We start from the raw sequence: 288,358 nt of genomic DNA, 5'->3' as shown, positions 1-288,358 counted from the left end.
TGGCTGAGGACAGCAGCTGTGCCCTGGGGCAGGTTCAGTCACACATCTGCCCCGCCCCAGCTCCCAGGGCTGGGAAATTGCCCATTTCCCTCCTCCCTGGCAAGAGTCACTGCTGAGAGAACAAGCAGAGCCCAAGGAGCAGAGGGAAAGAGGAATGTTTTCCATACAAGCATTTAAAAAACACCTTTTTTTCTTTTTTCTTTTTTCTTTTTTTCCCTGAAAATGAAACAAAAAGCTCCAAGTTTGCAGCCAGCTGGGAAGAGCACAGCCAGGAAGGAGCTGTGAGAGGCACCTGGAGATCTGTGCAGCCACAGCCATGGGTTCATGGAGGTCCCTGCTCCCACCTCACACAGCTGATCATCCACATCCCTCCAGCATTTCCCTCTGTTTCCTTGGGATACCACTGATGAGAAGGTCAGTGGTCCATGAATTCTTCACAACTCTCTTCACTCAGGGGAGAACCACCAGCCCTGACAGCACTGACAGCAGAAGTTTTCATGTTTCAGCACAGGAATAACAATCCAGAGATTATGCAGATGGGTGAGCTGTGTTCACGACTCCTAAATCTGACTTAAAACCAGTTAAACTGAAATCCTGAGCAACCTTTGGGGAAAGGGACATCTGACAAACCCACAAAGCGTTGCTGATGCTGAGGGGGGTTTGGGACAGCTCTTTTAAAGCATCCCTGGATGAAAAGAGATCTCACAGGTCAGAGACAGCAGGTTTGTGTAAACACACACAACAAATCCCTCAGGAATGGCAGTGCCTGTCGCAGACATCTTTTCATTAAAAATCCTCTCCTTAGGAATTTTTCTCCTGAGAAGCTGAGAGGGCTCAGGAACAAAATGTAAACAATGATTATCTGCTGCTGTGGAATGCAACAGGTGCATCTGTGATTGGTCTCACGTGGTTGTTTCTAATTAATGGCCAATCACAGTCAGCTGGCTTGGACAGAGAGCTGAGCCACAAACCTTTGTTATCATTCTCAGCTATTCTATTCTTAGCCAGCCTTCTGATGAAATCCTTTTCTTCCATTCTTTTAGTATAGTTTTAATGTAACATATATTATAAAATAATAAATCAGCCTTCTGAAACATGGAGTCAGATCCTTGTCTCTTCCCTCATCCTCAGGCCCCTGTGAACACGGTCACAAGTGCCCAGCTGGAAATCTGCTGGAATTCACCCACACCACGAGTTTCCCAAGGCTGTAGAAGCCCAGCTCAGCTCTGATTTCCCAAAAACAAGGGAGCTCAGGGACATGCAGAGCTGTGGTGTGACCAGAGCAGGCTGTGCTGAGGCTGCAGCTGGCAGAAAGGGAATGGGAATGGGAATGAATGGGCTGGGATTGCTGGGAAAGGAGGGACAAGAGCTGCCCTTTGGAGAGCTTCCACTCACCAGCACTTGCAATATTCCCTGGCAAGGTCAAAAGCCCAGGTGTGCCTCTCCAGTGCCCTCCTGCCCACCCCTCTGAGCTGCACTCAGCTGCTGAAGGACCTTCCTGGGCCCAGGGAGCACCAATTATCCCATGGACAGGAATAATCCAGGCACTGCAGCCACCCCAGGCCGTCCCAAGGACACCAACCAAGGTCTCCCTGGGTTCCTCAGGCATCCCTGGGCCTCTCCTGTGCAGGTGGGAGATGTTGGGAGCACAGGGCAGGAATGAGCCTGCACACAGCTCTGGGTGATGCCCTCACCTGCTCCCCTGTGCGCCAGGACTGCTCCAAGCCCAGCTCTCAAGGGATTTAAACAAGGATGGAGGAATGCCACTGCTGCCTAGGTTTATGTCACAGACATATTTTATATTTTATGAAAAATACTTTCCTTAGGATTTTTCCTCCTGAGAAGCTGAGAGGCCTCAGGAACAAAATGTAAACATTGATTATCTGCTGCTGTGGAATGCAACAGGTGCATCTGGGATTGGTCTCATGTGGTTGTTGCTAATTCATGGCCAATCACAGCCCAGCTGTCCAGACTGTCTCCGTCAGTCTCTTGTTATTCATTCTTCCTTTTTCTATTCTTAGCCAGCCTTCTGATGAAATCCTTTCTTCTATTCTTTTAGTATAGTTTTAACGTAATATATGTCATAAAATAATAAATCAGCCTTCTGAAACATGGAGTCAGATCCTCATCTCTTCCCTCATCCTCAGAGCCCTGTGAACACCATCACAGGTTTAGGCATGAACTCAGATTTTAGACAAACTCAGCTTGTTTCCTTTAGTTGCTGCTGAATTTCACCAGTGGGAGAGTGAAACACCAATCTGGTGGCCTGAGGTCTTGGAGCAAGCAAAAAAATGTGAAAACCCAAGGGGTCAGAGAGAGGTGGCGCTTCTCCATCCTCATTCCCTGTGTGCCAGGGCAAATTATTTTCTCCTGGCTGCAGCTTTCAGGGCAGAAAAACCATCATGGACAAAAGATTGGCATCTCCCAAAGCCTCAGGCCAGGGCAGTGGGGAGCCCAAAGCCATAAAGGGAATTTTGGTCAGGCCTGGGTTGGATGGGCTGCACCAGAGGAAGGGGAAGGGGCAGGGACAGGGACAGGGACCAGTGATGGGTCCCCAGCAGGGGATGAGGAGGCTCTGCCCAGGAGAGCCAGGCCAGACCCACTCTGGGGATATTTCACCTTCCCGCCTCCTCCTCACCGGGGAAACAAAAGAGATACAGATGCTGGGTCATAAATTCTAAAGCAATTCTGCTGAGAACCTCCTTTTGAATTTAGAGGCAAATTCTTCATATAAATGGATTGAGAAATTCTCCCTCTGAAGTCATCCATCTCCTAATAGGACACCCTGACAGCAGCTGAGTCAATCCAGTGTCCGCTGTTGATTTGAGGCTGTTCATCCAAGGCTGACATGACATTTCTTTTGTTGACAGAGCTCATATGTTACAGCAGCCTGTCCTTCATATTTCTCTGTCTTTCACTGCTTCAGCAGCTGCACACCAGGAGAAACTGCTGCATTTACTTATTGCTTCAAGGTCCATTTCCTAGACATTCCTTCCCCCAGCAAAGGGCAGCGCTCGTGTGTGAAATCCTGGATTCCAGCTGGAGGGAGATTTGCCCTGGAGATGATTCTTCAAAGGCCAATGCAGAAAATTCTCCAAAGTGCTGGAGTACCTGATCTTCATTTCAGGAGCAGATACATAATAATGATATTATTCAGTGCCTTTCATCCCAAAGGATTCTTCTCCAACGTTAGGTTTGACAGGGACATCTACCAGTGGGTCTGGATGAGCACAGGCAGAGCTTCATGCACCATGGCATCTCCAGGAAGGAACAAGACAGCTAATTTGAACTTTGTCATGTCAAATTCCGAGCCTGGGATTGCTGGGATGAGCATTCCAGCAGACAGCTCTGCTCTGGGAGCGTGATGGAATCCTCCTCACTGACAGCAGATCTCATTTGGGCACAGAATGGAGCTGTCCTGGGAGCCCAGAATGGAGCAAAGCCTGGGCTGTGCCCCAGGAGGGAGGCAGGACACTGAACCCCAGTGTGGAAATGGACTAAAACTCATAAAACTGAAAACTCCTGACTCTGAGTCCATCCTGGGTCCATCTTGGGTGCAGCCCTGGCTGGGCTCTTGCACTGCCCAAGGGGGATCCTTTGAGGCCTTTTAATAAATCCCCACTTTATTCCTGTAACTCTGCCCAGCCTCTGCTCCAGAAGCCTCTCCAGCAGAGTTTGGGGCTGAAGGCCCCCCCTGGGCTGCAGCAGGGTGAGGGATTGTCCATGGCTCTGTTGCAGAGCTCAAAATCCCCCATGGCCCAGTCTGGACCCCATCCTGTCCCTTGACCCCACCCAGCACCAGGGGTTAGCTCAGGTACGGCCCAAAACCACCAAAAATTGGAGCTGTGGGACCCCTGCTCTCCACGCAGAGCTGGCCGTGCTCCTGCTGGGAGCCCTGGCTCACATCCCTGCCCTGCTGAGCATGTGGGGCAGCCCAGGGGTGCCCAGGAACCCCAGGGGTGTCACTGTCACAGTGTCCCATTCCACCACCCATTCCAGGGGTGTCACAGTGTCACAATGTCCCAGTGTCCCAGCCCAGGTGTGTCACAGTATCTCATCCCAGGGGTGGCACAGTGTCCCATCCCCAGGTGTGTCACAGTGCTCAGGAGGCTCAGGTGTGTCCCAGTGTCCCATTGTCCCATCTAGGTTTGTCACAGTGTCACAGGGTCCCAGTGTCCCATCCCAGGGGTGTCCCATTGTCCCATCCCAGGTGTGTCACAGTGTCCAGGAGCCCCAGGTGTGTCACAGTGTCCCATTGTCCCATCCAGGTGTGGCACAGTGTCCCATTGTCCCATCTCAGGTGTGTCACAGTGCTCAGGAGGCTCAGGTGTGTCCCAGTGTCCCATTGTCCCATCCCAGGTGTGTCACAGTGTCACAGTGTCCCAGTATCCCATCTCAGGTGTGTCACAGTGTCCAGGAGCCCCAGGTGTGGCACAGTGTCCCAGTGTCCCATCCCAGGGATGTCCCAGTGTCCCATCTCAGGTGTGTCACAGTGTCCAGGAGCCCCAGGGGTGTCACAGTGTCCAGGAACCCCAGGGGTGTCCCAGTGTCCCATCCAGGTGTGTCCCAGCCCTGCTCCCCCTCCTGCAGGAGAGCAGCTCTCCCTCCTTGCTGCTCTGCTGCTCTTTGCCTCATGCAGTTTTATTAAAGACTTACAAGGGATTTTCTGCACAGCTGCCCAACCAGTGCCCTTCACAGCACATCTCCAGCCCTTTAAATATTCACCAGCCTGGGGCTGCTGCTAAATTGAATTTCCCCTAAGGATGAATCAGTTCCTTTGCATCTCCTGCAGCCAAGGTGCAAATGAAGTTACAACGCTGGGCTGGGAGACCAAGGAAGCATCTCCTCTCTGGGCAGTGGCCTCAGCCCTGCTGGGATCACACCTCCAGCAGCATTCTTCTCCCTGGACAGCCTGGAAATCACAGATTCACGGAGCCATTCATGCCAGGATGGGCTGCCAGGGGTCCCCAGTGCAAGCCCCGCTCGGGAGGGGATGCCAGCAAGGACAGAGGAGGTCACTCAGGGTCTGGAGTTTCAGCAGCCAAGGATGGAGATCCCACCTTTCCTTCCAGGCTGGCTGTCCCTCATGGTGTAATTCTCATTTTCTCACACATTTGGGGAGATTGCTGCTTTGCACAGCACCTCCAAAACCAGCTCCACCCAGCCCACAGCTCCCTGAGGAGCAGCAGGAGCGTCCCCCAGTACCACCAGACTGTGGGAATTCACAAAATTAGAGAGTTTTGGGAAAACTGCAAGATGCAGGCTTTAGATACAGCAGAACTGTGAGTAGAGCTAAGCAGCAGCCATGAGATTGGTCAGCAGAAAAATTATTTAAACTGTAGAAAAGGCAAGGACAAATAGAACAATGGCTTGTGTATTAACGCTTGCCTGAATAGCTCTCTAAGCTGCAGAAAGTTTATCCAGCGAGATATTAGGAAGGTTAAAGCTTAATAATAGTTAATAATAAATATAATAAATATATAATAATAATATATTATAGATAAATATATAATAATAATAAAGCTTAATAATAGAGCTCTGTGCGTTGAAACAGAGCTCTCCTCCAGCCAGGGCTCACAAGCTCTTGGAGATTTCACGCCAAAGATAGCTCAGCTACCTCAGGTGGCATAAAATCAGCAGGATGGGTTCTGTGGTAGTGTTACAAACAAAAAAGTTGCAATAAAAAGCAAAATAACAAAACTCTTTACAGAGAAAAACTGAGCCAAGTGCAAGAGGTTCTTGCCCTTGGTAAAACACCTCACAGAGTGATTTGTTTCTTTGTTCTCTTCTTTTTCTAGGAAATTGCTCAAGCAGGACTTTTTAGCCTCTGTCCAATTAGCTTTCCTTAAATCTGAGATAAAGTCCCCTAAGTCCTATAAAATGTCATTTCACCTCATTGAAGAAAAAAACTTCTAAGCTTATTTCCTTGTCAATAAAAACCCCAAAAATAGCTTTGTCACTCCGTCAACAAGAAACACATTCCTATAACTGCTCATGCACATTCCTGTAACTGCTCACTGCCCCAAATGCAGAATTATCTCAGCCCTGCTTTACTCCTGAGCACAGCAATGGGCAGAGGTGCACTGGGAGCAGCCAGGAGAGCAGGACAAACTGTAAAACCAGCAGCCAGGAGAGCAGGACAGATTCCAGAGCTGTCTCAGCCTCCTCAGCTGCTGCTCACATCCCATTTCCAGAATTATCTCAGCCCTGCTTTCCTCCTGAACACAGCAGTGGGCACAGCAGCCAGGAGAGCAGGACAAACTCCAGAACCAGCAGACAGGAGAGCAGGACAAACTCCAGAACCAGGAGCCAGGAGAGCAGGACAAATCCCAGAGCTGTCTCAGCCTCCTGAGCCGCTGCTCACATCCCATTTCCTGGAGGTTTGGGCACTGCAGAGAAGTTCTCCTGTCCAGATGTCTGAGCTGCCCCATTTTCTCCTTGGCCAGGAGACATCCCACTGGGCAGCAGGAGGAGGAAAGGAGGGCAGTGGCCTGAGCTTCTGGGTCACGAGCCCACAGGGAACCTGAGCAGAGGGACAGGGACAGGAGGAGATGAAGGAGCAAAGGCAGGATTTTGTTTTGAGGTGCCTCTGCCCAAGTTCACGCCAAAGTCAATAGAAGAGATTTTATTTAAGAGTAAATGGGAGACAAAGGGTAGAAAGAAAGAGGGAGAAAAAGGAGAGGGGAAGGAAAGACAGTGGGAGAGATTAAGCAGGAGGTGTCAGCACCCCAAGGATCCCACAGCTTCTCCTTCCTCACGCTGCCCTTCTCAGGGACCCCAAGATGTCCTTTGGAGGGGCCACCTGGGCACAGGGCCAGTCCCAGGCACCCAGGGGTGCTCACAGGTGCCCCCGGAGCTGCAGACAGCCAGAACACTCCTCTCCAAGGCTGGAGCCTTCTGCTCCCAGCACCAAACAAACACCATTCCTGCCCACATCCGATGCTCCAGCCCTCCTGTTCCCCTTGGCTGGAATTTTGTGCTGTGTGCCAGCTCCAAACCTGCACCTGTGCTCAGGGGTGGGACAAAGCCCTCCCTCTGTGCCACCTGTGCTCACCTGGAGCTGTGGGATTTATCCCATGGGAGGCTCCTTCTCCAGCAAGGGCTGGCACCTCCCCCTGCACGCCCTGAGCTTCACACGAGGGACAGGGGACACTGGCAAGGGCTCCTCCAGAGCGGCCAGACTCACACTGGAGCCACCTCTGCCTGTGGCACCCAGAGCAGGGGGATCCAGGGAATGGCTGTGTCACCGGGATATTGTCTGAAAAATCCCTTCACCACGATTTCTCCTCCTGGGAAGTTGAAGGAACCTCAGAGAAAAATGCAAATAATAATTATCTGATTGCTTCTCCTGTGTTTGGCTGCTTGGGGATGTGGTTGGTGAGTCTGTCACTGGTTCCATGTCAATTGTGTTGTCTTAATGGCCAATCCCAGCCAGCTGTGTTGGACTCTCTGAGAAGTCACAGGTTTTTATTATTAATTCTTTTTTCTAGATTTCTGATGTATCCTTTCTCTTTCTTGAGCAAAGATATAATAATATAATAAATATTTTAAAAATAATAAAATAATATAATAAAAATAATATATAATATAATATAATATAATATAATATAATATAATATAATATAATATAATATAATATAATATAATATAATATAATATAATACATATAATATAATACATATAATATAATACATATAATATAATATAGCATAATAAATATAATATAATTAATATAATATAATTAATATAATATAATATAATATAATATAATATAATATAATATAATATAATATAATATAATATAATATAATATAATATAATATTTCTGATTTCTGAGAGCATGGAGTCAAATTCTAATCTTTCCCTAGGATTAGAGTTTTGAAAACCACAAAGCCCAGAGCTCCAGGCACACTGCAGCTGCAAAACTTCCCAATATCTCACTAGATAAAATTTTCTGCAGCTTAGAGAGTTATTCTAGACCAGCATTAACGCACAGACCATTGTTCTACTTGTCCTTGCTTTTCTACTTTTTACATAATTTTTCTGCTGACCAATCTCATGGCTGCTGCATAGCTCTGGTCACAGTTCTGCTGTCTCTGAGGCCTTTTGCAGCTTTCCCAAACCCTGTGATTCTGTGGATGCCCTCGGGTTTGGGTGGTTTGTGTGCTGCAGGATGCCGTCCCCGTGGCCATGCTCGGTGCCAGGGGCTCAGGGCCCAGCCCAGCTCTGCTGCCTGCAGTGTAATTGCTTTTCCCACCACCTGTGACCATGGTGCTGCCTGGAACAGGAGATCAACCACCCCAGAAATTGCTCTCCACTGTTCCTGGCACCAGCTCCTGTCATTGGCCCTCTCTGCCAACTGGAAAATTGATGCTGGCAGGGATGCCGGTGTCTGAAGGCATCGGGCTCCTCCTCAGTGGCAGGGGATTGTGGCAGGGAGGGACAAACCAGGGCAGGGGACACAGCTCTGGGCCCTCCTTGCCTGCTGTTCCCATGCCCTCTGTGCCTTGGGAACAAACCCCAGCCAAGGCAGCTCCTGTGGGAGCTTCTGGGCTGAATTTACCCCCTGGGGGTGACAGTGACACTGCCCCACAGCCTGGGCAAGCCAACACTGCCATCCAGGCGGGATCTTGTGGGGTGTCAGAGCTCAGGACATCCCTCTGGCTGTCCTGCAGTGCCCAAACCCCTGCCAGGGGGCTCAGAGACCCTGGCAAGGAGCCCAAGGCACCTGTGGGTGTCATTGTGACCCATAAAGAAAATAACCAACCTTACATGAGGATCTGCAAACCACAAAACTCTAAGTAGAATAATAATCAGTTTGTCACAGGGTGAAAAATAGATTTTTTGGGATTTTTAGAATCGGGGTTCAGGGGACAAGATGGAGGAATGTAGTGGTGTTCACAAGGGTCCCAGGATGAGAATCTGACTCCATGTTTCAGAAGGCTGATTTATTATTTTATGATATATATTACATTAAAACTATACTAAAAGAATAGAAGAAAGGATTTCATCAGAAGGCTGGCTAAGAATAGAAAAAGGAATTAATGATAACAAAGGCTTTGGTCTCGGACAGAGAGTCCAAGCCAGCTGACTGTGATTGGCCATTAATTAGAAACAACCACATGAGACCAATCCCAGATGCACCTGTTGCATTCCACAGCAGCAGATAATCATTGTTTACATTTTGTTCCTGAGGCCTCTCAGCTTCTCAGGAGGAAAAAATCCTAAGGAAAGGATTTTCCATAAAAGATGTCTGTGACAGGGAGCAGCCGCATCCCCTCCCTGGGACAGCCAGGGCAGGTCTCTGCAGGCAGAGGGGACCCCTGTGCCCACCCCTGGGGCTCTGAGCCCTGCTGAGGTGCAGCCACAGCCCAGAGCTGCCCCCAGATGAGAAAATGCCCTTTGTCCAGGCAGCACAGCCCTGCACAGAGCACAGGGACAGCCCTGTCCCTGTCCCCGTGGATGGCACACAGCAGGAGAGGAGGTTCAGGGGCTCAGGGGTGGAGGGCAGAGCACCAGGAGCTCCTGAGGAGCTTTTGCAGAGCTGCTCAAGTAGGACAGCAGGGACTGGCCCTCTGCAGGGACACAGCTGCTGGGCTGAGGATGAAAGGACGGCCAGGGCTCGGTGGGACACAGATTAACACTGAGTTCAGCTCCTTTAGAGCAGCCCTGGGCAGCAGGAGGGGGCTGTGCATCGTTCCAGCAGCTCCTCATCCTCTGCCCTGCATCCTCGCTCCCCATGCCCTGCTCTGCATCCTCATCCTGTCCTCTGCTCTGCTCCCCATGCCCTGCTCCTCATTCCCTGCTCCCCATCCTGTCCTCTGCCCTGCATGCTCTTCTCTCCATCCTCAGCTCTGCAACCTCTGCTGTGCTTCCCATCCTCAGCTCTTCATTCCTTGCTCCTCATCCTCTCTCCCCGTCCTCTGCTCTGCATCCTCTTCTCTCCATCCCTTTCTCCCTATCCTCTTCTCCCCACCCCCTGCTCCTCATTCTCTCTGTTCTCCATCCTCTTCTCTGCATTCCCTGCTCCTCCTCCTCTGCTCCCCATCCCTTGCTCTGCACCCTCTACTCCTCATCCCCTTCTCTGCTCCTCATCCTCTCTGCTACCTATCCTCTGCTCTCTTCTACCCCCTTCTCCCCATCCTCTGCTCTTCATCCTCATCCTGCCCTCTGCTCTCTGTCCTCTGCTCTGCATCCTCTTCTCTCCATCCCCAGAGGATGCATCTCCAGAGGATGATTCGCTCAGCATCCTCTCCTCCTCATCCTCTGCTCCTCATTCCCTGCTCCTCATCTTCTCCATCCCCTGCCCTGCAACCCCTGCTCTGCTCTCCATCCTCTCCTCCCCATCCTCTCCATCCCCTGCTCCCCATCTTCTGCTCTGCTCTCTGTCCTCTTCTCCCCATCCCCTCCTCTACTCCCCATCGTCTGCTCTGCATCCTCTTCTCTCCATCCTCAGTTCCCCATCCTCTGCTCCCCATCCCCATCCTCATCCTCTCTTCCCCATCCCCTGCTCTCCATCCCCATCCCCAGCTGTCCCTGCCTGCTTTGGGCAGTGCTGGCACCAGGACCAGCCCAAGGGACGCTGCAGGGAGGCAGCCCCAAGCTGGGCAGTGCAGGAGAGGTGGCAATCCTTTAAATTTAATCTTCCAGCCAATTTATACCCAAATTACCACCTTCCTCCGGTCTGCGTGGCACCACTCTGCTGCAAGGTGACCTTGGAGATGTTGTTGCTCCAGAGAAGGGAGGAAAATCTCAGAGTTCTGCCCTCAAGGGCTGAGGCTTCTCCTGTGGTGCTTTGATCTGGGCAGCTCCATTCTGGATGGGCCCAGAGTCATTTCTCAGCTGTCTCCTGGCTCTGGAGCTGCTTTGAGCCCCAGGATCACAGGAGATGCCTCTCTCCAGGGAAGGGTTTGTGTTCTGGCTGCTGCAGAAACCAAGCAGGGCTCCAAAGCCAGCAGGAAACCTTTAGCACTGAGTTCAGCACCTTCACCTTGTCCTTGCCCAAGGAATGCTCGGGGAGGGTTTGAGGAGAGCACAGCTCCCACAGGGGAACTGAGCCAGCCTGGAAAACCCTTCCAAAGCTGGAGCCTGATTTCCAGAGGCCTTGCTCTTCCCAAGGAAGATGTGGCCTGAAGAAAACAGAAGCTGCTCAGCGTGCAAGTTTGCAGCAGAAACTCTTCTCGCTTGCATTTTGCAGCACTGAATTTGCCTCTTCATTAAAATACAGCTTTATTCAGAAACCAAACTGATTTCTGCAGCTTCACTTGCTTTTTCTGCATCTCTCTGCTGAGCCCAAAATGAATGAACTCTGCTGATGGAAACCAGCTGGGATCTAAAGCACAAGCTGGGCTTGCTGCAGTCCAGGCTCTCCCCTATTGGGACGGCACAAGGAACTGGCTCCAAAATTACAGATATTCCCTGGGAACCAGAAATCCTGGAAAGGGGCTGCTCCCACCAGAATTCCCTCCCAAACCTCCTCTCAGGTTGGGGGTCCTGGGATCTGAATTCAAACAGCTTGGTGCCCCCCACCCTTCCACACCCCCTCTCCAGGGCTTGAAAGCTCAAGCTGGGCTTAACTGAAGCTGTTCTGAGTTGAATTTTTGGGCAGGATGGGAAAGGTGCCCAGCTTTGTGCTGGGAGCAGCTCCGCTCTGAGCAGCCCCCACCAGAGAGTAACAGCACCCTTGGATTTCCAACCCCCCATTTGGGGCTTGATTCCCGTATTTCCATCAGAATGGGCATTTCTGACCCTGCCTCGGAGCTGCCCAGCCCAATTTTGGTGCCAAGGCTCCCCCTGCAGTCGCTGGAGAAGCACAGGGAGCAGATCTGGCCATGTAAATATTGCTGGGAGGAAGGAATGACCCCAGGAAGGAGCTGAGGCTCTCCCAGAGGGCACAGGGCAGCCCAGACCCTCCAGCAAGACGGAAGGGGAATTTCCAGGGGAATTTCTGGGGATTCTGATCTTTTCCCTGCACGGAAATGGGGATGAACGTGAAGGAAATGAAGAATTCTTGGGCTGAGATTCTGCATTTCCCTCTCCTCCTCCTCCTGCACCTTGAATGAGACATCCCAGCCCCTTCCCCTCCCATCACTGCCTGCCCTGCACTTCCTCCCCTGCTTGCAGGTGTCCGTCAGTCCTGCAGACAGAAGGACAGCAGGGAGGGGTTTGGGATCCTGGGGATTGCAGGGATGGGCTTGGGAGCAGGGACGGGTTTGGAACCCTGTCTGGGGCCAGCAGAGACAGAGCAGGGAGTGCAGGGGAGGAGAGAGGGAAAGGGGAAATAAAGGGGAATGAGATGAAGGCAAAGGGACATTGCAAAGGCAGGAAGGGGGAAGTGAAAAGGGGAAAAAAAGGAGGGGAAGTGGGGGAAACGTGAAGGAAAGGGAAATGAAAAGGGAAATGGAAATGGAAAGGGAAAGGGTTTTTTCCAGGGTTTCTCTGCAAAACCAAGGCAATATTCCCAAGGGAAGTGTTTCCTTTGAAGAGCACACCCTTCCTCCCATGCTGAGGAGCATTCCAAGCACGGTTTCCATCTGAGATCCCACAGAAACTCCCCCACACATCAGAGCTGTGCCCAGACCTGGCTCCTGCTGCTCCATCCCGCTTCTCTCAGCTCATTTCTCTCTGCTCTGCTGCCTTTCTTCCCTTGCCTCCCCTCTGCACTCCTGTCCTGCAGAACCCAAATCCCTCATCCCCAAAACCCACACCTAAATCCCTCTCCTGCAGCTGCCAGGACCTTTGGAGAGCCCCCAGAACCCCAGAAAGACCCTGGCACAACCCCAGCTCACAGCTCCACTGCTTTTCTTCCCTCCTGGGTGCTGTGCAGAGGCTGCAGGTCAGTGTGATGGGAGGAAAAGCACTCCCCACACAGCCCAGCCAGGCTGCCACAAGCCACTCAGCAGCCTCTGATAACACTCACCTGGAATAGATCCCTCTGCAAGACGTTTCCAGTCCTTGAGAGGAGGCCTTGAAGATGTTTCAGCAGAGGGGTGAATGGATTTGCCCCTGAATCCGCATTGTTCTAAAGCATTTCTGACGGAATGCTCCTTCCCAGCTGAACATCTGCTTTCAAGTGAAGACCAAGACACTTTGCAGTGCTCCCTGATAAAAGGATTTGAAGCATTCCTTAACAGAATCTTCATTTTACATCTAAATTTCCACGTGGAACCCAAACAAAAGGCCTGTCCCATGTTGCTGCCCATCCTTTTGACCTTTTTATCCTCCCTGTTTTGTTTTATCAGCGTTGCTGCCTGTCAGGTTTAGGGCACCTCGTTGTGTGCACGTGAGTTTGGCTGGGTTAATATTCATCTCCTGACAACACCCAGGGTTCAGCTGCTCCCCTGATCAGTGCCTGGCTGCAGTGGAGACAGTTCTCGTGCAGAACACTGCCCTTCCACCCCTGGCATCTCATTTCTCTGTGCTCTGGCTGGCAGGGAATTCACAACACGGGGATGCTTAATCCTGCTGGCCCTGCCAGAGTCAGCTGCCATCTCCCTGCAAGGAAAACAGAGCCTTGGTGCTGCTCAGAGAGACATTTATCTTTAGCAACAACAATTCTGCTGAGGATGACGTGGCTGCACCCTGGAACAGCTCAATTTGGGAGGGTTTGAGCCCTGCTGAGGGCAGGGGGTGCTGGAGCATCCCTGCGGGAGGATGTTGTGGTGGAGATGCTGAAATCAGCCCCTGATTTTGGCAGCTCACGCTCCTTGCTGATGCTCTCGTTTACTTTTCATTAGTTTGTTAGGCAAATCTCCTTTTCAAGTGTTGTCATTCTCACCAGGCACTGAATGACACAAAGCAAACAGGGGAGGTGGGGAGAGCAGAGGCGCAGAAATTCCTGTCAGAAGGGAGAGGAATGGGGGATTTGTCTTTCCAAACTAGCTCTGGGGCTGCTGGTGGATAAAACCAGCACTGGGAGAGAAAAGAAACAATGGGAAGGATTCCACTGATTGGTGAATGGAAAAATACTTGCTTTTACACATAAACTGTAGGGTTGATAAACAAAATTTTTCTCATTTCATTGATAAACGAAATTAGACATTGAGAGATGAAAGCAAAATAGGGAAAAACCCTAAATTCCACAAAAAAGGAAAAATTAAAAAGGAGGGTTATACATTAGAGGAGAATCTCTGGTATCAGGTGTTCTGGGAGGTCTGTACCTCTCAAGTACCTCAGAAATGGGGAAAGAGAGAAGGAAAATGTGGCTGGGAAATTGGGATAAAAAGGAGGCTGTGTCCTCCAAAAACTTGAGAAATCCCAGGGCAGGGATTTCTGCCCCACAGCCTCTCCCTTTATTCAAATAAAGTAAAAAAGGACTCTTCTGTCTCCTTTTTGGGCATAAACCTCTGGTGTTTGTGGGTTAATTTTCCTAACAGAAGCAGCTCTACGTGTCCCAGAGGAGACCTACAGACCTGACAGAGCAGCTGAAAATTCAGCACTGAGTTTCCCTGGCTCAGAACCGGAATCCAAGCGAAGATCCCCACCTAGAGAGCGGCAGAGACAGGGCAGCTTGCCGGGAAATGGGAAAGGGACGGAAAACCCCCGGGGCTGCGATGTGTGGCTGACCCCGTCCCCGAGCAGGACATGCGGGATGCTCCGGGGCACCGAGCTCGGCTTAACCCGCTGCGAACCGGCTAAAACTGCGTTTAACCCTCACTGCAAACTGGCTTAAACCGCGCTGTGACCCGGCTTAAACCCCGATTAAACCCTGCTGTGTCACAGAACAGACGTCTTTTGTGAAAAATCCTTTCTTTAGGATGTTTCCCCTTTCTGAGAAGCTGTGGCCTCAGCAACAAAATGTAAACAGTGGTTATCTGCTGCTGTGGAGTGCAACAGGTGGATCCGTGATTGGTCTCGGGTGGATGTTTGGATTTACTGACCACTCACGGCAGAGCTGCTCTCGCTTTCTGCCTGGACACAGAATTTTGTTATTCATTTCCTTTTCTATTCTTAGCTTAGCTAGCATTCTGACAACTTTCCTTCTATTCTTTTTAGCATAGTCATAATGTAATATATATCATAAAATAATAAATCAAGCCTTCTGAACATGAGGTCAAGATTTTTCGCCTCTCTCTTCACCCTGCAACCCTTGCTAGCCCTGTAACGCTGCTGCGACCCCGTTTAAAGCCCACTGTGACCGGCTTAAACCGCATTTAAACCCCGCTGTAAACCGGCCTAAACCACGTTTAAATCCTGCTGTGACCCAGTTTAAATGCTGCAGTGATCCGGTTTAAACCGCGCCTAAAGTCCGCTGCGGCCCCACTTAAACCCCGCTGTGACCCGGCTTAAACCGCATTTAAAACCCGCTTAAAGCCCACTGTGCCCCGGCTTAAACCGCGTTTAAAACCCGCTTAAAGCCCACTGTGGCCCAGCTTAAACCGCATTTAAAACCCACTTAAAGCCCACTGTGCCCCGGCTTAAACCCTGCTGCGACCCCACTATGACCCGGCTTAAATTCCCCTGCGACCCAGCTTAAAGCCCACTTAAATCCCGCTGCAACCTGGCTTAAACCTCGTTTAAAGCCCACTGTGACCCGGCTTTAACCGTGTTTAAAACCTGCCTAAAGCCCACTATGACCCAACTTAAAGCCCATTTAAATCCCACTGCAACCTGGCTTAAACCCCGTTTAAAGCCCATTGTGACCCAACTTAAAAGCCCACTTAAACCCCGCTGCACCCCAGCTCAAACCACGTTTAAAGCACACTCTGCCCTGACATGGACCCCCCTGTGACCCGGTTTAAACCCCACTCTGGGAGCCCCGACCCCTCCCGGAGGCGGGCCCGGCTTTGCGTTAATTACAGCCCAGCTGTTATAAATGGAACTCCACAACGAGTTAAGTTGCCCAATTGGAATTTATTAATTACAGCAAGCATAGGTAATAAGCAAAGCAGTGCTGGGCGACAGGGGAGTCCAACTCCACCAACTGCCGCACCCAGTGTCTCACAAGTCCCCTTTTTATACTAGTCCATTTCCGTAGACGTGTTCTTCCCTTGGCGCATGCTCCAGTTGTTGCTAGGGGGTCGTTTTCTACCCTCTGGTGGTCGCTGGATGAAGGCTTGAGGTCTTCCTCAGGCCTGTACTCTTGACCTTGGAGCTCTTGCCTTCCTTATATGGGGTGGTGTTTGGCTGGTTTCTGTTTCTTGGCTAGCTCTTCTTAGTTCCTAAAACTTTAGCCTTTCGCGTGGTTAGTATTTGCGCAATACATGGTTGAATTTAGCAAACAATAGTAACTTGATATACATTATTTTTAGGTTATGCGGTTATGTATTTCTTAATCATATGCTTCACCATGTATCTCTTAATCACAATCCTACGGGGCTGACCATGTATTTCTCAATCACATGATTGTCTATATCGGGGTTTAGTGAACAGGGCTATCCGTTACACCAGCCAATTAGGCCAATGCTCGCTAATGATGCCCCGGGGTTGGGCAGCTCTGCGGGCGGTGACCTTTTTGCTGTGCATGGCATTACCTGTTCTGCAGCGAGCAGGAGATAATCGGGATTTCCTGGACTGCTCGGAAACACATAAAGTTTTATGGGTAATTTTATTTCATACAGTGGGAAACTTTCTGTTATGAGCTGGGAGAAAATTAATGGCCTTTCTTTGGTGGTTGGCTCACAATTCAATCCCCAGGTGAGAGGGTTTCTGTTTCATCTCCAACACATGATTTGCACTTTATTAAGTGTCCCCTCTGCCTTGGGGTTGTTGCTCCCTCCATCCTGCCAGGGGGGTGAGCAGCCCCCAGCCCTGCCCTGCTCTTTGTGCCCAACATGGTCCTGCAAAAAAAGGTTTTCAGGTGGAGCAGCAGAGTTTTCAGGTGATCAGCAGATTGATCACCTTGGGGTCTCTGGGCTGTGGGCAGCTGAAAACCAAGAAGCTGAAAACCAAAAAGGTGGAATCCAAAAAGGGGAAAACCAAAAAGGCAGAATCCAGAAAGGGGAAAACCAAAAAGGTGGAAACCACAAAGCTGAAAACCAGAAAATGCAGAAATGGCCATGGAGACACTTCAAGGGCATTTCAGATGGAGGCTGTACATCTGGACCAAGGGGCCTGGAGGTCACAGATCTCCAAATCTCCAAACTGATGTTCAGCCCTGGGCTGGAGAAAGGCCAGGCAGGTTGTTCCCATCATGGGCCAGGTTGGGAGCACAGGGCATTAAAGTTGGGCAAAACCTCCAAGATAAAACCTGGAGTTCAACCTTCAGCCAAATCCCACCATTCCCACTAAACCACACCATGAAATGCTACATCCAACTTCCCAAAACTGGGTTTTGAACACTTCCAAGCGCTGGGAGCCTGTGCTCCTCCAGAGAGGAAATTTCATAGAATCGTGGAATGGTTTGGGTTGGGAGGGACCTTAAACCCCATCCAGTGCCACCCCTGGCAGGGCAGGTTCTGGTGGGATATCAGGAAAAATTCAGGCCAGGTTGGACATTGGGGCTTGGGGCAGCCTGGTCTGTGGAAGATGTCCATGAGATGGAATCCATTGGGATGGGGTGGGATAATGGGATGGGATCCATTGGGATAGGATGGGATGGAATGGATGAAATGGAATCCATGGGATGGGATGGTGATGGGGATGGAAAACAGGATCTGCTGGACCTGACAGCAGATCTTCATGTCCCAGAATGTGGCTCGGGGCTCTTCTCTCCTCCTTCCCTTCAGCTCTTCCACACAATTTAATTTGCAGGATAAAACTTGGGAGTTCACCCTGTGAATAAATCCCAGCCTTCTCCTGTGGCCAGCACTGGATCCTGCTGATTTCCAGCCCTGTCCAGGTGTATTGATTCTCCCAGCAGTGAAAACACTGGCATATAAATTGCAGATTGCAGCCAAAGGGAAGTGGCTGCATTCAGAGCACATGGAATAAAGGAGATTTATTCCAAGGCAGAGGGGTGTTCATTCCTGCCATGACCTCAGGCCCTGCAGTGCTGCTGGTGACCTTGAGGCAGTGCCTGAGCAGGGACAGCCAGCACTCAATAAGTGACTTCAGCAGAGGCAGAACAGAAAAAATGCTCCAGGGACTGATCCTGTCCAAGCCCACGCAGCAAATTGAACACCCTCCCTCTGGCCAGGCTCATTCCTGCCCGGTGATTTCCATTGTTATCCTGTTTTCACGTGGCAATAAATGATGCAATTACCAAAGCCAAGTGCTGATGAACAGACACAGCCAGGCTGGGACAGCAGAGCTCCTGCCCAGGGATGCTGCTGGGCCCTGGGGCTGCCAGCAGTGGGACAGGAAACCTGGGAAAACAATAAACTGCCACCACCTCTGCCAAAGCGAAATGACAGGTACTGCTGTCAATGTCAGGCCTATTTAATGAGGGGTAATTAACCCACTTATCACGAGGCCATGGCATACACCAGCTGGAAATGTTCCAGTTAATGCTATTTGATATTTCCACCTGATTTTCAAGAATTTAATTGATGTCTTAATTATGAAAGGCACCTGTGTGAACCCTGTTCCCACACAGCTCCTGTCACTGCAGTGACCCACAGAGGCTTGTGGGGCTCTCCCTGCCAGTCCCCACTGTGCTCCTTCCTTTCTCCTTGGAGGCAGCTCCTGCCTGTCCTGGCTGGCCAGAGCTGGGCAGGAGGATTAGGGAAATCCAGGATCTGGGAAGCTTTTGTTATTCCCAGGACAGAGTCCAGCCTTCCCCCCGTTCAGGAGGTGCTGTGTGTGCCCATTTCAGTCAGAATCCCAGAATCATTCGGTTGGGAAAGAGCTCCAAGGCCATCGAGTCCAGCCTGATCCCCACCTTGTCCCCAGCCCAGAGCTCTCAGTGCCACCTCCAGGTGACACCTCCAGGGATGGGCACTGCAACCCTCCCTGGGCATTTCCAATCCCTGAGCCCCCTCTCCATGGGGAAATTCCTGCCCTGGCCCACCCTGAGGCCGTTCCCTCTGCTCCTGTCCCTGTTCCCTGGAGCAGAGCCCAAACCCCTGGGCTCTCCCCTCTTGTGCAGAGCCAGAATTTCCCCCATATCCTCCTCTTCTCCAGGCTAAACAACCAGACCAAGGAATAAATTAATCAATCAGTGGTGTGGGAGGGGCAGCTTGTATGAATCACAGAATCATGGAATCCCAGAAGGTTTTGGGTTGGAAATGACCTTAAAGATGCTCCTGTCCCATCCCTGCCTTGGACAGGGACACCTTCCCCTAGCCCTGGTTGTTCCAGCTGAATATCCCGTTCCTTCTGCCTTTCCAAACCCTTCTCCTGTCAGAACCTAGGACAGACCCTGCTTAGGGCAGTGTCCCTGGCCTGGGGGGGACTCAGCACACCCCAGCCAAGCAGATCTCCCCACTGAGCCTAAAAACACCACAGCTGCCACCAGAATTAAAAATGCAGGCAGAGAAAAGAGCCTGCAGCCAGCAGGGAGGGTATTTATAGCTCCTGATGTACAGCAGATACAATGGGGCCTTTCGGGGAGCTGGAATGGGCTCAGTTCTGCTCCCTCATGGAGCAATCTGCACATCCCAGCCCATCCCAGCCCTGCTGAGAGACCCAGGAACAGCCTGAGGCGCTGGAGACCGAGGGGAAATGAGAGGTTTTAGGGTCAGGTAGCTGGGAATGATGAGCATCACGCTGCTCCCCACTTCCCTGAGCCCGCAGAGCCCCTCCCTTCACTGCCCTGCCCTGGAAAGCTTTAATTGCCACCACTCCACTCAGGAGCAGTCCAAGGCAAGAACCCGGTGACCCAGGTCTCACAGGTTGTCCCAGCTGATCAATTAACTGCAAAAGGTCGTCCTGAGCAGCTGTGAACAAAGTGCAAGCACATGGAAATGGGGTTATTGCTTCCTGAGCATCTCAGCCTGCTCCCTTCTGATGTGCTGGTGAATTGGATATTAAATCCACAGATGAGCTAAATGAGTTAATCGTGGCTAATGTCATTACCAGCAGCAGCAGAGGAATCAAAGATGATTAGCCACTTGTCATAAAGTCTGAGCACAGAGGACATAGAGAATTAATTTGTCCCACTGACCTGCTTTTGGTTTCCACAGGCTTCTGATGGATGTGTGCTGGAAATGCAGGAAATAAACGGGGAGAAAAGGCAATCCAGGATGATAAATCAGCTGAAATACCTGAGAAATGTGGGACTTGGAAGTGATAGGAAAGCAGGAAAGGGTAGAGATAGGGAGGCAGAGCTTTGCCAGCCAGCTCTCCCCTAACCTGAATTATCCCATGACTGAGGCTGTTCCTGCTCTCCCTTTTGGGAACCACGTCCCAGGCAGGACTCTACAGCAGCCCTGAGTCCCTTTTATTGCCAGCTGGGGTCTATTTAAAAATCACAAATGGGATGGACTGCTGGGAACGTGCCTTGAGCTGTTTCATTTTCCAGCATCACTCTCATTCCATGGTTATGGCAAAGGGAAGATGCCACCAGCTACATCCCAGGCAGCAGACCAAGAACTCAATGTTACAACTCACTTTAAAAGTTTTTTGACCAATCACACAAAGCAAAAGCACATTGACAGTAGTTCCATCCAACCACTATAAGCACAGGTACCTTTGGTTAAACAATGCTTGCTTATTTCGAATACAATACCTGCTTGTGAGCCTTAAAACACAATGCACAGAGCTCCATTATTAAGCTTAGAACTCCCTAATATCTCACTGATAAACTTTTCTGTAGCTTAGAGAGTTATTCTAGACAAGTGTTAATACACAGACCATTGTTCTATTCATCGTAACTTTTCTATTTACATAATCTTTCTGCTGACCAATCTCATGGCTCCTGCTCAGCTCCAATCACAGTTCTGCTGCCTCTGAGGCCTTTTGCAGCTTTCCCAAAATCCTCTGATTTTATGGATTCCCACACCTTTGGCCACAGAGAGCATCCCCATGGATCAGTAGAGTTGGAGACCTTGTCCCTCCCCAGCCCTGCCTGCTGCCTGCCTTCCCCTTCCCTGACACAGCCAATTTCCCAGAGGAGATGGATGGCTCCTCCAGCTGCACTGTGTGTTTAATATTTGCCATTTATCACCCACCCTGTCACCTCGGTGAGAGGAGTGTGTGCCTGCACAATAAACATGCAAAAATCCCCCTTGCACTTGGTTAATCCTCTGAGGGCCATCAATAAACCTCAGGGGCTTGGGAGGGACTCGGGGAGAATTGTAATGCTCCATGAATTAATATTTATTTATATTTATCTATAGTATTAATATTGAATTATGTTTATCTATAGTATTAATATTTTTATAATTAATTTATTTATTTTATAACTAAACATATCTATTTATAGTATTAACATTTATTTATATTTATCTATAGTATTAATGTTTTATAATTGATTAAATTATTAATTAATTTTATAACTAAACATATTTATTTATAGTATTAATATTTATTTATATTTATCAATAGTATTAATATTGATATAGTTAATAAATTAAATAATGAATTAATTTTATAACTAAGTATTTTTATCAATAGTATTAATATTTCTTTATAGTTATCTATAGTATTAATTTTTATAATTAATTAATTTATTAATAATTAATTTAATAACTAAATATATTTATCTGTAGTATCAATATTTCTTTATCGTTATCTATAGTATTCATTTTTATAAACTACTTTCATAATTAATTAATTTTATAGCTAAATCTTTATCTATAGTATTAATATTTGTTTATATTTATCTATAGCATTAATATATTATAATTAATAAATTTAATAATTAATTTTTAAAATATAATTTATATTTTTATTGCTGTTTTCGTTGTTGCTCAGCTTCTCCCCAACCCTTCCCTCTGCAAAGTGTGTCAGCCTGCAGCAGCTGCTGTTCTGGTGGCACCAGGCAGCCAGAGCAGGAGGAGCTGTGCTGGTTCCATCACTGCTGTCTGGGGCAGGGAACCATCAAAGGGAGTCAGCCATGGCTGCTGTGACAGAGCCCTGTCCCACAGGCCAGGTCCCAGAGCTGCCACCTGCTCCACAAACAAGGTGGGACCAAGGCTGGGACACCAGCATAGGGTTGGCTTCTCCAAACCCCCCCCAAACCTTGGGATCACAGCTTGGGACTGACATCCAAGGTCACTGTGTTCAGCCTTGGACCCAGGGCCACCTTGTCACCAAGTGCCACCTCTGCAGGGACACAACTCCAGGGTCAGCAGAGTCACAATCCCAGTGTCACCAGGGACACAATTCCAGTGACAGCAGGGACACGATCCCAGGGTCACCAGGGACTCAATTCCAGTGCCACCAGGGACTCAATTCCAGTGACAGCAGGGACACAATTCCAATGTCAGCAGGGTCACAAATCCAGTGTCACCAGGGACACAACTCCAGTGTCACCAGGGACACAATTACAGGGTCACCAGGGACACAATTCCATCAAATTCCATCCAGCTATGCAGTTGGCCAGTAGAACATCCCTGAGTGTTCTCAGAAATCAAGCAGCAACGCTTCCAAAACAGTTTGTGCAAAACCTCTCGTTAGCAGCCAATTTCCTTTCCTAAATCTGAAGGTTCACTGTCACCACGTGTCTGGTGGCACTTGCTTGGAGCCACCACCACTCAGGACCTGCCCAGGGACGTGCCAGGGGTTCCCTGACAGTTCTGCCTGAGCCTGTCCTCTGCCAATAAATAATCAAATGGATCCTGACAGTGAACCTTGTCAAATTACTGTTTTATATCAATAAGTACTCCGCTAATTCTCTTTTCAGAGTAAGGTGTCACAACACCACCCCTTCACAAAGCAGACAGGACCCAGCTTGACCCAGACACTTTCCCCATGCCAGCCTGGCCCAGGTTGAACCATTTGCTCCCCATGAGTCACCAGCCTCTGCTGCTTTCTGTCTCCTCCTCATTGCCACTCCTGGGCCAGCCCCATTTCTGCCACACAAACGCACTTGGCTTTCTTAAGCACTGCTCAATATTTCATACAGAGACTTCTCAGCATCACAGACTATTCCCAACTATCTCTTTAATCATGAGCAATGCACTAAAAAAGCCCAAAATAGTGCTTTTTATGCTCCTTATTAGAAGGAGGGGAGCGAGTTTTGTGGAAGGGAAGGATGAGTAATGAGGCTGGGCTGGGCTGTTTGGAGCAGCAGCACAGAACTGCTGTGAAACCTCCTGCTCTGGAAACCTTCCTGGGAGCTCTCAGCAGTTTTCTCCCTACCTGAGGCACTCACAGATTGCAGAGTGCAGGCAAAGACAGAGCAGGGGTTTATCTGCAGATAGAAGCATGAATCACTTTTCCCAAATGCTGCCCTGGCTGCAGGAGTCCTCCATATGCTTTGCCTGGCTTTCCATCTGCAGAGGGAGCAGAGCAGCTGCTGAGCTGTGCCAGCCAGGCTGGGAACCAGCACTGGCCCTGCCCTGACCCCAGCCCTGCCTGCCCAGCCTGCCAGAATCCTCTTGGCACTGACATATTTTATTAAAATCCTGTCACTAGGATTGTCCTCCTGAGAAGCTGAGAGGCCTCAGAAAAGAAGTATAAATAATAATTATCTGATAGTGCTGTGGAATGTGGTCTGGAGACGGTTTACCAACAGCTGCATCTTTGATTGGTTCCATGTGAAGTATTTTTAATTAATGGCCAATCCCAGCCAGCTGTGTCAGACTCTCTGAGTCTGTTATGAGATTTTTATTATTCATTCCTTTCTAACCTTCTGATGTCTCCTCTCTCTTTCTTTGATGTAGTTTTAATATATCAATATAATATAATAATGTAATGTAAAATATGATATGATTGATATATAATATAATATAATATAATATAATATAATATAATATAATATAATATAATATAATATAATATAATATAATATAATATAATATAATATAATATAATATAATATAATATAATAGATATGATATGATATAATTAATATAATATAATATAATATAATATAATATAATATAATATAATATAAGCCTTCTGAAATATGGAGTCAAGATTCTCATCTCTTCCCTCGTCCACCACATTATTTCATTTCCCAGGGCAGATTTTGCCCCAGACCACCCTTGCCTTGCTCTGTGGGATCCAGAGCCACCCCCTGGCCAGGCACTCCTTCCAGAAGTGTGGCTAAAGCTGCAGAGCCCAGAACATCTGAGCCTTTTTGAGGCCACAGCTGCCACAGAGATGTGTCAGGGGACAGGAGGAAGGGCTGGTTCCAGAGCTGTGGACTCCAGGGGTTTGGCTGCTCAAAGGAAAAATCCCTGACATCTGGACAGGCTGAAATTCCTTTTCGCCCCGATCCTGTTCTCTGCTGCACAAAGAAGCTGCAGGAGGACACACAGAGGTCACTGGCACAGGGCAGGGAGTCTGAGATAGCTTTGCATGAGGAAGGAGACAAAAACCTCTCCAGGGATTACAATAAATTGCCATCTTCTTTTCCCAAGGGCTCCCATGAAACACTTGAAAAAAGTGACCTCATTAATTAATGAGATGGGTTAGGGCTCTCTCCACATACTCTACTTAATTGCAATTCTGTCATTCCCAGTGAATTCTTAAAGCCACATTGATTATTCAAAGCTCAGTCCAATCAATAAAACAATAAAGCATGTATGCTTAAAAAAGTGATTAAAGAGATAAATACAGGAGACACTTGAAGGCAGCCACATCCTCCTGCAGCCACTTACCCGAGAGCAAGCAATGGCAGATCTGTGCCAATGTCCTCACCTACATTTATTTTAATCCCTAATCCATGACCAGAGCAGCTCCAAACAGAAACAATCCCAGTCTCTGATGCTCCCAGTGCTGCCTTGGCTGCTCCCTCGTGGGTGGGCAGGGTGGGAGAGGCTGTGGATGAGTGAGGATGGGTGTTTGAGGTCTTGTGGTGTTTGAGGGTCCCCAGGATGAGGTGAGAGATGAGAATTTGACTCCAAGTTCTCAGCAGGCTGATATTAGTCTTGATTTCTTCAGCAAGCAATCCCCAGTTCCCACTTTGGCTCAGCCTTCTTCTCCTTTAGAGGAACAAATGATTTGTGTTTGTACAACTCATCATGAGTTTGGAGCTAAGAGATCCCCAGGGCTTCCAACAGAAAGCATCCAAGGTAAGGGCTTGAGGCTTGAGGGAGAGGAGAGAAAAATATTTCTGGGCTTGAGGTGAGGCTTTTATTCTTCCTTTTTGGTATTTTTTATTGAAAACATTGTGATTTAACAAGTGCAGTCGTTGTTGAACATAAATAAATAATGTGGAGAACTGGGACATGCGAAGCTCTGTGATTGCATAAATATTCAAGCTGCAAAAGAAACATAAGATTTCAAAGGTGCAAACCTAATTATGGAGTTGTTATCTCTCCCCCTGTAGTAATTCAAACATAAAGAGCAGCTCCCTGTGGGCTGCAGGGCTGAAATGCTGAACTGGAGGATGCAGCACCTGGCCCAGCTCAGCTCAGCCAGACTGAGGGCACAGCCTGGAGCTGTCCCCAAGGTCCCCATGGGGCTGGCAGGGCAGTGGCACCTCTGCCTTGCTCTGCTTGAAGCCCTCCCGCTGCACCTGGTGCCACAGGGGACAGTGTGACACGGGGGACACACTCACCCTGGCATGGGGGTCTCACTTTGGGGGGATTCTGCAACGCCTCTGGGACATTGCCATTAAATCTGTCCCCTGCTGTCACCGTGTTCACAGGGGTTTGAGGACGAGGGAAGAGACGAGGATCTGACTCCATGCTTCAGAAAGCTTGATTTATTATTTTATTATATATATTACATTAAAACTATATAAAAGAATAGAAGAAAGGATTTCATCAGCAGGCTAGCTAGGAATAGAAAAAGGAATTAATGATAACAAAGGCTTTGGTCTCCGACAGAGAGTCCAAGCCAGCTGACTGTGATTGGCCATTAATTAGCAACAACCACATGAGACCAATCCCAGATGCACCTGTTGCATTCCACAGCAGCAGATAATCATTGTTTACATTTTGTTCCTGAGGCCTCACAGCTTCTCAGGAGAAAAAGTCCTAAGGAAAGGATAGAAAATACATCTGTGACACTGCCACAGCTCCCACAGTCTCTCCTTGTCAGAGAGAACCTCCAGACCCCAAATGATCCTTGCTGTCCCTCTCCAGTAGCTCCTTGTCATTGTTGTGCCGAGGAACCCAGAACTGGACACAGAAACTCATCCAAGTTTTACTGCCTGCCCCTTTATCCCGGGATTTATTCATTATTGTCTCTACAGGCAAGGAAAAAAAAAAAAAAAAAAAAAAAAAAAAGACACTAAAAAAACACAATAAATTCTCTTTGCCATGGGACAGCTGGGGGAGGGATGCAGGGGACCCTTGGGATGGGGATGCTGCTCCAGCAAAGCACACAGCCCTGCAGGTTTCCAGTGGCAGCGCTGGGGAGAGGGGCAGAGGGTCTGCAGAAGGATTTTTGGGATCCAGGTTCCCCTGGCCGAGCCCTGAGATGGGCGCAGCTCTCCCGATTCGGGATTCGGGATTCTGCTGTCCCTGCAGCATCATCCTACAGGGCAACAGCACCATCTGCTGCTCGCGGGGCTGCGCTGGGCTCGGCTCTGCCCGCGGCCTTGCTGGCACCTGCTGGCACCTCCTGGCACCTGCAGCAGCCCCGCTTCGAGTGCCCGCGGGGTGGCAGCAGGGACAGCGCAGGGACAGCGCAGGGAGAGCACGGGGACCCCTGTTGTCGGAACTCAGTGCATCCCTCCGGGTGTCCACAGTTGCCCAGAACCCCTTCAGGGGGCTCAGAGACCCTGGCACACAGCCCAGAGCACCTGGGGATTTGATTTTGACCCCTGGAGCAAGTTGCCAGCTTTGTATGAGGATGTGAAAGTCACTCAGGTTTGAAAGGTGTAATAACAAAATGATCACAGGGTGAAAATGTAGATTTTGGGATTTTTGGTATGGGGGTTTTGGGGACAAGATGGAGGGACTTGGGTGTGTCCAGCCTTTCTTCTTCTTCCTCTTCTTCTTCTTCCTCTTCTTCTTCTTCTTCCTCTTCTTCTTCTCTTCTTCTTCGTCTTCTTCCTCTTTTTCTTCCTCTTCCTCTTCTTCTTCTTCCTCTTCTTCTTCTTCTTCTTGTTCTCTATTTTCTGCAGTGATGTTGGCACTTTGGGATTGGTTTAGAGTAGAAGTGCACTGTCTAACATAGGTGATGGGCATTGGGAATTAAGTGTAAATATGTTATACGTAGTTTGTAGTATAAAAGGACAACACAGAGTGCCTGTGGCTGCCCTGCTGAGCAGATCTCGGCTGGGCAGAAAGAAAATTTTATAGATAAGGATTAATAAACAACCTCAAGACTGAAAAGTGAAGAGTCCAGACTCGTTCTTCAGCTGTGCGGGCCGAAGCAGAGACATCCTGCACATCTCGGGGCAGCAATTATCAACCAGAACCCGAGACTCTGTGGGTCAGGCACGTGCCCAGGAGAGCTCCACACCCCGTCCCACTCCAGCCAGGCCTTTGGTGCAGCTCAGATTTGGGTTTTCACTGCCCCAGCCCAGCGAGGCCCCTCAGGGATGGAGGTTCCAGCCCTGCACAGCAGCAGTGGCACTGCTGGGTCCTTCCCTGCTCCAGACAGGTCCTCACTGCTGTGAGAGGGGGTTGAGGTTTGCCTGGGGGCTCCTGGAAGGAAGCAGTGTTTCCAGAACCACCTCTCTGCTCCCATCCTCCTCGCTGTAATGGACTCAGGATGTTAATTAATAGATAATTGCTAATACCTTGCATCCCTCTAATGCCTCTGATGAGCTTCAAAGCACTTTGCAGTCCCTGGCCACGATTCCATGCTCTGAGAGGGCAGAAATTGCACTTCAGAGATGCTTCAGGAACTTGCTGATGATCCAGGCCTGGATCAGCACCAAGCCCCAGCTCTGGGCTCCATCTGCAGGCCCTGCCCTGCCTCCCACCCCAGCCTCCCCTGCAGCCCTCCCAGCCCGGAGCCAGGGCAGGAACACAAGGGGTTAAAGCCTGTCCTGATGGGCTGGTGAGATCATCGGAGCCGGGATGCTCCATTGTTTATTAGAGCCAGCAGAGCCCAGCAGACACCACCCAGAGGGATGAGGGGCTTGGGCTGAGCCTGCCCGTGGACAAGGGGCCCCTGCTGCAGCCATCCATCCCTCCCTGCCCATCACGTGAGTACCAGGGTGTCCCAGGGTGGAGAGGGACGGGGTCCAGCAGGGCGAGGTGGGGTCATCCCCTCCTGAGCCCCACAAAGGCTCAGCAGGTGCTCCCTGGTCCCTGAGGGCTCTGGGCCAGCCCAGCTGCTCCTGAGGGATGCAGGCCCCAGCCCAGCCCTGCTGCACTCCAGCAGCAAGGGGACTGTGCCTCTGGCTCCATCCCAGGGGGTTTGTGGGGTGTGGAGGGGAGGTGAGATGCTCTGATACCCTGCAGGGTCCCGGGGCAGCAGCGGCCTCTCTGCAGGGACAGCTGCCCATGGAGGCACTGCCAGCCTGCTCCTGGCTCCGGGGTGAGCAGGGGCACGGGGACAGGAACGGGGCTCGGCACCCACCCTGCACACACAGCCTCCCTGTCCTGTCCCCACCTAACGGAGCCCAGCAGAGCCCACAGCAGCACAAGGCTGGGGCTGGCGGTGCTGGGGTCACTCAGTGCCTGCTCAGGGACTGCCAGTGCCACCACCCCTGGGCACAGCAGGCACAGCGTGGGCAGTGGCACAGGGTGGGCAGAGGCACAGAGCGGGCAGTGGCACAGAGCGGGCAGTGGCACAGCGTGGGCAGAGGCACAGGGTGGGCAGAGGCACAGCATGGGCAGAGGCTCAGCGTGGGCAGAGGCACAGGGTGGGCAGAGGCTCAGCGTGGGCAGAGGCACAGGGTGGGCAGAGGCACAGCGTGGGCATTGGCACAGCGTGGGCAGTGGCACAGGGTGGGCAGAGGCACAGCATGGGCAGTGGCTCAGCATGGGCAGAGGCACAGGGTGGGCAGTGACACAGGGTGGGCAGAGGCACAGGGTGGGCAGAGGCACAGAGTGGGCAGTGGCATAGAGTGGGCAGAGGCACAGGGTGGGCAGTGACACAGGGTGGGCAGTGGCACAGAGTGGGCAGAGGCACAGGGTGGGCAGAGGCACAGAGTAGGCAGAGGCACAGAGTGGGCAGAGGCACAGGGTGGGCAGAGGCACAGGGTAGGCAGAGGCACAGAGTGGGCAGAGGCACAGCGTGGGCAGCGGCACAGCGTGGGCAGAGGCACAGGGTGGGCAGAGGCACAGGGTGGGCAGTGGCACAGAGTGGGCAGTGGCACAGCGTGGGCAGAGGCACAGGGTGGGCAGTGGCATAGAGTGGGCAGAGGCACAGGGTGGGCAGTGACACAGGGTGGGCAGAGGCACAGGGTGGGCAGAGGCACAGGGTGGGCATTGGCACAGCGTGGGCAGTGGCACAGAGTGGGCAGTGGCACAGAGTGGGCAGAGGCACAGGGTGGGCAGAGGCACAGCGTGGGCAGAGGCACAGGGTGGGCAGAGGCACAGAGTAGGCAGAGGCACAGAGTGGGCAGAGGCACAGGGTGGGCAGTGGCTCAGCACTCCCTCCCGGGGCTTTGGTGCTGTTTCCCTCTGGGGGTTTGGGTGCTGTGCCCTCAGCACCTCCCCATGGGCAGTGCCCCAGCCAGACGGGGCTGTGGGGCTGCTCTTCACGGGGGCTTCATCTTCATCTTCACCTCCATCTCCGCCTTCCTGGCTTTCCTGCGCACCCTGGGCAGGCTGGGTCCCTGAACGTTCCTCTCTCTCCCTGGAACTGCCACTCCTGATGAAATTTGGCCAGCAGAACATCCCAGGAGAAGTTTCTGCTGGGTTTGTGCAGGTCCCTGAGTGCAGCAGCCTCCTCCCCTCCAGTCCCATGGGCACAGGGATGCCCCAGAGCAGCAAAGCCCTTCAGCTGGCACACACAGAGCCAGGGGGCCCTGCACTGACATTGTCCTCTGGGGCTCCTGCACTGACACTGAACACCAGGACCAGATCAAGGGTCCAACTGAGACACTCCAGAGCAGCAGGGAAATCTTCCTCCATTCCCCAGGGTTTTTAGTCCCAGCTGGACCCAGAGAGGATCTGGTGCCTGTTGGGGTGCCAGGCTGGACACATCTCCTGCTGAAGGACAAACCAACCCTCAGGGTCCCAGCCCAGGCTCTGCAGGGCACTGGAACTGATCTTTGCAGACCAAAGCTGGGCTGTGCTTGTGTCTGACAACCTCAAGAACACCCCCAACACCACCACAGACACAGTCAAAACCTCCTTCCTAGTAGTTTAATCCCCATAACAATCTACATCTACTCAGGAGCAGAGAGCCTGAACTCCTCCTGAGAATGAAAATTCATTATAAACTTGAAAACTCCTTCCCCAGCAAGGAGCCCCCCGAGATTTCCCAGTTCAGAGCCCAAACCTCACCACACAAAGCACTGGGAGAGCAAAGGGAGGAGAAGCCCAGGAGGGTCTCCCTGAGGGAGAGGGGAAGGAGAGACCCCGGCAGTGAGAGCTGCCCAGGGCTCCAGAACACCAGATGTGAAATCTGAGACGTGCTCTGGAGGCGTTCTCAGCACAGCAAAGACTCATCTGCTGATTGTCTGCTTCCAACAATGGCTAAAAATCCGGGAGAAACCCGATAGCACTCTGCTGCCAGGCTGCTCCGTGCATGCAGAGCACATCTGTGATGGGCTGGGATGGAGCAGGGGCACAGCAGCCGCTGGAATTGCATTAGCTCTCCCAGGAGCTGCAGATCCTCCCTCTGGGCAGGGAGTGAAATCCTTCATCAGCCAGCAGTGGCAAAAGGTGGCTGCAAACCAGGCTGTGCCAGGAAGTGCTGGGAAAATGAGCAGGGGCTGGGAATTGCGGTGAGAGGGTGGTTCTGCCAGGAAATGAAAGGGGGAATAAATCCTCTCTGGTGGAAAGGCAGAGCTGAAAGGCAGCTCTGGTTCCTGCAGCAGCCTGGCATCAATGCTGTGCACACAGAGGGGCAGAGCTGCTGCCCTGGGTGCACAATCAGGGTGGCAGCACACAGGGAATGGGATCCCTGAAAGATGGAACAGCACAGGGAGTTTTGGGCTGCTGAGGTGTGGGATTATTCCAGAGAACAAAGCAAACTTCCAAGCACAAACCCAAATTAAAATCAGACGGCGGCTTGGTCATAAAACCTCTCTGTGATGCACCTTAGGAGGACAAAGACAAAAAATGTCAGGGAATGCTGGAGTGCTCTGGAAGAGGAGGAGCAGAAGGCAGCAGTGCTCTGAGTGAGGCAGATGGGGGCACCTGGAATTGCTCGGGATTTGGGCACCTCCCTGCAGAGCTGCAGCTGGGGGGCTCAGGGTGGGCACAGCAGGAATTTCCCCATGGAAAGGGAGCTCAGGCACTGGAAATGCCCAGGGAGGGTTGGAGTGTCCATCCCTGAAGGTGTCCAGGGAATTCCTGGAGGTGGCACTGAGAGCTCTGGGCTGGGACAGGGTAGGGATAGGGCACAGCTGGGGCTGGAAGGGCTCAGAGGGCTTTTCCAGCCTACAGGATTCTGGGATTCTCTATCAGGATTCTGGGATTCTCTATCAGAAATGTCTCCCTTGCCCTTTCCCTGTTTCCTGTTTCAACAGAGAGCAGTGAGAACTCCAGACTGGAGAGCTGCAAATCCTGTGCACGGCTCTTGACTTTTGTTTGGTGCTTGTTTGTCCAAGCCTGGCAGAAACATCCTGGAACACCCCAAAAGATGTCAATACACCAGCTCTGCAGCAGTGACTGTGCTGAGGGGACCAAATTGTAAAATTACTGTAAAATAATTGTAAAATTACTCTGCCTCTCCTCAGAGTAACCACGGAGCTGGCAGGGACACAGGTGAAGGAGGGAGGGAGGGAGGTGCTGGCTGGCACCCATCCATCAGCAGCCCCAGGTGGGCACTGAGCCCAGCTCTGGGCAGGTTCCTCCAGCCCTGGAGCTGTGCCAGCTCTGCAGCCTCAGCCTGGCTGCCCTGAGGTGGAATTTGCTCCCACATGGATCAGCAGCCCCAGGACAGGGCTCTGGGGTCACCTCCTGCCCACCTGGGAGCACGGCCAGCCTGGCACCACCTGTGTGGTGGCATCTCCTGGAGTGCCAGCCCTGCTGAGCAGAGAAAACCCAGCCCTGAGGGGTTTGGGTCCCTGCCCTGGATCAAAGCCCAGGGGGCTACAGGTCTGTGTGGTGTGACAGTGCTCACAGGGGTTCTTGGATGAGGGAAGAGACGAGGATCTGACTCCATGTTTCAGAAGGCCAATTTATTATTTTATTATATATATTACATTAAAACTATATAAAAGAATAGAAAGAAAGGATTTCATCAGAAGGCTAGCTAAGAAGAGAATAGGAAAGAATGATAACAAAGGCTTCTGTCTCCGACAGAGAGCCCGAGCCATCTGACTGTGATTGGCCATTTATTAGAAACAACCACATGAGACCAATCCCAGATGCACCTGTTGCATTCCACAGCAGCAGATAACCATTGTTTACATTTTGTTCCTGAGGCCTCACAGCTTCTCAGGAGGAAAAATCCTAAGGAAAGGATTTTTCAGAAAAGATGTCTGCAACAGTGTGGTGCTTGGGGAGAGCTGTGCTGGGCACTGCAGTGGTGGCACTGCCCATCCTTCTGCCCATCCCTCTGCAGGATCCCACTGCCTGCTCCACCCTTTCAAGGCTGTGATGCTCCCCTTTCCCTGCAGTGACCCCAAAACCCCCTGCACCTCCATCTGGGCTGCGCTCACTGATGACCAAAGGCCAGCATCCTCCTGTGGTGTTACATTTCAGTTAAATGGTTTGCTCTGCCTCACCCCCCGAAAATGTAGGGTTTATTTCAAGCCTGATCCTCCCCTGAGGTATCATGGATCTGTAATCCCATTGCTGAAGCTAGACCCTCCTCGCTTGGCAGAAGGGGCCCAAAGAGTAGTTTTTAGGGTTTGAAGCTACTCCAAAGAGGAGTTTTTAGGGTTTCCAATGAGTAGCTTTTAGGCTTGGAAGAAGGGGCCCAAAGAGGAGTTTTTAGGGTTTTTAAGGGTAACACAGTATGGGAATGTAATGATTCTTATAGGCTGTATGGAAATGCTCTAGGATTTGTATATTGTACTAGATTGGTCAGTGAGAATCAGAATATTCAACACAGAAGAAGATTTATGGTATTGTAACAGGAACTTCGCTCTCTTACCCTTTTACCCTCTTACCTTTTCATCCTCTCTACCCCTCTTTTCTCTCGGACCTGCTCTGAGCTGTGGCTGCAGCTCCCAGCAGGTCCCAGGCCCTTTGCAATAAACCCCAAGTTCCATGACCAGAAGAAGATTCACTGTATTGTAACGGGAACCTCGCCCTCTGATCCTCTCTTTTACTCTCTCATTCTCTCTTTACCACGCTCTTGCTTTCCTTCTCTTTACCCCTCTCTCCCTCTTTGGGGCCTGCTCTGAGCTGTGGCTGGCAGCTCCCAGCAGGTCCCAGGCCCTTTGAATAAACCACAGGCCCTTTGAATAAACCACAGGCCCTTTGCAATAAACCCCAAGTTCCAAGCCCTGGCTTCAGAGACCTCTCATCTCCATCCATCCCAAACCTCCTACCCCCAATGCTCCCACACCTGGGGACCCCCAAACGAGCTGCAACTCCCTCCATCCCTTGCCCTGCTTTCTCTTTTGTCCCTGCAGGTGTCCTCCTGCTCCCAGCACCATGGAGGAGCCCGCCAGGAGCCCGGATGGCAGCGAGCAGTGTCCCCAGGGCAGGGAGCTGATGGCCAGCAGCACGGGCAGCACGCTGTGCATGAGCTCCTCCCGCAGCGAGTCCGTGTGGACCAGCAGCACCCCCAGGAGCAGGTGGGACATTTACCGCAAGCCCCTGGTGGTGGTGGCCGTGGGAGTGGCCATCTTCCTCTTCGGGGTGGTCATCACCAGCCTGGCCTGCTTCCTCGAGGAGCACAAGAAGGTCTACAAGATGTCCGGCCCAGCCTTCCTGTCCCTGGGACTGATGCTCCTGGTGTGCGGCCTGGTGTGGATCCCCATCATCCGCAAGAAGCAGAAGCAGAGGCAGAAGTCCCAGTTCCTGCAGAGCCTCAAGTCCTTCTTCTTCAACCGCTGAGGGCAGCCAGGAGCTCCTCCAGGAGGTTCCCTGCCCTCCTCCAGCCCCTGTTGATCAGCCTTGAAAGCAAACACTTTCTTGTACTTCCCAGAGGATTTCACCCCTGTCAGTGGCTTCCCTCCAGTGTGAAAATGAACTTTGTGCTCCATCCACGTCATCCCAGGGAAAAAGGAGCAGGAATTTCCAGCTGAGCCCAGCAAGGCAGGTCCCAGGTCTCTGCATCACCTCCCTGTCCAAAGAGTGACCCAAGAGCACAAAGTGGGTAAAGCACAGCCCTAGAGGAGCCTGGGCTGAAGCAAAACCCCAAAGGAACCCAGATCCCCCAGGAGGTTCTGCAGGATCCACCAGCAGAGGGGAGAGGAGCCACAATTCCTTCCAGCTCCCTGAATAGCCAGAGAGGCTGGAGGATCTGCACAGCAGCAGGAGACACAGCAGAAGCAGAGGGACACAAACCCTGCAGAGGGTCCCAAATCCTACAGAAGGTCTCAGATGCTACAGAGGGTCCCGGCCCCTGCTGCTCCAGACACCTGGCAGGGCAGGGACAAGGGAGCTGTGTCTGGGAATGGTGTGAGCTGTGGGAGCTCAGGGAGCTCAGGTTCTCTCCCCACACTCAGTCTCCCCCTGGCCCTCCCTGCTGAGCTCCCTCCTTTCTGCCACTCCAACACCTCTGCCTGAAGCTGTGCCTCTCTCAGGGACCTGAGAGCTGAGCCTTTGTGTGTCCCCATCCTGGCTGGCAGGGAGCTCAGGCTCACCCTGGCACTCATGCCAGTCTGTGACCAGGGCTGTGTGCCTGGGTGTGCCCTCCATGCTCTCATGATCCGTGTGGGCAGAGCTGGAGGTGGCACATCCCATCCCGGCAGCTGGCACAGCTGACTTGGGAGTGTTTGGGCACACAAATCCCTTTGCCTCAGGCTCAGCCTGGCCCTGAACTTTGTTTCCTGATGGTGCAGACACCCCTGTGCAGGCAGTGCCAGCTTGGCTGTGCCAGGCCTGGCAGGGACCCAGCAGAGCTCTTTGTTCCTGTGCCATCCCTCGTGCCGTGCCACGCTCGGTGCTGTTTGCAATCCTGCCCTGGCACAGCTCCCAGCCCCTGCTCCTGCTGCTGCCATGGGCAGGGATGGTCCCCCAAAAGGAGGAGCCTGTCCTGGCACAGCTCCCAGCCCCTGCTCCTGCCCTGGCACAGCTCTCAGCCCCTGTTCCTGCTGCTGCCATGGGCAGGGATGGTCCCCCAAAACTCCTGCTGGGGCAGCTGCAGCCAGGTGGGCACCAGGATTCAGCATGGGAGACCAGGAGAAGGTGCAGAGCAGCCCGAGGTGCCAGCTGGTGCAGGGGTGGGCACAGGGTGGGCACCGTGGAGCTGCCCTGGGTGGAGATGGGTCCTGCTGCACAGAGCTGTGCCCAGCCAGGGCTGCCTGCCCACAGGGCTGCCCCAGGACTGCCAGAAGCACAGAGGGAGCTCCTGCTGGCCTTGGCCAAGGAGGAGGCACTCACTGAAATGTCAGTGGGATAAAATGTCACCGAGAGGAAGAATTGAATTGGATTCCAGACTTTATTTATAGCAGGAATGTGAGGTTTCATTAAAGGAAATCTTCCCAAGGGACCTCACGTGGCTGCTCCGGTGTCACATCTCTGCTGGGTGGAGGGGCTGGGGTGGTGGGGCACCCACTGGGCAGGGGGGCTGGCCAGGACAGGGGCAGGACAAGGAATGTGTCAGGGCTTCTGCTGCTCACAGTGACCCTGAGATGTGTCACAAAGTCTCTTTTGCCAGCCCAGCGCTTGAAGAAGGAGTCAGAGCTCTTCTGGTCTCGTTATCAAGGTTGTTTATTGTTTCTTATTTATAAAATTCTTTCTTCTGTCCAATTGAGGTCCTCTCAGCAAGACAGTCAAAGGTGTGCCTGCCCCAGGGCTGTGTTATGTTTTTATACTAAAAACTACGTGTACAATATTTACAATTACTTCCCCATACCTATGACCTATGTTAGACAGTGAGCTTCTACTCTAAACAATCCCAAAGTGCCACCATCACAGCAGAAGATGGAGGCCAAGGAGAAGAAGGAGAAAGGCAGAACACACCCAGATCCCTCCATCTTGCCCCCTGAACCCCCATACCACAAACCCCAAAAATCCATTTTTCACCCTGAGACAAACTGATTATTATTCTACTTATACTTCTGTGGCTTGCAGATCCTCATACAAGGTTGGTAATTTGCTCCATGGGTCACAATCAAAGGCTCAGGGTCTTGGGCTCCGTGCCAGGGTCTCTGAGCCCCCTGGCAGGGGTTTGGGCACTCCAGCACAGCCAGAGGGATGCCCTGGATTCCAACAGGAATGGGGCTGGGTGAGGGCTGGGGGAACAGCTCTGTCCTGGCAAGAGGATGGAGCCTGCAGGGCAAAGGAAACAGCCAAGGACCAGCAGAGCCTGTGAGGAGAGGATTCATCAGATGGAACTCAGTGTTTGCTGCCCAGATCTGTGCTGGGACAGGGAGGCAAAGGGACAGGAATGTTAGGGGGAAATCAGATTTATAGGGGGGAGATAACTGAGGGAAAAGTCAGATTAACAGCAGGGGGATAACTGTGGGAAAGTCAGATTAACAGGTGGGAGATAATTGAGGGGAAGTCAGATTAAGAGCAGGGGGATAACTGCAGGTGGAAGTGCAGGAGCAAAGTGGGAATTCCTCCTTGGTAGCAGAGGGTATAAATGCCTGATCACTGCCAGGGACAGAGGCAATTTTGCATCGGAGCTCCCAAGGATGGGAATTGCATCCTTTTCTTGGAATGAGCTGGAGCCTGAGGGCTCCTCACAAGGGTTTCTTAAGGAGATGACATAAAATTCACGCCCTGCTGTGGCCCAGCAAAACCCACAGGGCTGCTGGGAAATGAATGAATTTCTGCCTCTGTGTTGTGGCACCAGGGAACCTTCACCTCCCTGGGATGTGGGAGGCTGCACAGACAGGGAGTACCCGTGGATTTAAATGGTTTTATGGACAACAGATTAAAAACAAGAGACGGTGGGAACAAGAGAGAAGAACGTGCCATTTATCCTGCATAACCTAACAGTGGTGGGTGCTGAGACGTCCATGAGGAGCAGGACCCAGGAGGGTTCACCTGCTGCGTCCTCCTGCCATGGCTGGGCAGGGCTGGGCTGGATGCACCTTGGACCAGCCCATGGGGAGGTTCCCACCCTTGGGCTCCTCCCATGCACCTCCAGACCCTGTTTGGCTGCTCCCATGCACCTCCAGACCCTGTTTGGCCGCTCCCTGCTGTTCCTCTTCACTCCCCCTGAAGCCTCTTTAGGTCCTGCTGCGATGCTTTGGACCAGACCAAAGAAAAACACGTTCAGAGAAAAGATCAGGTTTTCCAGCAAACATAATTATGTCTCACTGAAGCAAGCTCAGATATGAGCCTGCCAGCTTCCCCCGTGCTATAAAAAGAACAGGAAATCCATTACAAAAGTCATTATCTGTGCAGAGCAGCTGAAAGAGGAAATATTGCCCTGCATCTCAAAGGTCGGGCAGCAAACCCGCCCGGCAGGCTGGGCTGGAGCACGCCCTGCTCCAGGTGTGTGAGCTGCCTCATTCCTGGGCTTCCAGAGCACCAAACCTGCCCAAAGGTGGGCACAGCCCTGGGGCAGACCCCTCGCTGAGGAGCTCACATCCTGACTGAGTGCCAGGACCTAAAGTGGCTCAAAGAGGCCTGGAGGGGGACTTTGGACAAGGGATGGGGGATAGGACTCAGGGAATGGCTTCCACTGCCAGAGGGCAGGGCTGGGTGGGATATTGGGAATTGGGAATTGTTCCCTGGCAGGGTGGGCAGGCCCTGGCACAGCTGGGGCTGCCCCTGGATCCCGGGCAGTGCCCAAGGCCAGGCTGGGCAGGGCTTGGAGCACCCTGGGACAGTGGAAGGTGTCCCTGCCATGGCAGAGGGTGAAATTGATGATCTTTAAGGTCCCTTCCAACCCAACCCCTCCCACGATTCCAGGATCTCAGGCACACTCACCCTTGGGGCACTCAGGTCTGTGCAGATGCTGGGATAAAGCATTGAGGCGTGGAAGGGAGCAGGTGACCACTGGTGACTGTGATCACACCTTCACATCCATGAGACCTTCCAGAGCTCCTTCCTGACATCCCCGAGACCTTCCAGACCTTTCCTGGCATCCCTGAGACCTTCCAGACCTTTCCTGGAAACAGCCTCGGGCTGCTGAGGGCTGGTGGCCCAGATTTCCCTGGCTGGCTCCATGCCTGATCCTGGATCCCAGCCAGGCTGCCAGAGCACCCCAAAGTGCTGCTGCCGCTCCTCCCGGTGAGATCCCAGCAGGACCAGCTGCACTTGCCCATCCCTCCCCAAAACCCAGCAGCTTTCCCTGTGCTCAGTGAGAGCAAACCCTTCAGGGGGTCTCAGTGCCCACAGTGAGTTTGAAACCCTAAAAACCCCTCCCTGTTTCCACCCTGGATGCTGGGCACATGGAAAATGGGGAAGGAACCATTTTTTCCTGGTGCCCAGGGCAAGGAGCTGCTCAGGGAGCAGAGGGTTTGCTCAGGGCTGTGGGTGTGTGTTTGGGAGTGGCAGAGGGAGAAGGTCAGGATAAGGTTGGGATAAGGTTGGGAAAAGGTTGGGATAAAGTTGAGATAAGGTTGGGGGAAGGTTGGGATAAGGATGGGATAAGGTTGGGGTAAAGTTGAGATAAGGCTGGGGTAAGGTTGGGATAAAATTGGGATAAAGTTGGGAGAAGGGAAACAGGAGGGAGAAGTTTGGGATAAATTTGGGATGAGGTTGGGATAGGGCTGGGATAAAGTTGGGATAAGATTAGGATAAATTTGGGATGAGGTTGGGAGGCAGGAGCATGGCTGGGGCAGGGCAGATTTGCACCTTTGAGACAGACTGGACTGGGAGAACCTACACCTGGGTGAGCACAGAGCACCGGGATGGGCTCCCATGGAACCCCCTGGGCTGGGGCAGGGCAGATTTGCACCTTTGGGACAGACTTGGGTGTGAAACAGCTACACCTGAAAGGGCACAGAGCACCCGGGTGGGCTGCCATGGAACCACTCGGACTGGAGCAGGTACAGATTTACACCTTTAGGACAGATTTGGATGTGGAGTAGCTATACCTGGGGGAGCACAGAGCAGGGTGGGCTCCCATGGAACTCCCCAGGACAGATTTGCCCCTTTGGGATGGTCTGGATGTGAAGCAGTGGCACCTGAGCGGGCACAGAGCACCAGGGCGGTGCTGCCCAGGGGCCGGGCAGGGGCAGGGCAATGAAAGGGTTAACGCTGTATCGTGCGCTCGCTCCCGACTGCTCTGCAAGGTGTGTTGTGACATTTGCACTTCCTCCTGGCAGCGGGAGCAGTGCGGGGAGCCGGGCAGGGCAGGGATGCTGCTCCCGCTGCCCTGAGGGGCTGCCCGGGCACCATGGGCACCATGGGCACCCGGTGGGTGCTGCGGGGGTACTGCCCGGCCATCGCCCTGGTGGGGCTCATCTGCGACTTCCTGGGGCTCCTCTTCCTCCTCCTGGGCATCTTCGCTCCCCTCAGCTTCTGGGACTTCTTCGTTTACGGGGGGGCCCTGCTGCTGGCCTTCAGCCTCCTCTTCTGGGTCTTATGGTACACCTTCAACATCGAGATGCCCCTCGGGGAGCTGCAGTGCAGCTGAGCCCAGCCCGGGGGGAGCTTGGTGCTGGCAGGACCCAAAGCATCGCTCAGAATGTGGAGAACACCCCCAGCCTCAGAAGGAGATTGGTCCTGTGCTCCTGGCAGGACCCAAACATTGCTCAGAATGTGGAGAACACCCCCAGCCTCAGAAGGAGATTGGTCCTGTGCACCTGGCAGGACCCAAAGCGTCGCTCGGGGGGTGAAGAACACCCAGAGCCATGGGAGCAACTTGGTCTGGTGCACCTGGCAGGACCCAAAGCATCGTTCAGCAGGAGGAAAGCACCCCCAGCCACGGCAGGAGCTTGGTCCTGTTCTGGCAGGACCCAAAGTGTCGTTTAGAACGTGGAGAGCACCCCCAGCCATGGCAGGAACTTGGTCCTGTGCACCTGGCAGGACCCAAAGCATTGCTCAGGGGATGAAGAACACCCAGAGACACAGCTGGAACTTGGTCTTGTGCTCCTGGCAGGACCCTAAGCATCGCTCAGCAGGTGGAGAGCATCCCCAGCCACAGCTGGAACTTAATCCTCTTCTGGCAGGACTCAAAGCATCGCTCAGAACATGGAGAGCACCCCCAGCCATGGTGGGGGCTTGGTCCTGTGCTCCTGGCAGGACTCAAAGCATCAACAGAACATGGAGAGCACCTCAAGCCACAGCAGGAGCTTGGTCTTGTTCCCCTGGCAGGACCCAAACTTCACTCAGAGGGTGGAGGGCTCCTCCAGCCACGGTGGGAGCCTGGTCTGATGCACCTGGCAGGACCCAAACATCACTCAGAGGGTGGAGAGCACCCCCAGCCACAGCAGGAGCTTGGCCCTGGCAGAACCCAAAGCATCACCAGCACGTGAAGAACACCCCCAGCCATGGTGGGAGCCTGGTCTGGTGCACCTGGCAGGACCCAAAGCATCGCTCAGGGGGTGGAGAGAGCCCAGAGGAGACCCAAGGTGGGACCTGCTGGTGCTCACAGCACCAGGCACCCAACGGAGCCTCGGGGGAAAGGTACCCACAGCTCGGGGATGCTTGGTGGGATGTGGGGGATGCAGAGCTCCTGGCACAGCTCCTGCTGCTGGCAGCAGCTCCCAGGAGCAGAGCGGGTTTTGGAGTGCTCTGGAGTGGATTAATGAGGGTCAGGAGGCTGGTTGGATGAGATGGGTTAATTCTGGGAGGGGGTTTGCTGCACTTTGGAGGTGCTGCTGTCTGGGGTGGGATTCCTCAGGGCTTCCCATCAGATGCTGCTCAGAGAGGAGGGTCCTGCAGAGCTGCTGCTCTCTGGTGACAGTTTTGTGCTTCAGGGGGACAAGGATACATAAACCACACACCCAGGGGGACAAGGGGCACGAGCCACCACCCATGGCCACACACCCTGGGGACAAGGAGCAGGAGTCACACACCCTGGGGACAAGGGGCACGAACCACACATGGCCATACACCCTGGGGACAAGGACACACAAGCCACACACCCTGGGGACAAGGGGCACGAGCCACCCATGGCCACACACCCTGGGCAAACAGGGAGGGCCAGAAGGAAAATCCAGGCTGTGCCTCAGCACCAGAGCCTCAGTGTGAGGGGTGAGGAGCACACCCAGCTGCTCCTGCGTGCCCCCATCACACCCTGAGTGCTGCCAGGGGCCTTTGCCCACCAGGGAATGTCTGCCCAGTGCAAATCCAAGTGCAAGCTGTGTCCCCAGGTCCCTGCTGTGATGTGCTGCAGGAGCGTGGTGACAAATGCTGAGCACACAGAAATGGGTCCAAGGTACCAGGCCTGAACATTGGCTCTGAGATTAAGCCCTGCTAATCTCAGCCTTGGCTGGAACGTGCCTGGCTGGGTTTAGCAGCCACCCAAGGGGCAGAAAGGTCAGGTTCTGCCTGGTCCTGCAGCATGGGGAGCACAGAGCATCAGCACAGCCTGGGAACCTCAGAGGGCTCCATTTGAGCATCAGCACAGCCTGGGAACCTCAGAGGGCTCTGTCTGAGCATCAGCACAGCCTGGGAACATCAGAGGGCTCTGTTTGAGCATCAGCACAGCCTGGGGAACCTCAGAGGGCTCCGTTTGAGCATCAGCACAGCCTGGGAACCTCAGAGGGCTCTGTCTGAGCATCAGCACAGCCTGGGAACCTCAGAGGGCTCTGTCTGAGCATCAGCACAGGCTGGGAACCTCAGAGGACTCCCCTTGGGCTGCGCTGGGAGCAGCAGCACCAAAGTTCAGGAGAGCTGGAGATGTCTGAGTGCTGGAGAGCACTACTGCAGGGATGGTGTCCTCTGCCAGCACCCTAGGGATGTTCTCCTGTGAAATCAGTGGAGTTAGTGAAATCAGGGAAATCCGGGAAATAAGGGAAATAAGGGAAATCAGTGAAACAAGGGAAAACAGTGAAATCAGTGAGATCAGTGAAATCAATCAGTGAAATCACTGCCAGTGCCATGTCCCACCTGCGATCCACAACAGGGTCACTGCCTCACACAGTTCCCTAGAAAGCCCCTCACAGCCAGTGAGATTCTTTGTTATCATTTTCTTATTTTTCCCTTGATCTCCTCTCTTGCTGGCAGTGCCCACAGGGGACAGAGCCAGGTTTTGCTGGGGTGCAGGCTGCCCTATGTCCCACAGCCCAGGATGCCCGGGCAGGAGCTCAGCTTTGCCCCCAGCAGCTCCCAGGGGGTTTTTCCACCCCTGTGCCCCTGGCACTCGGTCCTTCAGCCATTTCCTTGATGTGCCTGGGGATAAGAGGCCGGGACAAGCCTCAGTGGGATCCTGAGCTGCAGAGGAGGAAGGGCAGCAGCAGCCCAACCCTCCTTTATTTGCTCGGGGGTTTTTAATTGCCAGTGCTGAGCAGTCAGTGCAGCCTGGAAACCCCAGCTGAGGGCTCTGTCACTGTGAAAAGTACCAGTCACTTGTTTTAAAAATTTTAAGGGTTTAATAGTAATAAAATGGTTATAAAAATAGTAATACAATTAGAGTAATAATAATTTGGACAATTTGGATTAGGACAATATGAGACAACAGAAAAAAGGGTTACGAACATCCGGGTACCATTTTCTGGGCAAAACAAGCCCAAAAAAGGACACACGTTAACAGAGGATTAACCCTTAAAAGCAACAGCCTCATTCATACACTTCATACATGATGCCAGGAGTGGGGGAGCCCCCGTGCTCCCTGTCCCCTGTGTGAGCAGCACTGGGAGCACTGGCCCAGCCCCAGGCAGGTATTGACTCAAGGGCTTATCTTCCCCTCTGGGTTTCTGTGGTTTCGGGCTGTTTGCTGCAGCCTGGGGGCTGTTCCAGATCCTTGGGCCTGGCACAGCCCCGTGGCCATGGCACAGAGCCCAGGTGGGCACTGGGAACCAGCAGCTCCCTCTGCTCCTGACCGCTCTGTGCCCCCCAGTCACACCCGAAGGCAGCAGCGCTTCCTGTGCTGATGCTGGAGCCCCAAATGCTGAGGGGGGCTCCAGGAGTCCCCTCCTGTGTCCTGGACCTGCCCTCAGCTCTCTGGGCTCCTTCACCCTCTGCCATGGATCCCTCACTGGGCACCAGGACAGGGACCAGGGCAGCATCAACAGTGCCAGAGTTTGCTCATGAGTCTGGAACTTCCAGGGAGGGAAAATCCTCCTGTTGGGCCTAAATGTCACCAGCCTCACTTGTGTATAGAGCTGGGCTGATCCTGAGTATCCCTTTGGCATCCCCTGGGCACCCCAGAGCTGCTGGGGCTCTGTCTGCTGGGACAGGGAGCCCTGAGTCCCTGAGGTTTGATTCCACACCTCTTTATTGAGGAGAACTGCAATTTCTTAGTTCTTTTCAGGGTTTTTTAAAGCATTCACATCTCCTCTCACTCTGTTTATAGGGAGAGAGGAAAGGACAGCAGAGGGTGCCAGGAGGGAGCAGAGGAAGAGGAGCAGCTCCACACAAGGACTCTGCCCTGCTGCTCTTGCACAGCCAGCCCAGAGGGAGCTGTGTCACTCTGCTGGGCTGGGGACACTGGCACAGCCACTCGGGACAGCCCCTGAGGGACGGACAGACCCTGAGGGATGGACAGACCCTGGAGGATGGATGGACGTTCTCTGAAGGATGGAGAGCCCCTGGAGGATGGACACTGGACACCCCCTGGAGGATGCACACCCCTTTTGCCCCCTCTCCCATCAGTCTGCTCTCACCCCCTGCCCGCTGCTGGCCCAGCCTGGTGGCAGCAGAGCCTCTTCCCCCTGTCCTGAGCAGGGTCCCAGAGCCACAGGGACAGGCTGACAGCTCTGCCACCCTTCCTGCAGGGCTGGCATGGCCCAGCAGGGCTCCCAGCTGCCCACACTGCCCAGTGCAGCCCAGTGCCCCAGTGCAGCCCAGTGCCCCAGTGCAGCCCAGTGCAGCCCAGTGCCCCAGTGCAGCCCAGTGCCCCAGTGCAGCCCACACTGCCCAGTGCAGCCCAGTGCCCCCAGTGCAGCCCAGTGCCCCAGTGCAGCCCAGTGTCAGGCTGGGACCAGCTCTGGGCAGGGATGGGAGAGCCAGACAGCACAACCAGAGGACAGAGGATTCCCTGGGTGAAATGCAGCTCTGGAGGGGCCAGGTGTGCTCAGCCAAGGTCCAGGCACCCTCTAAAGGAGCACTTGGAGACCTCAGTGCTGAGAGCTGAGCAGAGCTGCCAGGCCAGGAGAGGATTCAGAGCCTCAGTGCCACCCCAGGGGTGGCTCAGCACGGCAGTGCCCCATGGACTCTCCCTTTATTGGAATAAAGCCTAAAGGACCTCTGTCTCCTTTTGGCACATAAACCTCTGATGTTTGTGGATTGATTTTCCTAACATGGGCAAACAGGGCTGCCCCCAGAGCAGGGAGGTGCCTGGGGGGTGCAGAGGGACTCCCCTGACCTGGCAGGGGACCCCAAACTCCTCCTGCTGCCCCCTCAGCTGTCCGTGGGCTGGGGGACGAGCAGGATCTGCACATCCTGGAGGAACAGGTTCTCCCAGCCCCTCCTGTGTGTCCCCCACCCCGAGCAGGGGGTGCCCGGTCCCAGCCCCGGCCCCGGCTGGTTCCAGCCCAGCCCAGCCACAGGGATGGGCTCCGAGCTGGGATTTAACCCTTCCAGCCCTGGCCGAGGGGTGCATCTCAGCTTTGTCCCCTGCCAATGGCCACAGGGACAGAAATCAGCCCCTCACCAGGAAACAGCTCCACCCCACCCCTGTCCCCGTAACCCCTCATTTTGGGATGCCCATCCCATCCCCATCCCATCCCATCCCCATCCCATCCCGTCCCATCCCGTCCCATCCCATCCCATCCCATCCCATCCCATCCCATCCCATCCCATCCCCATCCCATCCCATCCCATCCCATCCCATCCCATCCCATCCCATCCCATCCCATCCCATCCCATCCCATCCCATCCATCCCATCCCATCCCATCCCATCCCATCCCATCCCATCCCATCCCATCCCATCCCATCCCATCCCATCCCATCCATCCCATCCCCATCCCATCCCATCCCATCCCACCAATCCCATCCCATCCCATCCCATCCCATCCCATCCCACCAATCCCATCCCATCCCATCCCATCCCATCCCATCCCATCCCATCCCATCCCATCCCATCCCATCCCATCCCATCCCATCCATTCCCCATCCCATCCCATCCCATCCCAGCCCCAGCTGGCTCTGCAGAGCAGGGCTCAGAGGAGCTCACAGGAGCTCAGAGCAGGAGCTGCTGTTCAATAATTGATGCCCAGGCCTGGCTGATGGATCTGGGGCTCTCTGGGGCCGCTCCCTAATGGATCTGCAGCCCCGCCTGCCCAGCCAGCACTCCTGGGCTGCTCAATTCCCACTCCTGCCATCCTGTGCCATCCAAGTGCCACCTCCTGCTGCTAATGAAGCATGACACAGCCTTTGCTGGAGCTGGGAGCCTGCTGCCATCCTGCAGGGCTGGTCTGGGGGAGGGCAGGGCAATGGCACACGCTGGCACCTGCCAGGAGGGTGATGGAGCAGCCACAGCCCAGCTGAGACCAGCCCGGGAGGAGCAGGACACAACTAGGGCTGCACAGAGCCCAGCTGTGGGCAGGGCAGGGACAGGAGGTGGCAGGGGACACCTGGGGCTGCACAGAGCCCAGCTGTGGGCAGAGCAGGGCCAGGAGGTGGCAGGGCACACCCGGGGCTGCACAGAGCCCAGCTGTGGGCAGAGCAGGGCCAGGAGGTGGCAGGGCACACCCAGGGATGTGCCAGCCCCAGCCCAGGGAGCAGCAGGCTGTGCTCTCTGCCTGCAGGGAGTGTCCCTGCCCTGCAGGCAGTGCCATTAGCTGAGGTCTGTGTGCACAGCCCTGGCCTCCCCCAGCTGCAGCACAGCCCTGGCTCCCTCCCCACACCCCCATTAGGCAATAATCGATGATAATTGACAGGCAATGATTGCCCTAATGGGCTCTGCGGGTCACTGCTCATGGCCTTGTGTGACCCCTGGCTGCTGCTGTGAGCAGGCCTGGACCCTGGGCAGGGACAGTGTCACCTGTGAGACAGGGGTGGCACATGCAGGGAGCAGGGCTGGGCCAGCTCAGCACCGAGGGGACTCTGCTGGGAGCCCCAGGGAGGGCTGGGAGCCCAGGGGACATTTGGGGTGCAGCAGCAGTGGCACAGGGACACGGTGGGGCTCCCAGGGCAGCCAGGGCAGCCAGGATGTGGCCAGGAACCTGCAGCAGCTCCAGGTGCCATGCCCAGCAGAGCTGTGTGTGGGGAGCCTGGGCTGCACAGGAGCAGGGATCAGGCAGATGTGAGGATGAAACCCTTCCCTGTGAGGGTGGGCAGCCCTGGCACAGGGTGCCCAGAGCAGCTGGGGCTGCCCCTGCATCCCTGGCAGTGCCCAAGGGCAGCCTGGACATTGGGGCTGGGAGCACCTGGGACAGTGGGAGGTGTCCCAGGGTGGCACTGGATGGGGTTCAGGGTCCCTGGGTCCCAAGGGCCTGGCTCTGCCCCAGCAGCACTGCAGCAGGGCAGGGCAGCTTTTCCAGCTGCACAGGAGGATCTGGGAGCAGCTTTCCCTCATTCAGGAGGATTCCAGCCTCAAACAGCAGGAACATCCCTGGGGAGCACTGGGACACAAGGCCTGGGCTGGGGACAGCGAGGACACGGGGACAGCGAGGACACGGGGACAGTGAGGATGTGGGGACAGGGAGGACATGGGGACAGTGAGGATGTGGGAACAGCGAGGATGCAGGGACAGTGAGGACCCAGGGACATCGAGGACACAGGGACAGTGGCCCTGGGCACAAAGCAGCACTGTGCAGCTCAGGAGGTGCCATCCCTGCATGCCTGGCGCAGCAATTCCCAGGATGTCCCCAGTTCCTGTCCCTCACCCACCCAGGGCAGGGGCTGGGGGCTCTGGGCTGCCCCTGCCAGCCCTGCCCACCATCCCTGGCCAAGCAGTGCCACCCTGTGGGAGGAAAACACTCTGCTGTCCTCCCTGGGTGTGCCCTGTGCCCGTGCCTGGCCCTGGCACAGCCCCAGACACCCCCAGCCCCTCCCAGTGCCCAGCGCAGCTCTCCCCATCCCCACTGCCCCCAAACATTTCCAGGGCTGCAGCTGCCCTGTGCCACCTCCCACATGGGGCTGCTGCCCTGGCACCCTGCCCTGCTTGCCCAGACACAATTAATGACAGGGTTTGTGTTCAATAATGAGGCAGGCACACGTCAGCACCAGGTCACCATGGCTTATGAAACAGCGTTTCCATTCCAGCGCGGTGTCTCAGGCACTTCTGACACGGGGTCAGGGTCACGGCACCCCAGGATTGGGTGGGGACACTGGGACAGGGTTGGGGCAGCGCAGGAACCTCCCAGGGAGCAGCAGGCCAGCAGGGCAGTGTCCTCATGGATGGCAGGGGACACCGTCAGCTCCCCTGCCCTGCATTGCTCCCCCTCCCCAGCCCCACATTGTCTTCATTTGTTACCCTGAAAGTCCTGTCTGGTCCTAAAGCCACCCTGCTGGCACTGCTGGCACTGCTGGCTGTGTTTGTCACTCCCCCAGGAGCATGGAAACTCTGGGCCAGCCCTGTGCCCCACTGCCACCTCCTGTGGGGGACAGGCAGGGACATCCTGCTCACTTTGGGGTGATGGTGAGGGACACCCTGCTCCCGTTTTGGGGGATAGTGAGGGAATCCTGCTCACATTGGAGTGACAGGCAGGGACGCCCTGCTCACCCTGGGGGACAGTGAGAGATGTCCTGCTCACATTGAGGTGACAGTGAGGGAATCCTGCTCACCCTGGGGTGCCCATGAAGTGACACATTCCCAGGTGACAGAGTGAGAGCAGCACCCACGGGGCCAGGGACTGGGTCAGGAGGACAAAGGTGATGAAGGTACAGACTGGGCTGGGGACAAGTGCTCCCCTCCCACCCCACAGCCCTGCAGGGAGGCTGGCAGGGGGAAGGGGAGCTCATCAGGGCCACCATTGCTCTCTCCATCCTCTGGTTTCCCTGCCCTCATGCCCAGCAGCTGCAGACTCTGGTTCCTCCATCCCGGGGTGGAAGCTGAGTTCCTGCTCCAGGCTGGCTCCATCACAATGTTCCTGATGTCCCTGGAGCCTGGGGATCCCCAGAGCCCCACAGCCTGGCAGCCCTGGCCCCAGAGCCTGTGGCTGTGCCCGGTGCCAGGGTGCTGAGCTGGGCAGGAGCAGCACAGCCCCTCACCCTGCAGGTGCTGCCATGGGGTGCAGGAGGCTCCTCTGCACAGACAGACAGACACCCTGCAGGAGCCACAGCAGGCTTTGGCTGCCATATCTTAACCAGAAGGGACAGAAAGGGCCAGCAGTGACACTGGGAGCAGCTGGAGGTGTGCAGGAAGGTTCAGTCTATTCAGTCCCTGGGCAGGTGAGAGAGGAGCTGCACCCGGGGCTGCTTCTGGGCTTTCTCTTGGAGCTCTCAGAGAGGGAATCCATCCCGGGCTTTCTCCTGGAGCTCTCAGAGAGGGAATCCATCCCGGGCTTTCTCCAGGAGCTCTCAGAGAGGGAATCCAGCCCGGGCTTTCTCCAGGAGCTCTCAGAGAGGGAATCCAGCCCGGGCTTTCTCCAGGAGCTCTCAGAGAGGGAATCCAGCCCGGGCTCTCTCCAGGAGCTCTCAGAGAGGGAATCCATCCCGGGCTTTCTCCTGGAGCTCTCAGAGAGGGAATCCATCCCAGGGTTTCTCCAGGACCTCTCAGGCTCCATCCCGGGCTTTCTCCTGGAGCTCTCAGGCTCCATCCCGGGCTTTCTCCTGGAGCTCTCAGAGAGGGAATCCATCCCGGGCTCTCTCCAGGAGCTCTCAGAGAGGGAATCCATCGCGGGCTTTCTCCAGGAGCTCTCAGGCTCCATCCCGGCTGTGTCCCCGCCCCAGCGACACCTCCGCGGTGTCCCAGCCGTGCTATAGATCCCTCCTGACCAGCAGCAGCCAGGGCAGCACGGCGGCCAGCATGGCCACGGTCAGCACCAGCATCACGGCCAGGGCCATGGGGGACTGGCAGCACTGCAGCCCCAGCGCGGGGCTGGATGACACCGACACCGAGCCTGTGCTGGCCGTGTCCCCGCCGGTGCCCCCGGGCAGCCCCGATCCGCAGCGCTGGGCGGCCAGCAGCGGCATGCCGTGCTCGCTGATGACAAAGATGTGAGCCTCCCGTGCCAGCCCTGCCCCGGGGGGAACCCGCCCCACGCTCTGCTCCGGCAGCACGAAGTGACTGGGGACCACCAGAGTGTTGGGGGGCTCGCTCCTGGCCAGCTGGGACAGGGACGATGGGGACAGGGACACCTCCAGGGTGTTGGTGGCCTCGCTCTTGGACAGCTGGGACAGGGAGGATGGGGACAGGGACACCTCCAGGGTGCTGCTGGGCTCGCTCTTGGACAGCTGTGCCAGGGGCACCACCAGAGTGTTGGGGGGTTCGTTCTTGGCCAGCTGGGACAGGAAGGATGGGGACAGTGGCACCTCCAGCGTGTTGGGAGGCTCAGTCCTGGCCCGCTGGGACAGGGAAGATGGGGACAGGGACACCTCCAGTGTGTTGGGGGACTCGTTCTTGGACAGCTGGGACAGGGAGGATGGGGACAGGGATACCTCCAGGGTGTCGCTGGGCTCACTCTTAGACAGGTGTGCCAGGGAAGATGGGGACAGTGGCACCTCCAGGGTGTTGGTGGCCTCGCTCCTGGCCAGCTGTGCCAGGGGCACCTGCAGCACGCGGGGGTCGGTGGCCCTGGGCAGCCACAGAACCTTCCTCCTGCTGAGGAAGGTGACGAAGCGGCACACGGGGCACACGATGCTGCTCTGGACGTGCCCGCCCAGCTTGGCCGACAGCAGGCACTTCACCAGGCAGTCGTGGCAGAAGGTGTGGCCGCAGCTGAGGCGGCGCTGCGTGGCCTCCAGGGGCTGGAACCGCTCGTAGCACACGGGGCACTCGGCCGGGGCAGCCTCCTTGCTGGGGGGGGCCTCGGACATCGCTGCTGCGCTGGCCAGGAGGGGCAACAAGGGGTTAATCACGCTTGGGTGGCAGCGATCGTTCTGTCCATCACTTCAGCTCTCCAGGCACTGCCCACCCTGCCAGGGAACAATTCCCAATATCCCATCCAGCCCTGCCCTGGGTCAGTCTGAAGCCATTCTGCGTCCTGTCCTCACCCTTTGGCAATTCCTCATGGGGTGGGATGGGTGCCCACCATGGCCTGGCCACTCTAGGGTGGGATGGGTGGGTGCCCACCATGGCCTGGCCACTCTAGGGTGGGATGGGTGGGTGCCCACCGCGGCCTGGCCACTCTCAGCATGGTTCAGCCCCTGGGCAGGGATGGATGGAGGGTCTCAGCCCCGAAGCCCTGAAGGGCAAAACTCCTTGGCTGGCAAAGCCCAGGGCAGGGGGCTGAGCCCCTGCACAGAGCCCTGACTGCTGAATGCCTGGTAGAGAAATTCCAGGCACAGACTATGGCATTCCTGGTACAGACTGTGCCATCCCAGGCTCACACTGTGCCATCCCAGCCTCACACTGTGCCATCCCAGACACAAACTGTGCCATCCCAGCCTCACACTGTGCCATCCCAGGCTCACACTGTGTCACCAGTGCCTCTGTGCTCAGCTGCTGGGCAATCCCATCCCAAGCTGGAACCTGCCAGGGACAGGGAGCTGCTCCCATCCCAGAGACCTCTGAGGGGCCTGGGGGAGCCTGGAGCAGCCAGGCTGGTGGAGCAGGGAGGTGACACAGCCAGGGAGGTGACATGGCCAGGGCAGGCAGCAGACACTCACACTGGGCTCCTTCCAGGCTGCTGGGGAATGGCCCAGCCTGGTGGCCAGGCCGTGGTGGCCATGGTGGTGGCTAAGCCATGCTGGAGGCCAGGCCATGGCATCCCCAGGCCATGACATCTCCAGGCCATGGTCGCCAGGCCATGACATCTCCAGGCTGTGCTGGAGACCAGGCCATGGCATCCCCAGGCCCTGTTGGAGGCCAGGCCATGGTGGTGGCCAGGCCATGGCATCCCCAGGCCATGGTGGTGGCCAGGCCATGGTGCCCAGGCCCTGCTGGAGGCCAGGCCATGGTGGTGGCCAGGCCATGGCATCCCCAGGCCACGGTGGTGACCAGGCCATGGTGCCCAGGCCATGGCATCCCCAGGCTGTGGGCACGCTCAGGCTGGAGCTGGGTGCAGCCAGCCTGTGCCAGGGTTAGTCAGAGAGGAGGGAAGGCAGAGCCAGCCCAGCCCAGCCCCAGAGCAGTGTGGGGCACTCCCATGGGGCTGAAGCTCTGCCCTGCCTCTCCCCGGGCACAAAGGGAGAGGGCAGAGAGAAGGGAGAGGGGACACGCTCAGCTCAGCCCTCAGACCAGCTCAGGAGCCTGACCTTCCTCAAGCTGCAGGGTTTTCCAGACCTGGCAGCATTTCCAGCCCCTGCCCAGCCCGCTCCCCTTTTCTCACACCCGGCTGTGCCATGGACACCCTTCCAGCTGATCTGGGGTTCTGCCATCCCTGGCTGGGCTGCCCTCTCCTGTAGGGCCGTCACCCACAGCCACGGGGACACCAGGACTCCCCTCCTGGCACAGAACAGACCCAGGCTCCTGCCCTGGCTCAGGAGGGATCAGGGATTACTGCTCCCCTCCCTTACCCTGGGCCCCAAAATCCCCTTACCTGCTGTGGGGCCCCAGGGCAGCGGCCCCTCCATGCACGGCTCTGCCCAGGCACGGGGCTGGCCCGGGACAGCTCCGGGACACCGCGGGGACACCGCGGGGACACCCCTGGGACAGCGGCTGCCGGCTGCGGCTGAGGAGGGCGCGTTGCTGGAGCAAAGGCTGGAGCGGGACAGGGCAGGGACGGGCAGGGACGAGCTGGGACAGGGAGGGACGGGCAGGGACAGCTCCCGCGGAGTGAATGCGGAGGAACCCGTTTGCCTTTAAAGGGCTCCGCTGGCCCGCTTGGCACGGGAGTGGGCGAGGAGCTGGCGTCAGGCGCGGGGGCAGGGACAGCGACTGGGACAGGGACCGGGACGGGACAGAGACAGGAGGCACGGTCCTGCCATCCCCGTGTGATGCTGCGGGGTCAGGGATAGGGACAGGACAGGAGGCACGGTCCTGCCATCCCCATGTGATGCTGCGGGGTCAGGGACCGGGACGGGACAGAGACAGGAGGCACGGTCCTGCCATCCCCGTGTGATGCTGCGGGGTCGGTCAGCCCAAGGAATCCGGCACTGAAGGGGTGCCGGGAGCCTCTGGGGCTGCAGCGCGGGGTGAGCTGCACATCCTGCAGCGGGTCCTGCACCGGGGCTGGGCACTCACCCCTCTGCCCATCCCTCACCCTGCCCTCATCCCCCTCTGCCCATCCCTCATCCTCCTCCTCTTCCTCCTTTGCCCATCTCTCACCCTGCCCTCATCCCCCACAAGCTTGTCCATCTTCCCCCACGCTTGCTTTGCTTGAATTAGAGTGGGAAAATCAGCGTTTTTTCCTTCTGGGGTGTCCATTCTGCTCCTCAGGATGGATCCCACCACGAGGACACCTCTTCAGCCAGGGCAGCCCAAAATGCCCAAGGCCAGCTCCGACGGTTCCCGCGGTGCCCAGGAGATGGTGCTCTCGGATGTGCTTTGGCACCAGGAGCACGCTGAGGGCCGGCAGCACCGAGGGCAGGCCGGGGTGCCAGGGTGAGGGGGGACAGTCCCCACCAGCCGGGCAGCTGCCCCTTCGCCCCGGGATCAGGGATCTGCTCTGCCCCTGCCATGCCATGGGGTGGATGCTTGTCCCACATAAGGAGCAGATGGATGTGACCCCAAACCTGTGACCTCAAATCTGTGACCTCAAACCCTGTGACCTCAAACCTGTGACCCCAATCCCTGTGCCCCAAACGTGTGACCCCAAACCTGCGGCCCCAAACCCTGTGATCCCAAACCCTGTGACCCTAAACCTGTGACCCAAAACCTGTAATCCCAAACCCTGTGCCCCTAAACCCTGTGGCCCCAAACCTGTGACCTCAAACCCTGTGACCCCAAACCTGTGACCCCAAACCCTGTGACCCCAAACCCAGTGACCTCAAACCTGTGAAACCACAAACCTGTAATCCCAAACCCTGTGCCCCTAAACCCTGTGACCTCAAACCTGTGACCCCAAATCTGTGATCCCATATCCTGTGACCCCAAACCCTGTGCCCCCAAGCCCTGTGCCCCCAATCCTGTGACTCTAAACCCTGTGCCCCCAAGCCCTGTGACCCCAATCCTGTGACCCCAAACGCTGCTCTGGTCCCTGCTCCCCCACCAGAGGCTGCAGAGGGACCTGGGTGATGGCACAGCCCTGCCTTGATCCTGCTTCCCTGCGGCTGCTGCTGCCACCAAATCCTCGGGAATGACCCCGAGCCTTATTCTGACACCAAAGGGGGGGGATTTGTCCCATCCTGTCCGTGCAGAGCCACCCAGCCCCTCTGCCATGCCTGGGAGGGCAGCTCCAGGGGCTCCTTCACCAGCTACTGCCCACCAAAGGTGTTGTGTTCTCTCACCAAAGGTGTTTCCCCTCCCCAAAGGTGATGTTTTCCCCCACGGACCATGGGGAGGGTATCAGATTTCATCCCCCCCCCGCCCATTCCCCGCCCGTTCTGCTGCAGTCCGTGTGTCTGTCCGTCGGGGGGCAGCAGGAGCCGCGTTGTGCTGCCGCTGATGCTGAGTGACTGCTCCTGTGTGCGGCCGCGTGGGAACAGCCCCGCCGCGAACACCCCCGAAACCGCGCTGAACCAGGCGGGCACCCCTGGGAAAAACAGCGCCCAGAGCCCTGCCTTTGTCACCAACCCGCTGGGAAAGGTGGATGTGGTGGCACTGCTGGCATCCCTGCCCGCTGCCCGGAGAGGAGAGACCGGGAGAACAGGGTGGGTTAAAGGAGAGAGAAGAGAGAAGAGAGAAGAGAAGAGAGAAGAGAAGAGAAGAGAAGAGAAGAGAAGAGAAGAGAAGAGAAGAGAAGAGAAGAGAAGAGAGAGAGAAGAGAAGAGAAGAGAAGAGAAGAGAAGGGAAGGGAAGGGAAGGGAAGGGAAGGGAAGGGAAGGGAAGGGAAGGGAAGGGAAGGGAAGGGAAGGGAAGGGAAGGGAAGGGAAGGGAAGGGAAGGGAAGGGAAGGGAAGGGAAGGGAAGGGAAGGGAAGGGAAGGGAAGGGAAGGGAAGGGAAGGGAAGGGAAGGGAAGGGAAGGGAAGGGAAGGGAAGGGAAGGGAAGGGAAGGGAAGGGAAGGGAAGGGAAGGGAAGGGAAGGGAAGGGAAGGGAAGGAGAAGGGAAGAGAAGGAGAGAGAAGGGAAGAGAAGGAAGAGAAGAGAGAGAAGAGAAGAGAAGAGAAGAGAAGAGAAGAGAAGAGAAGAAGAGAGAGAAGAGGAGAGAAGAGAAGGAAGAGAGCTGTAATGATAATATCATTTTTTTGCTCGGCATCAGCACCTGTAACTTTAAAGGAACATTTTAAACTTACTGTTTAGACATATTGAGGATGGCTTAGTCCTGGGGGATTTTTAACCAAAAAGAAGAGATTCAGGCAGATGTTGATCCCAGTAAACTGCCCGGCCTGGATGCTCTTCCCTTCCTGCATGGCATCAACCGCCGCTGCTTTGGCTAAGTGCAGCCCCCATACTCCCATGGATGTGTTAGCTGGCATGAGATTCAGGCCTTTAGGGTGGATTTTTTGCTGTTGTTTAGAGGAAACAATTTTGGTTTTCAGCAATGTGTTCAGCATCTTCTGATCAAAATGTGTGCTTGCTGCATTTTGGGGCAGCTTCAGCCATTTCAGTTCCTGTTACAACATGTCTACCTTAAGCTGTCTAGGTTAGTAATAGACACAACCTGACATGCTTTTTCAGGTAAAACTTGCATGAAGTCCTGGTGGTGAAAAATCAGGCCTTTAGGAGTGTTCCAGAAATGATATTTCAGTGCTGGGCAGGAACCAGTGTGTGAATGGAATCATTCCCATTGAATTGAATGCATTTAGCCTGAAGGAACTCACAAAGATGTGTCCACTGCTCTTGCTTCTAAAGAGAAAAAGCAACAAATGATTGTCACCATGGGGTTATGATGGTCAGGAGTTTTTTTTCATAAATATTAGCAGCTGTTTATTACAAATGCAGACATCTGTGGTACAATCTGCTTTACATATGTGTAAAAGCCTATGGTGGTTGGTGGTTACATGGTAAGAAAAGGTCTGTGAGGATTGTCAGACACAGACTCAGCTTATGCCAGCAAAGCAAAGCCAGTTTATTACACAGTTTGCCAGTATTTATAGGTCACTGTGTTCATACAAAATTTTCTACTCTGAGCCCTTTGTCCCGGTCCCTTTTAGAAACACAATTTTCTGATTATTCTTCTTGCACTAGTAATGTACTTTGTTATTTCTTTTGCCAGTAAAGTCCTTGTTGCATCTTCCTTCATCAAAGCAGCCTTAGAGGGTCAAAGTGACCAGACTGTCACTTCTGATGATGTGACACTGGTGATGTCTTCACTTCTGTTCTTGCCTTGAGTTTATCTCTCCTTTGGCTTTCACTGTACCAGGGCCAAAAGGTCTGTGGTGCTGCCCAGTTCAGCTTCTGTAGCTGTCTGATCTCAGACAGTGATCCACAATAATTTCAGCTTTTTTTTAACAGAGAGAGATGGGAACTGTTGAAGTCACTAGGAGGTGATAAATGTTTTTTAGAGTTGGCATTTTTTGTGGTGACTGGAAATAAAGATTAATTTTCAAGAAGCACTTCTTTTAGCGGGCTTATTCTGCAGCTGAGAAGAGGCTATTTCATAGAAATTGCTTCATGTCTGAAAAGCTCTACCCATTCCTTTGTAAATAAATGGAAGGGAAACAGGAAGATTTGATTACGTGTGAAGGCTTATCCTACAGGCCTTTAATATTACTAAACAATTTGCATGATTAGATATCAGGATTATTAACAAATTGTGAGTGTTTTAGTGTCTTGACAAGTTTGGTTTCAATTAAATACCTAATTTGTTACTGATATATTGCTTTTATTCTTGAGGACTCTTCTCTTGATTATCTTACACTAACACCTTTTTCTACCTGAATATCCTATTGATGTGGGTTTTACAGCTCTGGTAAATTTGATATTTGGAGTCTGGTTACGTTTTGCAGTCATTCTTAGTCAAAAGAGTTGGTTTGAGGAAATATAATTTAAATTTCTGTTTATTTACTGCTCTTTTTGTAGAAATTCAACCATAGTATTTTTCATTATAGTGACATCTATGATGGAGAGTTCTGAAGTACTAGTGCTAAGATACAATATTTATAATGCATAAATATGATTTTTCTATGTCATGGAACTGCATAGAAACTTATTTAATAAAATAATCAGTTGAGTTCTAGGTCCTGGACTGAAAAGCTGGATATTAGTTAAAAGACAATAGGCCACATAAAAATAATGCTTTGTTGGACAGGAACGACTAATTGTACTGTAAAAGAAATAAATTTAAATGCATTGCATCCATTGGATTTATTTCTACCTTAAAGGCTAAATTATCCTTCTTATAATTTGAAAATCTTTAAATTAACTGAGGGAGAGAAAATAAATGCATGAAAGGTGACTTCTTGACAGTCTTGTCAATAATGCTTGGAACTGACAACAAGAGAAATTACGGTATCAACCTAAAAAATGGAACTCCTCCTGGGCCTGAAAACATGAAGATGATAACATCAGTATGCCAGAGCTATGATATATGAATCCCCTAACCATTACAGAACAATCGATGACTGCCACATATATGACACTTTGTATGTGTGTATAAAAATGCGTAAATAAGTGTTACAATGCTCTGAGCTGCAGGGGAGAGAAGAACTGATATATTTAATAACACTATTTCTTGGACAATGAGCACAAAGGTAGTTGTAAGAAACTCTCACAGAGTTAAGAGAATTCTGCAGTCAATTTAAACTTGCATAGGCTCTTTAAGTGCAAGGCCATAATATAATGAGCTTTTTACAAATTTGCTCATCGTGTACTGGAGAATAGTGGGCAGGATTTTGGAAAGGTGCTTTAGTTTGATGGAATAAAGAAACACATTGGAATACACAGGGGGAAGAAAATTTGCTACTGAAGAAATGAGTAAATGTAATTCTGCTTGCAGTGCCTAGATAAACTTCAACTATGCTGGCCCAGGGGTCTTTATGTGAGGATACAACACTTGTCTGGCTCAGTTATTTTTCAGCAGCGGAGTGTTGTTTGTGTTCTGTAGTACAGACATATTGTGGTGGTTGATGTGGGAATCTTCTGTTTCACCAAGTCTCTGAGTCCTCACACAGCTTCTGCAAAGTTTGCAGGTGCTTGAGTTTTTCTGTCCACTAAAGCGTCTTGAAATAAGTTTTGGCCGACTCAGTAAAGGTGGAGAAATAAAAGTGTTTCTCTCTGACCTCTGTTCGTTTTTGGTTTCTGCCTTTAGGACTGAAGCTTCTGCTCATCTGCTTTGCATGACAAAGTGTCAGAAAGCTGAGAAGATTCTTCCCTGTGTCCAGACAATACAGACTGAGGGTACCATGCTGATTCATCAAGATTCAGCTCCCTGAATGTAACATTGCTACTTTCAGCAGTTTTGGCATTGGGATTCATGAGGCTCTGGGGTCAAATCAGGACCCTCTTGCTGGGGAGTCCACAGTGCTCTATGAATGGTGATGATTAGCTTATCATGCCTTTGCTCTTTGATCCCTTCTAAAAGAAAGCCTGGCCTACAGTTTTCCTGTACATGAATGAGACCACAGATACCCCATGAAAATCTGAGGGAAGAAAGGGCCATCAGGTTTGAGGCATTGCCTGTAACCTAGTCACTGGGAGCACTGGCTAGTCCTGGTTTGACAGGCTTTTTATGCTTTATTCCTAAACTCAGCAAACTCTTTCATCATCTGCCTATTTGTGATACTTTATAAATGAATACAAGTATTTTGCTGGCTTTGGCTCCAGTTTCAAGTGTTCAATGAGTGAACTTGAGTGAAGATCTTGCCTGACTTATGTGTTTCCCTTGTGTTTAGTAGAGAAGGTGAGTGCAGGACATCTGAGTCCTTTTCCAGGTCTATGTTTGTAAGGGAAGGGATGTGGCAGTGCAATGCCCAGGGGATCATTTCCATTTTCCTTAGCAGACACCTGTCTTTTCAAACCAAGACCATTTATCTGTGCATTAATGTAGCCTCAGCACTTACTTTGTCTGCAAGTGCTTCTAAGTAGCAATTAGAAAATATATTCAAAGTGAATTTGATTTCTAGTGACTGTGCATAATAAATGTGCTAAACATAATTACATATTTAAATGCATTAAACTGCAAGAATGATTTGGAATATTTCAGCAAAGCTCAGTGAAGAAGTATGGGAAATATATGCAGTAATAGCTCTAGATTTAATTGTATCATTAAAGGCATGAGTGTTTATATTGTAACAATATAAGCTGATTTAGGAAGAACTTGCAAAAACATGGCAAGTAATTGTAAGTTTTCTATAACCAGTATTATTTATGTAGCAGCAGAGTGCTAGCCCTAGTATTATAGCAAGGAGAGACGTTCCAGTAAGATATCATTTGGTGTTCAGTAAGATATCATATGGTGTTCCAGTGGCAGTTTATTAACTGGGGGCTCGGGGGCAGAAGAACCAAGAACAAAGAAGGGTCGAGGGGTTTTATATGGAATGAGGGAGGTGGAGCATCAGGTCCGAGGGCCAATGGGTAGAGGGATTAGGGGTGGCGCAAAGGGGGGGTCAGAGGGAAAGAGCCAGCAGGGATACAGGGGAGGAGTTGCAAGGAACGGGAAACAGTAGGGGAAGCGGGAACAGGGAACATTCTAGAGCTGGGGAGGAGAACAGGGGTGATGTAGCTGGGACCATTAACATAAATAAGTAAGGAACTGTGGGAGAATGTCTCACTGTGTCGCCCTATATTGAAAGTCAATGCATCGCCCTAAATCGAAAGTGAGTGTTCTCCCAAGGCATCCCAGTTTCTGCATCTGCCTCACTGACCTGGGGTGTAACAACCCAAGGCAGCAGCTGCTGTGAGGTGAGAGGCTGATGGTTGGTGAGATGGTGTTGTACATCTAGGTTGGGAGGTTATCACAGCAGAAAGAGGGATGTCAGCTCCAGGCCATGCAGGATACAGAGAACTGCAGTGTTAGTCCTCAGAATCAGAGATACTTGAAACCCAGCCAAATGCTGCTTGAAGTATTTCAAAATGCCCTTTTCTGTGTACACAGTGCTTTCAACGTGCAAACAGTCTCAGGAAGTAGATGTTGCCACTACTTGTTTTTCTAAACTAAGCTTCTGTCACTTTTTTTAGACTGGACACAAAACTGGAAAGCAGAACAGACAGAAAAACGGCATAATTCTGAATTTCAGTACTATGCCACTGGGCCATCAAATAAGCAATAGCAGCTTTTTCTTGGTGTTCTTTCTTGCTTTAAAACCTATTCAAGGTCATGGTTTGAATAGAAAAGTAATTGGATTTGAGACACCATATGTTGTGGGATGCTTATGACATCCCTAATGAATCTTATATGGGTACTACTTCCAAAAAAGTGTTGACATTAGCATTGTAATGACTGTTGACATGAAAACGTTCATTAAAAGAAACATCTTGAAGTCAGTGTCATCTGATTTTTTTTTCTTTCTCTCTTCCACCCATCATAATAAAATGCCCATCCCTGAGACACAAAGGGCTTTGCTTACCTTGCCAGGCTCCAGCCTGCCACAATCACTCACTAGACTTTACTGCCCTTTCACAACATCTCCTGATTCACAGTGACAAATCCTACACTGGAAAAATAACCAGATTGCATTGCTGAGTGTCTCTTGTTAGTCATTTCACAGTATTTATGGTGTTGCTTGCACAGAATGTTATTTCTGTGCTCTGTTTTGTAAATCTACTACAGGTAAATTCTGTTAAAAGAAAAAAAGAAAAAATATTTTTAAGGCAGTAAAGTTTGGAGAAGTTTCTTTTTTGTGTGTTTGTCTGAGAATATTGAAGGTTATCTCATATTTGTTCCCTTCTTGCTCGTCACTGTAACTTTGAAGAATCCTTTATGTAAGGAACCATAATATCATTTGTGTAGGACCTGTTCTTCTCCTAAGTGTCCCAAACAAGTAAATTTCTCATTAATTTGTGAAAATTTATCATAAACCTGCAAATAAATTTTTGTCACATTAAAGCTCCCTGGCTGTTCCCTCACACTTCTTGTAGTGCCTGTTCTTCCATTTGGTGTAAACAATTTCTTGGTACCAGAGAATTGTTTGGCTTTGTCTTGCTTTCTGTGAACTTAAATGTGGTACAATGTGAGCATTAGGGATGGGAGATCATGAGGCCTGACCCCTCTCCAGACTGAAAAAAATATCAACCTGAAAAATCCCTCAGTATTCAAGAAGGTCAAACATGTGCTGTGTGAACTTGTTAAACACATTTATTGAGTTCTTGACAGTAACCAAACACAGTGAATGACCATTATAAATAAGAAAAAAGGCATTTGCTTTTACTAGGCCAGCTCCTGCTTTATCTGTAAAGAAAAAATATTCCTTTCACCACAAATTTACAGGATTGAATGTTTGTCCCGGCAATGGCTTCAGCAAGGAAAATGACAGTTTTAAACTGAGATATGTTTCATCTGCTTTCTGCTTCTGAGCCCAGTGGAGTTTAAGTTATACCACCTTTAAGTGCATTCCCAATTGTCCTTCACTCACTTGAATGGGCTGCAAACAAAGAAATTAAGTAAAAAAAAAGAACAAAAAAAAAAGAGGGAAAAAAAAAATAAAACCACAAATAATGCATCCACAAGTAGAAGAGGCTTGTCATTTCAGAAAGGAAAAAAAGAAATCAAAGCAACTTAACTAAATTAATTTGTTAAACACATTTATTGAGTTGTTAATAGTAACCAACACAACGTATGATCTGTTGTAAAGCAAGAAACAGAAAATGGATATATTCTGGTTTTGCCAAATCCTACTACAGATATGTGACAGAGGGAAATATTTAAATTTCCTTTATATTCTGCAGTGATATATTTACAATACTTATCTATCAAAGTCTGTCCCTTTTAAAATTAAATGAACAGAAAGATCATACCTAGAAATGATTTCTTTACAGGAGTCTTGTTCTGTCTTGTCAATATCCATTAATGATAGTGAAATAATGAGAGCTTTCCAAGATTACTTGGCACACAGAACACAACTCCACTTTGATGCTGTACTGATCCACCTTTTTTCTTTTTTTTTTCTTTTTTTTTCAGTTGAGGGAGAGAGAGGGAGAAGATTAAGAATTTCATATGTACAAAGTCTGAAAAGTCTTTCTTTGTGACTCCAAATTAGTTCAGGAAAATTGTAATCACATTTACTGTAATACTTTTGTTTTGTCTTTTGTTTTGTTTTGTTTTTAAATGGCCATCAATCACATGAATAAATTTTGAGGAGTTTTCCAGCATGGCAGCTGTTTTCCCACAGCACAAAGTGCATGTGAGCCAGAGAGGGAGGTTGGGTGCATTGCAGATGATGTCAATTCCCAGAAGAAGCATTCCACTGAGGATTTGGATTTTGCCTGCTCTGTCTCATTTGAGGAGCCATTCATTTACTGGAAGAGAAACAAACAAAAACAATTATGCTTCAATAAACTCCAAATATGAAACTGGTTTAAGACTGTGAATCAAATTTAACTGCTTTAACACTACACTAAGCACTTAGACAAAATGTCTTAAAAAAGAACGGAGGTTCAGTTTCCTCCTTTTTCTAGAAAAGAATTAAGTCTGAAGAATGACTCTTCCTTTGAAGTATTGCAACACAGTCATCTGCCTCGCTGCTGAAAATGTCCTTTCATTCCTTTAGTGCTTCTCCTTCATAACGATGACATTACTGCTGTGAGGGCACTTTAACACTATTATTTCAGGCAACACAGTTGTGTGCCTGGGCTCAAAGATGCACGAGACACATTAAAGCTCAGCTGTGGCAGTGTAGGACTTGAGCTGCAGGTGACTGAGCTGCTTCATTGTTTATATCTCCAGCTTTATATCTACTTAGCAATTCAGGTGTTTGTTATGGTGGTGCACCTTGAAATTGAAATTATCAATTACTAATTTTGTTTGAGATCAGCTGTCATCAAGACTAGTTCATCCCCCTTGGTGGATGAGTAAACCAGAGCAAAATGCACTTTGTAAGGGGAGAAGACTTTAAAATGAGGCTAGAAAACCAAGGGCCTGTCCTATTTACTTCTAAAAAACATATTTGATGTCCTAGGCTGTTTTTTTTTTGTCATGCATTTACTCATCTATTTCAAATGTGTGGCAATTCACTGACACAGTTATTCCCCAAGATCTGGAGTTTTATGTGTTTTTATTTGTGTGCCTCGTATGCCCTTGGATTTCTCAAAGAAAGGAGCTCAGTGAAAGCATAGAAAGGGTCATTCTGGAGGTGGAACGTACCTCTATACTGTAGTTTCTGTGCTCTATTGTTTGGACAATCTTTTCCCTGTAAACTAAAGTTGATATTGGTTCGGATACATCGATTGTTGAGAGGCTGGACTGGTCTGAAATTGTCGCTCATGCTCAGAAATATCTGTGATGGCTGATTCTGGCTTAGAAGTCGCAAAGAATGCATCTATAAAGACAAAACAGGGGGGTTTTAGTACTGGTCTTTGCTGCAAGTAAACAACATACAACACTATTAAATAGATTAGTTAATAAATTGAAGTAAAACAGAATTTCAGTGAAACAGAATTTCAGTGAAACCGAATTTAAGTTAACTCTGCCAGTTTGTAGTCAGAGTTAACTTAAAACCATTCCTTGTGTGTTCCTCTGTTTCTGAGCCCCATTTTAAATGAGAGTAACCAGTTTTGTGGGGAGTGAATGAAAATAGTATTGAGGTATCTTTGGGTGAGCCAGAAAGTAATGGAATAAACAGTGCTGGATGGCAGCAGCTGGTACAGAGCAAATGAATTTGATGAATGACAAGAGCAAATTTCCTGAACAGTGTAGCTTTCAGTTGAGAAGCCACAGTTTTGGTTGGTGTTATTCAAGAACCAGGTAGGGGCAGGCTGGATGGGAAGGAAAACTGACAGTGATGCTGCTGAAGTCATGAAATTAATGATGTTAAAAAGTGAGAGCCTCTTTTTGCTGACAGGTCTGTCATGATTCTGTCTGTGCTGTGACTGTGAGTGTTCCTACAGCAGAAACCTGTGCTGGTTTCACAGCACAGAGGGAAATGGTGAATCATCCTGTGCATCCAGTGCTGGTTGGCAGAAATGACTGTTATGGTGACTGTGCAACTCTTGATTGATCCAAGTCAACCAAAATCAGAGAGGGAAAAAAAAAGGTTTCACATTACAAACCAGAAATCCTCAATATTTTGGTTTAAAGATATAAAAACAAATTATTTTCCACATTAGTGTACAATTTAGGATGTTTGTTTATGGCATTTAATGGGGAAATCCAGTAGCTGGGGTTTATGTACTGGAAGTCTTTAACAGCTTTTAGGGAAAACTGCAGCTTTTTCAGTATGAGTACACAACATAATTAGTAAGTATTCCACAAAATCAATTTTCAGCATTAATAATGGAGGATATAACTAAGCATTAATGGAGGATGTGATTAACCATTAAAGCATGACAAGTAGCAAATATCATGAGGGTATAACCCATAGGTAGCAGCACAGACTAGAAATATTTGAATCCTTATTTTGCACATGAATGTTGGACCTAAAAATGTTGCTTGTAGGAAAATATTCAGGTCGTGTGTTTGAAAAGTTCACACTAGTGAGCGTTTTGCCTCTGTTTAGCTGTGTCATCTCCCAAATCACCCATTTAGAAAGGAAACAAAGTGCTTTCACTACCTCCAGACTAAACTGGACAGAAGGAATATCACAAAAATAAAACATCTCGAGTTTTTAAAAGTAATCTTATTTACAATGTTAATATGATTTTAAATCCCAAAGTGATATTTAGGGTTGTTTTCTTGTTTCTAATTTCATTTCTCAGGCCACATTTCTTTTGCTGCCTGCTTGGGCCGAGCAGATGGAGGTTCAAGTATACAAGAGAGGAGGTTTTAGTTCAGGTCACAGCTCTGTAGGCAACTCACTGATGGAAACTCTGGAGGAGAGGTCAGTTGCTGTTAAATTTGCTGTTTTCTGACGCCAGGATTTGGATTGTAAGCAAGTTGTACAGAAATTTAGTTTTTGAGATTTTTCCACTGGTGCGTTTCCTCAATAGCTTCCTTTTGGATGTGAAGTTGTGTTTTCTCTTGCATAGTTTCTCTTGCTTCTCTCTAATAGGGGCTTCAATATTCAGTCTGATTTTTCCAAAGGTATCTGTGGTGTGTATCCTGTAATTTTACTCTATACCAGAAAGCACTGGCTGATTTTATTTCCAGAAGGCTCCATATACTGCATCTCTGTCACATTATGTGCTATTGATACGTGTTTATTCAGACCTAGGAATGGCCTCTGTTATCCTTAATAACCTCAGTTATGTTTGTACAACACTGATGTACTTGTTGTAGAGTCTCCAAGTAACTGTTCACAGCATCACAGAATGATGCAGTTGTGGAGAGACTGCTGAAAACCTTTTGGTTCAAACCCTCACTGAAAATAGGGTCCCCCTTAAAGTTTGTGTGTGTAGATACTGATGGAGTTCTAAACAGTTGGTATTTTTATTTTGACAAAACCCTCTTCAATGCTTCTGCAACCTGTATAAATAGCATGCAGGGATCCCTACAGCACAAGAGTTGAATCTTATGTAAAGCTAGAAATAATATGTTTAAAATATTACTTTGTACCTATCCTAGACTGAGTAATTTGTAAATTGCTTTACCTGCATCCTTGTTATGTAGACAGGTTTGTTCATTATTATCCAGCTTGCTGTTTCATAGCAGGGTGGAATTGTCATTGACCCATCATACGTAATGAAACTAGATGTCTCTGGATAAAGTTCCTCAATATTAAGCCCCTGTAGTAAGTACGCATCATCTGGAGAACAAAGGAGGAAAACAACTCAGGTAAAACAGCAGCATCACAAAACAAACAACAAAAACCCCCAAACAAAACAAACAAATAAAAAAAAAATCACCCTTTTCATGTCTCCTAATTCCAGAACATGATGACATGATGTTCAGTTCTACCAAAGAATGAAGCTTAACAGATGCACATTTCTGGATCCTCCAGCAATTTAGACAAGAACAAGTAACACAAGTAATATCCCTCACCCTGCTGGGTGCATCTGCACTGAGATTCCCATTCACACACACTGGGAACTGAGCACAGGCACTCACAGGGCAACTCTAAATCACATTTAGGGACTGGAGTCAAAAGCTTCTTGAAGTTGCAGTTATTGATTGAGATGCAGAAGCCTTTGAAGAATGCTGACTTTCCATCTTTTGGGGTCATTAACAATTTTTGCTCAACAAAGCCCCAGAAAGGCCAAGAGAATTAAAACTTAATTGCCCTTCTGGCATGAGAGGAAACTGCAGTTAGTGCATGATAATAAAGCTGCTCCATGAAGCCTCCCAGCCTTTCATGTGCACAGTGGTGTGGGTGCAGTGCCAGCTCCCTCAGAAAGACCAGGAGTCCTGCCTTTATTGTAAGGCTCTCTAGGAATTAATGAAGTGTATTCCTCTGCAACAGAATTTATCCTGTGGATATGTACCTAAATATAATGAGATATATCTTTCAAAATTCATCAGAGTTCCTCAGTGTTTTCTGTACTATCTGCACTATTTCTCTTGGGTAATGCTGGCCTTACAGTACTTTTGGCAGTGCTGTCAAAGCTAAAACTCAGATTTGCCTGCCAAATCTTAGGCTGTAGGAGTTCATCCACTCAGGGATAAACATATTTTATTACTGATACACTGCTGCTTGTGTGTATCTCAGAGGAAGCTGGGGTGGTTATGATTTGCAACATTGTGAGTTCTCTTTGAACCCTTTCACCTGTGTGTGGTGTCTCCAATTTGGTTCATTTGCAGAGGAAATGTTAAAATGCAGGCAAGGAAAAGTGCACACTGAGGTGTGTTCCCTCTTTCAATGCTCCACATAAGCTGACCTTGATTTGTAGAGAAATCCAAATGATCAAGGAATTGTATAGGAGCTAAAAAAGAAAGGTGCAATTCAACTTGAATTTAACATATTGTAGCTGAAGGACATAACTTAGATGAGCAAAAGACTTGTCTTGTACAACCTAATGGAAAAATAAGAAGGGCTGCAGATTATTGTCTTGGGCAACAGAAAATCAAAGAACACAGGCAGAGAAAATGTGACCTTGTTTGTTTATTTTAACACAGCAGAGTCAACATGGAACAGGGTTTGGGGGCAACAATATTGGCAGCTACAGCCCAGTTAAAGTGTCAAGGTGAGAGTGTAATGTTTCCGCCTCATTGACCAGGGCCTTACTGTTATTTAATATTTTTAATATTAAATAACAGTATTTATTATATATTATTATTATTTATTAATAATATATAACATTATATATTATTATTAATACATATTTTATTATATTAACAGTATGTTGTTTTACAAAAAAAAATCCTGGCAGGCCCTCTCGTGTTTGTTAGAAAAAGAGTCCTCTGCCCTGCCCTTGCAGCTTGGGCTGGGTGATTGCAGTGCTGGCTGGATCCTCAAGCAGAAGGGGAAGTGCCATTACTGTCCCCTCTTTTAACATGACCAGGCTTCAGTGGCCCATGGCCCACGACAGCTTCTTCCTAAACCCAAATCTTCCAGACACAAGCATGAAATCACAGTCAAAATGCACTTATATTTGAACAAGTAGAGATGACTGAATACATCTGGTGATTGAAAACATTATTTGCAGTGCACTGGTGATTTTGCTAGAATTGCATCGGAAGAGAACTGATGGATTTTTTTCATGCCAATGCCTGTTTTCAATGAGTTGTCACACACTTTTCCCTTTCCCACATGAACATCCTGTTCATTATTTATGAGCCATGGAAAGTGGTGTGTTTTAACACCAAGTGGCACAGAGTCAGGCAGAAGAGATCCCTAAAGACCAAATCTGCTTTCTCACAGCCATATTGGCTTCAGCTGGGCTAAAATCATTTCAACCAGGTAGAATTTGCCCTGAAAGGTTTACTAGGAGATGGAAAACTAACTGAAGATTAATATAGATGAGAGATATTCCTATGAGGAACTGGAGGAAAATACCACTTCAGGAAAAGTCAAAGATAGGGGTGAATGAAATAAGGGTTTGTCCAAGAAAACACAGGACTTATTAATGCCTGTATGTGAGTTATATTCCCATGGGAAGGCAGATGATTCTTTGAGAGAAGATGACACAGTAAGAATTTGGTTGCCAACATTTTTCCCACGAACAGGTCTGTCCTCTCCCCACATCTTGGTAAGGGTTTCTTGTTCTGGAGTTGAAGCAGACCTGGTGGGTTGGTATTAATACCAGACTGCCGCCCTCCAAATTCTTGCTTGTATTTACTGAAAATACATTCAAAAATGCTCAAAATCACCCTGTTATGATCTCTTGCCAGTGACAAGCTTCCTTTCATAAATCCATCCAGCCCTTCCTGGACACACTCTGTATCATTCCTATCTGCAGTCCACAATGTGTTATTCTTGTTCTGCTCATGCCTTACGGTGATTTCCAAACCCAGGAATTTTTCTCTCTACAAATTAGATTTCATTAAATTTCACATTCATTCACATAAAGGCCTTGACTCTGACAATTTACCTAGGAAATAATGTAAATCCTTTTATCCCTAGGCTTGTAATAGATGTGTGGGATTGGCTTTCACAGTGAAATCTTTGTATGTTCTCTTTATAATAAAGCTTTTTATAGGGAATATAGTGTTTATTGAGTGAAGGAAGGTACATTTGATTTCAAAGTTCATATCATGATAATCCAGAAGAGGATCTAGGTTAGATTTACAGGGCAAGAAATTAAGAGATCCTCAGTTTCTCTGCTTACCAGACAATGAGAAGACCAAATTTTTATGTGGAATTTTGGGAATCTAAAAAGTTAATTTTTTCCCTGATGTTAAGCAAATACTGGATGAAAGCTCATGTAGCATAACTGTTTTGAAAGAAAACTAACTTGTCCCCTCAAATGGAACACTTAATGAGGAATAATAAAAAAGTTTTCTTTTGAGATACCTACACAGCTTCTGACTAAAATCTGCTTGAAAAATCCCTTGTTTCAGCTTGCTCACAGTCAATTCTTTGGGCTGCGATAACAGAACCAAAGAAACATTTAAAATCTCCTTAAAAATTCCTTGAGGTCCACTTACTTCACTGTAGCCATAAGAGCAGAAATTTCCCTTTTAATGCTCTTGGCATGTGGAAATTTCATGCAGCAGGAGAGACAGCAATGTATTTTGTTGCTGTTCTTTAAAAAAAAAAAAACCAACAAAACCTTCTATTTATGTTATGGACTGTCCTGACTTTGAACCAGCATTCTTTTTATCATTCCCTCCACGCTCCTCTTGAGCACATGGGGCGTGGGCATTTTGTCAGCACTGTGCTGAGTATTGACTTCAAGAGTGGAGCCCTAAAGTAGAAGCTGCAGAACTCCAGCTACTAAAGGCACACTAGAAATCCTTGCAGTGTAAGAGGTAAAATTAGTTTTCAGCAATGGTGCTATAATCCATCATGCAAGACAGCTGCAAAATTACTTTCAATAACACTTTCATGTTCCCAATTTACACTAAAAATTCACAGTCAATACTTGTTACTACAGTAAGTAACCCAATGCCTTGTGGAATATTGTGTGCATTGTGTCTACCAGTGATTTAATTTTAACGGATAAACTTAGCGAAAACCGTGGTTAAAAATTAAAGCAATTCTGTTAATCACTGATTTTCCAGCCTGTGTTTTATGTGTTCATCTTCATGAGAAATTTCATTTAGAATACCCAAATTAGGTGAGATTGGAGTCGTGTTTCCCTTGTAAGGAGACAAAACAAGCAGTGGGAGGTAGTGGGATGCTGCCAGCTCCAGAGAAGAGGAGTTTTCACAGTAAATGCAGCATACAAATGAAATATTCAGTTTTGGGAGGGTGGGCCCCATGGGAGAACATCTGGCTGGTTCCCAGAAGCTGGGAATATAGAATCTGTGGGTGAAGGAGCTGGAAAAAGCTCTCAGCCTTAACAATAATTCCCTGTTTCCAAGATGCTGCAGCAGCACTGGTAGGCAGGAAGCTCTTGCAGAACATCCTTGCTGCATTTTTGCAAGGAATCAGGACAAGCAGTTTAAAAATGGGACTGATCTGCTTCTTCCATGCAGAGATGATGACATTTGATACTGATAGAACAATCTGGATAAAACATTCTGAGCAGAACCCTCTGTTGCCTTCCTTTCCATGGGTATTGTAGAGAACTGAGTTTCATTATCATAGAAGCCTCTTATTTGGACTAAAGGTGTAACGAGATTTGTTGCCTCTCAGGTAAAAGCAGAGTAGCCTCAGTGGTATGGAGGTGTGTGTGCTGCAGGAGAGAACGAGGAATTATTTGTGTTATCCCCTTGCTGTGTACTTTCTGAAAGTTAAATTCTGCTACTGTTGAACTTACAAACTTCATAGCAGCTTAGAATATTCGACAAAGGAAATGAGGTTTTCAGGAGAAGAGGTTTAATTTATGTATATGTATTTTTCATTATTTTCTCTAAAATATCTTAATTAAGCTCCGGTTTTCCACAAGGTCTATATATGAACATGGAATTATTGAGGATCATCAGTTAAAGGCTTTTCAAATGAGAATATAACAAATATAAAAGCTATGTTAATAACCTCTTTCTATATCTGTTAAATGCAGCAGTAATTGAATAGGAATGTTGTAACTTTTATTTCAAAAAGAAAACACTGATGAATACTAAATCCAGTGAATTGTGCAGGATCTTGACATAACCAGATCCAATACAATCCAGGCTGCTACACATGTCCCTTTTACTGCTAACAGTAGACAGGTTCTCCTGAGCATTCTGTGTGAATACAGTATATGTATGTGTCAAATATCATTTCATTAATTTGTTGTTGCACCTTCAGATGTAAAACAGACTTTGAAGTTCAAAATTCATTTGATAAATTGATGACCTAATGAGCTTTTTCACATTCCTGAGTTTATCATGCAGAGTTCCTGACAATTCAAACCTGGAATTACTGCCCATAATGAGGTGCCTCTTGTTTCAGGATCACTAAATGTGTTATTTGATAGTGAAAGAACACAGCTGTTTCCAGAGGAAATGAAAAGAAACTTACTCTTATATGTTATTCTTGTTATGGTGTCTCTGTTAAGCATACGATTTAGAAATGGATTTGATGATTCAGATACCTACAGAAGAGAAAATGCACAATGTCAAAATCTTCTCACAGACATTTCCTTGCAGCTCTTCCATGTGTGCACACAGACACTCTCTCATAGTGCTCCAGTTGAATTCTCCTTTTTTTCATTGTTGTGGGAGAAGGAAATAATTACTCACTTGTTTTTCTAATGAAGCTTGATAGAAAGTTGGTAGAATAAATAAAACACAAGGAACAGGGTGAACAGAAATCAATGCCTGAATAAAAGCATGAGCACAGGTTTCTCCTCCGACAGCTTTGATGAAATTTGCAGGTGGTTGATATATTAGGCAGGATTTTCACTAGTATTCCATTATTTTATTTATTGATAAATATAATTTCCTTGCAGTAGGCTATTTTGATTGCAAATTAGAGCTCTCTTCCTCTGGTTTATGTCTGGGTAATATATGAGGTAACACCTCATGTTCAGGTGGAACTTTCCATGTGTCAGATTCTACCCCGCAGTTGCTCAGCAGCCCTGAGCAGAGTCTGGTCCATCCTCTGACACCTCCCTGCAGGTACTTCTAAATATTGATAAGATTCTCTCTGTCTCCTCTTTAATTTTTGCCTTTTTCATGAATGCAGGTCAGATTGCTGGGTCATAATACAATACTTTTTGGATTTAAAAAAAAAACACCCAAAAAAGGTAGCATAAATATATTTCATAAATATTAGACCCATGTGAAAACTGCCCTTTTATATCTAATTATTCAGTATACTCTGTGAAATGCATACTTTATATCTGAGGTTAATGCTTTGTTAGGACCTTTATGAAATGGGTTTAGAGTACTGAGGGGAAATAATAGATATCCCATACCTAAGGTGTGATGAGGTGAACTTCAGCATTACTCAGAAATACACACTTTCTTAGACTGATGAAACAGTGATACATAATGACAGAATATAAACAATATTTGGAGGGGAGAAATAATTTTTTTCTATAAAATGAGACAAAAGGTTTCTCCAGTGTAATGAAAGAGGCTTGGGAAAACCATGAAATTTAGAGTTTAGTGTTAGATCACTATAAATGATAGACTTAAATATGTACCTTGAGTGCAACAGGATGGAGACAAAATATTCACATGCCTTTGTGGTTCTGTGAAATGCAAGATACTAGAAGTTCTACTTTTAATGTTATTTCAGTTTGCATGGTTTCAAGATGTTTTTTTCCCCCACCTCCCTTACCCCTTTTAATTTTCTTTATATTGTAAAAGCTTTGGAGAAGAGATGGCATGCTCAGTTTAGGAAGAAGCTGTCTCTGGATTCCAGATCAGAGCTTCTGGGCATTGCTGTAGCATAATTAGGAGTCAAACGCCTGCATTTACAGTTCATGGAAAATTTACTGTCTATATATTAGGAATCTCTAATGCAGAATACTTACTTTCATAAATATGGAAACTACCACCAACCCATTAGGACTCTTTGCAGCTTCTGTGACATTTGTGTACAACTCATGGTTATAGTGGATCAGCTGAACCTAAAAAAGAGTGAAGGGAAGGATTACAATTAACCACTAACTCCATACAGTTTTTGCAAACACTACCCGCACACTGCTTGGTTGGTACCGCGATCCCATCTCTGCTTTGGGTACTTTGCAGCAGGGTGATTTTTCAGGCATTTGCAGCACAAATCATCTTAACAATTTCAGTCACCATCTGGCTCCAACTGGTACAGCACCAGCATGTTTCCCTCTAAATTGCCAGCCACTGGATTCACCCACATCCAGTTCCAGATTGCACTGCAGGGCTGGCATCACCTCCCTGTTCCATCACTTGCCATGGGCACCAAGCAATCCGTGCTCTGCAGCCTGAGGCCAACCACAGAAGAATCAGGGGTTGAAATATTTGAGGAAACACATGGGATATGAGTTTGGAACTGTGAAAACCACCACTCGCAGAATTCAAAGTACTGGTAATCACTTGCCCCAGATTCTGCAAACTTGGTTACAGAGGCTCCTACAGTTAAGCACTCACTGCATTGTTAACCAGGTTCTCCTTAGCACCTGCAGCTTTCCTTCTGCTTTTTAGTTTGATGATTGGCTGGAAGTTTTAAATTACAAAGGCACAGTTCCCTTCTCTCGCTACCTATGTAAAATATCTTACCCAGAGCCTTGATATTTGATTTGTCTGGGATCACCAGACAGTGTTACAATTTACATTGCAAACTTTTCTTTTTTTATAAAAAAGATGAACAAATTTAATGAACTCTAGTTAAGTACTTCTGAACAGATGAAAGCTAGTCAGCTTTATTTAGCCTAAAGATCTTTCTCAGTTTTCAGATGTCAATTAGAAAAGGAAGGTTTCTTGTTCTGGCATTGTCAGAATAGCAGCGGCCTGATGTTCACATTTAAAAATCAGGTCTGTCTTTCATGTGCTGATACTTCCAAAGGCTGTTCAGAGAAATTTCTGGACTTACATGCTGTGAACAAGATCAGTATTAACTTGGTTTATATCTGGTAATCTTTGTAACTATACAAACTATACAAAACTAAGACTGCCAGTAAAGAAATTTCATTATAATGTGCTGTCCAGGTTTATAATGAGGGAAAAAAACCAACCCCTAAACATCATTGAAACAGGGTTTAATGCCTGTGTTGGTGAAATTGTCTTTGGATGAATGTGAGGTCTGGTTATTTAGTACTGAAATGTAATTGTGAGCATTTTTCTGCAGGAATGATGTTCCTACAGGATCTGAAGTACACAATCAAGTTACACAGACTAAACCTTACTTTGCCACCCAAAGGGATAAGTCCAGCCATCCATGCTGATCTGATTATAACAATATCCCAAGTTTTGTGTAACCCATACCATTATTATCCCAGTCCAAGATAGGGTAAGAAATAAATTATTAACTCAAACAGTTCTATTTCCCACGTTATGCCCTGCCTGCAAAACGTATTATTCTTTTAAGTGAATCTTATATCTTATCAGCTTTATATAAAAGGCCCTCAAGCATTGCCCTCTCACCATCCCCGAAATCCCTTTGTGATGCTGTTTTAGTGCTTGTACATAGATGTAAAAAGGGGCAGTGGAAACTCTGAAAGAGAAAATTTGCATTGGTAAAATCAGAAGATTTTTGGTGTGTAGCTTTGCTATTTACAGCCAGCAGTTCAGAGACCAAAAAAATAAGGTGAGGGTCAAAAGTACTGCTATAATGTGTTAATTTCAATTACTTTTGTCTTGTCTCAATTGGGAACTATCTAAAAAATGTCAAAGGAGCCAATGGAGTCCTCTACCAAATTCTGACAGTCAGAAAGCAGGGCCAAGTGAAGGTCTCATACAGCCTCAGAGGTGATAATGCTCATTCATCATCACTCTGTGGTACTACTGAACTTTGATAACATCCCTGCTCTGGGGACCGTGCACTCACTGAAATTTTTAGGCTTAGTCATATATTTGTCTTTTTATGTACAACTCTTTATCCTGGCAGCCAAACTAACTTGTGAATTATCAAGGAAATAAGTGATGAAATCTGCTTTAGACTAGACCTCCTTCTGTACAAAGTCCCAGAATAACAATTAATTAGATAAACTCATTTTATGTAACAAACCAAAATGGTGGGTGCAGGAATGGCTAAAAGCAAGGGACAAATTCTCCTTCCACCCAGGGGAACCCTGAGCCGACATCAAGCTCTTTTTTCGACTGATGGCACTTACAGAAATAAAACCCCTCAAGTATATACAACCATGTACAGGATATTTGTCCCAAACAAAGGTCTCAGTGCCTAATGAAGAGACATTCTTTTATTTTTCTTCTCAAACCTGTCACTTTCTCTGTGCTGGAGTTGTATCCTTCCTCCCTGCTCCCAAATAAACTTTAAAGCTGTTTCCATGGTACCATGGTTAAATTTATTATGTTTATTTTTCTTTAGAAAAAGGCTGACCATCTAAGGAGGCATAATTTTCAAAGTTTCTCACATGGAACAGGCTAATTTAGAAAGATTCAAATGAACGAGTGTCTTAAACACAGAATACAACAGGACAGAAAACCATAATTCCCTATTAAATTTCCTCTGAGAATAATTTCTTTAAGTTGCCTAAAATAACTGTAAGCATTTGCTCTGTATAAAATATTACTGGGATCTTCTATGAAGGTGAAGTCACAAAAGTAAAATTGCTCATATATTAAAATCTCACTTTTCAAATGATGACACTGTATTAAAAGCACATCAGAATAAGAGCAGATTTACAATGCTGAAAGCACCCTTTGAGTTTAGTTTGGGTTTCAGGGCTCAAAGGCAATACTGAATCTTGCTTTAATCCACTGATTTTCTTAGGAAGATTCCCCCTTTAAGATTAATTTGCCACAGAACAAGTGATACCTCTTTGTTTTCCTCCAGCTACAGAAGATCTGTTTTGCAGGAAAAAGATTAAGTAAGATTAATTACTCTCTGATGAAAAACCAGAACGTGGCCTTGTTCCACCACCCAAGAATGTGCGCTGGACCAAGACCAGAATCAGAAACAGAGCTTTTTAGCCTCTCAGGACTGCCCGTGTTCTGCTGCAAGCAAAAATGGAGCAATAGGAAACTGAGGGAATTTATAATATTGCAGTAGTTCACACACAGTTTTCCACAGTCCTCTTGGGAATAATAGAGTACCCTTTTTTCTCACTTGAAAAATTATAAGCATTTTTGATTTGTAAATGATGAGAGAAGTAAAGCATGAAGTAAATGGCAGCAGGAAACAGCTCATCTGTAACCACAGTATTTATGGTATGCTGCACTATCTGAGAAACTGTCGGGATTCCTCATTGAGAGCGAGCAGAAAGTGTGTTTCCAGCACAGCAGGGAAGAAAAGCAAATGAAATTGTTCAAGAAGACCGGTTAAATGTTTGTTTAGATTCAGAGTTCCTGTAAGAAGTAGCTAGGATATCATTAAGGAAAATAATTATGCATTTTTGTTCCTCCAAAGTTTAATAAAAACAGCAAAAGAAATGTAGTTTCTGCACGGTGGGTGCCTGGAGAGAAAAACAATTTTACTGAGTTAAAAGCTATTAATAAGAACAGTTATTCCACTGTTAAAATATAATTGCTCTTACAGGTCTTGTAAAACTCAAGAGTTATTTATGGCACTAATTTTGTGGGTATGAACAGGTATGAGATCAGTGCAATTTGTGTGACTGACAAACCATTTTTAAAGTTGTCCTAAATTAAATTAAATGTACCTCCTGCTTTGTGGAAAGGCATAGCACCAGCTGGGAGAGCACGGACCAGCTCTGTGCTCCTGATTTGTCTTGTTTGCCTGGACCAATCCAGGAAAATTTTCTTATCTTTGAAGAACCAAACCATCTTTTCATGCCCAGGGCACTCAATCATGAAATGCTGGTGTCTGACAAGGTGGTTTTACCTATTAATTAATCCACAAATGTACCTTTTACTCTTTATGTATACGCATACAGCAATGCAGTGCTCTTGCTTTGTTAATAAATTGATAACATGAATTGTAGATGATCACCTGTACTACAGTTTACTTTGCACTTTAGGAAATTACTGCAGTTTTAAGATTAAAATCTGTTTAAAAAAAATAACTTGGCTATATTAAGCTAAGGAGAAGTGCAAAAAAACCAGTTGCTTGAAATAAATTTTTAACTCTTTTTGATGTTCTCTTTATTAAAATGCAGGTTACTTAGTCTTTTGCTGACAAATGTGCTTTGTTTTGCATTTTTTACTGATTTTGACAGTTATTTTTTGATTTAAAAGAAATGTATATAAATAACTGGTTTAATAGACAGGCTTGTCATCCACACTTATAGCTATATGTCAAGTGTTTTATCCTAGATAAATAAACAATATTAGAATTATTTTTTACTTTAAAGAGTAAGACTAAGAATGCATGGAAGGAACTCATTTTTCTTCTGCTTCTGAGCAGACAGCTGAGTAGAGAAATGCAATAATCGTGCAGTAAAGTGGAAATACAGTTGGGTTAACTACTCTTGGCTGCAAAATCTACTTTATTAGAAATAATGGCATGTTTGGAATTAGCACTGAAGCTATAAATGGCGTCTAACCAATTTGTTAGAGCAGTTGGTAACAAGAACTAACTTGCAATAAAGAGTGTTCAACAGCGAGCCTCAGCCAGTGTTCCTTGGTAGCATGTTAACATGGGGTGTTATTTCCAGCATGTATTATGGCTCCTAGAAATAAATCTATAATAAATATATAAAAGGCTCTGCCATAACTTGCTTTAGGGTTGAAGTAGTTTTCTCTAGTTATTTCTAGAGGCCATTTGGGCTGCTGACCTGGTAAGTTACAGCCTAATAAGACTCTAACAGAGCCTTATTTTTTGTTTATATGCAACCACTGCAGCTAAAAAATATTTTTTACAAAAGTACCCAAATGAAATGTAGATGATTAAGTCTTTCTCCTTAATATTTATATATACTCTGAATACTATTTATTTGCAAGTAGGAAACAAGACTAGTTCAGGTAATATTTAAAACTTGATTTTTTTCTTAAGCATCGCCAGGACTACAGTATCAAGTACAAATTGCTGTCTGAAGAGACCATATTGGCCGTGCTTATCTCAGAATTTGCTTTCAGGACTTTCACCTTTGTGACAACAACAACAAAAAAAATTACGTAAATAGGCTGGAAAAAAAAATGAGTGTTGCAGGGCTTGTAAGGGTTGCAGCGTGAAGAGAGAGGCGAGAATGTTGACTTCATGTTCAGAAGGCTTGATTTATTATTTTATGATATTTATTACATTATGACTATACTAAAAAGAATAGAGAGAAAAGTTCTCAGAAGGCTAGCTAAGCTAAGAATAGAAAAGGAATGAATAACAAAGTTCTGTGTCCAGGCAGAAAGCAAGAGCAGCTCTGCCGTGAGTGGTCAGTAAATCCAAACATCCACAGGAGACCAATCCCAGATGCACCTGTTGCATTCCACAGCAGCAGATAACCACTGTTTACATTTTGTTGCTGAGGCCACAGCTTCTCAGAAGGGGGAAAAATCCTAAAGAAAGGGTTTTTATGAAAAGATGTCGGTGACAAGTGAGTGGTGATGGATTCCTGACATCCAAATGCTGCTGGAACTGTTGCAAGTGTTACAACTATTTGTGCTCCCTTCCACACAGCAGAAAATTCAAGGAAAGAAAAATCCAAATTGAGCCTCAGAGGGACAGAGGAGTTCCTTGGCTGCTGGCTGCTGAGTGCCTTGGGGAGGGTTTTTGACAGGGGAGTCATTGCTGTGTCATTTGGAACCCAACTGTTCCAAACATGGGTATTTTTGGCTGACCTGCCACTCAACCACTCTTGTCACTCACCGTTAGCAGATGAGCAAGACCTGGATAAACATCAATAAATGACACTTCTCTGCAATTTGCTTTGTGTGAGGATCAAATTGAAGTTTGAGGCTCAAATGCTTAATGTTGATTATGTCTTGGCTGATGCAGAATTTCACTGCAAGCTGTAATTTGGCACCGAGCCAATCCGTCATCTGCAAAAGTTGTATCTTAAGAGAGAATAAGGGTAATGTAGGGAAAAAAATCACTATTAGATGAGTCTATCATCATTCCTGGCTTTGTGCAGGATTTTCTGACTAAACACTGCATTTAAACTGTTTTCTCATTTTAAATACTGCAGATCGTCAGCCACCATGATGATGAACTCGATATAAATGCTCCATTTGGTAGATTCAGTTACATAATGGTGCTCTGTATTTCTGCTGGAGTTCTGTTTCTTTAGCAATGAGCCCAGAAACCAGCAGAAAATGGTTCCTGCATGTCAAGAATGTGGGGAAGTGGTGATTGATGCTGTTTCTGTTGTTCACTGCATTGCCCTGAGACGTTGAATACACAGGATGCCAGAGGAGGTCACTGACAGAGGAATTAGCAGTTCAAGCCTTCTCCAAAATCCACCAGACCTCTGAGCCCACCTTATTAAAGAACCATCTCCAGTTCCATTTCTGTTCAGGGGCTGGGCATGATGGACAAGGGCAGACAGACAAACAGACAGAGTGCTGCACCTGACACCTCTGCCTTTATTTAATGTCTTTGTTATGTACCATATCCTCCAGTACAGCACAGCAAATTACAAACAAAAAAACCCTAAAAACCAAAAACAACAGCCCTTTCTCTTAGTGCACTGATGAAATGGAGCTGAAAATTACTGGAGATAAAAATCCAGCTCTTTGAACTGTAATGCTAAGAATTCTTCAACGAAAGTAAACACCTAATTGAAGATAATGTTGGCTCTCTCTATAACTTTATTACTTTGTCAATCTTACATCATTAAGCCTGTATTTAATTTCATTATCCTGCAGTAAGCAGTTTGTTGTTGAGGTGAGATAGGCTGGTTTGTGGTGTCTGTAGGCAAAGCTGTGTTTTACTTTAAACGCAGGTAGTGTTTTTTTTAGCTTTTGAGTTATGTAGAAACAATGTAATTATCCTATTACCTTGCTAAAACATCAGATAATTTGTCAATGATGTGAAAACATGAGAACTTAAAACGTGATAAATTCAAGTAGGAATGTAGCTGTTATTTTCTTTCCGTTACACTTTAACAATATCAATTTGCCAGGCTGTTGTGAGGAAAGGATTCCATATTAAACTGTCAGTGGGGGATGACGTATCACTAAAAGGATTAATAATAAAAGATATATTTCTGATTTTAGTAAGCTTAATATATATGCAAAGTAAGTGTTTAGCTGTATAAACCATTCAAATATATACAATTTAGTTTTACTGCATACCAAATTATGTGCCCCTTTTCTCTAGGCTTTGCAAAGCCCATTATCTCAAGTTTAAACGGAGACACATAGAAAGAAGGCAAAGAAAAAAATCTAGTTCTTCCTACTTTAAAAAAATGCTGTAGAAGTGTGAGCCCAGTATAAATTCAGAATTCTGTCTACAGAGTTCCCAGATTCCTCAAGAAGTCCCTTAATCCTATTAAAAATTGCTGGTTTCTCAGCAAACAGCATGAAGAGTTTTTCCTGGGAGAAATGTTTTAATAATTAAAATTAGTCAATACTGAAGTGCAGAAGGTTATTTGATCTTGCTCAGAAACTGACACTTTCCAGAAGGGAAAAAAAATGCAATCTGTCTAGTAAATCACTTTGTGCAGAACTGGGAGTCAAGTAGAAGAAATTTGCTGCAGAAGAAAAGAGGGCAACTCACCAGGGAAATAGGTTTGCTGAAAACAATTGTGAGTTTGAAAATCAAGGTGGAGATTTTTAGGACATTTCCTGAAAAAAATCTCTAAGTCTATCAAGATGAGACGTAAAAATGCATTTGTTAGTACTTCAGGGCACTACATCTCTCAACCACATAACAGAAAGATGCTGTTGGCTCTGGTGCTCCAGTCCAAATTTCAGTTTGTCTACTTTCCCCCTGTAATTCCAATTAAACTCAGCTGTTTTATCAAGTCAGTCTATATTTCTGCACAGAACTGAGGCTTCCCACCTTCATTTAACACAGTGAAATTTTGCTCCCATCACCCCTGTCAGCTCTGGACAGTGGCAGCAGATGACAAGATGAAATCAAAGCCCTGCCCATGGCTGTCTGTGCCCAGCAGAGCTGGATTCCCTTTGAGCCTTGCTCTTTTCCAGCCTTTCTTTTGATACTGCATGTGCCACACAAGCTGTGGCACTTCCCCAGCGCATGTTCAAACCCAAATATTCCCATTTTTATGAACACCAAACCTCTCCTCTGACCTTTTCTGATCCATTTCTTTCTGTCACTTAAAATGTGTCACTCTTCCAGCATTATTACTGCCATCCAGCTGTTCCATCCCCCAGTGTGCATCTCCTAGGGAGGCAAATTGGTCCTTAAATACACCCTGGTTTCCTGTCTCAGTGGGGTTCAGGGGTCAGTGAATGCCAGTCTGAGACCAGGCCTCTGCTTTGTCACGATGGAAAAGGGCAGTGATGCTGCTCCAGCGCCTGCATCGCTCTGGGGAAATCACAGGTGGCCATTGCAAGTGCCTCTGGAAGCAGGGAAGAATCAATTCAAGTGCTCTGGCAGGTTGCAGTATCTCACCTTTTCTCTGAACAGCTAAATTGTGTCTTTGCATTCTGAATTTTAGCTCTGTCGTAGCATAATTAGAATCAACTGATTTCAGAAACAAAAAAAGAAAAAGTATACCAAATGTTGCATTAACTGTGTTACAAAAGTATTTTACTTTATCATACAATGAGGGCAGCATTAATGTACAATCTAAAGGTACAGTGATGCTGCAATTTAGCAGAATTGATGTTGTGGCTGAGAAAACCCCCGACCTTCTGAATTACTTTAATTTGTACTTAAATTAAATTACTTAGCCTGGTGTATTTATTATACTACAGTCTTCTCTATCTGGCATCTGTTTTATCAACCACTTGTTCTATATTTACAAGTTTGGAAATTTGAAAGGTAGCTGGTGAGAGGCAGGTTCAGGTATGGATGACAAAAGGCTTTCTGGGTGGCACAATATTGGGTATATATGACAGGAGGTTCATATATACATATATTGTATACATACATATATTGTAGATATGACAGGAGGTTCATGACTGTTCTCTGATGGAGTTGGGTGTTGCAGCTTGCACAGTGCACTGTCTGAGGATGATGAACTTTGACTTGAGCAGCAACAGTGCAAGTTTTGCCTGCTTAAGGTGCCCGTTATTATTCTGTTCCATATAAATGCAACAGAATAAAAACAGAGTGAATTTTGAGAAATCAGGTGGCCAAAATTTCTGGGTCTTTGCAAACACCATGAGCTCTCATGGCTTCACCCTGCCATGCCTGTTGTCCTGACCACAGTTGAGTCACCCTATATCATTTGCAAACCCAGCACAAGAATTACCCTGTGAGGTAATTGGTAGTTAATGGGGAAACGTGCTAATAGCATTCCAAGGGCTGTCATTAGTGTCTGCTGTGTGCAGCTATTCGCAGTTCAGAATTTCCAAGGGGACCATGACATGACAGCTTCCAGCACTGCACATTTCTGAATTAGGATTTTGGTTCAGGCCCAGCTTGAAACAAAACAACAAACTAAAAGGAGACAGATGGTCTCTTCCAGCTCCTCACTGCACTTTTATTTTCCTCTTCATAAACATTAAAGGACAGATTTTCAGCTGATATAGGATGATACAGCTCAGTAATTCCGTTGGTTTTCTAGAATTCTCCTTTTTTATATTACATTATTTTAAACTATGTACATCTTCAAATTTAATAACAGTAATTCACTTTTAGTTATAAGTTGCCACTTATAAGGAAAAAATAAGCACAAAATAAGGAATAGTATCTAGCAGTACACAGATAAAATTGATCTACTTCAAGCTGCCCAAAGATTGTTTGGTGATCACAACCAAAATATTGATGAGTTTAAAAGATCATTTGAAAGACAGATGGCATCAAAAAACTGATGTGATATTCTTTGTTAGGAAATAAGCCTGTGTATTTAAAATTCTCTTTTCACCTTAATCTTTTGGTAATTTCTACAGTATTAGCAATTTCTGGATACTTTATTATTTGGCAATACCTTGTGTACATAAAGTAAGAAAAAACAAAGATCATGTAAAAGCTCACAATGGAGTTTGCATTTTAAATTTAGGTGAATTTAAGTATTTTGGATCCTAGAGATTGCATCCTATTTTTTCTTGTATTGTGACCCCCATAGTTTATGTGCTTGTAACAGTTACAACGTACATCCCAAATTACATCTGTCATCATCCCCATGGTTTCACTCATTTTCAGGGATTTTTTATGTATATGAAGATTAGTGGGAATAAACCCTGAATATGCTGCCTGACAGCTCAAAATTCTAACAAAAGGTCTCCAACTTTCTTTGAAGTACTCATCTTCAATACTGACTGTATCTAAAAAATAGTGAGATATTTTCAAATTGGCCATGGGTAAAAGGCTTTCGGAACTCTTTGTTGTTGTTGTTGCTTTTGTTTTTGGGGATTTTTCTGCCCTGCCATTTTTCCTTTCATCATTTTCCTGGATTTCTGAAAGGAAATCCTATGAGAATAGAATAGACTGACATTCATTAGAATCTGGAAGAATAAGGGTGATTCCTTTTTATTTCTAATTAACTGCACCAGGGAATGGCTCTACCAGTCAGGAGGAAGAACAGTTCCTCTATTGTGCCTTCTGTGACTTAGGAACAGTACACGGGGAGGCTCTAAGCTATAAATCAAACAGTGAAAATCCTCTTAACTGAACACACCCTTGGGCTTCACACAGAATAAGGGTTTGCACTAATCATAAGCAGAACTAGTTGGGTTTTTTTTTGCTGAAACGGGGGTTTGCTGGAAAATGCTTATGTGTCAAAACCAAAGTACCTTGTGGAGGGAACTTGATTAAAAAGAGATGTTTTTTTTTATGAAAGACAAGCAGAAACTATCAGAAATTTCCCTGATTTCCTGCCCATTTGTCTTGTGATTCATCTAAAAGCGTGCAGATGAGATGCCTTGGGGAACTGGCTGGTTTGCCTGTGATGCCCCTCCCCAAAGAAGGGCTGGCTGAGTGTGAGTAAAATCATGTTTGTGGGTACAGACAGACTCTCAAGGGGACAACCTGGGTACCCAAAGCATGACAGCTTTAAGGCTCCCATGGAGTACTCTGACTTACACTAGAATTCCTGGGGTTAGGCTGTGATTTGCAGCCTTGGGTGCAGATGGAAATATTCCTGCCTGATGCCTCTTTCACAGCAGTAATTGTGCCCAAACCAGGAAGGGTCAGGGCTGGGTTGTTCTGCTGAAACCACAGCAGCACCACCCTCCCAGGCTTGTCCATGAGCCACCTCACTGGAAATATCTCACTGCCTCCACTGCTCTGAGAGAAAAAAATGGAATAAAATGTGCCAAAATTTAAAACAACTGAAGCAGTCTTAGCGTAGTAATTTGTGATTTGAGTAAAATTGGCTCCACAGGTGAGTGCCACAATACTCTTCAGAACAGCCCATGAGTTCCAAAACCACAATACTCATTACTGGGATGAGAAATCTGCCTGGCCCTTTGATTATTAGTTTTTGTCTTTGAAATACAGGCACATCCTGCTAAAGGAGTGTGTGGTAAAGAGGGCTTCACGTTCTGCCCATGGTGAATTTTTCTGCAAATGATTTATGTATTTTTCATGATGTTTTTATTGGTAGCATATTTTTGTGATGTTTTATTGATCCTTACCTGTTTTCTTAATGTGAAGAGAACAAGCAATGAACACTAATCTGTCTTCTAAAGCACTTGACAGTGGTACACTTAGTAGTACTAAGAAGTCTTTTATCCTTCTCTGAATCAGAATTCCTTATTTCAGGCAAGTATGCTAATTTATCATTTATGCACATTACCATAAGCTTTTCTGTTCTCCCAGAAAATAAAATAAAAAAGAGGGTAGAAGTTTGCTTCTTCTGGAGAATCTTAGCAGAACCCTAATTTGAAAGCTGTGCTGCTCTAATGCATTATTTAAGGAATTTTAGTGCAGTGCAAGTGCTGCACTGAGAGTTTGGTGGATTGGAGCAGGAAGAAGGAGCTGGGTCTGCACAGCCTCACCAGGATACTTCAGTCTTCAGGGGGCCAAAACAGCAGCAGGTAATGAGAACTGGGTGGCTGAGCTCCTGTAGCCACGGATGCTGTCAGATTAATTCTTGTGCCAGCATGGGAAGTGACGGGACCATGCTGTGCTCTGAACATGGATTTCAAAGCATCAGGCTGTGCTGAAGGTGCTGTATGGGACTGATAGCTCAGTCACTTTGTGCTTTGATTGTCAGAGGAAATGGGAAATAAATGGCTGAAGTGGAGAAGAGCCAAGATTTATTCATGTAACAAAATACACCAAATATATACTGCTCACATTGAACATGCCTTGGAAAAGAAATTTTAAAAAATCTATTTTCGTTATTCCTAAGAATTTTGCATTTGAGAGAATGTGACAGCTGCTTCTGGCCAGTCCTATACCGAAGGTTAAGCAGATGAAGGCTGTGTTGCCAGCTGGTTCTGTTATTAGCAGAGTAGTAAAGTAGTGGCATGTTCATACTTAGATAAGAAAAAGTAAATAAAGTTCAAGATGATGGAAGGAGATGGACAGTAATGGACTTGCCTTTTCTAGCTAAAATCCAGAATTCTCTTTGCCTTTGGTAAAACTTTCAGAGTAATAACTTGCATATGGCAAGCTGTGCCTATGGCAAATCATCAGTGACAAAGTGCTTTCATGGCAGGTACATTAAAAACCCCAACCAAAGCACTGAATTCATCTCAGTATCTGAAAGGGAGTCCTTGAATCTCAGCTCCTCTGCCTGCTGTTTGTCTGTGCTCTGTTGTCAAGGAAAATGCATCTCCACAGAGTGATTTGCCCCGTCCTAAGAGACCCAGCTCTGGCTGTCAGGACTGATGAATCCTTTGAAGGTGCTGAGCTCTTTCTATTCAGTGCAGGAGGATTCAGACAACGAGATGAATCCTGCACACACTGCAGACCCAGCTGTGCCTGACTGACCGACAGCAGTTTCCACCAAGCTCAGTTTTCTGCTCTTATTAAGAAATGTTGAGGTCTCTGTTAAAAACCACCAAATATTAATAGTACTTCAGAACTCCAGCTTTCAAAACCAGAAGAGCCTATAGCTAATAACAATAAGTATTGCCAGACAATGCTCTACATTTTTCCATTGTTATAGTCTAGAACTGATGAATTAAAAACTCTTTTAAAAGCATCTGAAATGGTGGTGACACATTACAAGTGCTGTGGTATGTTTCAACCAGATTTTTGCTTTCATGTTCAGTCAATTGTTTTTTTGTTGAATATTGCTCTCGTGTCTGAACAGCAAAGCAAAGACCTTGTTTACTACAACATCCTTTCAGCACTTAAAGGAGGAATACATGATGAGTTCACTTATAGAACTGAACAAAGGCAACCAAAATCACTTGCGTAAGTCATTAGTAATTTCACAAAAAAGCTGCCACAGGCTATATGTCGCTTATAAAACAAAGCCAATGATTACCATCAATTATAACATCATCAGGTAACAATGCTGCAATTAATTTCTTACTCTTAAATAACTGCTGTTGCTCAGTGCCAAAGAAAACGCCACACATTAAGTGACTCATCACCAGTCTGTGATGCATAGTACAGATGTTAATTTGATTACTCATCTTTGAGAAAATAAATGCTTTATGATTAGAAAGCTTTTCTTTTTTGATATTCTGAAAGAATGGTAAGAGAGTGGCTTTAAAAATAATCCCTAAAGTAACATAGAGTTATTGTGAACCATTATTTTGAGTTGTAGAGTTGGACACTGCGTAGTTCACAGCCATGGCCCAAGCTGGAGGACGATGGGGTACTGCAAACCTCATGCATCTCTTTTATGTGAGAATGCTCCTATATAAGGAAAATGGAAGGATCCCATTTTGTTTGTCCCAGAAAATCTGCAAACTTTATTGTAAATCTTGAAAAAGGGCTCCATCTAAGCCACTAAAATATTTATCCAGCAAGAATAATGAGCCATTCTAGAATAGGTATCAGAATCAAGAAATTATGGTCTTTCTTGGGACAGGAAATACATGTTATAGACACGTATTTAAGATAAAACATTACTATTCTGCCAGGGACTATGTATGCAGTTAACTTTATTTCTGGAGCAGAATTCTGTGGAGTCCTCTCCAGAATCAAGTATCGCCTTGTTTCTTCATGAATCAAAGGCAGGATGGTACTCAACGTGAAGTTTTACACACCATTGAGAAGCAAAATAGCACTTCTGTGGGAATTTGAAGCACTTCCAGGATTACTCTGTAGTTAATCTCATGCTTCCCTTTACAAGAGACATAAAGGCCCCATCCAAAGAGACCCGATTAAACAATTCCCCAATTTTCAGAACGGCTGCAGGAAAACAGTTTTTACAGATTAACTCGCAAATACCTTCGGGCAGAAATAAGAGGCGGGTAATTCCTGGTGGCACCACCTCCCCACGGTGACATACCTCTCCAGAAAAGGCCTGGCCATTGAGGAGGTGCTCTGAGCCCTGGCTGTCCTCGCTGCCAAAGTGCAACCGGATTTCCTCCAGGCGGTGGCTGTAGGTCATGGGGCCCCCGGAGATGTTCACCAGGTGCTCCTTGTCTAACCGCAGGGACACGTGTCTCCCTGTGTTGTACATCGTCCCACTGACCTAAACAAAGTGGAGAGGAGGAAAAAAAAAAAAGATTTTTTTTTTTTTTTTTCACAATAATCTCCAAAACTTACAAACTGATTGGGGTTTTGCTCTTTACGCGCCTTCACTCAAGTACAGCGACGCATCTTGTGGTTGTGAGATGAAACAACCAACCTCAGGTCACACTTCAATTTCTGCTTTGAACCTTACATTGTGTATTCAAATATTTTGTTAAAACCCTATGTACACATTTTAGCCTTGGGCTGACATGGGGGATAGGACTGTTGCACTTCTAATTAAGTAGGTTTTTAGAGTATTTTTCTTGCCAGGTCTGAATAATGGCTTCATTTGAAAATTTCCGTACAGGAAATGGGAACATTTCAGCTGACATAAATTATTAAAGTACACTCGAACAAATCTGAAATTTAATTCTTCCCCCTTCTTTTAATATTTATAATAAAGTTACCCAAAAGTAAAGGTGCTTCAAAAAGCTGAGATGCAATTTTTCATTAATACGGAACTCTATGTCTCCTGGAGCTGTAGATAAAAACCTTCACTGTCTTCCTATGCAGGTCTCTTTGTTTTGCTATAAATATTTTATGTCTACAATTGCCAGGTCTTTTAACCAGAGAAGTACAGAACTAATTCCAATTTGATTATATATGTCTACTTCATGCTACACATCAAATAGCCCCTTAAGATTCATCTTGATTTTTTAAAAGGCTCAATGTTGTGCTTCATTTGCAAATTTGCAAACTGATTTACAGCTACTGTAATGTAAAATGATTGCAAAAACTTTTCATATGGAATATAATTCTGTCATGATTTCCACCATCTTAGAAAAAGTTTCTAGACCTAGAAATTCTTTAATTTATGCCATTAGAAAGTCAAATATACCAGTTTGAATTAGAGTTATTATTTATTTAAAAACATTCTGCATGGATACAAATGTACACTTGAGTAACATTCGTTTAATTTAAGAAGCAGAAGTGTAGCAACAATATGCTTCTTGCACTTCAATGTAAAATTAAAGACACTGACTATTATGTATTATATCCTATAATACATCAGTATTATGGTAATTAATGGTAAATATTACTGTAATTCATATTATGGTAATATGCTACAGTGTCTTTTTATCTATAATATTAATTACTGAGTTTAAATGACGTGTTTTCTTTCACAGTACGTTGTAAAAAGTTACACAGAACAGACTGTGCACTTGAGCTAAATGTAGGAGATTAAACAGCTTTTGATTGTTGTGGTTCTTTAAACTTTGATACAGATGTTCTACTTTTTTTTTAATGCTTATTCCAATTTAAAGTAAGCAGTAATAAATTTCTTATGAAAAGGCATAAAGACAGATATTCCTGTTCATTGCAAATAAATCACAATGATTTTATTTATAAATGCTTCTTACTTTTTCTACTTGACTTTGCATGCATAATAATTAAATACCAAGTTTAGTTTAATAAGTCAAAGAAGGTTAGTTTATTGAACTCAGTTTCAGTACACTGCATATAAATGACACAAAATTGCTAATCATAAATAACAAATGGAGTTTGAAAACAAACAGGGGGAAATGGATAAATCCTCTTATTCACACTTGGAAGCTCATGCTTCACTGAACCCTCAGGTAAATTCAGCAGCTATGCAAAAATATTCAGAAACCGTTTTCTTACTTAAACTGGCATAAATCTCAAATGAGGTTACCATTATTTCCTCTCTCCAAGTAAAACTGACCCAAATAACCCCCAGTGTGAATCAAATCACTGTCCGCAGAGTAGAGAGGGGAAATGATAAGAGGCAGATGCATGAACAGGAGTAACATTTGTCTTTCTTATTTCCCGCTTCATAAAAATGCAGTGCTCATGATGACACGGTACTGACGTCTTGAAACCAGAATTTTCCTGCATAGCTGCAGATGGGGAATATCAGTAAAGCAGTGAAGCATCTGAGATACCATCTGATCTGATCTAATGGGAAGTGAGAACACTAGAAGGGAGACTGTTAAATTCTCCTGCATGGACACAGACTGCGCACCAGGCAGAGCAAAGTCCAAGATCTTCAATATGAAAATACAAGGCCTGGCCCTTTGATGTGCCTTCTTAGGTTTAGAGGCAGCGCTGGTTTTGTTGTTGTGTGTGCCCAAAGAAGGAGGAGCTGCAGAGAGCACTTGAGATTCAGCACCAAACCGCACCTTCAGGACATGCCCATTCATGAAGCAGGGTCTTATATTTTCCATGTATTGAGATTAAAGCTGAATGAAAAGGCTGAAATATTGAGGAACTTTTTTTTGTGAGGAGACATTGTGACTTGCCCAGGCTCTGTAGTCGGTTGTGCTTGATTATGGGAAGGACCATCATATATGAATTTCTTTCTTGAAGTTCAGGATATTGTCTGGTTTATACACAACCCCAAAATCTTGCCACCTTTACAGGTGTACGTTTCAAGTACAATCATTTACAGTCAGGACACAGAAACACTTGAATGTGTTCACCCTCCGTTAGCAAGCTCAACACCCACAAATGCCTTTTGCAGAGCAAATATGTTTTCTTTTCCTTATGTACAGTGTTAACTGCTACTGCAGGAAAATGAGGTTCTGATCTTGTTCACTACTGGTAAGAGAAGGATTCTTCATATTTATAGTACTGAGCCTTTAAAGTGATGGCGACTCATCTCAGAACAGCAAATTAAGTTGGTTTTGGGGAAAGCAAACTTGCATGTGGCCTTACAAAACGTGGCAGGTGTAGAAGTTGACAAGGAAGTATTTTCTGCAATTTGAACATTACCCTACAAAGTAAATGGTATGGAGAGTAGGCACCTTATGGGAAAGATATTCCCTTTTCCAGTCTCAGTGAACAGTCTCTGCTACTCCAAAAAGTACAGTATTTAATTTTTATATGTGGACAGGATAAAATGTTATAGGGTAGTTTAAAAGGCTCATAAAAAAGACCTGTTAAGATCTATATAATGATTTCCTTAATTAGTCAGATGGATCTCAGGTGTTTCAGCATGGTGGCCTTTGTGCTGCTTCTTGCTCTACTTTGCTCTCTGCGTGCTTGACTTGAATGATGCACAAAGATGAAAACTCAGCAAACAAACCTGGAGAAGAAATAAGCACTAAATCTTGATCTCCTCTTTTTAAAAAAGATTAATATTCACATTTATCTGATGTGCTAGAAATGAGACTGCAGTAGAGAAAACATAATAAATCATCCATAAAGCTGGTCTGAGAAAACAGAAAAGTCCAAAATCCTACAAGTTAATGATTAGGCCACAATCTCAGTTGACCTCATTTTCCTCACAGATTTAGAAACATTTCCAAACAGGTAATATTATCCGTGGCAAAATCTCTAGTTAGAAGAGAGCACTCTCATGGGCTTCAATATTAATTATGGAACACTTCAACTTTGGTAGGCTTTAATTAATATATTAACATATTCCTGATGTCGTTATTTTCTTTTAAATCTCATTGCTTTTAATTCTTGCTTCACAGAGCTTTGTGCACATCATTCTCCAGCAGCATTTTTCTCTCTCTTTATCTTGATGCAAAACATCCATACGGGCATAGGCTGCTGATATATTCAATACTTCATTTCTCAATAAGATCTGGATATCTTGTGGTAGCTCTCTATAACTTGGCCCTGTGACCACAAAAAAAGGCACAATTCTGCTCCTTGAAAGGTGGAACATAAGCAAAGTCAGTAAAAATGCACACCCAAAAAACACAATCTCTTTGCTGCACATTTATATTGAAATGCTACAGACTTTATGACCATTAGGAAAAACTCCACAATAATAAATAAAAAAAAAAAAAAAAAAAAACCAGCAAAATCCCTAAACCAAAACAAAATCCACATAAAAACCAGTCCAAAAACATTCCTCTCCCCCTGCCCCCCAATGGTGGTTTTTAACCCAGCATCTGTGGAAACATTTTTGTTTTGTCCCAGCTAACTCTGCATCTTGTTCCCTTCGTCTTTTCTTCCACAGATAGTACTGAACAAAATGCTTGTCAGAACTTCCTTTGTGGCCTACATCTTTATATTACAGCCTCTGTTAAAAGAGCCTTCAAAACGCTGAGCAGGAGAAAAGGAAGCCTGTTTCAGGGTGAGGCCATGCTAGAAATGTGAGCAGGGAATGCAAGAGGAAAGGGGATGGATGCTTTGCCTTTCAATTCCATGCTACATCTGCAGTTCATTGTCACCTTCAATGGGTGGCACAGACCCTCTGCTTCCTGGGGCCTTTACAGATAGTGAACTATTACCTTTTGGATTTATTTAAGTTAAAAGTGAGCTGAAGATTAGTTCCAAAAACATTTTTAAACTTGTATCAGAACCTGCCATTGGAGCAGCACTGAATGTAAGGGAGCAGGAAAATCAATTGTGTATGGCTGCCTTCCCTGGTGTCCTTGGATCTTATCTGCAAAATTGGGTGTTCCTTTCTTTAGGATAAAAATACATACAGACCAAAGAAGGCTTATTGCTTTGGACAGAAACAAATCACCAAGGTTTGAGTTGTCTTTTGGAGGAATTATAGTGCCCTGGTTTTACGTGCTGCAATAACCAGTTTTTGATCATCTGCGGCCTGACTTTTCCATATTTTCCTCCTGGAGCGCCGTGTTCCAGCAGAGCAGGAAAGCAGCTGTGCAGACTCTGGGAGGGGTGGGAATTGTGGACTTTCCTCCTCTGTGAGCAGCACCTGAACCAATCTACCATCACCTTTGGTTTCTGCTCCTCAGCAATGGCAGCAGGGCCGTAGGGATCCCAAGGAACCTGTGACGTGGCACTGGATTTCTGCTCAGCTCCTCTCCCTGAGCAGCTCCATGGAGGGACGGGTGCTCCATGAAATATTAAAGCATTATCAGTAATATTAAATATGTCACAGAATCCCCCATCTATGCATCTTAAGGTGAAAAAATGCAAAAATAAGTATCCGTTTTTTTTGTTTGTTTCAGTGGGATATGTCAACATCTTTGCCAGAGTGATTCATTTTCCTCCTGACAGTTAGGAAGAATTGTCCCATGGAAAATTTCACCCTCTAACTAATGTTATCTGAACTTGAGTTTCTATGTGCAGTAATAAACTGAATCATTCTTCTGAGCCCCTCAAGCAAATTGCTTTCATTTAATGGGGTTATTTTGGTGGTTGTTCACAGTATCTTGACCATGTCCGGTGATATAAAGTTTTTTCCTCCCTGATTTAAATTGACTGGACTATAGAAAGTACCCTTACCTCCCTTGTGCAAAGCAGAGGTTGCTTCAGGTGTGTGATCTGAAATCTCACTTTAGGGGCAGTGTGGAAGCACTGCACCAAACCAGAATTTCAGAGGTAACCTGCCAGAGCAACCTGCTTTGCTCTCTGCAGCAGAATTATATTCCTTTATTTCGTGCAGTAGCAGTGGCTACTACGTGAGAACATTTGTTCTCTTAATATTGTTCTTACGGTATCTGGTTATTTTCAGTAGTTTTATGGTGTTGATACCTCGAGCTGCTACTAGAGGGAGCCCAAGCTGGAATATAAAATGGTTTTATAGAGTTGCTGTTAAACAATCCTTTAAAGAAGAAGTGTTTTGAAGTCTTCTCTTAAAGAGGAGATTGCCGTATTCAAATAGGAGACAGCTTTTCTATTGATTTTCCAAACTTTTGAGATCTTTATTCTGGTCCTGAGGAATTTTCTGTGTGTATGGAGACACATGTACAAAAGAACTTTCAAAATTGTATTTAAGCAGTTATTTTCTACAGAAGATGCAGTTTTATTTAGGTGCTTTCAACTAATACTTATAAATTTGAAGAGTTATTTTATCCTAATACCTTCCCCCTGCCTTTATGCTTAATCACTGTGTGCAACATTATGTGAAGAAATTGTGGAAATGCTTTATTTTTGAAAGTAATTTTAGGGGAAAATTCCATTTCCTGCATGCTTTCCTTGCTGCCAGCAGAGAGCAGTGTCCACCCATTCCACACAGCCTTTACCTGTATCCCACAGGGACAGCCTGGAAGAAAAGGAAAATTCATCTGGTTTATGTGGCACTGCCGTAGTCTGCAGTTTTAATTCAGGAGTGGTGGATCCAGCTGTGGGACAGAACTGTGGGATCTGTCCCACAGCTCAAGAAGAGTTGGGGGATTCAGGCTCTGCAGGTTTCTTGGTCACCCGATAAAACATCCAGAGTGGCTTTTCTGGCAAGAATTCAATGGACCTTATGTTGTGTTTATGAAAAAAAAAATGTGGAGAGAAGGGAAATAAAGATAAGAAAACACCACTTACTGGGAGGGAGCTGCAATCTAATTGCTGGGCTTTGAAGAACAACAGGCACCATCATCAATATTTGATTAAAAAAGGCCCATGTGAAAAATGTAAAATGTAAGAGAGAAGTGTAAAGATTAACATAATCTTTTCATCTTCTCAGTTGAAAACTTTATAAAAGGAAATGATGTTAATGAGCCTAATTAACCCATTTACCGGCCTAACGTAATGTGTCATCTACCAGTATTTGGCAGGACACACGTTTTTTCTGCTTTTAAATCCCCATTTTCAGGAGGAACTTTTCCCATTCACTCCTCTGAATTTTTGCCGATTTACTTCCCATAACTGACTAGTCCATAAAAAATGTGGAGTTAACATCATAAATTAAATATTCAGCCTTACTGGCTAATGAGAACAGTATGTCAAATTTCAGTAATCAAAATAACATGCTTCAATAATGTATACTCCATTCTATAACACAATATAATTTTAACAGAGGACCACGGGGTCGTGGTTATTCTTGAGATAATTATATGCCACAGGATGTGCAGGAATGAAATTGCTCCAAGGACATTGGTAACATGCCACAGAGTGCATGGGCCACATGCTGCGTTTTTGGGATAATAAAGTGCTTCACTGCCATGCCTTGTGAAGGGTGATCTAGAACTGAGACTAGATGAAGCTAAAGAATAAAGTAGGGATTTATTAGGAGGCCTCAATAGATCCACCTTGGGCAGCACAAGAGCCCAGCCAGGGCTATGCCCCAGGTGAACCAAAATGGTCACAAAAATGGACAACCTGTCGTGAGGTCTCACACTTTTATAAGTTTTGGTCCATTAGTGTGTTGGAGCTAATTGTCCAATTACAGCTCCAGCCCATGCAGTCCCATCCTTGTCACAGACATCTTTTGTGGAAAATCCTTTCTTTAGGATTTTTCCTTCTTCTGGGAAGCTGAGGCCCCAGAGAAAGAATGTAAACAGTGGTTATCTGCTGCTGTGGAATGCAACAGGTGCACCTGGGATTGGCCCATGTTCCATGTTTACAATTAAGGGCCGATCAGGGGCCAAGCTCTCTGGGACAGATTCACAGAGAGCTCCCTTGTTTATTCATTTCTATTCTATTCTTAGCTTAGCAGTTTCTGAAGTTTTCTCTCTATTCCTTTTAGTATAGTCATAATGTATTATATATCATAAAATAATAAATCCAGCCTTCTGATCATGGAGTCAAGATTCTCGTCTATCTCTTCACCCCTGAGGAACCCTTGCCAGCCTTGCAACACATCCTTCTTGTTTTTCTCTCTTCAGTCCATGTTGTTTGTGCTCTTGGGCCTGAGATCTGGATCATTTGTCCTTGGGTCCCCAGCTAGAGAAGGAATTGTTTTGTCTCCCTACTCTGCGAAGAGAGCTCACCATCCCTTTATATGAAGCCCAGACCCACACACTAAAGCAGCACAGAGTCTGAAAAATATAAAAGCCAAAACCTGAGGCATAAATTCTGTTTCCACTACTCCATTAATACAATGATTTCTGCTTGTTAGTAACTATGGAGCCTAAAGCAAATGCAGCCAAATTTATGGTGTCTTGCACTGATAATTGCTGGGCATGTTGACACCAGCTTTGCCGTGATATCATTCTCTCCTTAATATAAAGCATTCCATTGTGAGTCAAAAAGATATTTTGGGGCAATCTAAGCCAGACTGCAGAACTCAGCTGTTAAAAATCCTGTGTGTACACTGCCACTTTTTTACCACTGATAGCAACCCTCATCCTGTGCTGTGACAGTCACAAGCATCACATGAAGGAGGGAAAAATACATTTGCATGCTCCTCTTAGTTTATTAACCTTAGTTTATAAATAGGCTAAGTCAAAAAGTAATTAAAGGAATATTAAGGGTTTCGGAGAACTCCTTTTCCTAATGTAGTCTTGCAGTATATAGAGATTTTAGTTTGGTTTTGTTTGAAGAATCTGCATTAAAAGTTGTATTAAGGACAATTTTTGTCTCTGATAAAAGGATGTCAAAAGAGCTGCCTTTTCAAAATCTGAAGGATTAGATAAATATTTAAAAGGTTGTAAATGGCAGAGAAGCCAACAAATTTATGAGAAATACAGATCAATGAAAAATTGCTCTTTCCATTTTTATGTGGCTTCAAAAGGTAAAATTGAGTATGTTAAAAAACAGAGCGCCTGAGTTCCTTTTTAATGAGTTACACTGATACACTGACCTTTGGAGCTGCCTGATTTCAGAGCTCTTCCTTCAGAGCGATCTTGGCTTGAAAAGCTAGTGGTTTTCCAAAGGAATCCAGATCAGACAGAAATTTATACAATGTATATTGAAATTAGTGTGTTTTAATTTCCTTATGTTTACTATGTAGCAAGACAGACATTTGATGCTTAAATCTCATTTGATCAACAGTGTCCTAATAAATATGTTCCAGCTTTCTCAGATCTTGATTTTTCTTCTACATTTTCTTCAGTACTTTCATTCCCAACACATCCTTCCCTGCTGAGAGGATGAGATATAGCCAGTTGAAATTCTCATTTAAACTCTTGGTGCATCTTCCACTTTACTGTTTGTGCATAGTATTAGCAAAAAGGCTGTGCTAAATTAATTTAAGAAGTATCTTTCAGGTTAAGCAATTAACAGTGTAATGTTGTGTAGGTTATTAAGGTACTCACTGCTTTATTTACCTGGATCTGTATATCTTTATACATGTATGTATATGTATCTCTATATAGACATCTATAGAAGTGAAATATTTTGTTTTTTACTAACTTTATTAATAGTAAGGAGGAGAAAAATGTCCTCTCACACAGGCCTAGATTAATAAAAAACCTTTGTTCTTTGTTGTTGTTTTGCATGCAGAACAGCAGATCCGAGTGCCTGAGAATCACAGTTTCCTGCCCAAGGTAAAGGATGTGCCCTCAAAGCTCATCTGTTTCACTCTACAGTCAAAACACACCATTATTAAGGTTAATGATTCAATTTTCCCAGAGCTAGAAAACACCCCTTATTTATTTCTCTAGTCCTTTGCTGCCAGGATGTTCGAATTTCTAGGCCTATTAAGTTTTCATAAACTCTATAAAATAAGGAAGGGACTGCTGCTGTCTTTTGTGATCCTCTGCCTACTCCAGCCTTGATCCATGAACTGATCCTAAGGAAAACTGCAGGGACTGAGCTGTGGCGTAGCCAAAGAAGCATGGTGATGCTTTAATTAAATTATAAATGAGTGGAAATGTAAAGTTTATAAACTCAGCTTTTTAGCCATGAAATGGAAAAAAGTTTTTTGAGGTTTTTTTGAAAGTTTTTGAGAATAGTGTTACTTATAATATTCACTGCTTCTCAAATCAGTGCCAAGAAAAAAAATTCATAATTATTGCAATATAATTTCCCAAGCCCTGTATCTCTGGAGGTAAACTAGTATTTAGATAACTTGAAATTTGACCTCAATAAAACTCATTATGTGTCAAGGCAAATCCTTTGTGGCATGCAAAAATTGTGGGCTATTCTGCCTAGTAGCATATTTTACTGGGAGTTTTCTTCTTTTTCTTTTAGAGCAGGAGAGAGCTGTTTTGTCCTGGCCTGCTTTTTCTATTTCTTTAAAGAAGGTGAATAAATTAGCCTTTCCAGTTCAAATTATTACTGTTCAAGTTTAACAGAGAATTGCTTTACTGTTCTCATTTTGTCTGCCTCAAAAGCATCTGTGTACTTTTTATGTTGAGAAAACAGCAGAACCGCAGAAGAGGAAGAAATAAAAGAAAAACAAACAACCAATCCCTGTCCTGAACCTATCTTTGCTTTTCTTGTCACTTTCCACTCTGCCAAAACTCTTCACTTTTTTCTCCTGACAATGCATAATGCAAGGTGGATAGAAGAATAGGAAATTTGGGTTACAACATAAATTTGAGCTCCAGATTCACTTCGGAGCACTCCTCTGCTTAACTTGGTCAAGAAATTTTGTGCCAATTCTTTTCTCTTTTGTTAATTTTTGGTTGGTTTGGGGTTTTTTGTTTAGTTGGTCAGGTTTTTTTCCCATTCCCTGCCATGTTTATGGATTCCATGCCCATAACATGTGCATGTGTGGGGGAAGAGCCAGTCCTTTGTCCCACACACTCATCTCCTGTAAAGCTCCATGTACACAGCAGTTACATAAATCAGTATTTTTACAAGTAACCAAAACTAAGGCTCTGGATACCAAGAAGAACCTTTGCCCTCTTAGATCATTCCCACATATGTCTTATTCCACCTAGAGTGAAAGACATTTTTCCATTAGCTCAAATCCTAAAGAAATTGTGAGAAACTATTCTGAAAAAGGTTATTAGAAAATCAGTTTTACTACTGTGACAATTTGCCACCAATTCCCCTCTGTTTTCTTGGTTGCTTTGCTTACAAAGCACAGATTTATCTGGCTCTGCAAAAGAATCCCTAAGAAAAAGAGGAAGGAGTTATGGGATAAAGTTAGCTAGGAATCAGCATATGAAAATGCTTTTCCAATACAGATACCATTTAGACTATAGATAATCTCAGCTTTCCACATATAAAAGTTAATTTTTAAAAAGTATTTTATCACCTACATTCTAAAAGTTTCAGGAATGTTTCATCTGTTGAAAGCTGTTGACAAGTTCATCTTTATTATCTTCCCAGGAAGACTGAAGAGTCCGTTTTCAGCTATGGATCTACAATCTATTTATCAGCAATTGCTTTTCCTCCTGGTTTTTGTTTTTTTTTTACCTTTTTTCCTTTGTGGCCAGCTGGGGCTGGATGCTCTCAAATGCTTGTGTAGGAGGATCTTCCCCAGCTCTGGGTGTTGGCACAAGTATTTCTGTGCTCGCAGTTCTATTTGGGATAAATTAAAGCTGAGGAATTGTGAGGTGCTGAACATCTTACTGACAGTGTAAAGACAGCCTCCCTCTCTTTATCCCTAACCAAGACGAGTTTTAGAGCTTCTTCTCACACTCAGGTTTGCTGTTCTTGCCTGCAGAAGAGGAAAATACTTTAAATGTGCTTATGTTCATACCAATTAGACAGTGCTTAGGCCAAACTGGAGCTTTCAGAAATTAACTCTTGCAGATCAGAATAAATATTGCTTACAAGAGTCCAGTAAAAATTTCAGCACACTTGGTATTTTTAATGGTTTTAAATTCACAGATTCTGCTGCCCCTGAGCTACTGGAATGGGTGAGTATTACCAGATTTTGGTATGTAATTGGTGGCTAATATAGGCTAAAGCACAGATAGGAACTGCTCCCAACCCTTCACTTAGAGAAAAATGTCCACTCCCTGATGTAATTTAAAGATTTGTATGTCTAATATGGCTTATGTCTTATTATTTTCATACCAACTATTACTAAAGCCTAGATGATGCCTAATAAACAAATCCTTTGATCATCTTTAAAATGACAAACCTATTGATTAATTTCATTTTCTTCAACAAGATATTGCTATATTGATTTTAGCACCCTGTTTTTAAGAAACACAGAGTGCCCAGAATTGCTTGCTATGACAGTCTTGAAAGTAGGGCATCAACAGACTTGGCAAAGGACTGAATTTATAAAGAGAAGATTTTGCTGGAGATCTAATCCATTATCCCTCCATTGCTGACATTCACTTGCAATGAGAACACTGGGCCAAAGTGCCCAATACTTTGAGAAAACATTCTGGCTCACAGAGGAGGGAACCTCAGGGCTGGGCCACATGGGAACATTAAAAAAGCTGCCTCTAATTGCAGGAATATTTTTCATCACTGTTGGAATTTGCTTTTCTCTGAGTATATGAAACCTCTGCACATGTTCAGGAGTGTCAGAGTGTCTTCAATCAGTCTGCCTTACCCAGCTGAGTGGCTGGGCAGAAGGTTCATGTGATGATTCCTAGAAGCAAGATATTCACTTGGTACCCTCCTGCCCACTATCCCAGCACTGCTATTTGTAAGTCTAATTCCAGAATAAATACAAAAATAAAACAGCCCCAGCTATGGCAAAGAGATGAACAAACCCTCGTGAAACACAGAACAGAGCGTGGATTAAAATCCTGAATGACTTCACATACTTTTAATGAATATTTTAGCTGAATATATCAGCCCACAGAGAATAATCCTGGGCATGCCAGGACGAGGCTGCAGTAAGAGCTAATCTACCAACATGCTGCTTCCAGCAAGTCAGAGACCTAAAACTTAATCTACATCATCTAGAAAGCATGTGTGCAGAAAATGTGTAATGCCAGATCATACTATAAAAAAGAAGATTAGGGCTGAAAAAGGATTAGAAATTAATTAAGGAGCTTCTTCATGTTTCCTGATATCCTTCTGATCTGTGACCAGCCTATCTTCAGGGTCTCTGCTACTGATGCAGTTGTTATAGTTCTAATCACAAACACTACAAAGGATTATTATTGAGCTTTAGGAAGAGCTGCAGCTCGGTGGTTTGGGGTTTATTTTCCCCTTCCACACTTGCAGATCTGTTGCAGGGACAGGGGGGGAGCTGCAGGCTGGAAGCTCAACTCTCCAGGCTCACACTATGAGGAGCAGCAGCTCTTTGGGGGTGGCAGAGGTGGGGTGATATCACCTCACCTGATATCTCACTGCAGGGCTACAACAGGGAGCTGATATCTCACTGCAGGCCTACAACAGGGAGCTGATATCTCACTGCAGGGCTACAACAGGGAGATGATATCTCACTGCAGGGCTACAACAGGGAGCTGATATCTCACTCCAGGGCTACAATAGGGAGCTGATATCTCACTACGGGACTACAACAGGGAGCTGATATCTCACTCCAGGGCTACAATAGGGAGCTGGTATCTCACTACAGGGCTACAACAGGGAGCTGATATCTCACTGCAGGGCTACAACAGGAGCTGATATCTCACTGTATCTCACAACAGGCTCTCTGCCCCTTCCAGAGGAGCAGCAGAGCCCTGACACAGCCCCAGCCAAGGAAACAAAACAATGGGGAGCTCTGAGCTCCTCTCTGATCCATCCTCTATGTTCTCCAAAGTTAAGCAAAATAATCCTGGGCTCAGTTTTGTGAGGAGGATGGCTGCGGGCTGGTTTTGCAGATGATGGTATAAACACACATTACAACTACAAAAACAAGTTAGACACTGAGAAGAAAAGCTACATCTTATGAATTTCAATTCAAACTTTGCAGTGGGCTCACTGAAAGTTTTAAACTACATGTACTTGACTTACAGGTTAAGAGTATGCATCAGGGAAGAATTAATTCTGATTGATATTAATTAATTCTAGTAATATTAATCAATTTTTAATTATAGTACTTACTATGCAGGTAGTTTCTTACTTTTGACACGACATATTTCCATTTTCTGGAACCTGATCACAGCCTCAAGATTCAACCCCAGTTGGACAAAATTATTATTATTATTTTGTTTGGAATTCCCAAATTAATTTCCACAATATGGAATTAACGTGACTGTAGGAGATATTCTATAAACAGGGCCCTCAAGCTTGTTTCAGTGTAAATCAAATGTATTTTATCACTTTTATGAATAAACAGCTATAAGCAGGTTCTGAAGTAGAGAGGGTATCGTGCACTGACAGCCTTTATGAAAGCAAGTGACAATAAAAGAGCAGTAAACAATTTTTAGCCAAAGATTAGACAGTTTGGTTTCAAAGAAGTGAGCAGGGAGGAACTGGCTTGTCAAGATAAAAGATGTTTCCTGATTGTATGAATTCCAGCGCAAACAAAAATTACTCCTGAAACCCTCCTAAACTCATGATAGTGATAAATCAGACAAAAAAAGAAGCTCTGAATATTAAACATTTCCTTCAAAAAATATTAATGGTATCTGGAAACTAGTGTTATTACCATAAGATGCAGCATGATTCAACACGAATTGAGACAAAAATCAAAGCATTGACTCCTTTGTACAAAATGTTATTACATGAGTAATTCCACAGACCTGTCGTTCTCAGCTCTGTGAAATTTACTGCAATCTCTTTTCCAGGATAAATTCACAGGTGGAGCCTCTCCTTTCTTGCACACATCTCAGGGGTTGTTTAAGTTTCCATTTTCAGGTTCCCACATTACCATATTGCAGAGTTGAATTTTTTTTCTATTTTAACTTTTGTGGTGCAGCGTTTTGGGGGATAAAGGAGGACACTTTTTTGCATCAGCACTGACACATCCCTCGGATGTGGCCTCAGGGGCCCAAAGGCCTCTGTCCCCTTTCACCTGTGCTTGCCTTCCCGTCACCAAGATGTGCAGGACATCTCCATCTCAACCTTGGTGTTTCCATGGGGTGTTGGTACCAAACCAGCTCTGCTCCCACTCAAACACATTCCAGGGAAACAAAACGAGATCAACAGTGATCCTGTCCCTGCTGCCTGATGTTTCCAGCCAGAAAACCTGGAGTTGCTGATGGCAGAGACAGCCCTGGAGCCACAAACAACATGGTCCCACTGGTAGGCAATCGGTTGAATCTGTTTAGCTGGAAAGCTAAATCTAGAAAGTTGTTTTAAAATTGTCTTTGCTGAAACCTGTGCAGCTGTGGCTTCACACCGTCTCTGACATGCAAGGGAGCTGCTTCCAAACTGCTGTCAAAGGATGTTATTTTTGCCAAGAGCCCCTATGTCTGAAGTTTCTGCAATGCCTGCAATATGGTGCATTGGTAATTAGGGAATTACCTCTTCATTGTTCCAAAGCAAAATCCTATTTACAGCAAAACCTGTCACTTCACAGGATCTACAGATTTCTAAAGAGAAAAACTTTTGCTTACAGCCAAAGAATATAGTAGGACATATAACTTCAGGCAATATTTAACAATATCTGCAAAATACAGGATTCCAGTATGTGCCGTATTTAAGTTCATATCATTTTTTTTATTATTATGAGAAATACAGCTAGCAGCTGTTCCTCTCTTCTAACGTTAAATTAGTAACCATTATGTGGCATGTGTGTACAAATATTTATTTATCATTAGCTTTATGAGTCTCTTTCTCTTTTTGATCATTACAGCTATTCAGCTCCTCCAAGTATTCTAACAATCATGTAAAGGTGCCATTTGGGAACCCTGAATTGTAAATTTTCTCCATATGTTATACATCCAACCTCCTCACATATACATATAGATGACTGCATCAAAGTATGTTACATTTCATACAGTAAACCAGTTTCTAAGCATTACCATATAAACATCCAGTGAAATGTAACACAGCCTAAACAGATTTCATTAAAGTGAAGTCTTATATATTAAATAACTTCTGTCAAGGGGAATGGACTCAAGGAAGCCTCTTGCCATTTGTCTGTATGGAGCCTGGTGCTTTTTTTATTGATACCAATGGGGAATTGACTGATTCTCTTCTTGCGGTGGCTTTACTGCAGTATAAATTTACTGGCTACAGCAGAGCTACTACTTCTGATTTACACTGAGGAGTATCAAACCTGGAGTTTACAGCTGAGGATTTGTATCAGATAAAGCATTCAGAATGCACAGGGAAAGGCCCCTTGTGAAGATTATTGGTCATTCTTTATGTATAGATCACTTGGTTTCCTTCTTTAAATACTCAGCTGATGACCATTTATAGCAGAGCACATATAAATCAGGCTTATGAGGTATTAATCAGATTTAGGGTAAATTTTCAACTTGCCCTAAATAACATGGCTGAAAAATTGAGGGTATATTTACTAGTACAAGTCAAGTGGCCACTCACCCCTTGTTAGCACAGGCACACTGGAACTATGAATTTCAGCAAATGCATTTGCCTAAAAAACTACGGTGGTCCCATGGCAATTTAGTCCACATGCATGAATTTTGAGTTGAAATAAAGTATTTCATGATGTCTAAATATTTTTTCTTCTTTATGATTCAAAATTCCTTGGATTTTTTTAATGAAATATTTTCTAGCAGTACAGGAGATTTGGGGATTATTGGGAAATACAATTTTGCAGATATGTGAATTTGCAATGAGTTAATTAACATGCAGATTTTCCTTCCTATTGATTTCTGGAATGTAACTGAAAGAGACAGGTATTTTTAGTACATCTTAAAAAATAGTTTATAAGTAAAGCCTTATTGGTGCTCAGTGAGAAGAATCTAAACAACATTTTAATGCCTTGTTTTGCTGCTCACTCTATTCACATATTTCAGCAGTAAGCAGATTGTTAACAACAGTAAAGATGGGCTGGTCTGTGCTGTTGAGTTTTAACAGGCTGTGCTGAATTTTACACAAAGCTGTCAATACAGCACATGACATCACCATTCTGGAGCTCCTTAAAGACATAAATCAGCAAGACATCCCCTCATCATTTACTGCAGCAGTAGTATTTTGTCTGGTATTAACTAACTTCTGCTCCTGTTGGTTGTGCTTTCAGAACATTTCAGGCTCATTGTTGTCGATGTACCTGGTTCTGATCTCAGAGTAATAGAGCAGCAGCATTAATTTAAACTGTGATGTTCTGGCCTTCTCCACATCTGAGGACATGCACAAAGGCTGGAAGCTCAAAGAATGGAATCCCAGCCTCCAAACAAATACAAAATCCATATTGATGTCTTCAGGGATTTTACAGCTGCAAAGAAGATGGGATGGTAAAGCATAACATAAAAAATGGCTTAATTTTGCCTGGTGCATCTTTTTAAAGACTTGAACAAGAAACAAGGTGTAATTTTGATGTCTTTGTGAAGACAACAACAAAATGGGACCTGAACTAGCAAGAAGTGAGAAATTACTTGACTCAACTACCAGGCTGGTTTTCAGACAAAGCCTTTAATGTTGTGAGGAATGCACTGTTTCTGAAATACCATGTAATGAGGCAGGTATTTAATTAAAAATATATTTTGCAGAAACTAGGAAAATTACTTCTGATCTTACCTGAATCATGTTAAAACAACAATTAAATAGTAAGATTTCACCAGGTTTTAGCTGTATGTCCTTTGAGTTGGCCACATTTAGTAACATACCAGATGAGCACTTAATCTTTGAGCAAAATGAGCTTTCCAGCTCAGTGTCACAGTAACCTTGGCTGTGCTCTAGCTCTTACTCCAGAAGAAAAATCTGGGTTTGGTGTTTTAAAAGTCACCTTCTCTCCATTGCATTAATCTGCCCAAGTTGGACAGCTGCAGTTGAACTCACTCCCACAACTGATCACACACACACACACAAACACAGAGTCTCTCACTCTCTTTCTCTCCCCCCCTCACACTACTCCAGCTTATTTCTGGCAAATAATAGCTTTTCCTTTACATTTAAATCTGTGTTTTAATTTTGGTTCCCTCTCTCAAAAGCAGAAGCTTACAGTGTCCCTAGTCCTGATTTTTGTTCCATTTGCCTCTAAACTGCAGGGTAGATATTCAGTGTTATGATAAAGTGAAGCACTTAAGGAAAAATTCTTATCAGAAGTCTTGTTTTTCAGAAGTAAAAGCCAATACACAATTTTGAGAGAAACACTGCAGTTGCAATCCTGTACAAATAATGCAACTATTTATCATTGCTGGCCACTTTTAACTGGATGATTCAAAATTTACTTCATTGCTTCAAGACATTTACAAGAAGTGAAAAGATTTGATAAAAGATAATCACATACCTTATAAAAAATGACTTCTCTGGTGTCACCATAAAGTATCTCGCAATAACAAAGCAAAGCGAATAATTTCACACTATTTTCTCTTGGTTTGAAAAATGGGATTGTTTTTTAAGAGCTAAGGGAACGATAAATTTCAGTCCCAAATGAGCAGCACTGCAGAAAGCCTCCAACCCTTATGCAAACACCTACATGACTAAGGGGAATAAGAGCAAAGCCTAGTGAAAGTTGCCATTCTCTGCTTGCACGTTATGCCAGTATCACCATAACACACTCTGGCAGGGTGTGCTGATTTTTAAAGATTTTTAAAGTCTTCTCAAGCCATTTTCAAATACCCTTAAAGTTCTGTTATAATTGTTATTCCAATGACAACTGAAGTACTACAGCAGCAATCAACTAGTTTGCTCCAACATTCTGAACTTGTGCTTTCTTTTTCCATAGATAGTTTCTTTCTTCTGAGAAGTGGTAGGTGCCTTAAGTTCTTCAAATAGATTTTTTATTGCATTTAGTAGCAAATACATTTATTGTAAAATACACTGTGGGTGCAGCTAAATAAAGTCTGAATCTCTGCTGCTTCCTAGTCAGAAAGGATGACACAGCATCCAGAAAGCTCAGAGGTTAACACTCTAATAAAACTCAAGTCAACCCCAGTGATTTGGTCTGATGCACTGTCTGCTAGGTTTGGGTAATTCTAACCCGAAATAGCCTATTGGAATAATAAGTATTCATATCAGTGTACCTGTGAATTGTTACACACATACATGAAATCGCATGTGAAAGACAAACAAGGTCCTAAGGAAGGAAAATTCCTGCCTATGTCAATAATGTTTTCAGAATTAAAAACCCAAATAGGGAAAAGTAGCCTATTAATAGTAAAGTGATTGCCTACAAAATTAAAACTCAAATCCAGGTATTAGAACATTTATTATCCTTTTAGCCCCTTCCAACAGCATAGGGATTAGTTTTCCCCAACTGAAACAATTAAAAAATTAAATTTGAAAAAACCTCTCAGATTCTAAACTTGCACAACATTTATTCATCATGACAGAAAACCCCTTGACACATTGTGCAATGGACAGGAAAGAAGATTATGGCTGTGGTAGTTTCACTGTGGTGGCACAAAAACAGGTCTTAGTCACCAAACATGCCAGCTGAATTTTGGCAAGTGGCTTTTCCAGTAGAGAAGATGGGTTTTCACTGCCAAATGGGTCCTTAGGAATATAATTCCTCCTTGTGGCTTTGGAATATTTCTGCCATAATCTGGATGGACCTGCCATGGCACCTGTGTGTGTGTGTAGGGGGGGGTAAAAGACTCCTCTACTTTCTCACTAGCACAGAAAATTGGATTTTCTTCTTAATATTTAGCAGTTTTCTGTGTGGCTGCAGATATAAAACTGCTTCCCTCCTTGTATCTGAGGGCTGCTTATCTTTGTGTCACACATGGGCTGCAGGAGGGATGGGGACAATCAGGATTTTGCTGGTGCCACCAGGACACTCGTGTGAATCCACAGCAGCCGAGCTCAAGCCAGGAGCCTCCAACTCCAGCCAGGCTGTTTAATGATCAGTATGTAAAGCTGCACACCAGGAGCTCTCCAGTTTTAATGCTGCATCCATGGCTCTGTCAGTTAGCAGTATGTGGGTTAACAGGAGCATGAGCTGACCACTGACTTCTCACAGATTTGGATCCAAACCCTTTCCTCAGGGCCTGCTGACAGCTCAGGGCACAACTTCATCAAATCTCCCCTTTCTAACAGCTTGGTTTGGCTTGCAAATTGTATCCAAGTTGAGGGTTTTTTGCTGGAAAAGAAGCCTCGTTTCCTTGACATTAGGAAGGAACGTTTTCAAATTTTCTTTGGAAGTTAAAGGTGGAAGGGGTTTGCTTGAGATGAATTCTCCAGGTCTGGACTTGGTTGTATAATCAATTCCAGGAGAAACAGCCTCTTCCCACTCCAAATCAACACTCTTCAGAAGGAAAACAATTCCATACAAACAGCAGCTTGGCAACTGCCAGGAGTGACATCCTGGTTCTGCTGAAGAAAAAGAGACTTCTACCATGGATTCCAGTGCAGCCAAATTTTCTTTCCAGGTCATTTGAATCCCTTTCTCACAGCTGGTTGCCCAGATTTCAAAGCAACACAGAATGGGTTCTGGCAGCTGGATGCTGCTGGAATTCTGGATTCCACATGCCTGCCTGCTGCCTTTCTTCAGCCAGAGCTGGTGTGAGGCAGCAGCAGCTGCAGGCTATGTGAGTCTGTCAGAATTTTCCCTCATCTGCCTCACGATCGTCCTTGGGAGACCACTGAAGAGAAAACCCCCCCTGTCTAGAATCTCTGGCTCTGAAGGAGAAAAGTCACACACCACGGGCCCTGAGACCTGAAAGCTCAGTGTTGAGCTGTTGTTTTCACAGGAGTGTTTGCTGTATGCTAAGAAGGGGGCACCATGCCCCGTTTGCAACAATAGCAGCTCTAGAAGCTGTCCCACCTCTCGGCCTGGCTGGACTTCTCCTGAGTTTCAGGTGGTCTCCCACAGAAGACCCTCACCTGTTTAACAACCACCGTGACAGACAGACTGAGATGTAAGGAGCCTCTCCACCAAAGACTGAGACATGAAACTCCTAAAAGGCTCCTCTGCTCCTTCCAAGGACTGAGACTGAAACCCCCATGTGAAAAGGCCCCTCTGCTCCTTCCAAGGACTGAGACATGAAACCCCCATGTGAAAAGGCCCCTCTGCTCCTTCCAAGGACTGGGACTGAAGCCCCCAGCCCGGGGCAGGTGTGTGGGGGAGGCAAGCTGACCAAAGCGAGATGTTTGCTTGCAGGTTGTGACCGCTGGAGCAAGAAAACAATGGCTCTCATTTACTGCTGAGAGCATGGACTACCTGTTACATCTGTTCCCTATTGTATCTGTTTCCCCTCCCCTCACAATTTTCAGTAATAAAAGCCTCTGAGTTAGCCAGAGCCTTTGAGATCTCCCCAGCGTAGCAGGCGGACCCTCGGCTGGACTGCACCAAAGGACTTTGTCTCTGCGTTGGTAGCTATATCCCCTCTCCTTCCCTCTCTCTCTCCTCTTTCTTTCTCTCTCTTTTTCCTTCTCTTAATCCCTCTATCGCATTTTTGCTGTGGTTATTTCAATAAAATTGCATTTGCTTTGATTATCACTGCAAACCCCCCTGGTACCGTGTTGGTTTTTTGCACTCTGAGGTCACTCCTACGAACCATCAGGTCACCTGTCCACTAGGACGGATCCTGACAGGCCGCCAGTGCACAGACATTTCCTGAGCAGGAAAGGGATTTTTCAGGTTTACGTGCAATTCCTATCTGCAGTTATGGCACAGGTCAGTGTGGTGATGATCACCCCATCTGTGGGATTTTCAAGGAAATACCATGCTCTGGTATTGAACTGGCAGTAAAGCTAAACACAACTTCTCACCGCTCTGCTTAATGACTACGGCGTAAAAGAATGTCCTCATGGTAAAGGAGATTCTAGCAGGCTTCATGTTGACTAATTCTATAATCAATCAGTGAATTTTCATTCATTTTTCAGCAAGAGAACTGGTCAGTGTTAGGCCAAGAAAGTCAGCAAGTCTTTTGATGCTTTCAGTTCTTCATGATCTTAACTTCTAACTAGCTGTATGGGTACCAAACTGAGTTTTTCAGGGAAGCCTGAGGAAATTAGAATAATTAGGAAATTATTGAACTTCAGAAGGGATTTGATGCCCAATTTTTAAAAGATCTACCTAAATCTGCCTTCACAGAAGTCATAAGAAATACAGGCATCTCTTTTATCCTAAAAATATAATTTTATAAGACCCTTGAGTTATCAATATATGAAGCATCAGGAATGACTTGATCACATCAGTGAATGTTCTCTAAACCATAGAGAATATTTCCAACATAATTATTTCTTCTGCAGTATTTTCTCCTTTTGGACTTCACATCTAACTAACAAACCTTTCTTTCATACTGATATATCATCCTTCTTCCACTGAGAAAAACCCCATTCTGACTTTTGTGCAGTCACTAACACTAGTCACTTACAGATGTTCATTAGTTTTCCTTCCCTTGCCATCTTTCTTGACATTAAAAATACTGTCCATTGTTCTGCAGCAAAAAAATACATTTAGAATATTCATACATACAGGGATACATGTTCGCTTTGTGATATGAGGAATAAAAATATTTTCAATCATCTTCAGCTCTAACCCATAGAAGATATTTAAGGAAATGTGTGTGGGGTGATCAAGCTACTACTGCAGGAGTCTGGAATGACTGCGTATTTTGAATTTGTATGGAATTTCTGTTGCTACCTTTCAAGTACAGAAGTTTTTTCACAGTGTAAAGTCTTTAAATTTAGGACAGGGTTTGTATGTTTATTTTTTTAGCTGTCAGAAAACAGGAGTTGGAAAGATCTCATGTTTTCATGTAAGCAAGTTTATTAAAAATATTTTTTTCTTCATGTTCCAGTTTGTTTGATGAGTTCTTGTGGATGATCTTGACAAATCAGATTTTCTGCTCCAGAACTTGCAAAAATCCATTTATTGTAGAAAGAATTTAACATTTAATGTAGTTGGATTCATCTCTGCACTGAGCCTTTCCCTTCTTACTTACTCTTTGCTTCCAGGTTCTCTTTACAGCTGTTAAAAACTGAATGAATAAACACAATGAAAATAGAAAAGTACTTTTTCCAAATGTGAAGTTATTATCACAGCCTGGTTTCACCTGCAGAGTCCTTGCAATGCATCAGGATTTCTGCCCTGCTGCTGAATTTGAAGGGTTGGGATAAATTCAGACATGGGAGTGAGAGGTGACTGAACAGTGCTGTGTCAGGAGAGTTCCTTGTGCTCATTTAGCCATCCCTGACTCCAGTCCTGGGCATCCAGGGCAAGGAGCTGCTCAGCTGCCATCAAATTTCAATTAGGGAATGGTCCCCCAGCACCACCAGGGGTTCTGACCCTTGCTCAAGCCTAAACTGTCAGGCCCAAAGGCAATGAAGGGTCAGCTGTGCCTGGGCTGCTGTGGCAGCTCTGGGCACCTCTCTGCATCCTCAAGTGCATTTTAATATTCTCACTCCCATGGACCTGTGGAGATGCAGAATGAGCTGCCTTTATTTACTGGGTCCCTGGAGGAATTTGGGAATGAGCTGCATTAAGAAGTTGCTGATGCCTTGTGGGAAATCACTGAAACACATTTTGTTTGGAATCAATTCTTTCTGTGCCCCATAGCATATTTTCTCTGTCTCTTTTCTTTTGCAGGAGAATCCTTATGAGATAAGTTGTTGCCTTTTTGGGGGCAAGATTTCCAATTCATCTCAGACTGAATTTCCATGTTTAAGTATATGCTGTTTGAAGCAGCAATTAATGCAAACTCTATTCCCCAGCAAGAAGAGGTTGGGATTTTTTCTCAGGGAGGATGAACAATAAATAAGGGAGAGGTATTTGCTCAAAAAATTCTGTTAACTTGCCTGATGAGGGTGCAAGAGGGATATAAAAGAATAAGGAGAGGTCTTTTCTCCTCCTTCTATCCTAGCTGGTAATTTTTAGGCACGTCTTTTGTTTCTCCTCAGGATGACCTGAAAGGGTTTCAAACCAAGGCCATGTTCTGCAGCATTAAATATGACAGAAGACATGCCATCACTTCATTTGTTTCAGTTTCAATTTTTTTTACAACACAGATGACATAGCACTGTTAAGTGCATTGGATATTTTGGGACTCCGCCATCTCCCATTTCACTGCTGTCAGCTCAGTTTGTCAGCAAAACAGTATTTTAATAAGAACCAGCCAAGAATATTGTCTGGGATCCAGGACAATACCTGAATCTATTATGATTCTATGAATTCTTCCACTTTCATGTGACTGCAACTCTACAGGTATGGTCAGACAAGCTCTGTCTGCAATTACACATGAGCAAGTGTATTTTCCACAGATTACACTTTGAATTACTACCAGAAAATATTAGTCCTTGTCATTGTAATGTGTGAGAGGAATCAGGTGGAATCACAGCAGCATTTATTTGTTGTCAGAATGTGGGGTTGAGGTGGTGCTTTGACATCCACAGGCCTAGCCAGGAAAATTAAATCATTGATGTAATTAAATTACAGAATCAGTAAAACAGGGTTAAATCTGGACTAAATCCTCACCACTTAACTTGCATTTCAGAGGTGAAATTCTGCTGGTCTCTTCCAACCCAAGCCATTCTATAATTCTGTGATAATGACAATAGAGTGACACAGAGAACTGCAATTTCTTAACTTTTGGTTAACAGTGACCACTGCAGTTGCTACTGCATGTATTTCTGAAAATGAAATTTTAATGCTGAAGGGAAGTCTTCACTTGCAAAAACTACACAAAAAATGTAGTTATGGAATTTATGTTTTATGATTAGATCCAGTCCTAAATACAGCTGGAAAATATCAGTGATTTGTATATAATTAAAAGGTGAAAGATCTTCTCCTCCTCTGATGGTTATTAGAGCAAATCCCAGGTGGGAGCAGGAGTAACAGCATTTGTCTCTTCGCAACTGAGAAATCTAATAAAGAGCAGCTTTATGCCATGTTTGTAGAGAGTTTCATGAAGCTGAACTGAAATCTCAAGTAGCTTTATGTTTGCTCAAAAATACTACACAATGTTTAAAGGTGCCTTACCAGGACTAAGCTGCTTCTGTTGCCTAATATTGTGCAATAGCTCCCACTGGAGCTACTACTGAAATAAGATAATTTTCTAAAATAAAGGAAGAAAGAAATGCATAAAAGAGATTAAAATATATAAAGCTAAACAGTTTATTATTGTTGGAGAATTAGCTGTATATGTGATTGCATAGGATTGCCTGTTAAGGATTTATTCCTTCATTTTGAGGATGCTCAGTACCCTAAATGTTATTTGGTGTTTAATAGCAAATTCCTAAAGCCACTGGGAGACCCATTTGCAGAGCTACTGCAGTGATTTCCTTGTCATTCTGGTTTTATAAGGATGCTGTTCAGATAGGGTGAAGCATAGCAGTGCCAAATTCAGAAAACCCTTATTTTCCAAAAGTAACATAAAATCCCTTTTTAGCCACTGCACTGAGCACTTCTGCTAAATATATTTACTGTTTTCAAACCATTACACTGCAAAAGTGTAAATGACAATTTTCAATCATTCATTTGTAATTAAATCCATCTTTTAATTCCATTAAAAAAAAAAAAGGTTAAGAGGCTCTAGTTATCAGAAATACTTATTTTATTTATACATGTATGTCAGAGCCTTTCCAGAATATGGCACATGCAAGGACCCCATCCTCTTTGAGCAACAGCCAGGAGTTAAAAAAGGTACCCCAGTGCTACTGAGAACATATCCTAATTTAATATATTGAGAACTTTTCATTAATAGGCAGATTGTAGGAAGGAAAAAAGGGATGCAAAATTAATGCAGCATTAAAAAAAAAAGACTGTCAGAGAAAAATCCACCTTTGGTTTCAGAGCACAGAGGGGATGAGGAGGGTGAATGAGGGAAGAGTGGCAGCAGAAGTGGCTCCTCTTTCTGGAACTACCAGAGAGACCAGGCAGACCTCCCTTGGAATAAAGAAGAGATGCTTCACACTCATTTTATTTTCATATCATTATTTTTAAGCAATATTTGCCCTCCTACCATGTGACATTGCCTTTTATTTATTGCTATTAGTACAGATTTTTGCACAGAACTGAAGTGGGAAATTTGCAGAAATGTTTTAATGGCTCTGAAACAAAGGTGGGATTTTTTACTCAAAAATCCCAGGGGTTTTGCTGCTGGGGCTGCACCATGTTCCAAACGTGGCCAGGTTTTATTGCTCCTGTGTTGACCCCAAAACACATCAGAAAATCCTCATTTTCTGCTGGCTCCCAACTCGTGTACAGTGCAATTACAGATTCCAGACCAGCACACTGAACCCCAAAAAATGACATCAGCAATTATTTCTATCCTTTCACCCTGCTTTTTACTACCTTTGGATGCAATTTGTGCTTTTATTTTTTAACATTTTTAGGTATTCTTTGGCAGGATTAAGTTAGTTGCTATTTTAGAAAAATATAATGGCAACATGATTTTTGAGGTTATACAAATCTATGCACAGGGAAAAGGCAGAAACAGGTGGACAGAAAAAAAAATCTGAAATTGCTATCTCATTTTAGACTCCTGAATACTACCTTCAGAAACAGCAAGGCAAGACACAAGTGGGTTATATTTTTCAAATGAGTGTTTTGGAGCAGATCTTCACAGAAGAACAGTATACAAAATTTCACTGATTATTTATGATAAATGGTAAATGTTTTTTATCTCAGCAGGAAACTCACTCTTTGCACTTACTGTAGCACAATGTAAAATAATATTACAGTTTGCTGGCATTAATTTATCTTGATTATTCTAATGATTTGATATTTTTATTGGTATGCTGGATTACAAAAAATGCACTATAATTTATTTTTTATCATCATATGTACAGAGAACACTGGAGGCATTAAAATGATGAAAGAAGGGTTATGCTAAGATCACAAAAAAGGATGCAAAGATGATTTATGTTACTTTTGTCTCCCATTTGCAGTTCATTATGTTACTGTCTTCTTGTAATGACCAAATGAAAATAAAGGTATTTCAGAGAAGAACTTTGGGTTTGAGCATCATTAGAGGAAGAGAAATGTGTTCTTTGATGAACTTGACTACAGAAATCTATAGAGCACAACTTAATCAGACTGCACATTGATCTCTAATGCTAGAAGGCAGACTTATGATTGAACAAATCTTTTTAATGCATATTTTTTCTTTAAAAAGCATGATATGATGCATGAGAATGATTTATTTTTAATATACTTCCAGTTTATAATGTAATATGATACTCTGCACTTGCTATTTTTACTCACTGGAAACTGAAATCTAGAATAAAATAGGTATTGCTGAGGTTATGTATCTCCTTTTACTCTCTCCATTATGTAAGATCTGTGACTCTGGGAAATGAGATATTGTTTCTAGCTAATGAACTCCCAATTCACTTAAAAAAAAGCATCATTTACATTCCTTTGAAACATGAAACATGAGTTACAGTTAGATAACTGTAGATGGTAAAAATATATTCAACCTATTTGCTGTCCTTTCTCCAAGAAGAGTTTTTTAACAACTTAATGAGATGGTAGGTTGAATTCCACTCCGATATTTGAAATGCCTCTGATTTTGTAAGGTTACTGCAAGGCTGTAATTCATAAAATCTTATTCATAGAGTCTGACCCTCTGGAAAGAATAGTAAGAACTTGCATACAGCACTACAGTGCAGTGTAGTAGTGATTCTCCAACAATTTCTACGGTGTACAAGACAAAAAAAGCCTAAATCTAAATTTCAAAAGGAATACAGACAGTTAGAATGGAAATATAAAATCATTACTTATGTCTCATAATTAAGACAAAGTTTTTAACACTTTCATTCCAGAAGGATCCCTTTTCGAAAAACTGTCATTGTAGGGCTCTATTCCACAATTTCTACTTGTTTGTTCCAATTACAAAAATATGATGTGCTAAAACAGCAGCAGCAAATTTTGACATGTTTCCTTTCCTTCTGGAGTCAACACTCTTGGAAAATCTTGGCACTACTCCAGTTCATTTTTTTTTTTTTTTTTGTTTCATTGGTTGTAATTGCAGACATGGAAGTTGGAGCCAAAAGCATCCTCCCCAGATATCACTGTAAAAGAGCTGTACCAGGACAGGATGCAGCTTTCTGAGCCTCCAGGAGTTTGCTCTAGTTCCATGTCATGCATGAGGAAAAACCCTCCAGCATTTTGAGCTATTTCTGAAGTACACTCCCCCTTTTCCCCATGGAACTGTTATTGCTGGTCAAATAAACTCACAGGGAATTAAAAAACTACTTCTAATATTACCAACTTCTTTTTCAGTTTCAGCTGCTCCTGTTTCCCCTCTCTTATCTGCTGCTGAACTTGCCTATTCAACAGAGCAATCCCTTCTCAGCGTAACCCAATACTGCCTCAGCAGCAAAGCTGGTGGGTATTAAACAGAGGATGATGCAGATAATTTTTAATCAGGTTAGTGCTTTAATTACTATAAATTAGATTTTATTTTTCTAAGCAAGCAAAGGGAATTATTTGGGCTATTTAAAACAGGAACTCTTTAAACACTCAAAGTCATTTAGAAAACAGATAAGCATTTTCATCTTTGTTCTGATGTGACAGTAACTTTATGCCTTGAGAAGCATTTTTCTGCGAAAATACGTCTCACAAATGCCATGAAATTGAATTTAATGCTTATTGATACCAAGTCTCCTAAAGGCAAAAAACCCCTAAGATTAAGCATGAAAACAAAACAACAAAAAAAGCAGATGTAACCGACTCATACGGAAAATTCAGTACATAAACCAGTAATTCCTGCCTGGGAGCCCCTGTTCTATCTTTGCATGGAATTAAGCCCTGTAAGCAGTGCATTATCCTCATGTCCAACACTTAAGATTCCCTTGACTGGATCTCTGCACCCCTACACTCTTTTAATCAAAACTGAGTTCAGAAAAGGCAGTTCCCAGAACAAATTTTTTGTGTCAGCCAAGCCACATTTAATGAGCAAAATGGTTTTATCTGGAATCATCTCAACAGCTGCAATTTCTGACAACATGAAAACACTTTGCAAAAGGCACTGCTGATCTGCTAGTGGCACATTTTACCCAGAGATATCCTACACTTAAATAATTTTGTCCAAATTAGATGTTGAAAAGAGATTTTTTCCCCCTCAAAATGCTTATCAAAGCTTGCCTAAATGTAAGACTAATAAAGCCTGCCCCGGAATTTCAAGATAAGGGCCACATAATGAACACGAAAAACAAATATGTGATGGGTTTGTGTGACAGAAGATATGACAAACACCTTGTCACAGCTTCATACAGAAATCAGATGAAAAGGTTTCATGTCTGGATAATGGGAAATCTTGATCTTTGGCAAGCAAGACTTTGTTTTTCAGCTAAAGTAACCCTAAGTCTCAGTTTTATGCCCTCTGTTTTGTTTTATAAATGGAAATAACAGAAAACACTGAAGGTATAGAAAATGAGATGTCCCAGCAGCTTTCTTAACTGCTCAAGACTGTTCTGGACTTAAATTTATTTGGCACAGTGCACTGTTAACTGAACCTTTGGAATACTGACAGGATGGGAGCAGAGAGGACTTAAAGCGCTTATATCATTCAAAACAAACCTGTAAAACAAAGTGAAAGAATGGAGACAAAGTGATTTATAAACTGAGAAATGACTCTTCAGGTGTTGAGTCTTGGCCTGGATTCTGCTAATCAGTAGTGTTGCCTTTGTTGCCCATCTTGTTTCCTCCACCCTCTTTGGTTTTGGGGAGTCAGTAAAAAGATTCTATTTTTTAAACCCCTCCATTTAGAGTAAGTCTGAGGATGTGAAAACTTCAGGAAACTTCTCCTGCTTTCTTTGCAAACCTCCTGGCAGGCAGCAATGCTCAGAAGAGACCCTGCAGCAGTGTAATTTTTGGAGCTCTGCCATGAAGAGATTGCAGGGACGCTCTTGGCCTCAGGTAGATGTCGGTGCTGTTGTGGGTAACTGGACCTGAGACACAGAGTTAGCTGAAATCACACAGTTTCTGAAGGGATTGCAAGAGGCTAACATTGAGGAGGCCCAGTGAGAAACTTTGGCAAGCTGAACACAGTTTTTGTTTTTGCTTTCACAATGATGCATCAAGGAGTATCTGGGAATTTCATATCTGGGCTGAAAATGATGTGTAATCAATACACTGTAAGAATATATCATGATCCTCTTGTATGTTTAAAAATTAAACCCTTCACTATCTTTAGAGTAGGAACTCTCTGCCTTACAAGCCCTGTCTGTGATCCTGGGATTCCATTTCACTTCTGACAGTGACAATGACAAAGCTTTCCTCTGTCCTTTCCCTCCTTCCATGCTTGTGGTGTGTTTAAAGCTCTCTGTTACATTTCTGACTAATGTTTTCTTACGAGATTTTCTGAATGTTACTCATGATCAACTGAATTTGAAAGAATACAATATTTCTATTGTGTAATAAAAGAGGATAATTTTGATAGGTTTTATATATTAGGTAATCAGCTTCACAGATGATCAAAGATTAACTTTAAATGGATGCTGCTAAGAAAGATCTTCAGTCTTAAATCAGCTTTTCTGCTTTAAACCTTTCTCTTTAATCCTCAGCTTCAAGTAATTTTATCAATAGATACATTTGGAAAATCTTCTAAACTACAGAAGTATAATATAATCAGATGACCCTCAATGCTATCTTTTCTTTTCTTGAGATAACTGTTAAGAGAGCATACTTTGTCTTCTTATAAGCTGCCCTGTACATCAGCAATGATATAAAATTATTAACAAACAAAATCTGGATCCTTTGAAAAAACAAACTGAATTAGCCTACAGCCTTTTTCTCAGTTAAATAATATTTCAGAGACATTTCTATATCAGGATTTAAGGCAGCACCTCCCAGCATACGTGTGCAGGACTCATTGGGGCTGCAATGACCATGTCCTGCACTGCACTCAATGCACCTGGACAGGAATTGAAGATAATCAGTTCCACCAGTTACCTCATCTACAGCATAAATACTTATGCAGTGGCATAAACAGCACCCAAATGCAGGCTAAAAGATTTTTTCCTGAGATGGTTTGTATCATCTACGTTTTTCTGAGTAATCTTATTTTTGCTGTTTAATAGCTAGTTATCTTGCTTTAAACTAACAGTCTTCTGGACCATCACGCTTAGGGGAGAGCAAAGGGTGCCTACAGTGTACAATTTGCTCACCCATCTTTTTTGATCAAATTGCCTCTGGAAATGCCCATCTCTCTGCATGAATGCAGCCTCAGTGAAACTCAACAATTCCAACCACAGGAGCTGAATCCCACTTTGGGAATCAGATCATTAACTCAGCTTCATTGGGATGAATCTGGAGTAGCCTGAGTTGCATTACTCATATTATGCTGATTCACCCAAGCCAATCCCAACCTCAGCATGCTTCAATCAACTCCAAATACCCAGCTTAGTAAGGAAACGTTAAAACCAGATTTGATATGAAAACATTCCCTGAGATCCCTGCCAACTGGTGCAGTATCATATCCAAAATAATGAATAATAAATGCAATAATGGCAAAATGCTATCACTACTGCAAAAAAATCCACATAAAATGAGAAAAACTGATTATAGGAAGTGTAATGAAAGGAAAGAAAATAACCAGGATTTGGAAAATATTTTATGCCAATTTTAATTACTTTTAGCCTTGCTAACAGCAAGTAAAAGGTAAATAGTTTTCAAATTAAAGTAATCTTTAAACCTCAGTATTCTTGTTTATCAGGTTGGGAGATCTGATTTTACTGGTATTTAAATTGGGTTTGCAGAGATATTACTCCACTATTTCCAGTGCAGTTAATCCTGATTTGTAGAGTGTAAGAGAAAATACAATCTTACACTCTTTGTTTTGACAGTATGCATATTTTTCCATGCAATTTAAATAATCAAATTCCTTTTCCTCCTTATTCATCGGTCACATTTCATGAAGTTGGTAAATACTTCACAACTCCACTAAACAGCAGAAGAGGCGTTTGGAAGAAAAACTACACATAATAATTAAAAAGACAGAGCATAAAAAAACTACCAGAGCTGTAGGGCAGCATTAACATTATAGATAAATTCTACATTTCTACTCAGTAATAAAAATAAAACCTGATAAAAACTGTCACACCCTGTGCTATGAAGGCTCAACCTGCAAAATCAAACTGCAAAGAAATGAATCAAGATGGTTATAAACTGCTCTAGAAAAGGCTACAGAGCCCACTTACACATTTGAGTTTAAAACATTTAAGATGGATGTTACAAGCCCTATGTTTCTAGGAAGAATAAATAAAGTGGAGCTGAGAGAAATTCCTGACTGAAAAATAAATGCCCTTTGTTGTGTATATCAGATGACAGGTACCAATTGATGAAGACTTCATATAGCGAGAGAGCAACTGAATATTTCAGCCGAGTATTTTTAACCTCATGTAATAACAAACTTAAGGAGCATCACTGACAAGGAAAGCAGGGGAATGGAGGCTTCCCCTCAAGGCCATAGTGCCTGGTGTGCACGAAGGAAAAAGGATCATTTTGCAAAAGTTGTTCAGCATGTTCCTCACAGAACACTTTGCCCTGCTCAGTTCTGAGACTTTCAAGTACTAAGAGGATCAACTGTTTCACGTGGGAGATTCCTTCATAACCTACTAGCTCTCACTGTTGGAAAGTTTTTCCTAGTATTCAGCCTCAGTTTTCTGTTTATTTCTTCACATAATTCTAGGTATATGGTTCTTATGGCCCAGCAGTGTAATTCAGGATCAAAGTCTTAGTCTTGCCTTTTACTATTTTACTGCCCTCTTATAATTTACAGCCTGCAAAACTCACTAAGGAGATACTCAAGTGACCAACTGAAGAAGAGGAGGCATTTCCATGCCTTAGCATGTTACCTGAGGAAAGAGAACCTGTCATACATTACTTCTCTGAGTAGGATGTAGTGCCAGGCACGGATTTGCTATCCTCCTCTATAACCCTGCCCATGAGTAGCATGATTATTTTTTTTAAATTTTTTTTTTTTAATAATATACATCTAGGGCTAAATCAGACTCTGGTTCCCCTTACCTGAGCATGTTAGGAACAAAAACACTTAGCAGCAGTACCTGGAGCTATTGGGATGGCTCAGAGCAGACACATAACATTTCATTTGACCTAAACTTGAGTCAGCACCTGAAACAAACTCAGGTGCTCAGAAAGTTTTAAATTCTCCCTCAGAACTTTCAGGCAATTCTTCTTGATCTTGTCCCACCCATCCAGTGTCAACTGATGAAATCACAGAAACAATAAAGGTGCCATGGTAGTTGCTTTCATTTATTCCTTGCTTATTGTTTGAATCCCATCTTGATGGTGCAGAGTATGTTGGATTACAAGGAAATACAGACAAAAGCAGAATGATAACACGAGTGTGCCTATTTTTAAATGGGCTAAAAAGTGGGATGGTGGAGACGTGCATCAGGTTCACTAATTTTAGATCAGAATATTAGGAAAAATTATAAAATGGGCAGAATGTGCTGCTCTAGTAATGCCTGTATTTCCAAGAAAACAGGTTTGCAAGTGCCTCTCTGATCAGCAAATTAGTCAGTCGTCTACCAAAGAGAAACTGAAAATAAAACAATGCATTCAGTGATAGGATGAACAGAGAAGTGGAACAGGATCTTATGGAAATACTTTAAAAACAGATTTTTGGCATTCCAGACAGCTGTGAGAAAATAGGTTTGGTTTGTGAATGTTCAACAAAGCTGAAGTCTGTCAGCTCAGTAATGTGACATGTTTAACCCAAACACTTCTACACGGATTTGCACGGGGGATTTTTTAGCACTGTATTAATTCAATGAACAATGTAAACTTGTGGTGTCAGAGTAAAACTGTAGCTATATATTCTATCCATGGATTTACATCAGTACATATTTATATTTAAGAGATTTCAAATAGGCTCATATTGTGAGTTGGTTTAATTTTTTCCGAATTAGTCGTGTACAACCTGTATTTTAACAGTTCTCACCTGAATTTCAGAGATGTGAAATGGTTCCAACTCACTATGAACATGCAGTACAGACAGCACACTCCTCATTTCTTAATGGAGTACTGGGCAGAAATATCTTACAACGTCTTTGGAAACATTTACATTCTCTTGACAGCACAACTTAATCCTGTTAACAGGAGGCTAGTGGCACAAAAGGCACAATCTGCACAAACGTAGCGTTTCACAAGTCACCAAAGATATTTAGTTGGTGTCAAATTATGTGTGGACACATTACAGGAACATTTCAGTTCTACTCACCTGTAATGCTAAAGCTCAGCACTTTACTCAGAGATAACAATAAGATATTTCTGGTTTGTGTCCTGGTGTTTCATTACTCATTTGAAAAATGCATTTAAATAAATGTAATAATCTCTATCAGGGAGAAAAATAGTTGGTTTTGTCCCCATATACACCATTGTCACCATTATTACTTCTGAAAATCAAAATATGCTAGAGTTAATGGAGTTTATATTAATGCTGGACCCAGCCTTTCAAAATCTACCCAGAGGACTAGTTCTCCAAAGAGATATTACCAGTGGTGCCACATGTGTGTAGGAACCACAGGCAAAGCAGAACAGAATATGAACATATTTTTCAGAAATTTCAAGAGCACACAGACATTGCTGCCCTGACCATCAAAAGCTGCTCATTCTTTTAATTTCCTAGTAAACAAATTGCCATTTTTACAAGTGTTGACATTTCAGCAACATTCATTGTTCTGAAATCATAGGTGTTTAGAAGAATATTTATCAATCATTTCCCAAATCCAAGGCCCCATCCCACAAACACAGGAAGGGTTGTGGGATGAGTCACACATGTAAATTCAAAGCAGCTCCATTGTCCAACTAATTATTTTTCACAGCATGAACCAAGTGCATTTTGACAGGTACGAACATCCACCTCACCCAGGTGGGAGTGGAAGATGAGGCCCATCACAGAAATGCTGCCTCACACGTAAAAAAGGGTAACTCCATTCCAAAGGAATACATCTCTCCTGATGGAATAATAATTTCCTTGCAGAACATACAGAAGTCAATCCTAATGCAGATCTGTAAGAAACAGTTTCTGCCATTTACTCTCTGCAGGATGTAAATTAACTTGAAATCCTCCGCAAGTGTTTGGGCTGTGAAAGGAAGAAAGGAGGGGAGATGAAACAAAAGATAGGAGCAGTCTTGACTCCAGCAGTGAAGCAAAAACACTGTTCCAATTAAGGTCCACACTCTGAATTTCTGTACCAGTCCATGAAGCTGCTCTGTGCTTCACAGGAATGTTTGTGACAGACTGGGAGCCACACTGCCATCCTCAGCACTGAGAGGCTGTCATGAATATGCACACAGCACAAATAAAATGACATTGTTTATCCTACAAAGGATGATAACCCCATCCATCTTGTTCTCTTGCTGTGAGATGCCTGGTTTTGTGTATCCTTCTGAGCTCCTGCTCCACCTGCGTGCAGGTTCCATCCTTCCTCACCCATTCCACCAGGTATGATCCTACAGCTGTATCCCAGCACCAGCCCCAGACCCAGCCCAGCTGCCTCACCTGTCACCTGTCACACCAGCACTTGGAATACTTTGAGAGTGGCAACTGTTCTTCTGAGATGGAGCTGACATTTATCCATCGAGGAGACTTCCATGGAGAAGCTGCAAAGCCATCTTGGTAAATTTTAAAATCGACCCGCTACACTGTAAGTAATGAATACTTCTTCATCATCATAATCTTCTTGTAAAATAGGTAAATACTGTCATTTGCACCTTCCATAATTCGGCCTAAAACACTTCAGTGTCTTTAGATACCAACTGGGCACCTCTGGAAAAGCTGAAATGAGCCTGGGACAGAAAATTCCCTCTGAGGTTGAGCTGACAGCTCACTTCACCTCCAGGTCTCTGGCTGCAAAACACTTCAAGGTTTACAATCCCAGGCTGGGGTAGGTACCAAATATACACTTTGATATCTGCCATGCTTGTTCCCTCTATCTTGCAAATATGGTGTAGGAAAACTTGGGTCAAATTAGATGTAAAATGCACTTTTCCAAATTACACACCAGATAAACAAGAGAAACTCCCACTTGCTTTAAAAGCAGTTATGCTCACCTAAGCAAAGCTGTAATTTGGTTCCTCTGTTCCCAGATACTTATTTCTTAACTAGCATCTTTCTAGAGAAAAATATTGGTTTGCAAAGCTGACAAAATAATAAAAATGCAAGGGGAGCTCACAGACAACACCCAATATATTTGAAAATATTAATTTCTCTCTAGCTCGCAATCAAGCAGCTTATTTACATAAAAAGTGTAAACCAAGCAATGGACAAATGCAGGTTAAACAAACCAAAAAAGAATCAAACCAGAATAAATCAATTTAAATCATACAGAAAATTGCTAACCACTTGAAAATCATATAAAGCAGAACTGCATGATGAATCACCACAAAAATTCCCATTTAGAAGAATGGACTTTTTCCCTATCTTCCCACAGCACTCTGACTTTTTACCTCTGAAAGTGCTTTAATGAATTCTACAAACTATTTCCTTGGCAGAAACCTCTGTGAATGAATCAACCAATGCTACAAAAAGGGGAAAAGACGATCTTCAAAATACCAGAATGAACAGACTTGCAGCTGCTCGGGTATAATACACATAGAGAGGAGAGCTGCTGGTTCCACAGCACTCTGGTGGTGAGCATGTGCAGTCTGGTCTCACCAGTCTGTCCCAAAGGAGGACACAGAGCAGCCTTGGTGACACCGTGACACATTTCTGAGACATTCCTTGAACCAGGAGCTCTTTGGGATATTGTGCCTCACTATTAACATGGGGGAGCAGTAATGGACTGACCAAAGAAGCACAGTTAAGGGAAATTAAAAAACAAACAAACCCAAGTGCTACACTGACTAAAATTCATTGTTTTTAAGGAATTTATTCTAGGACGCAAGTTTTCAAGAGAGTGGGAAATATCCAAGGGACAAAGGCTTGCTTTTCATTGATGACCCTGAATGTTACTGCTGGTTACCCCTGGCAACAGTCAGAGAACAGCTGGGTTTCAATAAAAGAAAAATGCAAGTGAGAGCAAGGACCAATATCACCAGTGAGTTTAATTACCCACTGTCATGTTTGTATCAGCAAGTGGTTTCTGGGGTGCTGGGATTTTTTAGTGTTAAATCCATGGGGATGTTAACACCCTGTGCTGTTGCTGTTCCCTATGGAGGGCTGGGTGTCTTTTTTAGGTACAGGACTCTCTGGCAGTCCTGGATGGGGCAGCTGCCCCTCTCTTTGTCCCAACCCTTGTTGCCTTCTCCTCTGCAGAAGGCTGCTAAGCCCACTATACCATGGATCTGCCTTCCCTAGCACCAGTGTCTGATATTAGCCATCAGAATCGAGTAAAACATCCTGTATTTCAGGGAAATAGCCAGGAATATTTATCGGGAAACCCAGGCAGGGATTGAGACCTGCTTTGGTAAGCAGTTACTGTGCTTTCCTTTCTTGCCCTCAAGAAATAGTCAAATTAATGATCCCATTTCCTGACAAACCCAGAAATTCTATTAATTTTACTGATGAATCCTAATACAGCGATCACTGCCAAGAATTAATTTTGGTGTTGGATGTGTGGTGAAGCTGATGTAATTTAAAAGTGTAACATTGTAAGATATGTAGTGACATAGGATTGATTGATAACCAAAATTTAAATGAATCACATGCCCAATCACCTGGAAAGGTTAGTAATGGCCAGTCAAAAAGAAAGAGATGAGACTGAAAACAGGGGTGTGGGACATTTTTCTTGGATATGAACACAACAACATCTAAAAAAGGTGTTCAACCGATCTGTAAGAAAATCTACTCAATAAATTCTCCACAGCTACCAGCTCACAAGAATCTTGGTGATCTGCAATCTCCAAATCCATCAGCTTTAGGGAAAGCTGGAATTGTTTCTCCTAAACGATTCAGTCATGTGATTAAAAGGAAACAGGTGTAAGATGTAAGAGTCAGGGAAGAGATTGTACTTTGGGGCTTTGTTTGATCTGAAAAGCCAACCATCTCATCTGTTGCATTCATTCTCCTTTAGGAAACATTAATCTGCACAGATGGTGAAACCCAGTAAATCTCTGCTACCAGCTGCAGAGTGGAATTTTTAATGAAATGGGAGTTAAAAGGTTTTCACAGAAAGCACTAGAATCACTCCTATTATTTTGTGTGATGCCCAAATTACTCTGACTGTTATTTGACAACCTCTGTGCTGTAAATACAACCTCCATGTGGGTTCAGTCACTGCCCAAACACCATTTCAAAATGGCCTTTGTTTGCCAAAGCCAGACATTGAAAGCTTTCCAGCCAAAGAGAAATAGGTTATCCACTTATAACCTGTTATTTGGACACTTTATTTTACCTTTCTCTGAGATTTAAAACAGTCTTGTCATGTTTGTAAACTGAAGTGAAGCAGGAGGATGAAACAGAAAATAGGATTTGTAAAGAAAGATGACACTTAAAAGCCCCACAGTCACCACCAGGTTTTCATCCTTGTGATGTAAAGATTTTGGCTGAAGAATGTATCCCAGCACTTAGGTTTTTGGAAAAAAAATCACAACAAAACATAGGAACAAGCCAAAATAAAGGAAACCTGAACTAGAAGAATTATAAAGTAACAATTTGGAACAGAGTTCCTTGCCAATACTAAGTCAACCTACAGAGTATGTGAATTAACAGTTTAAAAATCATAAAACTAGAGATATATAAATTTTACCTTGAAATTCCGGTTAATAATGTGATTTCTTTATTAGCTGATGATACCTTTGAGAATAGCAGTAGAGAATTCCTCCAGTACTTCTTTTATAGGACATTAGAATTAATCATATTCACTGAGCAGGACTTTACACACATGTGCACGACAGGTGCTTCTCTTCCCAATGAGAGGTTATGGATTTGCCTTTCTGAAGTTTTTTTCTCTGCAACTCTGCCATTAAAAAAGTTTTGCTTCAGGGGTTGCAGGACTATGACCTACTATAGGAATATATTTAAGACAGAGTTTTGCATTTGTATTGGAATCCTTAAGTGCATATATGGGAGCAGTCACAAACGTAAATTTAGTGTCAATTAATTGAAGATTCTGAATGAGCCATAATCCCAATCAGAAACACATTCACAACTGTGAAAGCAGTAGGGAGTTTACTACCAGAGGAACCAAATCCTGTGATAATCCCCAGGTCACACAAAACTCTCCTCTTCATTGGCTTTTCCTGCATTGTGATGCAGGAACATGGAGAACAGAAAACCGGAAAACAAAACAGATAAAGGGAAAGAAATCTTAAAATATACCCAAAATTACTTTGCTATTTGTTATTTTCTCTAAAAATACTTTAAACACTTTTTTTTTTTTAATTAAGAATTGCTATCTAGGCCGCATTTCCAATTAGTTTATTATGGGCTTCTTGCTAATCAGTACAATAGAGTTCTAAATTGAGGAAGGATAATACAGAACGCCTGTTTGTGGGAGCAGAGTTTCAGGCTCTGCTTCTGCCTCACCATCACAGTTACCTCAGATATTGCAGGAAAACCAAGGTTTTGGGAACAAAACTTATCTTGCCTTCCTGTGTCACAAAATCAGCAAATTCAGACAGGGGCGAGAGTCAGTATCATTCATGTGACTTCAGTGGGGATGAAACCTGGCAATCCAGATAGAAAAAGAAAAGGACCAGGAGGTGCTTTGGAAATTAGACAAATTCAGGGCTAAATTCTGAAGTCTTTGCTGTGTTGTATTTTAAAGCACTGAAAATATGATGATATAAGTGAGTAAGTAAGGATTTTACTCCTGGGCACTGAGGACTTGTGTTTTACCTGCCTTTGTCTACTGGTTAATCTGGTCAGAACCAAAAGGCCAGAAGTTCATAAAATAACCCAAGGGCAAGGTAAATAGTTTTGAAAAGAATAAATGATTTGTGTTATGTGTGTGCAGCCCCCATGGCAAAGGTGCCATCAAAGCGCTGACTCAAACCAACTCAATCGGTTAAAGTACTATAAAATATGAATGCAGAGGGAATAGATGAGATCTTGATGTGAATAATAAAATAGCCTATAAAGTACCTGAAATAAATCAATCTTCCTTTCATGCAGCAAATACAAAATGCAGTGTATTTTGTAATAACTCTGGATGAAAAGAAAATCCATTCAGATGAAGATACAATATTAGAAGTCTATTTAATCTAGTGGAGGACAACACTGCCCTAAGTGATCATTTACTTCACAAAAGTTTAATAGTCAGAGTTTAAAAACTAATTCAGTCCTTGAGATGCAAATAAACACTTGAAGTGATTTTTGAAAGGCAAAGACATATTCTGGCACTAAGTTCTGTTGATGGAAATGGGATTCAGAACATTTGTAAATCTTCATTAGGTATGGAACTATGTTGAAAATATGGTCCCAGAAGTCTTGCAAGTTTCCTCTGAAAATTCTGTAACGGGAATGGCTTTATGTTTCAGAAAAAAAAAAAACAAAAAACAAACCAACAACAAATACAACCCCCCAAAAAAAAGAAAAAGAGGAATAGCTTTGTTTCTCTTTAATTAGTCATTACTGTGACATTTATCTCTATGGTGCAGAAAAAACCCCCAGAATTTATGTTTTTAATTGTAATGAGCAACAAACATTTTGATGGAAAGTACAATAGGGGGGGAAAACCCCACCAAATCTATTTCAACCCAAGAACTCCTACTAGAAGCATCTGGCTTTACTGAATGCTCATCAGGAAAACATTCTTTTAGTTATATATAATCTACAGGTGAAATTCATGAATGAAAAATGTAACATATCTGACAAAAAAAATCTATTTAAAAAATCAGTCTTGCTTAACTCAAAATTATTGAAAACTTAGAAGAATAAGCATCTTATCTTATTTCTACAAATCTGTTCTCTGTATTATTCTGACTATACGTGAAGGTACAAATAAATATCAAAAGCTACCTAATGATGTTGTTTACTTCGTATTCATTGCAGAGTCAAAAAAGAGAAGGGTAAATGGAGAGCAAAGTTTGATGATTAACCTTTGTGAGAAACAATCCAAATCACTTTCTGAGAGCTTCTTTCCCAACCTGAAACGGGAAGAGCTTATATCCCTTTTAGAGAAAAATGAGGTTCCCAAAATATGTTTCCTATCATTAGCTTTAACTCCCATTCTGAATGTGACACCTGAAATCCTTGGCATGTTTTCAAGCGATACCTGAGGATTTTCAGCCTCCCCAGGAAGCAGTCAGTTGTACTCTTCCTCTTTCAGGACGTGACATCTCCCCTGGGAAGGCACAGCACAATCCACCATGAGCAGAGCAGTTACCCTGGATGTATCCCAGCAACTGCGGATGCAGCACATTTGTCCTGGGTGTGTTTTTCCATATTTTTCCTGGGTGTGTTTTTCCTTATCACACCCATGCCTGCTCTGGTTTGCCTTCCCAAGGACTCAGCACAAGCCCTGCCCATATCTACAGGCAGTTCTTGCATTTTCCCACAGAGCTGCTGTGCCAGGAATGCCCTGGTTGCTTCTCCATGAGGGTCAGGAATCCCCCTCTCCCCGCTGAGCCATGATTTTAGTGGTTCAGGATTTGCCCTAGATAACCTTAGGAGCGCACAATGGATAAAGACATTCAAGGCTAAATTTGCATTTCAGTAATACTAGTGCAAATCCAGAATTATGCTGGATTTGTGTTTATCTGCGACAAGAATGTAATGTACACAGGGTTTTTATAAGGCTGAGGTGATGCTCTTCCATGTATAAATGAGTAAATACCAGTTTCCTGAAAACATTGCTCTTGTAGAAATTATTTAAGGACAAGATGAAAGAAAAAAAACACCTCAGCCAATTCCCAACCGGAATTACCAACCAGAATTTTTTCTGATCACTTTATCCATTAATTCTGTTTCACAGCATACAGCTTCAGTTTCAGCTGGTTACCAAACTTAGATTATTCCTTTTATATTTTGCTTTCATGGAAGACACTGCCTCAAGGTCTCATTTATAAATGAGAAAGACTGTACTACAATTCTCAGCAATAAACAGCAAAAATGTTGTCTACGTGAAGCGCTGCAAAATATTAAACATTCTTTCATTAGACCGTAAGTTTCCTTCCATTGACATCTATCGAAATACAGCTGGAGAGCAAGACTGAGTGCACTGCTTGTGACTGAAGCAGATGTGCTAAGCCCTGTGGGCTGCAGGCCCTTGCAAGTCAAAGCAGAACCCTGAAGGAGGAAACAAGAGATAACAGTGTTATCTCTTGTTATGTTTTATTTTTGAGAAATCATGCGGGACCGTAAGCGCCTGTGCAAGTCTGTGCAAAGCTATGATTAAGCAATGTTACTAGTAGACATAAATGTTGTGGTTAGTGCTATTTTTAGTTACAGCTGGAAAGGTATATATACTGAGCTTTGTAATCAATAAACTGGCTTCATGCATGCAAACCAAGGAGTCCTCGTCTCTATCAATCACTGTCAGACATTAATAGAAAATTTGTCTTTTGTGAGGGTTATTGGCCTATGACATATTTATCTGCCATGCAGTTTGTGTCAGCAGGTAACTGAAGTCTGACTGACACAAATAGCCATGATAGGATCTACTATTATAACTGCCAGTAAATTGGGGCTGGAAAATAATAAATGCAGCTCTATTCACTGCATTTGATAGGAAGACCCACAAGAATCTGCACAAATTTATCAAACGTCGCTCCATTGGAATAAAAAGTGTGTTTTAAAGAAAATACTCTTGAAGATCACAAAGTTTAGTAAATTTTAATTGCTAAAAAAGGCTGTTTGGTTTTAGATAGCTCATCATTAACCAAGCAGTGCTATTTGTGGAACAGAGATTCCCTGGCACTACAAATGTTGTGACGCATAATACTTGTCCTCCAACCTTTTTCCTTGAAGTGGCTGAATGTTCCAGCCTCAGGCATTTGTGTTAGGAAAAGTCCGCCAAGTGCTGGGGAAAGTGGAGGTGATGACACCATTGAAAAGAAAAAAACCTAACCAAAACAAAAACCAAATGAGTAAATTAAATGGTGAAACAGACAATGGAAGTAGTAGCAAGAGGGGAAAAATAAGCTGGGAATGAAGGGGGATTCTTGTGGGGTTGGAGAGGAAAAAAGGACTGTTATCAAGAACCTCCCAAGTGATTTGAAAGAAGACATTTTGCTGCTTTTATCCCAAGCAATTACTCAGGACCCATCTCCTGTTAAACCATATATGAGACAAAGTAAGCCACCTAAAGCATTGAAAATGAGAAGCAAAGATCTATTTGGTGGACGAAACCCCTCAGCGCTTGCAAGACAAGCAGAAGCTTTTATTTAACGCTGAGGCTTGTTGAACACAGCTGACGTGTTGCTGTGCTTACAATAAACAGCTTTTGGGGTTTTCCAATGCCTCAGCTTTGCTTCAGTGTGTTTAACACCTGCAAAAGCTGTTTATTGCCTTGTATACTTCCCTCATCATGACCACTATCCTTTAAGTATGAGGCTTTATGGTGTGCCTAAGCAGGGCAGGGTACAAGGCACCATCGACGCTGTGTGCAAGCACAGATGAAATAAATCCATGTGAGGACCACAGGCCATGGAAGTAGAAAGATAAGCCATAATAAGGCAGTGCATTTCAGTGATTTCACAGGCACTCTGCTGATTGTTTAAAATGTATCCTTGTTTACTGAAAGCCACTCTACAACCCCATCTGCAACTGCCAAAGAAAGATATATGCATTCCAAGAAAATTATTAGGGATCATGAGAGACAAAGCCAGAAAGGCTCATAAAGGGCATTGTGCGTATTTTACTTCAAAAGGCTTTAGCTAAGGTGCTTTAAAACAGCTGCAAACATAAAAGAGCGGAACACTGAGAAAGTATTTAAATGAGAAAATGTGATATTACAGAGAGGTCTTTCTTTGGCAACAGAGAAGCACTACCTGCACTTGCAAGGAGCCTTTTCTAAACAGATACCAAGACCTGGAGAAGATAATCAAGGCTTTATAGGATAAAAGAGAAGTTTTACTTCCTGCAACAGGCGGAGATAGAAAGATGGTGCATTCAATGCAAATCTTGAAAGTTATTTTGCAAGTATTTTTACTTTGGTCAATACATCACTGTATCAAGGTATGCAGGAACTGGGTTCAAGAACAAAGACTCAAAGTAGAGTCCAGCATAACATCAAATAAAGCAGGCACAGACACATCTCACTACTGCACAAAAACTCCAGTCTCACTAGAATTCCTGACTTATGTGTAACCCTGTAGCCCAGAGAAGAAAGAGAAGAAAGGCTTACTGGAAAATAGAAAAATAAAGCTGACATAAATAATGTCTTAAATGCAAAGGCATAGGTCCAAATACCCTGCTTGGTCTTTAACGTCCCAAAATATTTCTGCATATAAGGCGTTTTACAGCTATTAACATGAAGTTTGATAATTCTCATTCAGAAGAAATTATGAATTTACTACTCCTCTGTGGGGCTTTTTTTCTTTTTTTTTAATATCTTCCTTTTATTTAGAACTTTGTCTGTTAAGTGGCTTTTCCATTCCTAGGAGATTCTAGTGACTATTTTACTTTTCCATCGGGCTAATTCATTAAATCATGGTATTTAATTCAGTAATCATTCTTTAACTTCCAGTGATTTCTCAAGACAAAACTCACCATGTTCTACTGCAGAAACACAGACATCACAATTAAAATTATATTAAAATAATTACAGCTTCATTACATTATGCTCTTTTTTTATGCATGGTTCTGTTGGGTGTTGCTGCTGTTGCTGTTGTTTGTTTGCCTTGTTATACATATACATATACATATACATATACATATACATATACATATACATATACATATACATATACATATACATATACATATACATATACATATAATTGTTGCTTCTTTTCCCATATCTTCGCCTGAAAGCACCATAATTTTGGAGTTATAACAATTTAGAGGGAAGAGGGTCACATTTTTCATTCCAAGAGAGGTTTCTGCCTTCCTCAGCAGACCCCTATCTTTCAAACCAAGACAACCTTGTAGAGGTTTTCATTAGCACAGCCTTCAATAAGCAATCATATTTTGGAGTTTGTGAGGAAGATATTCCTAAATGTGTTTCTGATATTATATTTTTGGCTTGTTTTGTAGGGTATGCAGGGTAACCATCAGCAGTCCAGGCAGCCATACACACACCATGACAGTCACTGACAATGAAGGATTGGTCCTTTCATGATGATATTATCCCTTCACTTGCAGAGGCGAGCATTCATCATGAAAATGGTTTCAGACTTCTCCCTACTAAATAATCTCTCCTCTTTCCTTGCACTGTTTTGGGACTGCAGGAAAAGGAGGAGATGAAGCAGCTGGACACATATAAACATCTTGGCAATATTTGCAGTGATATTCTAAGGGGAACTGAGCAAACCTTCAACTTCACACAGCACTTAAAGAACATGGCATTGGAAAAATACCAGTCCATACAAATATCCTACTGTTTGGGCAGAGGTTTGCCCCAAGCCATGGACACCAGTGCAGAGATGGCCACAGACCAACAAGCAAATACTGCAGGATCTTCTAAAGCAAGAAGGAAAACTCCTTAGGGTGAGAGACTCTGAGAGATTTCTATCCAAGCAATGTTACATTTTTACTAATTTAATAACTTAATTTTGCTTATGAGGATGAGTCCTCAGTGCTCCCTGAAAGGTATTGAAAATTTTGCATTTCTGCTTGAGAAAACAGCAGCCAAACAATGTTGTGGTGATGTGAAAGGTGGCAATCTGCAGGATATGCAATTTCTTCCTTTAATATACATCTACCTGTGAAATTCCCTGTTTATCACTTAGCTCCTTAGCTCCTGTCTTCACAGACACTGCTTTTAGTAAGTGCCTCTGATTAAATATACTGCAAATAATTCACTATAAAAGCAAATTCACTATAATAGCAACTGTTTTGAGAAGAGTTTCCTATTTTCCCCACACTAACTCCTTTATCTCCTGGCCAGTTTTATCCAGCTTTGACAAAGAAAAAATCTCAGTATTTTGTGAAAATTGGCTGGAAGAAAAAAGCAAACCAACTTTGTGCTGAGGACCAGGCAGGTAAAACTCCATAATACAGATTAGTATAGAGCTCCTGTCAGCAGCAGTCAACTGGGCAGTCAGCAGGAGCATCCACTGGCACAAAGCACTTGGAAATAGCCACAGCATCTTCTGCCTTTGTCTTTTAATGAAGGGATCTGTGGAGTAGTGGAGAAGTGATAATGAGAGACAGAGACTAAAATGAAAGAAGCTAAAATGAGAGTCTGTAGAAAACCATGCTACATTATTTCTTCTGCTTATGGAACACTTTGTGTTAACAGAAGACTCGTCACAAAAAGGCCTCTCAAAAAATCAAACAAGATTAAAAAAAATCACATGAATAACATGATGCTAGTTCAAAGGCTTGGGAGATTAGGTTGAGACAAATGGGTAAGTACATGGCACAAAACTTTGCATGATAAGAGGAATATTCTGTCAAAAACTGGCATACATCCCTGTGCTTCCAAACAATATTCTTCTGTAAATATATATCTATAAAGGAAATGTGGTGTAAGCTGTGAAAAATCAGGATGAAACATCCATCTGGTCGTGGGTAGCCTGTGGTTTGCTTTTAGTGAGAAGGTTTCTAATAAGACAAGACAAAGTTTTTAAGCCTGGAGCTGAGATTTAGGGGCATGGATTTCCTGTTGTGGCTGATGAATCCAAGGATCTCCGATATCACTGCCTTCTGTCCATGCCAAATCTATCTCAGCAGGGAGGTTCTGAGGGCAGAATTTCTGTCTCCAGCATTCAAAATGTCCCTGGGCAACATCAAACCAGGAGGGCTCTTTAACAGTGTTTCTGTGCTTCTAATTGAGCAATACTCAGTAAATAGCCCCATATCTGTCCAATAGTGATTTACATTCCAATCCATCTTCGTGCTACAAAAACCACAGCAGCTCTGTGGTTTTTTAGTACCATACTGAAGGAAGAGATCACAAATGTGTATCTGCATCATTTCAGTCACTCAAAAGTAGCTATTAATGTCCATCACATAAATAATATGTTTAACCAAAGTAAACACACAAATAGAGTTATTTGGAAGGGCCGTGACAATATTGTAAGTACATTTGTATGACTTAAAATAATTCACATTTTAATCTTTTTTTTTTTCCCTTCAAAGGTTTCTTTGCTCAGCACGTTTGAACACTGTTTTTTGTAGGGGTCTTAACTAGTCCTATGTGATACAGGACTAGAGGAAATACACAGATAAAGCTAAACATTTAGTGAAGGCAAAGGAACTTCAAAGGACCTTCTAAGTGCCACCTCAGCACAGCTGTGCTGCCATTGGCATAGCCCTGGAGGACACTGTGATTTAAAGTCATATATGTGATGGGTTTCTCTGTACTCTTCGCAGAGTGGCAGGAAAAGGGGGACTACAGAAATGTGAGTGCACAGGTTTAATATCATCAGCAGCCAATTACTGTGTTGGTATGTTGCCTCCAGCTGCTGGCTGGGACACAGAAGAAAGGATAAAGGACACAATTAGTTCCTATTAGCCCTTGCCCACTCTTTTCCTTCCCCTTCCTCCTCATCCCAGGGTATATCCCACATGCATCTCTGTGTCAGCATGACACATTACTGTGCTCTGTGAAACATCCTCTCCTGCTGAACAGCCTGCCTGACACGGGTGGCACTGAGTTCTTACAATGAATAAGAATGCAGTACACTCTCTTCTTCTAGAAAATGCTTATTTTCATAATCTTTTTCACATTCTCCAGTCCAAACTGTGCAATGATTTTTGGCAGTCAAGTTAAACTTTATTTTCTTATTTTCCCATCTTAAAAGCTAAAATGTCCATTGTCAGACCTACCCTGGTAGTTTGGGTCTGGTTGTTTCTCAGGATATAAGCAAGGACTTGATAAAAAATACCTTGCTGGAGGTAAAAGTGCTCAGTTCTAATTGATTCTGTTGGAAATTACATAACACAGACAAAGAATTACTGATTCAAACACTTACTAAGTGACACGGCTACCACACTCTGTCACTTTCTGTACAGGAACAACACTTACCAAATAAAAAAGGGTACATGCAAGAGGATTATTTAGTCTTTCCAGTTTTCTTATAAGGCCTATAAGCCCCTGCAATACACACTGTCCTTTATAGTAAGAGCAGTTTTATACCCCAAATTTATGTACATTTTCCTCCTCTGCTGCAGAACCATCTACTGATGTTTTCCCTCAGCCTGCTGGATGACACACAGCTTAAATGCTCCCACTCCTTCACCCTCTAGATCCCATGCCGATCCACAGATTTCTTTTTGATTATTACACAGAGTTCATTGATGACAATTTTTCAGTTTTTCCCCTTAAGCTCCTTTCTAGCCTCTAATCCTAAAATACGTTGTTTCATTCTTCCATCTATAAGCAAACTATGCCTGCTTCAGTTTTCAACCATCACAGATTAACACTTCTGGGATGAGAAAAACTGAACTTGCACTTCTCTCCAGCATCAAATGCTACTCAGAACTGGGAATGGCACCAGTGTCATTTATCTCACAGCACAACTGACGCGTGACTTTAACACAGTACCCACTCCAGCTGCAAGGCAGAAATATCTGCTGAATATCTGGTGATTTCTTGATTTAACCATTTGGGATGAAAGTGAGGAAAAAATTAAAAAAAAAAAAAAAAATGAACCTTTCCCCTCACTTCCTCAATAGCTAGGTTCAATTTGTGAGGCCTTGACAGCTCCCACTTCAACGCTGGCACCAGCAGAGCTCTTTGGAAAGCCAGATCAGCACCTTGCTGCCACAAACAGCCTCAGCCAAAGTGTGGCACCTTCCCAGATGGGCAGCAGGCACCTTACACACATTACCAAGTTCCCACTCACACCCTAATTCACACTTTCAGAATTCCAGAGCCATTTCAGCCACAGGGGATGGCAGCCACTAGCAGCCACAGTAGCAACAGAGCTGCTTAATGTTGAACATCACCATCCTAAAGGATGGACTGACCATAACAGGTAACTAACATTTGCTTTCTGAGAAGAAAAAGTAATCTTTGATATACAGAAATTGCAGAAAATGCAGTTTGCCATTAAACTGCAAACACAGACTTGTAAATGCTGAGGTTAGGATTTTCCAGGAGGAGAGTGATGTGGATTCTTATTAATTCTATTTAGCATGGCAAGGCTTTTGCCTCATGAACTGGTGGCAACTGAACCTTGGATATGCCTGCGCCTTCCCCAGATATCCTGACCTTGGTAATATGATTCAAATTCTCTGTACAAAATGACATTGAACACCCCCATCCATTAGAGTGGGCTCTCAGTTAACAATATTTCACTGATGCTGTGTCAAAAATACACACTTTAAATAACACATATATATATACACATATATATATCTATTATTGCATTTCAATACGTCATACATTTATTAATGTTTGTAACAAGAAAAAAAAGCAAAGAATCATAATTTTTGACTCCAGGAAATGTGATTTAACAGTGCTAAAATACAAAATTATATTTCATTTAAAGCATATGGTGTGAGGAGACCTGCACACTTTTAGTATAACAGCAGGATCAGTGTGAGAGAAAAAAATCTTCAGCCTTTTTAATACCGATGACTATAACCCCAAGTAGAGAATCATGTACACAGACAAGATATATGTTACTTCTACTTCTGCAAGGCTTGAAATAAATATCTAGGTTTATAAATAGGCCTAAGTGCAGGATGAAATAAATCCAAATAAGATACTATCAATGCAGCGCATAGGGTCTACTAGAAAATAGGAAAGGGGCATTAAGAACAAAGTGGGCAAATTTGAAAATTCTTTTGAATATATCAAACTGTAGCTGTGGGCCAGCTGCTGCTCCAGTCTTTTTTTTTTTTTTTCTAAGTCTCATCATTAGGAACTGAAAACTGGAAAGCAACTTATTTAAATGAACATAAGGAAGGAGAAAGGATGGGCAAGGCCTTTGGTTGGGATCTGTTAGCCCAGCTTCAATAACATCTTTAACCTTCTAATGGATCTGCTGCCCAATGTCCAGAAAAGCAGATCCTGTTGATGTTTCTGATGACATCCAGAGAGTGCGTTTCCAAATAAAAAAGGGTACACCTTTGCAAGGACACCATGGTCTGCTTTGAACCGCTGCATAACTACACCTGAGAGACAGTAACATGATCTGAAATGTCCTCCTGCCCAACTGAGATCATATCCCAAGCTCAACATCAGAAAACAACGCTGTTCATGGAGGGAATCGTTCTCCAGGTCTGAGATCTCCCAGGAAACTTCCCAAGGCAGGTAAGTGAGCTTGTTTTACGGCACCAGACAAGATTAAATGTCAAGCAGAGCACTGAAGAAGCTGCAGAAGTACATTCTTGTGCCTGTCCAGGACTCATTCCATGGGTGATCTGTGTCAGAGACAACCAGAAACTGAGAACACACCAAGATGCCCATCTGAGACTTCACATATCCCAAACTGATGCAATCTCATGGACACTGAAGCAGTAAGGAAAGAAAGGTCCTGAAATAAAGTAAGGTGCAGATCCTGAACTTGTTTTCCCCTATGCATGATCTACTAACATCAAAGTCTGCAGTCTACATCTGAAAAAAAAACCAGCATTTTTTTCCTGTTTTAAATTCCATATTGAGGGTGAAAAAACAAGTTACTTTAACCTGCTGGTTCCACTGCAAGTTCACTCACTAACAGGCAGAGCACACAGAACTGTAGAAGAATTAGAAATGGTAAACAACTCTTTAAGCAGCAATACTATGCTTCGTTTTTTATTCATTAAAGTTTTTGAAGTTTTTTATGTTTGCCTCAGACTTTTGACTTCCCAAAGCTACTCTACATCAAAAATGATTACTAAGACCTCTAAAAGTATATCACAAGTCAGTTTACAGATGACATTGATGTCTTATTGCTATCCATTCCTCCTGGACCATTTATAACATTTAATTTTTTATATTCCTGCAGTGCTGAAATATGGTTCATACCAGTATCTGTCCTTTTAGTAATCACCAAAGCAAACCTTGGCAGTTGTCATATATTGCACTCTTGAGAAAAATGCTAGTAATACTCTGAATTGATTGAACAGCATGGAATCAGAACTAACTGGCAGAGAAACCATTTAACTTATTTCAATCCATAAATCTCTTTTCTCCTACCCTGTTTTAGTTTAGAAGCTGCTGAATGTAGCCATTATCTTGTGATGTATAGAATGAACCAATTATTTATATGAATATTAATTTAAATACATGATTATATTCATTAATGCCCCATATGAGCAGGCAGATGTGTGGATCTTGCTGATTAACTTTCATTTATGCACACTGAGCTACAGAATAACAGTCCTTGGCCAGCAGACATCAATTCCTTTTATTTCCCCAGGGATCAACATCAGGTATAATGTCCTGGCTTGCCTTAAAAATAAAATGCTTTTAAACAGAACTTTACCTGCTTTAGGCAACAATTTCAGTCCTTGAGTGTGACCTAAAATGACTCATAAGACATAAGGGCACTGATGTGGCAAGGTTTAATTACTTGGCAGGGATGCACTCGCTGTCTAAAGCAAATGCTGCTGCTCAACATGTTTTTACGAGAAAAAATAAAAAAATGTATGGCCAGGAACTGTACTGAGTCTTAAAGAATTCTAGAAATGGGGCTTTTGAAATCAGGTCCACAGAGAACCAGGAGACCAAAGTCAGATGGGCCACAGAAAGGCAAGGCACAGAAATTGGGGGACCAAAGGCAGAGCTCTTGCTGCAAAGGAGAATTAAGGAAGGAGGCCCAGCAAAGGACCAGGTCAGTGGGAAGTGGAGTGGTTTTTTCATCCACCACAATCACCCATGACAGGCTGGAAATCCCTGCTTTGGAGATTGAAACCCAAGGTGCTTCCTGCCTGAATATAAGATATTCTGCTGTGCTGATTGCTTCGGTGCTCAAGTGAATACAAGGCAAAAAGAGCAGAGAAAGTAAAAGGATGCCATTCTTTGTGACATGGAGGAGTGCGATTTGCAAATGAATAAGGATTGGCATTGTTTATCAGAAAGGGCTGTTTATCTGAAATTGACTGCTTGGTAAATTCATTAAAATGGATAACTAAGAGACAAAGCTGGGCCTGAGAGAGAACTGGAACCTGGGGAGTTTCCTCAAAAGCAGCATTTCTTCTTCTGCATGTAAACTCACTAAATATCTTGCGCTGAGGTTCTGGATCTTGAAATCCAATTATCTGTGTCAATGACACTCAAGGCTTCAGGACCTGCTAAGCCACTTTCTCAGGAAATGGAGAATCACAGATACAGAATAAGAGCACAACTCAGAATAACATCTGATGGTGCTTGAATTGTAAATGTGTGACCTGATACTGCCCTAAAATCGTTGGACAGCACAAAAAGTAATACATCACGGGTCACTGCAACCTTATTGCAAAAAAGTGGATCAAAGAGGTATAAATATTTGGCAAATAGCCCTGCCATCCCTTTTACTCCTGTGATATATGTTAGAAATAATTCCTGCTATAAAAGAATGTATTTTATAAAGATTGTGAAATCAAAACAAGTCTCAGACCAGGAGCAGCCCAGGGACAGATGTCTACTTTGGAATGTTGAAATTCCTGAAGGCAGCAAGAGAACAATACCCCGTTTGCCTATGAATAGACACAGATTGGGCTTTTCTCCCCTTGTAGGAAAACAGTGATGATGTCCTTCATACCCTCCTATCAGATAATTTCTTCTCTTAAGGAGAAAGAAAAATATTCCTTTATTTCCAAGCAGTCCAAAAAATAGCAGGAAAGTCTCAATCTGGTTTACTAGAAGGCTTTCACTACAAACACTGAAATAAAATAATTTAAAGGAACTAGAAAGGGATGTGATTAAATGGAAATTTTAGACACAAATTCTGTAGTGGAATAGAACACTTTTGGTCTGCCAAGGTGAGAAGGGAGAACTAAACAGGTAACTGGTTTACAGAAATTAACCAATGCTCCCCACTAAAAATAAAGCCATGGGGAAAGCAGTGGCAAGGTGTGAAAGGAGTAAGAGGAGATATTAAGTCCGTGATTATAGATTGGTCTTGGATTCTGTTCCTGTGGATGAAGCTAATTTCCAAAGTGAAGCACATGAAGCAGATATGTTGCGTTCAAAATTAAATAAATATTTTTTTAAACCTGATAGAATTGAACTTCTAAATTAATATCAAAAAGAAATTGTTAGGAATTTGAAATTACTGTTCCAAGAACAACTGAACTGAGTATTTCCTTCCATCTTGCTCTCTCTTACAGCTTGAGTCTCCTCCCAGCCCCTTCTCCAAAAGAGGTTTATTATTGTGACTGTGTGCAAGTAGCTCTCTTTCTTGTTCACTGTGCATGTAAGCTAGCTTATTATAACTTTGATTTGAAACCACATCAAATCCCTTTTTTATTTATTCATTATTTTTCTTAGGATCAGTTCCATAAAACCCTTTCATATACAGCATAATCACAGTCAAATCTTCTCCAAGAAATTCCCTGGCTGCCACAGCAATGGGTTCTGAGTGCTGAGAGCTGAAGTGTTTCAGCCTATATGAAACACACCTCTATTTTTAACATACAAAAAACATTACTGAGGAAGTGAACACAAATACACTACCTGCCAAATCAAATCCTCAGTGAAGCAAAGAATGAACAAAGAATTTTTCATAAGGTATCAAAATTGCAATCTTTTTTCTCAGAGGAGAATTTTGCTTTAACCATTTTGGAAGTCTCTCAAGACAAATCACAACAAGAACAAATCCTGTTCTTGTAGCATGATAAAAGGTCATCGGCGGCAGTATTTGTGAGCAAGGTAGGTGTTAAAAATAGGTTAGAAATTGTTGTAAAATAGTTGATAGATCATTAAGCATGTACTGTTAGTTCAGTTATTATATTGTAAAGGGGTTAAAAGGATAGTTATAGGAAATATGGTACTCAACTTACCATAACACACCTTAGCAAAGTGCATCAGCCTACAGCGAAACGAGCCAGCCTGGACAGAACTGTAATGGGCCAATCAAGCACCTTAAACCTTCATGCAAACGAAGGATCCAAAAAGAAACCAATCCAAAAAACAGGATAAAAAGGGGCTTCTGACCCACTGAATCCTTTCCACTCCATCTGGGACATGGGGGCCATCACTGCTGAGCAGCCCCAGTGCTGGCGCTGCAGCATCCTCAACGGGAACGCTCCTGCTTGGCCTGGGGCCCCTTGCTTTGGGCCTTTCTTTTTATTATAATAAATGATGAAATCACTTCAGTACCAGGAGCCTGCTCTCGTTTTTATCAGTAAAAACCTCATCACTGATACAGCATCTCCCACTCTCTCAGTGCCTCCAAATTTTATCAATAATCAGACGTTTGCTTCACTGTGAGCTGGTACGAAAACCCAGCTGACTTCTTATAACTGCTGAAGGCATTGAATATTCTGAACCTCCTGCATTTGAGTCACTGACAGCTTCCATGTCCTTGAATTTCATGTTTTGTCATTCTGTAATTTATAAATTATATTAAATGTGTAAGCCTCTGTGTACGTAGCAGAGTCATCAAAACTCTAAGTTTTGGTTTTGTAGTTTTTGGGATTTTTTTTAATCAAAACAAAAAACCTCTACACATTTCCATTTAAAAAGCAAAATGTAGATATTATCCTGAAATTTGAGCCACAGTTGGAAGCATTACTGTCTTCCAGTAGTAACAACATCACCATTTCAGCATTTCTGTGATAAAGCCCAGATAAATTCTGATGTATTTGCACATGTGCCACCAGGACTTCCACAGGAAGTACAGAGCAATTCCTAGAATGTCACACTGTTTCCAGTGGACATCTCACATCTCATTTGTCATGACAACAAGGGAAGAAAAATAATTTTCAAAAACCTTTTGCTGGAGTCTCTACTTGCTCCAATACTGTAATTCACAGTGCCTTTTCACCTGCATGGTCTTACCCAACCTGTGTTACACTGGTCTGTAACACATGTAGTATATGGTAGAGATAATTCATGCTATTAATGTATAAAATGTTGTAAGATCCAAACTATGTCTTTTGACCATCCAGATAAATGATTTGATCATTTATAACACACAGGTTGGGTAAGAGACAACTGCCTGCATGGAACAAGCAATAAATACTTTAAAATACCCTTTTAGGCACCCCAACATAAGAAAAGCAACACAAAACCATTATAAACTAATGAGTATTGCCAAGACTGCTAAAAGATTCAAGATGTTTTATGTACAAAATAATTTCAGAATTCAAATATCAATCCTTCATCTCGATAAACAGAATTGATTAGTTCAGTGATTTGAGGACAATCTTTAAAACATGCTACATTGTTATTCTGCCTCAGAGCTGACAGATAAAAGTAAATGCTTTAGAAAATAAAAATGTAGCAATTTGTTTTTTTTAAATCTACTAACTCCATTTATTTTATAGACCAGAACAGAGACCACCTACCTTTCTTCCCCCTGTGTTTAGGCGAAGAGGAGTTAGGAAGGGATCAAAAATCATATGGCTGGTTTCAATATTGACAGGTGACTGTCTTTTCCCAACAGAGCAAAGATTCCAAGCTGAGTTCACCAAACCCCAAAAGGAGGGTACTGCAAAATATAAGAAAGTGTAAGTTTAATGGAAGTCTGGAAAGATTGTGGCAGTGCATGCCAGGCAGATGGCCAGGAAATTAATCTTGTCCGATTGTCTGTACACACACTTTGAAACTGAAAACAGGCAAATTCATCTTGCATCTGAAATGTAAAACTTCATACAACAAGACCAAAACATATGATTTCACATAATTTTGTATCAGGAAAGAAGGTGGATTAGTTCTTTTCCTCTTTGATATAATCCCATGCAAAACAGCTAGGAAGCAGCTAGAAAAATAATGGAAGAATTGAGAGCTATTCTGGTGATGAGTACCAAGGATTTGCTGAAATAGACATGAGCCTCCCCTCTCTAGAGGAAAGCAATGAGAGAAAGGTGTCCCAGAAGGATGTCCTTCCATAGGGACAGCAAGCTGGCAGATAGGCAGAATGGTATAGCCTGCAGGGAACAGTCTGCATTTGTGCTGAGAGGAGCCAACAGTTTTCCCAGGATAGGAACTGGGAAAGGTGTGTACTGTTTATGACATCTGAATTGCCTGTCTGCAATAAAAAAATCATGCTGGACTCAAAAGATCTGGGTCCTGGAAGGGCTGTGGACAAGTATCCAGTATGAAACAACTAGAGGAGAGGATTCTGCTTTAGCAGCAACTATAGAAGCAACACTTTTAGCATCCAAAAAATTTGTAGGTTTGGTGCTTGGTATGGTGTTTGGTCATGGTTTAGTTGTGGGTCTGGGGTGTTGGGTGAAGGGTTCTATTATCTCAGAGGTCTTTCCCAACCTTAGTGATTTGATGACTGTGTAACAGATATCCCACTACAATGAATTCACATCTTTAGGAATGAAAAACCTTGTGTAGTTGATTTTTCTGTAAGCCAGTGAAGAACCAAATAGAAATGAAGAATCTTATTTAAATTGCCACCAGAATTAAGGTGTTCTGGGTTGTTTTGAGCCTTTGTTTAAACAGGGGACAGAAGCCAGAAAATTTCACATAAAATAGGGTGGCTGGAAGTAAGGGAGCATTTTCAAAAAATGCTGTCCAAATAAGAAAAAAGGAAAAGGTGATAAACTCTGACCAGTTAAATAAGAAACTAAAATAAGACATGCCAGAAGAAGATATCAAAGAACAATTTCCAAGGGTCTTAAAAGCCGCTAATGACTTTAAGAGTATGAGAAGCAAGGACACAGGCTGAGTGTGTTGGACCAGCTGGTGATCAGGTTGTAAGAGCAGCACAGGAAGCATTATGTGTCAGTAAAACTGTATGAATTCTTTTCCTTACTGCTCACAAAATGGTGTCAAGGGATCTTCCCACACGGGAGCTCTTTTATGAGGAATGAATCTGAGCAACTGTCTCAGAATCAAGCATCAGAAAAGTGACTTTTAGTATAAACAGATAAAATTAACAAATTCATTCAGGTCAGACAGAACTGTAGGATGAATACCACAGTGATGTGAACTGCCAAAATCCTTGCTTAAAATCTGCACCAGTCTTGGAGAGACAAAAAGTGGCAAATGTGATCCAATTTTTATGGTGTTTATTTTTATAGGTGCTTGTTTTTACCAAGGTATCTGCTATGATCCCTGTCAATGATCAAGACTGTCCTAGGCAGGACAGTCAGGCTATTTCTGTTTTACTGCACCAAGCCTGTAAATTTCTCTTTGAAGTTTGCTCAACTTCCAAGAGCACAGATTCTCTGAATTTAAGTTTCTCCAGAGTTCAGGAATTTAAATGAAAAGTGTCAACTTATCCATCAGCACATCTTTGTTTATATTTTTAAGCCTCAGCACTGGTCCTGGCAATGGCATAAAACACCATAAAAGATTCTATTTGTGCAGTGACTATTCTTGCCCTGTGTAATTACTGGTACCTCAGATAAAATCTCAAGCTACTTTGTTGAGGCTGGAAATTGGAACCACAGAGAGAATCAGTAATCTGTGTACATCAATAAAGCAGTCCATTAATTATTTCCACCTACTCAGCTTGAAAAAAATTATCATACCAATTCCTCTGGATAACCACATGACCTGCTCTGCCTCTACATAAAAGCCAAAGGTAAAGTCATAAAGGCTTTGAGAGATAAATCAGGGACACCAAAGAAATGACAGAGTATACAATGACATTCATCTCAGTAATTGGTCACAGAAATCTCCAGACTGCAGTAATATTAGACACTATCACAATGGCTTCAAATTTGAGAACTGAAAGTGTTCTGTTTTCTTTTTAGCAGCAAAGTGTTGACAGCTGAAGTATATCCTCCAGAGTAAGACAGCATTACCATTATTCAAGAGATAGTAAAAAAACTTTAAAATTTTAGCAATAAATCTTGAAACATATAAAAAATTAAAATTTTAAAGAACTCCAGCAGCATCACATTCTATACTGCTAATTCCAAACTGGTCCATTCAAATGTCATCTTCCCTCTGTATGAAGGATTCTCAATGACACAAAACGTTCAGCCACTGCACTTGTTAAATGAGAGATAACAGAAAACAGGAAGGGGAAAATGAGGTTTTGAGATTCTGGCATGATATTGTCTTTTTAAAAGAGGCTATTTTCTGCTATGCCTTTAATAAAGACATCATGCAATACCCTCTCAAATTTACCTTTTAAATTATAGCTGCTTATTTATGCCTGATTAAACATTTTCTTAAATTAAGAGTTACATTACCTGGGAAAAAGTATTTACCAATCAAAATTAGTGACCTCTGGCCCTGCAAAGCTTTTGCTTATTTTTATCTACAAATTTAGGCTACAAGTGTAGAACACAGTACCACTCCTTTCACTACAGTGATTAAACCAGACTAATTCACTTCTATAAATTATGTCAGCTAGGGGTAAAGAGTAGGTATACAACAGTATGTAATTAGATTTTTCTCTGCCACCCTCTGGTGAGTTCACACATACTAAAACTATACAATCAGACACTAATGCTTCTGAAAAATATAGGTCAGCTGCTTGCAGAGGTATTTACAGATGGTTCTCATATTGACTTTTCTCTTTTCATTATTCATGTGGCAGAAATAGAAAGGAGCACCTAGAGGGAGAGGTATATCCAGGTCCAAAACTAAGCAGGTAACCCTTCTAGGGTCAGGGTCACTAAATTTCTGAGAAGATAACATGTTTCTCTCTCACTCTAGTCAAAAAGATACTATAGTTTTGGAGGAAATGGGTTTTTCCATGTAATATGAGTGAAGGTCCTGTTGGTGAAAGATTTAGCACAACTACGGCAAAAAAAATTGGAAATGAAAACAGATTAAAGAACAGTTTGGTTTAAAGGTTAAAAAGCAACTGGGATGTTTAGTGGAGCTGGCACAGATTGTTCATTAAAGTGCCAGTCTTGCGTAAGGGAAATCCTTCTTGGCAAATGAACTAAAAATGAGAACGGGGAGGACAGCAGCATCCTCTCCCTCTTTTCCATGCCCAGTCCGTATGGGCTGGACCTGTGCCCTGCCTGCCTTTGAGTGGGACATTGGGCCCACTTCCAGTGCCCAATGAGCTGCCATGAATTACTGCCACTCAGCTGGTTATTTCTAACCAAGCCTGGTCAGCCATCAGTCACTGACAGGGTTCAACAGATTTCCCTCAAACCAGTCACAGACACAGCTGAGAGCATTTGCCTGGCACTCACTGTAATTTGGGGGGTGGAAAACAGGGCGAGTTCAGCCTGGAGTTGAAGCGTAGACTGAAAGGGAAAAAGTTGAAAGGCAAAAAAAAGCTGTCATGGTCGTTCTGGACCTGAAATGGGACTTTGCATTAAAATGCAGGAAACCCAGATTTTGAGCTATCCTGTGATCTCTAATCTTTCCTCTTCATGTTCTTCATCTTTGGGTTTTTTTTGTGGCTCATGCTGTAGAACTGGGGACTAAGGCTGTGCTGTTAAAATGAGTAACTGTTCTGAGACAGGATGAGTGAGATGTAAGACTTTAAAGAAGATCCAGAAGAAAGGTGAAGAAAACCTCAAATAGATGAAATTGAATAGAAAAAGTTGTTCAGAGAAAAGTAATTCGAAACTTATTGTTTTAAGGGAAAAGACTGCTTATCCAGCAGATACCTTGAGCTCTATTCTGTAGATTCAGCTTTATTTTAATGTCTTTGGGTTACTATCGATCCTTCTGCTGAAAAATATAAGTTAAAGTAGGAAAAAAAAAAAAAACAAAAAACAAAAGACAGCATATTTATTCTATCGAAAATGCTTTTTCTACATACCCCTATGCCTTACAGTATATTGTTACTAAAATAAACATAACTTTCAGGTATTAAGTTGGAATTTAACTATTTATTGCCAAATCCAGTGCATGCCTGCTGGTGCATCCTTTATTAGAATGGGTTTACTGAGCATCTCACTCTGGAACTGCAGGGCATTAGGGGATTCAGTTTGGAGAAGGCAGGTGTAAGGAGCACTCAGAAGAGGATAACGGGTCCCATTCTCAAAGGCATTTTTGTGTGTAATAGCATCCCCTCAAGAATTACTTGTAGCTCTGCACTATTTTGGTTTCCCACAAGGCTCCTGCAGTTAATGACAGCCAGGAGGCAGAAATGTCCAGCCTCTGCTGACTTGCAAAGACAAGTGGGGAGCTAGCACAGAGTTCAGCACTGAGTGCTGCAGTTTGTATCTGTAATGACTATTCAAGACAGGAACAGTGATGTTCCCTGCTCTGGTGTTTTCTGGAGAAATCAGATTTCTCTGACCCTATCCCACAGGGCTCTGGCTCTGCCTGGGAATGCTGCTTCTGCAGTGAGATTACAAAACTGTAAGTTTGATTATTCTTGGAAAGGCCAGAAGTGAGCACAGCTGACTTGATAAAATTACTCACAGGCTGGAAAAAATGTTGTCTGGGCAATCCTGATCTCTTAGAAGTCCGATCTGGTCCTGCCAAGCCACAACTCTAAACAGAGTCAGAACTACAAAATACTTGGGAATGGAAAGAAACCTTGGCTTCCCCTCAGAGACTATATCAAATTATTCAGGTAATTGCTGGGCAGTGATTGATCCTTCACTGAATGATCCATTTTCCTTTTTGTGGTGAAGACTCTCAAAGTCTGATATTTCTTTTGGGACAGAATCTAGTCCCTGTTTCCCTGACCACCTATTGTACACACAGCATGTGGCACCCAGCCCCAGCAGACAGTGAAATCCTTATCTAGGAAAGCTCAGTTCAAGTGCTGAGTTAAACCATTCCAAGGTATTCCCTTAACTATTCCACCAAAAATTAGCCAAGAGAGGGCAGATCATGTGCTCTTAAATGATTTGTGTGTTGTGCTGGGGCGCTGAAATGGGCAGGATCTGCTTTGTGCTTCCCATGAGTGCTGGGTTTGCAGTCTCCTTGGATATGGCAGAGAGGGTGGATGGGGGAGTGTCACAGGGCTTGCAAGGGTTTTCAGGCTGAAGAGAGAGACAAGAATGTTGACTTCATGTTCAGAAGACTTGGTTTATTATTTTATGATATATATTAAATCATGACTATACTAAAAAGAATAGAGAGAAATTTCTCAGAAGGCTAGCTAAGCTAAGAATAGAAAAGGAATCAATAACAAAGGGCTGTGCCCCAGCAGAGACAGAGACCCAGCTCTGCTGTGAGTGGTCAGTAAATCCAAACATCTACAGGAGACCAATCACGGATCCACCTGTTGCATTCCACAGCAGCAGATAACCATTGTTTACATTTTTTTTGCTGAGGCCTCTCAGCTTCTCAGAAGGGGGAAAAATCCTAAAGAAAGGATTTTTCACAAAAGATGTCTGTGACAGGGGAGAACAGGCCAGGGGTGACACCAAGGAGCCAGAGCTGGACCATGGTGGGGGCTGTGTCCTAAAGCAGGGCTGAGCTCCAAGGCAGAGAGCAGACTCCCAGGACAGGCTGCTCAGGGGATGCCTTGAACACAGCTCAAGGAGGTGTGAGCCAAAGGGCAGAACACCACAACTCACAGCAGCAACCCAGGGACAAGATCAACTCTGCTCTGAGTGCAGCAGCGGGAATGGATGCAGGGAATGGGAAAGGAGTGGATGCTCCCTCTTGGATGTAAGACAGAGTTTGGGACTGTGCTGCTCTGCTGCCCACAGTGCACAAAAACACTGTGACACAGGAGTAACTGAGCTGTGAAAGTCAGGTGTGCTCAAGGTTAGCTCAAAGAAGCACTGCAAGCAGGACCCTTTGTTATTTTCAACTAACAACTCCACAAACTCTGAAAAGCTGTTTAGCACAGCAGTGATCTTTTCAGAGTGCTCCTCATCCAACTGTTTCTCTAACTGGTGGGTGTCTGCATGGCTCAGTGTCAATCTCATGGCATCACAAAAAATGCTGCTTATCTGACCAGTGCTGCTGAGTTTGAAAAGCAATAACCATGTGAAATTTTCTTTTTGTGGCTTGTAAGGACTTACCTAAGCTTGTGAAAAGTGCCAGTACACAGCACACACTGTTTATATGAGAAATGCAGCAGTGCATGAGCATCTTTTGAGTTGCAAGGTAACTGCTCCACCTCGAAGAACATCTCAGTAGCACTAAACATCCTCCAGCAGTGCAAGGGGACGCTGGTCAGAGTGGCAGTGCCAGGATGCAGAATCCAAAAAGCAGAAACTGCTCTCCAGTGTGTCACAGAAGGGCCGTGGCTCTGGAACACTCCTGACAGCCCATTCCTGCCAGAGACTGCAACAACTCAGATGGAATGAGCATCAATTGCTTCCAAGGGAGATGTGTAAAAGATAATGAATGTTGCCTTTTTGGCTGCCAAGATTCAATATAAGATAGTGCCTTGGAGGCTTAATTACTTGTGACCTTCACCCAGAAATACATCTTAAGTTGTGGATACACAATTTGATGGTCTTTCTAGCAGTAGAGGAATAAAATCACACCTGCCTTACGAAAAGGCAGGTTTTAGGAAGAAAAGTGTTAAATGGTTGCATCAAGATTGATTAGAAAATTTATAACTATGCACATTGGAAAGACTGCAAAGGTTTCAAGAATCACCTTATGGACCCAAGCTTCTAAATAAACTCTGAAATTTATTATGAATATCAAATACACAAGGTAATAAAAAAAAATTGCCCAGAGGAAAAATCTGTAGCTTCATAACCACTGAAAATATTAACCTCTGTGTCACAGGCTAATACTTTTAGAAATGAATGCACAGAATAATCCTGGAAACAGAACTAACTGAGCTAGTTCATGGCAATTCCTTTGACTTTGGAACTACCAACTCTTAACTGTTCCTACATAATATTTTATTAGGAAATAAAATATTCTGACTTATGTTTCCACTTGATATTTTAGGTTTAATTTGAATTAGCTGAATAAACCTACAGTTTCCTGCCAAAGGGCTGTTCAGAACAAACTGGTCCCATAAACTGACCAGTACCTTCCATTAGTGAACCAGTCTGGTTTTAACACAAGCAAAAAATAAAGCGCAAATTTTGAATACAAATTGTATTACTGACCTGAATACATTTCGTGTTAGTTGATATGATTTCAGTTTGTGCTCTCAGGGAAAAAGAGAACACAGACTTTTATTCATGGCCACAATGTTTATTTTTCTGTAAGAGCCTTGTGTGTTTCAGGTATCTGGCAATGTGATTTATTTTTATTATTTATACATTTCTAGTAGAAGTAATATCCAGAAGGCTTGGAAGTACAGATTAGCTCTATTTAGCATTCTTTCCTCTGTTTAAACTTCTAACACAAAGCTACCAAAGTCAGTATCATAAAACCCACTGAAATTGCCATATACAAATTCATTAGAGGTGCCTACTATTAAGAAGTTTTTTCAGTATGACCTGTCCAAAGAAAAGTGAACATCAGTCTTGCAAACCAAATTGTATTTTTCTGGTTTATTTAGCCAAGTTTCAGCACTGCCTCAGGCAGAGAGGAAATTTAATGAATTTCTGAGATTCTAGGGACAAAGAGAACTTTTCTTTTAAAAACAGCTCTTCATCTTGATCTGTGACAATACATAAAAAACCTTTTTGATCTGAGGTTTACGAAAGGTATTTTAAGAAGTTCCTACCCTGCTTTTCAAACAGCTGTAGAACTATTGCTGAACTGGAGTGGTACACGTGGAAATAGAATCCCTCTTGGCCTGAAGTCATCTTAGCAGAAGAGCAGCAAGAGTTTAGCAACTACAAACTACATGCAGTGGCTAAACTTGCTCCACTCTGCTTTTCTTCTCTAACAGAAAAGAATGAACATGTCATGAGGAAAATGGAATGTGCGTATTTCAGAATAGTAGAAAGCTGAATATGAATCACAAAACCTTAGCAAAACAAATACTCTCACGGCTGCTATTAGCTGCATTATTTTCCTAAAATCTGCACTGTACTACCCAAACTTTCCTTGACTATTTAACTTTTGTGCAAGAGGAACAGGGCAGTCTGTGTCTCTCAGGCAGGCAATTGTCATTGAAGGCTTTACCTCCATCAATAGTGATGCCTTTTCTTTGTTCTGCACTATTTGCAGTTGTCAGCTGAAGTAACAGATATATCTATTATGCTGCCAAAGGAAACCAGCAGAGCAATAGAATGACAATTCCTGCACCACTTACAACCAGCCTGCTACAAGAGGAGTATCAATTTAGTGTCTGTAGCATTAACTGTGGCCAATTTAATAGAAAAAAAGGTCTTTATACATAATTTCTTGGGATTTGGCCCAGTGATTTGCTTGTCAGTCTTATGATGTGAAATAATACCTTTTGCTGTATTTGCATGCGAGTTATTCAGAAACTTTGCAAGGCCTGTGTTCTTGTTACACCACTGATTTGCTATGACTGTGCTTTTTAGTAATAATCACTCCTTTGAAACCTTCAGCATCACCACATCATAAGTTTAACAGCTTTAGAAGGGAACAATGCAATTTTAGTGCTTACAGTTAAGTGCTTCCCTCAACCACAGATAGATTCTGAATACACAGCACTTGACAAAAGATACTAAATAAGCTATCCACATCTAATTTCAAATTTATGCCCGATATCTCTTAAAATCTCTGAAATTCCCTCTTTAACTTCCATGTGTTTCATGCATGTTCTGTTTTTGCAGTGTATCGTATAATAAAATCAAAATGGGCACAACCTTTTAAACAGAGGGGATAATTTCAGGGGTTTGAGGAAAAATTTCTGGTTTTGTTCACACAATTGACTTAGTCTGTTTTCGCTTTCTCTTCCTTCAAAAAATGCACTCCCAATCTGCGAGAAATAAAACCTCATAAACTATAACCTCTGGGAAATTTCTTCTCTGACGCCACGTGAAGCTGCTTCTGCTGGTGGAAGGATTTTTGCAATGCATTTTAAATCAAAAGCTCTTATGAAATGTTGTCTGGATAGAGCAGTTCAGATGGACTGACTAATGCTCCAGTCCCCAGCACTCATCACAGACCTGCCTGGGCATCTCCACACATGCCAGTTATTAGAGAGCCTCCAGTTCTAGAAATTTCATTGAAAAAGTAGGAAGCACAGCTTTTGCAGCCTAGTGAGGTTTCTTTAAAGGCCTCTGTTTCCCTGCAGTAACACTTATAACTCCTTAAAAGTCTGAAAACACTCTGTAGCTCATTAAGCAGATGAGCCTCATTTTCTGCACTCAAAACAAACAGATCAACTTCCAAGGCAACTGCTGCTCTCCCCAGGCTGAGGCTGCCCTGGGTTCACAATCAAAGCAGGCGTTAACAGTACCAAAAAGCCTGCAAATTTTGATGGACTGAGTCTTCTGGGAATTATTCCTGATGTGGACATTATAGGCAACTTGTGTGTGACTGATCCACCTCTACCTACCTGCTCAGGAGCTGCACTTTCTGGTAAAAATATGGTTGGTCCCTCTCCAAGCAGGAGAAGGGGCTTCTCCTCAAATCTTTTGCTGGAAGTTTTTTTCACCCCCAGGTAGAATCACCTGGATGGTAAATCCTAGACCTTGGGATCCCTGAAAATCCTGTGGACATCCAATCAATATGAAAATCACCTAATGAGGACACCTGGACTTAGGAGCAGATAATTGCCATGGCCCACCAGACCCCTGTTACAAAGTGCTTACAGGTAACAGTTAAGGTTTAGGATGATTACTGCAACTTGCTAGCATGAATACCAAACCCCCTTAATTTGAGATATGCAACATATTCTCATTTGTTTTTAAATTGCATATTCTGTATTTAACTTTGCTTCGTAGTCTAAGATGCAAGAAAATTTTATTGCAGCAAACTATCTATTAGATGAGTTTTGGTGCATTACCTTGATGTCAGATGAGTGCAAATAGCTTGTCTCATTCTATCTGGTCTCATATTTCCATACTCATCTCTTTCCTAACTCAGCTGTGTGAAGCAGTAGCTGACAGGAAGCTCCATGGTTCACATTTAATAACTCATACATTAAAAATCCCTTACAATATAGCAGTGTGAAAATTCACAAATACATTTAGCTTCCTAATCTGCACTCATACATACTCATATTTTGTCATGAATGAGGTTTAATTAAATGCATGGAAACTCCTGAGTTTATCAAGAGTTTTCTAATTCTTCCTTATTTTTTCTAGTTCTTGTTATCCCTTGTACATTAGCATTTCTAAATTGTACAAAAATTTTATAAAATGTTGCATTAGAAAATGAATTCCTGAAACTGGCAATGCTTGTTCTGATCACTGACTATACAAGACCATGAGGCAATGAACACAATAAAAGTAAGTAAGTTTCTTTCCAGTTTTAAATAAGATGTTACACATATTTTGAAAGATGTTACACATATTTTGAACTTAGACTCAACCTTAAATAAGATGTAAGGTTAAGGCAGCTTCCCTGAAATTCTGCATGAGATAAAAGCATGTTAGAGACAAACACCTACCCCAGCTTTTAAGAAAGGAAAATATGCCAAGCTTCACAGGCCTATTTCTAATTAACCATTTTACCATTTGCCTTGACTTTTCCAGAAGGAAATAAATTGCAATTTCTAGTTCTTCTAGTTCTTCACTGAATCTGGGCATCTCTGATCATCCCCTCTTAGATGCTGACAGAATCCATAATTTTCATCTGCCCATTCTTCACTGTGCACATCCTAAAAAAATGAACACCAACACTGACTTGTCCTTTTAACACTAACATTCAAACCTGTTACTTCTTTGCATTAAGATATATTTGCTCTTTTCAAAATACCTTCAAGCTGACTACTAATTCTCCAGTCCTTAACTTCATAGGCAGTATAAAATTTTAAATGGTAATTGAGTCATCTTTTGAAGGGCTAAAAGGGAGAGCAGAGCATGATGCTGCCAACAGCATGCTGTTTGCTCAGCAGTAAAGTTCATGGAGTACTGCTTTATTCAGACAATCATTAGGTTCAGTACAGGTGGTAGCTGGATGACAGAATCATGATGTACAGAAAATCCATACCCATTATCTGGCACCATCTTCTTGATGTGAAAGATGTGAATTTACAGCTGCCTTTGGAGCTCTGGCCAACAGTGACATTCAGCACAGAGCCTGTGTGACTCCTTGTGTGCAGGGCAGAAAGCTCACAAGCAGAAAAGGTTGTTAGGAACATCTATTAATTTTTTTTTCCTTTTTTTACCATTAAAATGTCTTTTTTTTTCCTTGAAAATTACTAGCAGGACCACACATGGAGGAACAAGACAGTTTTCTAATATCCCCTCACTGCAAGCATCACATTTTCTTCTGCTACAGTGAATTGCATGAGCTCCTTATTCTGTTGTTTTTAAACTGAGTCTGTCCAAATCATTCGTAAGTCAATAGTGCTATATTTTCTGCCAGGTTTTTATCTCATTGACAAATGCAGCCACTGCACAGAAAAATCCTGGTGCACCCCATTCATAACCATCTCTAAAGTTTCCATTTTGCAACAATCCTTGCGCCAGCACTTTCACATCATGAAATGTCTGCTGACTTTCTGAATCAATTTTTTTTTATTTTCAATCTCACCAAAAGTGCCGGAAACTTAGAAACTGATTTACAAAGTGGTTCTCCTCCTTCTTTTAAAAGGCTGAAAGCGTAAGTGCCTCTTTAGTAGTCTAAATCAGATTTTGGGTAGACACTGTTCATCTCCCTTTAGATGAACTTATGTCTTCTATTTTAAATAGAACTCCAAAGGATAAAGTAGGATTTCAAATTTATCAGCAGATTCAAACTATTTCTCTAGGGTGAACATAGCTCATTTTATGCACCTTTAAGAGAGAAACTTTCACCACCTGCAAGGCATTTGCACAGTGCTGAACCCCTGAAAATCTGTGACTGTTATACAGGTTCTGATAAGGACACAAGGTTAGGAAATACTTGGGGACTTAGCATTTTCTTTGCTGCTGCTAACACTCCTATCAAAACATAGTAAAGAACAAATATTAACTGCAAGGAACAGGTTCTGAACTGGTAAGAGTACTGGTTAAATTAATGGAGTTATGCTGACTTTTATTAAAAGTTGAGGGTTTGATTCTCCACTGTTTTCTGTTTTAAAAATATAACCAACTTAGCCTTAACCTCTAATATTTTTTGGATGAGTTGCTAAATTCTCAGATGGCCCTACTTGCTGAACACATAGCATAAATAGCACTCCTCCTTATGTAGTTCTTGACTGACCCAGTTTCTCTGTTCTTCTGAGAAATTCTGGCTGCTGTCTCTTCCTTTCATGTATTGTGCTGCATTTTCTAGTCCTCACTTGTCCTCAAGAGACTTGATGCCAAGTACAGGGCTACAGGTCCCAAAATAATGACACCACTTCCAATTCAGCCTCCACTAGTTTCACCTCATGGATTGAGGGATCGGATGGTTATAAAACCTTTGATTTCCTTGGATTTTGCATACTCCAGGTGACAGGAATAGTATCAAAAAGCCAAGGTAAAAGAGACAATTTATTCAGGTGGAATACAGTCAAGTGTGACTTGCACATGCCTTTCTGTCCCTCCAAAACAGGTTTCTGAATGGTCTACGATTCTAAATTACTTTCCAACAAAATTTCCCTCAAACTCATGTTGTGGACTCCTGAACTCAGACTCTTGGCAGTAACCAAAAGCTGCAACTGACATCTTCATTTCTCTTCTTCTGGTAAGATGAAAAAAAAAAAATATATATATATATAAAACAGCGTGCTCTTCTGCCTTTTCTCTGTAATGCCATTTATCTTGCTGTGATTCTTATGACAGCTTGTAATGCTTCCAGAACTCGACTTTCAAAGCACTTTTCAAATCTCCTTTTGGATGCCAGGGTCTGGCCTCAATTCACCCAGCTGAAAAGTAGCCAAGGGCTTTGTGGAGCAGCAGAGATTTATTTCAGAAGAGTTAAAGGTGGAATAAGCAGTGTCAGGCTGCTTCCCTTCCCCTTCAGCAGTTCTTAAGATTGGGCTTAGCTCTTCCAAAGCCTCCTGGGTGAGACTGGCCACAGGTAGGACAGGAGGGGATATAATGACAAAGCATCATTCTCTCACCTTCTACTGAGGAAGGTTTATCAGCTTCTGAAAATCAAGTCCCAGTGGCAGAAAGAAAAATACTTTGGAAACCTTCATTGTCCTTTATCTCTTCCTGGAGGCACAGAAAGAATAAGGAATACAAGCCACAGCAAGTGGCACAATCAGGGCTATTCATAGGAACTGAGTATGAGATCTGTGTTGCACACAGAAAAATACAGACCCCAACAGGAATGCTTTTAAAAACCAAGACAGAAATTAATTTAGCGTTTATCCTTTTCAGACTAGTAGAAATTCTGCTGTGGCAATCCATGTATCTGATTAAAGCAATTATTAAAAAAACTGAGGGGGTTGAAAACACATGGATACACCATTTATAGCTATTGCTCAGTAACTTGGATGATACTAAAGATGTCATCAAGGAAGGGAAAAGAAATTAAACTTGTTCTACCACTGTGCACTAATTAAACTGTTTAGTGCAGAGATCAGCATAAATAAGGAATTAGCAAACAATAATGTGAGTAGAGGATGATTTGTAATAGCAGCACATTGATGCACTAGGCTCAGATACTATAATTTGACTGGCAGCACTTTATTAAAGTTTTGGCAGCATTTAAGCAGACTGGGAGTGCTGTGATGAAGCTCAAGCACATTAATCCAAGCTCCAGCTCTTGTTAATACTGATGAGTGAAGGCAGTTAATTAAATTATGTATGAAGTAGTGCTGATTAAATATTTCGCTCCTTGCTATAGAATTAACTCTGCTTTATTAACAGCCACTGTTGTCTCTAATAGTGAATGTCAGAGGGACCTCTTCTCAGCCATTTACTTTCATTTTTCTAGCCATCTGCTCAGGTTGCTTATCGTACACATCTATTCCCGCTTCTACTGGCCTTTGAAAGAAACATTTTTGCTTCTCACAAATGGTTGTGTGATAGTGTAAAAGTTTTATTTCCTTACAGAACAGGTTTCAGTGAAAGTTTTAAATTAATTTTTCTCATTGACAATAGAATAGGATTCCACAGATTACACAGACACAGACTTTTGAATGATGCCGTCTCCAGATGGCAGCATTAATGGGCAATTTTCATTTTGCTTTGATGGTGATTTCTACTTCCAGTTTTTACAACATTTTAAATAATTGTACATAAAACCTTTGGTAAAATGAGGAAGAGAAAGGAAAAATCCAGACACATAATCTTAAGTTACACTGAAATTGTAAAGCAGAGCTTGACAAAATAAATAAACCTTCGGAACTCTGCTGAACAACGGCAAGAATTACTGTCCTCACCAGCTGGCAGATATTTACAATTAATCTCAAAGACAAGACAACTGAAACCTCAGTTATTTAGCTGTTCAAAGACAAACATGGCAAAAGCTTATCAGGATAGTGGCAATGGTTTGGCAACAAGTACAACAAAAGCCTCGACATTCTGCAGACACAACGGTTGCTGCTGGACCACGTTTTCACAAAGCCAGGTCAGCGCTCTTTCATCCTTTGCTGAGAGATGTGTGAAGAGTTGGCAAAATACAGGGAAATTTGGTACTGTAATATATGTTGGGAAATAATTCATGCTATAAAAGAATGTATTTTATAAAGATTGTAAATCCAAACGAGTCTCTGACCACAAGCAGCCTGAGAGGCAGATGTCTATGTCTATTCAAATTCCGACATTCCTGAAGGTGGTAGGAGAACAATCAGCATTCAGCCTATGAATAGATGCACGCAGTGTGATGATCACTGTTATTGGATAACTGGAACTTAGATAGCCTTGAACAGACACCATTTTAGGTCACTTTCCTGACTTGTTAGAGAGAGCTCACACCTCGTGAGTCTGTAATAGATAAGGATAATAAACTTCTGAGTGAGACTGCAAAAACAACATCTCCTGAGTTTTATTCACCCTGACCTTGGAGCAAGAAAAAGCCTGGCATTCCAACACAGCTGGAATTTTGAACTGCCTATGAAAATATTGATTTGGGAGTCACAGGCTGTGGAACGGATGAGGAGGAGGCTGACAGCCATCTGTGGAGGAAGCTCTGCTTGTTTCTCAGGGGTTCCAGAGATCATGGCGTGCTGCTGAGGGTGCCAGCTGGCCTGCTGCCACCAGGCTTTTCTGTGCCACCAAACAGTCTCTGGGAAGCCTGCCCATGGAATCACAGCACATATTCCAAACAAGAATTGCTTGGTATTTCTTCAACTATGAAAGCTGATGAGCAGCAGATTTTCTTTCAAAAGCTCAGACTTCCAGGGCTTCACCTGACTGCTTGTGGTGGGGGCATGGCTGTGTGACTCTCAGGAGAGTCGCTGACAGCAGAACTGGAAGTGTTTGCTTAGGACTTTTGTCTTTATTTTTTTTGGCTGCCCACCTGAACACTTCCCATGACCTATTCAAGAGACCATAGCTGAAGAATACCCAATTTACATAATTTTCCATATTCTCAAATCACTTCTGTTCCTTGAGAACATGTGATGGTTTCTCACGTTACCTTTTTGTTCTCTCAGTAAGAAAGGCCTTTATCTAGAAAGAGAAATGGAATCCTCTTCCTTCTTGAAGCAAGAACTAACCGTGAGGCTCCCTCTTGTTTACACTCACATTTAACACTCTGAATGGCAATGCAGTGCAGAGCTGAGGAATTAAAACCTCAAACACACAGGATGTTGGTTATTGCTTTAAGACTGACATGCTTTGGGATGCTTTATAACAAGGACATCTTACTTCATTTAATTCAGTTAATTATAATCAGTTTAAAAATGGAGATCAGAACATGAGCTACACACCAGTCTTACATAATTACATATAATGTGTACCTACAAACACATTTTGTAGTTCTTCCTGATCAAATTTTAATTTTTTACCTCATTACTACAATTTTGGTTGTGGTAGAATTCAGAAGCAATTCCACACACTCAGATTATTCTCTACACCCTTTATACTGGGGCAAATCTGAGGTAAAAATGGTGAGAAGAGGCTCAGTCCTGGAGACACTAAATTTAGAATGAGAAATACCTACAGAACACGGTGAACTCAGTAGGTGATTCATTTCCTGTTGAAGATGATTCCTAAAAGCTCAAGTATCTCCAGAAGGTCACTCCCACCTTCAGAAAACAAACACAACAACTTATTTTTAGAGTTATGTAGAAATATCTTGCCCACACAGTAAATTGGACATATGTTCTTGGGTTCAGCTGCCAGTTTTGTTGAAGAATTCTGGTCTCACTGTTTTTACTAAATAAAATTTTGCATTTATTTTGGTCAAAGCAAAAACCAAATCTGGATAAAACCATTGACATGCTTGATTGTGGGTTGCTGTTACTCCTCAAAGTACATTCCTAACTTTAGATTACTGCAGCTGAAAAGGATGCTGGATTGAACACTTGCTAATTGGCATTGCAAAATCAGATTGAAAGTGGTAACGCTTCTGCCGCTATCCTTTGCAGAATATGGAAATTGTTGTTTCTCTATCCCAAACATCCTCTTCCTCTGCTGATTGGCCCCAGTAGCTTCCTGTGTCTGCACAGAACACTGCACACTCACCAGGCCATAAATGAGGGAATGAAGTACTCAAACTCTTGTGATCTTTTATCAAATTTATTACCTGCAGTAGGCTCCATGCCAGAAATGTGCACAAAATTTCTCATGTGTAAAACTGGGATGTATTTTTTTGTAGGTGAAAGTAGAATCAGGCTGGTCTGAGGGTTCAATGATTAATGCTGTATTTGAAATTTTAAATAAGCTCAGCTCCCCAATTCAGCTATCACCGAAAACATTGGTTTGGATAAAATACTCCACATTATTTGCAAATGATAGGGTACAAGCTATTTAAAATAATCACAAGAGTATTCTGAAGGTGTATGAAGAAACTAGAGCTGAGCATTGTGTACAGTATAGTATGTGGAGTGGTGAAATTACAAAAAAAAAAAAGAGCAGAGTAAAAAGTCTTGAAGAACAATAAGAAATGGGGTAAAAAGGTCAGAGAGACATTGGAAACTACCAAGATGATCCACCTTCTGCATCTACAAATAAAACAATAGGCTTTTCCCAATATTTGTTGGCTGATATTAATTTGGAATTAGATATATCCTGATTTCCTGTGGTGTTTTTTTCTAAAAAATTGATTTTTAAAAGCCCAAATCCTATCAGTGACATGTTCACAAAAAATATTCAATGTTAAAAACCATTAAAAAATGCAAAAATAAGGGGACAGACTCCTGAAAAGACAATATTGGGAAAAAAAGGTTTTGCATCCCAATAGTTGTTTCAATTCTTAAAAGCAATTAAAAAAAAATTAAAATCCAACCTGAAATTATTTGTGCATCTTCATGCAAAGACCTTGGCATTCCAGGAGCACTTTATCCATCTTCACACATCATAAAATTCTACTAATTAAGTTCTCGCTTGTAAAATATTTAATATTTGCTGTTCTTCAACCACTAGATGAATTTTTACCACACATATATTGTTTCCTGGTTTTATAGAAGGCATGCTGTAGATAAATGTTTTGTATATCAAACATTTGAATCTTAAATGTGAAAAATCCCTATAGGTGTAGGTATATATACAAATATAAATGTGTCTGTATGAAGCTCAACTGTAGAGCCATATGGGAAGGAAGATGGTTTTAAAAAAGACGCTTGACAAAACCCAAAAACTCAGTATTAGCATGAAGAGAACAATGACATTAGAGGCTGGTGAAATGTAATACTGTGATCTTCTTTGGCTGTTGGCGTTTTGGATTGCACTACACAATGGCTAGGTCTGTTTGGAAGTTTTGGTTGCAAATATAGGAAGCAGAATTTGATCATTTATTAGTGCAATGCCTAAAGATCCAGGATTTTCTGCTTGTTCTTTGGAGCAGGTGGTTTTATGGAGCTCTGCTGAAGCATTGTGGTTTAAGGGATGAAATATCCAACTGAGCTCATAAAAATGCTAAAGTTTCATCATTTCTGTTAAGCTTCTAGTGAATTCAGACTCTGACAATGAACAAATCTGGGCATTAGCTCAGTCAGCCAGTGAGGAGATGTAAATGTAGTTGGGATTATGTCCATCCATAATGTGAAATTCTCTATGCATCTGCAATTCTGTCCATTCATAGTATGAAATTCTCTCTGTATTTAAGTTACTTTCTTGTGAAGTATGGTAGGGACAGAATGGAAAATCAAGTTGCTCTGTGACAAGATTACCCACAGCTATACGGAGGTGAGGCACTGTATCATCTTGACTTCTCTCAAAATATGTCACAAAGTGAAGAGGCAAGTTAGGGAGTGAAAACACACACCAAATTTAGAGTCTCTGAATAAGGACACTTGAATCTCGTTCTATTTGTTAAACTCCTGCTGTAACGGAAAAGCACTTTCCTAAAATACCAATTTCCTGCATATTTAGCACTACAGTATGGAGGACTCCTGTGAAGTTCAAGACAGTTTTAGAAGTTACATCAGTAGGAGCTTTGGCATAATCATAGAAGAGCATGTTCTGGGCTGGAGTGCCCAGTGCACTGTTTCTGACTGCAGATTCTGGCTATAAAAGCAGATATGCCAAGCCACAGAGTGGAACATTTGGAGGGAAAGTGAAGCTTTGCTTTACCAACACAAGACAGAAACATTCACTGCCTCTCTCTGCCCAGGTATGTTAAAAGGCAGAGTTGCTGACAACTCTTTAGTGTATAAAAGTGTATGGAATTCAAGGAAGAAGCCAGTGCACCCCTCTGCCCAGTCCCACAGAGGTGATGTCTACAGACAGGTGATGGTACAGGATTTAGTACCCTGTTCTTCTCAGAGGCAGATGTTACTGCAGTTTAATGCAGCTTAGAAAAAATGTAGGTGTGTGATTGGTAAGCAAAACCACATGTTTAAAACACTCGTGAAAACATTTTCTTACTAAAGCCAGCTGACATCATTCCAAGAGCTTTATATTTAAAAGCCTGCAACCTCAGAATCCCCTCTCCTCCAATTAGGATCAGCATGCTCGACAAAATCCTCAATGTAAATATATGGCCCAGCAACACTATTAGGTACTGAGTAGCTGAACATGTCTTAATGTACATTGTGCATGAAAACCAACGCAAAATATTGCAGGACAAGGTCAAGCAGGAAATTGAAAATTAAATGCCAGTATCTTAGTAACAGCTTCCTGAAGGGCACATTAGAAACAGTTTACCAGAAATCTTTCCAGAAGCAGGCAAGAAACGAGAACATCTTTCACTCAAACCCATTTCTGCTGCCTATAGTTCTTTAAAGTCATTTAACTTTCTCTGGATTTCCATTTGTGGCAGGGTTTAGGAGGTGGGGGGTTAACTGATTCTTCAGTTTTTTTACTCCACTTTCAACCCCTAAGAGAACAGAGGATACTCTTCCAGGCACTGAAGTTCTTACCTAAAGAGTATTTAAGTTCTTTGGAACTTTACAGAAAGAATGATGAGGGTCTTCAGGCACTAAATGATACAGTAGGTGCCTCCTGGGATCATCTCACCTAAGCCACTTAGATGCCAAACTCTCAGAGACTTTTGGAAGAAGCTCTGTATCTCAGATATTTACCTTCTTTTCCTTGGCCAGTTATTTGCATTTTAAAGCACTTGAATAAAGTTTGCAGATCTGCCCATCAATCTTAACAAGCCCACAAACTGGAACTTAGATTGCTAAACTGTGGAGGCCCATGAGACTGCCAGGGAAGGATCCATGGCCATGCCCTGGAAGGGTAGTGTTGCAGAATGAGCCATTTGTCGGGGATGAACCATTTGTCGGGTGCACGGAAAACTTGAGACGCTCAATATGAGTGTTCAGCAAGCTCCGTTTATTTAGCAAGAGATTCAAACTTTTATACACACAAGAATTAAGCTCATGAATATTCTGCAAGCCAAGCGATCTATTGCTTAAACTATACCATCAACTCTTCCTCATTCTTTTGGGCCTACATTCCCTTTTCCCACGTTTCTCTGTCTACTTGTTATCATACCCAGCTAGGCCCAAGGCCACGCTATCTTGCAGGTGCAACAGCTCAAATTAGGCTGAGTCCAGTACTTTTCCAGTCTTTAGTCAGCTAAAATCCCAACAGGGTAGACCATAGGCTCCAGGTATTCCCCACAAGTTAAGCTGAGGAAAAAGGCTTCCACCCTGGTGCTATGTGGTGCCATATTGATTGATCCCAGTTCTGCCTTCCCCATTGGCCAGTTGACTTTACCCAACCCTTTTACCATGTCTGTACCCCAGTTCTAGAAAGTTCTCTGTTCCCTGTTTCCCCATTGGTCCTTGTATCCCCACCTATCCACCCAGGCAATCCCTATTGGTTCTTGCCCTTTGCCCAAACGCCTTCCAGTGGAGACGCTTTTGGGAAGGTAGCAGCAATTCACCATCTACTCACACTGCCACACTAAGCCAGTTCTGAAAGTGTAAACTGTTGGGAAAAAAAAATCCTGTGTTTCAATCTGCACTTTTTAAATTAAAATGTCTGTGAAACCAAGAAAGTTTCTTTTTCTCTCTATTTCATAATATTCACATTCTGGAGCTCCTTCATGTCTTTATGTTTACAATCTAATGGTATTTCAGACAGAGTTTTAATGCAAAAACTATGCAAATGCAAAATGTTTATTATGAGAAACAGATACCAATAACCATAAATACTCATGACTTGATGTAACAAGCTGGAAGAGTTTTTGAATCATCTTCTACAGTGATTACTTCCTTAAGCAAATATCTGAACCTGCCCAGATGTAATTTATTAATGTATTAATTGAGAGAAGGCTGTGAAAAGAGGAGTTACAGAATCAGCAACAAAGGACAAAAAATGGTAAGGCAGACAAACCTGCGAAAAGGAGAAGTGCTTCATGTCTTTTAGTCAATGAAATTTTTGCCACTTTAATCAGTACTTTTTCTCTGGCCTTTCCAGAATTCCATTTGGGTTTCCCTGAGAGGTGTAGGAATTGAGTCATATCTCTACACAAAGTGTAGTGACTGGAAAAAACACAGACCCTGTTTTAAGTCAACAGAGTCACTTTATTAAGCACACACCAGTATTTATATGTTTTTTCAGTGTACAAGTTTAGGATCAAACTATGCAGCCATAACGATTAGGAGACTAACCAATCACGCAAAGAAATCGCAGAACAGACGTTTCTTGCTCTTTTATCTTGGACACTTCACACATTCCACACAGCCTCCACAGTCCAGTACTCTGGGCTACTTAACTGAAGCATTTTCACATAGGTTTTTATGGCTGCAGATGATCTTTGGTATGCACTTTTCTGTCGCAGTGTGATGTAATACCCGGTTTCAGCTATCCCAGTTCCTTTCCCAGGTGTGCCAATATTTTCTCCCTTCCCCTCCCCTTGCCTTCTGCTGAGAGCTGTCTGTCAGTCTTGGTAGGCCAGCAAGGGCATCGTCTGATTGGCAGAGTTCAAAAGATGCCCCTCAGCCCTGGGGACACTGGGCTGTCCAGGTGCCACTTGTCTCCTGAGACTTCCTCCCTCCTACCTGGTTGGTGGCTCCCTACCCCTTCCCTGCCCCTCTCCCTGGGCTTAAAAGACATGGAGACCACGCGGTTGCTGTTCTGTTGCAGCTGTTGCAACATTCAGAGGTCTGTGTGCTAGGAATAAAGCTCTGCATGAAAACCCTCCAGCAGGACCCATCTCCTTTTTTCTTCAGCCTCGCCTAAAGCCCTTCCACCAGAGGTAAACCTGAGTTCCTGCTTGCCCACACTTGTCCCAAGTGCCAGCTGCAACATCCAGCTAGCCGAAGGTGTTTCTGAGGTGAAACCACCTCAGCTGCCACCTCTGGTCAAGCAGCAAGAGCCAGACGAGCCCAGTAATATTGGGATCATATTCCAATACTTTCGCATGGGAAAAGGGTGCTTGTTAAGGTCAAGAGGAGCAGCTGCTTCAACACACAACTCTTATGTCACAGCTCAACAAATATGTAATTTTCATCTTTTTTCTCATCTTGGTTATTCTTTTTTTACTAAATGAGGCACAGGAGTTGCATGAAGAATCATGTAAAATAAGTTGGGGAAAAGTATTTAAAATTCTATCTAAATATTAATTTTCTCTGGACAATGTTCTTGACTGGGAAAGTAAATCTAAGTCTTTGGCAGTGAGAATGATGTGACCATTGCCCTGAGACAGTTAAATGGCAGGAGTTCCATCGGTTTCACCAGGCTCTGGGTACAGCACCACCTTCTCCCTACTGCACTCTCTAAAACTAAACCAACACAAGTCCTGCCACAAAGCAGTGAGCCCATTAACATAAAATTACAATGAGCAATAAAACCTTGAGAGACAAGTTTCGCTATTAGTTTAATTTATACTCCGGTTAACCAATTTTAAACGCACACTAAAATATTAAGTAATTCTGAAGATGTCAGTTTGTGGATAATAGAGCCTGCCAAGGTCATGCAATATAAGTGTTTCAGCCATAGCCTATTAGACTTTAGTCATTTGTTCTTTATTTTAGGAAAGCCTAATCTAAAGGAAGAAAAGCCATTTGAAGATGCCCAACTGCAGGACAGGAAAAGCAAAATGGAATCTGAACTCCCTCCAGGGAAATGCCCTGACATGCACTGGTGAAAGGGGAATTCTGTAGCCATGACCCATGTAGCCCAGTTTGGAAATACAGAACAGTTGACTCCATAATCTGAGATGTTCTCTCCTGTGTCATATGCTGTATTCTGAGTCATACAGAACAGCTAAATCCTGCAGTTCTAAATTGGGACTAAAGCTGGGAATTACCTATCACTCCCAGCTGCATCCTGATATGGCTTTAACTGCACCTGACTGAGATTTGGAGGAGCAGCTCCTCTCACAGCTGAGCATCCTGTTCATCCTGTACCTGTTGCTGCTGTGGTAACACCAGCATGATGCCAGTGCATAGGTCTAATCCTCCCATTCAGCCCCTCTCCTCCATGAGAAGCAAAGTATTCAAACGTGATTTCCTCAAAAAGCACATTATTAGTGGAACTGCAGTGTGAACACTCCAGGACAAAAGAGATGGTGGCTCACTGCACAGCTGTGGAAATAAATAATTTCACTGCAGTTAAAAAACTTGGAAGAGATGGTTTGAAATAAAACCATTATAAAGGGAACACAATCTTGTAAATATTGATTTCTAATATTTTTAAGAATCAGCTTCTGATGGCCTTTATTCAAGGGCTGTAGCATTTGTCTCAACAAGCAAATCCCACTGTTTCAGTGTGACCTATTTTCAGACAGAAGTAATAACCTAGGATTTTCTAAACTGGCAGCAGCTCTTCCTTTTGTAGCAACTACTTCAGCCAGACTTGTATCATAATTATTCTAGTGTAGAAACCACGTGATGCCTGGATTTCAGAGACTCAACTAAACCCTACTTGACCAATTTTATAAGCAAGGAGGAAAAATCTCATCTCTTCATCTATCAATTGAAATGTCATTCTTTTACTGCAAACGTTTTCAGCCTTTGGGTTTCATTTTGAACTGCAACAAGTGGCTGTGGAATGGGGCTGTTCCTTGGCCTGAATATATCCACCCTCCTTCCTGCCTTGCCTCTGAAGTTATAGTATGAGACAGTGCCAAAATGTCATTGCAGATAATAATTTGTAACATTCCTCAGCTCTATTAAAGCAGTGGCAGCTCTGGCAATGCCTGTGCAAGAGGTGCCAGGCCCTCGGTGCCCATCCTGTTCCTTCTCTGCTGGGGCAGCTGCACTGCTTCATGTCACTTAGCCAAAGCACAGGACTGAGTCAAAGGATCTGCAGGAACATTTTTTTCTTCTTTAATCAACAGCACAGGGATGCCAGGCAGACCAGCTTGATGGCACAGGCATATCTGAACTGGCTGCCTGATTCTCTCCCAGCCTCCAACTGCTGCCTTGAACTCAGCTTATCCATTTTTCTATTTATTCTTCATCTCATTTCATATTTGGAAAATGATCTCTCTGAATAAAGACCATCATTCCTCACCAAAACCATCCTGACGAACTCATAGATATTAAAGACACAGGAAGAAAAAATTAGAGGAGGTCATAAAAAGCAATCCGTGCTCTGGTGTCAAGTGAACATCTTCCAGTGTGACCTGGTTATTTTGTGCTCCATCCTTGACTATTTTTATCGGTCATACAGACTCTGAAAGGCTGCAGGCTCTGAAAGACTGCAGGCCAGGATGTTATCTACAAGCACTTGTGAATTACAGACACATTTGCACTGCTGTAGTTAACGACCTGTCAGGTTTCCCATTATGATGTTATGTTGTTATTTTCAGGGTTTATGTCCTGGCTATAAAGCTGGTGACTGCTTGGTCTGGAAACACTAATGTATTTTTTTTTGTACATTTTATAAATATAAAATGAACAAGTGCCCTAATATAAAATCAGTTGCTATACAGAAAGGTAAAAGGTGACAATTTTAAGTAATATTTTCAGTGCTAGGAAAAAAAATCAATAAGATTCGGGAAGGTTCCTTTTTTGGGCAGATTCATTAACCATAATAATGTGATTTACAGCTCGCCGGGGCAGCAGGTACCCAGAAATGCATTAAGTAGATGACTGTATTTTGTGGTGAGTTCTGAGAGGATAAATCGTTCACACAAACAGTATGTGCCCAGATATGCCATAATGGGGGTGATGGTATAGAATATCTGTATTTTAATCTGTGTAAGTAACAGCTTGTAAAACTTATCCAAATAATAAGTCCACATCCTCCTAGGCAGGCAGATTTAAATGGCGAGCATGGATTTTGCTCCTGAGTATGTTCAATACATTCATGGTTCAGTGAATTCAAAAGTGACCTTTTTTAGAGAGGTGTTATGACAGGAGGAAATTTTCACTAAGCAGAAATGAGTGGTTTCAGACTGTCAAGTCTCCAGCAATTCTCTATTTGAGGAGTCTGAGGAATCCTACACATATACGGACTTTCAGAAATAACATCAACTTAGCAGGTTAGTGAAGAAGTGCTATCATCAAATAACGTTGTGAATCTGTATATTCACAAGTAAAATCATAGCTGTCTATTAGGAAAGTACTTGTGTACCATAGGATGTATCCACCTTTAGGTAACAGTCTCATTTCCTTCTCTTTTTGATTTCTTAATTAGGCAGGACAGGATTTGACAGAGAGGTTTTTTGTTAGTACCAGTGAAGCTTCAGTGACAATAACCAACAGGCAGAGTTACTCTGTGGAACCACGCACACAGCAGTGGTGTGATTTTACTTCACAAGAGTTAATTTTAACCACAGATGAGGGTGTAGCTGTAGCGACCATATTTTTCTTTGTATGATGTGGCAAATTCTACACTAAATTGCACTAATGAGATTTGCACACGGTGTTTATCTAAAGTCCTTACTGGTGCTGTGTCCATCACCAGTGTAATCGGAATAATCTTCCTGAAGTCACTATAATATGCTGACGTGAACAGTCTCAGTGAAAGAGAAGCTGAATTCCTACCTGACAATCGCAACTGTAATTGTAGTACTCTTGAAATTCTTTCGAGGTATTTTACAAGACTAATTTTTCTAAGTGGGATAATGACAGGAGTAGCAGTGGGGCAACATTTTAGTGCCGCTGATTATCCCTGTTTCCATGTTATATTGCAATCCCTTCCATTTCTATCTCATCCCACACAGATTTATGGCAGAAGTACCCAAGCAAACATAAGCTGGAGCACTGTAACCCTTCTCTCATTAAGTCCAACTACATTCCACTGGGGAAGAACATTATTGGCACAGAAAAATACTATTCCTTATTATTCTCAGTGACTTCTTTCTCCAAAGGACACTAACTTCTTTTACACTATACCATGAAAAATATATAAAGAGGGTTTTTATGTAGGAAGTGATGATTGCTACTGTTTTGTACAAAAACACATGCACACCCACAAGAAAACTACTACTACAAGGTAATTAATAGCCACAGCTCCAAATCCCCTCTTTACATAAGGAACTGTGGCAGATGTCTAGTCATTTTCAGAGTGAATTATTAGCTTAAAAAGGTCCTTGATTCTCTGAGCAGCAACTAATTCTTCTATCAGATTTCTTTGTGCTTCAATTCTACTCCTCTAAGTTGTAGTTACCACTAAAATGTCCAGTGCCAAAGGGTGTCAAGAACTCCTTAGATACTCTGTGAAGATTAGCCTGTCAAGGCGTAAGGTAAAATAAAATTTTCTGGATATATCAATACATACATCCAGCATTGTACAGGAGCCTTGCTTCTGGCCCTTAGAACTTTCCTGAATAATCCTTCCAAGTAAGTAGCTATGAGCTTTCAGTTATTAATGACTTAGTCACAGACCATTGTTTCGACTGCTTTTATACTCTTGTCAAGAATATCACAGAATGCTTTGGGTTGGAAATGACCTTAAAGATCATCCAGTTACACCCCCTAAACCCTTTTCTGTATACACCAGTGTTTATCCTTGGGAGTCCTTCCCTTGCTTTTAGGTCACAGTGAAGAACCTAAGAAAAGAAAGATTACTAATACTAGTCTTAACCTTTTTATCCCAAACCCCAATTTTTGATGGTCCAGCTAAGGTAGTGCACAGGAATGATCCTTCTTTTCTCAAGCAAAAGCTTAAGAGGATGTGCTCATCATGTAAAGATGAACCCTTGTAAGATCACACAGGTGGCTTTCTGGCTTTTCACTTCAAGGTTTTGTAGAGATTGTAAACACACAGTGTTGTAGGACAGCACATTTTGGATACTGCTTTCTGAGTATATGACTGCCCAAATGGTATTAACCCCCTGAACTTCTTCCCAGCTAGAAGCCATCATTCATGCAGGTTTTAGTACAAAACTTGTACAAAACTTGTACAAAACTTGTACAAAACATTCCTAGTACTTAATTGTTCTTTGTGCTTATAGCCCATATTTAGTGTCACTGCAAGATAAAGAGCATCTACTTCAGGATAGTGGGAAAGAAGATTTTCAACTTCATCAGTAAATATCTGGAGTACTCCCATATCAAAAACATTATCTAACCTAGCAGAAAGTGTGAGGGACAATAAATGTGTTTTACTTATTTGCACTTTCACGAAGCAGAAGAGGGACACTGCTCATGTCCTGGCAGGGAAACCTGTGGGTACAGCAGGACAGGCCCTGGACAGCTGGTGGCACAGCAAGGTCCAACCTGGCACTTCATGTGTTGGTTATAACAAGGGAAAGCTTGACCTTTGCAGTGCCTGGTGGGACTAGGAACAGGCAGGAAGACAATTTTAATCATTTGGTCATGTCAGGATAACAAAAAAAAGGCCAGGGTACATGTGCTGCATGCAATTTTCCTGTCATGGATACCAATTGTAACTGAGGAGGAAAAGCCACAGCTAAGAAAGATAATCAGGGTGTTAAAAGAAAAGGGATCTGAGACACATTAGCAAAGAACTGTGTTTCAGTCACAAGTTTGTGACGGTTTAAAATTTTAGGTCTTCAGAGTGCTTTACTGCGATTAGTTCACTTTGCTGGCCCCCTAAAACATTTTTTTTCCTTTCATGGAAGGACTGAATTAGAGGGAAAAAACAGCATTTAGAGATCTGTTTGCAAAATGGGTGCAGTTACAGGCTGTATGTAAAACAGTGACTTTATTGAAAAGGACAGCATAAATGTGTGTTCAAAGGCATGGGAAGGACCTGAAGACAGCCAATTTCTGAGTTTCATGGCGGTAACAAAATCACCTGTAAAGGGTGATCCTCAGTCCCAAGCTCCTCGGTCAAGTGAGAAGAGGGGCTGGGGGAACCAAATCACGGTGCCACCAGGTATTGTAACTGGGAAAAGTCCATGTTGTATTATCTCTAACCATCACATTTTTTTTTTTTTTTAAATCTAGTCTCCTTTCTAGCTACATGATTTTAAAGAGTCAATTTTCGCAGAATCACCAAAAGAAGTGAGAAACCACTTATATGAATATATGAAATATATATGAAATATATTTCCTTCAAGCTGTCTTTAACTGACAACCAAAGCTAACATATTACATATACTAACCTAAATTCAAATCAGTAGGTGAATGATTTCCAGTATCTATGTTCTATCACCCTGAAGAAATGAACTGTTCCAAAATATTCCTTTCTGAAAGAAAAACTGCTATTATCGTTCCAATAAATAATTATATACGGGTGGTTAACTCCTCAGAGGCATCAGCAGACTGCATGACTTTGAAGGGTGTGTGCAGACTGTTTAAAGTACTGCTGCAGCTCAGACAGCACCACTGTTTTCACTGATAAGCAAAATGCACCAGATGGTGAGTGACGCTGCAGCCTCCTGAAGTTCCAAAATAAGACCAGGAGAGATGTTATAGTTAGAAAAGTGAGCAGTGCCGGAGTAGGAATCAGCAGGTTTGGTTTTTGGTGTTCAGGCAGCCACATTTAAGTGATCACCATCTCAGTGTATGATACAGACCCCCCTGTGACTGCAGGGTGGCACAAACTGAGAGCTGAAAGTTTAACAAGTGTGTGGGTTTGAAGTTCTTCATCTTCTCAGTTTCAAGCCATGGACAAACAGGTTATGGTCCTTACAGTAACCTGCACATCAAAGGTTACTTCTGAACATGTACATAAAGACATTTCTAATTAAAAAAAAAAAAAAAAAAAAAAAAAAAAAAAAAAAAAAAAAAAAGCTCAAAGCTGTAATAAAAGAAATTTTAAGCCCAGACAGGAGAAACTAGGGACACTAGAACTGCCTCTGTGGGCCATAACAAAAGCACAAGGGGATAGCAAGAAGTTTAAAATGAGGTTTTGGCACTCATGATGAAGCTTGTCAATTGTTTCAGACTTCTTCTCCCTTGCATATTGTTATGAAATGCATTTGGAGGCAGTTTCTCAGTGCCAGCTGGTCAAGGTTAGGGCATAATCCCACCAACAGGTTCCTTGCAAAAGGTAGGAACAGCATCACAGAACTCCAGCAGTCTCTTCCTTTTTAGTGTAAAAGAAGTTGTGAAGGAACCATGAACAGGGAATTTCTCATCTGAGAACCTCAGGAAAAAAGGTGAGCTTTGACTGGCGATCTGTGGCCAGTCATGAATCCTAGTGGATGGAGATCTTCATCTGGAATTAGAGTTCATTTACAGCTTTTACTACATGGAAGGAGAACATCATTTGCTCCCTCAGCAAGGTTCACTCATTTGATGGATTTCCTCCTGTCAGCTGAGGGTGGCACTAGCACCCTGCAAAGTAACTTTAGATTTGGCGTGATTCAGCAGGGGGGCCCAAAGACAGTATCTTCCCTGGGAACAAAACCTTTACATGCTTGTACTATCACATAGTCCAGAATTTCCACAACAGGATGGAGGTTTGCCAAGTGCACTCTGTGATCACAAATTAGATTTAACAACCTTTATATTTTATGCTTACCAAAGCCTACTTTCATAATGGTATAAAAAAACAGGACCAGTATGAAAAGGATCAATACAAGCACAAAGATTATCAAAGGTTATGCACATCTATTTGAAGAAACAACAAGGTTATCAATGAATTTGGAATATGAGTATCTTGATCGCCTAGAAATTGCTTGCATCACTTCAGTGACACCACATATTCACAGTCACAGCCAAAGAAAAGACATGAAAAAGGTTATTTAAAGGTGTTTTAACCCATTAAAAACTACTTTGATATTCCACACCGGAAAAAGTCTATGTAGTAAATGTTTGTAATAATATAAATTATTTTATTATTATGCAAATCACCATGCATAAAGGAAAGTATTCCTTCTTCATCCTTGAACACTCCCCAAAGTTTAATTTGAAACCTAATTTGCATTCAATTAACATTTTGAAGTTCTACTTACTTTCTACTTTGTTTGCCTACAAGATTTAAATTTTAAGAGCAATTCTTTGCTTGTAGAACAGGTGAGTGAGATGGAGAGTGGTTTCTGCTCCAGTAGCAGATACACAAACCCAGCCTTGATGAACTTTCCCTCCTGCATTTGAGAACTCTGCATCTCTCTTTCAAGGCTGGGCACCAAGACAGACCTGAGCCACAGTTCTTGTGCTGAGAGAACCTGCAAGCTCTCAATGCTGCCTTCTCTCAGAGCACTGAAAGAAGCAAATTTGGGAAAGACATTGTGAGGAGTCTTGTAACCTCATTTCTGTCTACATCTTTCCCTTCTGTGAGATACACATCACTGACTGCAGCTAGTGGCTTATAGCAGGAAATAACCTGTGATCAGATGAACATTAGAAAGGGATTTAAATTATTTTTTTCTAAAATCTATCCCAGAATATGGGTAGTCTGGTTCTGGGGAATGTAATGAAATATGGCCTGATTTCATTAACTGCTCAATGGCAAATCTGCACAGGATCCAATGCGTTTTTAGGACTTGGCTTAAATGCTTTCAAAACAGACTAAGCAGAAAAACCTATGACTAGCACATTCTAACCCAGGCATATTGTGATACACTCCTAACTGCATTCTTACACAGTTCTCCAAGGAAGAAGTGAGAGTTCAAAGAGAGACAGTGACTTTGCTTTGAAGCAGATGAAAAGTATTTACCCAGCTAAAGCTGTGATAGACAAACTCCGGCAACTCCTCCTGGAGTGTTTTACAATTATATTGCCCCTAATTAATCATCTCTGCATTTGAAGCTGCTCCCCCAAGCAGTTACAGAGCTGGATTCATGTCAGTCACATTAACTGAGACGCCAGTTTTGAACGGCAGTGACAGGCTGTTGTACAAACACTCCTTTCTAATATCTTTGGGGGTGTTCACTTCCAGCCCTGGGTCAGGACAAACAGCTGTGGGAAGAAAACACCCTGGCAAGATGGCTGTAGCTGTTTGCTTCAGTGCACATCAGCAACGCCAGCAACAGCTCCTCAGTCTGCCTGGCAGCCCTCACATCTCAGGTGCTAACTAGCATCTAGCGTGAGATCTGATATGGGACTGCAACCAACATGGACAAACTTAATATGCATCAGCAGATCCTTTGTGATGTGTTAGTCTGAGAGCACAGCCACAAACGCAGCCTTGAAATACTTTAAATATGGTTTTCAAAGGCTCCCAAATCTAGGATAAAAAATTAGTTGTTTGTAAAGTCTCATGGGATTTTTCTCTTCTGCCGAGGCTGACATGTTGCAGAGTTGAATTTGAAAGAAAGGTACTCCCAAATTCCTCTTGCTTTCTTCAAGGTTGCTTCAGTAAGCTGTTCATTACTGACTTTCTGGACCAGTTCTTGAGAACGTGTGCTGGGTAAGTCAGATATTCAAGACATTGGTAATTCAGGTTTCCCTCAGAAAGGAGGTGTTCTTCCACACCATCTAAAAGGTCTTCCTTCCCAGAAGTTTCTGAGTCATCACTGTTTCCTCATTCATATTTCAAGGATGTACCTAAGCCTAAATGTCCCACAGTATTAAGACTAGAACACCACAAGCATGAACTGATCACAGGTTTCTTTACATTGTTGTTGGGAAGGATGAAAGTTTGACAAGAAAGACTCACAGATATGTATGATTGGCAGAAAGATTTTTGAATGTAGAATCTGAAGAATGAAATAGAAATGAAAGCTGGTTTTGATAGAGAAGAAAAGAATTGCTGATACAGTTTTACTGGATAACTAAGAAGGCAAAGGGTGTGTTAGTTAGAAGGGGTTTTATGGCTTAGAGCAAAGGATAAACCCACCTCAAACAAGATGTTTTTACCAAGAAGATACCACAGGCAAACAAGACTGCCGATGTTGCAAGTATAAAAAAGGTCTCAGAATTTTCCACTGCAAGAAAACTGATAAACAACTTCTAGCCTAAACTGTAACATACTAACTTTTAGTGATTGCAGAATACTAACATGAATATGGTAATTATAGTAGTTATGACAGGCTATAGGTAAAAGTCAAAATATAGAATGGTTCTTCTGTATTAAGATGCTGAGCAAAGAAAAGTATATAATGCATTGAAACCAAAATTAAAGAGTCTTCAGGCTTGTTTGCAGCTAGAGCTGACAGCTGTAAGCACAGCTCTGTCATCACGACCCTGGACTGCTGTGACATCTTGGATGCAATAAGCTGTCTGGAGTCCTGCATCCCTCGCTACAGCTCTTACACATTCTGACAATTAAGATTATTTTTCTCAGGAACTTTAAGTTTAGGCCTGTTTAGCAAATATTTTTTTCATTCATTTTCTGCTGGGCATCTACCTGAATTATGCAACTCAGGAAGGCTGAAATATCTTGAAATCAGGTGATTATATTCTCCAGGTTTCTTCCTCTACTGTCACCATGAGGAACTAAACATGCACAATACACTGGAGTGTGTCTGACAGCCCAAACCAATCTCAAGTACAGCTGAAAAGCTACTCTATGCTGTGTTAATATGCAATTAAGCTCCAGGCCTGTGGATTTTCACAACCATTTCAGTGCCAGAAATGTGTGGGCTGAAATACTTAATCTCATTTGCACTAGAATTCTGAACAAGGCAATCAGCATTTTGGGAATTTCAGATGACTGTCAGGTTGTAACAGTTCTCTCAACAATGAAAGAACCTGATGATAGGTCAAATCTACAGATCCTCAGGAATAGCTCACATGTTGCCCTATTCTTCTAAGTTCTTCTAACCTTCCAATGTTTTCATTTTTGTAATGGAGTTTCTCATGCACTTTTCATGTAAATAATGATTGTTTTGCATTCCTTTCTAGAAGAGGAGAAAATTGATGGACTGTTAGTTTAACCAGTGTGGTTAAAGAAGTAGCAATTTCATCCTCCAATCCACGGTCACTTAAAAAATTCTATAAATATCAGAGTTCAGAAATAAATAGCCCTTTTTTTTACCTTAGACATCTCAATGTGTGTGTGTTGTTCATTTCATGTCATATTGCAACACTCACACAATAGCCAAACAATATTTTCTACTATTATGAGAAAATAAGGATCACGTAGCAATTTTCTCAATGCAGTCATGATAAAATTTGAAGCACTACTTTGCCTTGTAAGATATAGCTAATACACATCAATTAATGCATGTTAATCACACTGAAAAGATGCTGCACAGAATCCTTTTAGCTGACACTTGATTATTTATCATTTACTAAATCTCAATGAAGCCTAGTTATTTAATTTTTTTGACTCATAGTTTGTTCACTAAACAAAAATCAGTGACAATTGCATGTAGTGGGTTCTTGTCCTAATCTACTCTAAAATCTAATCTAAAATTGTAGAAATGCTATTACCTAGAAGTGCTGCAACAGATAAATTATTTCAGTTAACAGTAATACTTTTCAGTTCCTTTCCCTTTTCTACATTCAGAACACATACACTCACAAAGCAGCATCACGTCGGTTTTACTGAGAGAAACCAGGAATGTCATCAAAGTGATTTCTTCCCTTAAAAACAGCCACAGTCTTTGGATGATGGGTTAACAGAAACCTTTCTGCACTTCACAATAATATGATGTTAAGTACTTGTCAACTAAAAATTTTTGCAATGAAAACAAATCCACCCAAAATATCTTCTGCAAACCCAACCATATTAATTCCAGTGAAAAAAAAATTAAGTAAATCTGAAATTTTAAAATTCCACTTACCAGGAACAAAGCTTCCCTGGACCACCTCCTTATAAGCCCACCAGCCTTCATGGATTTTTGGTGAATTTTGTTGAGCTAGAAAGAAATAATCAAAGAAACTATAAAATTAGGGCAAAACATAGGACTTAATTAGCTAAATTTTAGGAACTTGAAACAGGGTACTATCCTCTACAGAAGAGTCACTCAAATTCCTAGGTGATCTTTATTCAATCTACAGAATCCTACTATGCATATGTGTCTTGGAGAACTTTGTCCCTGTTCATCACATAGTAAAATATACTCTGCTTTGGAAGAATTGCAGCATCAGATTTATTACACAGTTGAGACAATAGAAAGATGGCAATAGCTCACACCTTGCCAGCAGCAGCCAAAGATTTATTTGTTGCAGAGCATTTAAAAACTTTCTATCCAACAGCATATTGCTAAAGCTTACAGACAATTGTTCTCGGCAATCACTAAAAGTACACATACACCTGATTTAATATTAAGTTGATTTTTGGTCAAGAGATCATAATATATAGATATCAGCCAATCTTTTACTGGCACACCAAATACACAGGTTGAAAAAGGCTTTTCTGAGTTTGAACTGGACAGGCAATGGTGTCCAAACCTGCTGCCTTGGCTAAGGTCACCTAAACATTTGGTTTTGGTTGTTCCACAGGCAAATGTGCACTGCAAGAAGTTAGCAAAGCTAGCCAGCACCGGCGTAACACTCAATTTTGCTCTACACATTTTGTGAGCTATTTTTTGGCAAAAGATTTTCTCATGTATTTCAGCTGACAAATTCTGGAGCACCCACACCTGTTCCCCCTCTTCAGCCACGCAGGTAACTTGCCAAAAACTCACTTGTGACTGGTGTCTCTGACATGCAGCTTTTTCAGTGTGGGAGCATCTGGGAGCACAATGGAGGAACACAAGAAAAGGTTTCTCCGATCAATATTCTGAAGGTTGTAGCAACAAAAAGCCTAAGCTTTGTATGAGGTTTGCCCCTGCTAAGACTTGTTGCCTAAGTGATTTCTCCAAAGTCCTGAAAAGCCAAGAGCAGAAAGGTCTTGATTGCTCATGTTTGCTGCTCTTCGTCATCACTTCTCTTTGTCTTTAAATTGCAATTAGAGCAAATTTTGTGGTCAAAATGTAAAGTCACTATTAATTGGAAGCATTTTCAAAGGGTACACAGACACACATCAAGACAAATGTTCAGCTGATCTCCATAAGAGCAAAGAGCTGATACAAAGAGCTGATGTTCTGCCTTCACCTGTGGTTTGCTTGGTACGTTCCTACTTAGAGCAACTCTCCCTGAGCTACAGAAAGCTCAGTCACCTTGTGCACATTTGACTTAGGTTTTGGGGTTGCCTTTTTTTTTGAGACACTTTCAATCTCTTTCACTAGGGCCAAATTTTTTTTTCACATACATTTGCAGTTACAGAAGATACTGGATTTAACAGCTTTTTGCTGCAGTTTCAATTCTAAATCACATATTATTTAGGAAAAACACAGCTACCCTGGGAAAAGTTCCAGCAGTGTAATAAAAATTGTTGCTGTCATTAAAAATTATGAAGAGGATGTGAAATTCAGGCTAAAAGGGATACAAGATAAAGACCATTAAATACTGTTCTATCAAGTTACAAAACAGTATTTATGATTTAACTGACTGCATATTGTAGAAACAAAACTAAAACTTGTCAATTAAATGTACTTTAATGAAATGTACTGACAGAAGGACCAATACCCTGCCTTACCAAAATCCAGCCATGCCGGTGAGATGGGGTACATGTGGATGCAGATTTCTCCTTGCAGAACAGATGTTGTTCCATTAACTGAGTAGTGATGGGTTACACTGAAAGGACTGTTCCACTGTGCACCCTTTATAGTCTGCAGATGAAATTTTCCTCATATTTTAGTTTTTATAACATTGCCTGGAGAACTCCAACTGTGCATGGCTTAGTTGTGCTAGACCGCACTGTACAAACATTTGCAAAATGGCAAATCCCAACCCACAATCAAAATATATGAGCAGAAAATTGTTACTATCCAGTCTGAACCACAATTTTTTTTTTATCTCAACACTTGCTCTCATGTCCTCAGAAGAAGAAGTTCTTAAGATTGCAAAATGGCAGTAGGAGAGGATACTAAAGAGTCCCAACAAAGTAGAGAGAGCCGTAATTCTTCTACTTAAAATTTCCCAGGAAATTAAAGTGCACCTTGTAGTCATATACACAGCTCAAATCATTTCAGGCAGGAAGAGGCATATGCATTTTAGAAGTAGCTGAAAAAATAATATATATGTAGAGAGAGAGAGGTAAAAGCAAGCTAAGAATTCGGGTAGGATGGGTATTTTCAAATGCAGCTGCCTAATATCATCATTCACCAAAATGTATACAACTGAAAAATATATTGCTTGTTCCCACTCTGGGGCAATCTGAATGATACATGCCAGGTCCAGAAGAGAAGTATAATCCATTATTTGGAGTTTATATTAAACCAAAATTGAAATATGCTGGCTCTGCAGTTCTGCTTCATTGGGTTACCCCAATACTTACAATAGCTAATTCCAAAAGGAACAGCAGGAAAAAATATTTTTATGACATTTTTTCATATCTGCTTCATTAGTATGGAACAGGCTGCCTGAAATGAGCAAGAAACTAGATTATCAAAGCTCTGTACTAAATACTTGGATGCCAGTGCAGTTGCTTCAGCTATCAGAGAAGAGCATGACCTGGCATCACTCCACACATTCCTCAGATATTAGATCCTTATGTCTTCAATTCACACGAAAATGAAACACAGGAAATACAATACCAAACTAAGATGTTGTGCCCTAGCTATATCTAAGGTAGAGCAAGAGCAGTGCTAGCAGCACTGCTGATGTACAGAGAACTGAATCCGCTGAGGAAACCAAGAGGCAAGGCAGGTGGGGTTGTGAGGGGGCAGTTAGCGTGACAATCTCCAGTGCTGTGCTCTTTCCTGAACTCTGAAACCTCAACATTTTACAGCAGTCCAGGCAAAACATCCTGCAAAGTAATGCAGAGAGTGACTGAACACAGATTTCCACTCTGCAGTGCATGTGAAATCCAGCTTGGTGCCAAAGATTTACTTGCATGGAGCCCACAGGGACTTTACTTAAAAAGGGAAAAATTTTATAAAGCTCTAATTTCTCTGAATGCAGAAGGAAGAAGTCTGGTAAGGCCAGGGAGAAAAGTCTGTCTTCCAGAAACTTCTCCAAAACCATCACTCCAGTCTGTCTTATGCAAGTGGGCAAGAGGACTTACCGAAGGGGGAAAAAGCTGTTCCCTATTTCTGACACATAATCAGACCCATACCTGGATTAGTAATGGTACAAGGGAATATAAAATTAGAATGAACAGCCATATGGACAATCCTTGCTGGGAATCCTATCTGGGACACACGCACCTGATGCACATACAACACAGGCTCTCTGCAATTGGAGTATTAATACCCATCTGACAGAATGGCTCTGTGCCTGAGTAAACAGGTTCAACCTTATGGCTCAAGGATTCTTGCCAAGGAAATGGATTCTTCCTGTGTGCCATCTCGTGACACATGAAAATAGCAAAATTCTCTCAGCATCCTTCTGATTTCAGTTAAACTACTGTACCTCTTCCTCCAATTCTTCCACCCAAGGACAATATAAAGGGACACGTGGTCTCTCTGTGTGGCCTCTGACACCAGAACACTGCAGCTCCTCCATGGCAGCAGCTCCTTGTTGGCAGGGGGCTGATAAAAGGTCTAGAAAGCAATCCTGTATTCCTGAAGAGGGTTAAATATCTTAAAAAACAATAAAACCCCACACTGTGATACCTCCAAGGCTCCTGCTTTTACCACTAAAACCCAGAGTATGGCTTTTGCTTCCTAGAAACACTGTTGGTTTTGCAAGACATGAAAATAAACAAGCCCCTCTGAACAGACACTGAGGGTTACCTGCACAAGGAGCTCTGCAACCATTTTTAGCAGCAGCACTGCATTCTGCCATTAGCAGAACAGTCCAAAATGACAAAGTTGTCCAAGTGCTTGAGGATACTGAATGACCTCCATTTGTGCAGTGTTCCCTCCTCTAGCACTGAAATCTCTGGTATTTGAGATTAGTAGCTTTTCTGATACAACACCATTATGTCAGATCTCTTTCAACAAAGCTGCTGCAGAGGAAACAGAATATTTATTTGAAGCTCATATGACATGTGTTGCTTTCATTCTGTCAGATTACTGTAGGTATGTCTCATTGTGGAGCATACAATTACAGGCTAAATTCTGCAAGTTGTTGTGCATTCTTATTTCCTAGTGGCTTCCATGCACAAAAAAAACAGCATTGTATAGGATCATAAAAATGAATAGTAAATGCAAACAGCAAAGGTGCCAACGACCCATAAAGTCAGCAGTTAACTCTCTCGAGCTTAGAGGCTAAAGTGAGTAGCCTCATGTTTCAAAAACGAAAAGCTCTTACTAGGTGAGTAGATGTATTTTAAAATGATCAGATAGCATTGTATTGGATACCAGGTATCACAATGCAGATGCTGGAATACCTGCACAGCATTTGCAGCACTAAGAAGTCTTCATCTTGCTGGAATGCTGATGCTGACATTATATAAAAAGCTGCAGCGAATACAGAACGCTGTCTATAAACTGCCGGCGCACACCATTCTACAATTACTTATTTACGTCCTATACTTTCATGAATCATAGAAAGGCTTTTATCTGATGGCACCGTTTATGTCACTCAGATATGAGCCTGAGCCAAGAGTAGAACCCTGCCAGATCAGAATTCTCCATTCACATTACTGCCATTTCACACAGATGAAAAATGCTAGGCTGGGAAGAATCAGGCTTGCAGCAGTTAGGAAAAGATCTTTCTTCACCTGGATTTTATTGATCTGAGCTCTTCTGATTGCTCTATCAATTATTCTGCAGGTTTATCTCATCTTACACCATAGAAGCCTTGCTTGTAACCTGACAGTACTGGCCTGGCAGTAAGTATATGACAACATTTTTATCACTGTTATCCCTCTGCATAGTTATGAGTTTATTAAAAATAAAACCAGCTGCAACTATGAGCCATTAGTTTCATAATAATCTTAGTGCAACATTAAGTCATTGCTAATCCTTTGATAGGAAAGTCACAGAAAAATGGCAGAGGGTCTGCTACAAGACAAAGAAATCCTCAAATTTGTGATTACAATGGTGAACACTGCAAGTGGAAGCTATATTTACATGGTGTTAGATGCTGGTGTGATCTTCACTTAGAAACCTTATCCTGGTTCCCTCCTAGCCAGCATAAGCCAATTTAGCTATTTAATGCTACTCGATTTTCCATCAGATTTCCACAGTTCATTATGAGCAGCTTCCTCACACTCAAGGTGTCTTACTCAGTCACTGACGAGTAATCTAAGACAGCTGTGCCTAATGGCAGAGATTAAAATTAGAGGAATTTCCCTGTAGTGTTTCAGAAGATAATGAATCCTAACAGAAATGTAGTTCTGTAGATAACAGGAAGGACAGGGCAGTTTAAACCAAAATAAAAATAAAAGCTGTAAGAAAAATTTTGATTGGTTTTGCTGAACTCCATTTCCACAATCTTATGCAACACCTGCTTTGTAATAATTTTAAGTAGTTCTGATTACTGAATTTTACATGGACATTTTGTGGACTGTTAGACCCAAGGGTAGGTTACCTAAAATTTCGAGGGAAGATAGACTTACTCAATCTAAAATATAACTTTCAACACCTTCAGTCATAACAAGTACCAGTTTTTGGCTCACACCAACAAATGCCTCTTAAAGCAAATATGATACACATGTACAAAGTGGACCTGGCAGTAGGGGAACTAAGCAGATGCAATAAGCTAAAGATGTGACCCTCTATAATTAATATTTAGTTTGTATAAAACAAGTCTGTACATAATTGCAGCTGTATTTAAGATGTTTTTATGCAGCCTTTTATATTAAAAGACCCTAAAAACAGACATTTCAGGCACTAAATAAAGCATCATTTATAGATGAGTAGCTAGCTACAGGACAAGAAAGGTTGGCCTGCTTATGAATCTCACTGCCTACACTGTGGGCATCAGCATAAGCTGAGAGAGGAAAAACAAAACAAGGGATTATAAAGGCACCAATAAATAAAATGCTTTCATCAGCTAGGCCATTTATTTTCTTTTTTTCCTTTTTTTTCTGGATAATATTTTGCTCAGAAAACATGCAAATGCTCTTTCATTAAGTTAATACTTTCCAATTCCATAAATCCTTCTTCCTCCATTCCCATGTGTAAAAGCTCTCACCGCGGCTGTGAATTCCAAGCAGTATTCAACACAAGAAAAGCAGACCTGATTTTATCACATCTGAGGGCAAAAGTAAGGCACTACAATTGCAACTCTGCTCTGGCACAGAGACTTGACTATTCTGTCTATTTTCTGTTTATTATGATTTTGTTTTCTGATAAGATTCCAATTATAAACCTTGGCCAAAAGGTTAGATTTCACACGGGCAGGCTCATAGGGATGCAGGGAGCAGTGACAATGTGGTGTTACGCTGTAACAAACCAAACTGTCGCACCTACTGGTACCCTGTAGCTGGCTTTTGAGGAGGGTAGAAATAAAATTATTCAACAACTTCTCTGAATATTATCAAATGTGTTGAAATAAGCTTATCTGTAAGCAGGAATGATTCCCAACAATGTTCATGAAGAACACCCAACTGGACATTAAACTCTTCACCGCTAACTCAATTTGGAGAATATCTAACACCCCTAAAAAGCTGCTTTCCTTTTTAATGTGACTAAAACACACATTCAGAAGTTTGACCACATAATGTAAAAGACAGTGTTTGCCCTCCCCAAGAACTTTCTGGGGGAAGGAAGCATTACACAATGTTATTTGCTTCAATTTTTAAAATAATACATGTTTTGTGTTTTCTTCTTTGGCAAAATTTCACTTCTGGAACAACTGAGAGACAGGGAACTTCTGCACTGCTGTCTGAGGAAGTTGAGCAGCTCTGAGTGAAAGAATACCAAAGGTTTTACCTAGAAATTACTACCAACTAGGGATGCAAGTCTGTGCTTCCTCAGATCTTATTCATATCTATGGGGTTCATATTACTTTTGAAGGAGGTACTGCTCTCCTCCTTCTCTGGCACAAGAGTCAGAACTTCTCCAGAGCTAAAGTACTGTTAGAAATGTTGGGGGAAAAATACAGCTGTATAGCAGCAACTGGAACATAACATTGATTGCAAGGAGTGGGGAATTCAGCACCTTTCACCTCAGTTACTGATGGCACACTCAGGGCTTCAGGGGACCCAAACCACATTAATACAATTTGGCTGTCTTGGTGTTTCCCCGAATCTCTGATGGGAGCATCAGCACACTCATCAGCCTATTCTATGTTGTGTTAATTCCTCACCCTTGAGTTGTTTAATTATGTCTAGATATAATGTCTGAAAACCTCTACAAAATAATGCAATAACAAGCAGCAAGGTATCTTATGATACCAACTTCACAGCAGCTCATATTTTCCATCACACTGCACACCCTCCACTCCCACCAATTATCAATTTCAGCGTGGTTTGGGGACACTCAGCAACTTCAAAGAAATGGCCTCAATATCCTTGAGGCTTTAAAGTTCAATGCATTATTAATGCTAAATTAATAGGGTTTCCTCTAAAAGGAAATCATTAAGTTCCTTCCTGAGCAGCACATTCAAGTATCGATGTTTCATTGGGTTTCTGCCCGCAGCTGCTCTCTCCACTCTCTAAATACAAAGTTACTCATCAGGAGTAGCACAAACAATTGGGGACTGTCCTGTTAGCTACCACAGGCACATTTTTTTGTTGTTTTTCCAAATCTCTCACTTCAGGAAAGAGAAATGGCTTCTTCATCAGTCTTCCCATGGAAGGGCTGTGTCCAGAATATAGGTATTCATTACTGCTTAGGCAGACTCAAGGGATAAAAAATCAAGGTCTTCCAATTAACCTCAAAAATAAAGGTATGGTATCAGTATCAGGTGTTCGATCCTAGAAAATACACATAGCCTCAAATCCCATGGAATTCTGCAGCATGTGGAAACTTGCAGTCCATAACATGATATGGAAACATTCCAAAGAGATTAATATTATACAGAGAATTCAAAACGCTTAAGGAATACTATTATGACCATTTCCCATGGTTTTGACAAGGGACATAACTGAAAAAAAGGAAGGGGTGCCTTCAATGTCCCTTGAGAACTCAGCAGAACTAGGAGTGGCAGCTTGTGGGTCTTGTGCGAACTTTACTCAACTTGAGTCAACACAAACTGATGCCCATGCCTGAGACAGGCAGAGTCCTTTTCTCCTGGCTGACACCCAAGCAAAAGCAATGTGACAAACAACACCATCCTTCAAAAGCTAATGGCAAAGGGGAGGCAAAATTATTTTGTTTATACTGACCTGGATTCAGAGTCCCAGATTTTCAGTTATCCTGGGGCTGACAGGGCTCTAATCCAGATCATCTCACAGCTCACTGGACAACCTAAATCCTCAGCACTTAAACTTGATGTCCTGGAGTTTTCTGAGATCACCAAGTAAAAAAAATGTTTTTCTGGCCATATGAGAGGGACCAATATGATTTTTATTTGTGCCTCAACATATGCTACTCATGAGGTGAAGAATTCCTGTAAAGGGCTGTACATGTGTTGTTAGCCCTGTCGCTGGGGAAAGTTCTCCTGGCAGCCAGTCCAGGGAGAGGAGATTTCCATGATGGGGCTGTGAGTGACCCCCCACTGGCTGGTGGGGCAAAACTTGCCCAAATGCCTGGGAAAAAAGGGCTTTGGGAGGAGACTTGGCAAATAAAACCAGTTAACTGCAACACAAGCAGGGAGCCAGTTTCTTTGTGTTCCATGGAGGGAGTGGGGGCTTGCCCGCATGGTTAGCTTGGCCCTGTTCCTGTCCTTGCCTTTTTCTCTGTGGTCCTGCTTATTCCCTGGCTGTCTTCCCTGTCCACACATGTCCTGCCCTGTTTCGACACTTCCACGACGCAGCACTTGCCGCAGACACCCTGTGCTCTGCTACTTCTGCAATGGAGCGGACACGGCCTGCAACCGGCCATGGCCGCTGCTCCCTGCATTGTCCACAGCATGCACAACCCGTAGTGCCAGCCAAGGCCTGGTGCTCCGCTGTTCCCTGTCAGAGCAGCCACAGCCCCAGTGCCAGCCAGGGCCTGGTGCTCCGCTGTTCCCCTCACTGAGCAGTCATGGCCCCAGTACCAGCCAGGGCCTGGTGCTCCGCTGTTCCCTGCCAGAGCAGCCACAGCCCCAGTGCCAGCCAGGGCCTGGTGCTCCGCTGTTCCCTGACAGATCAGCCACGGCTCCAGTGCCAGCCACAGCCTGGTGCTCCGCTGTTCCCCTCACTGAGAAGCCATGGTCCCAGTGCCAGCCAGAGCCTGGTGCTCCGCTGTTCCCTGACAGAGCAGCCACAGCCCCAGTGCCAGCCACAGTCTGGTGCTCCGCTGTTCCCTGACAGAGCAGCCATGGCCCCAGTGCCAGCCACAGCCTGGTGCTCCGCTGTTCCCCTCACTGAGAAGCCATGGTCCCAGTGCCAGCCAGAGCCTGGTGCTCCGCTGTTCCCTGACAGATCAGCCATGGCCCCAGTGCCAGCCAGGGCCTGGTGCTCCGCTGTTCCCTCACTGAGCAGCCATGGCCCCAGTGCCAGCCAGGGCCTGGTGCTCCGCTGTTCCCTGACAGAGCAGCCACAGCCCCAGTGCCAGCCAGAGCCTGGTGCTCCGCTGTTCCCTGACGGATCAGCCATGGCCCCAGTGCCAGCCACAGCCTGGTGCTCCGTTGTTCCCTCAATGAGCAGCCATGGCCCCAGTGCCAGCCACAGCCTGGTGCTCCGCTGTTCCCTGACACATCAGCCATGGCCGCAGTGCCAGCCACAGCCTGGTGCTCCGCTGTTCCCTCACTGAGCAGCCATGGCCCCAGTGCCAGCCAGAGCCTGGTGCTCCATTGTTCCCTCACTGAGCAGCCATGGCCCCAGTGCCAGCCAGGCCCTGGTGCTCCGCTGTTCCCTGACAGATCAGCCATGGCCCCAGTGCCAGCCAGAGCCTGGTGCTCCACTGTTCCCTCACTGAGCAGCCGCTGCCTGCACCCGGCTGTGGCACTGCCCCTGTGACCCTGGGGCCTGCAGCTGCTCCAGGAGTGCGCCTGTGGCCAGGGCAGCCTGTTCTCCACCGATGGAAGGGACACACAGCCTGCTGCTGTTCGGAAATCACACCCAGCCCGCCACGGGAGCCACACAGACTCACCGCAGCTTCCAGCACGCACACTCCCGTCTGCCGAGCTGATGCTAACAGAGCGCCAGGGTTCTTGTCGTAACGCTGTCCCTGTCTTCTGTTTCTCTCTCAGTCTCTCTTTTTCCCTCCTCTCTACTCTCTGTAGATTTTTCTCTGCCAAGAGAAAAATCACTCTCTATACCTCCCCGCCAACGATTTCTGGTTCCCTGCAGTTCTGTGGTCTATTGCCCAGAGAGTATTTCTACCATCCATCTAGTTGTGTTTATCCACTAATCTTGGAAGAAATAACTTCCTTCCCACTCACTGGGCTGATTCCTGAGGCAGGTGTTACTCTGGCACTTGGATGCAGCTATTCTGTTATCCTATCCCAACTAACAATATTCCTGACTAGAAATAGTGCATCTTGAGTTCCTTTTGAGCCCAACTGCATTTCTTGGCTTCCTGGTCCTTGCAAGGGTATCCCCTATTCATCCTTCCCAATCACTTAAGCCATGAGTCAAAAGTAGTAATTTGGATTTGCTTCTTTTCTCTCTCCATTTTAGTTCTGAAGTTAAGATGGAAGATGTTTCATGCTGGCTGTGATGAACCTGCCTGCTTAATTTTTCTGGTCTGGAATTTTAATTGCTTTCGAAATTACTGATGCAGAAATCCCCAGAATTAAAAAAAAACCTGCCTTCATTTAAGTACCTGTTGGTCATGGCATTGCCCACCAGTCTTTGACATATGAGACTTTGGATACGGATAAAAGAAAAAAAATTAGAAGCCACCAAATATAGGAATTTTAAAAATGTATCTATTTCAAAAGAAATGTATGGAGAATTATGCTACTGCAGAGATTTCATCAGGGGTTTCCAAGCTTTCCCTCTTTTCATCTGTGTGGTCCTTTTTCTTCAAAGTCAAAATCCACTAAAGTTTCAGGCAATCATTTATTCTTCCAGTAGCAAGAGGAAAGAATTTTTTTCTTGTGAGGGCAAAACCAAGGAACTGGAAATACAAGTCACAGATTTTAAATGCATGTGTTTCCTTTCTTTCAAGCCTAGGGTATCTAAAGCAGATATAACTAGGAGTTTTCAGTGTCCTTTGAAGACCAGAGAGCTTTACACCTCTTGTTCAAGTTTCTGATGCCTGCCCATCAATAATCCTCCCTGGCTACCTCATTTAATTTATAAAAATACTACACCGTTGTCCATCTATTAACAGAAATAGATTTTAACCTTAAAAACCATAACCACAATGCAACTGCACAAAACAATATACTCTAACAGCAGTAACTCCTAGAGGGCCAGTACACCAGCTTTCAAAATACCGGAATAGAAGGAAATGTCCTTGAATTGAGGCCAATTCCGAGTGGCTTTATTTCTTTCAGTTAAGATTCTTACTGTACTCACTTCTGATCAGAGAATGCTTCAATGAACAAAGCAGAATAATAATCCTGGCAAATTCATTGCTGTGCAGCTGCCTGCACAACATACTACAAACCCTGGAGACGCAGCCAGCCCATACCTGATTATCCATTAAAAAATGCCTGCTGAGTCTCCCTCATATGCTGAGCACTGTGGATGAGAACACAAAACAATGAGATATGTGTAGCTACAGATCTAATTCCTAAACACAGTGTCTCCTGTACTCACCTCCTTCGCCATTTTTCAGCCTTTTCCACTCATGCCTTGGATTTACAGACAAAGAAAAGTTCTGAGGTACAAATGAAAAAGCCAAAGAAAGGGTGGAAAGGCACACAAAAGTCAGTAATGATGCTGACAGGAGAAGTCTGACTCCAGTTACTTCCAGTGTGTTGATCTTTGAAGTAGAATATACTGAATTTTATGCATAGTATCTCAGCCAGCCTCAGAAATCTTCAAGCCCACTTGAAATAACTTCCTGAATGCTATGCAAACTACTCAGGAGATTAGCAGTTTCTAAATAAATATCTGGAATACTGAAATAAATCTATAATAAACAAAATATTGATTCTGTCAACACAAAATAAGGAAGTTTGATATTAGCCTCAGAGATATTAAAATTGTCAGGAGACATTGAACTAATTCATCTTGGTTCTGCCCTTGGCATAAATTCCTGCTGAGCTATTCATGAAACTCTACAGTGACCATCAGGGAAACCCAGTGAGGGCTCATGAATCCTGCACACAAGCAAAGTCCACCATCTCTGGCTGGGTGACCATACAATTATGCAACAAACAATACTATTGATTCTGTAAATTTCATTTTGAGACCTGTTAGACAAAACTGAATGACAGAATGGCAAGGATCTCACACTAAGGTCATGTTTTCAACTTCATCCCAGGCCAGTTTCACAGCAACTGGCATGAGGCAAAGCCAGGTTTTCCCTCAGCTACACAGGAAACTCAGCACAGTACCAGAAGATGCCAACTGCCTTTATGCTACTCAGTCATCCTCACCCTTCCACACAATTGGAGTTAATCCAGTCGTGTACCTAAAAGGAATCATGTGTTTTCTTAAACCCTTATGGTACTGTGCCTGGGCCATCTGTTTGTTTTTTCCTCAACACAACTTTGTGCAGCAATATGTTGATAAGACTGTTTTTGTTTGTGGTTTTGTTTTGGGTTTTTTTGGGTTTTTTTTTAGCCCCCAGGAAGTTGTTGTGGTCATATGGTAGAGCCAGTGTAAAATACAGGTCACTTGGAAGACCCCATTATTGCACTGAAGTACAAACATTTTAACCAAGTTGCAGCTGCTTCAAACTATTCTGTCAGACTTTTGGCCAAATCCCTTCTGTGCGTGCCTCCAGCTCCCAAAGTTAGATCACATTCTCTTTCCGTGGGTCTCCAATTCATGCGTTTTTATGGTCTTCTTATTGGCACAGCATAAGGAACTTGAGTCTATAACTCTCCTCTCAGTAATGCCAGCAACCAGTGTAACTCTAAGAGTTTCCTTGTCCAAGTGATGATTAATCAGATTTAACAAGACTGACGCAGCACTCTGCCGAACACGACACTTTGATAAATGTTGCTCTCACAGCAGCTTACACCCAGGGCATTCCAAAGCACTCAGACTGATAGGAATTCTCCTGATGATTTCAAATATGCACCAAATACCAGTACAGAACAAACACAAGGTTTTTTGTGAGCCATCTGCATCAGAATCTTTCTTTCTGAGGAGGAATTTCTCTAACTGCGATTTTCTCAACCCTCAGCTGGGTTGAAGAAGAGCTGAAGAATGTGGCACTGGATTTGTGCTGCTGCTTCCCAGCTCTGCTGGTTGGATTCAGGTCTATTCCAGGAGCACATTCACATAATGGTGATGATATTTACTCTAGCTCATTATTTTCTGCCCTCAGAAAGCAAGCCTGAGTGAGTGGGAGATGTCAGGACAGTGCAAAGAGCAAACTCGGATAGTAATGAAATAAGTAGTATCTGTTTACTCTCAGAGAACCAGGAGACTACCCCAAAATAATAAACTTTGAGTTCAGGCTCTCTTAAAAGATGCTTTTCCTCAATGGCAATCTAGTAATGCTCAATATTTATCCCAGCAGTTGTAAGGCAATATTTAGTCTAACAGTCTTTGTAGGGATAACAGTAGATTGGATTTGAGTGGAAAGGAGATCTACACTCTTCCCTCTCCCCTATCTCAGAAACAGCTCACAGTAAAAGAATATTTTTTCTCTTTTGGGTGGTATTTTATTCAATTGCTCAACTTTTTGGTATATTTGGCATAAGAAAAACGACACTGGCCTGACTGGCATTTAGCAAACTCTACCTTTACTACATAAGCATGTCAATATTTAATTCCTTAAGTAGCTATTTTACATCAAAGAGTAAAAGAAAAAAAAAAAAGTAAGGTTTTGTGGGCCATCAAGCTACATTACTGAGTATAAAACAAACCCCCAAAGATTAGACATTCCATTTTGGAAATAAAATTGATAATCAAAAAGTGGTCACTAACCACTTTTCGTCAGACATTTTTAAAGAATTTTCAATACACAGTCATAGACATGTCACAGATCAGAGGCTAAGCACACATTAAAATGTTAGGCATTCCCCATCCTGTTGTTATTAAACAGAGTGGGAATCCACAGATAACTGCTGTAATTTGAGTAAATGTCAAGGTGTTCTGGAAGGTCAGCAAATTTTAATTGTCTCAAAAAGCACAACAATTTTAAAATCCTACCACTGCCAGTGTCAAGTGCCAGTCTTTCTGCTCTCCACTAAACAACTTTTCAGTCACCTCAGCTGTAAAAAAAGTGACAAGAAATGCTAAAGACAGACTAAGAAAAAGAAATTAACCCTAGACTCCAAAAGCCTGCCTAAACAATAGAACAATTTTCATTTGGCAACATTCTTGAATTTAGTGTGGCATCATCTGCACTGGTGCTGTGTTGAAATGTGGTTGACAGTAATAAATGACATGAGGGACATAAAATGGCCTATTTCCTTTGATTAATTATCAACCTAAACAGGCATTTTGTATCATTCATCATATATTCATCATCATCCCTCTCCCTAGCACTGTTTCTCAATGAAGTCAGAGTCTTGTGGGGACACCCAGAAGGGCTCAATCAATTCATGTGAAGTCAGTCAACAGAAACTGGTACAGTACTAGCAGGGTTAGTGTCACTACTCCAAACACAATTTCAACCACAAATCAGCATAAATGAGGTCAGAATCCACTTAAAATTTCAACAGAGACATCTGTATTGAGTTTAAGTAGTGTAATAAAAACTGGCATAATTTACCCTATTTTGAGTATCAGCTAGCTCCAAGCTGCCCTGCCTCACATAAATCTGCATTAAGAATAATACAAGATTTGGACCTGTGAGCCTCCAGACCCTCAAGGCAGATTTTTTCATTACTTCATATTTTGTCTAGGCAATTATCTCTGTGAAATGCAGTGCATAGCATGACCATTCTGATTTGGCAGTGAACTGTGAGTCAGCTGTCTCTGACCTACCAATAGATTTGTACACACCGAGCAGCAGCATCTCTTTATTTCTATATAACGAGTAGTAGAAAATATTTTGAGATATTAGACTGAAAGGTATTGTAAAAGTAGAAAGTAGTGCTTTAACAGCTTATACTTCAGGCTTTGAAGTAAGAACCACAGTCATTCCTAATGGATGAGAACAGACATGTTTTACTTACCTCCTACACAGGCTGGTGTCCTTTTATAAAAGGCTAATATAGAAATTTGTTAATACTTTTCCATGCATTAGTAGAGCTGGATGGTCTGTGATCCTCAGTACACAAATTAATCAGCACTTTAGGGGCTGGATGAAGCCCCTAAGTTACATAAGGTCCACAGTCACATTAACAGTATCCTACAGTAACACGACAAAAATGAGATGAATTTTAGTGTTTGCTCTTTCCTCTAAAAAAGGTATCAAAAAGACCTGTCTGGACTTCATGACAGAAAAGGTTCCCAACCTTTATTCTAAACCACAGTGAACAAGAAGACCGCTCTCCTTACAAGGCTGTGATATCTCTGCTGAGCAGACACAAAAGCTGTCTTGTTAAGGGTTTGATCTTCTTTCTCCTCTACTGCATCTGGTCAAATCCACAATGACTTCAACAGAACATGATCTGAACCCAGATCTGCACCCAACAATTAGGAAGAACCTTATGGTTCCTAGGTCAGATGATCTGTTAGAACTTCAGCTGAGGCTCGTAGCTGGAAGTAGAAGTGCTGGGTAAAAGGAGGGGACCAGCTTTGTTTTATGCTTTCCTTAAGATGGTTGTTTGATATTTTTTCCCTCACCCTGTCACTTACGACTGAGCTTACAGAGAAAGGGCTACTGCTGAGACCCTCAGTGCTGAAGAAAACCCTCAAAGGCTCATTAACCGAAGGCAACCAGCAGTGCCATGAAAGGCCACGTCAGCCAGACTTCCTGGCATACCAAGGTACAAGTATAATGGATTTTTAGCACACAATACAAACTCCCAATATGTTTCAGTTTCACTCCCTGAATGTTTCTGAAGAGGTGGTGTCCCTTTTATTCACATGTGCAAATGAAAGCCAGAGTCCGAGAAAGATTCTCTACCTTTTAGTAGACAATTGATAGCCCCAATGAACATTTTTACAGGATTTAGACACGCAGGTCATTTGATACGTATAGAATATTTCTCCCATCGACCTGTTTCAGCTGTAAATAATCAGCATTTCTCCAAATCAGGCCTTGGAGGAAACAAGGAACACATAATTAGTGAACACTGTCAAAAAATTTGGTTAAAGTATGTTGCCATGCAACACAAATTCTGCAAGAGACAGTGAAAAAATTCTATTCTCTAGATAAACCTTAAATTCCTTTGTGATCTTTTCCTCTTCCTGCAATCCCTTGCTTTATTCACTGCATCCCATAACCTCTGCATTAAAACAATAATGTGCTCAATCAATGTCTTTTCCCACACAACCTTTGCAATGGAATTTCTAAAGTGTTAAGATAAGTTATGAAGATGTACAAATTCCTCACTTGCTTCTTCTTTCATTTTTAAAGAAAACTTGAAAGAAAACCCTTTACCAAATAGCCTGATTTAGTACCTACCAAAGTGATTACAAAATTAGGTCTTTCCAGTCTTTGTCCCTCACCTCACTATTTTCTCAAACTAATTTTCTCCCCTTTTTCTGCTTCCACCATTCTATAACTTCTCATTTGGGCACAATCTCCTCCACAGCAGGTGTCTGCTCATCTGCCCACCCCAGCACAACTGTCTTCACCCAGCCATTCCTAGTTATAGCAGATCCCAAAATCTAGCCTAAAGCCCTTCATTTGATAAGACGTAGGCTTTGGAACTTATTTTGAGCTTACCAAGGAAATCTGTTTCCCTCAGATGCTGACTCCATTTTTATCACACTCATATATGCAAATCTATGCATGCGTGTGATGTGGTGCGCATCTGTGGGCATAATATTTGCAACCATAATAAATGTGAATCTGATTTATATGAAAGAACAACAGCAGATGAGATCAAGCAACCTGGGAAAAACCCAGATGAGACAAGAGAGCTTTCTGTAAGAGTGGGTTACTGAAGAGCTCCTGGGAGTAGCAGAGAGGACATGCCTGGGGAAGTGATTCCCCAGACTGGCAGTTACAGCAATGAAAGGACATTTGAGGAGCACGGACAGAACCAGGGGACACGGGTATGGAGCTGAGCACTGGCTTTTTCAGCTTTTTTTCTTCAAAGCTGCTCCACCTCCATTTGTCCCACGCCCTGGATTCAGGTGGAAACAAGTTTGGGAACTGCACCAGTAAGCAGCAAAACGTTGGAAAAAAAACCCACAGAAATAGGCAGCAAAGAGAGATCCTTCATTTGAAACCTTCCTGCCATAACAGGTAGAGGTTTAGGAATCTCCCAAGCCAGAGCCTCCGCTGCATTAACCTAGGAATAACAGAACAGTAATGCTTACTGCTCTCACCTCTAGGAAGAGACAGTCTCTAGCTAGGACAACTCAGGTGTATATTTAGAAAGATCAGTGGAGCTATGCTGACTTACTGTGCAGAATATCACTTAGGCTGTAGTAGGATCCAAAAGCTCCAATTAGGAGGAGAGTTCCATCCTGTCAGGCACCAGATGAATACCCACAGTCAAGCATGCCCTATTCCAGAGAGACTGGCCAGGCTGCCTTCATATGCTTCTAATTGGGCTCTCCTTGAAATTCATCCTGATTCTGCAACATTTGCAGATTGCAGCTGTTTGTTTACTTCACTGGACTGGAACATGAGAATTACTTTAGTGCATCCCTTGTGGAATGCAGGCCTTGCCAGTAGACTAAAGGATGGAACCCAGGGCCTAATGGTAAATTATAAAACATACCTTCGTCCTCTAGGCTCCAAATATTTGACAGGATCATCAATTTCTTTCCATCATAAATAAAACTGACCTCAGCCCTGTAGGCTCAATAAACAGGACATTCATGTTTCAGACATCTTGAACTGCCTATGGGAAGTTGATAGCTTCATCCAGATCTTTCAGGTGACATTCTGACCTTCCTCTCCTTTTGGGGAGGAAACCATGGAAAGAGAATAAAAAGAAAAGATGACATACATCCATCTTCCTCATTTTTTGTTCTGCCTATGAAATGAATTGAAATCAGCCCTTTCTGAAACAGCCTTTTCTAGTGTTTTATTCACTGGGATATTACATGTCATTTTAAACTCCTTATCTAATTGTCTTCAACAATGCACAAATTCTGAACACCTAAATAAGACATGAGGTCCATAATGTCACTTATAACTAAACAACTCTATGAGAGGGATCATTAAGTTCATCATTGACATCTTTAAAAAAAAAATCAAAACTGTTTTGAGGCTGATGAAAGAACAAAAGCAAAGTCAAGGTCCCAAGTTCAAATAAATTCTACCCTGTAGATAGCAAGCACAAGATTCTCTTGGGGACAGTGGGAACTAAAATCAACTGTTGCCTTTCTTCAGGAATAGGGATGTTAGGTAAGGCACAAGGAAAGGAGGCCACATAAAACACTTGCAATATTTCAGCCTCACCAGAGCTGTACCTGGGAAGGCTTTCACTGGCAAGCATCTGATTCTGTCAGCTCTTTGTTACATAGCAGATTTTACTCCGCAGCTGAAGACCTTCAAAACAACAAAACCATGCAAAGGAAAAGCAGATTGACTTTTTGGCAGGAAGTCAATGTGCAAATAATAATGAAATAATCTCAGTAAGCAGTCAGACTCTTCAAAGGTCAATAGCAACACAGTGAAGAACTTCAGCATTTAAGTTATTAACAATTCTGTCTTCAAGTATTCTGGCAGCTTCTGCGCTCTAAGTAAAAGGTTTTTAAAAAACGATCAAGATTTGATGACTGAACAGTCAGGGTCTCTACACCTCTATCTCTGTGACTCTTCAGACAATTGTTCAGAGATTGTCTTGTTCCTATGGGAGCTAACAATCCAATTCCTAACTATTTAGGAGCAGAACCAAAAGCAGATAGGAAAGTGGACTGCCATCAATGCTCTTTCTCATTTGTTTCTGGTGAAGTACAATATGGAAACCCAATCTCAGTGCTATCTTCCATTACGTGCATTCTCCCTATTAATCTGTATCTCATTCTTTTATCTGTTTCTTCACTCTTCTACTTCAACCTCCACAACCAAATACTCTTAGTTCCTCAGTAAGGGGGATCCCTCACTGATCTTCAGGGTTGGGGTGCAAGCAATGACAGACAATGGTGAGGAGAAAATTATGCTCAGGAATGAAAGTCAATCGCTTCACACTGCCTAAGTTTTGAAGTACCTTAGGTGAAAGTCACTTGCTGCCCCAGAGTCCAATTTTGGTAGGGCAACAGTTAGTGGTGACAACTTCAGCTGTCTGGTTTTACTGGGATCAGAAGCAACACTCCTGGAAGAACTAAGCACAGCTAAAGTATTCCAGTTACTCAGTGGAGAGCACCTTCAATTCTCATGTTTATTACTTGAAATTATGGAGCACTGATACATTTCTTATATTGCACCTTTAGGAAACAGGATCAATCCTGCTGCGCTCCTGACAAAAACCCCATCACTGGCTTTTCAATAATTAACAAATAATATCAATTAATTCTGTATTAATCCTGCTTAGGGACACAATTTCTATTAACTGTATATGAAGGAACACTTTATTCCACTCTTCACTATCCCACTCTTCATTTTATTGATGCTGGGGACTTAAAAAGATCTCTTTATTTTCTTGTTGCTACTTTAGATGGCTCCTTCATATTGCAAATCTCCCTGAGTAAATTGTGAATTGCCAGGAAAAAATGTGCATATAAGGTAGACAATCCTCTTGTCTATGACTGGAAATTGTACTAGAGAGATTTAGATTGGTTTAATTGGATTCACTTCAGCATCTTCCAAACAAACAAACTAAATTAATACAAACCAGGTTAACTTCATCCTAGGACTGCCTAAACAGTATTTTGTAGGCCTTTATTGAAGCTGGTATTTAATTTAAAATACCTTTTTATTCAGCCTTTGTTTTCAGAACATAAGAAAACAAAAAATTATAAACAACAAATGCAGAATTCTATGAGAGATTACTTGATTTTTACTCCTTGCTGTGCCTAGGTCAAACAAAGAAGGGTTGTTTTCTTTCTGTAAAAATGGTAGGGGTAGATTTCATTTCCACTTAATGCATTTTAGCTTCCTTATCCCTAACATGGGTCAACTATGAAATGAATGTGAACTAAATCCTAACTCTCCATGAATCATGGAATCAACAATAACTTAACCTTTCTGATCCAGGACTTGACTAAAGAAAATAAAAGCTTCAGAGGAACAAGAAGGGAGCACTAAGTTTCTGGTTATATTGATGTGTTTGGGATTGCCAGTCAGACCCCATTAGTTCCAAACCAGAGCAATCAAGAAGACAAAATGAGAATTCTTATCTGCTAGCTGGGTTTCTGCATCTCTCCCCATCAATTTAGAAACGTATGGAAGGTGAATTCCACACTGGCATGAAGCCCTTTTGACTCAGCAGAGTGAGCCTCTTTGGCAAAGACGCATCCAGGGTCAGACAATGGAACATCTCTATCTCACCTCCCCAAAGTGTCACAACTGGGGACAGAACAGCAAGAAGAAAGTGACCTCAAGGCAAAGGAAAAGCAGCTCAGGTGACAGGGAAATGGCAGTGGGCCACTAAAGGCTACAGATATATACGTTTTATGTCCAGCAAGAAGTCATTCTTGCTTGTCATTCTAGGTTAAAGGGAAGAGCTGTGGACTATGACACTGCCAAAGCACAAATACAGCAAGTATGGAAGAAACACAGACATTTTACTCAATCTGTGAGAACTTGCTTTTGTTCTTTTACCAGTCTCCAAACAGAGTTTTTTTTAAAAGATGTCTATGATGAGTTTAATGATCCCTTTCACAGAATTGTTTAGTTCTAAGTGGCAGTATGGATCTCATATCACATTTAGGGGCTCAACATTTCTGCATTGTTGAAGACAATTAGACAAGGTGTTTAAAATAACATGTTAATATCCCAATGAAAAAAGCACTACAAAAGGCTATTTCAGAAAGGGCTGATTTGAGAGCAGATTTACTACTAGTGGCCACCAGGAAAATAGAAATTCATTTCAGATGCAGAAGGAAAAAATGAGGGAGATGGATATACATACCTGGCTAAGTTAGAATCATTTCACCAATGTATTTATAGTCTATAGCAACAGCTCAAAATCCACTGATAGTGAAAACTGCGTAGGAACAGCACAGTAAGTTCCAGGCTTCTAAGCTATCACTACAGTAACATAGTCTGTTTCCCAACATCTTTTGCAGTCCTTGGAGAGGTGTAGATGCAGATTTAATGAGCAATGCCTGCCATCTGTTAATATTGCCTCTAAGAGCAACTGAGAAAAAAAACAGGAATACTAAAAGTGCACAAGATGGCAGAAGCTTTAGAAAAATGGACCATCAATAATTGGGGTTTTCCATGTATGACTGCTATAGAAACAAATTCCCAGAAATGAGCAGACTGCATATTTATTTTGCAAGAGTTACAATATTTAAGTCAGTCTTGAACCTGGATTTAACCAGGCAATAAACATTCAGGTTAACAGAGCTAGTGAGCATATCAGGCTCACCAAAATGCCTGGAAAAATGCCACATCCCAGGACCTGAACCTGCAGGATCCAAACTCTGGGCTCACTACTTTGTTAATGAACTAGAACAGCTTTTTTGAGTTATGCTGATTTACACAAAGTATTGCCTATACAAAAAAGTAAGACAGTATTTCCTTTTAGCTGATAGGACAAAACCTTCATTTTCTTCATCCAGTCATATACATTTCAGTCTTATATTATTAATTTCTTCTTCCTCAAGAAAGCTTGCCAGAAATTCATTTAAGTGCTTTGGGTTTACTTCCACAGTCCCAGGTTTATTTGAACACACTATTAAATCTGTAGGGAAAGACATACATAACAGGAGGTCCATAGCTTGCATGGTGAGGTATCTTTGGCCTACTTTATCACAAAGCTTTGTGACAAGAACAGATGTAAAAGCGCCTTGCAGTCCTTAATCAAGACATACTATTAACTGAGATAACCAGAAGGCAAAAGAATAAGCCAAGTCACCAGGGTTCAGAAACAGAGATGGTTGCAGGAGATAAAGGGTTTATTTTAATCCCAGGAATTCCCTGGCAGAGTTTAAGTCAATTATAATGTTAAAGGCATATTACCTTGCTGTATGCTAGTATAAAGATGTAGAATACACTCGTAGTGATTTAATAATAATAAAATTTTACTAAATACTGACCACTTGAATCAGAAACGCATTATTTTTCAGTGATTTTAATGGGTTATTAATTTATGCAAGCTACGAAGAGACATTACTTCCATTTTCCAGACAGATTATTCCAAGTACAGTTAAAACACAAAACTATACTGTTTCATAACTTCTGCAGAGAAAACAAAGGCAAAAAAATCCCCTAATGGTGAAGTACAATATGGTGGTGGTGACAACCACCCCTGTTAATGGCAGACAGACTGAAGGGACATAGGGGCTGTTTTAACAGCTAGGGAGAGTTGTACCACAAAGTAAATCCAACATTTAATTTCTGTACCTCTTATTTTAGTTTCTACTAATGCCAGCTCATATCTAAACAATGTAACATTTCGTCCACATTTATTAGAAATGTAAATTAGTAAGAGAAACACTCTTACTATGCTATAGAATAGGGGAAATAAAAAAGCATAAAGTTCACTTCCATTCAAGAATAGCCAACATTAGTCTCAAAGAGCAATAAATAATAAGATACTGCTAACACCAAACATGAAGAAAGACAGTTAAAACTGTTACAAATCCATATCTCTCAGTTACTTAACAATCTATAGGTTCAGTCAATTTAAAAGATCTAGGAACAGAGGCTTAGTGGATTAGTAACAACAGACCATTAATCCCTGCAGCCTCAATTTTAATCCAGCAATAACCAAAGTGATTGAAAATCATTCTGACACGTGACTAGTAAAGCTCCTGAGCATGGTCCTCTCCCACACCTTCATCCCCACTGCAGAGGTCATGGCACCTTTCTAATGGGACTATTTACCAAGGGGCCTCTGCTTCGTGTTTAACTAAAGTCTAGGCCAACATTTATGGCAGAGTAATTCCTCTGCACACTACCTCCCTGAATTAACAGCTGATTTTTAAGATTTTATTTTGCATTTCATTTCAGCCTACATTAGCAAAGTTTTCTTTCTTTCCTGGAAAAATATACAACACAAAATTGTCGAAAACAAATACTCTTTTTCCACATAAGAGTTTAAATAAATATGTAGGAATTGATGACTGTCATCCTAGGCAAATGCCAGGAGATTATTTCTGTACAGTTTATATAATATCAGCTAAAGTTACATCCAAAAAAACTTGTGTTTTAAAAATAATGCACTAGTATTACATCATATACTCTGGTTTTAAATATAAGAATGCTTTATTCCAAAGATGTTAAATTCTGGAGTGTTCAAAGACTAGAATCAATTATTGAATGATCAGTAATGTGACAATATTAAGCAATACAGACACGTTTCATCATTTAGTCCTCCACAACAGTTATCAGGATATCAGTAAGGAAGCCATTGAAAGAGACATCTTGCAAAAAGGATTTAAATTCAGCTGTTGCTACTTGTGGCCTGAAATCTAAGCCACAGGTTCGTTTTCAGGAGCATTAAAAGAAAGATGCTGATTACCTTGTAGTCGGAAACACTCTTTTATTACTGCAAAGTGAATAAATATTTAAAAACATAAAAACACAGCAGACACAGAAGGTCCCAGTTGCACAAAGCAGGGAACTAAAAAGGGGAGAGTTCTGAGAGTTATGCTGCTGTTTGTGAAGCATTAAGTAGCACCAAAGTAGGACAAAGGCTGGAGGAGAGAAAGGAGAAAGTCTGCAAGCTCTGTCCCCTTTGGTAGATATAATCCAAATACATAAATATGATGTAAATGTATTGCAGAGACGTCCAGCTGTTTTTATAAACAGTACAAAACTTTTTTGTATATGGTACAAATTGATTCATAATACTCTAAATGAGCCCTATCTCATTTAAAACATGAGGAACTTTTCTGCTGACACAGACTGAACATGCCACCAGCAGTGGAGAGGACAGGTTTGCCTTGCTTGGTCCCAGACAGAGGAACGGATCCTCAAGGATTTTACAATTTTCCCCCCAAACAGTTTTCGCTCAGTCTGACTAAACTCTGCTTATCTAATCTAAACTCTGCCAGCTGCTTGCACAGAACCAGCATGAGGTGTCCCAAACATTCCTGTAGGTACCCCTGGCCCACAAGTGAGTTCCCATTCCATTGAATGTCCTCTTTATATTAGGACTTGAGATCAAATCAAGAGAAAATTAAAATCTGTGCTGGGAAGAAAGTGGAACTTTCTTACTTAAGCACTGCATATTACAATTCACCTCTTGTAATTTCACTTTTTAGTCTTCTGGCTTTCTGTTTACTATTGTGGAAGATGGTGTCTCTTTCTTTCAGGACATCCATACACTGAGAATTAACAAAATACAATCCAGTTTACATGAATTCTGATTGTACAGTTTCACTTGCTGTGTTCATCACCCTAGAAAAGCCTGCATCTTTGCTTTACCACATAAAGAACTGAGATTATTTTACCCAGATAAAAGCCTATTTTCTATACAACTGTATAACTTAAAGAGAGATTAGGAAAATTTTTGCTCATCTTAGCTAGGCTTTTCCTAAGATTTTGTATCATTCATGTATGACACCACTGGTACTCCTTGCTTCAGCAAAGCACTTCAGCACATCCTTAATCTAAGTTGTCTTACACAATTACATGTTAAGACTCAGATTCAGCAGAACACTTAAGCATATCTTTTAAGTTTTTCATTTTGCTGAATCTGGCTGTTATGTATCAGAATAAAATGTAAAGAGGATGACTCAGTTTTTAGCTTTTATACTTATGCTACCTAATAAAATAAATCATATTATTTATTAATGTATTTTTCATCCTGTTTCACAGTGTGCTAAATACCTATGACTCTAGAGCAAAGGCACAATTACAGGCTGGCAAAGATGGATTGTTAACAATTTGAAGAGAGTGCTAGGGGGGGCTACTGAAGATAAAAAATTATGCATCTGCAGATAACTTGAAATTCCAGTTGGAATTACTGCCACACAGTACCCTCAGGATTGTCTGGGCAAGCAAAAGGAGACTGTGGAGTCCTTATAGATTACTTTGCTTTCTAGCAGGTACAAAAAACAGTATGACAATAAGATAATGCTTATAAATATGAATGTGAAAAAAAATATCCCAAAACACCACATATCCAAGTGATTATAATGCAAAATAAAAAATGGGAGGAGTTAGACATGATAGGCAAAATGCCCTGGGGTGAGGTTTCACCCTCAAAACAAATTCACGTATCCAAGGATTCCAGCAGTACAGAAAGGAACCTGTTGGGCTGCTGAGACCTAATTTCAGAGAGAAATTTTAGGACCAAAATCTCTGGTGCCCTTTACTGTGTGTTGTCACCTACACCCACACTGAGGGGATGTGAAACACGAGGCAGCAAAGTGCTGCACTTGGAGGAACCCACTCGTTACTCACAGCCCAAACAGAGCCAGAAAAGACCAACGGAGTGAATCTCAGTAATTTAAACAGAATTTAAATAACACACGTTTATGAAGGAACCTTGTCTGGATCTGAATTTTTCCCTAATATCATGCTAACTCCTGGAAAGCAATTTTATTCTAATTTATTTAATTCTTGTGTATGCCATACTTGTATCTCACAATAACTTCACTGCATGCATGATAAGGATAAAAACCATGCATGATAAGGATAAAAAAGGCAAAGACAGAAGGAGGATCCAGCCCATGAGGGGACACACTAGGGCCCTTATGTGACCCTGAACTGTGTATTCCCTGCAAACTGCTCCAAGTTCTGACACCAAAATTCTTTTAAAATTGTTTTAAACTGAAATGTAATGCAAACCTCTTTCATTCACACCTTTCATTCTTAGAAAAACCAAGAAAAGCAGTCCCATTCAGAGAACTCTCCTGTCAGTAAGTGTTTACACACAACACAGAAGTAGCATTAAGACCAGCATAAGGTCAGGTAAACTCCTTTTCTTTCCAGCAGTGGGTACAATCATAAGGTCACTCAAACACCTTTCCCTTCCATAACTGCCACTTCCCACATGGGAAACAGGAGCCTCAACTCCAAGGCATGTGGCATTCCACTGACGTAGAAACAAAGAGCTCATTCTGCATAAAATTTCACTCCCAGGAACACTACTGAAGTACTGTGATCCTCTTTTAGCAGCAGGTATAAATTTTCACCACCACTTTTTTTCCCCGAGGTTTCCTTTCTCTGCCATGATGCCAAACGAAAGTCAATGCTTTTTCCAGCAGCCCAAGAATGTCAAATTGCCAAACAAACTTCAGCTGTGGCAGCAGGAACCCTTCCCGACCTGCTCTCTGAAGTACCCACACACCATCCTACTGGGAATGGTAGGGTTTGCTGGAGGGCATAGCCACTTCAACATCACTCCAAACACTTCTTTTCCATGGCCACACGTACAAAAGACCCTTCACTGGCACTCATCATCTTTTTCTTTTAGCATTAATAATCCATAGGAGTCCTGCTGGCAAAGCAAAAAATCCTCTTAGGATTATTCCTGAAGCAGAACAGGGCTGTATAGTAGTTAACAGCAGGAAGGAACTCAAATTGGAAACAACCCACAAAAATGACAAGAGGATGATTTTTCAGAAACCACGTTTCCCTCTAAATTCATCTACTCAAATGCTATTTCCAAAACATAGAGATGTCAACACATTTAGAGGGGGGAAAAAAAAGGATAACGTTGCTTAGCTGCCTCCTCCATGCATGTGCTTAGAATCTGCTTTGGTTGACTCAGTGCACGATTCTTTCCATTCCATACTTAAAGCCTGACCAAGTTAAGGACTAACGATAAAGGGAGGGAAAAAGACTGTATGCTTATTTTAGTATTTTTCTAAAAAGCACATCCTAATTAGTTATTTGTGACTTACAGCTGCTGTGGTATTTTTCTGGCAACAATATCAGAAAAGTTAAAAACTGTGGGGCATTTAAATGTAATGCTGTTTTTACTACAGAAATACAAATGTTACAGATTCATGAATTCAAAACAGAAATGTTTCCATCAGGAAACATACATCTGACAAGGAAAGTATTTCTTTAGTTCTGACCACTGATTTCAGAATGCAGTGTACGTGGAAACTGATCAACTTCCATTTTCCAAGATGAGAAAAGGAAATTAATATTTTAGGGCTGTGATCTGAAAGGCTTTACCTAGGAGTCTACAGGAGCACAGACACCTGCCATCTAAAGCTTTTCTCATTGTTCACAGTTCAATTTTTGCAATTTTTAAGGCCCAAATCTCAGTAGCACTAAAGCCCTTTATAACATTTTTGGGAGTTGCAAGGACTATTAGGGTGGATGTAAATATAGGTTACCTTTACCTCAACTGTCACCTGCTAAGCACTACATGACAAATTCTGCCATATTGGCAAATTGGAAGTTTGCACTTAACAACATCCATGTGCATGAATGTGGCACTACATCACCAAAAAGACACTACCATGTTTCAGCCCTCTATTTTCATGACAATAATAGCTTGCTATGTTACCTCCAAGAAATTCCAGTAAAAGATCCTTGGCAGCTTTTAAACTATCAATGGTTAAAACCAACAATAAAATACTCTAGAACTTTGAATTCAACTGTTAATAGGTTTGGCTGTAAAGCCTCCCCTCTCTCAAATGCCAGATTATTATCCTTTGAAAAAAATTATTTCCTATTTATTTACAAATAATGTTTCAATTCATTTACCGTAGTGCAATTTTTTTTGCTAACTGTACCTCCTGATTGCATTACAATGGAAATGCAGTCCCATTGTACAGCGTTGCCTCTAAACCAGTCAATTACAATTTGATCCCTATTTCCTATTCCTCCCAACATGGTGTACAGAAAAGATAAAAATAAGACAGGAGAAAAATAACACTTATGCCAGTATTTCAGTATTGTCCATAACTGACTGTCATCTAGTTTTGTCTGCTGCTTGAGCTGGTAATGAGATAGTGATGGCAGAGTTTTATACAGTTCTCTATTAACAGCCCAGATGAGCCAATCATCCTCTTCAGCCTTTGCCATGTTAAGTTTAGTCACAAACAATCAGCAATGATGAAAACAGCAACTCTCTCCTCAGCTGAATTGCCACCTTTCAACCAAGTAAGAAAGTTATACTTTGACCACTAACAACAGAGAAAAAACCCAATCTTCTAGAAAGAGCAGGAATTCCTTATTCATTCTTATGCAAGGAATATTCAAAATGCAAATGGAAACCCATTTCAATCCTATATTTAAAATCTAGCTGTTGTAGAATTAAAAACTGAGAACTTTCCAAAAATGTCCAGGGTAAAACTTCTTGATAGCCTCAGCTGCATTTTAAAGAGCACCCTTAAATTGAGAGCACTTAATTTGAGTGGGGTTTGATTCCTTATTTTAATAATTTTATCTTGGAGGCTTGGTATCTAGTTCAATTGGATTGCAATGAGGCAATTCGACAAAGTGAAGAGGTTTGAAAACTGGGTATCTACACCACTGAGATTTGGAAAAGAATAGCAGCAATAACCAGTTTCTTTCCACCAGTTTATTGGATGGAAAATAGCTCAGCCTAATATGCACAAAAACTATTCATAAACATTCCCTTCTACTACCTTAACATAAGCTAAAAATATGTATGTTGTTCCAGCACTTTAGTGCCTATCTGGTCATGCTCTAGTTGTAAAACTAACAATAAAATAAAAAAAAAAATACAAGATACACACAAAAAAAAGGTAAAAGCAGACATTTACAGAAGACTACAAACGCTATTTCCATAGAATTTTCAAGCAGAAACGCCTTCACACCTTTTGAGAAAGTGGAAAAGAAAATCACCAAAGTGAGAAAGCATTCCAGAGCTGAGGAACTGAGAGTGTCCGGATCCAAGCTATGGTCCCTCCATTCTGTGAACGTGAGCAGACAGACTGAATCCATGTGGATTTTCAGTAACATCAACAAACTCCAGGCAGACATGAAGGTTTGCCCACAGACGTGAGGCTCTGGAGATGGTATTAAAGCAAGAAAAAAATACTGTAATGGGTAAAGTTCTTAGTTACCAGAAACCCTCTACATGTTACACCTTCCTTTATGCCTAGTTCCCACTTTTATATGTGAGTGTGTATATTTATATGTATGTGCTATATTCCCTCCCCTAGAATATTACATATCTTTCTTTAAAAAGTGATAGAAGAAGCTATTTCTGTGACACTAGTTGAGGATAACTAACATTGTTTCAACATTTTTGTCCTAACATAATGAACCATTCACTGTTCTAATGTTGGACATTAGAGCTTTGATATTCTTCTGGTCTGCAAGAATACTTCTGTCTGAATTATCTCAGGTTGTGAAGACAAGTTATCAGACTTTACAGACCATGATTCCACAGATAATTCCAGCCCTGGCATAATTCAGAGTTCATACAGGGCATCTCTGTGTTATGCCAAGTAAGAGCTCAGAGACTGCAGAAGCTCCAAGACAGAAAATGAAGTGCGAACGTGCTCCAAATCCACCTCCAGTCCTCGGTGCCAGGAGATGCCATTTCAGATGCTCAATACATACTGGAATTCCTGGAGAGATGAAGGTTTTTTTACACCATCTCAGTTGTTTACCATACATGATTTATGGCTCTTGTACGCTGCCCAACAGGCCACAGAAGGTGCATCACAGAAGGGATTTGGCCCCATGCGCCTTGACAGCATGGCAAAGGATGAAAATACCTCCAAATAACAAGGCAGCTTTCATCCATATTAGTTCCCAGAAGCCAAACCAAGAAGAGGTAGTATATCAATTCATAGGAAGGCACAAATATGTTGACCAAGTAGGTTTTAGAAATAATTTTGTTGATATATTAACAGAAAATGCACATGGAAATCTTCTTAATAACTTCACACAACTTCTTTTTCTTATTTAACCAAGAATCCTGCAAAGTTTTGAAAACAACTTCCTAGCCTTTTTTTCTTTTTTTCTTGAAATTGATTACTAGTATTGAAATTCACAAAAAACCTTCCTTATGGCTCATACAAATTATTGTGTAAGCAAAGGTGACAGTCACCTGAGAACACTGATGCTAGTTCATACTTGGTGGTATTATTACTCAGGAAGGAAATTCTGGACATCATACAACTCCTATCTTCTTTGTATGTAAACAGTGTAATTTACATACAGTAAATTACACTGTTTACAGTGTAATTTACTGTATGTAAATTACACTGTAAACAGTGTAATTTGTGCCAGCAGTATATGCATCTTCAAAGGAACAACATCTAGTGAGGAACGCTTATTCCAGCGTTCTGTCCACAGGACATCTTCACTACCTTTGCTCTGTGCTCCTTCTATGCTGAACAATATCATTAAAAGGACAAAACCTCAAAAGTAATAATACAAATAATGACTATTTTTCCCAGAAACTACAATTGAAAGGACTAAATATGACTTTGAAGGAAAGCAAGGGCTTTCATTTCTGTCTAAAGGACAGAAATGGCTTTTGTGGTCCTCCAGCCTGTTTGTATTTCGCATTTGCATCTGCACAAGGAAACTAGATTCTCTTTTCAAACAAGCAATTCCAAGTAGCAAAAGCCTTAATTCAGTATGCCAAGAAAATAAAAATATTGTTCCCAAAGTTCACAGATAAATTATTTCCCAAACACATGGAAGAGCCAGTAATAAAATTAAAAAAAAAAAAAAAATTTCTAAATCTCAGTATAATTTCTTCCAAAACAATCAATCTCTCATATGCACAAGTAACTGACTCATTAAAAAAATTAAGTATAAAATATTTTGAAAATATATATACCTCTTTTTAATAGATTACATTACTTTCCATATACTAAGTCTCCAATAATTCATGAATGTAAGACATCAAAGAGTCAACTGTATACCTTCATTATTACTTATTTTAAATAAGAGACACAGCACAAGTGCTACATTCAGCATAGTTTATACTTAAATGTTATATAAATACACAGCAAAAGAGATAACACTGAACCTGTGTTTAATGAGTTTTATTAATAATGATTAAAGAACTTAACAGTGTTCAATTCAGTGAATGACATTATCCCCTTGAAGAGCAGCCCCTAATAGGCCCTAATCCAAATAACCACTGGAATTAGCAGGAGGAAGATCACAGGTTTAAACAGACACTGAATCAAGCACTTGCTAATGCTCAGGAAAGATCCACGTACAGCAGACCTGTCTTGAGTCTTCACTGCCGAAACAACTGAATGAATAAGAAAGGAAAAAAAAAAAAAAAAAGAAAATACTGCCACACTCCTTAATTCACATTTCAGTAATTCAGTAATTTGCAGCAGTAGTGCTCAACTAGTAGGTTTTTAAAGTAAGACGTTGAATGAATGACCAGTGCTGAAGTGCCAAAATACAATCGGCAATCCTGTGCTGAGGCAATCCCTTAACAGGCTTCATGACATCTCCTACTTGCACTGTTATCCAGACATTCCAGCTAGATAATTTGCTACAAAACCCAGTGTAAAAAGGATGGCAGAGGCAACATACAGAGCATTAGTGCCACTCAGATATCTACAGATCTTAATCCTTTTTACTAAGACGACAGATAGCGAGGAATCCTGAAAAAAAAAAACCAAAATCCCCAGGAAAAAGAAAAAAAGAAAACAAGACTGGAGCATGTATACATCCTCTGTGTGGTCAAAATTATCTGAAACCACAGCCTTTAACCATGTGGCAGAAGCATCCCACCATTCACTCATTCCCTTTATTCCCTCCAAAACAAAAAAAAAAAAAGGAAGAAAAAAGAGAAAAAGGAACGAAAAAAGAGAAAAAGGAACAAAAAAAGAGGAAAAGCAAGCAAACACGGTGTGAGCGTGTACAGTATCAGGTATTAGTGCTAGAGGGAGATGGAGAGCGATGGGAGCCCCTGCAGGACTGATGCCACTGGCTCAGAAGCCCGGGCTCCCCTGCCTGAACAGGGAAGGAGGGCGGGAGCTCAAGGAACGCTGACAGCTAAATGCATGGCACAAGCAGCTGCACAGAACGGGACAGCTTCTCTCTGTCTCAGGATATTACTGTCACAATGGCCAAGAGAGCACTGAGCTGCAGTTTGCTATTCTCACCGTGGTACTTTAAAAAGTACCTGATCTGAGGAGCACTGGACAGGTGGCACACCCCACCGAGCTAAATAGATAAGTGTGAGATTTCAGCGACAAGAGGCAGCAGGTTTTGCTGTTCTAACAAGCGAGAGAGAGAATTTTTCCGATGGCACCACTGGGCACCCGTGGAAGGTCAGCCCGGGGTGCTGGCAGTGTCACCCGCGTGCCTAGTGGCAGATGGTGCCAGTCTGCAGGGATAAAAGGAAGGCTGACGCACACTGTGGGCTGACAGCGATGTTATTTGCTCAGGAATAAAGGAGCTTTGGGGCAGGTGCAGGCTGGACAAATTAACAGGGATGCTGAGCCCCCAGCGCTGATGCGTGCCCAGCCCGGGGGCTCGAGGGGTGGATAAACTGGCAGGGGCTGCCAGGGGGCTGCGGCAGGGACACAGCCCAGGCCAATCTCTGCATGGTCCCAGGAGAGCTTTGGAGCTGCCTCTCCTTAGGGACATCCAGGCTGGACACTGAGATGGCCACCAGCACCCCGGATCTCCCTCCGGCAGCGTCTTGCTCGTGCTGCTTGTGTTCCCATTTCTGGAGTTACGCAATGGCTAGAGGGCAGAGGCAGTCTGTGGGAAGCGGGGCAGTGGGAGATGCAGGCAGCCTGCACACCCAGGGGGGGGCTCCCCGAAGTGTCCCGAACTAGAAAACTGGCCCCCTCACCACGCCTGCCTCCCGCAATGTAATTATTCCAGCGTGACCGACATGACAAATTAACAAGGGCTTTTGCAGTCAAAGAGAGTGTTTTCCCCGAGAATAAATTGTTCAAATCCTTTATGCTAGACAACTAGCCATGCCTATTCATTAATTGGACAAGCTCTGGTGACAACTGAAATGACCTTACCTTCTACATATTGAAGGGAGAGCAATCTTTGCAAGCTTAAAATAAAGCTGTAAATCCCAGTCAGCACAGAGGTTCCCTGAATGGGACTTTTTTTTTTTAAGAAAAAAAAAATTTACAGCACAGACACACTAAAGCTCATTTTAACAGCAGAGACACCTTACTGTTACCCTTTGCAGACCCTGAATCGTGGCACCAGAACTTGACAACTCCATCAACAAACCACAAGCCCTTCAGGATCTGCACATCAGCCAAGCTTAAGAACTTCAAGAGATATGAAATTCTGGGATCACGGCAATGCTGCAAATAATTACCACGATCAGGTACACTGGAATTATAAGCATCTTCTTTATCAGTACACCGTATTGTCTACTGCAGCCAATGAATGATAATTAAGACACACGTATTGGAATTATGTGGGAGAGGGAAGTGATGAGAGTCGATTTCTGTCACAACCCACTCACATCACATCGTCCATGGATTTTTCAACTACAGTTTTGACCTGGGTTTAACTGTTCCTCTTGCCCCTAATAAGGGGACACTTGGGAACCCCGTACGGTATCTCCTCCCGCTCCCTTGCCCTTTCTGTGCTTGCCGCATACCTGAAATGCAGACGATGAAATTCGCTTGCAGAAGAAAAAGCACCTCCCAAACAATTTCCATCCTCCGATTCTCATGCCAAGTGCATCCCTCGGCGAAAAAAAATAACAAAGATCAATATCGCAGTTTGAACGATCCCAGCAAATTTCCTTTCGGACTTGCAGACTGTATTCCCCAGATGTGCTGACAACACATGTCCGAGCTCTCTCTCCGCACGGCTCAAGCGAGATCCCTTCCCTTTCTTCGCCCTCCAAAAAAGATCACGAAGCCAACTGCCAACACCGGGCTCTTCCTCCTCGAGCGAGAAAAAATTCCACCAGATTTCCCAACACGACATAGACAACAAACCCCGACCGATCCGATATCCGGAGAGTCTCTCTATTCCAGGGGCGGCCAGGCGCAAATTAACCCCAAAACTCTGCAGGGTCTCAGCGGAGCAGTGCCGGCATGCCGGGCAAGGAAGCGGCGGAGGGAGGGGGGGATTCCCCTCCTGTTGCTGCTGCTGCTGCTGCTACAGAATGAGCGGAAAGAGATTAATACCGGCGGCAAGCCCCGCCATCCCCGCCGCGCTCGGAGCGCGCAGCCCCGGCTCCGGCCCCGCCGCAATCCCGGCGCGCCGCGGCGGCTCCGCCGAGCGACTGCAGGGGTCGGGCTTGCCCCGCGCACCGAGCGCCCTGCCCCGGGATGCACCCCCGCAGCCCCCGCGAGTGGGAACGGGGCTGGATGGCAGCGGAGGAGGGGTGTGTGTGTGCGTGTGTGTGTGTGAATGTGTGTGCGTGTGCGTGTATCCCAATGCGAACGGCACCAAGCGCGGAGTCCGCATCAAGCGCGGCTTGTGCGCATCGCCCGGCTTGGCTGAGGACGCCAGTATTTTAAAACTTATTTAAACAAGAAGGAAAAGACATTCAGACCCAAACTTCTGTCAGGTTGGGGGCGGAAGGGCGCCGGGAGGCTCTAAGCGAGAGTTAGCGAAGTGCCTGCGCTGCAGTGCATATCTGGTAGCATTCCCCGGGTACATCAGTTCTGCAGAGCTTCCCCTCCCTCCCCCGGGCACAAAAAAAAAAAAAAAAAAAAAAAAAAAAAAAAAAAAAAAAAAGCAGCTCCAGTTTTAGGGCAATCGTTCCCTTACTTACCCCCAGATATCCTCCCGGTTATTATCTCTCCCAGCTCACCGGACGTGCCGCTCCAGCCTGCAGTTCCAAAAACAAATCGAGGTCAAGCCGCGAGTCGCCGGCTGCCACCGCCTACCTCCACCTCAGCTGTCGGGAGGTACCATAGCTGCTCGGAGCTCCCGCTGCTCCGCGGACCACGGCTACTCCGCCATGTCCCCGGGCTGCAGCCGGCGCTGCGGGGGCCGCGGGCGGCAGCGGCGGGCACGGCGGGGCTGGGGCGGCGGCGCGCACGGGCGCGGGCTGGGGGCGCGCTCCGCTCCGCCGCGGGGGCGGCGCTTGCGCGGGCGGGCGGCGGCGGCGGGGCCGCTCTGCGCCGGGAGCGGGCCGGCCGACAGACCGACCGACCGACCGACCGACCGACCGACCGACCGCCCTGCCACGGGCTCGCCGGGCTGTCTGCTGCATTCCAGAGGATGTTGCTCACTTGTGTTTCAATCTGCGGCCGATTTGATTTTGCTCTCCTGGGAAAAAAAAAATAAAAATTAAAAAGAGGCGCACCTGGCGCGGGGAAAGCCTGGTTTCCTGGCTGCGGATGGGGAAACGGGCACAGCAAGGCAGCGCTGGCACAGGCAAGGGGCCGTGGGATGCCCCGGGCCGCGCCGCCCGCCGGGATGGGGCTCGGGCTGCCGTGGAACAAGGGAGGGAGCAGGGGCTCAGGGCAGGTGTGAGCAGGTGCGACCGCTTCCACTGCGGATGCCTTCGATGATCAGAGGAAAGTGGGAGGGAGAAAGATGCTTTGGGTAGCAAACTGATCTCCCAGCTCCTGGAAGGTGTGCGGAGGTCATATTACACACCCTCCAGGGGGGGATGCGTGCAGAATAGGTTGGGAACAGATTGGTTTGTAAACAGTTCTCAAACCTGGCCATACTTGGGGCAAACAAGAGCATACTTGTAAAATGCACCTTTGTGTGGATTCTAGCAAAAGGAGGATGCCTGGATCTCTGAATGGGGAAGGAAACCATCTTGAAGAGAAGAAACCACAGGGCTACGTTATTCCCATAGTCTCTGAGAAATGTGTGGAACTCCCAGGTTTCAAATATACCTGATGGTATTTAATTGTGGCAGATCAAGAAATCCTTGAGTGCTTCAGAGCAGATGGATGAGTCAAAATCATCACTGTTTTGAAAGGAAGAATTAGACTGCAGGCACTCAATAGTCAGTGTGATGCTTGTGTTTATTTTGCTGGTTTCCAGGGTAGTGCAAGTGCTCTTTGCACTGCAGCAGTGTCTGCTGATGTTTACTCCATCTCTTCTTATGGCTTACAAAGAGATTCAGGATTCTGTCAAATTAATTGCTATTATCTGCCCACTGAGAACAGTGAGGCTGGACATGAGGCATTGTCATTCAAGGTTTATGGACAAGAATTCTCATATATATTGATGGGGCTGTACAGCAGGAGGAAATCCTTTCCCTGACAGGTTTGCAGAATGCTGAGTTTCATTTTAATACTTAAGTATTCTATGCAATTCTCTTCTTTAGGCCTTATTAAAAATGAGATTAATATCTCCTGGGATTATAGAAGGTATGAGTAGCATTATCTATCTCTAGTCTAGATGTATGTAAGCACACCTAGGAAATGCTCAGTAAAGATTTCCACTGATGTTTACTAAACTCCTTTACTCAAACAGATTAATGTTTTCCGTGGATTTGCCTGTGAATTCTCTTTTGGATTTTCTCAAATAATTTGTTACAATAACATCTCAATCTAGAACATAATAAACCCCCAGAGAGACCTTGTCTTTTACAGTCACGCTTGTTCCCAAACTAGTTTCCTTGAAATTATGGCATCACCTGTGGGGAAATAAATGTCGCAAGCAAGTGAGATGACCTGTTGTAAAAGGGTGTGTTGACCACTAGGTCAGCAAAGAACTGAATTGGTGATGAGAGAATGCCAAATCCTAAAGGCAAGCTCATGTTTAATTCCTGCTGACGATCAATCAGAGTTTAATATGAGTTTAATATGAGTTTAATGGCAGAAAAATAGGTAGTTGATGTTGGCTGCTAGCAGATAGCCAAAATTCCCAAATACATTAAATTTTGTGCATGTTCTTAGTAAGCTTATCATCCTCATGCAAACCTTATAATTATTTCAGTCACCTGTGATAAATAAGTAGTTCATGACTCAGACTGAAAAATCTGTGAAAGATCAAAGGTAACTTGGAAGTTTCCTTCACCTGAAAAACACAGTAGTGAATTTGGAAACTGGATGGTTTTTTAAATCTAGATAAATAATAATGAATTAATTCTGCTGTCGTTTCCTCTCTGTGATGTGGTTTGAATGGCAGTGGCCTTCATGCTTGGTTTTGAAGTCATTATGCCCATATTGGCTCCTGCAGCTCCCCAGGAAAACTTAGTTCAATAAAGTTGAATAGATGCCAATATGAGCCTGTTCCAAAGCCCACTGAAATCAATTAGAATATTTCTGCAGACTGAGATGATGTTTGGATCAGGCTTTCACTGCAGAATTTGGCACAGTCTGTTTGGTCCCAAGGGAAATGGTTTAATATAGTAGGGTGTGTTTGAGACAGAAGCAGAACATCACTCTGCTGTGTACATTGTTGGGTCATTCAAAACAGATGAAAATTCTGGCTGCACCACCCATTTTTTTTATTGTAGGTGTTTCCATTCAAAGCTCCTGTAGCTCACTAAAATGAAGGGATTTCATATTTACCGCCCTTATTTGAATTCCATTCCTATTTATACAGTTGACTAAACTTCTTAAACTTAATCTTGGCAACTTTTAAGCTGTACTGGAGTCATTGGACTGACTACTCATGTATGGAAGTTAAAAAGACTGCACAGTGGATTCAGGCAGGTCTCTGAAGCATGTTTATGTAGGTCAGTTGTGAGGATTTTGCTACCTCAGATTTTCGGCTGGGACTTCTGGCAGCTTAGAAGCATTCAATATATTAGTTACAAGCTGGGCACCCAAGTTTCTTCAGGCCAGATTTACATAGAAACACCTTTTTAGCTCGGTAAACAGAGTTTCTTAGTTCAGAGGTTAAGGAAGTCACCATTGAAAAGGCACTGGTGAGTTGCTGAGAATGTGGCTGTACTCAGTGGTAATGTTGCCACATCATTTCTAGCGTTCCTGTTCCACATTTTGTTACTGTCATGATTGTATTTGCTGATGTCTTCAGTGCTTATAAATAATGCTGATCTCACTAGGAAAACTGATAAAAAATTTAACATATCATTATAAAAATGCAGCCCCCTAAGAACCCATTTGTTCAGTAAGCATTAAAGTAATTATTTTCTCCTATTGATAGTCCTTATCAAAACTGAGATGGAATTTCCATTTTTCTGGTAGAGATAATGATGCAATTTATTTTAAATTAAAAACACCCCCAACAAAGGAAGAAGGTAGATGACTGACACTTAACTATGAGGTCAATCAATGTGTTTTTCCTTTGAGTCAGTCTATTCATTATCATAAAGACTCATTTTCAGTCCAACTCCCCTTTTTCATGTCTGAACTCCAGCAAACAGTGCTAAGACATCAAGTATTTGTGAAATAACATTCTTCAAATTCAAAAAGCCATGTGTAAAATGCTGTGATTTAGTTTTTCTGTGAGAAGTCAGTCACAAAAATGTTTAAAATGTCATATGATCCTGCAGTTCCTCAACAAACCCCAGCAGGTTTCTTAGGATTCTTTTCAGTGTAGCACCCACAGATTTGGGGTTTTCTGAGCAGGCACATATAGTGGGAAAACTAATTTTTTTTTGCTCGTGTCAAAGTCACCAGATGAAATTGACTTCAGGTGGTACAGTGGTTACAGTCATTGTAGTATTCATATTTCATACCATATTTCATATTTCCCACAGCTGGGGAGTAGATTGGGAAAGTTGCCTGTTAAAAATAATTTAAAAGATGAAAAAATAGAGTTTGGGGATGGAGTTGTTTTTTGTGCTAACTGACTGCAGTATACTCCAAGAGAGAAGGATGATGAGAAGGGACATTCTTGCCATCCAGATTTTGGCTGACTCACGTCAGAGATTATGGGCAGATGGAAGTTTTGCCAAACTCCCAGTGTTTCAGCAGGGTCATTAAGGCAAACAGGGCTATTTGGCCTCTATTGGTGCCTCTTCTATGATCCTTTCTTTTATCAACAGTCGCAGGTTTACCACACTGCTTGTAACTGCACCTTGCCCCAGAACCTGCGCAAGACCATTTCTGCCACATGCAGGCAAATTCTGTTGGTGTGAGGGAGACTATTTCTACAACCACCTGCACCAGCTACAAAGCAGAAAAGAGAACTTCTTCCTTTCTGTTTCTCTGCCTTCCTCCTTATCTCTTGCAAGCTTGAATTAATTAAAAGATCAAAAGCAATATGTATTTTCTGATATTGAGAATTCTTTGTCGTCTCACTATAAAAGTAAAGAGCACACATCTTCTGAAATGGATCCCACTGGTTCCACATTACAGACTTTGACAGCCAATTGCCACCTGGTGCCTGTTTAATATTTCTTAGAAATGGTGATTGCAAAATAATAGTAATATTCTGGATGTGTGAGTCAAGGTACCTATGCTGGAAATTTTAAGTAGATGTTGCTTTTGAGGTGGACTGAGTTGAATACTTATATTCCACTAGAACATGAGATAAGAGTTATTTTGCCACTTTTCCCATTGTGCTAAGATTTGCCATCAGGACGTTTGTCAGGAAAAAGGTAAACTGAGCACACATTGATTCCTGTGTGACTGCCCAGGGCAAGGTGCATGAACTCATTAGAAGTTGCTCTCTCCTGAGCTCTGTTCTAGAACCTAAAGGAGGAACATTTAGGAAAAAAAGTCACATTCCTTGGCTTCTCTCTGTGTGGAGGGTTTGGTTTGTGCCTGTGTGGAAAATGAGACACAATCTTGTTGAAATTGTTGCCTGTTTCTTATTGCTATTTTTCTGTATTAATGCATTTTGTTTTTTCTGGCAAATACATTGTCTTTTTCTGCAGTCATGAATAGCAATTAAGAAGGAAGAGAAGCATGCTTAGTAGCTAGCATCCTTCTTATCTCTCTAGATTTTTTAACATGTTGTAGTCAAGGTTGTCTTTAAACAGATTTTTATTCAGTAAGAAAATACCTTACATCTCCAGTATAATTTTTTTAAGCAAAATCAGTTGAGTACTGCAAAACTAGAGATTACATTAAATGTTGTTCCATGCAACTTCTCACATGTTGCAAATGTCTGTAAAGCAGCAAATATGGGCCTGAGCTCCTCCCCATTAAAGTGAGTGGGAGACTCACCCTTCGATTTTTGGCAGATCTCCATTGAAATTAAGTCTCAATTCGGCTGGATAATTTTCATCACAAAAATAATTGATCAAATGGAATTATTAATGTGCTTAAAAGAGACCATGCACTCAGGTTTTGGGGTTGTTTTTTTTTTTTTTTTTCAGGAGTGGTGCAGTGTCTCATACAGCACAACTGCAGTTTATAGTCAATACCTGGAATAGCTGCAGCTGGCACTTCCACAGCTCCTGTGTGAACTTAACTTTTGTGTTCATTTGCAGAAGAAAACGTTTCCCTCCTAACTCCTTCCTCTAAATCTTCCAGGTTCTGGGATGAATTGCTTGTGCTGATGCCTGCTTCTAAATCGGCTTCATCTCCCTCACTTTTCCTCTGTGAAATGCTGCTACTCCTCACAAAGATGTAAAAAAACCGGCAGATAATGCTCGCAGTAAGCTCTGGTGATAAATACCATGTGAGTCCTAAGAAAAGCTGTTATTTGAAGGAAGTCCATGATGACTACTCTGCAGGTGCTGCCAGTGGATTTATGGGACATGTGAAACTTATGCTTTGTATTTTTCTAGAAGGAGACTGGAGGAATTGACATTTATCACAATTCAAAAGGATAAGAACAAGCCCACAAAAAGAAAAGAAGACTCTTCTGACTTTTAGAAATCTTTATAAACATCATTTAATGTCATTTTCAAATACCTTGAAGGGATCATAAAACTTTGCTCTTCTCTGATCATTGTACCACTTAGAAGTGGAAAGGTATGAACAGCCATAACCCTGGCACATTTTTAACAATACTCAGGACCAAAGGGGATTGTAAGATGGAAGCTTTGATAACAAAAACATAAAGATGTCATTGTCAACTATCTCAAAATATACATGCTTGTTGTAAATGTCACATAAGCCCACAGCTAAGTGATGAATCAGAATTTCCTGTGTTTTCAAAGTGCTTCCTTTGATAAAGACTTTTAACTCCTTCACGAACAAGTTATTTCGTGCCCCACAATTTGCTTTCTGTCCTTGTACTGTTAATCACTGAAACAAAAAAACCTCATGCAACATGAGTTAGCTGGATATACAGGGTAGAATTTCAGTTATAATCTGCATCAAGGAAAAAAAATACTTGGAAAATGTTTGGAACTAACATGCATAATATTGTAAATCAATTTATTAGCAATAATATGATTTTCTTTTTCCTCTTCATTAAAATAATAGAAGTGGTAAACTAAACTAAATGTTGGAGGTACATGGACTAATTTGGCCCCAGTAGAAGTCTTCATTCAGTGAAATACTTTAGCAGATTATTAGGATTAAGTATTTGATTGTGTCTTGGATCAGTTTAGAACACCCTGCTGAGAGGAAAAGAGATGAAAATTACACGACTGAGAACAGCAGATATGTCAAGACAGATTTTGACCCCTTAGTGGGGTCACTCGCGGAGACAGGATGGTCATGATTGATCCAGGCCATTTCTGGAGAGCTGGAGGTCCCAAGGTTGGGATGCCTGAGGGTTTCTCTCTTCTGGCACTGCCAATCCCTGCCACACATGGCCAATCCCTCACTGTGCAACGGGGAGAACGTGCTGCCTGCTTTTATGTACCGGAGCTAAATCCCATGGGCTGGAGAGGAGAGAGGCAGCATTTTGGAGTTTTTAAAATGATCTGTCCACACTGTCTATGAACTTTGTTATTACTTCTTCATGTCAATCATCTCTTATACAGTCACCTTTACCAAAACCAAGAGCCACCAATCTGTTCTTCTTGTATGGTTTGCTCACATAAATTTGCGTAGGTTTTTCTGCAAAGCTGTCGGACTTTTATTTGGGGTTAGAGATGTTTTAACTATTTCAGTGCCCTGCTATTAAATAGAATCATAATAATAATTTTTCAGTTGAGCTGCAGGTGCAGAATACAGGAACCATCTTTTGCCAAATATTACTAAGTGCATTAGATATTCATCACTTATTAAAATCTGTAATCCTAGTAAATAAAAGACAATTTTAAAATTGCAGGCTGGTGGGTATCCTAACTCAACTATTAAAAAAATTGTTTGTCAAGTTGTAAGTCATTAATAATTAGTATTACAAATGCTATTATGCCTTTGATTGGGGAGAATTGGACTGAAGCTAGGATTACATTATTCAATTAGATTTAATTCCATTTGGTATGTGTTTTACTTTATGTGAAGTTCAGCCTGTAAAAGGATCATGGTAGCAACCATCCAAAATGTTAATTTGTGTATAGAGCAAATAGGATGCATAATAACTTCATCATGTATTACAGCTCTGTTGACTGACAGTGTAAGTGCTACTAGACTCACTATGGTTAATTAGATTTCTTTATGCACTGTACAGTAGCATTACACACAGTCATTTATAAATGAGTTTATTAAAATTTCTAGATTCATATAGTGAAAGCGCGTTTAAATCTTTTGCCTCTTTTGTACAAAAAAATGTAAAATGCCGCTAGGAAAAAGTAAAATAAAGTGAAATTCTAAGTCACATCAGTCTGTGAGTTAGCAGATCAAGTCAAGAGAGCTCAGGTATAAGTGGCCTGCCAACTGGTCAAAAGATTACTAACGGCCTTGTATTTTCCAGGATTTTGTCTTCTGCCAGCTGACTAGAATTATATACATTCCCAATTTATAAACATTAGTCATATCTATCTGAGCATCTGGAAGTTCAATATTTCTTTCCCAATTTGTTGTATTTTCCACCACATTTCATTCAATCTGTTAGCACTGCAATAAATCCATCTTTGCATTTATTTCCCAGTCTTTATCATCTGTTTCTCCCTTGTTCCTCATTAATAATTCCTTGGTATTATGGTCTTGCCATTGTGTGGATTTCTTCCTCTCCTCCTAAAACACTTCTTGCCACCATGAAGAAAACAGCTTCGTAATGTGTATTTCTGTGGCAGTATTGCTCTGTGAAACACCAAAAAGAATATATTCTGTATTTCTGGCATGTTACACAGAAATCATCCATTTTAGAACCTCCACCTCTGGACAAGTCAATTCATCAATATCAATGTCAATGCAAAAGTAAAAGCCGAGATTAGGAAGGATATCTTTAAGATGTCAGGCAGAGCATTCTCCTTGAAAATTCTGCCTGCAGCTGCTGTCCTGTCTGAGCTGAACAGTTCAGACACATAAAACAAACAGGAATTGACCAACAACTTTAAGTTACACCCATTTGTTTCCGTTGTTTTCCCCTGTGCAAGGCATTCTTACATAAACTCACTGGTTACTTTCCCCCAGAGATCCAGGAGCAAGTGGAGGGCTTCACAATTTATAGATGTAGTTGGGAATTACTTTGAAATTACCGTATTGTGGGGAAGGCTCTGTAACAATTTAATTGAGCTCTAGTGACAGGAATTGGTAAAGGGCACAACTGGAAGAACAGGGCAAGGAGGCAGGTCTTGTTATTCCAGCCATATGTATTAATAGTGCTCCAGTAAGTGAAACAATTCTATATTTAGTCTGTTTGGAGACAAAAAAAAAAAAAAAGGAAATAGAGGATTTAGTAACCACAAGAGCAACCATTTTCAGTGTGATTCATGCATCCAAATCCTCTGGTTCTTGTTCACACTCCTGTCTTCTTGTCGTCTCTATTAAATGTGTCATGCATGGTCCAGCAAACAGTGAAGTCATCCTATTAGACAGCCTTCTGCAAGGCAATTGATAACATATTTTTGTTGCTAAATTAGTTATAAAGAGTTCAAACATGTACCAGATCTTTTGATCTGAGCCCTGTCTTGTGCTGGCTGATCATGGCCACAGTAGTACAGCACAGGAGAGCGCCTGGACTAGGAACATGTTCAGGATGGGATCCTTCCTAAGAGCAAAAGGACATTCTGGAATTAACATGATCATTCCTTGCAAATTCCTATCCGTTCTTATCAGTTGAAGAAGGAATGACTGAGAGCTCAAAGCTGTTGAAATGTCTTCACTCAAGGCCATTGGTCCCGATTTTTCTGCACTGAGAATGTCTAGATGTGGGAACATGAAATGTGCATGGAAGAGTTTATTTTTTATTGTCTGCCTAAGATACACTTATAAAATATATGTGCTGTGTATAGAACTTATGTTTGCTTTAACAGAGATAAATCTGGATTTTTTTTTTTAATTATTCTTCTTTTTGTTTAGTAGCTCCTCACCACTTTGCCTCCTAAAACCCCAAGGACAGTTTGAGCTTTACTGAGGTGGTTGCCTAGAATGTGTCCCTTGGTATCTCAGTCCCTTGGTATGATTAGCTACACCCTGTCCCAGCATATCTGTATTTTATCTTGCAGTTTTAGGGAACTTTCCAAAATGCAATATGGTGGAAAAAATGCCAAAAGAAGTCCAGAAATTTTCCTATTAAGTACAATGATTTGGTTTAAGTACAATGTAATTGGTTATGGTAGAAAGATTATTAAAAGGGAGAAAATAACTTTTTTCCTTTATTTTACTAGCTACTAGACCTGGAGATAAAAAAAGACCAAAGAATATTGCCAGAAAGAAGAATCAAATCGGCTCAAAAGTTTGAGATGTCACAGGAGCTGAATTAAGAAATCTCCACCATGCTGTGAATGTGGAGCTGCTGTTGATGAGTGAAATGCTGATTGCAGACCTTGAGTCAGAGCAGAACTGTAAATATATCTGAAAAAATGAAAACGGCCCAAGTTGAAAACACATGGGCTTTCATTCCCCTGTCACTCAGGATGTGACTTGAACTAAAAGCTTACTCTTCACCTGTAGCGTTCTGATATTTTATTTAACATGCAGTACTTCAGGAATACTCACTATAGTATCAAGCAATACCATGCAAAAGCACAAGAGAGGACTGAAATATATAGACAGAATTGAAGATAAAACACAACCATATTAAAGTCACTGCATAAAAAAATAAGTAGGCCTGATTAACTTCTGTATCAGAGGTTCTTTATCCACTTTGTTGGAATTATAGGGCCATGAAGTGTGCATATCTGTAATTACTCCTGCTGCAGAGGTCCTCTGAGCTGACAGATTGGTGCATTAAATGGAGCATTGTATAAATGGGAATTGAGTTCAGTGTGGTGTGGATTGCATGTTCCTCTGAATTTCCAATACATTCTCAAATTAAAAGTAGGGAAAGGAGCAGGGATATCTCCCTCCCTCTGTGGGAAATAGATGTATTTCAGAGTCGACGTTTTGTGTATAGGGGAATTTCACAGGACTTCATTGTATACCTTTCCCCTTCCCACAGATTTGACCATCCACAGGAGAGTGTTGGAAACGCTGCCAAGTTGTTCTGGTAAAATGTTGCACCACTTTTTCTTCAGCTATGACTGCGAGTGAGAATCAGACTGTGCTGTCCTACCTGGTGCAGAACAATTCGGGGGAATTGTCCCCAAGATGCTGGAGGGAGCTGAGCAAAGAAAGGACCAACAGAGTCCCCAAAAACGTGTTAAGCCTTCTTGTCTGGCATAGGCTCTACAGCTGCCATTCCAAGTGATTAATCCAACAATTGTGCTGAGACCAAAGGAGGTTTAGTGAGAGATTCCCTCTGCCATTCCTCTCTAGACTGCAGGGCTGGCATACTGGGGCAGTTCTTAGGTATCAGAAGGCATGAAATACCGTGTGGAGTGTGTTCTCTACTTACATAATAAATAGCCAGCTGAGAAGCATCCTTTTAAAATGGTGAGATTTCTCTAGGGGAAGGATGAGGTCAGATAAGCTGGGGCTGTAATGTAAGTTTCTAACAAGAAAATTGAAAAGCAGGTGAGGGAAACTGCCTTTCAAGATTTCCTTTATTATTTCCCTTTCTTCCTGGAATTTCATATCAGTACAAGACCCACACAACACTTCAACAGTCTTGCAAGTCTGCTACAATGCAAAATGTACTGCTCTGCTCAGGTGGATTGTACCCAGTGTATCTGTATAGGTTAATGAAATCTAATCCTCCACTCTTGATAAAATCCATTTAGCAGTGACCAGATGCTTCCTTTGGAATCCCAGCTCCCCTTTGCTCCTATCTGTCAGTCAGGAAAGTTTCTCAGGGAAGATTTCCTCTTTATCCTGTTGGCTTTTGCAGCCCTGCTGCTTTTGGATCACTCTGAAAAAGAATTGCTGCAAAATGCAATAAAAAGGATTATATCTGGAACCTGATTGTCTACGTGTTTTGGATTGCTTCATTCTGCAAGCAGGCTCCCTAGAGTGTGTTTGATAATTTTAAACAGGATTACCAACTGTATATGATGTTGTTGGGAAATATTTCCTGAAGCTCTTATATCAGCACTATCTTTTCAGTCTAAATATGTGAATGGCTGCTCTGGAGTTTTTTAACAGCAAATTTCACTACATAAATTATTGTGATAACAACATATCAGGGTGTTTGGGCAGACTTCTGGTAAAATGCAAACTTAAATGAGAAGAATTAACTCGCTGTGATTGGTGTTTATGGAATTTTAGGTTGTGAAATGACTGTGGAGCCAAGATGCACCCACCAAAAAGCTGATGCTGCAAAGCACTTGATCATGATATTCTTTGCTGAATTACAGCCTGTGGCTAAAGAAGTTTCAAACTGAAACTTCACCTTGACTGCCAGATATAAATTGGTAATTTACGTAGAGAAACCTTTATTATTATGTTTTCATTCAAAAAAAATGTTATGGAATTAGTCAAGAATAATGATAGTGCCATAACACACAGTCCTAGAAGATTATCCTTGATTAGAAATGTCCTCCAAGGCATAGCTTTTGTTATAAGCCTAATTTTAAAAATGGAGGCTTTGTGTTACTGAGAAATGTGTGTTTTTAACAAGGAAAGTAGAGCTGAATCACATCCTGCAAAGCAGTCTGAGATGCGTGCAGTCTCCAGCCCTGGCTAGTTAGAAATGCATCGCACAATGGTGCTGTCTCAAAAGGCTCCTCTGCAGACCAGAGACAGCGCGAGCACGAATGGAGGCTGAAGAGAACTTCAGTGAGGAGGAAAGGGGGAAAAAAAAAAAAAAGGATAAAGAAAATGCAGTCCCTGTTTCTCCTTCTGCTGGAAAAATAGTGATGCTGTGATCCCTGACCTTTTATTAACAAGGCAGTCCCTTGCAGAGGACAGTGATTCATTGCAGGGCACCTTATCTGCATGTGAGCAGGCTCACCCCCAAGGCATTCCTTTGTCATCTGCTGGAACAGAAGATGACAGTAGATTCCCTGCACCAGTTATGAAGTGCTGCTTTATCCTATCTGCAATATGAAAAACCCTTTAATGAGATTTAGAAAATTGTGGATAAAGCTTAGTTTGACTTTTGTAATAAAGCGTACATTGACATCTCTAACTAATGTGCATTGTTGCAGTGTAAGCCTATAGAGAAGAAAAGGTGCATTATTTGAATTATGAATTGATGAAAGGAATATGAGCCTGTATTTGAAGGTAATACAAAGAAAGAAATTTTCCATAGGAGTAAAAAAGAGTAAAAATGTCTTTCTTGATCTTGTCAATTGCCAATCAAATTGGGGGAAAAGTCTTGCTTTAAATCAAACGTTGGACAGTCAATGAGAGGTAAGAAATATTCTTTATAAGGAGTGGGTAAATGGTTCCACTCTGATTACTCTTTCAGACAAAGTTTGGTGTGCCATTAATAACTATGTTTTTTGAATTGTCTCAATGGGAAGTAATCAGGCAGCTAAGAGACCATTTTTTAAAAAACCTTCTCAGGAAATGCTCAGTATCAATATACAGTCCTTTCAGATATAACCAAAATAAATTGTATACTGTGTCTGAGTGGTTACAATTTGAAGGGGAGCTTTTAATCTCGTAAATATAAGGCTGCTTTCTTTTATTTTTATGACATCTGGAGTTCCTTGAGTTCTGGATGACTTTCATTCCTACCCACACCTGTGTTTATTGCTTCAGAATCAAGTGTTGGATAGAAACACAAATGCCTGGTGACCCTGTGTGGGGCTAATAGCCTTGGTATTTCCCAGTCCTGATTTACAAATGGTCAGGATGCATGTAAATTATGTAAATGCCTTTGCTGTTTCCTCCTTAGTCCAGACTATTTTCCCTTTGTTCCCCATCACAGCTGGTTAATTGTCACTGTCCAATCTGGATGGTTCTCTTTAACTCTCCACACATAATTAGGGTTTCTAGTACAGTCATATTAAATATTTTATCAGACATAAGGCATACATGCATTTTTTAGTGCTGGTGACCTGTGATGCATTATCAAAAGCTACACCTGAACTGAAGGATCTAGGAATAACTCATAATATAAAGGTCCAGCCACACTTCTCCACTCTCCTACTCGGTTTCTATTCCGTGAACCTGTTTTCAGGGGAAAACCAAAACACACAAATAGAGCAAGAGCTGGGACTTAGTCCATTTTTCCAGTTTGGGTGTGGGAAGACGGTTTGCTCTGTGAAGTGTGCCTCTTTTGTCATTAAGATGTATTGACTAGAGAATGGCTATGACACATTATCAGCCAGGATGATAATCCAGCATCATCCCACTTTTTCTACATTGTCCTCTCCCACATTTCTATTTCCTGTAGTTTCTTAACATGGATGCTTGATTCCAGGGGTCTTGGTAATGGGTAAAAATCAGTAAAAAAACATTTTGTGGTCATTATACCTCAGATCCATTACCTGTCCCAGTGATCCAGCCCCAAGGTCAGTTTGTAGATTTTTCCTTTCACCAAAACTATGAAGGCTTGAAACACAACTACGTTAACCTCATATTTGTTATTCTAATTCCCTTACTTCTTGTCAAAGAATATCCTCTTAGAGATCCCATTTTCAACATCTGCAACTTATTTTCTGTTTATTTTGCTATGTTACATAGACTAATGTAGCATTTGTGAACTTGACAAGGTGAATTTTTATTGTCTTCTATACCTGTAAGTCATTTCAGGATTTCATTTTGATGCTTCACATATTTTCATAATACAGCACCAAATTCTTAAATTTACTAGACAAATTTATGTGATGCAAGTGGAATCACACAGTGCCAGGTCTGTTTAAAGTAATCTGAGAAGTGTTCAGGGGAATCCTCCTGATTAGGAGAAAATCTGTGCCGTCAGAAAGCTGCTGAAAGTAGCTGTTTGCAGCCATCGTTTCCCCTGTTTCTAAAAAGGTGAGGAGAGGGATTGAATCTGGAGGAATTCTGTGGGGGACAAGGCATGAGGCAATGGGATAGTGCTAATGGAGCAATATTCCCACTTTGCCACCAGCAACAGGTAAAACTGATTCTTTCTACAATACTGAGGGCGTGGGAGGTGCAGTTTACTCTCTGTTACCACTCTCCTCCAGCTCCAAATGTTTGCCCTGTTCACTTTTCTCCTGTTCTCATTACAATACATTCCTTTTTTTGGGGTTGGGTCTGTGTTATAATTTAGTGATCTCCTTTGGCCACCTTCTGTTCTTGCAAGTAATCCTTATTCATAAAAAGCTCATTTACAGGCAATAGGGCCTTAAATCTAATGTTTTGGTGTCTCTGCTGTATTTATGAAGAACTACTCTTGTGAATGAAGTGTTAGCTAGTGGTAAACAATGGTAAATAATGCCAACAGCTACAGCGTGGTTACAGCTATAGCAGTCAAAAGAGCTGAAAATTCATCTCTCTGTCAGGCACTGTCATGTTTCTAATATGGAAAACTGAGTAATTCCATGGTATTTGGAAACATTTCTCCCCCTAGCAGATGATGAATTTTCAAAGTAATGCTTAATTAGTCTTGTTACTTTTTAATGAACTAAGGAGAGATATTATGGAACTGCCAAAGGAGGATAAATCTGTGTCTCAAAAACTCTTCGTAGCTGGGAAGCAGATAAAATCCCACTGCTTTACCTTTGTGCAACAAAATGCTTTAATCCCATTTGAACTGTACACTCAATTTCAATGCAGCACTATTTGGGTAACAGGCGACAGTGCAGGTAACAAAGAATGTGACTGGAAGACCATAAGAAATACACGTGTTCCTTATTCTTGCTTGAAAAAATACTGATGATCTGTCATCTTGTCACCGCTCTGAGAAAGATGACAAATTCAGAAAGTCTCTCTCGGGGGTGGTCACTCTGTTCTCAGTCCCTCCAGTGCTGGGGCAGCTGCTGCAGCCACAGGGTGCAAACTCTCGGTGTTTCCCAGGTCCCAGTCCAGAGCAGGCTCGAGCAGGTCCAAAAAAGGGAAAGGAGAAGCAGTCCAGGGAAAATTTGAACAGCTTAGCTAAACTAACTAAAGAGCAGAAGCAAACAGCAGGAGCAAAGCAGAAGCAAGAGCAAGAGGAAACTGAAAAGCCAAGCAAAAAGCAAAAGCCGCACCATGTACTGCCCCACCAGCTGTGGGGGAGCAGCTGATAACAAAACAAAACAAAACTTGGCTTTTCAGAGCCAGTCTTGAAGGCACAGAACATAATATCCAGCATAAACAGGATAGACAGCTGGGGATACAAGCATCATAACATCACCCTAGGACAGTCTTCTTTTTTTACTTTTTTTATCTTTTTTTTTTTTTTTTTTTTTTTTTTTTCTTTCTTTTTGTTAGATTTATGGTTTTCTATTTTCAGTTCTTTCCTTGCCTGGGAAATAGTCAAGACTCTTTGGAAAAGAGCCAGAGAGGATCTTTCTGAAGGAAAAAAAAAACTACCAGAAAATGCCCACCTTCACTGTTGTTCCCTTTCACAGCCAAGTGGACTGAGTTCCTTCAGGGTTTTTAATTTGCTCCTCCTGGGGCTGACTCAGGAGGATAAACAGGGAGGTCATGAGGTGTCGCAGGCATCTTTTTATGAAAATCCTTTCTTAGGATTTTTTCCTCCTGAGAAGCTGAGAGGCTCCAGGAACAAAATGTAAACAGTGATTATCTGCTGCTGTGGAATGCAGCAGGTGCATCTGTGATTGGTCTCATGTGGATGTTTGGATTTAGTGACCAGTCACAGCAGAGCTGGCTCTCTCTCTCTGTCCGAGCCAGCTGCCTTTGTTATCATTCTTTCCATTCTTTCCTTAGCTTAGATAGCCTTCTGAGATGAACCTTTTCCTTCTATTCTTTTTGGTATGGTTTTAATGTAATATATAGCATAAAATAATAAATCAGCCTTCTGAAACATGGAGTCAGATCTACGTCTCTTCCCTCATCCTGAAAGCCCCTGTGAACACTGTCAAAACGAGGGTTTTCTGCTGAACTGATGCTGTGGTACCTGCAGGAGATATTTGATGTGTCAACCCAGTGGGTCAACACAACTGAACTTAAAGATTCCAAAACCTTGCAAAGAGATGGAAAAAAATAATGAAAATATCGTGGCAAATATCAAAGAGGAAAAGGAGTACTTTAAAATAGACAGGAATCCAAGAGGGGCTTAATAATTGTATGTGGTCTATTAAGTTGTTGTGCTGCTTTTCCTTTTTAAGAGGTGTCCTGCCTTCTAGGTTTAGCCTGGGAAAGATGTACCGGATTGAGCCACTTGCAGTGACAAGCAAATGGCTCGGATGGGCTGCTGTAAATAGTCTTGCAAAGTTTTTCCTTTGAGCAGTAAATTTCACTTACCTTAAAGAAGTAATGTGTGAGATCTTTAGCTTGAATGAAATTTAGTTCTTCTGGAATCTTCAGCATTGCTGCTTTCATTCATCTGTCTGAGGACCATTCCCTGCAATCTCTTTCTTCCTTTTCCAGCCCATTTAATTTAAAATTTATTTTAAAACCTGTTGAAGTGTCAGCTTCTGTAACAAATCCTAGAGGCACATCACTTTGACAGCATCTCTTGCCTACACGATGATGTAGAGTAAGGACATTTTCTTTGTTCTTAGTTTCTTTTCATCTGAGGCAAAAAATCCCCAAAACACCCAACACAAAACCCTGAGGTTAACAAGAGATCTTGAAAGAGAAGTGTGAAATCTTTCTTTTCTCTGGTTTGTTAGTTTTCCTCCACCATGCTGAGGATAAGCTAATCAAGAACATGAGCCAACAAGACCAATATGGTAAGTGTCCACCAATCATAAGGAATAGAAAGAATTTGTTTTCCCTTTTCTCTGTAGTTTACTTCTAGTTTATTAGTACAGATTTTAAGGAAGCTCTTTGTGAGACATGAAGGGATTTTTTTGTCTTCTTACTTTTTTTCCTTCTTTTTCTTTTTTTCCTTTTAGACTGCCACCTTTAAAATACACTTAGAGGCTTCTGATCCCTGCAGTGTACACTACAGTGGCTTGTGACACTGCTTTCTGTTTTGATATTGTAGTCATTTAACACATGATAGTCCCTCCAGCCAGCTGGTGCAAAGTCTTCTTCAGCTTATAGAATTTTGGGAACTGGAGGTCTTGACTCTAAATGCAGGGATGATTCCAGCATGCAGAAAGCAATTATCAGCCCTGGAACCTGTCCAGAGCAGCACGGCTGACAATGCTCCTTTTTGCAGTCCTGCCCTGGCAATGCTAATAACCCAAAGTTACTTGTTAATATATCTGCTGGGAGATGTGCATTCTAATAAGCCCTCACAGTCATATACTTACTTTTCTCAGTTTTCATTTGAATATGTATGAATACATATAACATCAGCCAGAGCAGGTTGAACGGTGAATTTGCAAATAGACATGCAGTATGGAGACGTACAGAATGCTTGCCTTAGTAAAATTGCAGCAGGTAAATTATGAGTGCTGTAGTCTATAATCTGCACTATTATCATAATTGCTATCTGCATTATCTTTTTGGATGGTGATGAAAATATTTTATATAATAGAATTAAACACCAGTGTTTGTTGTACTATGTTTAGTACTTTGATGCCTTTTAAGTATGCTGTAAAGAATAACTCAAGGGGAATTTAGATCAGTGATTGCTTGTAAAATGCCTGAGATGAAATGTCAGAAGATTGAGTGTAAAGATACTTTGTGAATGTAAGACCTTGAAACCAAATACAAGGTCATTGTATTTGGTTGAATAATAAGATTATCATTATAATCTTTTGAGAAACTGTTGCAAAATAAGTCTCTTTGTTCTCTGGGTGTTTTCTGTGATTTATGGCTAATTATCCCCTAAGACTCTCCTGCTCTAAACCATCTCCTTGTCTGAATGCTGCCGTGGTTTTCCACCCTGGGGCACTTGGCAGTAGTCAAAAGGGTCTCTCAGCTTTCTGCTCATGGAGACTTCTGTGCCTTCAGCCTCACAGCAGGCCCTTGGTGTTCACAGTTTTGGTGGTGGGAGAAGCAGCCACACGTGTGGGATTTGCAGCTGCTGACAGGCAGGACCTGCTGCATTTAATTGCCTGTTTTTAGGAAGCTTCCGTTGCAGTTATATTTTTGTCCTTTCTAATATCTAAACCAAATGTTAATGCATTGAAAGGCTCAAAATAAATATCTAGGGTTGGGGCTTTTCTGTATGGAAAGACTCAGCCTCTTCTGGTGGTGTGCTTTCCCTGAAATTTTCACAAGGGGTTGTTGGTGGGTGTGGGAGACTGAAGCATGACAAAAAGAATGGTAGTAAAAGATCATGGAAGCTTTTACTGGATCTAGAATACCTGGGGATGAGTTCAGTCTTCTGCTTCTGCAAGGTTCTTGTGTTAATTTTCTATCGATTGCAGAAATAATTGAGAGGTCAAGCATTTAATCAGCCCCTATTATTACATCAAGTTCTCACCTCCTGAGCTTTCTCTGACACTACAAATGTCACTGTCATGGGTTTTACTCATTCATTTAACGCCGTTCAGATAGAGGATATGGGAGAGAAATATCTTACCCTCCATGTAACCATTCAATAAAGATAAGAAAAAGTGAGATAAATCCATGAAAAGAGATTATGGTGTTGAGACATTGTAGAAAAGCAGCACAAACTTTCCTTTGTTCACAGCAGCTCTTCTACTTCAATCCCAACAGTAAAATCCAGAGTAGAGAGTTTTTTCCGAAGTATTAAATATATCTTTTACCCTAAATTCAGACTGGAAAATATCCAAGCACACAAGAAATCCTTTTACATTTTATGGACTAACTTGATATTGCTTCCATGCTGTCAGGGCTGACTAAACCCATACATCAAGTTCTCGAAGCAACCCAGAAGCATCTCGTGCCTGATTATCTCACCTGTGTCAGATTTATCTCAATTCCACTGAAATTGTGAATGAGTTTCTGTTTAGAGCCAGGGAATGGTGAAGTATTATGTTTAATATTATTAATATTGGCTAACATATTACTGATTGTAGAGGATGTGGTCATGGGAAATGGGTCAGAGTCATCCCATTTCTTCCCTGTGCTGTGACCATTTAATGATTGCTGCTCAGACCTCGGAGCTTTTAGGACAGAGAGGTTTGTGCGTCTCTGTTGTTACACTCTGTCCTGCCAGTATTTACTGGTGTGTGGCGATAAACCTCTTTGTAAGCAAACAAAAAGCATGTTCTGCTTTGATTCACAGGATATTAAATCCCATGTTGAGTCAAAGAAACAATTTGCCGTGTGGCACAGAGCGACCTGTCCAGCTGTAGTCGGTGATCTTTATCCAAATGAAAAACCTTCTTGCAAACATCTGCCTTAAGTGGGAGAGATTTCTTGCAAGCATAGGTTGAGTGCTTAAGTCTTGGGCACTGTGATGCATTTTGACAAAATAATAAAAGTTTGGGGAGCATTTCATTGTCGTAGGGAATGTTATCACAGGATATGAAATGTAAGTGACAGGAGAATGTGATGGGAGTTCCCTGACTTTGGTCACTTTGGGATTTCCTTCCCACTTATAAGATTGTGAATGCAGTGCACATTTGACCATTGTTGCCCAGGTCCCTGAGGACTTACCTGGTTATTTACTAAAGGAAACAGGTATATAAATATTATGCACTAATTGTATTCCTGAGAGCAAGTAAAAGCTTGAGCAGGATATAAATTTGGATTAAGATTATGTCCAAAGCTGGATTTTTAATTGAGCTTTGATAGGCACTGCTTTGGGCACCTACTAATGTGAAAATTTTTGGGGTTTTGTCTAGATATGTGTGTTACACTACAGACACTGGACTGTGTTTGTTTGAGTACTGTGCTTCCAGTACAGAGCAGGCTAATCTGTAAAATTGCTAATTGCCTTACCTGAAAGTTTCTAATTCTACATATTTCACTATATTATCAGCTGAAAAGTAGGCTAAATATCTGATTGAGCAAACAAAATAAAACTTCAGAACTTGATGGTGTTTCTTTAAAACTCATTAAGCAATGTTAAAAATCTACCAGTGAATCATATTAATTGAAACATAGATAGAGGTAAATTAATTTAAAGATCTGGATGGCTTAAATTATTCAAATGTGAATTGTGTGTGTGTGTAAGGGCTTAATATTTCTTCTGTAGTTTCTTAGCCTATGGTTACATGTGAACTTTTTTGTCAGGCTGAATGAGCCTTCCTTCTCTGAGGTGTTCATCCCTCTTTTCGAGGGGCTGTGTGATTTAATTTAGGGGGTCTTGGAGAATTTAATTTAGAGGTCTTGGAACAGGGCAGCTGCTGCTCCAGCTGTTGCAATCAGACTGATGGTGAACATCTCACTGTGGCCTCATTCTCTTTGGATCACCATTTTACAGAGTCATCATGAAATCGGTGATCTAATTCCCATTCTTTGCCCTTTTTGTTTTTAAGGGAACACTACAAACATAGCAGGATGCACTTGGAATGCTTCACACACATTTTTGTTTTGTGTCCCTTTTCCTCAGGCTTCTTAAGCAAAATGAATTGTTGAATGTATTTACATGCTGTTGTGCTGCAAATTATGTATTCAGAGATTATTTTTTTTTGTCTGCACACAACTAGTTGAGTGGAGATGCTCATTTTAATAAGTGGCAAGGTTCCAATACATTGTTTTCTGCTTTTTTGTTTTTAAAAAAAGTGTCATTCTCCCCAAGGAATTACAAACTAAGATGAGGCCGATTGAGGGCAAGCATGTGGTTACAAACAACTTCTGAATAATTTCATTTAAGATGCTCAGTAATGACTTTGAAAACTTTCCAGGTAAAACAAACTTTTTGAGTAAAGCAAAATCCTTCAGAAAACAATTCCCTGTGTGTGCATCTTCATTTTGTTTTGTTTCTTTACATTTTTTATTTTGTCTCTTGCAAGGAATGTCTAAAATTATCCTGATATTTCATTCAGGCATAAAATTAAAAAAAAAAATCAATGTATTTCAGTTCTCAAACTTAGTTTATTTTCTTAATTAAATCTCAGCTCTTGTGCAGTGATCTCTCTTGGTTTTGTGAGAGGATGGTGGCCTTTGGAAAGAAAACCCAAGAACATGACATGAGCCCTAGCAAAATAAGTGGTTTTTTTGTCCCAACAAACTCTGGAAGACTTTGGCAAGAGTGCCTTTTGCCACAGTAGCTGATGGATCTCAGTTTAAATGCCTTTTTTGCCTGATTTGGAATTTTAATGAGCCATTCATAACCAAAATACCTCTGTGCCTCCAGTTGAGCTGTTTCATCTTGGATTATCTAATTAAAACCATAAAGTACAGAGCAAGTTGCTGGCTCAGAGGGATACACAGTGTTGATCTTGCCCATTACAGGTTGCTGATCTACCATGTTAGACTAGGACAGTGCATATTTTCTGTGGGAAAACTGGCTTAAACAAACCTTATCTTGCAAGCTTTGTCCAGGGTTAGTCACAGGGCTCTGGACACTGTGACAGCAATGACCATGTGGCCATTCCACAGCTCTCCCCCAGGGTCTGGGGTTGGAAGCTGTAACACACCTCCCTTCCCTGGGAATAATACAGTTCTCTGGACCTCATTTTGTACCACAGACACCTCATTTTATACCACAGCACAGTGTCCCTGGGTGCTGCTGGGCTGATGGCTGGATTAGATGATCTTGGAGGTCTCTTCCAACCTCGACAATTCTGTGATTTTGTTCCTAAACTGGCCAATCTTTGGCTAAAGTCTTCCTGCAAAGAAGGAGGTCGCTCTGCTGGCTCCACGTGTAGCTCTCACAGTATGGAGGGTGATGAGATATTCTGGCTTTTATTATTGACTTCCCAGTCCTAAAGCAGGCAACATTTTTTTCCTCTCAGCACATGCTGCTCCTTTCCTGGATGTGGTAGTGGAGTAAAAGCAATATACAATAATTTGTTTCATTGCTTCAAAGAGCCAGACATGATCACAGCAGAATCAAAAAATGAATGCTAAAACAGAGGCAAAAGGGTGAAATATATTACACAGATGACATTATGGCAACATAATGAAGAAACTGAAAGGTGCAAAATGAGATCTTATACTTTCCTTAAGTTTAGTAAGCCCATTCTTTTCAGCTTTATGGATGTGATGAACATCAATAAGATTGATTGAAAAAGGCTGTAGGATGTTAAAATTATACCATGTTGCTCCCAGCTTCAGTATTATTCATGCTTACAATGGGCCATTACCGACACACCATTCTTTACTGAAAATAATAAATTAATTGCTTTCTTCTCTCTGTTTTTACATTACCTAAAGCTTGTCAACAGCTTCCCTGCAAAGATTGCTGCAATTGCCATTTGCATGGTAAAGTCTGCTCCTTCGGCTCTGGAGATGCTTCGCCACCAGCCTGGTTTGCTCGGAACGATTTTCTCTGCTCACTCACAGTGCCCAGCCTGGTGCTGTTTGCTGGGAGCTGTGAAAAAGGGACAGAGCTCTTGGAGGTGGCAGTGGCTTTGGAGGGACAAGGGCAGTGGATCAGCCACGTTTCAGATGAAGTTTCTAGCAGCCTTGCTGTTACCACCATAACCAAGCCCAGCTTGGAGCCTGTGGCCGCCATAGGTCATGTGCCGCTTTGTTCTGTAGGATATGTGAATATTTAAAGCCTTAAATTCCTATTTAAAAGGTGCAAAAATCTTCCACAGAGAATGATTTTCCCCTTGACTCAACTGTATACCAAGAAAAGGGAAGTCTGATTTACCGCAAGCACATTTGCTCATCCAGAAGACAAGGAGAAGGATTAGGGATGGTACAAGGTTGATTTGAAGTGAAGCTGAGAAGGAATGGTCAGGCTGTGTTTGTGTTTATTTAACTGAACAGATGGTTTGTACTTCTGGGAGGGGAATGTTCACATGGGGGAAATGTAAGGGGATAAAAAAGGAAATTTAATCTTTCACTACATTCTCCATAGAGCTGACAATTAAACTGTTTATCTATATTTTATGCGCCTGGTGTTACAGCTGGATGCTGTCACCCTCACTTTCCCCCACTGTACAATTTACTGCATTAGCAAGTTGCTGAGCCTTCACCTGCCTGCAAACACATCATCTTTGGAATGGAGAAAGGGGTTTGCACTCAGGGTACAGCTACTTTAGGGATCCACTGAGGGAGGAGGATCATTTTGATTATTATCTTTATATTTTTTTTTTTTTTTCTGAATTGTTCTTTTTCTGTGAAGGAATATTTGTGCAACTGCAGTTCTGTAGGGAAGCCAGCCAAGCCATTTTTTTTTAATCTGCTCATGCTACTCAGAGTCTCTTACTAGTAAAGATCGTTTATAAACAAGAGGACCATATGTGGCATTTTCATCATGTAAATGCTGTGTGATTTCCTGAGGCTGATTTGGGAAATATCCTTCCTGGATAGCAGGCTGTGTGGGCTCCTTTCAGTGCTTTGTTTTTCCTCATAGGAAAGCCAGCCAGACACCTGCTGGCAGGAGCAGTAGCAGAAGCAACAACCAGGCAGGACTTTACCATGTTCCTATCAATTTGCCTGACTATTTCCTTAATATTTTTCACTTCATACCACCTGCTCTTTCTTCAGTTCTAAGTTTCACTTAGTCTTTTCTTGTTTTTTATTTTGGTTGGTTTTTTTTTTTTTCACATTCCTTTACTTAATCATTACTAACTCCTCCCATACCTGAGAAAAAGATCTGATGTTTGTTTGAATCAGTTCATGTATTGTATTTTTCCTTCCTTGCCAGATATTTTCAGGGCAGAAATACTTCTCTACCCCATATGTACAACGCAATGCCATCTAAATGTAATTCTAATAAGCTTTTTTAACAGTATTTATTTCTATCATTGACTTCATCCCAATATTGTTTGGCTTTTTTTTAATGATGGGATAATTGGGCAAACATAACACTTCTAACTAGAGCGTCGAGTGATTGGCTCATGGGCTGGGGCTCCACCCATTGGTTATCCCCGTGGTGTATCCCCTAAGTCAATCAAAAGTTCAATTATTCTACCTCCCTTCACAGAGATGATCAAAGCAGTGCATGGGGAACATGGGGAGAAGGGAGTGCACCAGGCTGAGGAGGAAATAAATGTGTAGATAGAAGCATCAGAAAATTTCCTTTTCTTCCTTCACGTCGAGGGCAGAGCAGAAGGGGGTTGGAAATCTGCTTGTTTGTAATCTTTCTGTTGTGGGAGGTTCTGAGCAGCCACACTGACACAGTCCTGGAACCAGGGCCTGGGCTCTCTTACGCCACGTAAATTTGAGAACTTCGGTACTGGAATCAAAAAGGGAAGGAGAATCCTGGATTTTGGGTCTGATTCGTAAACAGTGCTGGTGTCACAGGGGAAAATAATCCCCTAAACTTAGCCCTGTTTCCATTTGCCTCAGTGGGGTGCTAAGCCGTGCCTGTCCTGTTGGACAGAGCAGTGAACAAGCTCTGTTCCATGTGTGAGACAGGGAAAAAGCTGAGCCACTGACACTCCATGGTCATTCCCATTCCCACCTGCTCCTGGGTTTTATGGACCAAGGAGACCCCTGTGATCATCTTGCCTGACCTCCTGCCTAACACAAGCCATAAATTTATTGTAGGAATTTTTGGAATCAGTCTGTATATTCTAACTTCCATAGTTTCTGCAAGACCTACTGCCAGCTGCAATACCTTATAGATGAAGGACGGATCTCTTATTTGCAAGGCAGTTTTCAAAAACCTTTCAAAACAAACTACATGTGCAATTCTTGCTAGAAGACCCAACCCCCCAGAAACTTCCAAATACAATCAAATAATTTATTATTGCTCCATACATGTTGACTCTTTTAGTTCTGGTAATGCCTAAGCTTTGTTGATTCCTCTTTGTGATGGACAACTCTAGAAAATGTTTTGCGAATATTGCAGAATCTTGGAATTTCTAGTTTTCAGTAGTCCTACTTTCTGACTAGTGTGTTTTTAGTGTTCTTTGCTTTGTTTCAGATTACACTGGTTCTACACATCTGAAGTGATTTTGTATCTGCTTTGTAGGTGGCAGCTATTTAATTCAGGAAGAGAGTGACTTCATCTGACAGCTTTGGAATTGTACAGCTCAGCCAGTTACTATTTATTTCTAATAACAGCAAACTGGTTTGGTTTTTTTAAAATTATTTTTCGTAATAACACTGTTATATAGGCATTAAGAACTCCTGCTTTCTGTAATGGCTTTGCAACTTAAATTGCATGCAACTTATGCTTACCTTATTATGAAAAATACTACCTTCTTTACTTTACTCTGAACTGTATTCTAATGCATAAATCTCAACTTTCTCTTATTAAGTACTGGAGTGTTTCAGATGTTTCATACACTGACCCCCCCAAAAAACATCCCCTGTAGATCCAGTGTGCTCTCCACCATTGAAATGGTCACCATATTTTATAGGAACTTAGAAGCATTCTCTTTAATTCCTTTGTATAAATTATGATCCATTAATATTTCACCATGAGGAAAACAGATGCGCCTGTCTTTAAAGAGGGAATGCAGGCTGGAACTGGAATGAATAATAAAATCTTTTCTGTCTAATGAACATCTGATCTTTCAGAAAAATATTTCTGAGGCAGGAGTGTAAAGTTCAAGCCTTGTAATGGTTTGTGAACTGAATATAAAAAAAATATGAACTAAGTTAATCAAGGCACTTCATTGAGTTATTGTCCTACATTTAGAACAAAACCTAAAAACATCAAAACATTCTGTACTTCTGAAGTCTATGTGAAGAAATTGGTTATAAAATGTCAAAACATGACTTTTCAGCAACTTAATACTTTTCTATTTGCCTTTTTTTTTCTGCCAAAAGTATAAGTTCATCTGCATGACGAGAAAATAAATTTTAAAAAAGGCCCATTTCCCCAAAAATGATTAGCAAATCAGTATTTATTAAGATGTACTTTAGAATAATGAGCAGCTCTAGTGGAGATATTTTAGAAAATAACTCAGACAAGACCACTGAACATTAACTAAGAATGTACTGTCTGGCCTCTCTGTTGGCAGTCAGAAAGAGCTGCTTGTGTACCTTAATCCTGGACATATTTGTTCTATTTTTATATTGCCTGCTACAGTCCATGTGCAGTCCTTCCTCTAACCAAATAATTTAGGTAGTCAGCCACTTAAATGCTGTAAAATACCAGATAATATCTTTGCAGTATCAATGTAACACTGCATGGGGCATTGTTTCAGCCAGAAGAAATTTCTCTTGAAAAGTGAGCATGGCCAGAGGAGTTTCCGATGCTTTTTTTCCTGCATGGTGCTCAATTTAGCATAGGAATCACCTCATCATATCGCTGAGTAAGGCAGGGGCTTATGGGCTCCCCTCATTCTTTTATTCTTTCATTCTCCAGTAGAGAAGCAGAGTGGAAATTTTGTGTTTCCCAGGAGTGTTGCAGCTGGTGCCAATGCAACAAGCCTTGTCATTAGGGCTAATGCTCCTTGTGCTCTCTCACACGCACAGAGGAATCACAACAACCTGACATGAAATGTTTAGAACATCCACTCTCTGCTGTGCATTTATTGATTTTTACACTGCATTCCTACTATGCATTTCAGTCATGCTTCAATATTTTACTGACTCAGAGGTAATGTGGGTCTGAAAGGCTTGAAGGCTATAAATTTTATATTGATTGACATTATAACATCTGAATTTAGAAATAGCTGGCATGAATAAAATGTAAAACAGGATGATTATGTGTGATTAAATAGTTTACTTTTATATTGTGTATTAGTCATGCCATCATCCAATTAAATGGATAATGGAAACAATAGTGATTTTAAATTTTTAAACCAGTGTGGGCAGCATTAAGGGGATTATGGAGCTTTATGAAGTAGTTTGCATAATGTAATGCTCAAGAATAGAATCTGAGTCAAAGCTGAGCTGCACATGGTAAATTAGGCAACTTTTACTTTCTCCTTGACATAAATCCAGTCTATAAGTTTTGCCTGTGAAATTTAATGCAAGTGTCTCCAAGTTAGGAAGAGAGTCTCAAAACAAGGTTGCAATTTGTGCTCTTTTTTCCAAGAATTCTTCTCAGACCTGACTTTGTCATGTCAGCACTGAGACCAGGATGGCTGGCTATGGGTTTTGTGCTCTGCTAGACCAGACTTCACTTTGTCTTCAACAGAAACTGATTTCAATAATTGTTGCTACTTCATGCCAGTAGCTGCCATTACATGTTATCCACTGAAGCCTGCTCTGTGCATTCTCTTGCTTATTACCATTAGTGTGCCTTGTTCACCTAATTAACCCAATGATCCTCTTCATTTAATCTGATTAACTGCAAATGGGTAAGAATATAGTAATGTGGCCTCTCATAGCATTGGTAAAGATCAAATGCATTGAATGAGGCTTGTTTGCCTTTGTGGCACAAGAGCAAAAGGCAGAGAAGTTTGAAGTGCTGTGGGAAAGGTGTTGCATTCCCCTCCATCTCGTTTAAAACTGGCAATGGTTAATTCAGCACCTTCAATTTAGTTCTGTTCTTCCCCAAAAAGCAGAGCATTTCAGATACTTGATTGCTATTGAAGTGGAGACATTTTTATGGTGAGGCCTTTTTGTCCTGCTTGTGTCAAAGTCTCAGCCCTTGCATTAATCTTGTCAAAGGCAAATTCTTTCATATATTGTATAAAACAGCTGCACATTTTTTGTTTTTAATAATGTTTTCACTTTCAGGACTCCTTTGAAAAAAAAATTATAATCCAACATTTTATGCATTATTATTATTCTGTAATTCTTCATGAGTTTGTTTGAATTGACTGACAGTTTTAATCTGAAAATTCCTGATCTTTGTATTTTGTCACAGGGATCATGAGTGAAACTGAATGGTAACAAATAGATTTATACTGGTGTGTTAATGACCTAAACTAAAAGATCCCAGTGCTCAGTCATGTCACAAGAGAGAAACAAGCCTCTTCTTTTTTTAACAGGAAACCCTTTAATGCAACAAGAGATTTATAACTTAGCAGCTCTAAATTCCTCTTGGAGTTTCAGTGGTTTAATGCAAAGACAGTCACTCTAGGGCTACCTGGCTGTAGGAATGTCAAAATTAAAATGGTTTCCTGAAATTGCAAAGGAGACATTTGCAAAGCAGTCCTAATGATATGTAAAAGTAATTGAAATGTGAAGCTATTTTTCCAGATTTCCTGTAGCATTTGACAGCCCCTTTCCTCGCTCATTATTATGTGTGAATATAAGGAAGAAAAGAAGAGATTGGGGTACAGCCTGTGTGGATTTTATCTGAAGCTGAGGCTGCACAGACAGCATGAAATACCAGTACTGTGAAAAAGATAAAAGCTGCCTCAGCTTATCTGTACCAAGAGGTACTAATGCTATTTTCCCAGGAAGCTCTGTGGGGTGACTGGGGGTGTTTTACAGACATACGGAGATGCCACCTGCTCTGAACACCCCATGGTCACCAGGAGCTGGTTGCTGGAGTTTGGTGGTGGCAAAGGACAGGGACATGAGGATCAGTGTCCCATATGGCCACAATGCTTTCAAGCATGTAAGTGAATGATTCGCTGTTAGGGGAATGAAATTTAAGGTGCCTGAGTGTGACCTGCAATGGCTGTGTAAAGCAGAGGGCGGATTAATTGCATTCAAAAAATAAAAGCATTGCCTGAACATGGTAAGAGCCATGTTAGAGGAAGAAATGTTCATACAAGCTGTGCACAAATTTGGTGCGCAAAGAACTCGAGTCATCCTTCTTGGAGTTGTTGAAGTGGGTTGTTTCTGAGCCTTTTATTTACTTTGTCTCCCTCAGCAAACCTGGGAATTCTTTATATTTAAGGACTTATCTTCTGCTTTATTATTGCTGTATTTTGTAATAAAATGTGGCTTTAGAGACTGTGAACTTTTACTGTCTTTAGGTCTGTCTACTTAAAGGAAAGACTGATGGGGAGAACAGTCCACTCTGAATTACACCAGCAGTCAGCTCTGGAAATGAGCCTTTTTGGTACTTTAGTGGAAGAGAACCATATACATGAACTGATATTCCAATATGGATCATTTTTGAAAATACTTTTTTTTTAAATGGCTGCTTATGAGGAGCAACAAAAAATTGGTTTCCCAGAATGTCATTGCCTGGGAGTTTCTTTGTCCAGGTAGTAGGTGCATTTTTGAGTGATAATCATCCTGAAAAGCTTGTTACTGCAGTGATTTGCACTCCTTTGTGTCTTAGCCAGGCACAGGCCATAGTTTTGTGCTTACCTGTGGTTAATCTCTATCCACTTGGCATCACTTTGTGAGTGAAGAATCAGGGCTACTAGGCAGTTCTGAGTTTACCTGATTCTTCATGCACTTGCAAAAAAAAATTATAAATTACCCAGGGCACCAGTTTCTTCAGATTGGTGCTTTCACTGTCATGCCAGCTTCTGGTGACTTCAAAGCAGGCAGGACCTGGCCACTGGTACTCACACCTTGCACTGAAAGCTGTGTGTCGTGGATTCCATCCATCCTCTGCTGTGTGTGGTGGAGTCTCCACTCCATTCTCTGCTGTGCCCACAGCTGATGGAGCAGTGGTGTTGCAGGGCTTGCAAGGGTTTGTCAGGGTGAAGAGAGAGGCGAGAATCTTGACCTCATGTTCAGAAGGCTTGATTTATTATTTTTATGCTATATATTACGTTATTACTATGCTAATAGGAATAAAGAGAAAAGTTCTCAGAAGCTAGCTACACTAAGAATAGAAAAGGAAAGGATAACAAAGTTCTGTGTCCAGGCAGAAAGCAAGAGCAGCTCTGCCGTGAGTGGTCAGTAAATCCAAACATCCACAGGAGACCAATCATGGATCCACCTGTTGCACTCCACAGCAGCAGATAACCATTGTTTACATTTTGTTGCTGAGGCCACAGCTTCTCAGAAAGGGGGAAAAATCCTAAAGAAAGGATTTTTATGAAAAGATGTCAGTGACACAGTGGCCCCTGCAACTGGCCACTGACCGACTGCTCCTCATGCCATAAACCCCACAGCAGGGCAGCAGGTGCTGTGTAAGCTGTGGGAGCGTTGGGATCTGAGAAACAATCCTGCTGGAGGCACAGCAAATTACTTCCCACAGTGAAACATTTGGGTAATCCATTGCCATCTGGCTTTATTTTGCGAACCCACTCAATTGGCCAACACATTCAAAATATCGCCTCAACTTCTTTCTCTCATCAAGAGTCTTGAAAAAATAAAAAAAAAAAAAATAAACTGATAAAATTACCCACACTTTTCTTTTTCCCCAGTCCTGTTTAAATTATAAAGGATTTCTTTATATTCAGGTTATCATTAGGTTTTGTAAAATAGCCTTTTCTTGGACTAAAAAATGTCCTTCTGTGGGAAATGCAGACACAGGGTACCTTTTACAAATGCTGTGATTTTATTAGGTGCTCAAATAAACTGTGATAATGAGCTGGTTCAGCCAAGTAGGCTGAGAGGCAATGACTCAGGGTTGTCATTCCCATATTTGTCAGGGCATGGGTGGTCTAACACTTAGAGATGGAGATACTGGTGCTTGAACTCAGCTCTCTGATAATTAGCCGTCAGGGTTTGATGAACATTGTCAAGCTCCACCCACCCGTGACAGAACACGAGTCTCCTGTTTAGATATTTCTTTTTTTCTTTATCCGCTTAAAAACAAATAATGCAGTTCTTTAACTCTGTGTCCTCTCGACAGCTTTAAAATTATACACATTCACACATCCATCATAAATATATATATATATCTGTTGTTTCAGGCTGCTGGCAGACTCAAGTTGTAATCAGTTTAGATTTTGACAAGAACATGCAGATGCTAGATATTCCATGAAATTTTTACTGAATTACAGTTTCTGGGAAACCAGCTACCAGCAACTTAGATGATTTCTTAGACTGCTTACTTCTAGTTCTCATCATGCTTGATCTATTTATTCCTGAACAGCAGTATCCTTGGGACACCTGTAACACAACCTGTATTTTGTTCTGAATGTGCTCCTGCACTGTTTCCTGCCTCAGCTCTTGGGAGTTTGTGCTGTTGATTAAAATGACAACTATTTATTTATTTAAAATTTAATCACAACTTCATCCAGGGATCTGTGAAAAGGTGGTTTTGACATTTTTCACGCATCAATGTTTAATTAAAAGTCACTTGAAAACAAATAAATAATTGGGGATGACATTTTACAGGAGTTTTTACCTGAGGTCTGTAATTTCTGATGAGCAAGACGTGAAGGCAAGCATTATAAAGCTGCTGTGTGGGATGTGAATAAAATACTGTCCCTTTTCATAGATCTGAGAGACCTGTAAGGGTAAGTCATGGCAGAAACTCACAGAATGATCAATATTATGAGCAAGAACTCTGGACAGTAAAATAGAAGCTTGAAAAGTGGTGGGAAATGCTAAACTTTGGACAGTAAAATAGAAGATAAAAAGGGACGGGTATTGCTTAAATATTTTGAGTAGATTTCACTTTCAAAGCAAACCCTTACACACCCTAGTGCTCTGCACAATCGAGAGCAGAAATTAATATGCAAAGCTGCCAGAAAAATGATGGTGAAATATAAAGCAGCTCTGAGCTGACAGTGTTGTTGCAGCCTAAGAGAAGTGTGCCCTTTTTTGGCAGCTCTGAGTGGACATCTCTGTGCAGTTTTGGGGTGCTTGTACTCCTAGGGTAGGTTCTATGTGATGTGTGACATAATTAAGGTGGTATTTGATGAAAATTAGGGTTGTTCATATGTCATATTCTATCAAACTATAATTGGAAGAGAAATAAAACCTTAAATAACTATTTATATAACTATATGAGACATCTTCAATTATTTCTAATAGATTTTTTTTTCAGGACAATGAATTTAGACAATAAAGTGGGCTTGATTTCTAAAATCTTTTGATACAGATAAACTTCCCGTGAAGTTGCCAAGAAATGCAGGAGCAGCACAAATCCTCACAGCTGATCATCCCCCACCATAGGCTAAAGGAGGTTTTACTGGTATGAAATGAGAGGCTGCCATGTGGCAGTGACATTGTTTGTCAAGTAATGTGTCTGGATAGAGCATAAATTGTGACACCTCTGAAGCAAGAAAAGGCAGTTTTGGTAATGAAAGTTTGTTAAGGTTGGCAAGATGCCTATTGCATGTTTTCATTTTCGCTGTATTCTTGCCTTTTGCCCAAAGAATTGACTGTGAGGGAAATTTGGCTGTTGCTAATAAGCACTTAATAAAATAATCATGGTAGAATTACCTCAGCACTGACACGTACCACAGCCCACAGCATGTTCCGTGGGGTTTCTGATAATGGCCTTCATAAATTGTGATGTGGAATAAGGGAATCTTATTTGAGTCTGGTTTACACTGCAGGATCAGAACAGGAGTCTGTTACTGCACCTGAGGACAGGTCCCTGCACGATTTTTAAATGACTGCAAAAATGTTGACTTGAGAGGAGTGAAATCAGGCAATTCCTATCAGTGTCAAGACCAAGTGAAGATGGATAGCTATGAATCCTGACTATGTCCACGGGTCAGAAAAATTCTGACTCTATTCCACGAAACCAAAGTGGAGCGATGCTCAGCAGATTGCTAAAATAAAAATCTGGCAAATCAGGAACTTGATCCTAGTTCCTTTTGACAGTTTAAAGGATAAAAATAGACTACTTTTCTCTCCTCAAGGAGAAAATGTTCAATTGCAGAGCTGGTATCCAATAGCTAACTCATGGCCAGAGCAAAGCAAAGACTGGCCCATTGCTGATGGATTTATTCTGACCTGGGGCTGCGTGCTGGTATAGATATGCCTAAGCTCTGCTTGCCACAATAGATGTTCTTCTAGCGGTCTCAATTTCCTTGCCACCCAAAATTTAGGAATGCATTGCCTCAGTCCCTGAAAGTAAGAGAAAACAGACAACAAACTTTATGGCAAAGCTAGTAGATCTTGATTATTTTTTAAAAAATTAATTACCAGACCAAAGTATGACAGATGTTTGTCATTCCTAACAGTGCATGAGGTGTTGGCAAGTTTAAAGAGAAAAAAAAAAGAAAAGGCAAAAACTGAGAAGGGGGAAAAGACCAAAAGAAACACTCTCCCAAACTTTGTTTGTAGTTCCTGTCCTTGAAAGGTACAGTGTAATCTTTCTTTATTTATTCATTCCACTCCTCTTTGCCCTCTCTGCCATTATGCAGGCTCCAACAAGGAAGGTGACCCTTAACTATTCAAAACAAGTCTGGAGTAATATACTAATAAAAATTCATGTGGTGTTTAAAAAAAAATGAAAAAGAAAAGCTCAAATCTTTGTTCAAGGTCCATTAAAATGTACAGATCATTCTGCAATACTTTCATTAGTAAGCTCCTTGCTTGGAAAAGTCCTGCCTATTGTGTGATGAATCCCCATATTGACTGTCTTGTCCTCTCCAAAGGTGGAAGACAAATATAACAACAACAACAACAGTAGCAATGATACTGTGGTGGGAGAATGATAACAGACAAGTTTCACATGCAGTCCAGTATGAGATGCATCAGCTTTTGGCAAGCTCTGTTTGATCTCACATCATTTGGCCATTCAATATCTTTGAAGGGATCTGTAACTCACACTACAAATAAATCAAAATGTTAGCAAAGGTCCACATTAGTTTGCAATATAATACCTGAGCCCTAAAGAGAACTCTTCTAATGCTGCCATGGGGAAGTAAAGGGCAACAAAAACCAGAGGCAAATGCAAACTTTTGGGCTAGAATAATTTATCATGCCTGAAAACCCTGGTGCAATGAATGATCCGTTCAAAGGGGACGTTTACAATCCAGCAGATCTTTACTCAGCTTTAGGGACTAAGGGAATAATGTTGCTTAGGAACAACCTGCATATTTAAACACTGTTTTAAACAAAAATGCCATAATCCAGTTAATGAATTCCAAACTCTGAGACTCTAATTTCTTCACTACTGTCTTGTCTAAAGGCTGTCTTTGTTAGAAATATATGAAAACACACAAGAGCAAGTTCTCAATCATTCAGACAACCTTTATTTCTATTTTACTGTCTCTCAATCAAGATTTTCCAACTGGTGGCATCCCTGTGTATTTTAAGTACCACATCCTCTTTCAAGGCTGTGTAAGTAATTGGGTAACTGAGCTGTCACCATTTGGTTCTGTCTCTACAACTCCAGAGTCTCTTGAGCTGCAGACAACAACAATTCCTGCCTGTGAATCCAGCAGCCTTGGGCCTTGATCTTCTCTGTATGCAAAATCAACAATGAGGAGCTGCTCAGCGAACTGCTGAGCATTGGAAGGCCGAGAAATTTCTGCTTGTCTGGCTGGATGGTGGACTGTGAGGATGCACAAAACCATGGGTGTGCCTCTGGGGCAGCGCCGTGGGGACCACAGAGCTGAGATCTTCCGAGTTGTGTAAATAAAAGTCACAAAAAAACCTGTACAGCAGCAAAATTTTAGCAGTATTTTAGTAAGGTTTGGGATCATTATCCCAGTGAAATCTGGAAGGGTCTGCTCCTTCCTCCCAGCACTGTGGGTCTCTGTGAATGCTGCTGCTCAAACAAGAGCAAGATGGAATGCTGCAGATGACACGAGTGCTTGCCCCATAATATCATCCTCCTCAAAGAGGCTGTTCCTGATGAATTTCATCTGTCACTGAATTAATAGTCTTCTTAGGGATATTATGTCTGTGGCAGGTCTTTCCTAAATATTCTGTTCTGTTCCATGTTGGAACTGAGAAGGATCAATGCATCCATGTGGAGGGGGTTTGGTTTTCAGTTGAATTTGTGCCTGAATGCACAAATACTTTACAAACTCATTTCTTTTCTGTGTTCTATTGAAGGTTTTCTAAACATGCAAAAAGCTTATTAAAAAAAAAAAAAAAAAAAAAAAAAGGAAGAAGGGAAATCTAGAAGATAAAGGGCTTAGAATCAGCTCAAAGAAAAACAGTCACATGTGATAAATGTAAGGTAGCTGGTAATTGAGCTCAATATTGAAGAATTTTACTTCCATTAGCCTTATGGTCTCCTATTACATGCGCTCTAATCTTAAGTAAAACTAGATCCATGTGAACCTTTTGTAAATAAGATCAATCAAACCTACTTTAAAGATTACCAAGATGATGAAGATATTTTTTCCAAGCATTGCTCTGCAGCCTTATCCATACATTTTGCTGGGAATTAAAATCTCTGGTTTTGGCAATGGCAGTGGGAGGAAAACCAGAGTCTTTGGCTTTACCTGATGTAAAGGAAGTGCAGAGGAGAATTTGGTGAACTCTGTGTCATAAGGTGAACACAGGAGCACTTTGAAGGAGATGAATTTTGAGAGCTGTCCAGGTTTCAGTAAGTGCATAAATATGGGATCAGTATCAAAGCACAATTCACCTAAAATGCAGGCAGAACATTGGGGTTTGGATAGCAAATTTTTTTGTGTGTAGTTTTCTGCTTTTGTCTTATGAAAGGGATGAGTTTTCTTTTCCATTTTCTATTGCCTTTGTGGTTGCATTTATGCTTCCTGCTGACAGTAGAGGTTTCAAACATCATACTTAGTGCTTATTACTATTATTCTTCAATACAGTGGCATGCAATTCCACTGATTTTAATATAATTGAAGCAAATTAATTTTAATAACTGAAATCTGAACATTAGCATTAGTTGAAATGGAAATAAAATTGCTCCCATCTCATGTTTAAATTACTGCTTCTTTTCATAAATTTTAAAACAGCTGACTCTGGATTCCTACCTGCATTTTGGAGGAGAATTTATTGCTACTATTTTTTAACAAGGACTCATGCAGAATTCTATGGGAGCTGTAGTTATGCAATAGGTAAGTACAACAAAAAAGGCTAAGGACTGCTGCTCTGCTGCAGGAGTCTACAGCAGAGAACATTACATCATAATTTCCTAATACATAACTGGGCATCCTCAAGGGGAGCAACACATTATTAACCATATTTTCAAACTGTGCTAATGGAATTAATTGTAAAGAAAAAAAAATCAAATATATGACTCACTGAAATAAGTGCATTTTATGGAATTATGTTTTATTTTATTTAAATAATTATGGAATTATTTAAATAAATTATGGAATTATTTAGGCTTTATGGAATTACTTGTTTTACCATTCTTGCATAAAAATCTCAAAATGTTTAATGCTGGAATTATTTTGACCTTTGTTACAGCTTTTCCTGGTGGACTTGTTCTGCTGTTTTGGCTTGAAATTATTTTTTCCTTAGTGAAGCGGGGCAGTACTTCTAATCTTTTATAATCAAAAATAATAATCAAGCTGCTAAAAATGCTCTCCTACTGCTTTAATCCTTGCTGAGTCTCATGGCAGCCTAATGTCAAGGTACCCAGCAGTGAGAGAGTTCTGAGACCTGTTGTACAAAACTAAGGGAGTTCTCAGTTCATCCTCTAATCCCACCCACACAAAAAAAAGCACTAGAATTTTATAATTGGTTTTGGATTTCATTTTCCCAATTATGTGTCAATAAAGGAATGCTCTGAGGATTTCAAAACTCTGGGGATCTCTAGTCCACGTTTACAGGTTTGTAAACTGAGGGCAGTAAAAGTTGCGGCTTAATTGATCTGATTTTTCCTGCTTGGGCAAACGGGCTTGACAGAGCCAGTAACTTTGACAGAGTTGCACTGTTGGAGTGTAACATCTTGGTATTCAACAAGATGAATGTTTCTGCACAGGTCTGCTTCTCCTGTGCTGTTTGGTATTTCACTCCTGTGCCGTGCTCGTGGCTCTGACCTGCAAGGAAAGTCTCTATCTGCAGCAAAAAGCTTTCTGTCTGGCTGCTTTTATTGATTTGGAAAGTTACAGTGGGTGAGCATATTAGCAGAACTGCCCTTCTAGAAAACTGCATCTGGTGTATTTACTCTGTTTTCATCTTTTCATGAGCTGGTTGATTAAGCAGGTGATACTCCAGACTTTTACCTGCTGTAGGGAGTTGAACAGTGCTTTGAGGGCTGTGTGTAGACAGTGAGAATATCTTGCTCTGGCAGCAGACATTTCCACAGGCAGGAGCTGATGTCCAAGGCTGAGGGACCCTGCTGAATTTTACTGCTATTGTGGTTTGCAGAGGTGTTCCTGTCATTCAGTAACTTTTCTATAAGTAACCTAATTGCTACTTACAAAGCTGTGTGCAGGAAGCAAGAAATGCAAATCACTGTGGTTGATGCAGACTGCATCTTAATTTAAATTAACGCTTGAGAATAATGGTGTGTTTTATCTCTGCTCAACTTAACGGAGCCTTATTAAATTTTAATTTTTTAGTTCCCTCTTTTCCCCGAGTGCAAAAGGTGCACAAACCTTACTGAGTGGTGGTAGACAGTGTCATGTTGGAGCAGGTGATTTTGGAGGGAGGATTAGAGACCTTGCATATGAGAACTGCTACTGCTGCATTGAAATTTAATGGTTGATGTGCACGAAGGGAGCAGGCTGAATTCTTACTTTGGGATAGCGGGTGCCATTAACTTTCTTCATGTTTATGAAAATTAAAGTTTATTTATGAGACACTTTTTTCTCTTTGCCTTGCCTTTGTTCTCAGGTTGAGGACTGGAAAGTGAGATTACGTAAATTGTTTAATTTAATTAGTAGTCTCATGGCAAATGTTCTGAAGAGCATTAGTGACTGACCTGTGCCCTGACATTATTGAACTATAAAGCAAATACCCATGAGAAGAAACTATAGTGAATTAGCAAATTTTCTAGCAAAAGCTGAAAATTAAACTCTCAGATAATTGTGTCTATGCAAATCCCTTGTACTAACTCCGAGACCCTGTAACTTGAGGAGGTGAAAGGCAATTTTTAACTCTTTGTTGAGCTGACAGGGTGCTAGTTAACCCTTTTTTCCCATCCCACCCCAAATCCTTTCCTCCAAACCTTTGTGTGTCAGAGCTGTAATTCCCTGAAGGGATGGAGGGAGGTTTGCAATGTGTATTAGTGACTCTTAGTATCTCCTGTAATCACTATATTTAAAATCTATGGAAAAACTTTGTGAGTGGCGATGAGAATTTAAGCCATTTCAGTGTAATGCCAACCCATTACCAATCATTCCTTCCTTATTTTTTAAACATAAATTCTGTAAGTGGAGCCTAAGAGAAATCAATAGCATATGGAGGATTTAATGTGGATCAAAGTGGAATTACTTTAGGTAATTTACCTTTAGAGATCAGTTGCTAATAATTAATGTCTTTAATTTTATGAGAAGCTATTAGCAGCTTGTAGAGGAAATGTAAACTTCTTTAGATAAAGAATGCTACATGTGTGAATATATGTGCTAGCTTCAAGTGTGAATATATGACTCTCAAAATGTTTCTAATGCTGTCATCTATCTAGGAAAACCAAGCCATCTGCCACATTGATCATGGGAGAAAGCTGTGATAATTTAGTTTCCTAAAGAGATTAAACTAGTGAATTTTCACCCATATTGAAAGCTTGATGTTAGAGCAGAAAGTGTGTCCCTGCTCACCAGCATTTCATGAGTTGCATTTCTAAAACCCAGACTTGTTTTATTTTTGTGATGGTAGCTGTTGTTTGGTATTTGGGTTTTGGTAGTGTGTTGGTTTTGTTGTGTGTCTTTGAGATTTTCCAGTATCTCAGAGCTGCTTTGTCATCCCTTCCAAGGCTCCTGCCATTCTGGAGGTATCAGTGCTGATGACTGGAATAAGGAAGAGTTTTGTATGTCTTAATGACACCTTGATGAGAGCAAAAACATTGCAACATTGTTGCATAATCTCTTTAAAACATTTTAAAAATCCAATAGCTTTTTTTCCCCTTTGAAATCTAAATCTGTGACACTCTAAGTATAGCTTAGATTCCATTATGGGTGTGCTGTGATATAGTTTAGACACTTTCCAGCTTGCTATAAAGTGATCTTATCTTCCTTCCTCAACAGTTTGGTTTCTAAAGACATCCTCTTTTATTTATTTACATCAACTTCTCCATTGCATCATCAAAAAACAAAATGTGTATCATAGCTTGAAAGCAGCACCCAATCAGCTGATCAGTGCAGGAGTGAAACAGGGCTTTTGAAACAGCTTTGAACAGCACAATTGTTTGGTTTGGTTTTTTTTTGGATTAGTAAATACTGAGGCCAGCAACTGTGAGTACAACGTGGGGCTGTGCTTTGTGAAGCTGACAATCCAGATCTGGCCTAACAGCTGAACTTGCAAAGAAAATGCTGTCCAGTTTTGAGGACCTCAAGCTCCAAAAATCAAATCATGCACGTGTGGGAATCACCCTGCACCAGACTGGGAGATTGGCTTGGCTCTTTCGGCTGGATCAGAGAGCCAGAGTTAACACAGCTCCCCAGCAGCAAACAGCTGAAGTGATGATCACAATTTACCATCAGGATGCTTAGGGCTTTAGGGTAAAACAGGACAGGAGAGGAGGAATGTGTCTGAGGGCAGGAGCTGGCAGTTGTCTAAGCAATTCTTAACTTCATATGGCTTATCCAATTAATCCCTGTGACTCCTTGGGCCTTCTGCCCTAACCAGCAGGTGGGCTTAATGTACTGAAGAGCCCTGGAGCAAAGTGGGGAGAGCTCCTGGTACTAACAGTGTAAAACAGTTCCCAACAGAGCAGGGAGCTGGAGAGAAAATTATCTCCTCAACATGATGCAGTCGAAGAGCCTCAAATAGTACTTCTGGAGCACACTGCACAGTCACTGGAATAAAGCCCTTAAGCAAACCAAGCAGAAAAGTATAAATTAGCTGAGCAGACAGATCTATCTGAAAAATCAGTTTAAGTCCTGGAAGGATCTTGCCAGTAGAAGCACACTCTTAGACTCTTCAATCCAACAGAGATGTTCAACACAAATGTATTTTTGAGTACCAGCATTAAATAAGAGTCCTCTGAAGCAGTGACCTGGAGTCTGCTAAATTATCCTCTGTCTCAATGAGGCACAGTAGAAGTGTTCATAACTGGGCAGTGTAAATGGACACGAGTTGATTACTGTCTCAGTCCCTTTGGAAATGAAATTCTGCAAGTCTTCGCCGAGAAGGGCAAGATGAAATTACACCTTTGCTAATGTTTTGTATTAGCTCCTATCTGCACCATTGCTTGAAAGCATTTATGCCTTCTGAGGAGGATATAATTCAAGGCATAAGGGAGATGGATGCTGGAGTTGCAAGATCTCCCTTTCCCTATGCATGGTACAGAGACAAGTGTTAGCTCCCTCATTTCTTAGCAAATGCTGAACTATAGAAATCACTGCAATTGTTTGTTAATCACTGAAAATCAGAGCTGCCCCAGGTGAGAGTCTATCAGAACACAGAGCTCACTTGATCGGATTGAAGTCCTCATGTTCGTGTTTTCAAAGTTCCTGTAAGCTGCTCTTTCAACTGGGAGTTGTACACACACATAACACAAGCTAATGATTGTAGGGGATGGATTGGAAGGCAAAGAGTTCCAGGATTAGCACGGGGGAAATGCTTCACACCCCTCAGAGCACTCTGAGTGCACTGAGCTCCCACCAGCCCTCGTGTGGGTACAAGCACGGCACATTCTGTCCTCATCCAAACACATGCCCTGACCTGTTTTGTTAAAGATGTTTTGAAATAATACATGATGCTGGAAAGGTACCTCAGAACCTGTGCTCAAGAGAATTTTGACTTTTCTTTGGAATTTGGCAAAATATCTATGCTTGGCATCAAGTAATTAAAAGGAAATCTAATCCAACCTATGGGAATAACTCTCTTTCCTTTTTGTTTATACATAAACAGGCACAAGACTCCGAGCAATGGCTGAGCACGATACATTTTGTTTCAAGAGATCTCAAATGCCTACAGCTATTCTTGACTCCAGCAAAAATTCTGTGTGTTCACTCCTTCTGAAAATTAGATTCTTTTTTCTTTTCCTAGAGCAACGACAATCTGGGTCTCAAAAGTAAAACCACCTGGTAGTGTAACAATATGCTTGGATTTTTGTGAAGAAATTTGCAAGTCAAAAAAGAAAAAAGGATGATTTGAATTTTTAAAAACTGGTTTTGATTTAACACCACCTTCAAGATTTTAAAATCTTGTACTTCTTCTCCAGTCAGTATTCCTACAGGCAATTCTCTCACTCTTTTCTATCCTAATAGAAATAGAGTAAAAATGCATTTTTAGGCTCATGTGTTTTAATTGTGAATAAGAAAGCATTCTAACTGCCTCATGTAGGAAATGGGAAATGGACAGTTCTTTTCTTTTTCCAGATCCCACTGACCTCACATAAATAAATGTTTTGATTTTTCACCCGTTCCACACACATTTTTCTGATGTCTCTCAAATTCCCTGTGAAGCAACTTGTTTAAGTATTTGTTTAAGCGCTCCTTATTTAGAGGGGAAAAAGTTACTTTCCCCAGAGATGTTATGTGTGCATTGACAATCACATTTTTGCAGTGAAAAGTCTTTCCCCTATGCACACGTAGGGGAAGCAGATCTGTTCACAAGGAAATATTGATTGGTGAGCAACACTCACCCTCTGAGTGTTGTTACCTCTGAAATTCCCATCAGGAATCCTCTGCTGGAAGCTGTGGGATGGCAGCAGTGCCTCTCTCCCGTGATCATTCTCTGCAGGTCATCTTCGTACCCCATTTTAAATAGGGCAGGGCGAGAAGCTCAAATCAATGAGTGTTTCAGCTATCTCCTGGTTTATCTGTAAGGCTAATCTGTGTGTTCCAGCTCCTTATCTCCTCCAAGAATTCCTGTCTTTAATATCGACTGGGGGCTTGGTGTCTGTGTGCACAAAGTACAAATCCCTCTCATTAACCCATAATTGCATACTTTGGGCACTTACATTTGTTCTAAACTGATGGATGTCAGCATAATGGGACAGGATCGGGCAACTAATTACATGGACTCCATGCATTTACAGAGGGCTGAATAATAATCTTTCTTGAGAAGCCCACACTTTTATAGACAGTTATGATACAGCTTGACCTAACTGGTGCTCCAATCAAAACACCATCACTATTGGCTAATTAAGACACCACCCTTTGGTTAACAAATTTCCATAACACATTCCATATATTCACAATACCGGGTGCAGCAAGCTAGTAATTGTTTCTCATTCTTTTCTCTGATCTTCTCACAGCCCTTCCCAGAATGATGCCTGGGAAAATTATGTTCCTTTCTGTGGCCAGAGAGCTGCTGCCACATGAGGAGATGTTTTAGGAGAGAATTTGGTGTTTCTTTCAGTCATTCAAGCTGCATAAACTGGACAATTACATGATTGGAAGAAAAAAGACGGGAATTTTGCTAAGAACGCGCAGTTGGAAAAGAACTAAACGACCCACTGGCCATGTGTGATGCCTTATAGATGAAGTTCAATTATTATTAAACTAGTAGAAATCAATGATTTTGTGAAACCCATCACACTGGCTGCAAATAGTAATTCCTCTTTATTAGCCAGCTCCTCCTGGCTAAGCAGAAGCGGGGGGATCACAGTGGGCTTCTAAGCCCATAGTAATCTGTAAACTAAATGAATTGAACATTTCAGTGGAGATTTGGTAAAATGAATTGAAATTTAGAATCTTCTGATTGGTTTGTTAATTGCTTGATAGTTACCTTAAACTGAATGGAAAAATTGATAGTATTCAAAAGAATAAGCTGAAAGTACTCTTTCAACTCTAAGATAGCATGTCAATTTAGGTTTTACAGGCTTTCTCATTTACATTATTATCTGTGCTAAATTTTACTGTCTGACATTTTATAAAATCAAAGTAATGAGCTTAATATAGAGAACATATTTGAAAACATCTTTGTTGGAGCTGGATGGAAATTTCAACAACTGTTTTTGATCACAAATGGCAATTTCATCAAATACAAAATGTTTTCAGAAAGTCTGGGTTGATTTTTTTAGCAGGGTGAAGTTAAAATACTACCTTCAGAATTTCTTTCTTGTTCCAGTTATTAAGATAAACCAAGGAACTGTTCAGATGACTTCTTAATTCCAGTTCAGGCTTTTCATACTGATTTGAATTTTGAAATGACTGGAATACCTGTGGAACACAGGTTTGATTTTATGACAAAGTCTAACCTTATTAATCAAAATAGTTCAATATTTCATTTTGCTCTTTGGTGAAACAGTCTATTTGACTCAAATTGAAGACCTTGAATTTTGCTTCTGCTGTCAGTGATACTTTTTTTCTGCTATTTCTCCTTACAGTAGAACAGTCCAGATTCCATGTTCAAGCCCACTCGGCTTTACAAAGTTTGTGTCTGGACTGTGGTTGAGAATTGTTTAAATATTTCTATGTTCTTGTTGGCAGCTGGATGATCCCAAACCTATGTGGGAGATTTTGCATTCTCCTAGCATGAAAGGACACAGACTAGGCAGACACGGGAGGTGATTTTGCTGTTCTTAATTTACAAGAAATGCAAGCTGCCCTTGATAGCAGCGAGCAGTTCATCAGTGTTCCAGCATCATTAGAATTTTTTATTTGTTTTTTTGAAGGTAGTGCCTGCGTTACAGCATGTAATGGGTGAGAAAAGGTGATGCACATTCCTGTCCCAGCAGGAATCCTATTTCTGACTTGCAGACTCCAGGATGGGACTGGGAGCTCTTAAACTTTCGTACCTCAGCAGTGAGAGCTGAATTGCTCCATGACTGTTGCAGTCTTGCACAGATAATAGAAGTTGACAAACCTTCTCTTATAAACTGGATTTCCTAATAGCTTTCAGTTTCTTTAATTGCTTGTCATGGTTACAAGGAGAGCTTAAGTATAAATATTAATGTTATGAATGAAACATGAGACTTATTTCAGTAGTGTCTTCAAACGCAGGGTTTCCTTCTGGTAGAATGATTGATAGAATGTCTTGTTGAGAACTGGACTGACAACAGGAATTGCAGTTCAGAAGAAATATCTTAGAATTTAAAAGCATTTAGCTCTTGTTATGTTGCAAGAAAGAGTTGAGCACATTTTAAAGGTCTTTAAAATCCTCTTGAGCAAGAGCTGACATGCTGTTTCACTTGTAGATATTAGGACAGCTTCCTATACTGAAATTTTTTCCTTTAGTATTCTCTCATCCTGCTTCAGAATCCATTGTCATTTCCATAAAAATGTGCTATTTATTGCAAAGATTTTGCTGCGTGATTGAAACAATTTCCTGGTAAGAAAACTGTAGCTGCCTCTAAGTCCTATGCAAGAACAAGGAAATAATTATTATGCTTTAAAAAAATGTGAAAAAAAAAGTCATTTGTTCCATGAGTATCTCTTATAATCTCTGCACTGGAGCAGGAATAGTCCTGGATTGAAGTAAATAAGTAACAGCAATAGTTTGAAGGAAAGACAGCAATAGTTTGAAGAATAGCAGTTTTTTTTTTTTTTCCAAAGCCAAAGTGGCTGAGGATTAGAGCTGCAATGCCCAAAGTTCTCTGCCGAGAAAACTCAGGGGGATGTTCTGGAGTGTATTTGGCTCTACAGAAGAGTTTCTCAATCGTCAACATTCAAAGACTGTAACCCTGGCCATGGGTGACAGTCTTTAAATGTGCCACCATAATACTGGAGACAATTTTTCTTCTGAATCTTATTTAGTACAGTGTGGCCTTATCCAATGGATGGAAATCATAGGAGAGTCTATGATGAATCATCGTCTTATGGGATTTGGTGGAGATATTCTGTATGAACAGCCAGCTCCTACATCCCCTGCCCACTGATAAGATCTTTTTAGATTATATTTGCCTTTTGTGGAGAATATTTTTCTTCGGCAGATATTTTATTCCAACAGCATCTTGCTCTCAGAATCTGAATCTTAGATGATCCATTCATTGCTATTTCACCAGGGATTATGAAAGCTGTATGCACACATCTTTCCACTGGAAATAAGAACTGTGACAATAGGATAATTATATTTTTAAACACTCCTGCATATGTATTAAGCCATCCATAAGTTTACTTCAAATTTAAATACTGATGCTCACATTTTCGTCTGTATGTGAATGTCCCTGAACACTTCTTGGTTTGGGTTTTTTAACAGATTTCTCTTCTATGTTAATGCAAAGCTTTGAAAAATTAGTATTGCAAGAATTATCATCCCTGGCTTTAAAGTACTCAGGAAGCAAACGTAGTATCCTTAATCAGTCATAGCAGCCAGCCTTAAATAGAGTGAGAGATATCCTATCTCACATTCCCTATTTTTAAAGTGAAAATTAAACTAAGGAACAGCCAGTCAGTAGACTACATAAACTTTATAGGCGAAATCATGGGGCTTTTAACTTGTCGAACGATTTCATACACCATATGCAGTCTAATTCAACAGTTTCAGTGAGAGTATGGAATCATGTCTGACACTTTTTACCAAACATAATGGATCTCCTTTAATGTTTTCATTATCACATTCTGTAGCATTTATATAGTAATTATTTTATGTGCGTTTAAAATTTTAAAGCTCCAACAAAAATCCTTCCAGATGAAAATCAGAAGTGTAAAAATGACACTTGTAGCTGGGTTCCTTTTGAGAAGGTGTCTGCACCTCTCCCTTCATTCTGCATTTGCCTTACAACTTCAGGACTTCCATTTTAAAATAACTTTTTCCTCCTTTTCCGCCAGGAAGATATCAGCTAAGCTTGTGTAAATCTGTGCTGACACATGTTAATTCAACTTTGCTGAGACCTGTCTACTTTTAAATTGCAGTGGCAGCAAATCTATAAACTCTAGAATTTACTGAGGGTCACTTCAGTATTAAGATGCGTTAGCACAGCTATGGCAAGCCCTGATGCTGCAGATGGGCACACTCAGGCTGGAGCTCTGGAGCAGGGACCAGGTCCTTGTGAAAACAGATCCTGAGCATTACCCCTCCCAAAATATCAGCGTATTTATTCAAAGAAAGCAAAGATCTGCTGCTCACTGGAGCTTAATTCAGCTGTCAGGTCAGATATGAGCCCCGTTGAAAGGTTTGAGGTCAATTTTGGAAGTGTGTGATAAGTTTTTAGCGCTGTGTGCCATTATTGGTGTCTCTGGTCCTATAAGAAGTGGTTCTGGTCATGTGTAAGGTGAAAAAACCCCTTGTGAGGTGTGGAAATGTCCATGATGAGCCTAAAATGAGTGTGGATGATCACATAGATGAGCAAATCTCACAAGCTGACCTCTTGCCTGCCCAGGGGTGCAAAGAAAACCGATTTTAATAGCTGGTTAATGAAGCTTTTAACCCAAGAACAACAAAGCTCTGGTTTGTTCACTGTGTCTCCTGGACTGGGGGAGGTTGAACTCAGAGAACTAAAAGTTCTTTCGCCCTCAGACTGAAAAAAGATGTACAGATGCCTTGAGTGATGTGGACACGGAAAGGAAGGAGTGGGACAGCCCTGCTCAGCCTGACACAGTCATTTGCTCTGGAGGTGATTTTTGCCTGTGGCTGCTGTACAGATTTTTTGGAAAGTCTTAGGAAAATCCTGTGTCCAGGAAGATGTACACAAGGTGGACATGTGGCATACGTCTGTTTGCAGGAAGGGTTGCACTTTTACAGAAAAAAGGTTTTATTTCTTGTACATTGTTTACAAAGATAATCTTCCTCTCACAGTATTTCCCTGTGTAACAGTTTTCCTTCATCAAGCAGAAATATAATAGAATTCTTTCCTCCTTCATCCCTTGGCGTCAGAAGAGCTTTTTTATATCATTTAAGAGTCTGTCACAGATTTTCACCAGTGATGCTGAAACAAAGGCTAAATATTTAGAGCAAGTAACACTTGAATTTGTCCTTCAGCCTTTCTGGGGAAAAAAAATCCATGTTCACCTTATGCCCTCATTTGCTCTCCCCAGAGGAAAAAAAGAGTATTTTTTCCTCAGTGGTAATGGTCCAGCCAGGGAAATGTCATTTAGCACCAAAGGATGTCAACATCACAGAGCATTTGCTAATTTTATCAAGATTAATATGATCCTTGGCACTTGGTCCTAAATCATTACTGACAGCTCATGGCAAAATGGGAAATATCACAGGGACAAATGACACTTACTCCAGTTTCCCCTTCAGCAATAGCACTTCTGATATATTTATCTTAATTAGCAGCAGCAGGAGGAAAAGGAAGAAATAGAGACAGAGAGAAACTCAATTGAGTTTGAGCGAGATCATAATTAAGAAAGCAGTCGCTGTACAATTCCAAATGTAGATTTCTGACAATGAGAAAGAAAGGCAGTTCACTTACATGAAAGGCAGAAATGTAATGAAGTTTAATGAAATATTTGTCATCGTTTTTCCTTTTCTAAGCATCAACTCTAAATGCCATTCCTGTGTAACTCATTCATAAAAGCTCATGTTCCTTTATAGTAAAATCTTCCTATCAAATTAAAAAAATAACAAAAGTAAGTAACATCATTGCTGAGAGATGTAAGATGAATCATTCAAGTTGTTTAAGCTGAAAATGCCTTTGAAAATTTAAATTAGATGGCTAGAATTAAATATAAAATCTATTTTTCTAGCTTGTTTATTACCCTGTTTTCTGGGTGGTTGCATTGTCTTTACCTCCAGTAAATACCAGACCAATGTACTCAGCAACACCAGTCTGGTTGTCCCATCTTTTGTGCTTTTGGAAATAAAGACTCAAATATTTCTTTTTATTAGTAATGTGCTCTTTATAATCGAACAGCCTATCACTAATATTTATCAACAGTTATAAAATTTATAAATATCTGTATTTTTAAATTGTTAAATTAAAACAAGGAAATCTGCTGCTTCTGAGTATTTTGTTTTTCTCTTCAACAATTCTACGTGAATTTTCCTCACAAATTAGTGTTCTGTAATGGCTGATGTGTTGTGGATTTTTGTAAACCCTGTTAAACTAATGGAACAGCACAAAAACTGTTGGAATAATTAAAAAGGTACTGGAGAGACTGAGGCTGCATGATGATAGAGGAGCAAATTCTGTCCCAAATTACTGGAAAAAAGTGTGGTTTGGGTCTTTATAGAGACAAGACTAGCAAAACTCCAGTAGTTCAAGACACAGGATAAAATTATTGGGAAAAGTAACTGCCAAAGGACTCCACAATAATAATGGCCTTAAAATATCTTCTTTCATCTATATTTTTAATTGTTTATTCTGACAACACAAAAATTAGTACAGTTTCTTTTCAGGGGATCTTATTAGACTAAAGGAACTTGATGCACAAAGACCACATTTGTGTGGGTTGGAGGGGTAGTTCCCCTGTCTCACATGACAATTACATGGCCAAAATATGAAAAACTCTGCACTCTGTAGGAGAACTGGAGAGCTGAGGGCCAGCTGAGTGTGCAGCAGTGCTGCTCACTCCAATATCTCTGCTCCCTGCCTAACTGGATTGCTGCTGGCATGGCAGCAATATTAAAGTCATCCTTTCTACCTGCTGTCTCCTGCATCAGGTGCAGCTCCCCAGTATTGACAAGTATCTAATAAGCTCAGATCTGCTCACTGCTATTTTTTTTTGGAGGTACTGTGTGCTTCTAGTGAAGGCTGTTTGGTCCAGCAGACAGATTTACCCTTTTGTCACTTAGGAAACAAAATGCCTTGCCCAGCTTTACCTTAGAAGGCAGATATTCATTATTACTATTTACCTGACAGAAGAGCACCTGCTGGCTGCAGAACCTGTCTCAAATTTAAATATGCAGCAATAATCTTTGTGAAAACCAAACTTTCCCTGGTGGGAAAAAAACCAAACAAAACACAAACCAGAGTGTATTTGAGAATTAAATGTTTAACAGTGTAAGTTAGCTATTACTAATTAGTGAACTGTGATTATTTAAAAAAACCCAATAAAATCAGCCACAAAAAAAGGAGGAAAACCCCCAAAGCTTGCAGAAATATTTGGTTGCTCTGAACTGACAAATGGTTTTCACAATCTTCAGTTTGTGTGAGCAAAGGAGAAACTTCAGGCGCAAACTGTCCCAAATTCTTCTTGAATTGAGCAGAATATTTAAGTATTAGATTCAAGATCTCATTTGTTTGTAACACCCTTTCTGGTGGGTTCACTTGGTGGGTGTGAGCAGACAAAATTTTGAGCAAGCAGCTCAATCTCCCTTCAAGTCATAACAAAATGAATTTGGCCACCTTGCTAAAAATGTCTGTGGGAAATGTGCACAGGCCGTGTTGTGACTCATTCCTAATCCCTCCTGAGGAAATACAGCTGTGGGAAGGCCTGGGTGACCCTGATGTTCCTGCACTGTCTGAGGAACCCGAGCTGCTCTGCTCAGCTCTCACCTGTTGTAAGTGAGAGTGGATGTGGGGCTGGATGCCACCAACACGAGTCCAAAACGTGGGTTTCAGCCATTTCTGGATCTCTGGTTTCATTTTAGCCATAGTGTTTCAAGAACTCACGACCTAAATTTCACAATTCCAATCCAGCAAAACATATGTTCTAGTGATGAGAAGATCCTGAGCCCGGTGATGCCTTTGTTAAGGCTGAGGGAGTGTTGATGCCTTGACTAAACTCTGTGGGTGGCAGTGTGTGGAGAGGAAATGTGAGGCCTTGCTGCTTTTCTTGGGTGCATTTTCCACAATTATTGGCAAATCCTGGATGTGCCACTGGGCAGGGCTGTCTCCAGATGCAGGGGGGGTGATTTTAGTCCATCCCTGATGTTGGACCCACTGTGCAGGTTGGGAAGAGTTGTTCTCCTTGCAAAAGGAGATACGGACAGCAATGCATCCCATATGTCCACAAATGAATACTGACAAGTTTTATTTTAATGTCGCAGTGATCTGCTGGTGGTTCCACATTTCTCTCTGCCACACAGGGTGTGGGAAACTTTGTGTGTGCCTAAGTACAGAGACATTGCTCCTGATTGCAGCTGGCGGCTCTGCCTTGTGTAATTCTGTCTGCACTGCTTGGTAATTCTGTAGTTTCCCAGCAAAAAAATTACAACCTGATTTGAAGAAGAGAAGGAGAGCAAGGAATTAGTCTGGCTTCTGTGAAGTAAATGTGAGCTGTGAGCCAGCCCTTGGTGCTGTTGCCTCTGGAGAAGCCCCATGAGCACCATGCTCAAAAGCTGAGATGGATAGCCAAGATGCCCAGGGATGAATTTTTCCTCTGACATGGAAAGGGGCTGCAATAGCTGCTACAAATGTATTTTTTATTCATCTTCTGGTATCTTCATGCCTCACAGGTACTCTGTGGGGAGCCTCCCATTCTGTCTGCTCTGAGAAGTGGACGGCTCGGTGCATATTTTAGGTTAATTCTGAAATCTCAGGTGTCACCTCCTCAGCCCATTTCCATAATTACTTATATGGAACTAAATAAGGCAGCCATGATGGAAATGAAAAAACAAAAAAAAAGTTAGGAGTTAAATAAAATAAAGCAAAATTAAGTTAAATTAAATTTAAAATTTCACACACTCCCTCCCCACCGCCCCCCTGCCACACCTGTGCCTTCCCAAAATGGGGGCCTGACCCTTGCCTATGGAAACCCACACAAAAATCTTAGTTCTGCATGGTTTTAGGCTCTTTCCATAAATCATGATTTCAATTTGTGTGTGATAAGAGTGTGTGTTTTCCAATGTACTCTTATTAGCTGTGGTCTTCACAGCACTCAACTTATTTATCTGTAGCTCTGATCTCCTGACCCTCTCACAGTGTGGTTATTGGACTTGTGTGAGGTTTTTAATTTGTAAGACATTTTCCTGGGCTTTAATATTTAAATAGTCATTCTCAGCTCTCTGAAATGCCCATTCCTACACTCCTTGCCCCCTTCCAATTAATTTATCCTTTCATAGGGGCTGAACTCTTGGATCTCTTGTGGTTTGTGACAAATTTCCCATGAGCTCAGTGACTTCCCAGGGTGTTTCTTGCTTTGGTGTCTGGTGGCAGCTGAAAAGCAGACACAAGATTTTCAAAGTGAATTTAGTGGGCAGTATCTGCCTCAGCCCTCTCTCCTTCCTTTCCTTCCAGGGTGTTCTGGGGTTTGTTTTCATTCAACCTTCATCCAGTCCTATGACTTAAACAACCAAACCAGGTGAGTTTTGTGTTGATGGGCTGAGTAGTACATAGCAAATGTCTTAATTTTGGCCTTTCTTTGAAGTCATGAAGTTAAAGAAATTAATTCGCAATTAATTATGCAAAAAAATTGCCTAATTACATTGCATTTCTTCCTGAGATGACTGAGCAGATATAATTCTATTATTGTCATTGATCTGTAAGGGCAAATGTTTGCCTTATCTAACCTAAGCTTAGGAGTTTATAGTCTAGTTTTATTATTTATCTCACAAACATATTTATAGTTTCCTCCAGCTCTGGCTCCCTTCATATGAGGCACTTCTCTGCAGGGAGTGAAAAAATACTTCTAAGGCTGTAATGTTCATCTTTCTCTGACACGCTTGGTTGTGATATATTAATTATTTTTAAATAACATTCATTAGAACTGTGCTCATTTTTTCAAGATTTTAGAATCAATGTCAGAGAAAATGAAAGCCCTTGTTTCAAATTCTCTTTCTGATTATCTCCCCTCTAATTGACTTTTGCTCCTTTCCAGTCACGTCTTAATTTCCTCATGTGGACATATAATGCTGTCTGTTTCTATCTTTCTTTCCTTTTGCCTAGCTTTGCCTTTCTGGCCTAATATTGTCTCACTTTGATTAGTTTCCACCACATACTAAGGGCTGTGCATAATGAAGACCCTAAGGACTACATATGGAAAAGTCCTAGTCAAGGTGGTCTTTGCTTTTTTGAGAAATTCTCAGTATTCCCCCGAACACCAGCTGCTACAGAGGCAGCTCAAGGTTATTTTCCAGTTTTCATATTTCACAGGCACCATGTACATTGGGGACAGACAGCCTCTCATTTTTGAGCAATCTTTCTGACAGACCACTTTTAATTTGATGCCATTTCTGAATTATATATATATATAATTCTAGATGTTTTTACCAGTTTCAGCTATAATACCAGAGAAGTTCAGCTCCCTGGTGAGGAGGAGTGCATGCATGAAAGTGTTTAGTTAACTGCAAGAATACCAAGACATAGTTTAGTTATATTAAAACTTTATCAGGTCCGCACTGACAAGAATTTGATCACCCAGTGCCACTTAACAGACTCTCTCCAAAGTTTTATCCTGATTTTTGGCTGTGTTAATAGCCTGATAGACATTCTTAATTATTGCATGTTTTGATGAAAAAACCAGGAGCTGGCAGAGACCTGAACTGGGCATTTTGATCCCTCTGCCACCTGAGAGTGGGAGACTTCTCTCATTCTTCGTGGCATGCTCTTCTGCATCTGCTGTTACAGTTTTTTCCTGACTGCTGATCAAATGGAATGTTTAAAAATAATCCCTACCCCACCTGAAAATGTGATAGGCAGGAAGATACTTGTAAGAATGCAGAGAATTTACCATGTTACAGGGAAAGCACAAATAAAGCTTGGGAAAAGGCGGTGTCAGAGAATCACTTAAGTCCCTCTTGTTGGCGAATATTGGCTTCATAAAGTACAGTGCAGGGTGCAGCATCTCCCTGGAAGATTTTTTTTAATGCTTTCCTCAACATGAGAAGGAGCTTTTGTGTTCCACAATACATCAAATATATGTTTTCCAGAAGACTTTATTAACTTATTAAATCAGCAAGATGAAGTAGCCACTTTGTTCTATTTAATTTAAAACAATAAACTAAATAATAAAATTGTGGCTTTGTAATGTACTCTTGTGTAAGATAAGAAAGTCTTTTATTCAATATTAGAATTTCTTCCAGTGATATTTTAGTTTGGTTTCCATCCGTATGTTTAAGTAGTGACACTACAAAAGGATCTGTATGTTTGACAGCCTGTGCCATATAATTAAATGTGAAACACTTTTGCTGATGCAAGTAATGAGGGCATGAATTTAAATGCACACAGGTTTAGAAATGGAGATTTATTTTAAAAAGAAAGGATAACGACACCAAAAACCCCCAACCAAAACTGCATGTATCCTACATGGTGGTGAGTAGGACAACCCAACTTCCCAAGGATAATTTCTGTATTAGGCTGATGTTGCTCATATTGAGGAAATTTAAATTTATGAATAGAAATGCACATATTTAATGCAATACAGAATAGTCTTTTGAGCATGTCCCCATAAAGTGGTATTGAAAACAGAATTTTAAGAATGGGCATCAGTAGAAGTGATGGATCTTGAAATTGAGGATTTAAAAATCTGTCTACTAACTAAGCAGGGCTACTCATTTTAAGGTTTACTTCAGTTGTCCATTTCTTGCACCTACCTAAAAATTCTCCTTTCTTGACCTCCTGTTAACCCCAGCTCCTCTTGGGGGTAACCTTGGTCCGGGTGCCTCTTGCTGGGCCAAGAAAAGACTCAGCTCTTCAGGTGCAACTCTGGGCTTGGATTCTTGGATTGTAAAAAAGGAACAATATTGTCAAATATCTAACTTTAAGGTCCGAGAGTGTAATTTTTTTATTCTTCAACACCTTTAGAATAGCAATTTTTTGAACTGGCAGAGCCTTTTAAAGTCACCATCAGTAACAAAGCTGGTTTTGAATGTGATTTCAATGTCTTCTGTCAATTTATGAAACAGCTGTTATATTATTTTCAATATTTCTCGTTATTTCAGTGATTAAATTTTGCATTTGACATAAATATCCTAAAGTTACTAATTTTTTTCCCTAGGATTTTGTTGTTGTTGTTGTTTGGTTTTTATTTGTTTGTCTGTTTTTAAAAAATAAGAATTTGACCGAAAAATAGAATGGACAGAGAAACTGAATAGCCACAGTCCAGATTACACCTCCATTTCCTATAATCATCTGCAAAAGATTTAGCAATTCTTTGAGACATAATGCCATTATTTGAGCTTAAAGCAATTATCTGTTCTCAAAAATCACAGTCATCTACACCAAAGCCCAAAAGCTTCTGGAACAATTTTTAGTCAGAATCTGCTGATTTTTTTGAAGGTACACTTCCTGCTTTTGTATCAGTGCTTAAATTTTACCTAATCAACTTGCTTTTCTGCCCGTGCATGTAGAGGAGGCTTCAGTGGGTACAAATATTCCCAAGTTCAAAATCCCTTGTAAGAGCATAAAAAACATGGTGCATTGTATCTTTAGTTTTCCCAATAAATTTATTTTTGATCTGGTTTTTGATATTGCCTTTGGTGGAGTAGTTTTTAATAAAGGCTGCAGGAGGCAAGACTCCCTGTGTACTGTGAAACCTGCACACTAGCCTTCTGCAGAGTTTAGGGAAATGTGAGATCCTGTGAGATCTTATTGCTTTGAAATAGCTGCTTGTTGACATTCTTGCATTATTTTTCTTTATATGGGAGCATGCAGGGCTCAGAGTCAGGGCTGCTGACAAAAGCTGTGGGAGAGATTTCTTACCAGTACATGGCTTATCAAAATATGAAACACAGAATGCTGAAAAGGTCACCATGGCAAACAGCTGGGTTGTATTTCATGAATATATAAAGCAGTTCATTTCTAATGTCTCATTCCAAAGACAAAGATTTTAATGAAACTGGAAAATGGCAGGGAGCTGCTTTTTTAATCTGTCTGCTTTTTGAACTGGCAGTTTCAAAGTCAGGTTGCCATTATGCATTGAGAGCTTTCAGGGCACGTAAAGTCTTGTGAGAGCTGGCCACAACTTTGCTGAAGTACCCAGAGATTTGATTAGTTTATTGCTATTTTATACGAGTAGAATAATTAACACCTGCTGCTTACAAGAGTTCCCACTTCCTTCTTATCTGCCCTGTTCAAAATGAAATATTACTTCAGGAGCCACAACCCACAGAAGGAGTTCACTGTGGGGTCTGGCCTTCAGTGGGATGATCATGGAAGATCTTGATGAAAAACTGTGTGCTCTTTACAGCCTCAGAACTTAGGGGGGGTTTGTCACATTTTCAGTGCAATAAGCTTTCTGAGTTTTATGGGTGCATTTAGGAATAACATGGGTTTGATGATTGAAATGAAATGCCTCGTAGGGTATATCTTTTTAATTTGCACTGAGATTTTGCTTAGTGCAAAAGTTATCTATTAAAAATTTTTATTAGGACCTTAGTGTGCCCTGTAGCCAGCGCCATGACAGCAGGACAGCGATGGTCACTGATGGTCAGTCTTCAGAAAAGGAATGTTAATTATGACAAATACCACGGGACAAGGGAATATTTAAAGCAGCAGCACATGAATCATAGCTCAATATGTGGAGCGGGGATGGAGCTTTTCCCTTATCTGCTTTCAAGGACAGATGGACACACCCGGTATGGATGGAGGATCTGCACACATGCCCTGCCCTCTGCTCCTTGCTGCGCCCAAAATTAGGTTAGAATTGCTTAGGTAGGAATGATGTGGGTAACGACTCCTGGTGTGGAGTACAGGACTGGTACTGTCTTGTCTTCATCCCTGGGAATTGGTACAATTTTGAGGATGAGATGCAACACTTGCAAAAAAAAAAAAAAAAAAAGACCAGAAACTGTTTTGGTTTATAGCTTTATTTGTGGCCTTCGGTTATAGACTTGTGAGTGGAAAGAAACGTGGTGAGGATGAATTTCAGGTCTCTGCTAGGCTATTTAAAAAATACAAACCTGCAGTAAATGGTTTCTTCATAAGATTCAGCTGCTGTGGAAGGGGATACAACATTTGTCAGTGTCTGTCAGATGTTTAATTGGATAATTTCCAGGAGAATAAGGTTTATTTTGAGTAGTGATTTGACACCTTCTACTGTATGAACCACCAAGAACCACTCCCCCCTCCTTTAATTATGTAAGATACTTGATTTTGTATCGAATAGTTCTAATCAGGAGTTCAGTTTGTAGTGGCTATGGATTATTCATGCATCAGCCTTTCCCTTTTGATAGAGAGAAAATTGTGCCACCATCATAAATTTTACAGCAAATATTTCACATTACCAGTCCTACTGGGACAAATAAAAGGAGAAAATATTTATTTTTCTTGCGAGACAGAGAGCAGCTGTGCCGTTGGGGCAAACGAGGCAGTGGCACATGCTCTGTACCATTTGTCATCTCCCAAGCTCCAGGGACCCAGGTTCTGCTTTCTGGGTAAAGGCATCCAGCGGTGGATTTGCTGGTTGCAAAGAGTGAGGGATCATTTCCAAGAAAGCTGAGCATTTCTATACAGTTGGGGTGGTTGGGTGTGCTGGAATTACAGGTGAACAACAGCATATGGTTTAACTTGAGTATCCGGAACCTTACAGGATTTGGGGACCAAGGATTCCTGTTCCAAGTCACTTTCAGGAGAAGCTGCTTTTTCACTGCCTCAGGGAGAGCCCAGGGGTATGGCCAGGGTAAAGCTGGCTCCTCTGAAACCCATCCAAAGTGTCCCAACAAATTCTGTGTACTCAGAATCTTTTGTCCCCTAAAAACAGATAAACCCCAAAGAGATCCTGTTGCAGTTCTTAATGTGCACAGAAAACTTCCATTCCATTTTTTTTTGCCTGGCTATGGCCCTTTTGGGGACTGTAATGGTGTGAGGGAAGCATTGTTTTATTTTATTTGTCTGTTGTAAACTCTGTCATAGTTATTTCTGCACCAACATTTGGAGCAGACAGAAAGCAGGTGTGATAATGTAGGTAGGATTATACTCTAAACAGTGAGGACAGGCTGGTGCTCTGAAATTGGTGTCTTTGTAAGGTATGATGACTAAAACAGTCCAAGAAAGCCTGATGAGCCTTTCATTACAGGAGGGCTGATCCCTTGGGAAGCTGGTCTAAGAGAATCTCTTCAATGTAGCGTTTTGGACTTTTCTTACTTCTTCAAAATGCATTTTGTCACAGCTTTCCTGTACAATTATAAGGCATTTTTCTGAAATTTAGGGTTTTTGAGTGTTTTACTGAGGGCTAAAGAGTACTCCTGCTTTCAGTTTTTACATTTCACATCATGCTTCCTTTCTCCCTGTCCTTCCCCCAAATCTTTCCGGTTGCCCCGGTCTCCACCAAAAGACCAGTCTTGAAAATGTGGCCAAAGCCCAGCTGTAAATTAAAAACCGGAGCCCTGAAAGGAGAAAGCCACAACAACTAAAGAAAATACAAAGAAAACCTCCCAAACCAACCAAGCAACGTTTCCTCTTTCTGGGCCTTCAAGGTGATGCCAAGGACATCAGTCCCTTGTTAGGTTAATGCTGGGCTGTCCAATCCCTCTAGGGGCAACCCTGATCAAAGAGGAATTCCTCTACAGCTGAAAATACTAATTTGTTAAAATTCTGCTTTTGCTTTAAGATGTTTACTTATTTCAGTGTTTTTTCTTCAAGTGAATGGCCTTTTGATGAATTATTGTTCATTTTCTCTCTAACCTGAGGTTTGCTGTGTTGCTCTGTGCTTTACCATCCCCTGGGTCTGACTAGTTCCCTTGACATTTCCAGGGAATGAGTTGATATGGTGAGAAATAAGTGTTTGTTTTTCCTGCTCAGTTGCTAAGATTTGTATATTGAGATATGCACTTGGTGTCTTTTCCTCATGCACCAACATTTGTCTGTAGACTGATAAAACTGTTAAGTTCATCCTTCCATTAAACTTTTCTACTCTGGTTTAGGTAAGTGGATTAATTATTAAATTAGTGCCAATTTACGATCCAAACTCATATTTTCTCATTATCTGTCTTATCCAAATTACTTATTTTACTATGCTTATTGCTGGAATTCAGTAACTCAAAGTGTAAAAGAGATAGATATGAGGAAGAGAGGGAAAAGATAAATTTATACTGAAATTATTAACTATTACTTTATAAGTGAATGTTTGTAGGAATTTGGACTAAACAAATATATATAGGAAATAAGAAAAAGTCAGCATGAAAGAATATTTTTGATCCTTTTGGCAGAAGAATTTTGTTAAGTTTCTTTAAAGTTTCATGTGATAGTTTAAAAAACATCCTTTGAATTTAATACAAACAAGCAACCCATCAATGCAAAAACTGATAAGAATTGTGTTAAATAGATGTGCTTCTTACATATACTTAACTATGCTTCTTAAGTAGAGTTAACTATTCTTTTTCATTATGTCAACACCAAATTCTGCAACTCCCTTTAAATTTGAATAGATGTTTTTTGGCAAACAAGTGAAGATCTGCACTGTGGAATATTAGAACAGATGCACTATTGCCTTGATACTGCCTGCTGCTTTGTGTGGGTTGAGTTAATATTGTCTCTGTTCAGCAATTTTGATGTTCACTTAATATATTAATTTGTAGGTTTGAGGTATAAGATTGTTCATCTTTCATGTTATTCTGCAGGCTCTTGTTTACTTCCTTGTAACCGTGCAAGTATAATGAGTGCATTGATTAATAATTTCAGTGTAAATTATTTATATTCCAAATGAAGTAGCTTGAGAAAGAGCTGAGAACAAGGGTCTTTTTAATTCCTGTTGCCAGAGCCTGACCTGTCCATCCCACAAATGCACCCCAGCCCAGCTCCTAAGCAGGGAAGTCACAATAGTAGCAGGAATAGCCTCCAGATACAAATTTACATATTAAGGAAATTTTTATATATTAAGGAAACATTATAATGTTTCTGAAGCAGAAGAGCTTAGGATAATGCAGGCAAAAGAAAGCTTCTTCTCTCTCATCTCCCCTTTTTCTCTCCATTTTGGAAGAAACACACACATAGAGCCTTTCCCTTGGGACGTTTGCAGCTTCCAGAAGGTCTGAGGGTAAAATCAAAGTGCTGCCCTGCAGACTGGTAGAGTATTTGGGTGTTCAGCAGCGAAGTCCAGAGCCAATTAGGCACCACTTGCACCTGCAGATGGACTCCACAAGCCCTCTCAGATCCTCCTGGAACACTCTGCTGCCAAAGCTGACGGTAATGAGCGCTTGCCCAGGGGAAATCAGCGACGTGATGTGCACTCCAGCCGGGGAAGCTGAGGCACAGGGGGGAAAAGTGGCTGTTAAAAGAGCTAGGAGTAAGGTCCAAATCTCTTGACTCCTTGTCCTGGGCTCTTCTGGAATTCTGCCAGGCAAATTGGCTCTAAACTGCTGCTACATCCCCAAAGCCTTCTCAAATCTCTTACACCAGCACTCAGTGAGAGGGATATCAGAACTGGGATGTTGTATCAGCCTGTTTGTCTGGTACTCCTGAGCTCAGCTGCACAATCAGGGCATCTAAGACAGTGGCTTCCTTAGAAAACACTATTTCACCCAACTCTTGCTCTAAAATAGCAAAAAACAGGTTTTATTTAGAAATCTTTACAACCAAATGGACAAAATTTATCTGTAGCCTGACAGCCAATATGCATAATCCTCAGGTTCCCTGCTAAACTATTAAAATTAATCATGTCCCAAACTTTCATTATGCTGGCTCTAATAAACAAGAAATCCGGGCTCCTAGCACTGGCAACATCAGTAAATAGAGCAGTACAATAAAGAGGATGATGAAGTTATCCAAAAAATAGTCACATCAAATTCAACTGTATGTATACCAAACTATATTTTTTGTTTGAAGTTTTCATAGAGAAGTATCACAATCTATTATCTGCTATATTGTAAAGGGTGAATGCCAGCAGCTGGGGTTTGCTGTGTCCCCCTTTGGCAGCTCTATTTCTGTTGATGGTGCCATTGGGGAACCAGCATCTCTGGGTAAATTAGGAGGAAGTTTGGCTCAGAGAACTTGCTTTTCTTGTTAGTTAGAGAAGACAAGCTCAGGCCATTTTGCCTAGGATTAGACTGTGACAGGACACAAGGTCTCAACATTAGGAAAATGCGAGGGAAATTAAGCAGGAAGCAGTAAGAAATGCATCCAGAGCATTGGTTAAAAATAATAAGAGTTAAGGCATAGGTGGTCATGAGGTTTTCAGTTCAAACAGACATGGAAAGAGAATATAAAAGCTGAAACTGCAGCAGCTGGGAACTGATAGGATCAAATAATTTGCAGTATGAGCTGCACATAACTTAGTAGTAGTGAACTAATCAGCTACTGAAGCCTTTATTTGTTAAGCGCAAGTGAACGGAAGAGAATGGACCAGGGAGCATGGAGCTCCTGAGACACCTGAAGGTTGTGTTTATTTTAAATTCCTGAGCATTTATGGAAGTCACTTGAGAAATACAACCATGTCTCCAGAGCAAGGGGAAGAATAGGCTGCAGTTTCTAAAGGGAATAGGCTGCAGTTTCTAAAGGAGCATGGGCAGCTGAACAGCAGTTCTGGTGGTATTTGGACACAGAGCTTCCTCAGACTTTTCTGAAATCTCCCCAGGGAAACCACATTAGGTTTATGGGATCCCTGAATTTAACCAGAGCCAAGAAAGCAGCCCGAGGAGGAGATGTTTCAAAGTAGAAGCCGCTGGTGTGCACAGACAAACTGCAGCTGTGTGTGAAGGCGGGATCCCAGAGGCTGGGTCAGAGCTATGCTGCCTGGTGCTCTCACAGGGCAGATTGGGAAGGGGGGTTTTATCTCTGTATCTGAGCCCAGCAATCCTCTTTTTCCAAAGGCAGCAGACTGAGCAGCCGTGCATTTGTTTCTGGCACAGATATGAGGAAAATCATCTCTGAATGTGCAGCAGCCTGGACAGGTTCTAGGCAGCCCTGTCACCATCTCCAGATGCAAAACAGGAGCTCCGCGACAGAGCCGTGAGAGTCGTTCACTAAACTGGGATTAGGCTCAACAGCTGCCAAGTCTTTGTGTTTGGCACTTGGGGAATATGAACTTGCTGCAGATGAGGGCTCTCACCTGGCAAATTAATTTTCACTTTTAAACTGATCCACCCTGCAACAAGTCTGGCCCTGGCTGAGGCACAGATCCCATCACTGCAAGCAGTGGATGCTGCTTGGATGCCGCTTGTGCAGCCTGATTTGGAATTTGTGCAGAAACTGCCTCACTGTGTATTTAATGACTGTGTATTTAGGACATCTTTTTTCTGTTTCTCTCAGTACATTCATATTTGTGTAATTTTCCTCCTCCCTAACCTGTGTTGAGGGAGTTGGTGATTACTCATCTAGTCACCTCTTCTTTTATATCTGCCCAGAGTCCGTGCTCTTCCCAGGAATCTGTGCAATCCCCTTGTGGAAGTGGCAAATGTTTACCCAGCAATGCAGGGCTCTCTCCAGAACAATCTGAGAATTTTAGTAAAATAGTATTACTATTGTAATTAAATTGTATAATTTTTTGCATGCTATTGGTAGCCAGGCCATGCAGAAACGTAGTCGCTAAGAATTATCTCTCTGATTTTTTGGGAAGTCTTCCTATTCCCCCTCCTCTTTCTTTTTATTTTTTTAAAGTAAATAGAAGTCTAAAGGTACAGTCTAATATTAGGATTAGCAGCTCGATGTAGTGCTCTGCACCTCAGCAGGCAAATAATCAAGGTCTTCTCCCTTCCCGTGGCTGCATACTAAGTAAAGCAAATAACTGAGCTCATAAATTAAACAGAGATGGCCCTGCCAGAACTCCTTACCTGAGCCCATTATTGCCTGCTTTTTCAAAATCTAAGCATGATGGAAATTTCCATGTTCATAGAGGTTGTTTCAGGAGCTGATGTTGATATTCTGTCACATTCCAAAATCCTTCTTGCTTGTTATACACATAGGTGACAAGGGAACCTTTAAGTTTAATGTGAGGCTGCCCATAGCCGGTGCCCACCAGATCCCAAACAGGATCATTCCACAGCTCAGTTATCTTCTGATGTTTCTTGAATCTGTTACATGGAAATAGAAGAGGGAAGATAAATGCAAAAGGAAATTTTAAGGATGAAAAAGGAAATTATAAGGATGAGCCTTATAGAGCTTTTCATGGTCTACTCAGTAGCTCATGGAAGAGTTTAGTGTTCGAGATTTTTTGTTTAGTTGGGTTCTTTGGTTGGTTGGTAGGGGTTTTTTCCCCCTAAATAAAGATTAGCTCCTTTGTGTTAGCTGCAAAAGAGACTCTGAAAATTGTCTTGAAGAATGAGTGAGGGAATAAAGTGACAAATTAGGAGATTAGAATATTTTCGTTTGGTTTGTTTTGGACATGAAACAAATCAAATGCCTCATTAAAAGGGGAGTGACTGTTGTTTTCAAACTGGACATGGTAGAAAAGACTGCACTTTATCTTGCACAACCTCCTAAGCACATCGGTAGCACAGGCTGACCCTCAGCTCCTGTGAGTGGCTTGGGAGGGACTTTGTGCATGTGCAGGAAAACCCATGGCTCCCTGGTCATTCTGTACCTGAGCCTCTGGACAGGCAGGCTTGGAAACCCACCCTGTGGAGCAGACAGAGGCAGAAGTACTCCTTAAAAAGTCTTTGAGCCCTTGAGAACATTTTCCTAATGGGTAATGAAACAGAACCCAGAGAGTCGTGAGTGGCTTCAGGAAGAGGTATGTGTTTGAGTTTCCCTTTGAACTGGAATAGCAAGACTTTAGTTGATACTGGAAAGCTTTCATCCACAACCATCAAAATAATTTCTAGATAAAGAGGGAGGTGGTTGGTCTTTTTGACTAAATACATCTTTCAGTTGCTGCAATTAAATAAAAATAGTGGAGAAATATGATGCACATGTGATTCAGTATTAAGTTGTCCAGGCATTACAGTTTCAGACATCAGTTTAATCAGGCTAGTCAGAAGGAATATGAAGGACTGAAATCAAATAATATATGGTTTCTAAGGAGGAAATGTAGGCAGATTAACCTGAAAGATTTTTTGGAAAAACCTTTTTTCATATGTGACTTCTTTTCTATTATAGTGTCAGATAAGGTGTGAATAAACCCACATTAACCAGTACAGCTTCTCAGGGCTCCTCTGATGTCAGATTAAAAGCAACTTCTCTTTGGTTGTATTTTTTAGTTTGTTTTCAACAACTGTACTTTTATGTAGGGTTTCTAGTGAAGAAACATTTTAGAGTATTCTCTTCATCTCCTAAGTTTCAGTGTGTGGAGCAGCTGCTTTCTATTTTTATATATAACGATATGGATATATTTATATGCTCTGCATCCTTCCCGAGCTGGCTGTGAACAAAACGATTCCATAAAATAGAATTCTGTAAAGAACCTGGGATCCTGGGAATGATGCATGTTCTGCAAATGTGTGGCCAGTTGTCACAGTGGGGTTTTTTGATGTGAGAGACCAACAAGGTGAATCTCTCCCTTGTGCTGGAAGGCAGACATGGAATGCAGGGAATGACAGGAAGTAGGTGGTACACAAATGGAATAAAAGGAGAAGGATATGTCCTCCAGGGATGCAGAATCAGCTTCATTAAAGTTTCTCCTGTTAAAGATCTGGCCCAGAAGGTATCCTCGTGCCATGATTGATGTAGAAACTATTTGCTGAACCTGTTGCTGTAGAAACTGTTTGCTGAACTATTTGCCAAATCTTCATCTTTATGATCAGTGATTGGAGCTCCATCTATATTTTAATATACCTAGGATATGATTAAAAACATGAACTTAATGAATAGGGGAAAATTACTTTCTTACTTTGTTAGTATAAATACATTATGTCTGACCTAGTTCTGCAAATATTAGGAAGGAAATAGGTAAGGAGGAGGAAAATGTGGCAGCTGATTTTTAATATACTGTGAACTGCTTATAGGGTGAGAACCATTCATTCCAGTGATTATCTTCTCATCCTTTACATATTCAGCTGCATCTGTTCCTAAGCAAATTCACAAACTGACTTAATTGTTTCTAAGCCTATAACTATAAGGGGTGTATTTTCAAAAGTAAATCCAACAGTACATTAAATAACAACATTTTAATTAACTCAGGAATGCTTTCCCTTATTTGTTGTGATTTATTTTTCCCTTCTTACCTAGCTCTTAAGAGCAGAAGCTTATGGGTTCCCTATGGAATTCTGTTACTATAGTGAAGTTGTTCATTGAAATTTGAACAGACAAAGCCTTGAGGGTATTAGAAAGTTTCCTGCCAAAAATTTAGTATTTCCAAGAATTAATGGGAACTATTCCAGTGATCTGCTAATTGCTGCTCACTGTGGTTTTATCCCTCACCAACTTGATTCAGATTTTCAAGAGTTTGTAAAGTTGTGTTCGATACTGCTGAGATGCTTGTTTAATTTCACAGAATACATATATTCAAATAATCCATAAGCACAATTAGGGAGCTTTATTACTCTCCCTGAGATAGAGCTAAAGGACATAATCCTGAGAGAAGGGAAATTCTCAGCTCCCACTGACTTATGGTGCTTCTAGTTAGCAAAGGCACAGGGACATCTGACCTTTAGACAGTAAAAAAGAGAATGATTTAGGAGGCAGGAATATGAATAATTTTCTCAAATTCCACCAAGTAGTCAACTCAAGTTATTTAATAAAGGAAGATAATAGGCTTATGGCTGTCACATGGGAGGTGGAGAGCAAAAGAAAATTGACATCTGGGTGGTTCTACAGGGCAAATTCTCAAAGCTTCATTAATGGGGCATTAATGAGCAGGAGAGTAATTGTCCTGGCTGATCTGTGCCTCTGGATCCTGCATGTCAGGAGTTTATGATGGGCCCAATCTTCCTCTGTAGCAATGGATCTGAACAGCTCAGGCCACACTGTGCACCAGCCATCCTGCCTGTAGCTCTTCTCAGAGCCCTCTGGGATGCATCAAGGTTACTGAGACATGAACTGTTCTAAAATAAGAAATAAGAGGCCGAGAAATGACACCAAGCCCGCAAGAACTCAACACAGAGAGCTGTGCACCACCTGGACTGTAACTAACATATTTTAGTTTGGTTTGTAACTAACCACATACTCTGAAGAGGGCATAGAGAACACGTGGACAAGATAGAGGCACCAGTGAAGAAATGGGTGACTAGAGTGTGCAGTAGCTTTTAGCTATAAATAAGTGCACAATGTAGTAAAGGGCTTCTGCTTAATCATATTGGTTGGTCATACAGGAGTCCTGTTTCCTGCATTCCTCCTCCTGCAGTCCATGGCACGGCAAACATCAATTATTTGTTACATTCCTCATCTATAAAATATCTCTGTACTTCAAACAATTAAGGGCTTATGAAATATCCCAGCTGAGCCTTAGAGACTAAATTCTGTTTATTTGCAAAGTAGGTTGAGTTCAACCAAGTGTGCTTCTGGAGCTCCACCTCCATGCTGTTGCCCCTGGACCCTCTCTATGGGCAAGAAGTTTCCTCATCAGCAATTTCCTTTCATTTATGTTACCCCAGAAATGCTCGGCCAGACATCTTCTACCCACTGAGCATTGCTGTTTTACCTGAGCGACAAACAAGAGCAGGTATAAACGAGTGTCTGAATTTCATTCATGACTAAATATGTTCTATTCACCACCAAGAAAAGTGCCTCACTTCTGTTCATATTCCATCCTGTTTGGAGGAATTTCCTCTGTCGTGCCCAGTCTGACTGCACTAGAGGTTGAATTTTAAAGATCCAGGTTTGCAGACCACTGAAGAGCTCTCAAATGTTAATGAGTTTCAGTCGTGGCCAGCCAAGGGCGCTTTGGAAGCAACAACCTTTTGGTGAAATGTTCAATATCCTCTTACCAAACCTCTGAGGCTTCCAGTCATGTTGATGTATTTCTTTTCTTGTTGCTTAGATATTAACTCTGCATACTAGGGAATAAAAACATAAGGCATAGTGTGAGAGGGAAGAAAACTATTTAAAAATCAGGGAAATATTAATAATTTTTATTAGTATTTCTAAATAATAATAGTAATATTATTATAGATCTGTAAAAGAGGTCATCTGCAAAACATTAAAAATCATAGACATTTTAAATTGAGATTATATCCTTGGGGAAATCAACAGGAATTTATTGCTATGTATTTAACTTCTGTTTCATATGAGGCTATTGGTTCAAACAAAATTTGAAACTAGATGCAGTATGCCTCAGACCAAAAAAAAACATTCATCCTCTTCTAACTTGCCCTATGACACAGAGCACAACGTATGAAAATTTTTAAATAGATTAAAATTGTATTTAGGAAAAAAATTATCTGGGGTTTTATGATCTGTGAAAAGTGCAGTTGAAGCTGTGACATTTTACTTGGAAGCAAGGAAATATAACTCATTTAGGGGACAGGATTTGGTTATCATTAATATATACCTATAATCTCTACAGAAAATCTCATTCATTAAGTCTCTGGCTAATCACAGATGATGCTTGGAAGGGATTTTTTTCTACACATTGCAATTGCATCCAAAGAGTGGAGCATTTTCTAGGCTTAATATCAGGCATTGCCCACTCCAGTTACTAATTACTTACAGGAGAGGCCTGATCCAAAGAAATGCATTTCTACCCCCAAAACTCAGAGAGCAGTGTCTCTCAAATGGAGCTGCTGCTCCTCTTTATTTTTATGAGCACTCTGAGACATGACATGAACAATATGAATAAATAACCCTCTTTCTGCTACAGTTCTCCAAATGCACTGAATAAATGGCCATATCTCTTTCTAGAAGTTGAGCCTAAAAGGAATAAGATCCTGCCACCACTCAGGTAATGGAGTTTTCTTTTTTTCAGTGGAACTGGGCTGGTGTTCCTGGTATGCTGGCAGGCCATAATAAAGCTCATCACACTTGCTGCCTCCAAACTCCCAGCATCTTGAACAGGAGTTTTGAGTGCACAGAATAGAGCCTAAGAATTATGGCTTAAGAGAAATGTGTCTGCCTATAGTGATTTCTGATAAACACCAGGTGAAAACCAGTCCTAGCTCTGCTCGGCAGGGAGGAGGAGCAGGGGGAAGCTGTGTGCAATTTCCTCATTTCTGCTAATAAAATGAATCCTTGTGCTGTGTGTGTGTTTTATCTGTGGACTTCTGATAATAAAGATGCAAGTGCCACAGAAATAATTTTAGGCACGGGGAAATGAGTTGATTAATTCAAGTCCTTTGATAGAAACAGGAACTTGTTCTCCAGCTTCTGAACTCCTGTGTACCCCTGAGAAACAGCCTGGGATTTCATTGCTTCCTGTGCTAATTTCTGCACAGTCAAACTGAAATATTTTGTGACAATCTGAACTACGTTTTAAAAACTTTAATGTAGAGATTTTGCTCAGTATAGAAAGGAAAACTGTCTTTCATTTAATTTTTATATATTTATATTCACATATATTTGCATATCAATTTAAATTTCTGTTTTTCAGGCTTCTTTTTACTGAGGTGCATTTTGTTCTGAGCTGTTTAAGGCAATAAATAATTCATTATAAGTATGTTAATCCTGTGAGATGTATTTAAGGCATGATCAGGATAACAGTGGGGCTAACATGTCGTGCAATTAAATTATATTTGACAAAAGTCCTTTGCATTCCTGAGTTTTGTGGACAACAGTGACTCAAAGATGTACATGAGCTCATTCCTGCACAATCCAGGATAAGTACAAAAGCTATTACATTGCTGATTTAATCATATGTAGCTTGTTTTGTACTCTGCCAACATACTTTTCAAAGTTTGCTGTCAATGTTCTCTCTGATTCCAATTGTTTGTCACTGAGTGTCATTTATTGCAGAAAAACTGATTATTTTCTCGGAAAATGTTGATGGGAATGGTAACAGAGTTGGGAGTAATGCTGCTAAAACATTTCCATTTTTCAGCTGGGTTTGTCATGGAGCCAAGGGCTGATTCCGATGTGTCCTCCCTTCTTCACTCTGTCAGACCCCACATCAGACCCAAGGTCCTGGCCAGAGGGGAATCAGCAAAGTTTGGCTAAATTTGGGGATGGAAAATGAAAGAACGGAAGGAGAATAAGAATTTCTCCCAAAATGTGAGACAAAGTGTCCCAGCTCTCTCTCAGAACTCAGCAGCAGAGACCAGGCAGGGTGGAGAGGAGTACAGCAGAACCTGTGGTTTCAATACACATTTATTGACTGACCTTCCGGAAAAAAATAAATGGGGATTTTATTGAGGTCATGCAGTCCCTGGGAGAGGTTCTGGGAATCTCTATTCTGAGTTTATTAAAGGCTGTCATGTGCCCCACAATGTTTTTTTTCAACATGAATAGTTACCTACCCAAACTGCTCTTGAGTGGCTGCAGGATTGAAAGCCCTTGTATCCACACAAAGAACCCAGAGCTTAGTGCCCAGGGAGAGGGAAAATCAGCTTACAGTAATCACCAGAAGCCAGCCAGGTAAATTAGTATGTCTGCTGCTGTCAGAATTGGTGGTAGTGGGGAACCTTTTAAAACCAATCTATTTTCTCTTACATGCAGTGTAATAGGGACTTCTTTTCCCAGTGAACAGAATTCCTGAAAAAAAGCCCAGTAATTTTCTCTTTTGTGGCATTATTATATTATATATTGTGTGGCATATTTCATTATATTGTAGACTATGTGGCATATTTTATGATGGCTGTATGAAGTCTGCCTTCCTGTTTCTTCCTCTGTCTTCAAGCAATTAATCTTTTTGGTCCCTGGTGCTAAATTAGTTTGTTTCTTGGGACTCATATTTTGTCAGAGGGATATTTTGGCATGCTGCTGGGCTGAGTGAGATTATCCCAATCACATTTTGCTGATAATGTTTGGTGTCTGATGCCTTCCACGTGAACACTTGCATGGGTTGAAATGCTGCCTTTCATTTCTGTGTGATCTGGCTTTACTCGTATGTAATCTGTACAGAAATTACGAATTCCAAAGCAAGAGGTCCATTACGAAAATCAGTGACTATCGGAACTATCAACACCTTAATTCCTACTAATGGGAATTTTCATTTATTGTGCTGGATTCCAGCAACCTCTGCTCATGTCTCTTCCGCTTTTTTGGATGGCCTGTGGGAACTCTCTCAAAATCCGTGCCCCAAAATCCATCTTTTTGTAAGGGTGAACCTTCCTTATCTATAGGAAGGTGAACTTTCCTATCTTCTTCTCTATCTTCTTATCCTCTAGCCTCTCCTTTATAGAGGACTTGTGAAAATAAACCCAATCCTATTCTGTGACAGCGAAGGTGCAAGAGGTGTAATGTACGAAAATTATTTTCCTGGTGAAGTTTGGATGCTCCTGAGGGTGATCCACATCATCTGCCAGCATTCACCATCCCTGTAGTGTGAGGTCCCAACAGGAGAATCAGCCCTTTCCAGAATGAGACAGATAATTCATAGGAGTCCTAGAGGAGGGAGGATATTTGAGATATCCTAAATTATTGCATCTCTGTTAGTTTTTCCTAGCTGGGAGCACGATTTAAAAACGTTATATTATTTTTAGAAAGCTACTGTTAACTGTTCTTTTCAGAAATCACACTTTTCATTTCCATATTGTTGTGACATCTCCTCTCTGGGCATGGCAGTTGCATGAATTAACTTAAGTGCTGTTGTTCAGCTTGATTACAAGGAAACTGAAATATGGCCCTCGTGGGCATTATCTGTCACATTGCTGAAAACAAGACCATCATAAAGCTCTGCCTGTTCTGTAAAAGCCATCCATCTCTGTGAGGTACCAAATGTCTGCCACTCCTGCCAGAGGCCTCTTGGAGTTACTCTGCTGTCCTGTGACAGGGGAATTTGCTGTGTTCCATTCTCCTGGAATTGCTGCAATCTTCCCTCAAATTCTCTAATCCAGCCTTCTCCAAAATGAGAAATTTTTGTTTTGGGCTTCATCTGGGGAGGACGGCACAAAGTGTAATTCCTAGACTCTTTACATCTATAGGCGCATGTTCCTCTCAGTTGTAAAGTGTGACAGATTCATAATTCAATTGCTAGAGTAAAACAATACACCTCCCATAATCAGTAATTCTGTTTATGCCTCAAAGTCCTCACATTTGTGAAACACACAAAGGCGAAAACAGAGATGGAAATACTGTGGTTAATTCTTCAATGCACATTGTCTTCTCAAAACTTCTGTGCCATTGTTTCCTTTCTGGCCTCCTTGTGTCATCCTGAACACAGACCGTGAGCTCCTGCCTTCTGTGCATTGTTTATTTAATACCTGTCCTTTCACTTCTACAACAGAAGTGCCATTTTAGGCTTCCTCAGAAGCTTTTCTCTAAAGTGGTTTGAGCCATGTCATTTTCATGCCCCACTTTGAAAACATATGACTCAAGAATTACTGAGGGTCTTAAGGAGTTAGAACATGAAATAATATTAGTCTCTTAGATTTAATGAGCAAATTGGCTGCTATCAGCTGTAGGAGCATGCTTTTGCTTTTCAGCTGGTACAGAATGCAAGCATCAGCTAATCTTATACTTTATCAGAAAAATTGCACTTTCTGTATGCTTACCTCTTTGTTTGATTAACTCCATCAGCGTTATAAAAGATTTTTTTGTTCAAGAGTGCAAGACTAAAACAACAAGTAAATTATTCTTATATCTCTGTTTTGAATATCTTTTTTTTTTTCTCCTTGTCCATATCTGTCCTCTCCTTCCACAATTAATAAGCCATGATTTAATCCCATTCCCAATTAGGCATTCCCAGTATCATGGACATTATCTGGTTTTCAGGGTAGGACTGAGACCTGAACTGTGAGTAGCTTTTTTAAAAAGTGTTGACTTAATTGGTTGACTCAGACTGCATTGAAGAACATCTAAGGTGCTCAGAAAATATGTCACTGCATGTAATATACACAATGAAAAGAGATTTTTGTCTCCTAAATGCTAGGATTCCAGGAAATGAATATTTCACTGAGACCTGATTAGAAACCAACTCTTTCATTCAAAGCAGTTGCAATTGAAACGAGCTTTGAATTTCTTTATTAATTTCATACTTTGACTTTTCTGTGTGAACTGCTTTCATTTCTGACTGTGTGTGGTTAATAACAGCTGGGCAGACATTAGCTGTCCAGCCCTGTTCAGGGATTAATGAGTAGCTCACAATCCAGTTTTTAGCAAACGTCGTTGCTGTGTTTGTAAGTCAGCCCCTGAGAAAGGCTGTACTGAATGAAGTCACTGTCTCCTCTCATATCCCTGCTTTCCCTCTGGAAAAGGAGTAGCAGCAAGTTGTTGCTCCTTCTATCTCTGTGCGCGTGTGTGACTGTGTGTGTGTGTGCTGCCTGCTAGTCAGAGGCTGCAGCAGGGAAATTCAAGATGTCCCTGAGAGCATCTCAGCGTGTTTATCTCCAGACTGTCCCCTGGATATGCACTCATGGGTTTGTGATGGGTTTTCCCCCTCTTCCCCTCTTTCCCCTCTTCTTTTTCCCCTCTTTCTCCCCTCTGAGCAGCGCTGGGCTCTGGAGTGGCGCTCGCTGGAGCTCTGTGGGCACAGTGACCCAGCCCTACCCGTGAGGAGCAGGGTGTGCTGACCTGCCAGGCTCCTGCAGCAGAGCTGGGGATGCTCCTCAAGCTCTCCAGTGGCCCTGTGTGTGCTGCCACTCGTCCCAAGCCACACTGCCAGGCTGTGCTGGTCCAGCTGCTCCCTGGCTCTCCTGTTCACTGTGCTCATGCAGCACTTCTGTGCAGGGTGTCTTTCTCCAGCTGGGAAAAGGTCTCAGTCCCTCTGCTTCAATAAAAACCCTCTTCATGCAGTGGCAGTTCTGGGGTTCATCTCAGCTGGAGCACCTGCATGGAGAATTAAGCAGGGAGCCCGTGCCGTATCTTTTGAATAGGTAAATTAAATATTGGTATTATTCTGAGCTCCTATTAAAATTTGTCATGCATGCAGTTCCTAATGACCTACAACTTTAGGGCTGACTGGTCCTTTTACAGGGCTAACTTGACATCTTGAAAGACCTCTCAGAAACAACCAAATTCTCTGTAAATCAGAATCTTCTAAAATGGCTTAAGTTGGACCCCTGTATAATTTCAAACATTTTCAGGTCACTGTCCAGGGTTTAGGGGGATCCAAACTTGACCAATAGTAAAGGTCAGGTAAAATAGCCTGTAGGGTTACAGAGATAAGCTTTGGGGTGGGGGTCAGAGAGACAGGAACTTGTTTTGCTGTCTTATCATGGCTCAGCAGTTCCTATTGTTCAATTCTCCATGGAGCTTTACTGAGCTCCATTGGGTTTGCTAAAATTGGGTAATTTCAAAAAGTGTAACAAAAGACGAAATAAAACACAAAGTGTTTTACAATACATAGTATAGTTCCTTATCCAGTCATGCTTATTTACTTTAGAGAAGATGTCCTTGATGTGGCAGAGAAACTAATATATTGGGTTACGTATTTTTAGACTGTGCCCTGTGCTTTAGTAGCTTTAAAAGTAACAAGTCAGGAAGAAAGATGATGAGTAAAATGTTGAGCCAATAATGAATCCAGAGTACTAGGGTAACTTAACATGCCTCAAGACATGCTTTTTGTCACAGGAATAGGTAATCAAAATATTCTGCTATGCAAAATGCTTTGTTTTAAAGAGGAAAAGAACAAGAAAGTCAGTTTAGGGAGAACATTAAACTTGTGCTCAGCACATGAAGGTTTCAAGGCTAGTGATATGCAGAATTTATCTCATTAATATTCTTGCTTTCATGCTACACTCTGTGTCCTACGACCAAATAATTGGAGTACATTTTACACACCATTATGCAGCAACATAAGAGCAGGGTATACAGTTTTTCTGAAAGCTTGTCTATCCACTCTTTGCATTTTTTATTCCTTTTATGAACTATTCTGTGACATAAAAAATACACCCTATTCCCTTTATAGTTGCATAAATACTTTTGGTTAAATTGTACAAATGCTCTATGTCTAAACACTTGATATCAAATCTACACATCTTGGTGAGGAGGATGCTCTAAAGAACCAGATAAATATCAGAGAGCGTTGATAAAAATCCAGCCTGTCCTTGTGTGATGTGCATAGACAGGACCTGCTCTTTCCAACCCCTGGGCATGGTGGCTTAGGGAGGACACCAAGGTTAAAGCAGCAAAGCAGAAGTGCTCTGTGACATTTCAAATACAGCTTGAGCTGATGCTATCCTTCAATAAGTAGAAAAATTCTATTTTCTGTAGCAAGAAACTCATTTCACCAAATGATAGGAAATTGAGATCCATGGAAGCTTGACTTTCTCATCAATGCACTTTGTTCACAGTTTGAAAAGTTGTTTTTAGAAAACATCTTTCATTACATTGTGGGAGAGAGAGCTTGTTGCAAGGAGTTTAGAGTAATAGCGAAATAAAATGCAGCAGATGTCCATTCTATTCAAGAAAGAAAGAAAGAAATTTACTGTTATCTGAGTTACAAAGTGTTCTCTGAAACTTTCTCTCTGTGGGAAATGACATGGGGAACACATTCTTTAACAGTTTTTGGTATAGATTTGGCATTAGTTTGAAATGACAGGCTCTCTTCAGGGTACAAATGTATAATAATTTTATTAGTTAATAGTTTTATGTTGCATCCCAGGTCGGTGAAGGGGATGTGGAGACTGGAATGCCCTGGGAGGACACTCACTTTTGAGATAGAGTGACACAGTGGGACACTTTCCCACAGCTAAGAAAACTGTGATTTGTACGTAGCCCCTGGCTGGCGATACTCTTCTTCTTCTTTACGTTAATGGTCCCAGTTACATCACCCCTGTTCTCCTCCCCAGCTCTAGAATGTTCCCTGTTCCCGCTTCCCCTACTGTTTCCCATTCCTTGCAACTCCTCCCCTGTATCCCTGCTGGCTCTTTCCCTCTGACCCCCCCTTTGCGCCACCCCTAATCCCTCTACCCATTGGCCCTCGGACCTGATGCTCCACCTCCCTCATTCCATATAAAACCCCTCGACCCTTCTTTGTTCTTGGCTCTTCTGCCCCTGAGCCCCCAGTTGATAAACTGCCACTGGAACACCGTATGAAGAGCCCCTTTTGCCTCTCCATTACGCCAGCCTGCATTTTTCACCTGGCGGCACGAGCGTCTGGTGTTTGTGCTGAAATCTGCCTTTCCCTGAGGGAGACGCTCTGGGGAAGGCAGTGACCTGTCGCCAACATCTTTTTCATAAAAATCCTTTCTTTGGGATTTTTCCCCTTCTGGGAAGCTGAGGCCCCAGAAGAAGAATGTAAACAATTGTTCTCTGCTGCTGTGGAATGCAACAGGTGCATCTGGGATTGGTCTTCTGAGAGTGTTTGGATTTGCTGACCACTCACAGGAGAGTGGTCCTTGCTTTCTGGCTCGACACAGAACTTTGTTACTGATTTCATAGTTCTATTCTTAGCTTAGCAGCTTCTGAAGTTTTCTCTCTATTCCTATTAGCATAGTCTTAATGTAGTATATATCATAAATTAATAAATCCAGCCTTCTGATCATGAAGCCAAGATTCTCGTCTATCTCTTCACCCCTGAGGAACCCTTGCAAAGCCACGTAACAGTGACCTCAGCAGCTCCTGCCGTGTCGCTGCAGTTTTATTAGTTACTGTTTTGTTTTTCTATGTGTAATCCTTTTGACATGCTCTCCTAGGAGTTATTTTTTACATTATGGCAGATGTAAGCTGCTTCAGGGTGGCTTTTTGTCTACATTTTTTAAAAAGCAATTGCACATGCAAACTTTAAAATAACTGCTTCATTTAGAGTGGGACAGTAGCTAACAATTTTAATTTATAAGCCTTACCGATTTCAATGCTGTTAATGAATTTTGGTAAAACATAACTGATTCCAGTTGTTTTACAGAGTAATTTGTATGCTCTAGTTAAGACAAGCAACTTTTGCAGAAAGAATCTGACCATAGAATGATTTATTTTACTTCACTCTGCTAAGCCATGAGGTGCAGTCCAGCAGCAGATGACAACTAGCTAGTGCTATCATTTATATGCACTTCATAGAAAGTTGCTTTTTAATTTGATTTTAATCAGAAGCAAAACAGAGCCTAGAAATAAACAGCTATTGGGAACATGAAGCAGTGAAGGTCCCGTCTCCAGCAACAGCTCCCAGAAGGATTCCTTTTGATCTCAGTCAGATCTAGGTTAAGGGTGTGGATGTGCTGTCAGAGTTCTTAGAAATCTTGTGATGCTCAAAATGCAAATCCTGCTGCCAGTCATTAATAAATAAATAAATTTATTTCCTCCTCAGGTAATATATGTGGTCTCCGTGCCCTGCCATGCAGGACTTGACCTGACATTTGATCTTTGAAGGAGAACCAAACTGCCCTGATTGCGAGTAGCACTTTGCTACAGGAGCTGGGAATTTCAGTATCTGTTACATTTCCATGCTGTTGATTCAATCTGTATAAATGAGCCTAGGAACTGACACTGGAGGAGCATGAAAAAGCACAAAGGCATTTCAGATACATCAAACAGCAAAGAGTTTTCAAACCTTGGCTCATGAGGGGTCCTTGTAGCTCTTGAGATTCAGCTTCTCTCTTCTCTCCACAAGTTACAGCAGAGCAGTTGCTGGAACGTGGTACTGCTGTTTGAAAAAGAAGGGAGAACATGGAAAAAAATATTTTACCTAATTTTGCCTGCAGGTATGGAGATAAAGGTAGATGTTAAAGCAGTTTAGTGCTCTAAGTGAAGTTTCAGGTGGAATAACGTTCTTCCCTCCTTTTAACAATGCAGACCCAAACACATCATTCTGTTTCATAAATGAGTTTAGCACGACACATAATCCAACCAAAAAACCACAACGCATCTATGATTTATTTAGCTGAGATCAAAGACATACAGCTGCAAAGAACCTAATGAAAATTTGATGATGCAGCAGGCAGGCTACATCTATTATTTAATTTGGAGGTTGTGATCTTACACAAAATTAGCTTCCAGATTTCTCTTGCACTCTTGGGCTGCAAATATACTTGTACTCTATCATTTTCATATGGAGTTGAATCACCAAGATTTCTCAGCTGATCCTTAGATGTCCCATGCTAAATTTGCTGTCAGGAAAGGATATAATAAATTCTGGCTTTGGATCAACCCAGATACATTTCTGACCTCCTGGTGCTGAACTTGGACAGTTCAGCTTGTTTTACTTAAAGGACCAAGACTGACATAATTTTAAAACATGATTGATTATTGAGGTGTGTCCAGGGTGGGCACAGACCCAGCTCTTTGCCTACTGAAAATACCAATAAAGAAGTAATCTCTAGAAAATGTTGAAAAAAATCTTTTAGATTTTTGAATTATTATAGGTCTTTATTTTATGAAACAAAACAACACATAAGTAGGTCTAATTAAAGTACTTTTGTTGTTTCTTGTTGAAAATAAGAGAAATCATGTCCTTTCGGTTACGTTGCTGATAGAAGGTCGGGCAAGCAATTACTAAAATAATTTCACTTGCTTTTTTTTGCAAATCAACCAGCTTATCATTGTGGCAGCAGACCTCTCATTAGGGGTAGAAATGAACCAAGACACAGACTCTCATTTAACAACATGAAAAGGGTCCCAGTTTATTCTTTACAGCTTCACCCTCCTGACTCTGGCTACAGCAAGCTCCTGCTGTTGGCTTCTCTGACAGGCTCACTGCTGGCTATTCCTGTGGAGCATGACTGCAGGTATTTCCTTGCTGCCTCTGCCTGCAGGCTTTTCCCTGGCCCGGCTGTGACTGCAGGCTCCAACAGCAGGCTCTAACTCCGTCAGGCCCAGCCTGACCTCACAGCAGATCTTTTGCAGCAGCAACTTCTCTACCTTGTCTCGTTCTTCTTTATATGTCCCTCTGGATCGTTCCTTCTTCCTCAGGGCTCCTCTACTTCCTCAAGGTCTTCTCCCTCTAGGTCCTCTTAAAGCACTCTCCAACCATCCGACCCACTCCTTTTATCACGCTTGTCTTTATTAGTTGCAGTTTTATTCGTCGAGGCTCTTCTTCTTTGGTAATTAGTACAGCTGTGACTTATCAGGGGTGAAGTCACTTGTAATCCCTTCTTCTACACCTTTATTAAAATGAGAGTGCTTCAGGTTGATGTTTTTGACTCGTATTTTACCTCAGTACAAGTTCTGGACATTGAACATGCTTTTGTCAATAGCTTTGACTTCCCCATGTAAATATAGTGCATAGAAGCAACATTTGGTTCTAGTTTTATAGTAGCAATCTCAGCCGATTCACCTAATTTGGGTGTGTGATGCTGAAGTTAAAGATGAGTGAGGTAAGTCCAAAAAGCCTGACTGAAGTTCAGGGAGCTCTGTGGGACTTTCCAACCTCCCATATCCTCACACTCCAAGTCAAGCATGTGCTAATTGTGTCCCCACTCCCTGTTTGCTGCCCACCTTCAAAATTATTACAGTTTTCATGTCAACAGTGCAACTCTGCGCCTTTCAGGGAGTGAGAATCTTGCCTGTCCTATTTCAGACTGAGGCTTTCCCTTCTTCTGCAGCCTGGAAAGTGATAGGATGACTGCAGAGAAAGGGGAGCAGGCTCAGCTTTGAGGAGGAGAATGAATGTAGGGTGAGAAATATTGGTTCCACTTTCCTTAATGCCTTTATTCTTTCGTCTGGAGAACTGGTGTAAAATACAAATTCACATCTCCAGAATCCACAGGGTTTACTTGAGATTTGGTGCTTTTGCTGAGTGCATCAAGGGAGCCTGGAGAAAATGTCTGTCCTTGGCTGTGTTCTGAGATACTCCTCTGTATATCTCATTTCTTTTATGCCCACTGAATATGTTGGCACTTCTCCTTTTTGAAATACCCAGGGGTCTAATTCTGGCTTTCTTCAACTGAATAAAACATCAAAATCAAACCCAGAAGCTAAGTGATAGATTTTTTTTCTTTTTTAATAAATAAGGTAGACAGAAAGCTCTTAAGGTTGTTATTTTTATTTCACTACTGAGAATTTACCTAGAATGTATCATGAACAAATTAAAAGATTAATTAATTGTATCACTAACAAAAAGTTTCAGATTTGAGATTCACCTGCTTTGAATTTGGATATTCTTGGAAGGTCATCAAATGTGTCAAACTACAGCAGAAGGCAGAAATACCCCTAGCATGGCACTATAAAAGCTCTGGCTTTGAGCAGAATTTTGCTAATTGGCAGATAGATTATTTCTAAGTGAGTCTACTGCTGTTGAAATATCATGCAAATTATCGAAATGAGAGATTTTAATAATGCAGAGTGGGCGTAAGATGATACATACCTTTGATTATTGCTCTGTCTGTTTGGGTTTTTTAATATAAACTTTAATCAAAGAAAAAAAAAAACAAATTTCAGTTAATGAAAGGAAGAAGAATGTGATCCAAATCTCTGGGGAGATATAGCAGTTAATCGGGTTCCAAGCACTGTAGCTCCACTCTCAGCAGTGTCCATTTTCTTTGCAGGATTACAGTTGTTTAGTTTCATTAGCCTAAATGCACAGGGTCAGCTTTTAAATTACACTGCATTATGCTGTTGCTCCCTTTTGCTCCGTCCCTTCCCTTCTTGCTGCATGGCCTCTCTCAAGGCAATGACCCTGCCTTGGCAGATGTCACTT

At 42.3% G+C, this 288,358-nt stretch overlaps 3 protein-coding genes across 3 annotated transcripts; 1 reads left to right on the top strand and 2 right to left on the bottom strand.

The window, feature by feature from the left end:
- The first annotated feature begins 33,563 nt into the window (after nucleotides 1-33,563).
- PIRT (phosphoinositide interacting regulator of transient receptor potential channels) lies at nucleotides 33,564-33,968 on the top strand. The gene has a single exon (XM_058039060.1). It carries the CDS (start codon nucleotides 33,564-33,566, stop codon nucleotides 33,966-33,968), a length of 405 nt encoding a protein of 134 aa, XP_057895043.1.
- Nucleotides 33,969-48,954: 14,986 nt separating this feature from the next.
- LOC131092389 (RING finger protein 222-like) lies at nucleotides 48,955-50,013 on the bottom strand. Its single transcript, XM_058039066.1, has 2 exons — nucleotides 49,747-50,013; nucleotides 48,955-49,335 (listed from the first exon to the last, which is right to left on the bottom strand). Exons 1-2 carry the CDS (start codon nucleotides 50,011-50,013, stop codon nucleotides 48,955-48,957), a joined length of 648 nt encoding a protein of 215 aa, XP_057895049.1.
- Nucleotides 50,014-60,395: 10,382 nt separating this feature from the next.
- Nucleotides 60,396-210,371, bottom strand: CA10 (carbonic anhydrase 10). Its single transcript, XM_058039021.1, has 10 exons — nucleotides 210,131-210,371; nucleotides 209,000-209,508; nucleotides 175,108-175,182; nucleotides 141,153-141,295; nucleotides 86,162-86,347; nucleotides 71,657-71,752; nucleotides 70,195-70,267; nucleotides 64,799-64,953; nucleotides 62,418-62,592; nucleotides 60,396-61,573 (listed from the first exon to the last, which is right to left on the bottom strand). The coding sequence occupies exons 2-10, from the start codon at nucleotides 209,058-209,060 to the stop codon at nucleotides 61,551-61,553; spliced, it is 987 nt and encodes a 328-aa protein (XP_057895004.1). The 5' UTR covers nucleotides 209,061-209,508; nucleotides 210,131-210,371; the 3' UTR covers nucleotides 60,396-61,550.
- Between the last annotated feature and the right edge of the window lie 77,987 nt (nucleotides 210,372-288,358).

Source organism: Melospiza georgiana, chromosome 21, assembly GCF_028018845.1.
Source record: "Melospiza georgiana isolate bMelGeo1 chromosome 21, bMelGeo1.pri, whole genome shotgun sequence".
In the NCBI taxonomy this organism is placed as follows: domain Eukaryota; kingdom Metazoa; phylum Chordata; class Aves; order Passeriformes; family Passerellidae; genus Melospiza; species Melospiza georgiana.
Note: the sequence above shows the minus strand (reverse complement) of the source record. Positions and strands in the feature narration are given on the sequence as shown.

What these genes read in the sequence shown, in the direction of transcription:
- PIRT (XM_058039060.1), top strand. Translation starts at nt 33,564, where the DNA reads ATGGAGGAGCCCGCCAGGAGCCCGGATGGCAGCGAGCAGTGTCCCCAG.
- LOC131092389 (XM_058039066.1), bottom strand. Translation starts at nt 50,013, where the DNA reads ATGTCCGAGGCCCCCCCCAGCAAGGAGGCTGCCCCGGCCGAGTGCCCC. An exon ending in CCGACCCCCGCGTGCTGCAG is followed by an intron (nt 49,336 to 49,746) that starts GTGCCCCTGGCA and finishes AACACCCTGGAG; the next exon opens with GTGTCCCTGTCCCCATCGTC.
- CA10 (XM_058039021.1), bottom strand. Translation starts at nt 209,060, where the DNA reads ATGGAAATTGTTTGGGAGGTGCTTTTTCTTCTGCAAGCGAATTTCATC. An exon ending in TTTCATCGTCTGCATTTCAG is followed by an intron (nt 175,183 to 208,999) that starts GTATGCGGCAAG and finishes ATTTCTTTCTAG; the next exon opens with CTCAACAAAATTCACCAAAA. An exon ending in CCAGGGAAGCTTTGTTCCTG is followed by an intron (nt 141,296 to 175,107) that starts GTAAGTGGAATT and finishes TATATTTTGCAG; the next exon opens with TACCCTCCTTTTGGGGTTTG.